We start from the raw sequence: 284,609 nt of genomic DNA, 5'->3' as shown, positions 1-284,609 counted from the left end.
CACTTCTTCTGCTACCTCGTCCTTCATCATTACTCTGACGCAATTATGTCGTTTGACATGAGGTGGTGTCAGACTCACCCCTGCCCCGCTTCGCCATTTCCCGTCTCGTTCCCGGGGCCTCCCAGCTCCCACCGGTCCAGCGTCCACTGTCGCGTTCTCCCTCCGGGCCTCCCCCTTGCCCCAGGGTTGCTGGCGTCTCTCTGGCTTCGTTCCCCACCCTCCAGCTCGGGGGCACCCGCATCTCTGCGTCCGGACGCCGTACCTTTTTCTCCTCGGCCTCCCTCACCCACTCCATCAGCTCCCGCCCTCCCATCCAGTTCCTCCATCCTCTCCTTCTGCCGTGCCTCCGCCACGTTCCCCTCCATCCGTCTCCATGCCTCCTCCACGCATCCCCCTGCTGCCAGCGGGTCGGTCTGGTTGCCCCAGTCCCCTCCGGCAGCGTAGGTGGTGTCGGTGGCCCTCTGCTTTCGCCGCGTCTTCTTCTTATCTCCTGCAGTCACCGTCTGGCCGACTCTGTCGTCCCAGGCTCCCTCAGCAGTGCAGGTGGCATTCATTTCTCTTGACGCACTCCCTGCTTCCTTTTCATCTGCTGCGAGCATAAGCTGGGCGGCTCGGTCATCCCGGTCTCCTTCAGCAACTCGGGTGGCCCTCGTGGTCCTTGACTCTTGCCGTTTCCCCTCTTCGTCTGTTGCGATTTCCGTCTCCATTCTCCAGCAGTCCCCGCTTCTTGGCAGCGTGGTCATCCCTGGCCACACGGTCAGGGCCCTCGCAGGCCTCGGGGCTGGTGGCTAGGTCTCACTTGAGATCCGGACGGGCTGGAAGGATCACCTCGATGCTCCTGGTGTCTCCCCTGGCAAGCCAGGGCAGTTTCCCCCTCATCGGGCAATTCGCCAGAATGGTGAGGCTCTGCTGTGTCTCCCGTTCTTATATAGAGCAGCAGCAGAGTGACGTCATCATTAACTCATTAACTCATCAGGTGCAAAGATTCAAGGGGGGATCGATTGTAAATATATACTAGATTAGTAATCAGGCTATTCATAATCAACGTTTTTGGGTTTAGATCGCGTTATTTATAAATGTGTCGTAACCCTCCACCACCCGACACGGCCAATCAGTAAAAAAGTGTCACGTTGACAAAAGACAAATAGTTCACTGCTTTAGCCCACCGGTGTGTTGAAGCGTGAAACCACAACATTTACAATTTGAGTACGACGTTTCGCTGGTAATTGCATCCAGCATCATCGGGCAATTCGCCAGAATGGTGAGGCTCTGCTGTGTCTCCCGTTCTTATATAGAGCAGCAGCAGAGTGACGTCATCATTAACTCATTAACTCATCAGGTGCAAAGATTCAAGGGGGGATCGATTGTAAATATATACTAGATTAGTAATCAGTCTATTCATAATCAACGTTTTTGGGTTTAGATCGTGACACTTTTATACTGATTGGCCGTGTCGGGTGGTGGAGGGTTACGACACATTTATAAATAACGCAATCTAAACCCAAAAACGTTGATTATGAATAATATTGGTCGCGAAAGCCTACGTGTTAATCAGGCTATTGTTACGATGCGAGTTGTAGATTAGTAATCATTTGGAATGTGTTTTATTGTGATTATGCTACATTAGTAATCAGTTAGTGTTTGTTTCCCTTATAAGGAATTGTAATGTATCTTATTTAATAATACGCTTCCAGGCCGCACTAAGCCTGTAGCTGTCTGAGCGATTAAAGTTATTTCTGTTTCTCTCAATTTCAATCTGCACTTACGAACCTGGTTCCATCAAATATATATTTTATAACATTGACTTTAAACGCGAACTCGCACTTGAAAATTGAACCGCGTCGCTATTTTGTTCAGTGGAGCGATTCTCCGCGACATGTAATGACTCAGGATCGCGCTTGGAGCAAGTGTTTGTCTATGTGAGTGTGTGTGTGTGTGCACGCGCACGTGTCCATGTGTATGAAAGTGAATGTGTGGGGAGCGGTAGTGTAGCAATTAGCCTTCGAAAGCGGCGATCCGAGTTCGATTCCCGTTCATGGCCAACACCAGTGATGATTATGTGAACCGGTCCTGGGCGTCCCCGAGATCGACCCAGCCTCAAATGAGTACCTGGTGCGATGTGTAAACATCACCACTGGAGAGACAAAGGCCGCGAGGCATGGTGCTGGCCAATCACCCCCTTGTGTGCTATGCCGGCCTTCATAGGTGCTGCTGACTAACAGTGCTTTCCCCAACAGTTTATTAAGGCTATACGGGGAGTCTTTGTCTGTGCAACGTGCGAATGCTGTGTACTCACCTCCGCCTCGCTCTGCTGGCGCAGCATGTCCAAATGCTGCAGCTGTGAGTGTGTGTTTTCGTGGTACTGCTCCAGCTCTGTGTGCAGCTCGGCCAGCACACGCTGATACCAAAGAATCCCCACCTGCAGGGATCCCAGCTGCTGGCTCCTCTCGAAGAGCTGCTTGGGCCATGGGCAGAGGGACAGAGAAAAGCATTTGACGACTGTGTGCAGTTATTGTAGAACATACAGATGCAACAACAGACACATAGAACCAGATTCTTTATTCATATTGGAGGAGTCTGGTGAGCTCTAAAAGATATTTTTCACAGATGTCCATACACCATGTTTGACCAAATCACCCGGGATGCACCCAATCTTGTCGGACCATCATGCACACAACCCATGATTACGCCTATAAAAGCCCACATATATGGAATAAGTAACCCAAAATCTGAATTAAAAGGTCAGATTAAAATCGCTTCCCAAACCAGGACAGGGAGGGTATGGACATGCACGTAGCAGAGGGGAGCAGATAGTCAGACCCTACACAGCCTGACGACTCAAGTGCTGTGTCACGGTCAGACCTTGGCCGGGTTCCCAGCGGCCGTGGGAAAGAGGCTGGGAGCATTACCTGACGTATGGTGTCCTCATTGCCAGCTTGGGACGCGGTCAGCTGATCCTGCAGCGCCGACAGTCTCTGTTGGGGGGTGGAGAGCTCCGGCTGGGCACTGGCACGCTGCGCCTCACTCGCTGCGAGCTCCTCCTCGCTCGCCTTGAGCTCCTCCCTCAGCCGGATGATTGTGTCCTCGACCTCCTGAGCCTTAATACAGACAATGTTCGTTTTACCATCGCAATCATCAGCATCATCATAATGAGCAGCCATGATCCGTCCACCGCTGAATGTGTTTTTGTGATACTGCTGAATGAAAGTTTCCCTGAGCCATACCGGTCATTTTAATTAATTGATCATACTTCATTACACTGGTCAGCACGAGGTGGAACACCCAAGACCGGTTCAGATATCACTGGCCACCAATGCTAGCCATGGTTGGTAATCAAACTCGGACAGCTTGGTTCAGAGTGCAGAAGGCTAAATTAATACGTTGTATATAATCATAAATATTTCAGTTTTTTCTGTATCTGTTTGTATATATCTTCCCCTGGTTTTAAATGCCGTATGTTCTCCCTGTTGTAATCTGTTACATCGTGTGGTCTGTTTTAGTCACTTAACTCCCTGTATTGCTTTTGTTGGGGCCGCTGGTCCCCGAAGTCCCTCCCTGCTCCTCCATGCCTATGGCAGGGGCTCCGCCGTTCGCCGACCCCTCGCTACTCTGTGAGCAGCTGCTGCCGTCGCTGGGCTCATCGCCCGACGGCTCCCCTCCCTGGTCCGTCCCTCCGCGAGCTCGTGTGAGAGGCATAGCTCGCCGCACGCTCTCGTTCACCTGTAAATGCTGCGTTGTCTCTCCATAAATCACGCGCTCTAAACGGGGGTCAGGGGTCGGAGGGTGAACGACGCTGCCCTCACACCGCGCGAGTCCCTGCGGCGATAGACGGAACTGGTACCTGTGGACGCACCGACCCCTTCCCCCACGCTACGAGCGCACACACCTGCACACACGCGACACCCACTCTCGCGCCGCTCTGCGCAGCGCTCCCACGAGGCGAGCAGCTGTATACGCAGCACCACACGCGTTCACACTGCTCAACGAGATCACATGAGGCCGCGATTCGCTATTAATGATTTATTGTTTGCTACCTGGAACTGGTTGTTGAGTCAGTATGAATCGACGAGGCTGGCCTATTCCACTACCCCTGTACCTATTCCCTATTTATCGGCTATGATCCTACTTCACCTCCTTACTCACTGTTAGGTGCCCACGGCGGTCCGTTGATCCCGTACTCGCAGCGTACCTCGATGCGTCTCACGGACGTTCGGGTCGCTGGACTGGAGAGCGTCTTGTCACCTGGCGCTGGAGTGAGAGAGCGATTTCCCCTTTGCGCCCCCTTTTTATCCTCCCTACATCAAAGGGATGCGGCTCCGAGTGTGATGGCGGCCCTCTCCCAGTTTTTCTTTAACAATGAACGCGCGCCCGCTAGCACGCGCACGGCGGTTCCGGGCGCCTTTGATATGCTAATCGGATGTGCTGCGTGTGCGGCGCCAATTCCAATTAATCCCCTTCTCATGCATGGCGCCGTGCTCCTGCGCACCATGCAGCGGCGTCCATCACCACGGCCCACTGCGGAAGTTAAGCGCGGAGCCTCCGCATGTCCTCACCACCTGCCCCATCAATTGCGCACCCTAAACTATGCCGCCTCGTCTCTCCTCTGCCTGTCTCGTCGACCCATGGGGGGTGTGTGTGGGGGGATGATGCGTTTCAACCGCGGTGGCCGAATGCCCTTCGCCGCGACCATACCATCTTAAGGCCGGTCGCAGCGCCGCGGTGCAAAGTAGCGTCGGGGGAGGTCGTCCAATTCCCTGGTCGCCGGAAACCGTGAAAGTCAATCCCGATAAGGGCTTCTCGGATAAAAACCGGTCGATCAGGTGACCTCCCCTTCCAGCTCTATGGGGGGGGGGGGGGGGGGAATGCGTGCGGGTGTGTTCGTGTGAGGTGAGGTGAGGGGGACGAGGGGTTGGCTCCGTCGCTTGGTGGTGGCGAGGTCGGGGATGGGGCGCCTGCCGAACGGCTTTGTGGCGGCGGCATCACACTTTGTGCGTGGCTTTGTTCATGCTGCACTGTGTACTATTATTTTGACCGAGCAATGGCCCTTCTGGTCTCAGTGAGTTTTTATTCCTTTCATGTTCCATGATCACGTTGTTGTTGATCAAAGCACACATTGAATAATTGGTGGGGTGACAAATTTATCCCGGGCCAAATTGTCATTGGCACATTTCATTATTGGTAAATGAGGCACAACAGCCGCACGCTGCCTCAACTCAAACTTTAATTATCTTTATTTTACCAGCTAAGGCCTACTGAACTATATAGCTCTTTTTGAGAAGTGACCTGCCCACAAATGAAAGTTCTACGAAGTGGCTTATCATGTGGAAATGTATTGCAGCCAAATAATCTAAACGCAAGTTTCTAAATGTGGATGGGAAAACCGGAGGACCCGGAAGAAAATCCACGCGACCACAGGGAGAACATGCAAACTCCAAATATACAGGTGTCGGGGTTGGGATGAAACTCACAACCTCCTGCATACAGGCGAGGTAGTTAACATCTCGCCACCGTGGCGCCCCTCTTCAGTGCCAATCGTGGCTTCACCACGCGTGCCTTTGCGAGTCGGTACCTTCTTGGAGTTGCGCTCGAACTGCTTGAAAGCATCGGCGAGGGTGAGCCGGACCTCCTCCAGCCCCGTCGCCAGCTCGCAGGCCTCTTTCCGATGCGTGTCCTGCTGCTGCGCTTTCTCCGACCCAAGTGTCTGGACGTGCCCCTCCAACTCCTTCAGCTGCGCACACGCACACATTCCACAATGCTGGATCCATGTCTGGAGAAGTATACTAAATGTGGTGTGCAGAATATGGAAATATTTTCTGGGTTGGAGAAGACCCAGCTGTAATTAAGCCCAGCTTGCAAACAAATAAATAATTGCAACTTAAGTCATTTACACTCTGGTGTGCATAGAGCTATCTGTCTGCAAGCCTATATTGTTTGTCTAACAAATGCAAGCCAATGACATTTTAGAAAAAGTCCTGTAAACTGCAGCTGACTGTATAATTCAATTGTATTTATTCTAAATGGAAGTATAAAATTTTAAGCAAATGCATTCGCAACTTTGAATCATGACAAATTATGAGATGGGTGAATTAGTTACAGGCCTAGTCAGGGCTTGCCTTGTCTCATCAAGTGTAATTACCTAATCACCATTCACCTATCTGCAGATAAAATTAAGAGGCATGCTGAGAGCACCGATCCTGTGGTCACAATTATACCTTTTGCCATATAGAAATGCATTATCATACTACATTATAAAAAAAAAACATTCTGGCTGTCTGCCTTCCTGGCTGCATCCATATTACTTAAATAACCACTTCAGGTTCCAGCCACCTGTGATTAAGCCAGGTTCACATGTGCAGTGAGTTAATGATCTCAGCCTGATCATCAATGACTTCACAGAAAAGCCCATGAAAACAATGTTGGCTTTGCACTAAATCGAGCTAAGTTCCAGCTCTGAAAACCAAAGATCTGACTGTTTTGTGATAAACATTACTCATTACTCTCCATAGCAGGGCAGATATCAAAGTATTTCCTCCTATTGTATGTGGACCAGAGGGCACTTAAAGATTTCTCAGAAGTAGTTATGTGATGTATGCTTCTGCGGACCATTCTCTAACATGCGATGGTGCACTGCTCAGAGGATGAGGACAGACCTCATGCACACACATGGAGGTGGGGGGGCTGCAGCTTAAGGTTCTGGTTACCTGGTGCTGCAGCCTGGCGATCTGGCCGTGCATGTGTAATAACGTTCAGGAAGCCTTGGACGCCGGGGTTGGAGGCACACTTATTTATTCCACATAAGGTACAATACAGACCGGGACATACAACACTGGAAGGGGTGTCGGTCCCTTCACCCGTCTAACTGGGGAGACACACTGTAGGCTAACCCTAGCCTACCTCTCGGTCCTCCACTATCGGGCTAGGGGAGGCTAGCTAGCCCAGCACTGGCCAACTGGGCTTATGGCGCCCGGAGTCCCCAGACCAGCTCTGACAAGAGCACCGGCTCTCGGGGCCACGCCACTGGCTCGGTCCTGGTAGGCCCTGACAAGGGCGGCGATCCAGGGGAGTCCAGGGCTCTATCTAGCAGATCTTCCTTCTTCACTGGTTAAGCTTCATACATTCTGCCACGAGCCCTCCGGCTCACCTCTTTATATACCAACTCCCCCGCTGAGGGGTGGGGCCCCGGGGGATCCCAGCTCCGAGTCAGCCCCCCAGGCTGCCCGTTGCGGATGTCGCTGTGAGCACCCCCCTGTGCACAGACATAGTCACGCCCACTGTGTTTGTTTACCGTCTGATACCATTGTATAACAGCCCCTCCGTAACACCCCTACATCACCCCCCCCCCCCCCTGTACAGCTCGCAGCCGTCCCGGCTGCAACAAGATAACAATAAAGATGTATCCCCCCCTTGAACCTGTGTGTGCCTCACAAATTTCGAACAACAATAACAACAACAAGAACAATAACAACAGTAAAGAGAAAATAACCCGACGCACCCCCCCCCCCCGAATAAATAGTGAATCCCGTAAAAAAACGACATATATACAATTTCCAGTAAAAAAACAACACATACAAATCTCAGAAACCAACATATATACATTTTTCAGGATCTCACAAAAGTCTGCGCATTTTTGCGCGCGTTCTTGCAGCAGGCCCGTCACACGGGTCAACCCCGGTTGGTGCAATGGTAGGTGTCAACAATCCGGTGTCGAGGGAGTCATTCTTTGCTGCTGAGTGACCCCCGACATCCCCCGGAGGGGTTGGCGGGCGTGAGCCCGTCACTCCTGGTGCACCTGGAGACGGAACAGTTAGCGGCACGTTAGGGGAGAGCAGCGAAGTCGGAGCCCGGGAGTCGGCGGATCCCTCACATGTTTGGCCACGCGTGTGTGAAGTGGGAACACGGACCGCAACGAACGGTTTCAATCTGGAGGGGTGTACGAACCACCAACGCTTCCCCCATTTGATACGCACACACTGTGGCCACAAAACCTGCACTACTTCCACAGGACCCCGCCACGGCCGCACCAGCTTAGAGGAGGTTGCCAGTGGTACTTGGGGACAGTGCAACCACGCCCTGTCACCTGGTTTCCACTGAAACACATGCGCCCGACCCAGCCGGAGTCTCTCATTAGCCTTCTGGCGGAGATCCGAATTCTGCATAGCTGCCTCCCGTGCCTCCGTCAATTTAACGATATTTAACATGTTCGGCCAATTTAGATTTACCCCGCGGCATGGAGACCTGCAGCTGGGTCGGAACAGGTGGGTTAAGGCTCGCGGCCGTACATTAGGAAGAAGGGCGAAAATCCCGTTGCCGCATGGGGAGCCATTCTGTATGCCGCCAACACCCCCTGAATCTGAAGGTCCCAATCGGTCTGTGAGTCAGAGACCTGTTGGGACAGCATGGACGTGATAGTCCGATGCAGACGCTCCACCATCCCGTCAGTTTGCGGATGATATTGGGAGGTACGAACTTTTTTCGTTCCCAGGAGCTCGCAGACTTCGTGGAGAAGTTTACCCGAAATTTTTTTACCTTGGTCGGTCAGCAGCCGCTCCGGAGCACCTTTGTCAAGGACGTATCCCTGGACAAAGGTCTCCGCGATGGCTGCTGCTGACTGGTTGGCGAGGGGCCAGGCCATAGGCCAGCGTGTAAAATATTCTACCCCGGTCAATAGGTATCTATTTCCCCTGGGCGTAGCGGGGAATGGGCCTAGAATATCAAGCGCAACAAGCTCGTTCACCCTGGAAACTTTGATAGATTGCAATGGCGGGTTAGACACCCGCGCTGGTGGTTTCCGTTGCGCGCACTGAGGACATGACCCTAACAGCTCCCCGACATCCCTTGTCATGCCCGGACAAGAAAAATCCAGCTGCAGCATGGCAAGGGTCTTTTGAGTTCCCAGGTGGAGGAGACGCTCATGCGCAGCCCACACCACTCTACCCCTCAAAACAGAAGGCACCACCAGCCGGTGTCGGCGGGATCTCCCGTCCCAATGCATCAACAGACCCTGAACCAACCCCCACGAGTCGACATTCCCCCCCTCCCAACCAGCACCCCCGATGCGACGGCGCAAAGCGAGGAGGGAGGTGTCCTCCATCTGGAGGCGCCCCCATTCAGCAACAGGCAACCCCAGCAAGGAATCCGTCACCTGTTGTTCAATCAGACCCGTCATTAAAGGCGCGCCAGCGGCAGCCGCCAAAACCGGATCAGATACCTCATTCGGAGGCTTGCAACGCCCCGAACCAAGGAGGTACGCGCATTCGGAGGAGGTTGGCAGCCATGACAGGGCGTCTGCATTCGTGTGGCGAACGCCCTTATGATACGTAGTTTCAAAATCGAAGTCCTGGAGAATCTCCAACCAGCGAGACAATTGCCCCGATGGCTGTTGAACTCGCAGGGTGTACTGTAGTGCCGCATGATCTGTTCGGATGGTATGACGACCGTACAGATATGGGCGATACTGTTGAATGAAGTTAACAATTGCCAATAGTTCCCGACGGGTGACACAGTATCTTTGTTCCGCCGGAGACAACACCCGACTGCCGTATGCTACCACCCGTTCCACGCCGTCAACCACCTGCGAAAGCACGCCCCCAATTCCCGTGTTGCTCGCGTCCGTATCGAGCAAAAAGGGTTTAGTAAAGTCAGGATAAATCAATGGCGGAGCTCTCACCAGAGCGTCCCGGAGGGATCGAAAAGCAGCCTCCTCTTCCTGGCCCCAGTGAAATCTGACCACCTTTGCTGTTAAAGCATGTAAGGACTTTGCAATCGTCGCAAAATCAGCGACAAATCGTCGGTAGTATGATGCGAATCCGACAAAACTCCTGACCTCTCCCACAGAGGTGGGAGTCGGCCAGGAGCTGACACATTGCGTTTTGGCGGGATCGCTAGCAATACCTGAGCGTCCCACGATATGCCCCAAATACCGCACTGATTCGCGTAACAAATGACATTTCTGGGGTTTGAATTTCAAATTAGCAGCCCGCATTTTGAGAAAAACCGCCCGCAACCTCTGGAGGTGTTCGTCGAATGTTTTACTGAAAACGATGACGTCGTCCAAATAAATCAAACACGAATCCCATTGTAACCCAGCCAAGACCAATTCCATCAATCGCTGGAAAGTCGCCGGCGCTGAGTGGAGCTCCATCGGCAACCGGTTGAATTGAAAAAGGCCGTGCGGTGTACAAAAAGCAGTTTTAGGTTTTGAATCGTCATCCAGAGGGAGTTGCCAGAATCCCGAAAGCAAATCCAATGTGGAGAAGAATCGCGCCCCCGCCAAGGCTTCAAGCAATTCATCCATCCGAGGAAGCGGGTATGCGTCGGCAACAAAAATTTTGTTCAGTCGACGAAAATTGACGCAAAAACGTAATGAGCCGTCATGTTTTTTAACTAAGACAATCGGCGCACCCCAAAGGCTGGTAGAAGGAGAAATGATATCGGCGGCTAACATGTCAACGGCCGATTTGACATGGTCTTTTTCGGCGGGACTTAACCGAAAAGGATTTTGGCGTATTGGCGCGCTGTCACCCGTGTCAATATGGTGTCGCAGCAAATTAGTACAGCCCAGATCATATTTGTTTTGACTAAAAATGTCGGAAAACTCGCGCAGAAGGATTCTAAGCTTTTCACGCTGTGAGTCGGACAGGTCCGACGATCCCGCACAAAGCGCATCGAGCCACCCTTCATTACTGTCCGTATGTGGTCACGGTGGAGGAGCAGTGGTTACGTGATTTATGACGGGTTCCTCACAGGACACCGGCGTTGCGTGCGCAAGCACGGTCCCTTGAGTAACCACCGCCGTACGCGACCCCACATTGAGGACCGCGATGAAAGGGTCCCCGTCCCCTCTTACGATGGTCTGGGCCGGTATTAAATCAGGTCCGCTAACCCCGACCCTAGATGGTCCTAGCAGAACCCCCTGGTCCCCAATCCCCTTAGCAAATGGTCGACGTAGCCTAAGAGGCACGAGCATCTGGGCTCCCGGCGGTACGCGTACTGTTCTTGCAACCAGCGCCGGTACCGTCGCAAACGCCGTCCGACCCGTCGAGGGGGATGGCAGGAACGAAACACGTCGGCCCGACGGGAGCTCAATGCAACCCTGATCGACCAGGATACGAATTGGCATTTTGGCCAAGAAATCCGTCCCCAGCAGGCACGGAACCGCCAGCGAGGAGGAGACCAATATTGGCCCAGACAATTTAATATCCCCAATACAAATTTGTGCGCGGATTTGTCCAATGATGCCCAGTGAGCCCCCATTAGCAGCATAGCACGGATCATCAATGGGAAGCAAAGGACGGCTTTGAACGGGAAGAATGTTATAAATCAATTCTGAAATAATAGTCGCCGATGCTCCCATATCGACCAGGATTCGCACTTCAACCCCGTCAATATGCCCCACAACGACCGACGACCCCGACGACGCGGCAACAACGCGATGGGCCAACTCGGACCACTGGCTGGGTAGAAATGCAGTCCCCCCAGTGGTACATTTTGGCGCGACTACAGGTAATTTACGACCCCCGTCCGTTGCGGTGCGTGAGTGTGCGACGGGTGTGTGCGTGGGCCAAACATGTGGGGTGCCGCGACTCGCCGGGTTTTGTTGGTGAAGCTTGGGAAGAGGCGCGACGTCCTGTCGAGGCATCGCCCCGCGCTGCCGAGGAGATCGGCATCCCGAGGCCACATGGCCCCGGAGGCCGCAATTGTAGCAGTGCGTAAGTGCTCCCGATGACTTGGGGTGGTCCTGGCGGCTCGGTCCGTCCCGAGCCGGTCGTACTCCCGATCTCCACTCCGTCGGGTGATTGATGGCGCAGATTTCTTCCGCTGGGAGGGTGGCTGCAGCCACGGTATGGGTGGCCGCCGCCTTGCTGGCCTTTCGACGCTGGGACAGCAGGTTTGCATGGATGTGTCGCGCGGCCCGCAGGGAACACATCTCCGTGTCGTCTTGCGCCAAGACGACAATGTCCAACTCGTCAGCCAACAGCAAGATTTTCTCCGTCACCATGGCGTCCACCCCTTCTTCATCCATCCGCCAGGAGAGCCGTACGGTACGCCAGGGGCAACTCCTTGGTACCTCGCTGGCGATCATAAAACAGCTGCCTGCAGTCCGAAGGTGGTCCATAGACTGCAGCCAGGAGTTGAAACGCCGTCTGCAGCGTGGCGCGCTTCGCTTTCGGCGCCGAGGTGAGAGTAGCGAGGGCATCACTGTCGAGCATCGCCGGCAGCGCGCGGAGAGCTTCGGCATCTGTCCACTGCGCCATTTCTTGGTGAGCGAGAAAACGCCTCTGGAAACTGCCCCAGTCACCGTCTTCGCCCACGAACTCCTTGAGAGGTGGTAAGCGCTGGTGTAACGCGGCGTCCGCAGTCACACGGTTTTGGCGGGAAGGGCGTGTGGCATCGGCGGTCGCTCTGCTGGTGACGCGCCGACCACTCCTGATGACGTGGCGGCTACTGTATGCCCGACGTCGGACGCGCGGCTCAGGCCGGCCCCGCCCTCAGCACTCACCGTAGTAATGGTGGGAATTTCGAAATCCGGCCCCGTGGAAATGGCGGGAACCGGCGCTGGACGTCGGCTGTCGTCGCTCCGTGTCGCTCCACCCGCTCCCAGCCGCGTAATTTCTTCTAGTGTGGCGGCTGCAGCGTAAAGTAGCTCCGCCAGTCGCGAATGAGCCTGCCATAGTCCGTCAGCCGACGGCTCCCATCCGTCCAGACGTTGCGGTGTGGATGGACCCGGCCCCGGCTGCTCGGCGTCGCCGTCAGCCATCTCGGGCTCAAAGTCGGCATCGGTTTCCTCTGCCCCCGGTTCTCTGGCACGAGCCGTCCGTCGCGTGTCCATGTTCGTAGAAGATCACTTCTGACGCCAGATGTAATAACGTTCAGGAAGCCTTGGACGCCGGGGTTGGAGGCACACTTATTTATTCCGCATAAGGTACAATACAGACCGGGACATACAACACTGGAAGGGGTGTCGGCCCCTTCACCCGTCTAACTGGGGAGACACACTGTAGGCTAACCCTAGCCTACCTCTCAGTCCTCCACTATCGGGCTAGGGGAGGCTAGCTAGCCCAGCACTGGCCAACTGGGCTTATGGCGCCCGGAGTCCCCAGACCAGCTCTGACAAGAGCACCGGCTCTGGCTCTCGGGGCCACGCCACTGGCTCGGTCCTGGTAGGCCCTGACAAGGGCGGCGATCCAGGGGAGTCCAGAGCTCTATCTAGCAGATCTTCCTTCTTCACTGGTTAAGCTTCATACATTCTGCCACGAGCCCTCCGGCTCACCTCCTTATATACCAACTCCCCCGCTGAGGGGTGGGGCCCCGGGGGATCCCAGCTCCGAGTCAGCCCCCCAGGCTGCCCGGTGCAGACGTCGCTGTGAGCACCCCCCTGTGCACAGACATAGCCACGCCCACTGTGTTTGTTTACCGTCTGATACCATTGTATAACAGCCCCTCCGTAACACCCCTACACATGCAATCCATCGCAGCATCCGTGTGCTGAAGTGTGTGCTGCAGCTGCACCACCTCCTGTACCCTCAAGGCCTCCTCTGCCCTGGAAACTCCCAGCTCGGCCTTGAGAAAGTCCATCTGTTGCTCCAGAGAATTACCTGTCGGAAGGGACACATAACCACGGCGATGAAGATGAAGACAGTACAGCCACCAGCGGCAGCAGACGGAGAAGAAGCAGCAGCACTAGGAGGAAGAGTACCAGCAGCGGGAGTAGTAGCAGACAGTCCCTCAGACCTATTCACCAGCTTGCATGCAAACACAGGGTCCAGAATAATAATACATGCACAGGAAGGACCTAGTGAGAGAGCAGTTAGTAAACCCAGTGCAGTCCTATGTTAGACAGCGGAAGTGGTCCACGTGGGAAATGAAGTAAAAACGAGGAATTACTCGTTTTAACTCGTAAAAATAAGTTATTGATGCACAGTGCTCAACAAAAATGAGTGTTCAATAGGTCCGTGGATTCAGAAAGATTGAGAGCAAAGGCCCCAACCCACCGGTCTCCTCGCAGCAAGCGTTGGCCTCCTGCAGTCGTTGCTGCAGCTCCAGCGCTTCATGCCGCAGGGTGTCCACCTCCGTCTGCTGCACCTCTTGGTTGGTAAAGAGGTCGTGCATGTTCACTCTCAGCTCGGCGGCCTCGGTGCCCAGCCGCTCGGCTTCAGTCCCGCGCTCTCGCGCCACTTCCCGCGCCGCCACCAGGTCTGCCTCTGAGTACCGCAGCAGCTCGTTACGCTCCTTCAGCTCCTGCGGGCGGAGATGGGCAGCATCTAAATTACGCGTAATTACAACATGTCATTTGAATACATTAATAAATTGTTTATCGTTCATCCAAAATATTGAGAAAATTAAGTCGGCTTGGGCAGGACACATTGCTGTTGCGAGAGTAGAGGCCTCACCTTCTGGAGGACCGTAATGTGCACGACGTGAGCGTCGTACTCTGAATCGGCGTGCATGTGCGATGCACGATATTCGGCCAGCTCCATGCACGCCAGATGCAGAGTCGTATCGTGCTCACGCCTCAACTGCTCCTGGCGCTCGCCCCACCGCACTGCCTTCAACTCCACGTGCAGGCTGTTGATGGCCTGCGAGTGCGCCCTTAGCTGCTCACGGGCAGATGGGCACAGCGGCACAGGCACGTGTATGCATAGGTGGGCAGCCCCTCATCACAGACACATGCAGCGTGCAAATGATGACAGGTACAGACATACAGACACACAGAGTATGTAGTTGTACAGAGAGATAAGAGACGAGAGACACGGGTAGGAAGCACAAGAAAATAAATAAAGAAATTACAGATGCAGAGACATACACACAAAGACACAAGCAAGTCATACAAATTTGGACACATGCATGGAAAGACAGTGCATGTGGAGCGAGATGTACATAGCCACAGGCAGAACATGCAGAGGGAGACGAGATAAGGATGCAGAGACACAGGCATCGAGTACAGAGACGCACGTGCACATACAGGCGGCACGCATGCAGATGGACGCACACATGCAGTGGATGCTTTTCAAGATGAAAAGAAGAAATTGAGATTATATTGTAAACAAATGAATAACTACAAAAATATGCAAGGTAAACACCCGTGGTCGTATTGAACATACTGCAATCACATTTAAAGAGAACATAAAATATTTAGAATGATAATAGAAAGTCCAAAAATAGAACCATGACACATTGTATACATCAATCAACGATTGGCAAGCATGCATACAACATGGAAACGTTCTTCATCATAAGATGATGAAGAAACTCGTTGCACCCAAATGTTCATCTTCAAATTGAGTCAATATTCCAAACAAATAACTCACAACGCCTCCCCACACTCTGTGTGGAGATGCTATGATACAAAAATTTAGTTTGATCTGCTTTTATCTTTTCATTTTCAACATTATTGAGAATCAAACCATGGACCACTCGCTACCATGAATTTAACAGAAAAGCCCATGAAAACAATGTCGGCTTTGCACTAAATCGAGCTAAGTTCCAGCTCTGAAAACCAAAGATCTGACTGTTTTCTGATAAACATTACTCGTTACTCTCCATAGCAGGGCAGATATCAAAGTATTTCCTCCTATTGTATGTGGACCAGAGGGCACTTAAAGATTTCTCAGAAGTAGTTCTGTGATGTATGCTTCTGCGGACCATTCTCTAACATGTCTTGGGGCCGCTGGCCCCCGCGGTCCCTCCTGGCTGCTCAAATATGTGGGGGCCGTTGGCCCCCGGGGTCTCTCCCTCACGCATCCCCTATTCCGTTCGCATTGCCACACCGCCCTAATACCCGCTAGGGTGTCGCCGGCATTCGAACGCGACGCCCCTACTCATCCAGCCTCACGCAGCGCTCCCCCGGGTTCGAAGTATTCGGCGTCCTGTGGCTTTTCCTCGATGCTCGTCTGGACACGTCACGCGGACGTCCGGAGGGCAGAGTTGGGAGCCGACTTGAACTTGGGCCTCTTGAAGTGAAGTGAGATCCCTCTACCTGGCTACGATCGCTTTTATCCTATCTCCCCGACCCAGGCCCTGCCTTCCAAGCCTTTCCTTGCTTCTTCGGCGCTTAAGCGCGGCGCATATTCTAATTAGTCCCATTCTCGTGCATACCTTAATTATGAGCTCTTTACTCCTCCGGGGCTTAAGCGCGGCGCATATTCGAATTAGTCCAATTCTCATGCATGGTGCCTTGGTTATGCGAATTATGCAGCGGCGTCCATCACAAAGCTTGTACCCCTCTGCCTGCCCCGTCGATACGTGCGTGTGTGGGGTGTGTGGGGTGCGTTTCACCCGCGGTGGCCAAGTGGCCCCTCGCTGCGACCTTGCAATCTTAATGCCGGTCGCAGCGCCGCGAAGTAGCATCGGGGGAGGTCGTCCAATTCCCTGGTCACCGGAAACCGTGAAAGTTATCCCGATAAGGGTTTCTCGGATTAAAACCGGTCGGCCAGGTGACTTCCCCTCGGAGCTCTATGGGGGGGGGGGTGGGAAATGCGTGCGGGTGTGTTCATGTGAGGTGAGGTGGGGGGACGCGGGGGTCGGCTCCTTCACTTGGTGGTGGCGAGGTCGGGGATAGGGCGCCCGCCGAGCGGCTTTGTGGCGGCGGGATCACACATGCGATGGTGCACTGCTCAGGGGATGAGGACAGACCTCATGCACACACATGGAGGTGGGGGGGCTGCAGCTTAAGGTTCTGGTTACCTGGTGCTGCAGCCTGGCGATCTGGCCGTGCATGCAATCCATCTCAGCATCCGTGTGCTGAAGTGTGTGCTGCAGCTGCACCACCTCCTGTACCCTCGCGGCCTCCTCTGCCCTGGAGACTCCCAGCTCGGCCTTGAGAAAGTCCATCTGTTGCTCCAGAGAATTACCTGTCGGAAGGGACACATAACCACGGCGATGAAGATGAAGACAGTACAGCCACCAGCGGCAGCAGACGGAGAAGAAGCAGCAGCACTAGGAGGAAGAGTACCAGCAGCGGGAGTAGTAGCAGACAGTCCCTCAGACCTATTCACCAGCTTGCATGCAAACACAGGGTCCAGAATAATAATACATGCACAGGAAGGACCTAGTGAGAGAGCAGTTAGTAAACCCAGTGCAGTCCTATGTTAGACAGCGGAAGTGGTCCACGTGGGAAATGAAGTAAAAACGAGGAATTACTCGTTTTAACTCGTAAAAATAAGTTATTGATGCACAGTGCTCAACAAAAATGAGTGTTCAATAGGTCCGTGGATTCAGAAAGATTGAGAGCAAAGGCCCCAACCCACCGGTCTCCTCGCAGCAAGCGTTGGCCTCCTGCAGTCGTTGCTGCAGCTCCAGCGCTTCATGCCGCAGGGTGTCCACCTCCGTCTGCTGCACCTCTTGGTTGGTAAAGAGGTCGTGCATGTTCACTCTCAGCTCGGCGGCCTCGGTGCCCAGCCGCTCGGCTTCAGTCCCGCGCTCTCGCGCCACTTCCCGCGCCGCCACCAGGTCTGCCTCTGAGTACCGCAGCAGCTCGTTACGCTCCTTCAGCTCCTGCGGGCGGAGATGGGCAGCATCTAAATTACGCGTAATTACAACATGTCATTTGAATACATTAATAAATTGTTTATCGTTCATCCAAAATATTGAGAAAATTAAGTCGGCTTGGGCAGGACACATTGCTGTTGCGAGAGTAGAGGCCTCACCTTCTGGAGGACCGTAATGTGCACGACGTGAGCGTCGTACTCTGAATCGGCGTGCATGTGCGATGCACGATATTCGGCCAGCTCCATGCACGCCAGATGCAGAGTCGTATCGTGCTCACGCCTCAACTGCTCCTGGCGCTCGCCCCACCGCACTGCCTTCAACTCCACGTGCAGGCTGTTGATGGCCTGCGAGTGCGCCCTTAGCTGCTCACGGGCAGATGGGCACAGCGGCACAGGCACGTGTATGCATAGGTGGGCAGCCCCTCATCACAGACACATGCAGCGTGCAAATGATGACAGGTACAGACATACAGACACACAGAGTATGTAGTTGTACAGAGAGATAAGAGACGAGAGACACGGGTAGGAAGCACAAGAAAATAAATAAAGAAATTACAGATGCAGAGACATACACACAAAGACACAAGCAAGTCATACAAATTTGGACACATGCATGGAAAGACAGTGCATGTGGAGCGAGATGTACATAGCCACAGGCAGAACATGCAGAGGGAGACGAGATAAGGATGCAGAGACACAGGCATCGAGTACAGAGACGCACGTGCACATACAGGCGGCACGCATGCAGATGGACGCACACATGCAGTGGATGCTTTTCAAGATGAAAAGAAGAAATTGAGATTATATTGTAAACAAATGAATAACTACAAAAATATGCAAGGTAAACACCCGTGGTCGTATTGAACATACTGCAATCACATTTAAAGAGAACATAAAATATTTAGAATGATAATAGAAAGTCCAAAAATAGAACCATGACACATTGTATACATCAATCAACGATTGGCAAGCATGCATACAACATGGAAACGTTCTTCATCATAAGATGATGAAGAAACTCGTTGCACCCAAATGTTCATCTTCAAATTGAGTCAATATTCCAAACAAATAACTCACAACGCCTCCCCACACTCTGTGTGGAGATGCTATGATACAAAAATTTAGTTTGATCTGCTTTTATCTTTTCATTTTCAACATTATTGAGAATCAAACCATGGACCACTCGCTACCATGAATTTAACAGAAAAGCCCATGAAAACAATGTCGGCTTTGCACTAAATCGAGCTAAGTTCCAGCTCTGAAAACCAAAGATCTGACTGTTTTCTGATAAACATTACTCGTTACTCTCCATAGCAGGGCAGATATCAAAGTATTTCCTCCTATTGTATGTGGACCAGAGGGCACTTAAAGATTTCTCAGAAGTAGTTCTGTGATGTATGCTTCTGCGGACCATTCTCTAACATGTCTTGGGGCCGCTGGCCCCCGCGGTCCCTCCTGGCTGCTCAAATATGTGGGGGCCGTTGGCCCCCGGGGTCTCTCCCTCACGCATCCCCTATTCCGTTCGCATTGCCACACCGCCCTAATACCCGCTAGGGTGTCGCCGGCATTCGAACGCGACGCCCCTACTCATCCAGCCTCACGCAGCGCTCCCCCGGGTTCGAAGTATTCGGCGTCCTGTGGCTTTTCCTCGATGCTCGTCTGGACACGTCACGCGGACGTCCGGAGGGCAGAGTTGGGAGCCGACTTGAACTTGGGCCTCTTGAAGTGAAGTGAGATCCCTCTACCTGGCTACGATCGCTTTTATCCTATCTCCCCGACCCAGGCCCTGCCTTCCAAGCCTTTCCTTGCTTCTTCGGCGCTTAAGCGCGGCGCATATTCTAATTAGTCCCATTCTCGTGCATACCTTAATTATGAGCTCTTTACTCCTCCGGGGCTTAAGCGCGGCGCATATTCGAATTAGTCCAATTCTCATGCATGGTGCCTTGGTTATGCGAATTATGCAGCGGCGTCCATCACAAAGCTTGTACCCCTCTGCCTGCCCCGTCGATACGTGCGTGTGTGGGGTGTGTGGGGTGCGTTTCACCCGCGGTGGCCAAGTGGCCCCTCGCTGCGACCTTGCAATCTTAATGCCGGTCGCAGCGCCGCGAAGTAGCATCGGGGGAGGTCGTCCAATTCCCTGGTCACCGGAAACCGTGAAAGTTATCCCGATAAGGGTTTCTCGGATTAAAACCGGTCGGCCAGGTGACTTCCCCTCGGAGCTCTATGGGGGGGGGGGTGGGAAATGCGTGCGGGTGTGTTCATGTGAGGTGAGGTGGGGGGACGCGGGGGTCGGCTCCTTCACTTGGTGGTGGCGAGGTCGGGGATAGGGCGCCCGCCGAGCGGCTTTGTGGCGGCGGGATCACACATGCGATGGTGCACTGCTCAGGGGATGAGGACAGACCTCATGCACACACATGGAGGTGGGGGGGCTGCAGCTTAAGGTTCTGGTTACCTGGTGCTGCAGCCTGGCGATCTGGCCGTGCATGCAATCCATCTCAGCATCCGTGTGCTGAAGTGTGTGCTGCAGCTGCACCACCTCCTGTACCCTCGCGGCCTCCTCTGCCCTGGAGACTCCCAGCTCGGCCTTGAGAAAGTCCATCTGTTGCTCCAGAGAATTACCTGTCGGAAGGGACACATAACCACGGCGATGAAGACGAATACAGTACAGCCACCAGCGGCAGCAGACGGAGAAGAAGCAGCAGCACTAGGAGGAAGAGTACCAGCAGCGGGAGTAATAGCAGACAGTCCCTCAGACCTATTCACCAGCTTGCATGCAAACACAGGGTCCAGAATAATAATACATGCACAGGAAGGACCTAGTGAGAGCGCAGTTAGTAAACCCATTGCAGTCCTATGTTAGACAGCGGAAGTGGTCCACGTGGGAAATGAAGTAAAAACGAGGAATTACTCGTTTTTACTCGTAAAAATAAGTTATTGATGCACAGTGCTCAACAAAAATGAGTGTTCAATGGGTCCGTGGATTCAGAAAGATTGGGAGCAAAGGCCCCAACCCACCGGTCTCCTCGCAGCAAGCGTTGGCCTCCTGCAGTCGTTGCTGCAGCTCCAGCGCTTCATGCCGCAGGGTGTCCACCTCTGTCTGCTGCACCTCTTGGTTGGTAAAGAGGTCGTGCATGTTCACTCTCAGCTCCGCGGCCTCGGTGCCCAGCCGCTCAGCTTCAGTCCCGCGCTCTCGCGCCACTTCACGCGCCGCCACCAGGTCTGCCTCTGAGTGCCGCAGCAGCTCGTCACGCTCCTTCAGCTCCTGCGGGCGGAGATGGGCAGCATCTAAATTACGCGTAATTACAACATGTAATTTGAATACATTAATAAATTGTTTATCGTTCATCCAAAATATTGAGAAAATTAAGTGGGCTTGGGCAGGACACATTGCTGTTGTGAGAGTGGAGGCCTCACCTTCTGGAGGACCGTAATGTGCACGACGTGAGCGTCGTACTCTGAATCGGCGTGCATGTGCGATGCACGATATTCGGCCAGCTCCATGCACGCCAGATGCAGAGTCGTATCGTGCTCACGCCTCAACTGCTCCTCGCGCTCGCCCCACCGCACTGCCTCCAACTCCACTTGCAGGCTGTTGATGGCCTGCGAGTGCGCCCTTAGCTGCTCACGGGCAGATGGGCACAGCGGCACAGGCACGTGTATGCATAGGTGGGCAGCCCCTCATCACAGACACATGCAGCGTGCAAATGAGGACAGGTACAGACATACAGACACACAGAGCATGTAGTTGTACAGAGAGATAAGAGACGAGAGACACGGGTAGGAAGCACAAGAAAATAAATAAAGAAATTACAGATGCAGAGACATACACACAAAGACACAAGCAAGTCATACAAATTTGGATACATGCATGGAAAGACAGTGCATGCGGAGAGAGATGTACATAGCCACAGGCAGAACATGCAGAGGGAGACGAGATAAGGATGCAGAGACACAGGCATCGAGTACAGAGACGCACGTGCACATACAGGCGGCACGCATGCAGATGGACGCACACATGCAGTGGATGCTTTTCAAGATGAAAAGAAGAAATTGAGATTATATTGTAAACAAATCAATAACTACAAAACTATGCAAGGTAAACACCCGTGGTCGTATTGAACATACTGCAATCACATTTAAAGAGAACATAAAATATTTAGAATGATAATAGAAAGTCCAAAAATAGAACCATGACACATTGTATACATCAATCAACGATTGGCAAGCATGCATACAACATGGAAACGTTCTTCATCATAAGGTGATGAAGAAACTCGTTGCACCCAAATGTTCATCTTCAAATTGAGTCAATATTCCAAACAAATAACTCACAACGCCTCGCCACACTCTGTGGGGAGATGCTATGATCTGCTTTTATCTTTTCATTTTCAACATTATTGAGAATCAAACCATGGACCACTCGCTACCATGAATTTAGCAAAATTAATTAAGGAACCAAAATATAATTCGATGGGTTTCTTTATTGTACTCATTTGCAACGAGGCCGAGACCACTATGCTTGAGAACCCGGTTTAATCACTGTGGTTGGGCGGCTGTAATCCACATTCGATCCTGGCATCTCAGCCATGCTGGCACAGCATGTCTGACTCCTGGGGCACCTAGCCACCTCCCAGAATCCACTGATTTAATGTGCCATTTCCTTGACGTTCAGATCACACTCTGAATAAAAACTCAACTCATTAATCAATAATGATGCATTCAATAGTGCAGAGCAACTAAAAGTTGACGTTTCAGGCAATGGTTCTTCTTCACAGCAGAGAAGTCAAAGCAATATCCATTGCAGCGTTATTGACGAATATGTTGAGGTTTTGTTTTCTCTGCTTGTGTGCCATGCAGCTTCACAACGAGAACACATTATTTGAGTCTTTCAGTAAGGCCATGTAGATAGAAAAATAAAAATAATAACAATATCACGACGTTTTGCTCGCAACACAAGCAATCGTCATCAGGTGAAGAATATAGCGGGAGAGCTGCTGAGGTAGGAAAATATATATGGTGGGAGCGCTGCTAAGGCAGGGAGTTATAAAAGTTTGAGATGGGTGTAGCTCAAGGGTCAGTGGGCGGGGCTCGATAAAATTTGCATGTAAATGTAAGATCGGAGAAATCTTGACAAACTAAGTTTCATTTTAGCCGCGCTCCGTGTAACAAGGGGACAGGGGGGTTGGCGGTGGCCACAGTACCTCCTCAGCATGGTTGTTGTTGAGTTGGCGCAGCATCTCGTGGAGACTCTTATCTCTCTGGCTCAGTGCGCCACGCAGGGTGGCGAAGTGCGCTCGTGCCCTGCCCAGATTGCCCCGCAGGGTCGACACCTCCTGGGACAGCTGGTGCATTTCCTTCTCCGGCATTTCCAACTGCGACGGGAGCAAGGGCACATGGCACGGGCACGTTAGCTCCTCCCAGCGTAAATCCTGCTTTCAATCGCATCGTGACGGACGCCATTCGCCATCGGATGGTGGAGACAATACCATGGCACATGGCAAGTGAGGTGCCTCATACACAGGTAGACACACATAGGACAGATGGTCTGACACCCACACACCAATGCAAAGGCAACACCACGATTCCCTGCACAGCCTAAACAGTGGTAGAATACGCAGCAGCGCTGGCCTAGGAAACGCACCCACACCATCTTTGGTTACATTCGCTCAGCCAATGAGAGTGATGAATGCTCCGAGATGACCAGCATTCATGGCCGTAAGTACTTTAAAAAAAATCTATCATTTATGGTGGGACCCCGGCGTCCCATAAGCCCCTGGCTCTCTCATAAACTGCGTTGCGATGTCATTTTATGTCTGTTGAAGGCGAACGAAACGGCAATCTATTCCTCTCGACGAGCTCTACACGATGCACTAATCAAAGTTTCAAAGTTTGGTTTCTTCTGCACATCACAACAGAATTATCCGCGCCAGGTAGGTTTCGCCATTTATGTGCGCAGTGGGACGGAGTCACCAAAAATTAATTAATTACGATTTTGACTTCCGTTTATTCGGGACCTCGGGGTCCTGCTATAAGGTTAATTTGTTATTCAGTTTTATCACAGTACGCTCTGAGCCACGCAGCGCTCGCCAGTTTTTAAAAGACAAACTCGTCCTCCGACGTGTTTGCTCCTCCTTGGTCTCTCTGCCTTAGCCCCAAAATGTCTGGAAAGAGGCCTGCAAGTGTTAGTGCTGTAAATGAGACCAACACGTCAAGAAAAAGTATCACTGAGAATGTCAACATGCCAGTGATAAGGCAGGTCGAGGTGGGTGAGCATCAGGCGGTTACACTGCTTAGTGAGTACATGATACATCCTGATGCTATTATAAAAAAAACTAATTCGTTTTGATAGAATGTTTATCATCTGTTTTATTACTCTTATTAAATAGCGCTGATACTCATACTCCAATGAAGCCCTCATTTATTGTTCATAAGAGATAACGCTGTCGAGAAGGCATCCCCATATTTCATGGTATAACCCTTTTCGCACCGATTTGATGAATGCTCACTTCTCCACATCGGCATCTTGAGCGCTAAGTGAAGACTGCCTGTATTAATTTCAGCCTAAGTCGACATAGGGGAGTCCCAACACCGGCTCAGATATCCCTCACCACTGGTGTTAGCAGGTATGTGTGGTTCATGCGGACTTGCTGCCTTGTAAAAGGTGTCAATCTGGTGTTGGGGCAAAGCTTTATCATTCCATACAGGTTTGCATTCCAGCCCAGCTTTGTGTCTGTCCCCGACCTCTCTTGCCAAGTACAACTCCTCTGACATCAAACACAAGAGGTGGCACTATCTTCTTGGTTCTTTCGGTAAAGTCACGTAGAAGGGAAGTAATAAAATAATAAAAATAAAACATAATAAAACAATTCTCACGACGTTTCGGCCACAACGCAAGCAGCCGTCCTCAGCCGTCCTCAGAGGACGGCTGCTTGCGTTGTGGCCGAAACGTCGTGAGAATTGTTTTATTATGTTTTATTTTTATTATTTTATTACTTCCCTTCTACGTGACTTTACCGAAAGAACCAAGAAGATGAATCCCTGCAGGTGGCACTACTGAATGTGTCAACCTACACCAGAGGTCGCAATCGGGTGCCCGATACCCGTACCGACACTGGTGCGGCCGGGTACGGGTAAGGAATCAAAACCTGTTTGCGACCTCTGACCTACACTGTTGACACATTCAGTATCTCGTGTTGCTTTCAACTGTGGTCTGTTGAAGAATCTCATGGATACTCTTGCCGATCCAGAGAAAGAAACACAGGCGCTCAGCACGCTCGCTTTGCCCGAATTACAGGAGGCCACCTTGCAGCTATAAGGAGCCCATGCAGCGATGACGTCGGCAATTATAGTGATGATGTCACTGGCTTTACCCAAACAGGGCGGAGCCAATGGCTAGGCCTTATTGCGTCAATAAACGTCACGTGACCCCCAGGCACACCTGCTGGGAAATGGCAGTTGGCCCGAGATGCTATCACCAAGGCAACGCAAACAAGGACCAACTGCCCAGAGAAAGCTCTCTCCGACTAAAATCCTTGATGAAACTATCAATCTGTGGTCTTAAACTATGAACCTCATTACCCACGCATCAAGCGTTCAATTTAAATTGACATTAAAATTATATTTCAAAAAAATCTATTTTTCCTCTATGTGATCACAGTATTTGTTATTTCGTACAACTCCAATTCCACCAAAACGCAAGAGGTGGCGCCACTCACCTCCACTGTTGACGAATTCGGAGTCTCCAGCGTCGCCTGCAACTGCTGCCGTCTCTTGAAGAACCTCATGGCTCCTGTTGGGGGCGCAAGAGACAAAAACAGCCGCTCAGCTCGCTCGCCCTGCCGGAGTGACGTCACGCCGGAGGTGACGTCATTGACCCCGCCTACCATGGGCGGAGCCAGATCACGTGCCCCGCAGGCGCCCGATGGGGGCAGAGGAAGCTGCCTCCGACTCAGCCAGGGCTCAAAGTCCTCGACGCGGCTTCTGCGGTTTGAAACTCGGAACCTCCTCACGCATCGAGAGTTCAATGTTTGAATGCAATTTAATCGAGGCCACTGTATGGTCTTGGTGTGGTCCTTTGAATGTCGGTGTTTTGCCATCTTGCCCAAGCTTGGATTTGATGTTGACAAATCTACAGGGAGGTATGTACTTATACAGTTTGATTTTGCACTACATGTTTATTGGTGACTTGACTACATTTTCTCAATCCTTACTCGAGTATCCTTCAGTGCATTTTGTTGTTGTTGATGCAACTGGCTGACCCGCCCCTTCTGGACGTGTGTGAAAGAGAACGTTAAAGCTCATGGTAAATACAGATTTTGATTTATCTACACGCACACACGGAGGGCATATCCGGGTACCTGGCCTCTATGCAGCAGACACGAGTAATTGATTATACAGTATTATCTTTCAGGATGTTATTAAGAACTTTATTAAATGTTTTGTCACAAATCAAACATCGAGCATAGCAACAAATATCATGCAACACGCCGGAGACCGACACCTCCCTTACCGACCTCACCTCGTCCTCCTCACCCATCGCCTCGTCCTCCTCACCCCTCGTCCTCACCCCTAACCTCGTCCTCACCTCACCCCTCCCCTCGTCCACCTCACCCGTCGTCCTCAACCCACACCTCGTTCTCGCCCCTCGTTCTCCACATCTCATCCTCCTCACACAGCTACCTGCACTCTATGGAGTAGACGTGAATAATTGACTATAATTCATGTTATGAATAACTTTATTAAATGTTTTGTCACGAATCAAACATCACCTCGTCCGCACCCCTCACCTCGTCCTCCTCACCCCCACTCGTTCTTCTTACTCCTCACCCCTCGTTCTCTTCACCCCTCGTTCTCCTCACCCCTCGTTCTCCTCACCCCTCAGCTCGTCTTCCTCACCCCTCACCTTGTCCTCCTCAACCTTCGCTGGTCCACCGCACCCCCACACCTCGTTCTTCTTAGTCCTCACCCCCCGTCCTTTTCACCCCCCGTTCTCCTCACTCCTCGTCCTTCTCACCCCTCGTCCTCCTCACCCCTCGTCCTCCTCACCCCTCGTCCTCCTCACCCCTCGTCCTCCTCACCCCTCGTCCTCCTTACCCCTCATCCTTCTCACCCCTCGTCCTTCTCACCCCTCGTCCTCCTCACCCCTCGTCCTCCTCACCCCTCGTCCTCCTCACCCCTCGTCCTCCTTACCCCTCGTCCTTCTCACCCCTCGTCCTCCTCACCCCTCGTTCTCCTCACCCATCGTTTTCCTCACCCCTCAGCTCGTCTTCCTCACCCCTCACCTCACCTTGTCCTCCTCACCCCTCGCTCGTCCACCACACCCTGCGCCTCGTCCTCCTCACCCCTCATCTCGTCCCCCTCCTCACCAATCACATCACTTTATCTGCCTCCTCACCCATCACCTCACCTCGTCTGCCTCATCACCCATCATCTCACCTAGTCTCCTCACCCATCACCTCACCTCGTCCCCCTCACCCACCACAGCACCTCGTCTTTCCTCACCCATCACCTCACCTCGTCTACCACCTCACTCATCACCTCACCTCGTCTTCCTCCACCCATCACCTCAGCTCGTCTCTTCTCACCCATTACATCACCTCGTCCCCCTCCTCACCCATCACCTCACCTCCCCTATCCTCACCCATTACCTCACCTCGTCAACCTCCACCCCCCCCCCCCCCATGGGTTTTATCCTGATCTTGACACGCTGTGGTTATGAGATATTAAATACCTCACCTGGGACGCAGGAGGTCGTGGGTTTGATCCCAACCCTGACTATGCCTGCTGCTGCTGTATCTTTGGAGTTTTCGTCTCTCTCACCCTATGACCCATACTCATAGAGACCTACACAGAACCTCATAGAGCCATGCTCCTAGAGACCCACACAGACCCACAGAGACCCACAGAGACCCATACTTATAGAGAAGAGATGTTGACTACCTCGCCTGGTTCCCAGGAGACCCGGGTTCGATCCCGACCCCAGACGATGGCTGCTGCCGTATATTTGGAGTCTGCGTCTCTCATCAGGGTTTAGGATCTGGGGAACCGAACCCTTCCGTAGCCCGGGGACTGTCTGTACACACACACACGATGAGTGGTACAGAAGGTAAACAAATACATCATCAGCACCAACCTGGATGTTGGACTTCTTTCGCACCGCACGTCGCCAACCGTGCTAATCTGGACGTATCTCTGGGTGTCTGGGTCTGGAGGTCTGTGGGTCTCTCTGGTTCTCTGCTTCTCGGTGTCTGTAGGTCTCTGTGGTTGTATGTATGTTGAAATGCTTTCGCACCGTACGTAGCCAACTGTGGTTAATCGAAAGTGAGGTTGGCGGGGCAGAACCAGGCAAGGATAACAAAGTAAACACAACACCAACAAGCAGTCCTAAAGAAACAAGTGTCAATCTATACGATGAAGATGATGATTTGAAATTGCAGGGCAGCTCCCAGCGGTGCTTCCTAATATTGTTGAAAAGGAAGACAGCATTCCAGACGGCCGCGGAAGCGGCGCATCTGAAAGTGCCGCGCGATGATGATGGCGGGGGTGGCCACCGTCTTTGTGTTGATGGCTATCAGCCAAAAGCTGCCGCTGCTGCGACGGGGGTGGTCGTTTATGCTCCCGTGTTCCTTCCTCCCCGTCTCCCCCCTCCTCTTCGCATCACCTACTCTTTCCGCGTCTCCCTCCTGCTTCCCATGTCTCCCTCCTCATGCTCCCCATGTCTCCCTCCTCTCCTCCCCGCATCTCCCTCCTCCCCGTGTCTCCCTCCCCGTGTCTCCCCCCTCCTCCCCGTGTCTCCTCTCTCCTATCCTCATCTCCCTCTATCCCTCGTGTCTCCCATCTCGCATCTGCCTCCTCCCCGTGTCTCCTTCCTCATCCTCCTCACGTACTCCTCTCCTTCTTGGCAAGCACTTTGTGCATGTGGTGCGTAATGATAAAACGTAGTAGGGCTTTCGTGACCAATATAGTTTTTTTTGGGTTAGATGTTGTCAATATAAATGTGTCGTTAAACCCGCCACCACTCGACCACACAGCCAATTAGTAACGGGGTTTATCACATAAACAGAGCGTGGTGCCAATTCGTTACTAGTAACAGCACTAAACCGGTTGTGTGTTGGAGAGCAAATCCACAGAATTTACAGTCTTGAGTATGGTGATGTTTCGCCAGCAATTACAACCGGCATCATCAGGTGACAGCCAGATCTGTTTACGTGACAAACCCTGTTACTGATTGGCTGTTTGGTCAGGTGGTGGCAGGTTTAACGACACGGCGTTTACGTCAACTAACCCAACAACAACACCTGTATTGTGTAATGACGATGACAGCCGTAGTTGTTGTGGTTGGTTGTGTTCAGTTTTATTTTTTTAATTTATTTGGTATAGCCCTGTGAGCCATTCGGCTCTTGCATCGGGTGCAACCGCAACAAACAAAAGACAAAAACATGAACAATAAAACATCTTAATGTGACTATGCGCAAACAGAAAATCCAGGAAAAAACAGCAAAATATTGTGGGGAACGGTGGCATAACCCCTTTGCTTTGCTACGAACCCAGCGGACCAGAGTTCAATTCCTGCTGACGGCCACCAACACCACCCAGTGATAGAGATGATTTGAACCGGTCCTGGGCCTCCCCTATGTCGATTCAGCCCCAAATGAGTAACCTGGTGCGGCGGTGTGTAGTAAACATTGCCACTGGGGGAGACAAAGGTGGTCGGGGGAGCATGGTGCTGGCCACCCACCCCCTCATGTGCTGCAGTACCCATAGCCTTCATAGGCGCTGCTGCTACTTGCTCACATCACTTGCCCCAACAGTCTGTTAAGGGGTTACCCAGGGAATCTTTGTGGTTGTGGTTATAGTTGTGGCTGATGTTGTTGTGGTATTTGTGGTTGTTGATGTGGTTGTGGTGCTAGGGGGTTCTGTGACCAAGATCGCTAACTACAGTACCATGCAGCACGAGGTGGCCCACCTGAGGTCACCTGACCACTCCGCCGAGGTACCCCCACCCCCCGCCTCCTCCCTCCCCCCTCCCGCCCACCACCACCCTCCCCCCAGTGGTGATGTATGTTGAACTTCTTTCGCACTGTACGTAGACAAGTCAATTGGGAATCAAGCCTCTCTCCTCCCCATGTCTACCTCCTCCTCTCCATGTCTTCCTCCTCATCCCCGTGTTTCCCTCCTCCCCGCATCTCCCTCCTCCCCGGTTTTCCCTCCTCCTCCCCGTGTCTCCCTCCTCCTCCCCGTGTCTCCCTCCTCATCCCCGTGTCTCCCTCCTCATCCCCGTGTCTCCCTCTATTCCTCGTGTCTCCCATCTCATGTCTGTTTCCTCCCTGTATCTCTTTCCCCCTCTCCCCCTCCTCCTCTCCTCCACGTCTTCTTCCCCGTAGATCTCCACCTCGTCGTTCCCCTCGTCAGGGGAGGCCGCTGTACGAACCCTCGGAGGCTGTTTGAGGAGGTGGACAAGGAGGAGGTGGGCAAGAAGGTTGAGGAGCCGCTCCTGCACTTTGTCAGGTTCGAGAACGCTCACATCGAGTGGAGCCTCCACTTCATCAGGGAGCGTCTCCTGCCACGGGCTCCCACGCACGGCCACCACCACCACGGTCATCGTCACCACGGCCACTGCCACCATGGCCACCGCCAACACGGCCACCACGGTCACCACCACCACCACGAAAGTGAGTGGGTGGGTGAGTGGGTCGGTGTGAAAGTGATTGGTGAGTGAGTGGGGGAGCATGACAGTGAGTGGTTAGTGAGTCGGTGGGTGTAACAGTGAGTGGTGGGTGGGCGTGAGAGTGAGTGGTGAGTGAGTGGGCGGGAGTGAGTGGTGAGTGAGTGGGTGGGTGTGAGAGTGAGTGGTGAGTGGGTGGGTGTGAGAGTGAGTGATGGGTGGGTGTGAGAGTGGAGGGTAGGTGTGAGAGATTGATGGGTAGGTGGGCATGAGTGGTGAGTGAGTGGGCGGGTGAGAGAGGGAGTGGTGGGTATGGGAGTGAGTGGTGGGTGGGTGTGAGTGGGTGTGAGAGTGAGTGGTGAGTGTGGGTGTGACAGTGAGTAGTGAGTGGGCGGGTATGATAGTGAGTGGTGAGTGGGTGTGAGAGTGAGTGGTGAGTGTGTGGGTGTGACAGTGAGTAGTGAGTGGGCAGGCGTAAAAGTGAGTGGTGAGTGAGTGGGTGTAATAGAGTGAGTGGTGGGTGGGTTGGCGGCGTGAGAGGTGGTGGGTGGTTTGGCGGGCGTGAGAGTGGGTGAATGGGTGTGAGAGTGAGTGGTGAGTGATTGGACGGGAGTGAGAGTGAGTGGTGGGTGTGGGGTGGGTGGGCGTGCGTAAGAGTGAGTGGGCCGGCATGAAAGTGAGTGGTGAGTGAGTGGATGTGAGAGTAAGTGGTGGCTTCCACGCAGCACTAAGGTGGTAGCTATCCGAACGGTTAAAGTTATTTTTATTTCTTTCAATTTCGATAGATTCTCTAATTAGTCTTGGCCAGTAGTAGCTAGTTTTACACAGAACTTCAACATTATCAAAATCAATTGAGTGTCCTTGTTGGCACGTGTGTTCTGCTACTGCTGACAGTTGTATTTGGCAGATGTTCTTTTAGTCTCGTGCTGATCATTCGTCCTGTTTGCCCAACATGACATTTACCACACGTGCAATTGATCCTGTATACACCTTTTGTTGATAGCTTCGGTAATACATCTTTTGTACCAGATATAAATTTCCGTATTTTATGTACAGTGAGGGAAAAAAAGTATTTGATCCCCTGCTAATTTGGTACGTTTGCCCACTGACAAAGAAATTATCAGTCTATAATTTTAATGGTAGGTTTATTTGAACAGTGAGAGACAGAATAACAACAAAAATCCAGAAAAACGCATGTTAAAAATGTTATAAATTGATTTGCATTTTAATGAGGGAAATATGTATTTGACCCCTTCTCAATCAGAAAGATTTCTGGCTCCCAGGTGTCTTTTATACAGGTAACGAGCTGAGATTAGGAGCACACTCTTAAAGGGAGTGCTCCTAATCTCAGTTTGTTACCTGTATAAAAGACACCTGTTCACAGAAGAAATCAATCAATCAGATTCCAAACTCTCCACCATGGCCAAGACCAGAGAGCTCTCCAAGGATGTCAGGGACAAGATTGTAGACCTACACAAGGCTGGAATGGGCTACAAGACCATCGCCAAGCAGCTTGGTGAGAAGGTGACAACAGTTGGTGCGATTATTTGCAAATGTGTAATGCGGGCGCGGGCGACCTCCCGGATGTGACGTCACGGAGAGGTGGAGTTAGGTGACGTGGGAGCAAGGTTAAGGTTCTTAAGGGATGAGACCGGAAGAGGAGGGGAGAGAGTGAGAGACTGGACGAGAGTAAGGCCACGTTGGGCGAAGCGAGGAAGAGTGGCACCAGCGGCCAGCGGTGGCCAGCTAAGGGAGCAGCCAGCGGAGCTGCGAGAGAAGACAGCAGTGTGGCTGCTGGAGAGAGGGTGGTTGAGGAGCTGCGGTGAACACAGCCGGCGAGGCTGTGTGTGAGAGGCTACGAGAGCGACGAGAAGAGAAACAGCAGCGAGTGCAGCCAGTGGGGGCTGCGTGAGGGTAACAGCGGCGAGGCTGCTGGAAGGTTACGAGAACAACGGGAGACCAACAGAGGAGCTGTTGGCGTGACGGGAGAAACAGCAGTATCAGTATCAGTGCGGAAGGCGTATAGAAGGACAGCCGTGTGGGTTGCGAGGAAGAACCGAATAAAGGACACCAAGCCAGACTTCGTGGTCGAGTCCTTTATTACATTGGTGTCGGAAGTGCAACGGCATGTCGAAACAAGTGAGAAAGAAAAATGTTCCAGCGCCAGCATCGGCTTCTTCGTCCGAAGACGACGACTTCCCTCCAAACATGGATCCTGCCGGGGTGGTGGAGGAGAGCCCTGCTGAAACGAGTGCGGGGACTGGGGTTGAAGATGTAGCCGCAGTCTCGGGGCCGCCGACAACATCAGACGCTGATCTGCGATGGCTGCAGGTGGCGGAGCAACTGGAGATGCTCAAGGACGTCCTGGGCCAATTGTGTCATCTCGTCACCCCAAGGACGGCGACGGAGAGGGCGGAGGGTGCTCCACAGGCCGCCACGGTATCTTCGCTCCCGGCGCCATTGGCCACGCGGCAGGAGGCCGCCATCTTGCGCGTTCCGCGGCGGGAAACCGCCATCTTGACCACGCCGCGGTTCGACGCCATTTTGAATTTGCCACCGGAGGAGCCATCGGCGGAGGGCGGAGTAAAGAGAAGTCGGAGTCACCATCTCACCACGGTCAAAGAATTCGCCATTGGGGGCGACTGGAGCGCTTTCGCCTGCAGATTTTTGGCGGCGGTCCGTTCTGCGAGATGGACCGATGCTGAGGCCTTAGAAGTGTTGCCGACTCTTCTGGACGACGAATCTGTTCGATTTTTTCGTTACATTAAGGCCGAAAAGAAGAAGACATTATATGGAGTTTTTCAAGAAATGGCCGACGCCTACAAGCCTCCTGACGACGCGCATCGGCGATTTGCTCAACGACAACGAGCGCCCGAGGAATCGCCCGTGGCATACAGGGGTGCGGTGCTTGATTTGGCTATGGCCGCGTATCCAGAAACAACACCTGACCTGCTCGAGCCTCTCATCTTGGGCAAGATGCTCGAGCTGTCTCGGGATCTTGGGATTCCCATGCCGGTGTGTGGGCATGAGAAGCTCACTTCCCGGGCGGCGGCAAAATGTCTGGATGCACAATTCAACCTCCGACGGTGGAAACAAGTCGCGGCGTGGACAGGGGGGCCCGTCGCAGAGGGTGGCGCTCTGGGTTGGGACCCTACGAAGTCGGTATACGTGCCGGATGGGGGGGGCCCTCAGGAGCTGACGGCCGCCTCTGGGCCATGGTCAGGCCGCGGTGGGCCGGCCTCTCGCGCTGCACCACCGGTACGGGGCCGGCGGGATGCAAGGCCTGCGCTTCGGCGCAACGACGCCGATTGTTTCCGCTGCGGACGGAGGGGCCACTACGCGAAGGACTGCTGGGCCCGCATCCCGGGTCCGCCGCAACAGGAGGCCTCATCAACGGCCAAGCCGACCAAGGAACCACCGAACCAGGCAAGTCGGCACGCACCAGACACCCGGCAAGGCTTTACACCTCACCCATCACCTTCGTTGTGCGATCCTAGTGTTGTTGTTAAAGAGAGACCTTCGACGGGGCCTTGTCGCTCTGTGACGCAGTGGCGCAAATTGGCACGGAGGGTTGTCGCGGCCGCTACGGGTTCGTCCACCGTGCCGGGGTCTATACAAGGGGTGGACGTGCGCATTTTGGTCGATTCCGGAGCGTCCGCGACTATAATATCGGATGTCATTTTTCATCTGTTGGGCATCTCACCCGGGGCCGTGCGTCCGGTTTACGGGTCGTGCGTCGCTGCGAACGGGGGTAGTATGGGCATCGTGGGCCAGGTGGACGCTAAAATATCTATCGGGGATGTGTCGGCCTCGGGCGTTGTGTTGATTTCAAGATCCTTGGCAGTTCCTTGTTTATTGGGCACTGATTTCCTGGCTAAGATGCCTATTTTGATCAAAATTAATGAGAATTGTATTGAACTGCCGGGTGGCCGTCAAATTTCGTTTCTGCCGTCGCCCTGGGGGCGACCTGCTTCGGCCGTACAAGTGCAGGCGCTATCCGTGGCATCTGTTGACATCCCACCTGGCTCACAGATGCTTATTCCCTTGCGGTATCGGAAGCCCCTGCCTAGTGAGCTAGGAGCGGTTGGGGTCTTGTTGTCACCTTCAGCCTCGATAACGGCCGGGTTGGCGCTGGTTGGGGCACAGACCATCGTCCGGCCAGATCAATTGCCGTTTTTGCAGGTGCTCAACGCGGGTACTGAAAATGTTCGCGTCCCGGCTGGCACGGTTGTGGCACATGCCACTACGGCATTTACGGCTCACGATTGTTCGCATAGCCAGGAAGTGGTTGCTGGTGTTTCCGAGCCTATGGCTTCGGATGATCACTGGATTGCTAGCTTATGTGACGGAAATTCTTCCCTGTCTGTGGATCAACGGGGTGCGCTTCACAAATTATTACTGACGTATTCGGATGTGTTCAGCTCCAATGATTTGGATTTGGGACGCACCTCGTTGCTTCACCATCATATTGATACAGGCGACGCTGCCCCTATTCGATTGAATTCGCACCGAATGAGTCTCGCCGAGCGAGAACACGTTCGGGGGGCAGTGGAAGACATGTTGGCTGCGGATATTATATCGCCATCAAACAGCCCATGGGGCGCGCCTGTGGTCTTGGTTAAGAAAAAGGATGGCAAATTACGATTCTGTGTTGACTTTCGGAAATTGAATAAGATATCGGTGGCAGATGCGTATCCCCTGCCGCGTATGGACGACTCCCTCGACGCATTGTCGGGGGCTAAGTTCTTCTCTACACTGGACCTCTCTTCGGGATTTTGGCAGCTTCCCCTTGACGAGCCCTCACGGGAGAAGACCGCATTCCGTACGCCGCAGGGGTTATTTCAATTTAACTGCCTTCCGATGGGGCTGAATGCGGCCCCTGCCACATTTCAAAGGCTCATGGAGCTCGTTTTGACGGGGTTGCAGTGGGAGACATGTCTCATATATTTGGACGATATTATTGTCTTCAGCCGAACATTTGATGAACATTTAAGGCGGTTGGAGACGGTGTTCGCGAGGATGCGCTCCGCGAACTTGAAATTCAAACCAAAGAAATGTCACCTACTGCAACGGTCCGTCCGTTATTTGGGGCACATCGTGAGCGCTGAGGGGGTGTCTACGGACCCGGAAAAAACGGCGTGCGTCCGAGATTGGCCAACTCCGGCCACCGTGGGGGATGTACGTCGCTTTCTGGGATTTGCCTCGTATTATCGAAGATTTGTACCGAATTTTGCGACCATCGCGAGGCCCTTGCACCTCCTTACGGGTAAGGGACGTAAGTTTGTGTGGGGACCGCCAGAAAAGGCGGCCTTTCAGAGTCTGCGTAATCTGTTGGCTACGGCCCCAACATTGGATTATCCCGATTTCGATCAACCGTTTATCCTTGATACGGACGCGAGTGACACAGGTATTGGCGCGGTGTTATCTCAGTCTAAAGGGGGCGCAGAGCGCGTCGTTGCGTATGGTAGCCGGGTCTTGTCGCCCGCGGAAACCCGCTACTGTGTCACTCGCAGGGAACTCCTAGCCGTTGTTTTTTTCCTACGTCAGTTTCGACCGTACCTGTACGGCCGTTCCTTTATCGTACGTACGGATCATGCGGCCTTGCAATATGCCCTTAAAATGGATCAACCTTCCGGCCAGCTGGCGCGTTGGTTGGACACGCTACAGGAATTTTCATTTCAAATTCACCATCGCAAAGGGGTGCGCCATGCGAACGCAGACGCACTTTCCAGATTGCCCCAGCGCTCCCCTTGCAAATGTACGTCGGGGACGCATAGATGTACGCCCAGCCTATCCCCCCCTCAGCCGCTGGTGTTGGCTGTTGAGGAGCCGGATGCTCCTGTGAAACCGGGGCCGACTGATGGGGTTTTGAATCTGCCACGGTCTGTTTGGATACGGGAGCAGATGATGGATGATTCGTTGGTGTCCTTGCGGAAGCGATCTAAAGTGGAGATTGGGGGTCCGGTTACGGAGGGTGCGCCGGAAACCGCGATCCGAGATGGTCTGCTCATGTGGAGGGAAGGTCTCCAGGAGCGCTGGCGTCTGGTGGTGCCTGCGTCCCTGCGATACGAGTTGATTAGAACTCTCCATTGTGACACGCTATTACATCTGGGTGTGCAGAAGACCTTGTTGACTTTGCAACGTCATTATTTTTGGCATGGCATGGCGACGGATGTCGTGGGGCACGTCCGCGCGTGCCCTGATTGTGCCCGACGTAAGCCACCTAAACATCCTTATGTGCCGCCTTTACAGTCAATTCAGGTGTCGCGGGTTAATGAATTGGTGGCACTGGACATTTTGGGACCTTTCCCACCATCGGCGAGGGGTAATAAATATTTGCTGGTCGGGGTTGAGTACCTCTCCCGTTGGCCGATGGCCTGGCCGTTGCCCGACCAATCGGCCTTGGCCATTACCAACGCCTTTTTGTTCGGATACGTTATGGACAAGGGTGCGCCGGAGAGACTCTTCACGGACCAGGGCCGAAATTTCTCTTCTAAATTATTGGCGGAAGTATGCGCGGGCCTAGGGACTAAGAAGGTCCGGACATCCCCATACCATCCGCAAACGGATGGTATGGTTGAGCGGCTAAACCGGACATTGTCTGCCATGCTGTGCCATACGGTGAGTGAACAACAATCGGATTGGGACCTGCACATCCCGGGGGTGCTTTCGGCGTACAGGATGACTCCTCATGCGGCTACGGGTTATTCGCCGTTTTACCTTATGTATGGTCGGGAAAACGTGCCGCCGATGGATGTGCAGCTGGGAACCGGTATGAAGGGACCTTGTAAACCACTCCCTGACTACATTCGGGACACTGTTCGCCGGGTCTCGGAGGCGCGGGAGAGTGCCCGCGTGGCTACGGCCAAAGCCCAGGCCCGGAACGAGAGGTATGCGCGGCGTTCCAAGGGGGAATGCCCCTGGAAGGTTGGGGACCTGGCCTGGCTCCATTGTCCGCAGGTGCGGCCGGGTACCTCTCCCAAATTTCACAAACCTTGGCAAGGGCCTGTCCGCCTCATTGAGGTTCCTAACCCTCAGTCGGCGCGTGTTCAGATTGGTTCTCGCCGCTGGTTTGTTCACACGTCGCGCTTGAAACCGTATGTTGCTCCCCTACATGATGCTTCATCTCCCAATGTTGCCTTGCCGGGGTCTGTTGCTGCCGACTCTCCCCCGCCTGCGTCCATTGATCTTGCTAGAGCGCCTGTCATACCTGTTCCAGGCAGGCCGGCCTTGACACCAGAGGGGACGAGGCGCCCTGCTCGGAGGGTGCCTGCCAGATCTGCGGGAACTTCGAGCCCTGCAGCCCTTCCGACCCCGCTGCAGACACATCCGCGGGACACGCCCGAGACTGATCCTTCAGGGACACGGGACGTTGGTGGACTTCCAACAGCGACAGGGGGATTTCACCCTGTCACTCCTCAAACTCCATCACGTTCCCGTTCCGCGGATGGGCCGCCGACCGTCCGGGACGGGCCGGCGACCCGCACACGTTCTAAATCCCCCTTGTGTTTCGTTGATTGTTACGTTGCGTTATTGCTCTTACTGTGTATTTATTGCCTGCTTCTGCTACGTTACTTGATTATTGAGTTGTGTTGATTGTTCTTACTGTTATATTGCATGCTTGGTGTCCTTTGGTGTGTTAGGGTCGGTTTCGCCCGCATTACTGTTGGTGTTGTTCAGCCGAGGTCGGCTGGGTTTTTCTCCACGGGGGAGGGTGGTGTAATGCGGGCGCGGGCGACCTCCCGGATGTGACGTCACGGAGAGGTGGAGTTAGGTGACGTGGGAGCAAGGTTAAGGTTCTTAAGGGATGAGACCGGAAGAGGAGGGGAGAGAGTGAGAGACTGGACGAGAGTAAGGCCACGTTGGGCGAAGCGAGGAAGAGTGGCACCAGCGGCCAGCGGTGGCCAGCTAAGGGAGCAGCCAGCGGAGCTGCGAGAGAAGACAGCAGTGTGGCTGCTGGAGAGAGGGTGGTTGAGGAGCTGCGGTGAACACAGCCGGCGAGGCTGTGTGTGAGAGGCTACGAGAGCGACGAGAAGAGAAACAGCAGCGAGTGCAGCCAGTGGGGGCTGCGTGAGGGTAACAGCGGCGAGGCTGCTGGAAGGTTACGAGAACAACGGGAGACCAACAGAGGAGCTGTTGGCGTGACGGGAGAAACAGCAGTATCAGTATCAGTGCGGAAGGCGTATAGAAGGACAGCCGTGTGGGTTGCGAGGAAGAACCGAATAAAGGACACCAAGCCAGACTTCGTGGTCGAGTCCTTTATTACAAATGGAAGAAACACGAAAGAACTGTCAATCTCCTTAGGCCTGGGGCTCCATACAAAATCTCACCTCGTGGAGTTGCAATGAGAACGGTGAGGAATCAGCCCAGAACTACACGGGAGGATCTTGTCAATGATCTCAGGGCAGCTGGGACCATAATCACCAAGAAAACAGTTGGTAACACACTACGCCATGAAGGACTGAAATCCTGCAGCGCCCGCAATGTCCCCCTGCTCAAGAAAGCACATATACATGCCCGTCTGAAGTTTGCCAATGAACATCTGAATGATTCAGAGGACAACTGGTGAAAGTGTTGTGGTCAGATGAGACCAAAATGGAGCTCTTTGGCATCAACTCAACTCGCCGTGTTTGGAGGAGGAGGAATGCTGCCTATGACCCCAAGAACACCATCCCCACCGTTAAAGATGGAGGTGGAAACATTATGCTTTGGGGGTGTTTTTCTGCTCAGGGGACAGGACAAATTCAACGCATCAAAGGGACAATGGACGGGGCCATGTACCGTCAAATCTTGGGTGACAACCTCCTTCCCTCAGCCAGGGCATTGAAAATGGGTCGTGGATGGGTATTCCAGCATGACAATGACCCAAAACACACGGCCAAGACAACAAAGGAGTAGCTCAAGAAGAAGCACATTAAGGTCCTGGACTGGCCTAGCCAGTCTCCAAACCTTAATCCCATAGAAAATCTGTGGAGGGAGCTGAAGGTTTGAGTTGCCAAACGTCAGCCTCGAAACCTTAAATGACTTGTAGAAGATCTGCAAAAAGGAGTGGGACAAAATCCCTCCTGAGATGTGTGCAAACCTGGTGACCAACTACAAGAAACGTCTGACCTCTATGATTGCCGATAAGGGGTTTGCCACCAAGTAATAAATCATGTTTTGCAGAGGGGTCAACTACTTATTTCCCTCATTAAAATGCAAATCATTTTATAACATTTTTGACATGCGTTTTTCTGGATTTTGTTGTTGTTTATCTGTCTCTCACTGTTCAAATAAACCTACCATTAAAATTATAGACTAATAATTTCTTTGTCAGTGGGCAAACGTACAAAATCAGCAGGGGATCAAATACTTTTTTCCCTCACTGTACCATGCCAAATATTACTCGATGTTTTGTTTTTCCAAACATCTGGCAAGTTTATCAGTTACTCACGCAATGTCCGGTATTTTGATCGTTTTAATTACTTGGGCAGTTTCAATGCTCGTGTTATTTGATTTGGTTTTGGCATTCAATGCGCTGTTAATTTGTGCATCATTGTAACCGTTCATTTGCAGCGCTTCTTTAACATGTTGAATTCACTTCTCAGACTGTCACCAACTGACACTTTCTTAGCTCAATGAATGAGCAGATTTCTGTGCGGGGTGATGATGTAACTCTGCATTCAGATAGGCGTCTGTATGCGTTTTCTTTCGGTAAACACTGTTATTATGCCATTTTGACCTCGTCCGAGCAGAATATCCAGAAATAGTAGAGTTCTGTCAGCTTCCACTTCCATGGTGAACTGGATGGATGGGTTTTGCGAGTTGAGATGATTTAGAAAAGCGTTCAGTGTATCTTTGCCGTTTGGCCAGACCATCAATGTGTCATCCACATATCTAAACGAAGCAGATGGTTTCAGTGTACCTGAAGCTATTGCTTGTATTTCGAAATCTTCCGTGTACAAATTCGCTATAACAGGAGACAAGGGAGAGCCCATTTCTGCTCGTTCCTTTTGTTTATAGAAGTTACCTTGCCACAAGAAGTAAGTGTTCTTTAGACAGTGCTCAGCTAGTCTTGGGATATCTTTGGCTGAACCTTGGTTCGTTACCAGAGTGTCGAGTAATTTAATTGACTCGTTGACCGGAACCCTCGGGAAAAGAGAAGTCGCATCAAAACTTATGAGAATATCATTAGGGTTTTATTATATTTACGAGATGTTCAGAGTTTTTGATGAACGAAGAGGTCCTACCGATGTATGGCTGTATTTGTTTCGTTGTGCTAATTTGTACGTGGCAGAGCCGATTGTACTATAGGTCTTAATGGGACATAAGGTTTGTGAATTTTTGGCAGCCCATAAAGTCTTGGTGGTTTTGATGCTCTTGGTTATGTTGCAAACAAAGGTTGATCCGGAGATAATGATAACCATTTGTTTTGGACGTTAATTAATACTTTAAATATAAATTTGGTAAACTACCCTGATTAAACTACACAAACCCCAATATCTAAATGCCCCCTATAAAAAGAAAAACCTTTCAGCTGCATTTACATAAAAAATGGTTAATATTAATCATTTGTATGACATGAATTAAGAGAGAAGTGGAATGCGTTTTGTCACAAGGGTGAGTGGTTCGAGGGACAAAAAAGTTTAACAAACGCTACAGAGATATATATTTACCAGCTCGAGAGGCAGAGGGATGCAAGGTTCGCCATGCAGGGAGCCATCATCACTGTAATCGATGACCGAGGAGTCTGCCAACTATTTGGATGACTCAGACTGTGCCAGGTAGCCACTGCTGCTGCCGCTACTGCTGATGTTGCTGCTCCCGGTGCCGGCGAAGTGGATGCTGGTGTTGCTCATGGTCAAGCTTCTGCCATATCTCCAGTACAGCCACTCGTCCGTCGTCTGGGTGAGGAAGGCCGTCGATTCATCCACAAGCCTGACGGGTGCATCCCGGTCCATTTCTACCTGGGCGGTTGTTCCTGCAACAGAACGACTCCACCCCCTCATCACTCGCGTGCTCTTGCGGTGCCCAAGAATGTGGCATTACAGAACTACTTTTCAAAACCGCTTCGATGAGAGCCTCGCTGTCCCACTAGGGGCATTGCTTCAACATGCCTTATCTTTAAGGGTGCCACGGTGGCGAGATGTTAACTATCCTGCCTGGTATACAGGTGCTCGTGGGTTTGATCTCGACCCTGACCCCTGTGGTATATATGCAGTTAGCATTCTCTCCCCGTGGTCACATACATTTTTGTCCGAGTCCTCCAGTTTTTCCCTCCACATTTAGAATCAACATCATGCGTTTAGCATCACCTGAGACCGGGCGAGTCTCTAACCGTGCGCCGTATCCCCCCACCCCTGTCCCTTACAACTGTGCCAAGTTCAATCCTTTTACCTGGTCTGCTGATCTTGCGGGACGTTTTTCTGGAGGACCTGGCGCGCCCTCGCCTGGGTCTTAGAGAACTTATCCTGGGCCTTCAAGAGGGCCTTGTCGGCCACTGATCTACGCGGCCCCTTCCGACAAAAGTCGCCCCAGCAGGACGGGCTGGCTTCCTCCTCCGGCAGGCCGTCGTCGGGCGAGAGGTCGCAACGTGTCACGGTGGGCATGTCGCCAATATCCAGTTCACAACACTGCATCACTGGCCAAAAAAGCCCAACAGTGCCTGTATTTTCTCCGCAAACTGAGAAGAGCAGGAGCCCCGCCCCCCATCATGCACACCTTCTACAGAGGCACCGTTGAGAGCATCTTGACGAGCTGCATCACCGTGTGGTACGGCACCTGCACCGTGTCCTGCCGCAAGACTCTGCAGCGCATAGTGAGAGCAGCTGAGAGGATCATTGGTGTCTCTCTCCCCCCTCTTCTGGACATTTATAACACCCGCATCACCAGCAAAGCAATCAAGATTGCAGGTGATCCCACCCACCCATCTCACAGCCTCTTCAACCTGCTGCCGTCAGGGAGGAGACTGCGGAGTCTTCCAGCCAGGACCAGCAGGCTCAAAGACAGTTTCTTTCACCAGGCTGTCAGGAGACTCAACTCCCTCCCTGCTCTACCATCACTCCCCCCCCTCTGCCCACCCACCCCCCTTTGCCCCCTGACCCCATCCCCCACACACACATTCACTCGTACATCCTGATCTCTGGACTGCACATTGCACTACTTCGCACTACCACACTGGTTTAAATATCTTATTTCTTTAAATACTTTATTTAAATAATATTTTACATTTAAAAAATTCTTGACTGTTGTTTATTTTAAGTTTATTACATTTTTGATTATTTATCTTGTGTTGAGCGCCGATTGTTTATTGTTTATTTATGTCTGTTAATTGTGATTAATTTTTTAATTGCTTGGTTGCACCGTGGGACCAAGAGAGAGGACTGTAATTTCATCTGTGTTGTATGTCATGCATGTAACACACTTGACAATAAAGTGACTTTAAGACTTTAAGAAGACTTTAAGTTCTATGCAAACGCAGACAGAACGCAGTTGGGGTCACAGTTGCTTGCAGGCCGTCGCACCAACAGTCACGAGCTTTAGTCACTTTGAAATCACACTCGAGTCAAGTGAAATCAGAATCTTCATTTATCCTGGAGGAATCCAATGATCTATGAAGCTCTTTTTTACAGATGTTCAATTGGGGCAGGTCTGAAAGTTACAACAACAATGCAAAAACACGATAGAAGTGTAGAGTGTAGGAAAGATAAACAAATATACGGATACAACAAATCTAGTTTCATCCTACCAAGTAACTCGGGTCACTGGGTTCATAAAGCAGCACGCTAACTACTACTCTGCTACTCTGCTGCTCCTCAATTGCATACACACATGTGTTGAAAGCCATGTTAAGGTGTTCGCTGTGAAGCCCGGAGCGTGGGTTTGGGATGTGCGAGCGAATCACTCGTTTGCCTCGGGCATTCTCGATGAACTGATGTTCATTGTAGTCTCCTTCACAGGTCTCCCAGCCCAGGGGCAGCGATGTTTCCCCGATGTACGAGAACCAGCAGCCACTGGGATTTGTGCAGCAGGTGTACGGCCACAGGTGAGAAATGCCCGCACACAGACAAGGAACCTTTCAATATCTCTCTCACCCCTGCGCCTTGGGAGCCCCCCCTCAAGGCTTGCTCGGCTCGCATGTGCCGTGGAAAAGGGGGGTACCAATGGACCGTGCGACTGAACGTTTGTTCCCTTCCACAGATTCATCAACATTGCGCCCTGCGCCAGTCTAGACTGGTTAGCTGACACGAGAGTCCATCGTCCCCCGTGAGACGGGGAGATGGAGCGTGCTGCTGGCTAGGCACCTCCACCGAGCCTCTCCCTAAGACTCCGAGATTCTCCCTGGGACTCTCCCTGAGACTCAACTCTCTGAGGCCCTCTCACTCGACTCAATCTCCCAGCTTCAGCGAAGAACCTCGCCGAGCTTTTGCACGACGGTCGAAGGATGGAAACATCTCCGAGGTGAGTGAGCGTGAGATGGCACTGGGGAGAGACAAAGACGGCTGTGATATGTGTGCAGTGGGTGAGTGAGAATGCCCTGCACAGTACACACGCCTACTCTGTTGTGGCCGTGTCTATGTCAGATTGGGCGTTGCCTTCAGAGGAACAAACATTTCTACAAACCGTGGGGAGACACTTGGACACAAGGGAGATACGGACAAATAGACACAATGTAGACACACGGGGACACAACATAGACAGAGAAGGCAGACATATGGAGACGCAGAAGCGAGACAGAAGTTGCTTTTCTATTAGTAGCAGACACTCCTCACCAACACACGGAGGCAGGCTAGGCTTCCAGTCCATTAATCCCACCTCTTATTCCACAGCGCTCTCTTCGTCCACATCTCCTCTTGGTCCACATCTTTCTCCTCTTCGTAAACAGCTCTCTCCTCTTTTGCTGCTTCATCCTCATCTGCAGCTCTCTTCTCCTCATCCATAGTTCCTGCCCATGTCCCCTCTTATCCTGACAGCCCTCTCTATCATTTGTTGCCAGGTTGCTTCTGAACAAGAAGCCAATAGCTCAGTGGGCTCACGGCCAAGACCAGTGACCACCGAGCCTCAAATTAGTACTTGGTGCGGTAGGTAAACATCGCACTCGGGACACAAAGGCGTGGTGATGGCCACCCAGCCCCTCGTGTGCCACAGTGCTGGCCTTCATTGGTGCTCGTAAACAGAACTTGCCCCAGAAGTCTGTAAAGGCTGTACATGGGATCTGAGTCTTTATTACAGGTCCATATGTGTTTGCATATGCAAGTCACTCCCTACCTATTCCTAGCCAGACTTCCAATCGGCTGATGGCAGCACCACCACTAGCCGAGGCTTGCATGATGTGCCCTGGTTGAGGGACAGTGCACCGTTTGGCTCCATGACCGTAGGGTCCGCGTTCATGAGTTTCTACAGTTGGGGCAATAGGCAATCAGGACGCGGCGAACAACCGGCCTCGGGCCACAGGCATTTGTCAAGGGGCCATTCTCCACAACGTCCCGGTGACAACACTTTGCCTCTTAAGGAGGAAATCAAGCTCGACACACTCGTCAACAACATTGTAGCCTTGAAATAAAAAAAATATTTCCGTGGAATCAGCGACGCTTCAGAGCACATATTCTTAGGTTTTTTCGGTAAAGTTACGTAGGTAAAACATCAAAATTAATAAAAATAAAATAAAAAATCACGACGTTTTACCTAAGTGACTTTACCGAAAAAACCTAAGAATATGATTCCTTGCAGTCACGAAAGCTTCAAATCTAGAATTAATGCCCTCTACGGGGAGGAAATCCACCTATCTGTTAGAGTTTTTAATAGACAATGAGACAAGAAGTCACAGCTTCTCGAGGCGCTGGCCTTCCTCAAGAGATGCCGAGATAACAAGGTAATACCCATCGCTTTGACACTCACATCCGCTGCTGTGTCCTCACCGAACTCTAAACAGATCTTATTTAAAGCTAGCCTATCACTAATCTCGGAGAGAATAAGGTTACTCCGATCTGAACTCGATGATTTAGACAAGACTCTCTTACAAACACATTTAATGTTAACACAAAAAATGTCACCTTCTGATTGGAACCACGTTGATAACATGACTTCTGCTTCTGCTGACTCAATGTCAGCCAAATGCAAAGCTAACTTGATTTCTAAATTCAACCTCTTATCTAAGAAGAAACCAGAACCACACATCGCAAAGCTGGATGTTAACAAGACCGTGATTAATCGGAGTAACATCCCAATTTCTGACAATCTAAAAACGGTACTGGCCAAAGGACTAAATATTGCCGTCACCCCTAAATATATACCAGTAGAGGATATGATTTCTCAGATTGATGTAGCCCTCAGAGGCATAGGACACATCCATGCGGATGTATCAAGAGCTGAAATAGCTACTATTCTTAAGAATGCTAAGAAACCCACTAGTAACATCAGCAAAAACGGACGCTCTGAACTCGCGGACCTAAAAAAGAGAGATGATATAGTCATCCTCTCGGCAGACAAGGGCAATGCCACGGTCATCATGGATAAAGATTCATACAACAACAAAATCCTGGACCTTCTTAATGATGGGAGTTACTCCAAAATTAAAACGATCCCACTAAAAGCCTAACGACGAAAACCAACAGTATCATCACGAGTTCGACTTCCCTAATCGAACCAAGCAAACGTCCCTCTCTAAAACCATCGGCGGCAAGACCTCCCAGACTCTATGGTCTTCCCAAAATCCATAAGGAAGGCATCCTGCTACGACCCATCGTGTCGACGATAAACTCTCCTACGTACAAACTAGCCCGTTTTCTATCAGATACTCTGCTCCCCTTCACAGGCAAGACCTCTTCGGCAGTACTCAACTCAACCCAATTAGTCTCTATGGTTAAGGACATGGTACTATCTCTTGATGACATCCTCGTCAGCTTCGATGTAGTATCTTTTTTTACCAAAGTCCCAGTACCGTACACCCTAACAATAATTGAGGACTTAGTCCAACATGGATTGAATTCTGATGCACCTGCGCTGGTTAGGCATTGCCTCACCAACACCTATTTTACCTGGAATGGCACCTTCTACAAACAGAATGAGGGTACCCCTATGGGCTCCCCCTTGTCACCAGTTATAGCCAACATGTTCATGGAAAAGTTTGAATCAGACGCCATCCAGACATCCACCTTGCGTCCTTCCCTGTGGAAGAGGTATGTGGATGACACTTTCGTCATCTGGCCACATGGCCTCCCAGCATTGAACCACTTCTTGGACCACATCAATTCTAGACACCCATCCATCAGATTCACCATGGAAGTGGAGAAAGACGGTAAACTACCATTCTTGGATATTCTGTTTGAGAGGAGGCCTGACGGATCCTTGGGACATTCTGTCTACAGGAAAGCCACCCACACAGATTCCTACTTGAAACCGGATTCCCACCACCACCCAGCTCAAAAGAATTCTCTCATCAAAACGCTATACCACAGAGCCCATGGCATTTCTGACCAACACTACCTGACCGGTGAATTAAGACATGTACATCGGGCCCTCAGGATGAACGGATACTCTGACCGTACTATCCACCAAGCTGTCTCTCCCACCACACAGAAACAGCCACATGAAACTCCGACCAAAACTATCACGTTACCATACATAGCTGGCGTGACCAAAAAGATCTCCAAAATTCTAAACAAACATAAGATCCAAGTCCGATTCAGTACAGTGCATAAAATCCGTGATCTGATTCCATCTGTGAAGGATGTCGTTCCTGACTTACAGTATCCTGGAGTCTACAAATTGAGTTGCATTTGTGGTGATTGCTACATTGGAGAAACGAAACGTCATGTTTCTGATCGTGTCCGCGAGCACAAGTCAGATCTGAAACACGGCAGAACTGATTCTTCGGCCGTTGCCGATCATTGCTACAACTCGGTGGGCTCTCATGAAATTGTCTTTTCCGAGACCAAGGTTCTCTGCAAACCTCCCGGCTACCATCAAAGGTTTGTACACGAAGCCATACAAATATACAAACACAGACATAATTTCAACCGTGATCATGGGTGCAAACTTAGTAATCATTGGAAAGATGTTATCAACCACGCAAAAAAGACTTAATTACACTTTTTTGGACCATCTTATCTGACAGGCACTATTTTACTTTACTTTACCGAGTGTTAACATCCCCAGTGTTTAACAGTACTCTCTTCATTGGTATAAACATGGGCATTTTTGTTATTTTTTTATCATGTGTATCAGGCCTCCCCTCCCCCTCTCTGTCCAATGCGTTGGCGTGTGCAGCAGAAACCGCGTCCAAGCCGTCGTCCATCCTTTTGGCCCCGCCCCCCTCCCGATGCGTTGTACGTTGGCACTCCGTGCCGTCTTTGAGCCCCGCCCCCCTCCCTCCCGATACGTTCCATTCATTGGCTACCACATTCTGATGAGCCCCCCCCTCTCCTCCCCCCCTCAACTTGCTTTTAAGGGATTACATCTTGAATCATTGCCTCACTTGATGCAGCTAATCCGGCTGTGACGGTCCCACCTGATGACGGAGACTTGTGTTGCCTCCGAAACGTCGTGATTTTTTATTTTATTTTTATTAATTTTGATGTTTTACCTACGTGACTTTACCGAAAAAACCTAAGAATATGATTCCTTGCAGTCACGAAAGCTTCAAATTCAGAGCACATGGCTATCAACAATGGGCATTGTTTCAGTTTTTTTCATTTCAGTTTTTCATTTATTTGGAATAACCCTGTGAGCCATTCGGCTCTTGATTCGGGTGCAACCGCAACAAACAATAAAATTACAAGATACATTTAAAATTTACTGTACGCAAATTGAAACATCCCCTACAAAAACAATAAAATCTTACAGAAAAAGCACCATTTGTTTTTGCTGCGTATAAAAATGTGCAAAAAAATCCCATTTTGATGTTAGATCACAATAACAATCATAATACAATATAGATTACAATTTTAAGTATAACTCTATACTACATCAAAAAAGTCTGGCTAAACTAAACCTTTCTAGAAATTACTAAAATAATGCTATAAAAACAATGTAACAGTGTCAATCTTAATTTTGGAGCTTTCGTGACTGCAGGAATTATTCTTTGGTTCTTTCGGTAAAGTCACGTATAAAGATAAAATAATAAATTAAATAATAGCATACGACGTTTCGATTGCAACACAAGCAATCATCATCAGGTATAAATGAAATAGCAACAAAAAATCTAACCAGAAAACTATAGACAGACATATAAGCAGACAGATATCACCAAGATACATAGAGAGAGTAACACAGGTACAGAGAGGGGGATCGTCTCTGTGAGGTGGCCTTAAATAGACAGAGGGGGGCGGAGGCAGAGAGAGGGAGGGGTTAGAGAAAAAAATTACATGTCAATGAGTACGAAGAACGCGTAGTAAAGTACGCAGGCTTGAACATTAGGAGAGAGGGAGAAGAACACACTAAATTAAATAACCTAGCAAAATATCGAAATGTTGTGTAATACAACACAGAGAGTCGGTCAACACACAATTAACGCATAGCCTGGTCTATTACGTATTTTAAAGATTGCTAAGTTAGAATTTAAGTGTGAAAATTGCAAAGAAAGACAAAACATAAAAACAAGAGGAACGGAGACACACAGACAGAGCAGAACATAAGAACGACAAAAAAAGAGTGTAGACAGAAAAAAGTACACTAAATATACAGGCAGAGAGAGAGAACAAAAAACCCAGAGAGAGAGAAAAAGGTAAACTTGGAACTTCCCCGTAGAAATGGTTCAATCTTAATTTTGGAGCTTTCGTGACTGCAGGAATTATTCTTTGGTTCTTTCGGTAAAGTCACGTATAAAGATAAAATAATAAATTAAATAATAGCATACGACGTTTCGATTGCAACACACGCAATCATCATCAGGTATAAATGAAATAGCAACAAAAAATCTAACCAGAAAACTATAGATAGACATCTAAGCAGACAGATATCACCAAGATACATAGAGAGAGTAACACAGGTACAGAGAGGGGGATCGTCTCTGTGGGGTGGCCTTAAATAGACAGAGGGGGGCGGAGGCAGAGAGAGGGAGGGGTTAGAGAAAAAAATTACATGTCAATGAGTACGAAGAACGCGTAGTAAAGTACGCAGGCTTGAACATTAGGAGAGAGGGAGAAGAACACGCTAAATTAAATAACCTAGCAAAATATCGAAATGTTGTGTAATACAACTCAGAGAGTCGGTCAACACACAATTAACGCATAGCCTGGTCGATTACGTATTTCAAAGATTGCTAAGTTAGAATTTAAGTGTGAAAATTGCAAAGAAAGACAAAACATAAAAACAAGAGGAACGGAGACACACAGACAGAGCAGAACATAAGAACGACAAAAAACGAGTGTAGATGTTTTCTCTAACCCCTCCCTCTCTCTGCCTCCGCCCCCCTCTGTCTATTTAAGGCCACCCCACAGAGACGATCCCCCTCTCTGTACCTGTGTTACTCTCTCTATGTATCTTGGTGATATCTGTCTGCTTATATGTCTGTCTATAGTTTTCCGGTTAGATTTTTTGTTGCTATTTCATTTATACCTGATGATGATTGCTTGTGTTGCAATCGAAACGTCGTATGCTATTATTTAATTTATTATTTTATCTTTATACGTGAGTTTACCGAAAGAACCAAAGAATAATGTAACAGTGATCATAATGAATGTGTTTTCAAGTTTACAATAGCGATTTTCTGAAATATATTTCTAAACCTAGCATCTTTCGCTAGCTGCATGAGTCAATCCATGACAGCAGGAATAACAATAGTAATAGCAGCACGCTATAATCAAAATTCTGCATGATAATATCTCGCATTGGTCATCTATAGCTATATATTTGATTTCAGGCCACTGTATAGCAGCGGCAGCTAGGGTTGTACGACTTCTCTAGAGCAGTTTTGAGTGATGGTCTTGCAGGTAATGATCCAAGCTGGAGTTTATTTGCAATAGCATTCCAGACCCTGGGGGCATCGATAGCAAAGGCCCTTCTTCCAGTATTTGTATGGCAATAAGGAATGCGAAGCTGGTAAATGAACGAAGATCTTGGCTCATATTGGTTTTCCGAAACAATGAGGAGATCCCGCAGGTAATCTGTGGATTCTTTTGTAAGTACATCATAAATAAATTATATTTGATGCATAAGCCGTCGATCATTAAGAGATGTTAAGTTTGACCCAATGTAGAGATCGCAGTGGTGGGTCCTATATGGGCAGTTCAATGCAAATCTTAAGGCTGAGTGATATATTGAGTCAAGCTTTTTCAGAACAGTACTGGGTGCTAATTTATATATGATGTTACAGTAATCAAGTAGAGGCATTATGTTAGCGTTTATCAATTCCAAACGGAACATAGGTGGAAAACAGTGTTTGTGTTGATACAGAAAACCAATTTTTTTTGTCTTTTTACTAATATAATCAATGTGTTATTGAAAATTCTATTTTGAATCAAGGATGACCCCAAGATACTTATTGATCTTGACTTGCTCTATTTCATCATTAGTTTTTGAATATAAATGGGGAAAAACAACATCCTGCTTTAGTCCTGGTGAGAAGCATAGCACCTTGGTTTTGGAGGTATTCAGGACTAATTTAAGAGCAACTAGCTGATGTTGTAGTTTGTTGAAATCACCCTGGAGCCTAGCAATCACGTCATCCGGAGAGTGTCCAGCAGTTATCAGTATAGTGCCTTCTGCAAATAGATTTACCCTCAAATTATTCAGATCAGTGCCTAATTCATGAGGGAGCCGAGGATTGAACCCTGTGGAACTCCTTTTGTTATCGTACCACTGTTTGACCTCCAACTATCTGTGAAGACAGTTTGGGTGCGAGAAGAGAGGTAATTTTTTAACCATTCTACTGTGTGTTTGGAGAAACGGAGGCAACTTAGTTACTTAGCAGGGTGTTGTGGTCTCCTGTATCAAAAGCTTTGGACAAGTAAAGAAATAGACTGGCGCAGTATTGCTTTTTATCAAGGCTACTGTAAATGTGATTTGGAGAATCCAATGCAGCAGTTGCGGTGCTGTAATTTTTTTCGGAACCCTGATTGTTTTCTACGTAATATATTGTTGTCGGACAGGAAACTGCTAATTTTATAGTTCAGTAATTTTTCAAAAATTTTAATCAACGGAGACAAAATTTAGATCAGTCGGTGGTTATTTGGATCATCTTTAGGGCCTCCTTTGTGAAGTGGACGAACATAGGAATGTTTCCATTCTATAGGTACTGATGCTTCTTTGATGGATAGGTTGTAAATATGGGATCGGTTTGTATATTAGGTGAGCAACAGTAAGCAGAGCAAAAATGGGAATACTATCCGCTCCGGTAGCGGAAGACCCTTTGAGGTTAGACAGTTGTTTTAGAACATTATTTTCTGCTACTCTACGCCCGACCTTATGGAAGAGGTTCGTATGTAGTAAGTTCGAGGAGACGAGGTCGGAGTTGAGGCACACTCTGTTTATTAACTCAGTGACAGGCACAATAGTTGAAGGGGTAACGGCCCCTTCACCCGTACTATGGGAAACCCACCATAGTACTATGCCCTCTGTCCTGTTCCCCAGTCCTCCTCTACTGGGCTACGGGAGGCTGACTGATCTGGCCCTGGCAAGCACAGATCTCGGCACCAGCTAAGCCGGCCTTGCCCTGACAAGGGCAGAGGTCCGGGAGCTCTTGGGCCGCGCCGCTGGCTTACCCAGCTCGGCCCTGACAAGGGCAGCGAGACAGGGGAGTCCCAGGGCCTAATCTCCGAGTCCTCGATCTTCACTGGTCAGCTTCGTGTCGTACTCCCCCGAGCTCTCTGGCTCCCCGCCTTTTATAGGGATCCCCTCAGAGGGCTTGGGGGCGTGGGGGATCACGGATGCGGACGTCGGTGCGACCACCCGTGTGTGTGAGTGCACACACCTCTGTGTTTCTCGTCCGCCGTTTCTCCCGTAATAACCCCTACATCACCCCCCCCTGTACAGCTCGCAGCCGTCCCGGCTGCAACAATTCCTCAACCCCCAAGAATAAGGATTAACCCCCGTCAACATGCGTGTGCCTCCTAACCGTAACAATAACAAGAACAAGTGTAACAACACAACAACAACAACAACAACAACCGACGGTCCCCTATACGTACCCACTTCCCCAAAATGCAACATATATACCGAACGTGGTTCCCCATCCCCATGCACACAACAGGAAAAAAAAAACAGGTGAGTGAGCCCACCAGCAGCGGAACGCGCGCGGAAAGCACTTTACAATAACCGGCGCGTCTTGGCGCGTGTCCGTGCAGCGGGCCCGTCACAAGGGCCCGACCCGGTAGGGTCGGCGGCAGGTGGTGAATGTACAGGTGCGCGGCGCACCGGCATCCTGGACGAGCCAGCGTCGACCTCCTTTGAGGAGGCTGGCGGCAGAGAGGGCATCAGTCCTCGGACCCCTGAAGACGGAACAGTTAGCAGCGGATCAGAGGCAGACGGCGACCCCGCCCTCCCGGAGTCAGTGGACCCCCCACATGTTCGGCCATAGTCAGGAGAGGAAGCATGTGGAGCAAAGAACGGCTTCAACCGTGAAGGGTGGACAAACCACCGACGTTTCCCCTATTTAATGCGAACACATTGCGGCCGCATAACCTGCACAATTTCCACGGGGCCCCTCCACGGCCTCAACAACTTCGACGAGGTGGCCAATGGCACCTGGGGGCAGTGCAGCCACGCTCTGTCACCCGGGTGCCATTCGTGCGTGTGTGACCGGCGCGATCGCAACTTTTCATTTTGCTTCTGGCGCGAGGCAGAGTTTTGCATGGCCGCCTCCCGTGCCTCAGCCAACCGGAGGACGTTAAACTTAACATGGTCCGCCAACTTAGATTTAGCGTGCGGCGCGGTACATGTCAGCTGAGTCGTGACAGGCAGGTCAACTTCGCGGCCATACATTAAAAAAAACGGCGAGAATCCGGTCGCCGCGTGAGGAGCCATTCTGTATGCTGCTAGGACTCCAGGGATCTGAAGGTCCCAGTCGGTTTGGGACTCAGATACCTGGTGGGATAGCATGGACGTAAGAGTCCTATGCAGGCGTTCTACCATCCCATCCGTTTGTGGGTGGTAAGGCGAAGTACGAATTTTCTTCGTACCCAGAAGCTCACACACCTCGTGTAAAAGGGCACTAGTGAAATTCTTTCCCTGATCGGTTAACAACCGTTCCGGAGCGCCCTTGTCAAGGACATAGCCGTGAACAAAAGCCTCCGCAACGGCCGCTGCTGACTGGTTGGCGAGGGGCCAAGCCATAGGCCATCGCGTGAAATACTCGACGCCAACCAGCAGGTACTTATTACCCCTCGGCGTGGAGGGAAACGGCCTCAAAATATCGAGGGCGACAAGCTCATTAACCCGGGTGACCGAAACAGACTGGAGCGGTGGGCAGGCTCCCCTCGCTGGCGGTTTGCGTTGAGCACACTGGGTACAAGATTGCAAGAGATCGTCCACATCCCTTGCCATGCCCGGCCAGAAGAAATTAAGCTGGAGCATGGCAAGGGTTTTGAGGGTGCCCAGGTGCAGGAGCCGCTCGTGAGCAGCCCATACAGCCCTACCCCTCAACGCGGAAGGCACCACCAGCCTGTGGCGGCGGATCGTCCCGTCCCAATGCATGAGGAGGCCCTGGCACAACCCCCATGAGTCAACGCCCGACTTTCCCTGAGCGGATCCTTCCGCGCGACGCCGTAGCGCCAGGAGGGAAGCATCCTCCATTTGGAGGCGCCCCCACTCCGCACATGACAAGCCCAACAGGGAATCCTTCCCTCCCGCCGCAATAGGGTCCACGTCCGAAGGGGCCTCAACGGCGGCCGCTAGGACCGGATTGTGGCCGTCGTTTGCTGATTTGCAACGCCCCGAGCCCAAGAAACAGGTGCAATCAGAAGCGACCGGCAGGCGTGACAGGGCATCGGCATTGGTGTGGCGAATCCCCTTACGGTAAGTTGTTTCGAAATCGAAATCCTGAATGATCTCCAGCCATCGGGACAACTGCCCCGATGGCTGGTGAATACGCAGGGCATACTGCAACGCCGCATGATCTGTACGGACGGTGAAATGCCGGCCGTACAGATATGGCCGGTACTGTTGGATAAAGAAAACAATAGCCAACAGTTCGCGGCGGGTGACGCAGTATCGCTGTTCGGCCGGAGACAATACTCTACTACCATAAGCCACAACGCGCTCCACGCCACCCACAATTTGTGACAGCACGCCTCCAATCCCGGTATTGCTCGCGTCCGTGTCGAGCACGAAGGGCATAGAAAAATTGGGGTAGCTTAACGGCGGGGCCCCCACCAGGGCGTCCCGAAGAGAGTTAAAAGCGGCCTCCTCCTCCGGCCCCCAATGAAATTTGACCCCTTTGGACGTTAAGGCATGTAATGGCTTAGCGATGGAAGCGAACTCTGCGACAAACCGGCGGTAATATGAAGCAAATCCGATGAAGCTTCTAACCTCCCCCACCGAGGTGGGAGTTGGCCAGGAGCTGACACAACGCGTTTTGGCGGGATCGGTTGAGATGCCTGACTGGCCGACGATGTGACCCAAATATTTAACAGATTCGCGCAGCAAATGGCACTTCTGTGGCTTGAATTTCAAATTAGCTGCGCGCATTTTGAGAAAGACGGCCCGAAGCCTATCAAGATGTTCCTCGAACGTCTTACTGAATACGATAACGTCGTCTAGGTAAATCAAACACACCTCCCATTGCAAGCCAGCGAGAACCAATTCCATCAGGCGCTGGAACGTCGCGGGAGCGGAGTGGAGCCCCATGAGTAACCGATTGAATTGGAAGAGGCCGTGCGGCGTTCTGAAAGCTGTTTTGGGCTTTGACTCGTCGTCCAAGGGAAGTTGCCAAAATCCTGAGAGTAAATCCAAAGTGGAGAAGAATCGCGATCCCGCGAGGGCATCCAGCGATTCGTCCATTCGAGGAAGCGGGTAAGCATCGGCCACCGAGATCTTATTTAACCGCCGGAAATCAACGCAGAACCTTAGGGACCCATCGTGCTTTTTAACCAACACTATGGGTGCACCCCAAGCGCTGGTCGAGGGAGAAATGATGTCAGAAGTCAACATGTCATCTACAGCCGATTTGACATGATCCTTTTCGGCGGGACTTAACCGAAAAGGATTTTGTCGGATAGGAGCGTTGTCACCGGTGTCAATATGGTGGCGCAGCAAATTGGTACATCCGATATCGTATTTATGTTTACTAAAGACGTCGGAAAATTCCCGCAAAAGTGTGCGCAATATAGCACGTTGTGAGTCGGACAGGTCAGGTGACTCAGCACACAGCGCCTCGAGCCAACCCTCGTCAATGTCTGAGGGCAGCCGTGACTGAGAATCGGTGGCCACCTGGCCAATGATCGGCATCTCCGCAGGTACCGGAACTGCATGTGCGAACACGGTTCCCTGCGAAACCACCGTCGTCCGTGTTCCGACATTTAGGACCGCGATAAACGGGTCCGCATCCCCTTTAACAATAGTCTGGGCCGTCACCAAATCTGGCCCATTCACCCCGGCCCTAGACGGGCCCAGCATAATGCCCTGGTCTGAGACCCCTTTAGCGAATGGTCGACGCAACCGCAGGGGCACCAGCATCTGTGCCCCCGGGGGTACGCGCACCGTTTGAGCCACGAGCGCCTGTACCGTTGCACAGGCAGTATGCAAGGCAGGGGTGGAAGGCAGGAACGTTATACGTCGGCCCGATGGAAGCTCGATGCATTGCTGGTCAATCAAAATTTTGATGGGCAATTTGGCCAAAAAGTCTGTCCCCAACAGGCACGGAATTGCCAGCGAGGAGGAGACGAATACCGGGCCAGATAGTTTAATGTCCCCGATAGAAATTTGCGCTCGAATTTGGCCGATAATACCTAACGAGCCCCCGTTCGCAGCGTAAAACGGTATGTCGACAGGGAGCAATGGGCGACTCTGAACGGGCAGGATATTATAAATCAAACCTGAAATGATAGTCGCCGAAGCTCCCGTATCGACCAGTACCCGTACCTCCACCCCGTCAATATGCCCCCTGACAACGGACGACCCCGCCGACGCAGCTACAACCCGGTGAGCCAACTCGGACCATTGGCCCGGTTGGAGCGCCCTCCCCGACAAGCCGCGACCCGACGCACCAGCACCCAAACCCCGAGACTCGTGTGTCGGACCATGTGAGAGGGAAGTGGGTGTGCGTGCAGGCCGAACGTGTGGGGTGCCATGACTTGCCCGAGGATGTTGCGAAGGCTTGTGAAGAGGACCGTCCGCAGCCCCAGGTCTCGCTCCACGCTGTCGAGGAGCCCGGCATCCCGACGCCACGTGGCCCCGGAGGCCACAATTGTAGCACGTGACGAGCGCTCCCGAAGACTTGGGCTGCTCTCGGTGGCTCGGTACGTCCCGAGCCGGTCGCTCGGCAGATCGCCATCCCGCAGAACGGTCCGCAGCGAAGGCTCCCTCAGAGTCGGAAGTGGTCGCCGCCACGGTGTGTCTTGCAGCTGCCTTGTTAGCCTTCCTCCGCTGGGAAATGAGATTGGCATGAATGTGCCTTGCAGCCCGCAATGACGACATGTCCTCATCATCCTGTGCTAGTATGACGAAGTCCAAGTCGTCGGCCAGCAGCAAAATTTTCTCGGCCACCATCGCATCGATCCCTTCTTCGTCCATACGCGGGAAGGCATCCTTCGCCAATGACAGCAGGGCCGTGCGATACGCAAGTGGTGATTCCTTGTCGCCCTTCTGTCGCTCGTAGAAGAGCTGGCGACAATCAGAAGGCGGCCCATACACCGTGGCCAGCAGCTGCAGCGCCAACTGAAGTGTGGAGCGTGCCGACCTGGGTGCAGCAGTGAGGGTGCCCAGGGCGTGGCCATCCAGCATCGCCGGGAGAGCACACAGCGCCTCGTTTTCTGTCCACACAGCCATTTCTTGGTGGGTGAGGAACCGGCGCTGGAACCCACCCCAATCGCCGCCGCTTGCTACGAACACCTGCAGGGCGGGCAGGCGTTGTTGAAATGTCGGCTCCGTCCCCGATCCTGTCGCAGCACTCATACTGTCCCCATGGACAGTATGAGCAATGGCGGCCCCTACTGGAGGTCGCACCGTCCGTGACGCGCTGGTTCCAGCTTGGTCGGTGCCGGGGTCCACTGGTGGTGACGTGGCAACCCCTGATAGGCAGCCACTGCGACCCGCCCCCGCCGATGACGTGGCGCCCGCTGGTTGGGCCCCGCCACCCACGTGACGAGCTGGGGCCCCTCCCTCGGCCCCTACTGTCCCCGTGGCGAGAATTTCAAGCCTCCCGCCCATCGCAAAGGCGGGAGTTTCTAGCGGGCGTTGTCCATCTTCCCGCCGCGTCGCTCCTCCCGGCCCCAGGCGAGTTATCCGCTCCAGCATGGCGGCCGCTGCATACAGGAGCTCCGCCAGTCGCAAGTGGGCCAACGCCAACTCGTCAGCCGACGTCCCGAGCCTCTCCGACGACCCCGCAGGTGTTGGAGCCGGCAGCGGTTGTGCAGGTACGCCGGCGGCGACGTCTTGCACCGCCTCTCCCTCGTCGTCATCCTCTCCTGGGTCTTGGGCACGAGTCGTCCGTCTCGTATCCATGCTTGGACCACTTCTGACGCCAGATGTAGTAAGTTCGAGGAGACGAGGTCGGAGTTGAGGCATACTCTGTTTATTAACTCAGTGACAGGCACAATAGTTGAAGGGGTAACGGCCCCTTCACCCGTACTATGGGAAACCCACCCTAGTACTATGCCCTCTGTCCTGTTCCCCAGTCCTCCTCTACTGGGCTACGGGAGGCTGACTGATCTGGCCCTGGCAAGCACAGATCTCGGCACCAGCTAAGCCGGCCTTGCCCTGACAAGGGCAGAGGTCCGGGAGCTCTTGGGCCGCGCTGCTGGCTTACCCAGCTCGGCCCTGACAAGGGCAGCGAGACAGGGGAGTCCCAGGGCCTAATCTCCGAGTCCTCGATCTTCACTGGTCAGCTTCGTGTCGTACTCCCCCGAGCTCTCTGGCTCCCCGCCTTTTATAGGGATCCCCTCAGAGGGCTTGGGGGCGTGGGGGATCACGGATGCGGACGTCGGTGCGACCACCCGTGTGTGTGAGTGCACACACCTCTGTGTTTCTCGTCCGCCGTTTCTCCCGTAATAACCCCTACACGTAGATGACACTTGGCCGGCCTGCACTAGACCAATTTCTCGACCACATCAATTCCATACACCCAGCCATCAGATTCACCATGGAAGTCGAAAAAGATGGCAAGCTACCCTTTTTGGATGTCCTGATTAAAAGGAGACCTGATGGTTCAGTGAGCCACTCTGTCTACAGGAAAGCCACCCATACGGATGCTTACTTGAAACCGGATTCCCACCACCATCCATCCCAGAAGAATTCCCTCATCAAGACTCTATACCATAGAGCCCAATGCATTTCCGACCAGGAACACATTGCCAGTGAACTCAAACACGTACGCCAAGCTCTTAAGGCTAATGGTTACTCCGACTACACAATCCGCAAAGCCATCACTCCAACCATCAAGAAGGATCCTGTTGAGGAGCCTCTCAAGACCATCACCTTACCCTACATTGCTGGGGTCACAAAAAAGATCTCCAACATCCTGATAAAACACAAGATCCAGGTCCGATTCAAAACAGTACATAAAATCCGTGATCTGGTCCCATCTGTAAAAGATGTGGTTCCAGACATACAGTACCCTGGCGTCTACAAACTAAGTTGCCTCTGTGGTAGCAGTTACATTGGAGAAACCAAACGACATGTCTCGGACCGCATCCGTGAACATAAAGCAGACTTGAAACACGGTAGGACAAACACCTCAGCCGTGGCAGATCACTGTTATAATTCAGTGGGCTCACATGACATTGACTTCTCCAAGACAGAGGTTCTCTGCAAGCCATCTGGCTACCATGAGAGATTCGTTCATGAGGCGATCCACATATACAAACACAGAGACAATTTCAACCGAGAAGATGGATTCCGGCTTAGCAATCATTGGAAGGACGTAATTAACCATTTCGGATCTCAACTGATTGTGTCCACGTTTACGGTGACTTTCAGACCGCGTTCCACTCACTGACATTGACTATATATCTTGTATTCTCCGCAGGGAATGGATTCTTTGCTCCGTTCACGCGACGGTCAATGGTATAGTGTATAGCATATTGTATAATAATAAATAGTATTAAAGTGTAATGTTTAATACAATGTATAAGGTAATATATAGTATCGAAATTGTATAGTGAATATACAGCAGTGTGGTATACAGTTTGGTGGGTAGAATAATACATAGTGTAATACTACACTTATGTATTATTCTAAGACATAGGGTAGTGTATAGTAATACAGTATACAATTTAGTACTATGTAGTTTATACTTTAGCGTTTTACGTTGTTTAGTTACTGCAGCTACATACTATTAACATTCCTTCCCTTTATTAATGCTACCCCTATCCCCCTCCCTTTGATGCTGCCAATCCTACATAATGCATGGGCATTATGCAGGATTAGCATTTCACAAATAGCACTAATCGCATTCCTGCATTTCCCATAAATATGATAAATTCCTCTTGATATGCAGATTATTTTGTCAATGCGCATTTCCCCCCCCCCCCCTTCCAACCCAGCTTAAATAGACGCTCCAAGCGTGGTCGTGTTTTCTTTTAGACGCTGTCGCCTCGACAGACCTGTCTTCACCTGAGGACGACTACTTGTGTTGTGGCCGAAACGTCGTGAGAATTATTTTATTATGTTTTATTTTTATTATTTTATTACTTCCCTTCTACGTGACTTTACCGAAAGAACCAAGAAGATGAACATTATTTTCGTGTATAGGCAATTTGTTTAACGTTTGGTCTGTGGTTTCCGAAATTACTTGAGCTCTGGTTACTCCCAATACATTGTCATTAAGGTCAACAGCTTCAGAAAAATGAAGGTTAAAATTGTCGACTATTTTTTGGGGATCTGAAAAACACTCCCCATTTCGGTTTAGAGTAACAGGCAGATTATCTGTTTCAGATGTTTTTTCAATACATTTGATTGTTTTCCAGAAAATCCTGGCATTGCCATGTGATTCCAGGAGCGCGGAGGAAAAGTAAAACATTTTGCATTTCGTATTTTTTGATGCATCTATTTCTTAAAATCTTGTGTTCTAGCCAGTCATTTACCAAGTTACTTTTTTGAGCAGATGCCCATGCCTTGTCCCTAGTTTTCATGAGCTTAGTAATTCGAGGATCATATTATGGTGGGCGATTGCCTTTAATTTTAAATCTAACCAACGGAGCATGTTTGTTAATAATTTTGAGAAATGTGGATCTGAAGTTCTCCCAAGCCGTTGTCAGTTCGGGGATTATCACAGACATGGTCAATATCCGAGTTAAATACATAATTTCTAAATGCCTGTATGCTGAAATGTTTCCGGGAGTGCTTCTCAACCAATTTAGGGGGGAAATTGGGTTTGGCCGATGATCTCACACCAATTATGAAGGAGTGATCGCTAAGGTTATTACCCAGAACACCAGTTAGTGTGAAATTGAGGGGCATTTGTCAATAGGACGTCAAGCAGTGATGAATGTCCCGGATTTTTTAGGTTGGGTCTTGTTGGGACATTTACTAATTGAAACAGGTTAAATTCATCCGTAAAATTTGAGGCCACAGCCAGTGGATTTAGCCAATCCCAATTTAGATCTCCCACTAAAACTATTTCACCTTTAGAAAGGTCCCCAAGAAGCTCTCTCAGTGCAGACTCAGCTTCTACATCCTTAACACTAGGCGGTCTATAGCAACGCACTACTAATATCTGTTCATTATTCGGGAGAGTGATTTTAATAGCCAGACCCTCAAAGCAACATTTTTTTAACACTGAATGAGCTGGTGAACATGCTATAGTATTACGGACATATATGGCAATTCCACCTCCTTTAGACCCTCGATCAAGCCGAAAATGGTTGTAGTTGTCAATCGTTATTTGCAAGTCATTCATGGCCGGAGTGAGAAACGTTTCTGTTAAGCAAAAACATGTCTGGGTCTAAATTTGCCACTTCTAGTTTTAGTTGATTTAATTTATTTACGAGGCTTCCCGTGGTGGCGTTTGCGACGTCTGTGTAGGCACACGCAGGCCAAGACTCAAATTTCCGTGAGGCTCAACTGAAACCCACGCAGAGCGGCACACTAACAGCCAGCTCTGAAACTCAACGGTCGTTCCTAGGAATTATTTCACACCCGGATCTGCAGTGGGGCCCCCTTGGCTACGTTTTCCTGTAAAAGACTCTAGCGTTCCATCAGCTTTCAATCGCAATGTAATCCATTTGTGTAAGGCAGTGGTTCTCAGAGTGTGCTCCTGGGTACCTCAAGGTGGTCCGCGGAGTTATGTTGCAGACGAAGGTTGATCCGGAAATAATGACAACCATTTGTTTTGGAAGAAAAAATAATCGTGGTAAACTACCCTGATTAAACTACACTAACCCTAAGATCTAAATGCCCCCTATGAAAATAAAAACCTTTCAGCTGCATTTACATAAAAAATGTATGCATTAAGCGAGAAGTGGAATGCGTTTTGTCACATGCTGATGAATATCAAAACCGGACCAGAGCTTGGTTTGTGTACAACCAATACTGCTGAAATTATGCACTCCCAGAAGGAAAGGCTGTGTGGCGGATGGGATGTGTACAAATACTTGTATTTTTTTACGTGGATAGACCGATATGTGAATGAGGGGAATCATCATTTGCGTGTTAATTTTGTTACTCGTATCATCCACGATGTAAGCCAATTGTTATTTTTAAACTTCGCAGAGCTTTCATGAGTAAGAAAGTTGTACCAGCAATAATTATTATCGGTTCGATTGCGATCGAGGGCTGCACGTTTCAATGGGCACACGGGTGTCGTGCTGCGATGGTGACGGTGCTCTTGGTTTTTTAAGACCGGGAGCAAGTGAGGGCTTCACTATTCTGGCAAATTGCCCGATGATGCTGGATGTAATTACCAGCGAAACGTCGTACTCAAAATGTTTAAATGTTGTGGATTCATTCTTTAACACACCGGTGGGCTGAAGGAGTGAACTATTTCTCTTTTGTCAACGTGACACATTTTTTACTGATTGGCCGTGTCTGGTGGTGGAGGGTTACGATACATAATGCGATCTAACCCAAAAACATTTATTATGAATAATATTGGTCGTGAAAGCCTACTACAAGTTAAGCACACATCTCATAGACTGCCTTTCTGGCCGTGATTTTTGTTTCAGCAGCATTGGTTCAACACGAGCAAACGTAGTGGTTTTCAGCACTGCAAAGCTCATGATTACTTTTTGTGAAGTATTCCACAGTTTTGCATAAAACTAGGACCCATAACTAACAGAGAGCATCCTTGCCTGCAAATATCTGGCAGTTCACCAGCGTCGTTTTGAGACACTGAATGCTGAAACCAACGCAAAGGTGGTAATGATTATTTTGTGTTATGTATTATTGTGTGAGTACTAAAGCTGGAACGATTCGATTACCAAGTCGATTATAACTGATTCCTTGTGTATGGTCAATTACTCAGACCTCTTTAAAAATGACAGCCATCCCCACATCCTACTTCCCGTGACGCGGCTGATGTTATCAAGTCCCTCCCATCAGGTGGGACAACCACAGCAAGATACAACTGCTGAAGTAGGCGAGAGATCTGCCGTGGCACGAGGTTATATAGGCCTCGGCAGTAGGGGGGGAGAGATAAGGGGGGGGGGGGAAAGGAGGCGGGGAAGAAAGTGGACCCGCAGCAGCTCCCGGGTCACTCTAGTAAAGTGGGCCACCACTCATTGATCCGTACATGTAACTCGGTGAGTCGATTCGATTCCGTTCCCTGTTGGGTCCTCCCCCCTTTTATGCTTTTGGGTTTCAACAGAATTCCCGATCCATTGTAAATCTTCCCTTCCCCCATTTCAGCACTCCGATCTACATCCGACAGGAGATGACAAACCGCAGGGAGGGGGAGTAAAACCTGATCGCCTGGTAATTGGAAAAGTTGCCCATTGTCTCGGGGATTTGCATGATTGTACAATGGATGGGGCAGAGGAACGTGCTACAGGGACACGCCCTGAGAAATGCAGGCATCAGCCTTTGGATGAAAAACTGTGATTTTGCAGTAATTCAGCGGGCAGTGCTCTCATTGGCAGCTCATTCTCAATTAATGTGAGTGATTCACCACGTGTTTGTGCCACATTTTGCATCTGAGTTGAGCCCATTTTTGTTTCCTTTCCTGTTTCTCTCCCTCCTGGTATAGCTGGTGGGAGTATCGAGGGGAATGGGCAGATTGTGTTTCACCTTGAGTTTGTCGTGGCATGGGGTGCTGGTATGATTCCGCTCTTGGCTTCCACACCCTGAGATTACAATAATTACCTGTCTTTCTGCGCTGTGGTTGCCTTGGATTGGTGTGCCACTCTCTCGCTGGATTGTTACCTCGCCATCTGTGTGTAATTACGTTGGTAGTTCGTGGGTGCTTGCTCCTCTCTGTATTGTGGGGCTTAGTGTATTATATGCCTCACATGTGGGGTGCTGTAGCTGCTCACGTGATTTTTACTTCCCTCTGGATGGCGGGGTGCATTATCTCTCTCCTTGTGTGTTTTGTCCGAGTTATTGATCCTAATTCTATATACCCATGCCGTGTGAGCTCTATTCTCTATGTGGTGTAAGGAGGCTGTCTGGGTCCAAAACCATTCCCATAATTTCTGTCATCTCTGGACTCAAGGATTAAAAATACATAATTTAGAACATTTTGTCACCTTCGTGGTATTGATAAACATCACCTGCGTAATACGCTCCTTGTCTACGCACTGGGTCATAAATTTGGCAGCATTAAACCCCTCGACAGTGTTGAATATTCTCCAGACTTCCTAATCACTGCCAGGCTCAGTTGTTTGAAATAATCCCTAACCTTGTATGGTAGTGATTTTACCCATGGTATAGAATGTTCATGTAAACTTCTTTTCAGCAGACTTGCTTTCTCGTCCAACTTCCTCAGACCTCTGATCATTGCCTCCGCTTCTACTGTTGCGATATGAGTGTGTATGTCTCTGTTCCTATTGTGTGGATCAAAATAGGGGATTCTGATGAGAGCTTTGTCCATCAATTTAAGAGTCTTACTACTGAATGAGTACAGTGTTACCTCGGTATACGTCGTTCATTCGTTTCAGAAGGTAGGACTTATACCGAAAATGACGTATACCGAACGAATTTTTCCCATAATAAATAAAGGGAAAGGAAATAATCCGTTCCAGATTATAAGAAATGATATTTTATATGGCATATTATACATTGATGGGGTTGTATAAAATAATTTAGACATTTCTTATTACTAAAATGCATACATAAATTAAAATAAATGCATAAATAAATTAAAATGAAAAAAAAACTACGTCACTTTACCTTGCTGAGAGGAATTGATAGCCTACGAGTTATAACATGGGTTGTGCACTGAAACGAGATCTACTATACAGGCAGACTGAGGAGCGGCGGTTTGTTTCAGTCGTGAACGAGGTATACGCGGGTACGTGGTGACTCATTTCGACCCATACAAGTTCTAGCAAGCGTGTCGCATCCCAAGCAAGACGTCGTATCCCAAGATATTTTTTTTTATCGTCAAAACACGACATATACCAAAACTCACTCACTCAACCACTAACTCAACCACGCACTCAACCACTCACTCAATAATCAACTCACTCAATTATCCACTCACTCAGTCACTCACTCAACCATTCACTCACTCACACAGCCACTCACTCAACCAATCACTCAATTATTAACTCAACCACTCAGCTACTCACTTGCTCACTTATCCATTCACTCAGTCAACCACTCACTCAACTACTCATTCAACCACTCATTCAACCACTCACTCAACCACTCACTCAACTCCTCACCCAACCCCTCACCCAAACACTCATTCAACGACTCACTCAACCACTCACTTAACCACTCACTAACTCAACCACTCACTTAATAATTTACTCAACCACTCAACCATCACTTTCACTCACTCAACCATTCACTCACTCAGCCACTCAAGTACACACTCAACCTCTCACTCAGCCTCTCACTCACTCAACCACTCACTCAACCACTCACTCAAACACTCACTCAACCACTCACTGACTCAACTACTCAACCACTCACTCTACCACTCACTCAAGCACTTACTCAACCACGCAACCACTCACTCAACCACTAACTTACTCAGCCACTCACTCAACCATTCATTCAACCTCTCATTCACTCAAACTCTCAACCACTCACTCGCTCAACCGCTCACTCGATGATTCAACCACTCACTCAATCACTCACTAAACCACTTACTCAACCACTCACTTAACCACTCATTCAACCACTCGCTCGATCACTCAACCACTCACTCGATCATTGAACCACTGACTCAATCACTCATTCAACCACTTATTCACTTAAACACTCACTTGCACACTAACTATCACTCACTCAACCACTCACTTAATCACTTACTAAACCAATCACTCATTCAACCATTCACCCTTTCAGCCACTCAGCCACTTACTCATTGACTAAGCCGCTCACTCACTCACTCAACCACTCGATCACTCAACCACTCAACCACTCACTCAACCACTCACTCAACCACTCACTTGTTCACTCAAGTACTCACTCACTCAACCACTAACTCAACCACGCACTCAACCACTCACTCAGCCACCCAACCACTAACTCACCCAATCAATCTCTAACCCACTCACTCAACCACTCACTTGCTCACTCACGTACTCACTCAACTACTCAACCACTCACTCAATAATCAACTCACTCAATTATCCACTCACTCAGCCACTCACTCAAACAATCACTAAATTATTAACTCAACCACTCAATCACTCAACCACCTACTCACTCTACCCACTCGCTGACCTTTCCACTAACCTACCCACTTCCCTTCACGATGAAATGTAAATAAGCCAAATACTGTAAATGCATATTTATTAATGTGGAGGGCAAAACCAAAGGATGCGATGAAAAATTAAAGCAACTCCTCATATGTCAGCATCAGGGTTTGGATCAAACCTACAACATCCTGTATACCGGGCGAAGTAGTGACATCTCATCACCCGGGTCACCCTAATCCATTCCTGTATCTCTTCTTCTGCATGTGTGCTACAGGCGGGTGTCTCAGATTGCCAGCACCATATGACGGGAGCTCCAGGGCATGCTGCGTGCTCGCCAGGAGGGGCTGGGAAAGATGGCGCAGTCGCTGGAGCAGCTGCTGGCGCGGCACTGCTGCTCTCATCCTAACGGAGTTCAGCAACACAGTGGGGCGGCACCAGCGGGACACCCTGGGCAACGCAGCCAAGGTGCGCACCAGCCACTCACTCAGTCACTCACTCACTCAGTCACTCACTCATCCACTCGCTCACTCACTCATACAGCCACTCACTCACTCAACCACTAACTTGAGTGAGTGAATGGTTTAAAGTGAGTGGGTGAAGGAGTGGGTGAGAGGTGGGTTGGTGAGTGGATGAGTAAATTGGTGGGTTAGAGATTGAGTGGGTGAGTAACTAGGTGATTGGGGGGGTGAGTGGCTTAATGGGTGAGTAAGTCGGTGGGTGAGTAGGTGAGTGCCTGGATAAGTAAGTGAGTGGATGGGAGCATGAGTGGATGGATGGTTGAGTGGGTGGGTGAATTAGTGAGTGACTCTGTGAGTGAGTGGGTGGGTAGGTCAGTGTGTGATTGTGTGGGGGAGTGGGTGAGTGAAGGGGTTGAGTGAATAGGTGAATGGGTGGGTGATTCGATTGTTGGGTGAGTGGGTGGGTGAGTGAATATCGAAGGTTGAGCAGGTGAGTTAGTGTCACCTTCCCATTACGTCAGGGCCACGCCCCTACACCTCTCCCCATTGGTTATGGGTCTGGACCGGTAGAGCCAATCATTATAAACGGGGTGTGACTATTCAATCACCCAGGTATACCCTCACATTACACCAGGATGAGTCTCATTTGCAAGATAGTGAGTGAAAAAACTAGAAGTTTGTTTTTTTATTTTACCAGGTAAAGCCCAGTGAGCTATGTGGTTCTTTTTCTGAAGCCATTATGTCACAAATGATAGCACAACGAAGTGGCTCATCATGTGGAAATTTATAGCAGCAAAATGTGCGTATGAGCAGTCCTCGGGCTACGACCTTAATTAGTTCCTGAGACCCGTTCGTAAGTCAAATGGTTCGTAAGTCGGAACACAAAATGCACTGTATTTAAATGCCTCCACGGTCAGTGTTGTGAAATGCTATGGTTAAAAAGGGAAGCTTTATTATGCTCATAATTAAGCATAAATGTCGTACTTTTGCACTTAACACTGTAAACAAATACTGTATATTCTTGGTTCTTTCGGTAAAGTCACGTAGAAAGGAAATACTAAAATAATAAAAATAAAACATCAAATAAATACTGTATAGTAAATAAAACCAAAAATAAAGTTACTTAAATAGAAACGTTTATTTTCACTTGTGGAGTCCTGATACTAGTTTGAAGTCTGAAGGGGGAAATGAGTCACCACAATTGCACACACACACAGGAGCAAGCAGACACACAAATACACAGAGACAAACACAAAGACACACACATGCCACAACGACAACGATCCCCCATGTAGCCAGATACCAATACCAGCTATTCACCACTAAGTGACAGTGACGCCACTATGGCGCCTGTGCCAGGCCAGGTGCACTTTGATGCTACGTGAAGTATCGAAGGCTCGCTGACAGGAGGTCTGGCGACAGGCCCAGGTACTATGGGTTCGCTGACAGAGATGACCGGTAGATGCACCAGCTGTACCCCCTACTATGCCAACTTACTGCATTTTAGCTGCATGGCACTCCGCTGGTTGTTTTGATTGTCACCTCCTTCACGAGCTACTCCACATAGGCCAATCTTGACACCGCTGGTACCAGTCGTCGCCAAGTCCACTCAGCCCGGCATCCTCCCATACCGCATCAGTCCATGTCTTCTCCAGCCCATATCGTGCTCGTTTAGCCCCCTCTATGCAGCCAAACAGAAGCTGCTTGGGCATGCGGTGGCTGGGCATGCGGGCTGCATGACCCAGCCAACGCAGCCTCGCGTGCCGGAGGAGCTCACTTATGGGAAAGTATCCAGATCTTTCAAGGATTTGTGAGCTCCTCACACAATCCAGCCTGGTTCAACCCAGGACGGATCGTAGGCATGCCAGCCTGAAAGTTTCTAACCGGCGCAGATGTTCCATTAGAGGAGTCCACGTTTCACAAGCGTAGAGAAGGGAGGACATGACTGTGGCAGAGAAGACCAGAGCTTCGTGCGGATCTACAGACCAGGGAGCTTCCACACAGCATTGCGCTCCCGATAAAAATATAATATTACCCAACTGATTCGGAGTGATACCTCTGCTTTCAAACTGGAGCTCCCCACACTCACGCTCTTACATATACACACTAGAGGCCGACCGAAACTGAATTTTTGGTTTCGGCCAAAACTGAAGCCAAAACCGAAAGTTTAACTACACTTTCGGCCGAAACCGAAAGGTATATAACCGAAGTTACCGAACACAAGATTTATGAAATATGTCATGATGCAATGCTACTTTAATTAAAAAGAAATCTAGAACTAATCATTCAGAGCCTGCAGTAACAGTCACTAAATATCAAATCTCTAGGTGTTACTTACTTAGTAATTACTGTATATCCAAACAAGCGCATGTTGTAGTTAAGAAACAACAGTTTTTACGCATTCAGCCAGACAGGCTGCCGTCTGTTGACCAGTTGTATATACATTAGCAGACCATGGTTGCGGCTGTAACCTCGCTCCCAAGCTGCTGCTGCTGTTGTACATGTGTGTTTGCACCCTATCGCATAGGATCGCCTAGCGCTAACTGACCGGCCGATAGGCAGAGTGATAGACGTAGCACTAGCATTATATTCTAAAAAATTAACCCGTAAACAAAGTTTTTCACTATAAATCCTTTATATGCGTGTTCAATGGGCCACAACCCAGCCCACATTGGTCTTTGAAACGGGCGGCTAGAGTCCTCTCGTCCTCTGGCTGCCACCTATGGGTCAGATTGCCTGCCACCATTAAGCAATTGGTAATTAAATAAAAAAAATTAGCCTAAAAAGTATAAAATTTTGGAAAAAAAAATTTTTTCACGAAAATAAATTGTCACGCACAACGAGTCTGTGTGCAAAATGTCAGCTCGATTGGATCACGGGAAGTGGGTTAAAAAACGACCGAAAGATTTGCACGGTCGTAAGCGCGCAAGCAAGCAAGCAAGTGAACTTAATATAAAGGATTTAAAAATAGATCTTCGGTTGACGAATGACGACTGAAAGTCAATATCAGACCGAAAGTTAAAAATTGACTTTCGGCCGAAAATGAAAGTAAACCGAGAGTTAATAATTGACTTTCGGCCAAAACCTAAAGTATGCCGAAAGAGGCCATTTGTCAACTTTCGTTGCCGAAACCGAATTTCGGTCGGCGCACACAGACACATGCAAACACTCACTCTCAGCGCGAAGCTAACTCATTACATCTCGTGAAGGATCGCTTCCCTGAGCAAAATTGTTCCGTGGTTCAATTTGCAATGGTGAGTTCGCATTTTCAGTCAATGTAATTTTTTTTTATGTTTCATGGAAGCTCGTTCGTAAATATGGGAGTTTGTAAACTGTGCGTTCGGAAGTCGAGGACTGCATGATAACATTATCCCAGGTTGCATTCCATCATTTGTAAAACATTCACGTGGGCTTTTTAAAATTTCACTCTCAGACAAAACCCACGGGAACTTGTTTCTTCATTCACTTCCTGTTGATTCGTGTTTTTCAGCAATAAGGTGATTTCTACTTAATCTATTTCGGTAAATACCCTGCGCACCCTCCGCACTCCTTTAAACTCTCCCAATTCCCCCCCCCCTCCCCGTTAAAAAGTCCTATAAAGTCACCCCTCATTCACAAAATGTGACGATGCAAATGTTCAGGATGACTCAAATGTGCAAGACTGAGTGGGCGAGTGTTGTGATGATGCGGCAGAGAAGCCCTGAGTGCTTTGAAGACCCGAGTCGCAATGCAAATGGCTACTCTGATTACCACCGTTGGCTATGTACGCCGCGAAAGACATTCCACATACATACATACCAATGAAATAGAGTCGATGTGAATTATGAAGACAATTTATTTACAGTTTAATATCAAATGCAGTGTCGTAATCCTCCACCACCCAACACAGCCAATTAGTCAGGGATTTGGCATGTAAACAAAACGCCAATTAGTTACTACTTCAGCCCACCGGTGTGTTGGAGAGTAAATCTACAACATTTACAATTTGAGTACGACGTTTTACTGGTAATTAAATCTAGCACCGGGCGATTTTCCAGAATAGTGAAGCAATCCACCTGCTTCCGGTCTTAAATATAGCAGGACGACGTCATCACTGAACCCAATCACATTTCTATTTACATGATCTAACCCAAAAACCTTTATTATGAATAATATTGGTCGCGAAAGCCTACGTGTGTATCGGAATAATTGCTTATGTGGCAGTTGCTATATTGGACAGATTGGACGTAACATTAGCGTAAGTCTAAAAGAACACAAAATAAATATTAAAAACTCTCAAACACAAGTGTTTGCAGTTGCAGAACATGCTTGTTAACAAGGACACTCAATTGATTTTGATAACGTTGAAGTGTTGTGTAAAACTAATTATTACTGGCCATAACGAGGTGTGATCAATCAACCACCCGGATATACCCTCACATTACATCACCACCCCCCCCCCCTCGCCCGGTGTAAAAAGTCAGCCGTCTCGGCTGGGAAAAAGGGTGACGGCCCGATTCCTGTGAATAACATTTTAGGGCGTCCATGACGCGTAACAAGGTAAGGAGAGTAGGGCACCAACAATGCGCAGTGGAATTAAAACATCACAGACACGAAAAACCGACATACATTAGGGCGCCCCTGTAGCGCAGTAACAAGGCGACAGACAGCAATGACAACGGCATTAGTGAAATGGGAGGGACTTTGACCGCATACGCGACGCCGGTCCCTCTCCCCCCCTTGAGCGTGGTTGCCTCGCCAACTGTTCAGCAGGAGGTGGGAGCAGCGGAGAAGAAGAATTTTCGGTGTCCCCTGTGGCCGGAACAGGCCCTTCTGGAGGTGGAACGTCCGGGACCTCGATGTTCTTCAGAGCCTGTGCGTCATCGGGGGGTAGAACACGGCCCCACAGGGGATCAATTGGCAAGGCAAGTGGCACATTCGGCACGTCAGACCCCGGCAGGTCAACAAGTGGGGATGAAGGGCCAGTGCGCGGATCAACATAGGGTTTGAGCCGTGACGAGTGAACATACCAACGATGTTGACCGTACTGGATGCGAACACTCTGGGGGTTCCGAATGTCCACCAACCTCACAGGCCCCCACCAAGGCCTGTGCAGTTTAGGGGATGTACCCACCGGCACCTGAGGGCAATGGAGCCATGCCACATCGCCCACCAACCAAGGCATGTCACCTCGCGATCGACGCGCGTACCTCTCGTTCTGTGCCTGCGTACGGGCCGTCGCACACCTGGCGGCCTCTCACGCCTCCGTAACCCGTTGAAGCGAGTCCCGCACGTGGTCAGGCAAGGAAGGGGACGGTTCTTTTTCCGCCGCACCAAGTTGCACATCAATCGGGGGTACATTTTCCCAGCCATACATAAGGAAAAATGGCGAATACCCTGTGGACGCATGCGGGACCATGCGGTACTCCGCCAGGACGCCAGGGATGTGCAAGTCCCAATCGGTCTGCTTTTCACTCACCGTGTGACAGAGCATGGCTGAAAGGGTGTGGTTAAATCGTTCCACCATACCATCCATCTGCGGATGGTAAGGGGAAATACGGATTTTCTTTGTACCCAAGGCAGAGCACACGTTTCTGAGCAATTTAGAGGAGAAGTTTCGTCCTTGATCCGTGAGCAGCCCCTCAGGCGCTCCCTTATCCATCACGTAACCATTCAAGAAAGCCTCGGTGATGGTTGAGGCCGTTTGGTCGGGTAGAGGCCAGGCCATAGGCCAACGAGAAAAATATTCGACCCTGACCAAAGGTATTTATTGCCCCTAGCCGATGGAGGGAACGGGGCGAGGATATCCAGAGCAACCAGCTCATTAATACGGGATACCTCGATCGATCGCAAGGGCAGGACATAATTTTGACATGGCGGTTTCCGCCTCGCACAATCATGGCATGACCGGATAAAGCTGGAGACATCCGCCGTCATGCCTGGCCAAAAGAAATCTTGCTGCATCGCAGCCAATGTCTTCTGCACGCCAAGATGCATCAGCTTGTCGGCATGCAGCGTGTGGATCAGATCATGGCGAAGGGATGACAGCACAACCAGGCGTGAACGGTCCGACAACCCATTTGTACACATTAGCAATCCTGCCTGGCCCTGAAACAACTGCCACTTCCATCCCGCCAAATAAGATCTCGGTTTCCCGACCAAATCCCACAGTGGAGCCAAAGAGGCATCAGCCTTTTGCTCGCGTAGCCACACCGAGTGCGGCAAATGCAGCGTACTTCGGCCCCAACGGGTATATTCCGGCCTTCATCCTTTGACATCGCCCCCATAACTGGACAGGGCGGGGTAAGCAGCGCTGCACAGCGGTGCATACCTGTCAGACAGGCACACGGAGGGGTCGAGGGCAACCTAGAGAGAGCATCCGCATTTCCATGGCGAGTACCCTTGCGGTACGTGATCTCGAAGGAAAACTCCTGCAGCAATTCCAACCATAGAGCCAGTTGACCGGACGGTTGTTACAATTTCAATGAATACTGCAAGGCAGCCTGGTCAGTGCGCACGAGGAATTTCCTTCCATACAGGTACGGCCGGTACTGGCGAACAAAATGGACGATTGCCAGCAATTCCCGTCGCGTCACACAATAGCGCGTCTCGGCAGGAGACAAAACCCTGCTGCCGTATGCCACCACTCACTCGACCCCGTCTTTCCATTGTGACAAAACGGCCCCTATGCCGATGTCGCTAGCATCCATGTCTAGGATGAACGGCTGGGAAAAATCTGGGTAGTCTAGTGTCGGAGTGGTGGCCAGGCGATCCCGGAGAGACTGAAAAGCGCGCTCCTCTTCCGGGCCCCATTTAAATCTCTGATTCTTTCCTGTGAGAACATGCAGAGGCTTAGCCAGTGTCGCGAAATTCTTAACAAATCGGCGATAGTAGGATGCGAACCCTATGAACCGCTGTACGTCGACCACTGAAGTGGGTGTGGGCCACTCCTGGACACAAGACGTTTTCTGAGGGTCCGTGGACACACGGCCAGAGCTGACGATGTGTCCAAGGTAACGGACAGAACGTTGCAAAAGATGGCACTTCTTTGGTTTAAATTTGAGGTCAGCCGATCGCATCCTCTGAAAGACAGACTCCAGCCGTTGAAGGTGTTCATCGAAGGTGCGACTGAATACAATGATATCGTCCAAATATATGAGGCACGTTTCCCACTGCAGCCCCATTAACACCAGTTCCATCAGACGTTGGAACGTCGCCGGTGCGGCATTCAAGTCCATGGGTAGGCGGTTAAACTCAGAGGCCCTGCGGCGTGTGGAACGCCATCTTCAGTCTGGACGCGTCATCGAGGGGAAGCTGCCAAAAGCCCGATGATAGGTCGAGGGTTGAGAAAAAATTTGCTCCCGACAAGGCGTCCAACGAATCATCCATCCGTGGCAGGGGGTATGCGTCCGCCACGGATATCTTGTTCAATCGGCGAAAGTCAACACAAAACCTCGTCCCACCATCCTTCTTTTTAACCAATACCACCGGCGCGCCCCAAAGACTGTTGGACAGCGAAATGATATCGACCGCCAACATGTCGTCCACCGCGCCAAGCACGTGTTCCCTTTCCGTAGGGCTCATGCGATGAGGGTGCATACAAATCGGTCCCGCCGCACCGGTGTCGATATGGTGCGACAAGAGCGAGGTATGGCCCAAATCAAAATCGTTTCTACTGAAAACATCTGCGTATTCCGACAATAGTGAATGCAAGGCGCTCTGCTGCGTGACTGACAAAGACGTATTTTCACGGCACAATTCGGCGATCCATCGATCGTCCGAACAATTGGGCTGTGCCACGCCAGCGGCCATTTTTCTGGGTTGGTCGCCCTCAAAGCTGGTGAAATCGGTAGTGGCGTGAGCCAATACCATACCAGCCGGAACGACCACCCGGTCTGGGCCGCCATTCAACACCTGTATGAACGGGGCTTGCCCAGGCCGAACGATAGTTTGAGCCGCCACAAGGGAAAACGATTTAGCCACGGAGTTTGATGGGGACAATAACACACCCGCCGCTCCGTCCACAGCCTCCAACCACTTCCGGTAACGTAGCGGGATAAGCATTTGTGTACCCGAGGGTATCTCCATCGTGACAGCAACAATCGCGTTAACAGTGTTTCCTGGGGCGGCCGGCCCAACAGGGACGGCAAGAAGGACATTCTACGGCCCCCTGGCATTTCCAAACAACCTTGATCAACCAGGATTTTAACAGGCATCCAACGAAGGAAATCGGTGCCCAATAAACATGGAACGGCCAGCGAACACGAGATCAGAACTGGTCCCGACGCGGTGATATTTCCTATAGCAATGCGTACATCTATTCGTCCCAAAATACCCATGCTACCCCCATTCGCAGCAATGCATGCATCATTAGCCGGTCGGATCCGCGACGTAGGGATGGACAGGAGATGAAAAATTACATCAGCAATGATGGTTGCAGACGCACCGGTATCAACCAAAATACGCACATCAATCCCTTCAATAGTACCTCGTACCGTCGAGGACCCCCGACGCGGCTGCCACCACCCTTCGAGCCAATCTTTTCCATTGTGTAACCGAGTGCGGCATCGACCCAGCTGGACCACAATTACCCTCAGGAGTGCAAACATGGGTGCGAGTGGATGCGTGAGGTGTCAGGACCTGCCGGGTGTCCGATGTGTGCCGACTTGCCCGAGGGTGCCATGGATCTGCGTCCGGTGGAGGAGATGGGAGCTGAGGAGGTTGAAGTTGGTACCGACAATCACGGGCGAAATGGCCCCGTCGGCCACACTTGAAACATGTGGCGGCCGCCCGGCGGTCGGTCGCCCCGGTCCCCGCTCGTGGACATCCGGCCCCGTCGCGCTGCTCATTCAGCCGGCGTTTCGGGACCCCGCGAGGAGCGGCGTCAATCACCTCGTCGTCGCTGGAGTAAAGATGGCGGCCGCGTGGCAGCGGCCCCGCCCAAGATGGAGGCCTCCCCCTCCGCGGCAGGTGCAATGGCGGACGGCGTTTCCCGCTGAAAATCTTGGTTGTCGGCCCTTGGATGAGTTCCACGCGGCCGACCGAGGGCCGCGGATGATGCGACCGCCATTACAAGATTTAGCAGGATCGCATGGAGCGACTCTATCTGCTCCGCCACCCGTCGCCACCCTTCCTCCACAGCTGGAGACGCCCCCTCGCCGGCCTGTAGTCGTTGCGCGGCGTCGGGGAGAGCGGCAGACGGCGGCAGCCGTTCCGTTGCTGCCAGCAGCTCGTCCTCATCCGCATCGTCATCTTCGTCCGATGGAGGATCCGGTGGGTTTCTTTTCTTGAGGTGCTTGGACATTTCTAATAGTGGTCCAAACGGTCTCAAGAAGTACTTCTGACACCAATGTAATAAAGGTCGTGGAAGAAACTTCTAGAATCAGGTTATTTATTTCTCTTTCGTTTACAGCTCTCTTCATATGAACTCTACTACTGTCTTACTCCTTCACGCTGTTGACCGACAGCGTGAGAGGGAGGGAGAGAGAGAGAGACTCTTGCTGCCACGTGGCAGGCCCTGGACCCCCGCTTCTGCGTGGCCTCACCCTCCGGTCATTCCAGATCTGACCACGTGTTGCCCGTCTCCACCCCTTTTAATACCTGGGTCACGTGGTACCTTTCAACCAGTCCTGGGTAACCTCCCTGGAATCTTCTAGATTCCATCCAACGATCCCAAGACCACGCCCCTAACTCGTCCCCCCATTGGCTGTGGCTAAAGCCAGCAGATCCAATCATCTCCTTCCAGGTGTCACCTTCCCATTACGTCAGGGCCACGCCCCTAGACCTCTCCCCATTGGTTATGGGCCTGGACCGGTAGAGCCAATCATCATAACGAGGTGTGATCAATCAACCACCCGGATATACCCTCACATTACACATCTTACAAACACGTTCCTTTAGAGTGGGCAGGTAGGAACTTGGTTGGACAGCGCTTTCGTGCACGACAGACAAATATGCACGACAGACAGACAAATAATCCCTGGTGGGCTGTGTGGAACCTGTTGTTCCATATAGAGGACACACATACTAATTAACTGATTACTAATCTATTATATTAATATAACCCCCTCCCATCCTCCGCCTCTGATCTCTGCACCTGATTGGGTTCAGTGATGATGTTGTCCTGCTCTATATTTAAGACCGGAAGCAGGTGAATTGCTTCACTCTTCTGGCAAATTTCCCGATGATGCTGGATGTAATTACCAGCGAAAATGTCGTACTCAAATTGTAAATGTTGTGGATTTACTCTCCCAATACACCAGTGGGCTGAAGTAGTAACTAATTGGCGTTTTGTATACGTGACAAATCCCTTACTAATTGGCTGTGTCGGGTGGAGGTTTACGACACATTTATACTTAAGCGATCTAACCCAAAAACCTTCATTATAAATGTATTTACAGTTGGCAATACATCCATCAACAGAAAGTCTATCCCCAAAATCCATACGAATTGGAGAGGTTTTTCTCTCATCAGCATCCACGCTGAGAAGAGTCCACAGACGAGGAGGATGAGAAGTGATCTCCCGGAATCCAGAGGTCCCCAGCGAAGGAACCGCATCCATAGTAAGTTCCGAGCCAGCACCATGCTCCATCTCCCATCTCACAGGGAGCGGGGGGGGGTGGGGACTCTCGTGCCAGCTTATCAGGCTTGACTTGCGCAGGGCGCAACGTTGATAAATCTGTAGAAGGGAAAAAACGTTTAGTCGCACGGTCCATTGGTACCCCCCCTTTTCTACTTGGTACACGTGAGCCGAGCCAGCATGGGGGGGGGGGGGGGCTCCCACGGCACGGGGTTGAGGCAGAGAAAGGTCCCGTGTCTGTGTGCACGTGTATCTTATCTGTGGCCGTACATCTGCTGCACGAACTCCGGTGGCTGCTGGTTCTTGTACATAGGGTAAACATCTCACCCCCGGGGCTGGGAGGCCTGTGAAGGAAACCACCATGAACATCAGCTTGTCGAGAATGCCCGAAACAAACGCACGATTCGCTCACAAATCCCAGACCGATGCTCCGGGCTTCACAGCGAACACCTTAACATGGCTTTCATTGCATGTGGTGTGTGAACGCGTATGTGGGTACGTGTACTTGTGTAAGTTATTGGAAAGCAACAGTGTAACAGTTAGCGTGCTGCTTTATGAACAGTGACCCGATTTCTAGTTAGCGCGCTGCTTTATGAACTCTGAGATCCGAGTTCGATGCCCCTCACGGCCAACACCAGTGACCATCGAGCCTAAAATTAGTACTTGGTGCAGTGTGTAAACATCGCCAATCGACGCAAAAACTTGCCCCGGAAGTTTGTAAAAGCTGTACATGGGATCTGAGTCTTTATTACAGGTCCCAATGTGTTTGAATATGTAAGTCACTCCTTACCGATCCCTGGCCAGTCTTCCAATCGGCTGATAGCACCATGACCACTATCCGACGCTTGCTCGATGTATCCCGGTCAAAGGACAGTGCACCGTGTGGCTCCATGACCGTAGGGTCTGCGTTCACGAGTTCCTGCAGTTGGGGCAATAGGCAATCAGGACGCGGCGAACAACCGGCCTCGGGCCACAGGCATTTGTCAAGGGGCCATTCTCCACAACGTCCCGGTGATACTTTGCCTCTTGAGAAGAAAAATAAACCCAACACACTCATCAACAACACTGTGGCTTTGAAATAAAAAAAATATATGGCAACAATGTTCATACCTGATGACAATGTTCATACCTTTTGTTTTGGACATTAAATAATACTTAAAACATTCTTTTTTGGTAAACTACCCTGATTAATATATTCTTGGTTATTTCGGTAAAGTCACGTAGAAGGAAACTAATAAAATAATATAAAACAATAAAAATTCTCACGACGTTTCGACTGCAACACAAGCAATCATCATCAGGTGTGAAATCCACACCAAGAAACTTTGAAAAAAGTGGCGGTTTTTCTTAACGCCAGCACCAAGGACAGCGATTTGGCAGTTTGCTAGATGGACGAGTCCATCTATGTTCAGAAAAGAGGAGGGGGGAGCAGAAAATGGAATGCGGTCTGAAAGTCACCGTAAGCGTGAACACAATCAATTAAGACCTGAAATGGTTTCTCAAATCCATCTTCTCGGTTGAAATTGTCTCTGTGTTTGTATATGTGAATATACTCATGAACGAACCTCTCAGGGTAGCCAGATGGCTTGCAAAGAACCTCTGTCTTGGAGAAATCAATGTCATGTGAGCCCACTGAATTATAACAGTGATCTGCCACGGCCGAGGTGTTGGTCCTTCCGTGTTTTAGGTCTGCTTTGTGCTCACGGATGCGGTCATAGACATGCCGTTTGGTTTCTCCAATGTAACTACTACCAGAGGTGTGGACTCGAGTCATGTGACTTGGACTCGAGTCAGACTCGAGTCATGAATTTGATGACTTCAGACTCGACTTGGACTTGCATAACAATGACTTTGTCCCACCTCTGAGGTGTGGACTCGAGTCATGTGACTTGGACTCGAGTCAGACTCGAGTCATGAATTTGATGACTTCAGACTCGACTTGGACTTGCATAACAATGACTTTGTCCCACCTCTGACTACTACCACAGAGGAAACTCAGTTTGAAAACGCCAGGGTACTGTATGTCCGGAATCACATCTTTTACAGGCGGAACCAGATCACGGATGTTATGTAATATGTTGAATCGGACCTGGATCTTGTGTTTATTAAAGATTTTGGAGATTTTTTTTATGATGCCCGCAATGTAGGGTAAGGTGATAGTTTTGAATGGCTCCTCAAGAGGGTCCTTCTTCATGGTTGGAGTGATGGCTTTGCGGATTGTGTAGTCGGAGTAACCATTAGCCTTAAGAGCTTGATGTACGTGCTTGAGTTCACTGGCAATGTGTTCCTGGTCAGAGATGCATTGGGCTCTATGGTGCAAAGTTTTGATTAGGGAATTCTTCTGGGATGGATGGTGGTGGGAATCTGGTTTCAGGTAAGCATCCATATGGGTAGCTTTCCTGTAGACAGAGTGGCTCATTGAACCATCAGGTCTCTTTTGTATTAGGACATCCAAAAAAAGGTAGCTTGCCATCTTTTTAGACTTCCATGGTAAATCTGATGGCTGGGTGTATGAAATTGATGTGGTCGAGGAATTGGTCTAGAGCAGGCCGGCCATGTGGCCAGATGACAAAAGTGTCATCCACGTACCTGTTCCATAAGGTTGGGTGCAAAGTGGCAGTCTGGATGGCGTCAGTCTCAAATTTCTCCATGAAAACGTTGGCTACAACCGGAGATAAGGGGGAGCCCATTGGGGTGCCCTCAGTTTGTTTGTACAAAGTTCCATTCCAAGTGAAGTATGTATTGGTTAAGCAGTGTCTCACCAAGGGGGGTACCTCAATGTTCAGTCCTTGATGAACCAAGTCTTCAATGATTGCGATGGTGTCAGGTACAGGAACTTTGGTGAATAAGGAAACTACATCAAAACTGACAAGCAGGTCGTCTGGGGACAGGAAAATACCCTTGATTGTCGATACCAGGTGAGTAGAGATTAGTACTGCAGAGGTGGTTTTTCCAGTGAAAGGACGCAGGATTTCAGACAACACTCACCCCAAGATCTAAATGCCCCCAATAAAACGAAAAACCTTTCAGCTTTATTTAAATAAAAAATGATTGTTCTGGTCATATTAACCATTTTGTATGACTGACATTAAGAGAGAAGTGGAATGCGTTTTGTCACAAGAGTGAGAGGTTGGCAGGACAAGAAAGTTTGAGAAACACTACAGCGAGAGGCGGAGGGGTGGAATGGTTGCCGTGGAGGGCGCCATCATCACTAGAATCGATGACCGTAGACTCTGCCAACCACTTGCACTCTGTGCCAGATAACCACTGCTGCCGCTGCCGCCGCTGCCACCACCACTGCTGCTGCCGCCGCTACTGTCGTTGCTGCTCCCGGTACCAGCGAAGTAGATAGTCATGCTGGTGTCACTCATGGTCACGCTGCTGCCATATCTCCAGTAGAGCCACTCGTCCATCGTGTGGGTGAGGAGGAAGGCCGTCGATTCATCCACAAGCGCGACAGGCACATCCCGGTCCATTGCTGCCTAGGCGGTTGTTCCTGCGACAGAATGACCCCACCCTCTCATCACTCGCGTGCTCTCGTTGGCAAGATGTTAACTATCCTGCCTGGTATACAGGTGTTCGTGGATTCTCGACTCTGACCCCTGTGGTATATATGCAGTTTGCATGTCTCTCCCCGTGGTCACATCGATTTTTGTCCGAGTCCTCTTGTTTTTCCCTCCACACCCATTTAAAATAAACATCAAGCATTTAGCATTACCTGAGACCGGGTGAGTCTCTGACCGCGCGCCGTACCCCCCCCCCCCCCACCCGTCCCTCGCAACTGGGCCAAATTCAATCCCCTCACCTGGTCTGCTGACCTTGTGGGACGAGTTCCTATTGCACCTCCATCTGTTGCCAAAAGGCCATTTGGACACCTTATTGTGATCTCCTGCTTCCGCGCTCCACTCCTTTTTTTCCTCCTCCTTCCGCTCCTTGGCGGCGGCGACCACAGCGGCGTCCCGCCACAGATCCTGGAATAATTGGCGCGTTCTCAACCGGGTCTTAGAAAGTTTATCCTGGGCCTTCAGGAGGGCCTTGTCGGCCGCCGATCAATGCGGCCCCTTCCGACAAAAGCCGCCCCAGCAGGACGGGCTGGCCTCCTCCTCCGGCAGGCCGTCGTCGGGCGAGAGGTCACAACGCGTCACGGTGGACATGTCACCAATATCCGGTTGTCTGCAAATGCAGACAGAACGCAGGTGGGGTCACAGTTGCTCGCAGGCCATCACGCCAATAATCACGAGCTTCTGTCACTTTGCAATCACACTCGAGTCAAGTGAAATCAGAATCTCTATTTATACTGGAGAAATCCGATGAGCTATGAAGCTATTTTTGCACAAATGTTCAATTGGGGGTGGGTCAGAACATTACAACAATACAAAAACAGGATAGGAGTGCAGAGTGTAGTAAAGGTAAACAAATAACTAAAAAATATATATGAATTAAACTAAACTAGTTTCATCCTACCAGGTAAACTCCATTTAACACGTAGGCTTTTGCGACCAATATCATCAATAAGAGTTTTTTCTGGGTAAGATTGTGTAAATATATAAATGTGTCGTTAAAACCCGCCACCACCCGACACACCCAACTAGTAAGGGTTGTTACGTAAACAGAACGTGCAAATTCATCACTACTAGAGAGCCAAGCCACAACATTTACAATCTGAGTACGAAGTTTCGCAAGTAATTACAACTAGCTTCATCAGGTGACAGCCAGATTTGTGGAGAAGTCCACCTGTTTCGTTCCTTATATAGAGGCCTGTAAACACTGCGTTGCCTCTCCGCCAATCACACGCTCTGAACGGGGGGTCAGGGGTCGGAGGGCGAATGACGTTGCTCGCACCCGCCTCCGCAAGCGGGCGAGAACGCTCGTTTAAAGGGACCGCGGAACAGGCATTTACGGTGGGTGTGAGCCCTCCCACCGCACAAATCTCCACGGCGACAGACGGAGCGGGTACTCGTGGACGCACCGACCACCCACGTTACGAGCGCTCACACATACACACAGCACCACGCACTTTCACCCACTCGTAAAACCACACGAGGCTGCGAATTACTGTTGGGCCCGTATTGATCGGCGAGGCAGGTCTACGCTATCGTCCCAGGGTCTACCCGATTTATCCGATTTGATAGGTCCTAAGCGGTTCTGGTTCCTCTAGCCTCTATCCCAGTACTCCCTTTCCGCTTACTCATGGTTAGATGCCCACGGCGTTCCGTTGATCTCGTCCTCACTGCGTACCTCGACGCGTCACACGGATGTTCGAGTGGCCGGGCTGGACACCGTCCCGTGGGCTGACTTTGGAGCAAGAGAGCCTCTCCCTGTTTGCGTTCCCCTTTTATCGGTACTCCACATCAAAGGCCCCCGACCCGAGAGCCCTCTCGGCCAATCAGGTCGTCGCACCCGTCAAGCCGCATTCCCGGTTTCCTTAACAATGGGCGCACGCCGGCCGTGGCGCCGGCGGCGGCCCCCGGGCGCTTTTGCTATGTCAATCAGCTGCGGCTTGTCGTAACAAGGCTTGCCGCGTGCTGCGGCGCGCCGGCAGTTCCCGAGCATACCGCCACGCCAATCAGCCGCCCCCCCCCCCCTCTGGCTTCCCCTTAGTTCGTGGTTGTGGACCCCTGCCTGCCTCGCCGATACGTGTGTATGGGGGGTGCGTTTCAACCGCGGTGGCTGGGCAGCCCCCCGCCATGACCATGCAATCTTAACGCAGGTCACAGCGCCACGGTGCGAATTAGCATCGGGGGAGGTCGTCCAATTCCCTGTCCGCAGGAAACCGTGAAGACTATCCCTACGAGGGCTTTTGGGTGAAAACCTGCCAGCCAGGGGACCTCCCCTCGGAGCTCTATGGGGGGGGAATTGTGTGAGGGTGTGTTTGTGGGGAGCGGTGAGGGGGAAGCGGGGTCGGCCCCGTTGCTTGGTGGTGGCGAGGTCGTAGATGGGGCGCCCGTTGAGCGGCTTCGCGGCGGCGGCATCACACGGGACGTCGGCAGGAGCTGTAGATGAAGAGAAGAGAGCAGCAGATGAGGACAGAGCAGCAGAAGAGGAGAGCGCTGTGGGTGAAGAGGTGGGATTAAATGACTGGAAGCCTCGCCTGTCTCCGTGTGTTGGTGAGGAGTGTCCGCTACAAATAGAATAGAAACTTGTCTCTCTTCTGCGTCTCCATGTGTCTGCCTTCTATGTTGTGTCTCCGTGTGTCTACGGTGTGTTTATGTGTTTGTGTCTCCCTTCTGTCCAAGTGTCTCCCTCACGGTTTGGATTAAGGTTTGGATAAATGTTTGTCCCTCTGAAGGCAACGCTCGATCTGACATAGACACGGCCACAACAGAGTAAGCGTGTGTACTGTGCAGGGCTGTCTCACCCACTGCACACATCTCACAGCCGTCTTTGTCTCTCCCCAGTGCCGTCTCACGCTCACTCGCCTCGGAGATGTTTCCATCCTTCGTCCGTAGTGCAGAAGCTCGGCGAGGTTCTTCACTCAAGCTGGGGGAGCGAGTGGAGAAGGCCTCAGTGAGGTGAGTCTCAGGGAGGGTCTCAGGGCGAGTCTCGGAGCCTCAGGGAGAGTATCGTAGTCGGCTTCAGCTTCTTCACGGCTCCACTTTAATCTTCCGAGTAGACGTCAGTTGGTCGTGACGTCACTCGACAGTGGGAGGGGCCTGTGTCTGTAGGGGGGAGGTGCCTGGGGGGGCTCATGGTGGATGGAGGATGGAGGGGAGGGGCGGATGAAGGGGAGGGGCGGCTTTATCCGCTCGTTGGTTGAGGCGTGCAGTGCAGAGGTTTGCGGTTCGCTCCCGTCAGGTCGCCCTGGTTAATGTATTAAAACTATACTAAACTATTTTTATTTTACCAGGTAAGGCCCACTGAGCTATATCGTTATTTTTAACAAGCGATCTGGCTATCACAAATGATAGCTCAACGAAGTGGAAATGTACAGCAAATACTCGAAACGCATGTTGATTCTAAATGTGGATCATCTCCTGAGATGCCCTGCAGCAAACACGATGCTTACTCCTCAAGATGCGGCACTGCCAATCGCAGAAGCGGTGGGCCTGTGCGGAATATCGGGTAAAGGCCCGTACAGGTTGGGCAGAAGACACGACGTAGAAGAAGAGCATGCAATGTGCAATGATCACATTGCACTTGAATGCAATGTGGCCCCATGTACAAAAGTGTGGCATGAGATCTCTTCGGCTATTTGATCATGCACGCATATTAATCCACTTCACTTTGATACCATAACAGAAGGCTAGGGCACATGCTTTACAATCTTCCGACTTGATAAAAATACAGCATTTTAATTTACGACACACTCACCGAACAGGTTGGAGAAGCACTTTGTGTGATACTTCTTTAGAGCTTAAGCTGGTGATGAAGCTCACTCGCCAATGGGTAAACATTTACTCCCCCCCTCCCCCTTGCCATATGATAAATTGTCACGATTTTTGTTGCGATTTGTCTCGAGAATGAACAAGCCTTCCTCTGCCACTGTGGTGTATTTAGAACCTCTTGTGGTTGCGAAGTTTAAATAAGCGAACCACCACACGTACAAAAAAACCATTCTCATGCTCATTATTTAACGCACGTATTGTGAGCATACCGATAATTTCGTGTCTCCTAGCCAATGTACGTACAGTGCTTGTAACATTTTACATGTAAGTGTATAATTTATTTCAATTAAACTAATTTCGCAGATGTATTGACAATGAAGACAAGACATTGATGAAAATGCAAATGTATTCTTGTGGAAGTCAGAGTTATGACAGTCGATACACAGCTGGTCATTTCCCGTCGGTGTCATTTTAATTTCGATGAAAAGTAACCTCCAATGGAACGAACTTTGAAAATATGAATTATGAACCGGGATTTTTACCTGATGAAGCTCATCCAACACCATGAGAATGGGGAATTTTCACAATTGTCTCAGTGTCACCAATGCGTAGCCAACCGTGCTAATTGGAGGTGTGGGGAATATTGACTGAGCTGAGACCATAACATCATCCAGGAGGTTGTGGGTTCGATTCAGACCCCGAAGGCTGTATATTTGGAGTTGGCGCATCTCTTTTTCCATGGTCGCGTGGATTTTTCTTCGTCCACATTTAGAAACGTGCGTCTCGGCTGAGATAAATTTCCGCGTGATAAGCCATGTCCTTGAGCTATTATTTGTGGCCTAGTCACTTCTGAAAAAAAGCTGTATAGCTCAGTGGGCCTTACCTGGTAAAATTAAAATAGTTTACAGATTCACTACACTTGAAAACCCAGTTCAATCACCGGCAGTTAAAATCTGGATTTGAATCCCTCTCTCCCCCCAGCCACCTGATCTTATTTACTCTTTTCATTGGGTGTGTGCGTGTGCAGAGTAAATGTGTTAAAGGTATACTTTACCATTTGGAATGTATGATTGTAAGTGCTTAAAAAGTTATGATTGCAGAACATAAATCTATTGTGGATCAATTTGTTCTCGGGAGAGAGACCAGCGACCATACAATGGTCAATAACCCAATTCCATTGTGCCAGAGAGTTTATCATCTTGGCATTAAGGCACTGATACGGCTCGCTATTGTCTAAATATAGCAAATAATGTCACAGCCTGTAACATCCTCTTCATGGAAGATGGCATTCTTTGATGATATTATGCATGTCTGGTGGAGGTGGGATGTTAATTTACATGCTACGTTTATACTTATGCGAGTAAAATGTACTCTTAAACAGGTAGAATGCAATATCGTATTCAAGTCATGAGTCATTTTGATAAATTTCCAATAACCTATGGGGAGATGCATAAACTAGAGCCTTGCACTATTTTACTGCAATGTTGCAATGAACTACCATTCAAAAATTTGGTCTTAAAAGAAAAACTGCAAAAATTATGTAAGAACAAAAAAACCTGAGAGGTTTATAAATGAAAATCTTTTTTAAGCCTTGCACTCAAAATAAACGAAAACCACACGTTGGCACACCCAATGAACGCACCTCGAGGGTTGTAGTGTCTTGTGTGAATTGCCAGAAAAAGTGGCCATTAGCCACGCATTCTTGCCAAAAAAACGGCTGTAAATGGTGCTACCTGCAAAGGTGGGAATAGCATCCAATTTAAGCCAATTGACAACCCACTGCTGGATGAAGACGTCCCCGTGGCTCCGATATGGAACAATATTTAAATAGCAGTAAAAGATTTGGTATCAAAGGGGAAAACCGTGCCAAAGGCAAGCAGCAGTGAGGAAGAAGTTGTAATGCATTATTTTTCAAGAAATTACACTATTGACAATATGTAGGCAGGCATTCTCAGACAGTAATGTATATGAAAGCCTCTGTGAGAAAGCAATACAGGAAGAGGACACTGAGATGAAGATCAAATGTACATGATACAGTGATGACACAGGCTGCCAGGCCAATCAGTGTTTGAGCCTGTAATACAACACGATGATTTTATAAAAAAAAAATCGAACAGCTGCCTACAAGAGCATCTTTCTACCAGCAATTAACTCTCATTTCGGTGTTTTAATTATCAAATTGCACCAGCGATTATGAGTATGGCCACCTTAACTGGGCCAAACTTGGGTAGTGTGGAAATTGACAACTGTCTAGGTTGTAGGAATGAAGAAACCTGGACAAAATTGTTATCTTCATACTGCCAAAAAGGTTCCCGAGGGCCCATGGTCTGGCGAGACCCAAGAGGTCGCGACCCCGAAGGCGGTGCTGTGCACGACGGGGTGCCGGCTGCAAGTGGGCTCAACGCGTGTAGTCGATGTCGGTGTTGAGGCAGTGTGCAATGGTGAACACGGATCGTCGCTTGGATGAAGTCGTCTGTCTCCAGGTCCACGGCCGCCATGGCCTCGTCCAGGATGAGGATGCGGCTCTTACGGAGCAGCGTACGCGCCAGGCACACAAGCTGCCTCTGCCCAACGCTGCGGGAGAAGTAGCAACAGCGTGTCCATCGATCACCCAACGGAGGTGCAACCCCTACCGCAGTATACGCTCGACAACACAAGGAGGGATGTACAGTTGGCGAATCGATGCCAGTGCACTGATACACTGGTATAGCAGGCGAAGCTACTTGATGCACAAATGCAAAAGAAACAACCCTGCAGCAGTGTGCGGCGACTGTGGTCATGCAGAACAGACAAAGGCACATTTGACAACTCGATGCTTCATTCCTAAATACGAAGGAGGTATCAAACCGCCTCAATGTAATATTACAATTGTTGCTCTACATCGACATCAGCCATATGAAGATTGATTCTATCATCCAACATATGATTCCTTCTCTTTTGCCGATTGCATTGGTTGAACAGCCTTTCCTTCGCCGTCTGTGATACTCTGTGGTTTAGGTTTCCACCGAAAGCCTGTCTGTTTTATCGGGTTGATTTTACGACATCTTCCTGTCATGCTTATTTACAAACAATATACTCTACGGATTGCCCGATACATGAAATGGTTACATGTACACACTGAATGAATGTTCTCTTTTGCGAGATTTCAAAAAAGCACAAATAAACTTGAGATTCTCCCCTCCCTTAGATATGGGGTGGTTAAGGCCTGCTTCCAGGGACTGCACGTGGGCCTTCAGGTGTGCCATCTCCAGGGTGCTCCACAGCTCCTCGTCACTGTGATGCCCAAACGGGTCCAGGTTCATGCGAACGGGGTCCTGGCTTGGGTCGGGTCAGAAAGAGAAGAAGATGCGGCTTGGTCAGAATAACAAAATAACAATTTGTGCATGTCATCTACCTCGCCTGGGATGCAGGAGATCATGGGTTCTAACCCGATCCTGATGCCTGCTGCTGGATATTTGGAGTTTTTATGTTCTGCAGACCCACTGGTCTTTCCCTCCACGTTTACAAACATGCTTTTAGAGTATTTGGCTGCTATGAATTTCCACATAATAGGCCACTTCATCGGGCTAAGATTTGTGGCCAGGTCTTTTGTGAAAAAGAGCTACATAGCTCAGTGGGCCTTACCTAGTGTAATAAAGGTTGCGGAGGCAACTTCTGGAATCAATGTTCTTTATTAACTTTCTTCCACAGTTCTCATCATACTGGTTCCTCTGCTTTCTGGCTCCTTCGCGCTGTTGGCAGACAGCATGAGGGAGGGATAGAGAGTAAGAGAGATGACTGTCGCTGCCACGTGGCAGGCTCTGGACCCCCGCGCTCCAGCGTAGCTCCCCCCTTTGTTCATTCCAGTTCTGACCACGTGTTGCCCGTCTCCACCCCTTTTAATCCCTGGGTCACGTGGTGCCTGTCAGCCAATCCTGGGTAACTTCCCTCGAATCTTCCAGATCCCAGGACCATTCCCCTAACTCGTCTCCCCATTGGCTGTGGCTGAGGCCAGCAGAGCCAATCCTCTTCTTCCAGGTGTAACCTTCACATTACGTCAGGGCCACGCCCCTACTCCTCTCCCCATTGGTTATGGGCTGGGACCGGTAGAATCAATCATTATCAATCAGGTGTGGCCACTTAATCACCCAGGTGTACCCTCACATTACACTAGTGTAATAAAGGTCGCGGAAGCGACTTCTGGAATCCGGTCTTTATTTGTCTTTCGTTCACAACACTCCTATCTTACTCCTTCACGCTGCTGACAGACAGCGTGAGAGGGAGAGAGAGAGAGACACGCGCGGCCACATGGCAGCCTGGACCCCGCTCCAGCGTGGCCTCACCCTCCGTTCATTCCAGATCTGACCACGTGTTGTCCGTCTCCACCCTTTTTAATACCTGGATCACGTGGTACCTTTCCACCAATCCTGGTTAACCTCTATGGAATCTTCTAGACTCCGTCGTACGTTCCCAGGACCGCGCCTCTGACTCGTCCCCCCATTGGCTGTGGCTAAAGCCAGCAGATCCAATCCTCTACTTACAGATGTCACCTTCCCATTACGTCAGGGCTACGCCCCTAGACTTCCCCCCATTGGCTATGGGCCAGGACCGGTAGAGCCAATCATCGTAACGAGGTGTGATCCATCAGCAACCCGGATATATCCTCACATTACACTAGTAAAAGAAAAATTGTTTAGTTTAGTAACCGGCAAAGGTGCAGCCCTGCGCTTCTGGTGGAAAGGCCTTGAGAAGAGGGAGCTCTAGAGAGCCCTTTCAGGGGGTATTTGGCCTACTCTTCCACACTGGTCTAAAGTCTTGCAAATAGTTGGATTCCCCCTCCCACTTTACCACACCACACGTGATCTGACGGTCCACCAACTCTTGTGTACCCATTTCTATCATTGGTGGACATGGAGATTTAAGAAAATTGCCCCTGTGTGTGTGCTGTGGGGAGTGGTAGTGTAATGGTCAGTATCGTGGTTTGTGCACTTATTGACGAACCTAGTGACCCAAGTTCGATTCCCGTTTACAACCAACAACATTAACAAAGGATATCTGAAGCAGTCCTGAAATAAGTACTTGGTGCAATGTGGCCAGGCATGGAGCTGGCCACCCACCACCTCGTGTGCCGTGCTGGCCTTCAAAGGTGCTCTGTCTCACAGCACTTGCCCCAACGGTCTGTTGAGGCTACACCGGGGGGATCTTTGTCTTATTTTGACTCTGTCAAGGGGCACAAGATTTTGTGCGTGTAATCTAAAAATGTTGTGCTGTGTCCGGACAACCCACGGCTGCCAAGTGTCTGCGCCCCCCTGTCGATCACCTGCGGGGTGATGGTGAGCTTGGAGCATAAGTCGTGCAGGCCAATGGGGGTGATGTCGATGCTGTCGATGCGGATGGAGCCACCAGCCACCTCCATTATGTGGAAGAGGCAGCTGGTGAGAGACAACTTCCCTGTGCCCGTGCGCCCCACGATGCCCACCTGAGATGCGCAGCACACACCGCCACATCGACGCATTAACCCAGGCCACCCTCGCAAGGCGACCCCAACACCCTGGGCTGCGGTGCTGTCAAAAAATCTACCTCCTCCCCCACGACGCTGCAACCCTATTGGAAGTCCCGCGAATCAAGGAAAACTGTTGCCTTCCCATTCACCACGACCTCAATAACGCCCCTTGTCATCGCTTGAAGTCGCATAAGCCCTTCTGGACCCATGCGCTTAACCTTCAACTATGCGAGATCAATCCCCATTAAGCTTGGAGAGCTGAATGGAGTTAAAAATAACTTACAAACCATGGCAGATGCGAATACCTGATGCACAAATGAAAAATAAACTCTCCAGTGTGCGGCTGTTGTTATTCAGAACAGACCGTACAACATAACGACGCAATGCCCGATCCACAAATATACAAAGGCGACTTCGCAGCGATAACACTCTACTGCTCCTGACGCGGTTGTCTGGCTTAACCACCTCAAGGTGAATTGTAGTTGTTGCTCTGCATCTACATCAGCCATTCTAAAGAAGAAGATCCTCGCAAGAGAGGCAACATTACTCTTTGCTTTTTTCAGGTAAAGAACTTCATTATTCGATTGAACGCACTTGTGATTTTTTTTTTTTTAATAATCGTTAAGTGTTTGGTGGTCAATTGAAGGATTAATGCTGGCGAATCGAGTTCCAAAATCGTGCAAGTCCACATCTACACATGCTGGTGTGGATAGAAGATCACCCCTCATTCAATATACCTGAGGGAATGAATCAAATTGATCAACTGTGCACAGCAAAAAAGTGACGGGAGTTCTGAGCTATATGAGCTCGTTATAAAGTGTCAGGTTCATCATCATACTAACCATAGCCTTGAACTGTGTATTTTTTGCAAGTATTTTTTAAAACTATCAAACAATATTCCATATTCTTGGTTTTTTCGGTAAAGTCACGTAGAAGGTAAATAATAAAATAATAAAAATATGAAACAATATAATTCTTACGACATTTCGACTGCAACACAAGTGTGGTGCTGCAGACGTTAAGAAAAAAACCGCCACTTTTTTCATTTTTTTTTTCTGTGGATTTCACACCTGATGATGATTGCTTGTGTTGCAGTCGAAACGTCGTGAGAATTTTCTTGTTTTATATTTGTATTATTTTATTATTTCCCTTCTACGTGACTTTACCTAAAGAACCAAGAATATGAATCCCTGCAGTCACGAAAGCTTTAAATATTTTTTTACAATATTCCTTGTTAAAAATGTATTTAAAAATAAAGACTAAAAATAATAAATTAAACTCCTTACATTTAGTTTTTTTAAACAACGGTTTTATTTTAAAGTGCACTGAAAAGTGAAAAATACATTTTTGTTCACCTGTCACCAGCTCATCACGATATTTTTGGACATTTGTAACTAAAAAATAAAACCGTGGGGCGTTCCTTTAATATCACTATTATCTTAATCGATGACGAAAAATAGCTAAAGAAAGTTAACAACAAATGCTACTCAATAGCATAACAAAATAGTGTAACATTTCTAATAATATATCTGGACTATCTATTTGCTATTACCAATCTCATGATGCTACTTAGTTGGTTGAGATGGCTTGATGTCTCAGTAGCACGTTTGGAATCATCAAAACTATTTCATGCTAAAATTCAAGTATTTAGGTTTTGATCAGTTGGAACAAAGTAGAATATGAAATGGCTTGAAGGGAGTGGTAGCTGATATAACTAGAAAAAGGTAAAGTGTAAGGTCCTAGACAATGAAGAATATGCGTCATATGGAATATCACGTATCACTAATAAAAAGGCTAGTATTAAATAAAAATACAAAGTTCACCATTGATCTGCAAATCTTGAGAATCAAATTTTACTTATCAAAAGTTATAACTTCACAACATAACTAATAAGTATTTAAACAAAACACACATGTCGATTTGATTATGATGAGAAAATAAAAAAATGCATAAAGAATAGCTAAAATAATTAGAAATACTTGAAAAATACCTTGAAAATAATTAGAACCAAATCTACTACGCTTTTATTATATTATCGGATAGGCAAAGACAGATTTTATTATCGATATATAGTAATTACATCTACATGTAATTTATCTACTTATCTTCCCTTCAACTAATATACTCTGACCAACAATACAAGTTGCCATAGCAAGTTGTAAAATACATAATGGGTTTAGCTATACATTGGATCACTTTTCAGTCAACTGTTATTAAAAAAGCAGTTCAACACGGATACCAGTAGAAAGAGGTAGTAATACAGATTTAAGATTTATATTTCGATTTAAAGCTTTCGTGACTGCAGGGATTCATCTTTTTGGTTCTTTCGGTAAAGTCACGTAGAAGGGAAATAATAAAAATAAAACAATAAAATACAATTCTCACGACGTTTCGGCCACAACGCAAGCAGCCGTCCTCAGGTGAAGAACAGGTCTGTCGGAAAGACAGCGTCTGAATGAACACCACCAAGCTTGGCAGCGTATATTTAAGCTGGGTTAGAGGAGGAAGGGCGCCTTGATAAAGGAATTTGCATATCAACAGATTAATTTAGCATATTTATGGCAATGCAGATATGGGATTAGTCACTACTTGTGGAATGCGTATGAGTTGGGGGGGGTCAAAGTCCTATTATGCCCGTGCATTATGTAGGATTAGCAGCAACAAAGGGAGGAAGTGGGGTTAGCAGTAATAAAGGGAAGGAATTTTAATAGTGAGGAGCTGCAGCAGCCAAACCACCACGTAAAAAACTAAAATATAAACTACATCAATATCATCAATATACTAAATATACTCTCCAATAAGCTGAGCTACTAACAGTAAGTCAAACATTACAATTCTATGTCGCAAAAAATATAATATGCCTCCAGCTAAACTTTTTCGTTACATCACACGGATCTACCCCGTACTATATACTGCCATAGACAAACCCAACATTAAATTATATACTGCATTATTATATCAATTATATACACCACCCTATACCTTAGACTATACATTGTAATATTACACTATGTATTATTCTACCCACGCGACTGTATACCACACTGCTGTATATTCACTATACAATTACGATACTGTATATTACCTTATACATTATATTAAACATTACACTTTTATACTATTTATTATTATACAATCTACACTATACCATTTATACTCAAAACACTTGTAAATGTTCTACACTACATCGTCAAATGACATCATTATCAACATTTTCCCTTCTACTAAAAATGATTACATATATTTTTGACGTACATTTTATCACATAAATACATTTCGATTTCCTGATTAAACACAAGATCCAGGTCCGATTCAACACAGTACATAAAATCCGTGATCTGGTCCCGTCTGTAAAAGATGTGGTTCCAGACATACAGTACCCTGGCGTCTACAAACTAAGTTGCCTCTGTGGTAGCAGTTACATTGGAGAAACCAAACGACATGTCTCGGACCGCATCCGTGAACATAAGGCAGACCTGAAACACGGTAGGACAAACACCTCAGCCGTGGCAGATCACTGTTACAATTCAGTGGGCTCACATGACATTGACTTCTCCAAGACAGAGGTTCTCTGCAAGCCATCTGGCTATCATGAGAGATTCGTTCATGAGGCGATCCACATATACAAACACAGAGACAATTTCAACCGAGAAGATGGATTCTGGCTTAGCAATCATTGGAAGGACGTAATAAACCATTTCGGATCTTAACTGATTGTGTTCACGTTAACGGTGACTTTCAGACCGCGTTCCACTCACTGGCATGGTGCAGTGTGCAGAGTAATGTATGGTGTCGTAATTGTACAGTAAACATATAGCAGTATGATACACATTAGGGTGGGTAGAATAATACATAGTGTTATATTAAAATGGATAAGGCAGCAACTGCAGCAGCAGCAGCAAGTGCAGCAGCAGCAGCAAGTGCAGCAGCAGCAGCAAGTGCAGCAGCAGCAGCAACTGCAGCAGCAACTGCAGCAGCAGCAGCAGAAACTGCAGCAGCAGCAACTGCTGCAGCAGCAGTAACTGCAGCTCCCTTTGATGCTGTTAATCCTGCATAATGCACATGCATATGCAGTACTAATTACATTCCTGCATTTCCCATAAATATGCTAAATTCCTGTTGATATGCAAATTCCTTTGTCAATGCGCCCAGCTTATATATATGCTCTAAGCCCGTGTGCTGTTTCATTCAGACTCTGTCGCCTCGACGGACCTGGTTTTCACCTGAGGACGGCTGCTTGCGTTGTGGCCGAAACGTCGTGAGAATTGTTTTATTATGTTTTATTTTTATTATTTTATTACTTCCCTTCTACGTGACTTTACCGAAAGAACCAAGAAGACACATAAATACACTTTTATCAAACTAACAAATTATAAAGCAACTCATGCATTCAAATATTAAAGGAGCGCCCCACGGTTTTATTTTTAAATCCTTTATATTAAGTTCACTTGCGCGCTTGCTTGCTTGCGCGCTTATGACCGTGCAAATCTTTCAGTCGTTTTTTAACCCACTTCCCGTGATCCAATCGAGCTGAGATTTTGCACACAGACTTGTTGTGCATGACAATGTATTTTCGTGAAAAAAATTTTTCCAAAATTTTACACTTTTTAGGAAAAAAATTATATTTAAGTACCAATTGCTTAATGGTGGCAGGCAATCATCTGACCCATAGGTGGCAGCCATCTCAAGCCAGAGGACGAGAGGACTCTAGCCGCCACGCATATAAAGGATTTATAGTGAAAAACTTTGTTTTTACGGGTTAATTTTTTTACTTATAAATGTCAAAAAATATTCTGATCAGCTGGTGACGGCTGAAAAAAAAACTTTTCACTTTTCAGTGTACTTTTAAATGAAACCGTTGTTTTAAAAAAACTTTTTTAAAGGGGGTTATTTGTAATAATCAATCGGGGTGAGCATGGGGCATGAAAGGGTACACTCTCAGATTAAGAACCAGACTGCAGTCTACATTAGTGGCTTTTATTATTACTTATTCACCTTATATATATTATTGTATCTTTCTATCTACATGACTTTACCGAAAGAACCAAAGAATATGAATTATGGCAGTCAAAAGCTTTAGTCAGGAAATGACAATATAACTCGAATAAGAAGCACGGATCCCTGGCGACACAGACGGAGAACAAAATTTTACAAAATCCTCGGAATACCTGTGGTAACAACTATGGTACATCACAAATCTTGGTTAAACATAAACCAAATAATAATTATGAAGTATTAGACCTAGAGATATTCAAAAGAGATACAAGTCGAAATAGGTCAATCACCACGACCAAGAAAATATGTATACCATAGGATCACAGCCTCACCAACCGCCTTTGTCTTCCAGGAGCAGACAAAACACATGGTAGCAATAAATTACGTATGAAGGGAGGGCGCCCTCCCCTTGAGATAGCAAACACCACGAAGGCAGAGGGGGGGGGAACGCAAACAAAAAACCATAAACAATGGTGATGGAAAACAGCCAGTCAAAAGGAGGAGAGGGGCAACCAGGCGGCTGTGGCCGCGGGAGGAGAACGAGACAAATGGATTCTTTTTTTTTTTCGCGAGAAACGCGCAGAGGGGGGAGAATTTCACATACAGTGAGGGAAAAAAAGTATTTGATCCCCTGCTGATTTTGTACGTTTGCCCACTGACAAAGAAATGATCAGTATATAATTTTAATGGTAGGTTTATTTGAACAGTGAGAGACAGAATAACAACAAAAATCCAGAAAAACACATGTCAAAAATGTTATAAATTGATTTGTATTTTAATGAGGGAAATAAGTATTTGACCCCTTTGCAAAACATGACTTAGTACTTGGTTGCAAAACCCTTGTTGGCAATTACAGAGGTCAGACGTTTCTTGTAGTTGGCCACCAGGTTTGCACACATCTCAGGAGGGATTTTGTCCAACTCCTCTTTGCAGATCTTCTCCAAGTCATTAAGGTTTCGAGGCTGACGTTTGGCAACTCGAACCTTCAGCTCCCTCCACAGATAAACCTACCATTAAAATTATAGACTGATCATTTCTTTGTCAGTGGGCAAACGTACAAAATCATCAGGGGATCAAATACTTTTTTCCCTCACTGTATAAGCAAGGACACAAAACACGCAACTCAGTCTTGCTGCGACAAGCTCCGGGGGTGGGCCCCGCAATCAACAATGGATGTCGAGTCTTGCAGAGGAGAAGGGCGATGTGTTGTTAGGTGTCGAGTTCGGCGCTGACCGACAGAGTATCGCTGAAAGTTTTATTCTACATTTATCCTGATGTTTTGAGTCGCTTGCAGAATCAAGGATTTCGATAAGTTGTATTGTACTAAACAATAAGAGTTAAGAGAAGTTCAGAGGTGTGTGAATACAATTTTGAAAGTGAGGAGCTGCGACGAGCAGCTCACAGCAGGAGCCCTCCTGGAGGAAGAGCGGGGCGAGGGGCCCCATGCGAGCATAGCGCAAGCCAGCTGCTACTCACAGGATCAGCTGCAGACCAGCGGACTTGCGAACTCTGAACCCCGAGCGCACACCAGAAAAGGTCAAGTCTACAAGGATCAACAGTGTCGAGTTCTGCAAGTGGCAGGCTCCGGGGATTTGCCCCTGTGACAGGCACATTAATAGGGAGCTGCATCGGGAGAAGCCACGGGTCGCGGAGTTTTTTTTTGTTCGTTTAAATTTTTTATTTTATTTCGTTATTGAGAGAGTCTGTCGCCAAAAGCTGGTACTCCCAGTATTACCATACATACCACGTGGGCAAGAGTGTCGGCACTGGCGACCAGCGGACGAGTTGCGAGCGCAATCGTGCACCGCCGAAGGAGAGCACAGAGGAGAGAGAGCGCGTAACCAGCGCAACCGATCAAGTGTCGACGCTGGTGACCTGCAGACGAGCTGGGAGCGCAAACGGGCACTTTTAAAGATGAGCATTGTGCCTGCAACAGAGAAGCCTGGAGCTGCCGCCAAGAGAGAGAGAGCCGTGTGTATGACACGCAAACACACATACGACTCACCGCCTGGCAGGGAACCCCTTAACTCAAAAAGTGGAGCACGGAAACAATACACCCACACACACACAACGCGCATATCGGGACTAATAAGATTGCTCCGAAAGTTATCCTTGTGTTTCAAAAAGGGTGGTCATCCAAAGTGGGTGTGTTAAATATTAGCTGATCGTGAAAAGCATTGCTGCCCATTGAGTTACGTGGATACGGTCGTTTAGAAGTATTTTAGTCATTATTTTTGTTATTTGCATAACTGTATCAATGAATTAATTGATTAAACTAAACATTTATAAACATAAATGTTACGAATCTACACGCTCACCAGGATACTATTGTGTTAAAATATTTATTTTGATCACAGAATCCTGCCCGCGAATTTATTGAAGCCTTAGCCAATTGATAAGCATGTTAGACAATCAGGCACACTGCCGCACACCATTATTCCAAGACATTTCGTTAATTGCATAATCTTACCAATTCACTAATTGAGGTCTTCTTTTGCATTAGGCACATTTTTATTTATTACTGTTCGTTTGGATTTTGTAACATACATTTTTAAGGACTTTTTCCTGTCGCCATGTATGGTCGCTTTACTCTGAGGAATTAGCCGATTGTTCTGTTACCCAGTTTAACAAACGTAACCATTGAGGATTAAATGTACGGATCAATGAGGACATCTACAGGAGTACTGTGTTGACATTCCTAGCATAAGAGTTCGCATATTAGAATGTTATGTTTTTTTATGTTAAAGTTGCTTAATACAGAAGAGTCTGAGTGGTGCCTTCCTACGTGCATGCATAAGAACTGTTTCCTGCGGTGAGATCTAATTTTGAGACCTGACATAAACACTACAACATAATCAGTAAAAGTTAAAGCGATAATCATTTTATTATCACGATTGGTAATACACCCTAGACAACGAAGCATATCCGAATTTGCACAACTAAACATTTTGCATAATTACATAAATGTGCATAAATTGTAACATTACAACATTTTTCAATTTAATTTAATTTTATTATTTTTCATGACCTAATATATACAGACTGAAGGTCATGTTTATACGCAAATGACTGATTATATTTGGTGACACCCTCTGCAAACACACGTTGTAACACTTATACATCAAACGCTTCAAACATTATCTTTAAATGACAATTGTTATTTTTTTTTAAGTTCTCAAGGCAATGAGTGGAAAAGCGCATCAATCGATGGGTGGCAAATTGAGTAAAAACTGTCTGCAATTAATTGATTCTTAGAATAAGTATCACATTTGGCGTATGCAACATGATGATGCAATGTAGAGGTACAACAACAAAAATGGTGAGGTTCTTTTAGAATGTCTGGATTTTGAAATTGTGGATTAAATTTAGAATCGACAGACATAAATTGGACGTGGTTGAGATCACCCAGCACTCAAGTCTGATGAAGGAGTTGCCTCGACTGCCTGTGTTAATCAGCCCTGACTTCAGGCTCGATTATTCCCATAACATTCACGGCTAAACACATCTAGTTGGAAAATAATCGTTAGGACCATTTCTTTAATGTGCGTTACATAAACAATCTCCACAAATGCTCAACTGAACTGCATCACCGTCGCGCCTTGAACAGGGTCGAGGAGCGGCGAGCAATCAACAGCACCCACATTGAGCTCCCACGAATCCGTCGTAGTCGATTGGTAAAAAAAAAAAGTACCTTTAATGCACCCTACCATTTGAAATTCTAGGAGTGCAGGATAGTTTCCGCAGCGGAGTTGTTTTAAATGCACTGATTATCATGAATTTAATTATCTTCGAATCCACATGCATGCAGTGCCAATACATTTGTAGTGACATCCCGGATGTCACTGTGTAATGCCGGCCCTAGAGGCACGGCGTGCGATGTCTAGACATCGGTGGCACCACGTATATGTGGGTGCAGTACCGGCCCTAGAGGGGCTCAGTGAGCACTGACTGACAGTGCTGGATGACACCACGCTCTGCGTGCAGTGCCGACCCCTACAGGATAGGGTGTGAGAGTGCCGGCCAAGGGAATGGGGTTACTCAGGGCCATGGCACTCTGGTTGACCCCGAAGGACACGTGACCGGTAACGTCTACACAGGGCTCCCAGGTGGGGGCTTGGGGTGGTCACGTCTCAGGGTCACGATCCTTTCTCAAGGGTTCTCGAAGGTGGTTGTGGCTAAGGGCAGAGCCAGCCACACCACAGAGGATATAAGCCGGGTCCCCAAGAGGGACTGGCTGCTGTGGTTATCCTGAAGAATCTACGTTCTAGTCCGAGAAGAGTCACCAACACGTGGACCTGGACCCAAGCTGGGGTCCTGCCCATTGTAGCTACTCCCAGTGTAATTAGTGTAGTTAGCCTGGTGTCAATAAATGCGTTGCCCCCAAAGAGTGTCTGCTACTCAGTTGAACTCACTACAAATTTATATTTCACTCCAAATGGAAATCATTTCAAGGAGTACGCAAGCAATCTGTTGATGGAATTTTTTGTATAAAGGCGAAAAAAGATGTTCATAACAATGCAAAAACAACTAAAAATCATACATGTGAATCATTCATCATAACTCAATACTGTAGTACATTATTCATTGTGTAGGGGATCTACGAGCCATCCTCACGCACTCGCACCACGCAGACATGAAATCTCGGCACTCGGCATAGCACACACCAATCACACATACGGGAATATACAAGACGGGGGTCAAGGGTTAAATGGCACTGACATCACACGGACTCGGCGTGGGAGACGGAGATGTGTTTTGGGAACGAGGGCGGCGATGGAGGGTTTAAAAGGGGCTGCGTGACGCATGTTCGGGGTTGGTTTTCGGAACAAGTGTGGCTGAGGTTTGAAGAATAAAGAAGTGCGTAACCAGTCTCTGACTCCTCTTCATCTGGTGGCCGCGGTGGGATGTCTCATCCAACGCAAGATCCCAAGGAGGGAGACTCAGTCAGGAGACGCTCTAGGTGCCCGGGACGAGAATTGCTCAGAAACGGAATCGACAAGTCGGGATTCGTCCCCGGGCTCATCGGCGGGATCCATGGCAGCTGCTCGTTCCGTGTGGGCACCTTCCTCCACCAACCCGGCGGTGCAGACCCAGCACCGCCACCGCCACAGATCATCCTCTAGGGACCGGAGGATGGATCAGCTGCTGGAGTCAGTAAACGCGCTGCTTCACCGGCTGAGTCCCGAGGTCGAACAAGCGGGGGGAACTTCAGCCGCATCGCCTCCCCAGCGAGGGGACGGGAGCCACGGTCAGCCTTCCAACCAGGCACTCCGCAGCAGCTATCAGGGCATGGAGCAGTACCAGCGATGCCGCCGGCAGTGTGTCCCGCGCGGGACCCAGAAGAAAACCCTGGCCTGCCCTCCCGATATCTGCTGATAGCAGCGGCAACCGGGGGACATGAACGACTGGAGGGCAGCGGAGAGCAGCTGACCGGGCAAGGGGCAAGGGCAAAGGTCGGGAGCGAGATTCAGCCCAAAACTCAGCCAAGGCAGCCCGCGGAGGGAGGACCAGGATGGAGCCACCAGGTGGGCGCGATACAGAAGTTCTCGTCTGGATCGGGAGAATTGTGCACTTTCGTCCACCAGTTTGAGACGGCCGCCCGGGCAATGAAGTGGACGGAGGAATAAACGCTGACAATGCTGCCCACTGTGTTGGACGACCCTGCACTGGCAGTGTTCGACCAATTCTGCCTACAAAAAGAGGATCCCTGCAGGATATCTACAAGGAGATCGTGGAGGTGTTCGACCCTCCGTCTGGGGCGCGCCAGAAGTTGAAAAACCGCCAGTGGGAAGTGTCCAAATCACTCCTGGTCTTCAGGATGGAATTGTTGACCCTGGCAGAAGCCACATTCCTGCAGCTCAACGAGCCGGGCCTGGACTCGCTGGTGGTGGAGCAGCTCGTGGCACAGAAGGTGGGAGTGATGCTGCTGGTGGTGGAGGAAGCCCGCGCCTCGCTATGGGTTGCACGACATCTCTGTGCTTACGAAGAGATGGCAGGACCCACACGAAGTGTGGCATACGTCGTATAAAATCGCGGTGACGTCGAGGGGCTGGCACGGCCTCCAACCAGACACGCTGCCGGCGGAAGACGAGGGAGAGATGGTGGCGGTCCTACGGCAGTATCCGAGGATCCCGCGGGAAGCAGAGTGCTGACCCCAGCGCTGGGCACCTCGCGAGGCAGGAGAGCATCGTCGGGTCACGGAAGAAGTCATCTACCATCACTACGGTCATGAGGGACACATCGCCCGCGGATGGTTGACACGGGTGCGTTGGCAAGCATCATATCCCTGTGCGTCTTTGACTTGTTACCGAAGGGACAGCGTCGTCTCGCGCCGGTTCAGGTAAGGTACGTAGCCGCAAGTGGAGGAAGTATGGGAATAATCGGCCAAGTGGTAGTGCCGGTCCGCATCGGGGAGCTGGAGGTACGAGCTCCGGTACTGGTCTCCAGTGTGCTCACGGTTCCCTGTTTGCTGGGCAAGGACTTGTTGAGTCATATGCCCCTTCGCATTCTGATGGACGAAGGCTGCGTTAAAACCCTGTAGGGGGAGGGGGGGGTCGCTTGTATTTATTGCGTTGAGACGGGGAATGGAAGCAGCTACCGCGAGTTCAGGCGCTGGTCGGGACTATGGTCTCAATCTTGCCTGGTGCACAGACCTTGGTACCGCTTCGATATCGCACCCTGCTCATCACTTCCCAGTCGGATGCGCCACTCATCGTCTCCGCGGTGTCGTCGGTGGTTGGTCGCCATTGCCTAGCAGCAGCTGACACACTCATGCGCAGGAATCAGCCACTGTTCCTGCAGGTCCTTAACACGGCTGACACACCCATTCCAGTTCAGGAAGGGATCTTGTTTGCAAATGTCAGTCCCATGCATCCGGACCCTGAGGCGCAGACCGTAAACAATGTACATTTGGATGGTCCGTCGGTCGGTGCAGAGGATATATCATGGATAGAAGCGCTCCTGGCACAGAACATCGATCTGTCTGCAAAGGAATCGGGGGAGCTCAGGACTTTGGTGACTTCGCAGATGTGTTCAGTAAGGGTCCCTAAAATGTTGGTTGCACGACGCTGATGAGGCACATTGATACGGGCGATGCGCCACCCATTCGGCAGAATGCCTATAGGATGGGTCCTAGCGAGAAGGAGCATGTGCAGCGGGCAGTGCAGGAGATGATGGAGTCTGACATATCGCCATCTATGGGTCAGTGGGGGGCACCGCTTGTATTGGTTCAGAAATCGGATGGATCATTGCGGTTTTGCGTAGACTTCAGGCGGCTCAACAAAGTTACCGTGGCGGACGCCTACCCGCTCCCGCGCATAGATGACTCATTGGATGCACTCGCATGAGCAACAAATTTCTCCAAACTAGACTTTTTGGCAGGATTCTGGCAGCTACCACTAGATGCCGAATCCAGACCAAAAACAGCTTTCAGAACGCCTCAAGGTCTCTTTCATTTCACTCACCCTTTTTGATGTATGGACGTGAGCCGAGCCCTCCGATTGAGGCACAGTTGCGCCCTATCCCGTCGCCGTCGAGAGATTGGCCAGCTACATTCCGCCACTCGCAAGTCTTGCGGGCTAAGCCGCCGGTTGTGGATCCCCTTGGGGTGGGTGACCTAGCTTGACTGCACTGCCCACAGGTACCGTTACGTACGTCAGCAAAACTGCACCGGCCCCGGCAGAGCCCGGTCACAGTGGTGCAGGTATTGTGACCTCAATGTGTTCGAATTCAGTTGGGCAAACGTAAGTGGTATGTTCACCCCTCTAGTTTAAAATGTTACGTCGCAGCCGAACTGCCCCTACGAGCATCATCACCTTTACCACCTTCATCGTCACTTCGGCCAGGTGGGAGGAGGTTGTCACACTCGCGGCCGGCTACACATTTGACTGACAATGCAGCTGTCAATCCTGCAGGATGACAGGTGACCGGGATGCCAGCACCTGATCCATCGGGGAACCTTGACCCACTCACGCCCACGCCACCTCGTCGCAGCTGTGGACACGGACATCCCTGGAACCCTGTTGTGTTCGGTCGAGGGGTCGGATTGTGGGGAAAGTCTGCGACAGAGTTGGTGCACTTGTTAAAAGGGGACAGGGTGGAATTGTGTTGTTGTGTTACTTTTTTGTTGTTAAAATTACATGCGCCCGGCCGTGGTTGGGTTTGACCGGCTGAGGCGCACAGTTATTGAGCCGAGAACGGCTCTGTCTCAAGAAGTGGGGGGGGGGGGTGGGTGTAGAGGATGTCTGAGCCATCCTCCCACACTCGCACCACACAATCTCTGCACTCAACATAGTGTAGGGGTGTCAGGGGAAGGATTCCCACCAATAGGAGGGTTAGTGGGAGGGGTGATCGAGGAGATATAAGGGGAGAACGGGCGGGAAGAGGGGGCCTTTGGCGGGAACTAGATTGGGACGGCTGGGGACAGGTGTGGATGGGAGAAAAGGATTAAAAAACGAACCCCCTGCAATCTTGTGTCGGCTCTCCTTTACATCTGGTGGCAGCGGTGGGATTTACAATGGCTATGAAGAAGAATCCCCGCGGAAAATAGCCAAGAGAAGAGGAAGCAGGGGCCGGGGATCCTTCCCATCCTGGGCAACAAGGGGGCCTGCTACCAGAAGCAGCAGCAGGGGGCCTGGATCGCCTGGAGGACCCCATGGAGGACCGCATGGCCCGCGTGGAGAGGGCACTCCAGGAGCTACTGCAGAGGCTCCCTATTGGGGGCCCGCCAGCACCGGGACCCCCACCCCCACGCGTACCACGGGAGGAGAGGCCACGGGACCCGGAGGCTGACCAGCCGGCCGGGCAGGAGCCACAACCAACCTCGTCATGCCAGCCGCCGCCGCTCCCACCAAAACCCCCAGGGCTAAACACCCAACACGGAGAGCAGGTGGCAGGACGGGTGCATCGGCTGGGGCATGTCGACAAGTTCATGGCCGAGGAAGAAGATTGGGAGGGGTTTGTCCGCCGATTCGAGGCTGCCTTCCACGCTCTCGAGTGGACAGACGAAGAGGCACTACGAGCTTTGCCATCCGTTCTGGGCAAGACCACGCTACAGGGGGCCTACGAGGCTTTGGGTGAGATCTACTGCCCGGCGGAAGGAGCCTTTAAACGGTTCCAGGACCGCCAGCGAGGGGCTAGAGAATCCCCTTTAGCCTACAGGGGTGCGCTGCTCGTGTTGGCGAGGAGGGCTTTCCCTCGCCTGGCTGAAGAAGCGCTCGAGGACCTCGTGGTCGAGCACCTCATCGCCTACGCTTGCCGCGCCGGCGTTGTAATGCCTGTGATGACGCCGGAGGAACGCACCTCGCTGTGGGCTGCCCGGACCATCCAAGCCCACGAGCAGGTCATGGACCGGGCGCCACCCGTGGGCCAGGTGGCTGGCGAGGCGGGGGGGAACAGCCGAGCCGTTGCCGCGGCGCTACTGGGTCCAGCGACACCAACCGCCGAACCTGCACCGTCGCCGCAGGCTGCCTGTGGGGCAGCTGGGAACGGACCCCCGACGTCTGAGCCGGAGCCATCGCTGCGGGAGGTGTACGCGGCGATCCGGGGACTGGCAGAGCAGAGGGACCAGGGGCGCGACCAGCCGCCGCGTCGCTGGCAGCCGCCTCTACAACATCGCGCCGAGCCACCCCGACAGAACGCCCCGTGGGTCTGCCACTGTTGTGGTCAAGAGGAGCATGTGGCGAGGGGGTGCCGCACGGAGCTGGAGGCCGCCAACGCCACCTGGAACCCGCCGGGGCCGAACGCCGACAGGATCCAGGCGAGTGACGCCGTCCCGCCCGGCCTCTCGGTCGGGCCGAGAAATTACAACCCCGACGCCGCGAACTCACCGGGAGTCTCCTCGGGGTGGGCGCCGTCGGTGTCGTTCCCCGGTCCCCCCTGTCCTGGTCGGGGGAAGGGGATCGCGCCGGGGATAGCGCCGGGGCCGGTGATCGCGTCGCGACCAGAAGTGGCGTCGCGACCAGAAGTGGCGTCGCGAACGGACGTGACATTGCATCCGGAAGTGACGTCGCGGCCGAAAGTGGTGTCGCGGATCGCGCCGGGAATTGCGCCGGGGCCGGGGACCGCGCCGGGAATCGCGCCGGGGCCGGGGACCGCGCCGGGGATCACGCCGAGGCCGGAAGGGACGTCGCGACCGGACGTGGCATCGCGACCGGACGTGGCGTCGCGGGCGGCGCCACTTCCGCCGAGACGGGGGGGGGGGGGGGGGGGGGGAGCCGGGCGGCGGGCCGACTCATCGTGTTACCGCTGCGGGCATCTTGGACACTTCGCGTGGGACTGTCGGAGTCGCCCTCGCCCGCCTCTTCAGCCGGAGTCCACGGCCAGGGACGCGACGTCAACACCGGAGAGTCAACCATGTCAGGCAAGTCGGTACGCATCAGACACCCGGCAAGGCCTGTCATCTCATGCATCACCATCGGTATGCATTCCAGGGGCCTGTTCTAACGGGGGGACTCTAAGGGATCCGCGTCGCTCGCTGACACAGTGGCGAAAATTGGCACGGAGGGTGGTCGCAGCCGCTACTGGGTCGTCGACTGTGCCGGGTTCGATACAGGGGATCGACGTGCGGATTTTGGTAGATTCGGGCGCGTCCGCAACTATCATCTCGGACGTGATATTCCATCTCCTGTCCATTCCGCCGTCGCGGGTACGACCGGTTTACGATTCATGTGTTGCGGCGAACGGAGGGAGTATGGGCATCGTTGGTCAGGTGGAGGCGCGTATTTCGGTTGGGGGTGTGTGGACTTCGGGGACGGTGTTAATCTCCAGGTCCCTCGCTGTGCCATGTTTGTTGGAGACCGATTTCCTGGCAAAGATGCCCATTCAGATAAGGGTAGATCAGAATTGTATTGAGTTACTGGCGGACCAGAAGATTTTCTTTTTGCCGTCGTCGTGCGGCCAGTCCGCCCCGGACTGCCAGGTGCAGGCGCTGTCCGATGTTTCGGTCGACATTCCACCTGGCTCGCAGATGCTCATTCCACTGCGTTATCGGAAGCCCGTGCCTGGGGTCGAGGGGGCGGCGGGGGTGTTGTTGTCGCCGTCCTACGCGGTTACGGCTGGCCTGGCGCTGGTCGCAGCACGGACGATTGTTCGGCCGGGTCAGCTTCCGTTTTTGCAAGTGTTGAATGGAGGCGCGGACAATGTCGTCGTGCCGGCCAGAACGGTTCTGGCTCATGCTACAACCGCATTCACGGCCCATTACGATCCGGCCCACCGGGGCCTCGTTGGGGGGGTTTCGGCCTCGACGTCGCAGGATGATCGATGGATCGCCGGGTTGTGCCAAGAAAATGCGTCCTTGACTACGGACCAGCGGTCCGCGCTTCGCGCGCTGTTGGAAAAATATTTTGATGTCTTTAGTAAAGACGATTTCGATCTGGGACGCATCTCGTTGCTCTCCCACCATATTGATACCGGGGATGCTGCTCCCATTCGGATGAATCCACATCGGTTGAGCCCGGCGGAGAGGGATCATGTACGCGGCGCAGTGGATGATATGCTAGCCGCTGACATTATCTCTCCGTCCAACAGCCCGTGGTTTTGTGTTGATTTTCGGAGGTTAAACAAAGTGTCGGTTGCGGACGCTTACCCCCTGCCGCGTATGGATGATTCCCTCGATGCCTTGTCCGGGGCGAAATTTTTTTCCACTCTTGACCTTTCTTCGGGGTTCTGGCAGCTCCCGCTGGACGAGTCCTCGAGGGAAAAGACGGCTTTCCGTACGCCGCAGGGCCTGTTTCAGTTTAATTGTCTTCCCATGGGGTGGAACGCCGCCCCTGCTATGTTCCAGAGGTTGATGGAACTCGTGTTGACCGGTCTGCAGTGGGACACGTGCTTTATATATTTGGATGATCTTCTTGGTTCTTTCGGTAAAGTCACGTAGAAGGGAAGTAATAAAATAATAAAAATAAAACATAATAAAACATGTTTTATTATGTTTTATTTTTATTATTTTATTACTAATAAAACATGTTTTATTATGTTTTATTTTTATTATTTTATTACTTCCCTTCTACGTGACTTTACCGAAAGAACCAAGAAGATGAATCCCTGCAGTCACGAAAGCTTTAAATCGAAATATTTGGATGATGTTATTGTGTTCAGCCGTACGTTTGAGGAGCATCTTCAGAGATTGGATGCTGTTTTTGCTAGGGTACGTTCCGCCAAATTGAAATTTAAGCCCAAGAAGTGTCACCTTTTGCAACGATCTGTACGCTATTTGGGCCACATTGTCAGCTCTGACGGTGTGGCCACGGACCCGGAGAAAACTGCGTGCGTCCGGGACTGGGCGATTCCGGCCACGGTGGGTGACGTCTGTCGTTTTGTCAGGTTCGCTTCCTATTATCGCAGGTTCGTTCCGAATTTCCCTACGATCGCTAGGCCGTTGCACCTCCTTACGGCAAAGAACCGGAGGTTCAGCTGGGGCCAGTGGAGGAGGCGGCATTTGATGGCCAACGCGATCACTTGGCATCAGCGCCGACGCTGGACTACCCTGATTTCACTCTGCCTTTTATTCTGGATACCGACGCTAGTGACACGGGGATTGGGGCCGTCCTATCGCAGTTTAAGGGTGGCGTCGAGTGCGTTGTGGCTTACGGGAGCCGCGTTTTATCTCGGGCGGAGACCCGCTACTGCGTTACCCGCCGGGAACTATTGGCTATAGTGCATTTTGTCCATCAATACCGCCCGTATTTGTATGGCCGTAAATTTATTGTGCGCACGGACCACGCGGCTCTGCAATATTCCCTGAAGTTGACCAACCATCTGGCCAATTGGCGCGATGGTTGGAAACTTTGCAGGAATTTTCGTTTGAGATTCAATATCGTAAGGGGTCGCGTCACGCAAATGCGGACGCGCTCTCCCGATTGCCGCAGGGATCCACCTGCGCCTGTGCCTCTGGCACGAATAGGTGCATGTGGGTTCCACAGCCCCCGCGTCCTGTCATGTCCGCTGTGGAGATGCCCGGGGCTTCCACATGTCCGGAACCGGCCGACGGGGTTTTTAATTTGTCGCGTTCCGTGTGGATTCGAGAGCAATTGCTCGATGATTCGCTGGGGGCCTTACGGAGTCGGGCTGTGAAGGAGAGGGGATATCCGTCGTCCGATGGGACGCCGGGAGCGGCTCTTCATGATGGCTTGTTGATGTGGAGGGAAGGCTTGCACGATCGCAAGCCTTCCCTCCACATGCCGTCGTCGTTGCGATATGAGTTGATTCGGATTCTGCACGCTGAGAAGTTGTTACATCTCGGGGTACAGAAAACCTTGTTGACGTTACAGCGGGATTATTTTTGGCACGGTATGACTGACATCGTCGGGCATATTCAGGTGTGCTCCGACTGTTCCCGGCGGAAGCCGCCTAAGCAACCGTATGTTCCCCAAGTGCAGTCAATACAAGTGTCGCGGGTTAACAAGTTGGTGGCGTTGGATATTCTGGGGCCCTTTCCCCCGTCCGCTCGGGGGAACAAATTTTTGTTGGTCAGGGTTGAATATCTTTCCCACTGGCCGATGGCCTGGCCTTTGCCCGACCAGTCGGCGGCGTCTATCACGGAGGCATTTCTGTTCGGATATGTGATGGACAAGGGGGCACTGGAAAAAGGTTGCTTACAGACCAAGGGCGAAATTTTTCTTCCAACCTATTGCGGGATGTGTGCGACGCACTGGGGACTAAGAAAGTTCGGATGTCTCCGTACCATCCACAAACTGATGGGATGGTTGAACAGTTGAACCGGACCCTGTCGGCCATGCTCTGTCATACAGTTAGCGAGAAGCAGGCCGATTGGGATTTGCATATCCCTGGGGTGCTCTCTGCTTACCGGATGGCGCCACATGCGTCAACGGGGTACTCACCCTTCTTTTTGATGTACGGCCGCGAGAATGTGCCGCTGGTGGAAGTGCAACTTGGCACGCGGGTGAGGGGTCCTGTTAAGCCCCTCCCAGAGTATATTCGTGACGCCGCTCGGCGCGTGGCGGAAGCGCGGGAGACGGCCCGATTGGCTACGGCCAGGACCCAGGCCCGGAACGAACGTTGCGCCCGGCGCTCTCATCGTGGGTCCCCCTGGCGAGTGGGGGACATGGCCTGGCTCCACTGCCCACAGGTACCGGTGGGGACCTCCCCTAAGTTGCACAAACCCTGGCAGGGGCCGGTTGTGCTTATTGAGGTCCCTAGCCCGCGGTCCGCGCGCGTTCGGGTCGGATCGCGGCGTTGGTACGTTCACACATCCCGATTGAAACCCTACTTGGCCCCGCAAATGGATGCGTCATCTCCTAACGTTGCCTTGCCGGTGTCTGTCGCGTCCGACGCGCCACTGACTTTGCCTGTTCAACCTGCAAGCGAGCCTGTCATGCCTCCTGTAGACGGGCCGGATGTGATCCTGCCGGACACAGGGATTCCTGCACCAGTTGGGCCTACCACGGCGACACTTGGCCCCACTGCCCCTCCAACCCCGCCGCGATTGCAGTTGCAGGGAGCCCCGACTACGGACCTCTCTGGGGAACGGGGTGCTGGGACGGATAGGCCTCCACCAGCGGCGGATGGTTCCGGTTCCGCCGCTCCTAAAACCCTGTCGGGACTGCGACCTTTGAGGGCGCCGCCTCTCGTGAAGGACGGGCCGGCGACCCGCACCGTTCCAAATCCCTTCCCTTTCGTTAATTGTATTGTTATACTCTCCGTTGTGTCTGGTGATTCCTGACGGTTGGCTTTTTCATCGGGGGGGGGGGGTCATGTAATGCGAGCGTAAATGGGGTTGTTGCTGGGCTCTGGTCCAATCACACGGCCCGGGGTATTGGGGGGCGGAGCCTGGTCTGCGGGGCGTGTGGGAGGGGCCACCGTTCACCTCGGCTCCAATGGGAAGCGAGGTGAATGGGGGCGGAGCCAGCGGGGTAGTATGGGAAGGCCGGATCTGAGGATCCGGAATGGGAGGAGTCAGGGTCACGTGGGGGGAATGGATATAAGTGGGAGCCCGGAAGAGATCGGGGCAGTCGAGGGGAGTTAAGAGTCTGAGCCACGTTGGGTGGTGAGAGAGAGATCCGCGCCATCGGCCACGTGGCCGAAGGACCTCAGCACACCGTCGGCCAGCGGTGTGCGGAGTGCGGGAGTAGAGAAGCTAACGGAGAAGCGTGCGTGGCACGCGAGAGGGAGCGTGCGCGGGGCGCGCGCGAGATGACGCTGGTCCGTGAAGGAGACCAGCGGGGTGCGGAGAAGAACCTGATTAAAAGACAAGCGGAGACCAGCAGTGCCTGACGGAGTCTTTTATTACACTTGTATTGGACTCACAAATGCAGGTGATTGCCTGTATTGGACTCGCGAATGTAGGTGATGCTTAAACTGGACTCGTGGACGCAAGCAATGCCTGTATTTGACTCGTGGATGCAGGTGATGCCTGTGCTAGACTTGTGGATTCAGGTGATGCCTGTGTAGTGACATAGTGCTGACTGTTATACAGCAGCTGCAACTGGGCACTTAGCGCACACGCCGCTGAGCATATACTCGGGTGTGCCGGCAGGGTGGAGGAACTGGGGCAAGGGTCACGGTAGACCTCGTGGGGAAGATCCTGGAACTATCTGGAGGGTTCGAGAAGGGAGGCGCGGCTAGGGTGGAGCCAAGCCATGCCGAGAGGAATAAAAGCAGCGAAGAGCAAGAGCTCCGGGTTACCGGTTCTGGGATTGGACTCGTCTCGTCATCCCTGTCATCGTCGCCGCCCTCGTCGCTGCCGCCTTTGCCCTATCATTGCGCAGCCGGACAGTAGTTGGTTGCCCTGGTCGACGCCGTCAGTGCAACGCGGACAGGGTTGTGTCTGGGACGGGTCGCACGGCAGCGTGGTCGTGTGAGAAAGGGGGGGGGGGCCCGAGTGGTGGCGTGAACCCGACAACAACACTAAAAGGGGAGGATGGTGCCTCCTCTGACTACCTCGTCTCCGACTTGAGTGTGTGTGCGACGCATGCCACCCGCATGCACAGGCGACACTACATCTGTACTAGAGTCGCGGATGCAGGCGCACATTGATTCCATTCTCTGGACGCAGGATGAGTTCCCCCACGGGGCGCAGCATTTCTCGCTCCTCCATGGCCTCAACTCGGAACGCACGCAGCACCGACGACAGCAGCACCTTCTCCTCCATTAGGGCGAAGCGCTGGCCTAAGACGAAGTCACACCATAGAGAGGTCACCACACATAAATAATGTGATATAGAGTCACTGTAAAGGGATTCAGAGGGGCAGGAAAGGACAGTATACATTTTCATCATCCAGTAAATGTGAATCATGTGCTATGAAGTTGGCTGTCAGTTATTCCACATTTTTAAAATTCAGTTAATCAAACTAGTGCAAATACAACGACACGTAACACAGTGTCATAAGCACCAGGAAAATATCATGAATATACACAGGCGAGACCATCACCCATTAATTATTATTTTTGTAACTGTAAAATGTTCGTCATATTCGCTCAATTGTCATAAGCACATTGCAAATGCATGCACACGCTCAGGCTCTTGTGTTCATTCTTTCATTCAAGCCGCATATCGATCCATGTTGTACATTTGGCCATAGTCGTGCACACATACGTTAAATAATGCCCTTTCAGCATTCTGGAAGGATATAATCAGGCTTTGCAAAAGAGCAGCCAATGAAATGCTATGTGTATAAATAATCAATTACACAGGCGCACGCAGGCACATGCATTCTGCTGTGCTATCTTGCACACTTTTGTTGATATTGTGCTCTGTGTAACACGGAGGAGGACACTCACCAATACAATTGCGCGGACCAGCAGAGAAGGGGACATAGGCGTAGGGGTGGCGCCCCACTGAGTTTTCAGGAAGGAAGCGCTCAGGCCGGAACTCCTCGGGCTCGGGGAAGCTGTCCGGATCTCGGTGCAGGCTGTACGTGATGATGACTGCATTTACTCCCTTGGGGATCGTGAAGCCACCTGCACACAGGACACAAATCAAAACTCACACTCGCATCCACAATAACACACCAAGAGTGATCGTTTCTGTGAATGACCGATGAATAATTAATATGCCACTGTGTACACACAGATACACGTAATCAACAATCACAATTCACCTGTATTTAGTCACAGGCATTGAGTGCATGAAAATATTATTTTTTGTTTAGGTTGTCCTTCCCCCGCACCTCTAATTAGCACGGTTGGCTACGTATGGTTTGCGAAAGCAGTTCAAAATACATTATGGGACCTCCGTTGCCAGTACCAAAATATGAGAATAGGGTTTTCCCTTTTTTCTGGCAACAGGTGTTAAGATAAGAATAGGTTTTTACACTTTTTTATAGCAACAAAACTGGAACCTTTTTACGAGGAATCATGTCTGCATTAACCACAATACTTGTGGTCAGAATGTAAGCAAAAACATACTCTGATAATATATGCATTGACTTTGAAACTGATTGGTTCACACCAAGTATTGTGGTTAATGCAAACATGATTCCTTGTAAAAAGGTTTCAGTTTGGTGTTTTAACATCTTAACACCTGTTTTGTTGCCAGAAAAAAGGGGAAAACCTATTCTCACAGTTCAAACTAGATACATACATACAATTTTCAGACTGGGATTCACATCGATCCTATAACTCGCAAGATGGCGACAGCTTGTATTTTAAATGTCAATGCTATTCTCATATTATACGTGAATACCTTTTACTGATTATAATTAGCAATCCTTGATGACAATGAGACAACTAAGCATTTGATAATTATGAAAAATACATTTAAAAAACTATAATTAAGCAGACGTAAATCGACACATCCATGGCACTGGCCCCTCGTCCCCAAAGCAAAGGTTTGAATCAAAGTATACACGACATTCACTTTCCTTCAAACTGCACCTGCTGGGTCTCTACAATCCTATTTCCTAGACTCCTCGTTGTTTTAAGGGTTGTCTCTGCTGCTTGCAAACTCCAATGTATGTATGTAAAAGTTATTTCACACTGTACGAAGCAAACCATGCTAATTGGAGGTGCCATTTACATGAATTTTTTTCCCATCCACACTTAGAGTATTTGGTGCTATTAATTTCCACATGATGAGCCACTTTGTTGAGCTATCAATCGTGGCCATGCAATGCTGCAATGCATTTTTCCTTCAATTAGTAGTTGGTTAATGTCTTCATCATGATGGCCTGTTGTAATGTTGAAGATCTTTCGCACCGTATGTAGCCAACCGTGCAAATCGGAACTATGTTGTCAGGGGATATATTTGAATTTTCGAATATACATGTGTAGTGATACACTCAGAGATACTAGGAATAGGAGGCACTCTATTATAGCCTTCACAGGGTACAAATGGTAACTACACTTCAGTCAGGACAGCTAACAGACTGCCTGATTGACAACACCGAGAAGGTGAAGATGGTGATGAAGGCTCCAGCAGCCCGACGGGATTCCACTCCAAACCACAGCCTCGAACCTTCGCTCGGGGTCCCGGTTTATCCTCCTGGCGTGACCTCGCTCCGCCCCCGGCCATGCCCCCCTTCTGGAACCTACTAATGAGTTGCCTCTCTGCTTATCAAGTGACCTGACAGACAGAGCTGCTGCAACCGCAGATCCCTTTCCCTGTGATATGCTCCATAGTGACCCATTCCATGTCACTACACATGTGTAGTGAGTCCAACTGAGTTGCAGACGTTATTCTTCAGAGGCAACACATTTATTGTAACATGTATATACAAAGGGGTAACTGCCCCTTTACCAGATACAGCCGAGGGTGGTGACCACCCAGCTAACTACACTATACGTAGGAGTTACAGCTACGAAGGTTCGGACCCTCACTCGGGTCCCCGGCCAAGTGTTGATGCCTCGTAGGACGTAGAGCTTCGAGCTTGTAGATCGAAGCGACCCCGGTCCTCCTGGGTCGGGGCCGGCTGCGCCCTCGGCCCCACCCGCCTTCGAGCGATCTAGCTCCTTCTGGATCCCCCTCGAGAGCTCTCCCTGGACACGTGATCACCCCCTAGCCCCCCCACCTGAGGCCTTCTCTGTGGACACTCCAGATCATGTGTCTACGGGGTCAACCAGAGTGCCATGGCCCGGGGCAACCCTGTCCCTGGGCTGACACTCTCCTGCTCCCCCTTGTGGTGTACGCGATGACGGTGCATCGCACGCTGTGCTATGCTAAAGCCGGCATCACGCAGCAACCCACCCGGTGCTGTCCGCGACGTAAGAACATCGCACGCCACGGCCCTCCCGGGCCGGCACCGTACAGTGACACTACACATGTATACATGATTTAAAATGTTGTTCCATGGATACATTGGTGTTGGTCTATACTAGGGGTCGCCAACCAAAATAACGAGGCATTTGTTTTTAATTTGGTAAAATAAATTCAATATTTCAAGAGCCGCAATGCACTTAAATACGAGACGGTTCCTAATAAATAACGTGAAGCAGTCCTTAACAAGTCGCATGTGGCTCCAGAGCCGCAGGTAGCTGACCCCTTGTCTGTACTAATAATCTTAACATGTTTTAATATTATTTAAATATTTTGGCTGCTGTAAATTTCTACATGATAAGCCACTTCATTGAGCCATTATTTGTGGCCAGGTTGCTTCTGAAAAAGAAGCAAATAGCTCAGTGGGCCTTACCTAGTAAAATACAAAGTTTCGTTTTATAATTATTTGCTTACCTTTCCTATACTTTGCATTCCTATCATGTTTTTGTATTGTTTGTTGTTGTAACTTTCTGACCTGCCCCTACTGGACATCTGTGAAAAAAAGCTTCATAGCTTATCGTATTCGTCCAGTGTAAATGAAGATTCTAATAACCATGGCGCTGGTGAGCGCCACAGTGGGTGCTCACCGGCACAACGTGTTTGAGTTTTACAGATTTGGAGATCTGGTGCCAGTCAAGAAATTGATTCAGCAATAAATTATATATATGTTAAGTACAAATCCCATTCTAACCTATAAACTGTGGTATTATTTACCAAGAGTCCATTTAGTTTTGCATCAACGCAAATCAATATATATATGTTCACTGTGGCGATGTATGAATGAATTTGCTCCTGCTGCTGCTTACGGATGGTGCAGTCTTGGGACAGGGTGCGCGCAAACATGGGAACAGAAGGAAAGATGCGCAGAGCCTCCTTGATGACGCACTCCAGATAGCGCAGCTTCTTCAGATCCTCCATGGTCATGTGCCGACTGGACTGCCCTGCAATACGGAGTAGAGCACAGCTCCTGAAACAAGGAATCAAGCATGAAGGAAGCCCGAATATTGTCCTCTCTACACAGCAAACACCTTGCCACTTTGTCTTCAATGTTGAGACAATGGGATCTGCAATTTAGGCATATCTTGAGTCACTGTCCCTGGCAAATGACTGGGACTGGTTTTCACTCTAGCATCAACACACACAACCCACACTTACACTCTGCCGCTTTGTGCAAACACCATGTTTGGTATAAGTTTATTGAGCACACATGGCAATCTTTAACGAAGCAAAAGCAAGAGCAGGACGAGAGGCTTCACTACGTTCTCCGGAGTCACCGTGTTTCTCGAGCGAGCGCTCAAGAGATGCTACCTCTAAGGGCGCCACGGTATGCGAGATGTTAACTACCTTGCCTGGTATACAGGAGGTCGTGGGTTCTAGTCTGACCCTGACACCTCTATATATTTGGAGTTTGCACTTTTTTCTCCATGGTCATGTGGAGTTTTCTCCGGGTCCTCCAGTTTTTCCCTCGACATTTATAAACATATGTATTTGGCTATTATAAATATCCACATGTTAAGCCACTTCGTTGAGCCATCATTTGTGGCCAGGTGGCTCAGTGGGCCTTACTTGATAAAATAAAAAATTGTTTAGTTTGAGCTTGTTTTTGTTTACCTGGAAACCAGTACACCTGCAACAAGCGGACATTACCGGGTGATCATTCCTGTGGCCTGATCCGATGACGGAGGTTGAGGTGCAGGAGATGGAGCGAGCAGTGGGTGTGTGCTGCACTTCACGCAGACGGTGCTCTGCGTATTCCTACCGAACACTTGGTCGAGCTCCCGGTGAAGCTGCCTCTGCACGTGCGGATGTGACCCGATCAGGTAGAGTGCCCAGTTCGTAGCAGCTGCAGTCGTGTCGTGCCCCTAGGCATTCAGATTCAGCAGCATTGAGAGTGCGTTCCGTTACAAAGACGATAGAAGCAATGTCTCGCCCAACACACTATTATCCTGGTCCTGAACCAAACGATTGCCAAGTGGTAGAAAAATGCATGGATGGAGTGATCGTTTCTTAGAGAGATTTGATAACATCTTTGTGAGTTCACAAACAAATTGAAAAATGTGATCTGAGGTTACAACATGGGCTTGTATTATCAGTGCTGTTGATTGTTACCATAAGAATCACTGGAAGATTTGATGAATGTGGACATTCTGGATTTGAAGTTTTCGTGACTGCAAGGATCCATACTCTTAGGTGAAAATAAAGAATAAAATTGACTAAATTAAATCACGACGTTTCGGAGGCAACACAAGCTTCCGTCATCAGGTGGGACAACAACAGCAAAAAACAATTACTGTAGTGGTCAGAGAGAGCTGTATGTGACAAGCGATTATATAGGGTAAGAGGGGGGGAGGAGCCAGGGAGGAGGGATGCAGGGGGGGGGGGCGTGTGGAGTCGGGGGTGGGGGTTAAGCTGTTGTCGTTTTTTCCTATAGCCCCAAAGCAATTAGGATATTACTATGTTAATAACATTCTTCTAGTGTATGGCAGGCAACGGCTGGTGAGACACAATGCCGGTGTGGGCCTGGGGCGAAGGTAGCGTGCTGTAGAAACTGGAAATGCGAGTATGGAAGCAAGCTATAAAAGCAATTAAGATTTTACCTGGTTAATAACATCCTTCCAATGATTGTTCAATTTGAATCTATCTTCTCGGTTGAAGTTATGTCTGTGTTTGTAAATCTGGATGGCTTCATGAACAAATCTTTGATAGTAGCCTGACGGTTTGCAGAGTACCTTGGTCTCGGAAAAAAAACTATCATGAGAGCCCACCGCGTTATAGCAGTGATCAGCAACTGCGGAAGATCCAGTTCTGCCATGTTTCAAATCCGCCTTGTGCTCGCGAATGTGGTCTGATACATGTCGTTTCATTTCCCCAATGTAACAATCACCACAAATGCAACTAAGTTTGTAGACTCCAGGGTATTGCATGTCAGGAATGACATCCTTTATGGATGGGATTAGATCACGGATCTTGTGTACTGTACTGAATCGGACCTGGATATTGTGTTTGTTTAAGATTTTGGAAATCTTTTTGGTAACGCCTGCTATGTATGGTAACGTGATGGTTTTGATCGGAGTCTAAGGGGCTTGTCTCTCTGGTTGGAGAAACAGCTTTGCGGATAATCTGGTCCGAATATCCATACATATATATTTTGTGCCCGGGGACGAACTATAAAATTGGCGCCCCCACCCCCCCCCCCCCCCCCCCCCCCCATTTAATCACATTTTCCTATTACATCGAATAAGGAATAACAATTTAAATTTTAATGAAACATTGTATTTAAAGAAGCAAATTTATACAAATTATATTACATGGCTCACTCAGTCACTGTCGTAGACTGGTTGTCAGTCTACAAAAGATACATTTTTCTTGATTTCACTGTCGCAAACTGGTCAATCACATAATCAACATCTGTTTTTTCCAATGTTTCTCTTTCAACGCTAAGAAGAGCAAGATCGCTGAGACGATTTTGTCCCATTGAAGCATGCAAATACGACTAAATAAGTTTCAATTTGCTGAACGACCGCTCACAGCTTGCAATTAAAACTGCTTTTGTTAATAACATTTGCAGTGAAATTCGCAAATTCGGAAATATGTCGTCTCCATAAAACACAATAAAACCAAGAAGATCCAAAGGAGTTTCTGGTAGAACTTCATTCCGGTTACTGAGCAGCATTTTGCAATCTCCAATTTCTGTGAAAAGTTCGTGGCCACTGATGTCGGTGTCATAGAAATTTCCAAAATCTGTGCAATTTCGACGAATTGCATCGACATCTGTGTTGGATAGAAGAGTTTTGACGTCCAGCAGAAATCAAAATTTTGTGTTCAGGTTTTTTAGTCGTAAAAACCGTGTTGACATCTCCTGTTGAAGTCGATAAAATACGCTCTTCATAACGCGCACAATTTCTTCTGCTGAAAGTCCTGCATCTCTTGCCAGTTCTCCTGGCATCTTCCGACATCGCCTAATTCTTCTGTCCACATCGATCCCCCAGGCTGTGCATCTTGTTTTGGCGTTTTCTACAGCAACTTGGCTCAAATCATCACGAAGCTTGACAAATTCATGCTCCAAAGATTCAAGATCAGTTGCTGCTTCCTTGAAATTCATAGTAGGATCCTGTAAGAGCTTCTGAACATGATAAATTTTTCCAAGAATGACATTCCAGAAATGTAATAAAACTATGAAGTTAAAATGTAATACGCATGCCTGTAACTGTTCTGCATCACTTCTGGTTTCAGGCGTCATAGTTACGTCCTCCGATAATTTGTCGAGCAGCCCTACTAGTTCATCCAGTCCTTCATAGATAGCTTTAACAGCTTCTGATCGTGCACTCCAGCGTGTTTCAGACTCCAGCTTTACTGTGATGGGCACAGCTTTTTGTAACTCTTCCCAACGAATTGTTGAACGAGAGAAAAACAAATATAAACTTTCAACTGTTCCAAAAAAATGTAACAAGTGGATCCTGTTTAGTTGAGTGTACTCCTGCTAAGTTTAAGCTGTGGTTGTCACAGTTGACAAACAATGCTCTGATTTTTGTCACATATTCGTTGTTGAAGGCCGGATATATGCCCAGTCATCACAGCAGCATTGTCATAACATTGTGCCTGACAGTCGGCTAGAGGTATGTTGTCAGATTTCAGTCTCTCGACGATGACTATTTTTAGGCTTGCTGCATCTTTTGCATGTATCTCAATATAACCTAAAAATGATTCTTTGATAGTTACTTTTTTAGTTTGAAAATCCACATCCACAAATCTTATGACCTGAGAAAGCTGTTCCCGATGTCCTAGATCAGGAGTTGAGTCAAGTAAGATACCGTAGTACTTGTTTTTCCTGATATCACTCAACAATTGGTTCTTTACAGTCGACGCAAGTATGTGGATAAATTCATTCTGGATTTTCGGTGACAAATAAGAAACTGATCCCGGATTTTCTCCTGCGTGCTGTACGTGTTTTGCTAACAATGGGTCATGCTGTGCAACGAGTTTGATCAGCGCGAGAAAATTTCCAACATTCAAATCTTCCTCATGACCATGTAGTGCCAAATTTTGTGAAACCAGAAACTTAATACAGGTGAGTATTCTTTGCAATATATCTCGCTAACGTTGTTTTTCCAAATGAATCTGAGCTTGAACCACTGCGTCAATTCCAGTACCATAAATTATCCTTCGTTCGTTCCATGTAGTAAAAGCTCTGGTGCGGTGGCTAGGATTGTTTTCATGAGAATTTAGTTTTTCTGGCTTTGTCCACTTGTTGAAACCGTTTGTTAACTCAAACGAAGCTCGTGAGTTTGAACTCGATTATGTAAATAATAGACAACAGAAACAGTAAACAGCTTTATTAATTGGTGAATATAATAGCCACGAACGAGTCACTTCCTCTCCGTTCGCTAGTCGGCGTTTAAACCATGATGTAATTTAATGTGCGTGGGCTGCTGCGGCAGCTGCAGCCGCCTGGAACGTGGTGTCACTAATCTATATATATAAAATCGCAAATCTGTCTGTGTGTCGCCGGACCATACGCAGTTTCATTGGACGGCGGTTGCCCCTGGCAACGGGTAGCGACGCATTCGCTGCGGGATGGACGCCATTTTTAATTCCCGTTAAAAATATGCGCACGCATTAACACGCGACTCTGAGGTAAATTCATCAAAGTTTCACGTCCTCTTCACTCCCCCCCCCCACCCCAATGTGTGCTATTACTATTATAGGGTCGGTAGATAATAAAATGATAGCGATTACACAGTATTATTGTAGCGCGGGGGGGGGGGGGTAACGGCCCCGGTACCCAGCCTCAGCCGGGTGGGCAATTTAGGCGAGGCCGGAGGCTCTGCACGGTACTAGGCCTCGACACCCCACCACACTATAGGCCGGACATATTACTGCACAGCGGCCAAGGAGATCGTGGCTGGGGGGGGCAGGGGTAGCAGCCCATCTGTGTATATATGTAAGGTTATTAAGAAATATATTTTTCACCCGGGCAACGCCGGGTACTTATGCTAGTAAGAACTAAAAATAGGCCGTTGTAGTTTCCGCCACCAAAAAACAGGCCAGTGACTAAGGCTGAAAGACTGCGCCTGTGTTGTTTGGGACGTTCTTCCATGTAAGTTCTTAATAGGCGCGCGTACCAAAATGTAATTACATGAAATGTAGGCTGTGTGTGGCAGGATATATCAACTTTTAGGTTGAGGTGTAGATTTGTGCAGTAGTTTCAGGCTGCCGCGCCCGCCGCAATAAGTTATAATGTAACGTTGTAAGCCTCATTTTGGCGCCCCTTTACCTTGGCGCCCGGGGACATATGTACCCCCCTGCCCCCCCCCCCTAGCTACGCCTCTGGCCTGGCGTACGTGTTCCAATTCACTGGCTAGGTGGTGTTGCTGGATGGTGGTGGGAGTCAGGTTTCAGATAGGAATCTGTGTGGGTGGCTTTCCTTTAAACAGTGTCCCCAAGAGCCATCAAGATTTTTCTCATGATCATCAGCATCTAAGGTCCATATGTATTTGTAGTGTGGCATCGCTGATATCATCCGCAACCGAGGCTGAATCGTGTCATCAGATGCGAGACCTGAAATCTAGAGGCCAGGAGTCTCTCCGTGTTCACCTCCTTGAGGCACCCACCTCAAACATGAAGGTGTCCACCTCCTCGCGGATGTCGCTGTGGGAGAGGGGCCGGTCCTCGCTGTCCTTGGCGGCCAGCAGCATGTCCAGGAAGGCGAGTCTCTTTCGCCGCTGGGCATTGGTCCCGGTGTCCCTCTCATGCTTATGGCTCTGAGAGTGCTCTATGATCACCTGCGCAGGTGATCGCACAAGGGTATCGAGGGGGCACACGAGCAGAGTCGGCAACAGTCTCTCGAGAGTAATTGTCACCGCCCTTGCCTCTGCAAAAAATCACCCATATGATCACAACGTTTAACATCACGTGCTTTCAGATGCGCTTCTGCGGCCATCTGGAACGCTATTCCTTCTGCCTGATGAAGACCGCTTGTGTTGCGATGGAAACGTTGTGGGTTTTTCGCTTTTATTATTTTCAATTTATTTTGATTGTATTTTTTATTATTTTAATTGTATTTTTTTATTATTTTATTTTTTCTTCTATTCACGTGACTTTACCGAAAGAACCAAGAATATGAATTCCTGCAGTCACGAAAGTTTTAAGTCAAAATTAGGAAGCCACTGGAGCTATGCACTTTTAAATCTCGATTGAAAACTCATTTCTTTGGAACTTTGTTTTGTGTTTAGTTTGTTGTCCTTCCCCGCACATTCGATTAATATATTTGGCTATGTACAGTGCGAAAGAAGTTCAACATTTTTACATACAAAATTATGTCCGTAGCAAGCAAATGTATAGAAGTGAAATGTGCAAAAGCTGCAAGGAGAGGAAGAGCCCAGTCTGGATCCTGTCCCAGGTGGAGTTGGGCTGGAGGTGAGGTGGATTCTCACAAATTGCAGAGTCCCTCGTGAAAAATACAGACTCGCACCTCCTCGGTGAACGTGTGGAGGACCTTGAGACATCGGTCATGGTCTTTTCCTTCCCCCAGGGTCGAGTAGAGAAAATCCGACCAGAACCAGGGCATTTTCTGTCTCCTGTGAATGAAGTCACTCAACCTGCAAACAGATACAACATTTATGGTATTTGTATTCCCATTGCCAAAATCAGTTTAAAATACGACAAATACACAAGAACTCCAGTCAAAGTGTATTGTTTATATTGTTTATGGATATGTTATTGTGTTTACTGTTATGTTTTCATGTACATTCGTATTGTGTAGTCAATTTAGTGGTATCGTTTTACAGTCTTCGAGGGACTGCAAGGCTGATTTAAGCAGCTGTTAAAACCAACAGCATCACAGAAACTGGCAGGCAGAGAAAACATCACGTGATATAGTTGATCATCAATTCTGCTCTCACTGCTGGAAACCGTGATGCCTGGGGAAAGGCCCTGGGCTGGTTTCTAACCCAGCAAGAAGAACGCCAATGTGTACACCTGGGAAACAAGGTTTCTCTTCTGTCTCCAGGGTAGTTCCTCAAGGTTCAGTCATGAGTCCTCTTGAATCTCCAATCTTCGCCCAATCTCCCTATTTTTGTCATTGCATCAAACGTGTTAAATCCTACAAATGATTGGGGTCCTGAGGCATCGCCTGAATCTGCAGTGCACGTATAAAAACTCACACGAAGAAATGAAGAAACTAAAGACTAAATCAAACTCAAGCCAAGATTATTTTCAAAAATAAAATTCTAATCTTGCTTTCCGTTGAACATGAAGAAAAAAGTAACGTGGGAAGAATGCGATATTTTCTTATAATTAAACTAGGCCCTGTATTGTGGCGCGGTGGTGCACCTTGAACAAAGGTGCACTTTAAAAATCAACTAAACACGGAAGACAAATCATGCACACACGTAGATTCTGTAAGGTTTCCCAACATGCGCTTGTCCTCAAAAGTGTTGGCGATAATGATGGTGGCGCTAGCACGAGGTGCACTAGCAACGGTTATCATGCCCGTAGCCGAAAATGAGACGGGGCACGGAGTGCGCGTGACGGACAGTGCAGTGATCAATGCGGACGCTTTCTCCAGGGCAAGGCCTTCACGCAGCAACCTATACTCTCAAGTTCCATCAGATCATGCTTCCCATCATGGAGAGATGCATGGAGAAGGCACGGAAGGACGCTCGGAGAGACAGCATGGCGAGATGCACGGATAGACGCACAGAAAGACAGCATGGAGAGACGCATGGAGAGACAGCACTCACTTGTACACGGCCTGCACGTACTGCGACTCGCTGTTGCTCTGTGCGTATACCTTCCTGCCCATGGCCGTCTCTGTACAGAGAACAACGCAGCGATAACAACACAAGTACAATCTAGATTGAAAGTTTTCGTGACTGCAGGAATCCATACTCTTTGGTTCTTTCATCAGGTGGGACAACCACTTGCTGTGGTTGTCCCACCTGATGACAGATGCTTGTGTTGCGCCCGAAACGTCGTGATTTAATTTATTTTATACCTACGTGACTTTAATTAAAGAACCAAAGAGTATGGAACACAAGTACAAACAATAGTGTCTATAGTTAGCTCAGGTTTTCGTCAGTTATGACCAACATGCTATTTCATTAACATGTTTTTGTAATAATAATAATACGGGTACAGACTCAGGTCTGGTACTAGTGTAGAGGAGTGAAATACGCCGTACACACAGTTAACTGAGGGCAACGGAGGGAAACAGGTGCACGTGTGCAACATGAGGTTTGCACGGACAAACCGCCAGTTGTTAAGGGGCGAAACAGGTGCAAATGGGGTCGACCGGTTGTGCACGTTGAGGCCGGAGGTGTTGCCAGGGAGACGGGAGATAAGGGAATGATTGATGGACCAACAGGCGCCGGCCTAGGGAGAGCTTAAAGAGATGCATGAGCAGTCTCGGATAATTATCAGAGGGATATAAGGGTGTGTGCGTGAGCGGAGGGGACGAAGAGTGAAGACATCTCGCCGCTCCGGCCGTCAACGGGACCTCAACCCTCACACCGTTGCCAGGCGGGTGCTGATCCCCCAGCCCGGGACAGATGGGTGAGCGGGTCTGAGGGAGCGTAGGTGAGGGCAGCGGTGGAGACGTAGAGCTGCTGTGTGCGGAGTCGCTGAGAGCAGAGTCGCTGAGAGCAGAGTCGCTGAGAGCAGAGTCGCTGAGAGCAGAGTCGCTGAGAGCAGAGTCGCTGAGAGCAGAGTCGCTGAGAGCAGAGTCGCTGAGAGCAGAGTCGCTGAGAGCAGAGTCGCTGAGAGCAGAGTCGCTGAGAGCAGAGTCGCTGAGAGCAGAGTCGCTGAGAGCAGGATAAGTGAGGTGAAAGGTAGATAAGAGTGGGGAGAAGTTAAAATAAGTGACCGTATAGATAGTTATCGGAGTGCCTACAACTGGTGCAAAAATAGGTGAATAAAGTATAAGTAGGTTACTTGTTACGTGTCGGTGTGAGTAATTTTTGAAGACACTACACTAGGCTTGCCACCTCTGAGGTACAAAAAACTGTACAAACGTTGTTGGTGTTGTTGTATATATTCGGTCTTGAAATATTTTTTTGAATGTGAAAATTTAAGATGTATAATTTCCCGAAATTAAGCTCTCCTTCGTTGTCTAGCGGTATTTCCAATCGTGATAATGAAATGGTGTAATTGTATGAAGTTATGAAAGTGTATGTAATTACGCTTTAACTTTGACTGATTATGTTTTAGTGTGTTTATGTCAGGTCTCAAAATTCAGATCTCTCCGCAGGATACAGTTCTTATGCATGAATGTAGGAAGGCACCACTCAGACAATTCTGTAATAAGGAAATTTAACATAAAAAAACATAACATTCTCATATGAGAACTCTTATGCGAGAAATGTCAACACAGTACTCCTGGAGATGTCCTCCTCATTGATCCATAAATTTAACCCTCAATAGTTGCGTTTGTTAAACTGGGTAACAGAACAATCGGCTAATTTCTCAGAGTAAATCGACCGTACACGGCGACAAGAAAAAGTCCTGAAAAATGAATGTGATAATATTCTTACGAATGGTAATAAAGAAAAATGTGCTTAAGGCAAAGGTAGACCTCAATGAATTAATTGGTAAGATTATGCAATTAACGAAATTCCTTGGAACAATGTTGTGCGGTAGTGTGCCTGCTTGTCTAACAAATGTTTATCAATTGGCTAAGGGCTTTAATAAATTTGCAGGCAAGATTATGTGATCAAAAGAAAGATGTTAACACAATAGTATCCCTGTGTGTGTGTAGATTCGTAACATAAATGTTTATAAATGTTTAGTTTTATCAATGAATTCATTGGTACAGATTATGCAATTAACAACAAGAATGACTAAAATACTTCTAAACGACCATATCTACGTAACTCAATGGGCAGCAATGCTTTCCACGATCAGCTAATAGTTGACGCACCGACTTTGGATGACCACCCTTTTTGAAACACAAGGAGAACTTTTGGAACGATCTTATTAGTCTCAATATGCGCGTTATGTGTGAGTGTGTGTGGGTGTATTGTTTCCCTGCTCCACTTTTTGAGATAAGGGGTTCCCTGCCAGGCGGTGGGTCGTGTGTCATACACACGGCTTTCTCTCTCTTGGCTGCAGCTGCAGGCCTCTCTGTTGCAGGCACGTTGCTCGTCTTTGAAGGTGCCCGATTGCGTTCGCAGCTCGTCCCTGACGCCAGCGCCGACAATGTTCCTCGGTTGCACCGGTCACGTGCTCGCTCTCCTTCTCCGTGCTCTCCTTCGGCGGTGCACGATTGCGCTCGCAGCTCGTCCGCTGCTCGCCAGTGCCGACACTCTTTATCGGTTGCGCCGGTTACGCGCTCTCTCTCTCTTTCTCCGTGCACTCCTTCGGCGGAGCACGATTGCGCTCGCAGCTCATCCGCTGCTCGCCGTTCCTCACTCTTGTCTTGGTTCCCAGCTAGTGTTCGTCGGTGTGTGTGTGACTCAAAGTACGTTTTGCGTAGTGTTTTGGGCAATGTTTACAGCGTGGTATTTGATATATTAAGGGGAGGCGCCCCCCTGCATCACGATTTACTGTTGGAAGACAAAGGTGGTTGGGGAGGCTCTGATTCTATGGAATAGATTATCTTGGTCGTGTGTGATTGACCTGTCTCGCATTGTATTTTTTCTGGATGACCCTCGGTCTAATACTTCATCATAATTATTTGGTTTATGTTTAACCAAGATTTGTGATCTACCATAGTTGTTACCACAGGTATTCCAAGGGTTTTATTAACCTTTGTTCCCCGTCTGTATGCAGGGATCCGTGCTTTTTATTCTCGAGTTATATTTTGATATCCTGAGGTTGGAGACTAAGTTTTGACTTGAGCTTTCGTGACTGCCGGAATTCATGTTCTTTGGTTCTTTCGGTAAAGTCACGTAGATAGAAAGATACAATAAAAAAATATATATATGTGGTGAATAAGAGTAAAATAAAGTAATAATGAAAGCCACTAATGTAGACTGCAGTCTGGTTCTAAATCTGAGAGTGTACTGGCAGTCTATAATGTCGATTTACTCTCATCACTAAGTTTCGAACTTAACCGTTGTAAAAAAAACGCCAGTTGTAATGTCGGATTGCCCCTGCTCTGCGTTTGTGGAGATCTGAATGGGGTGGTGCAACAACCGTGTCAGCAAGTTTCGATTTGAGACCAGGCTGTTCCTCCCGCACCAGCGAGTCTGGAGATTTGTTTGTGAAACTGTCCAAAACATCTGTGGAGGTCGTGTCATATGGTCCTTTGACAATCTGGAGATTTCCCAGATTTTCATTAACCTCCCTTTGCCCCGGGTTTATTATTTAATGGCTCTTTATGACCTCCTCCCTCCAGTTGCTTTAATGTGGCAAAGCAACTGGAGTGTGAGGGGTGGGGGTGTGCCTCACCCTTTCGTGCCCCATGCTCACCCCGATCATCCCTCCGACAGCCCTTGGGATAGCTTCCCCGGAAGGTGCAGGCCAGGCTTCGCCGCTGGCAGAGCAGAACTGCGCAACTCAAGCAGCCGAGTCGCCGCCATCGCGGAGGTATCGCCGCCCTGTCTGCGCCCGCCTTGCCGAGCGCCGCGGCTGTGCTGGTCGGCGAGCTCGACACAGGGGAGCCGGCGACGGAGGATGCGGCCCTGGAGCCACATGGCGCCGACCTCGCTGCGGCTGCCAGACGCGCGACTCCTCCATCCTGCCGCCCAATCGCGCGGCGGCCATTTTGGCGGGGGCGTGGGAAGCGGAGCCCGCCATTTCATCCTTCCCGCCAAATTCGCCGTGGGAGATTCCGGCGCTTCAACGCCGACTCCCATTCGTCAGAGAGTTTGCGGCGGCTGGCGGGGATTGGGAGGCATTCAAACGATGCTTCTCCGTGAACTGCACGCTGGCGGGCTGGACTGAGGCGGAGGCGTTAAAGGCGCTTCCCACCACCCTCGATGACGATGCTTTGGCAGCATTTTATGCCATCCCACCGGGGGAGGGGACCATGTTATCGCAGGCCTTAGGACAGATGGCTGCGGTATATGACCCACTTTTGAGCGTTCGACACAAGTTCACTGCGCGGAGGCAGGGGGAGGCCGAGACGCCCCTCGCCTTCCGCAGCGCCCTGCTGTCCCTGGCGCAAGCAGCGTACCCAAAGATGGAGCAGGCGGTAGTTGACTCTTTGGTCCTGGAGTGGTTGCTGGCGCTGGCGAAGGAGTTGAACATCGCCTTGCCAGCTACGGAGGAGGACGACCCATCGTCCCTCAAGATTTCCCGGTATATTCAAGCTCACCTGAATCTCATGGATCGTCGGCGGTCATTGGAATGATACAGGGGGTAGAGGTGCGGGTGCTCATCGACACTGGGGCATCTGCCACCATGATTTCCGAATAGATTTTTTATATTTTATCCAGAGGATGTCGTTCCTTATGCCCTGTCATTGTTCCGTACTTTGCCGTTAACAGGGGATCCATTGGCGACATTAAATTGACAGGCCCGGTCCTTGTTTCCACCTCCCTGGCCGTGCCCTGCCTGTTAGGGACCGATTTCTTGAGTAAAATGCCTATGAAGATCTTGATAGATCAAGGATGTTTGAAATTGCTTTCGGGCTGTCGCATCACGTTCTTATCTTTCCCCACTCGATTGCGCACAGCTAACGCGACTGTACAGGCGCTAGCTAGCTTCACAGTTAAGATTCCCCCCGAAGCGCAAATGCTCGTTCCCCTGCATCTGCGGAAACCGCTCGATTGGGAGGCAACCGCGGGAGGGGTCGTGTTGGGATCCTCTAATAGTGCGGTCCGGGGGATGATGCTCGTGGGGGCTCAGATGCTGGTCTCTAGGGAACAACAGCCATCCATTCAGATCCTCAATGTTGGGCCGGACGCGTCGGTCATACAGGCGGGCACGGTGCTCGCCCGTGTGTCGACTGCGAAGGAGGACAGTAACATTGTGGGGGGAGTGGGGGTCGCGTCAACTACGGTTCAAGGGCAGGTCGGAAAGGACAGCTGGCGAGATGCCCTCTGCTCTAAAAATTCGGACTTGTTCGATGGCCAGAGGTCCGCGCTGCGTGCGCTTTTACTTGAGTTTGCCGATGTTTTTAGAAAAGGTAAATTCGACATTGGCTGCACGACCCTCTTAAGCCACCATATTGACACAGGTGACGCCGCCCCCATTTGGCAAAATCCTTGAGACCTACTGAAAAGGAACACGTGCAGCAGGCGGTCGACGAGATGTTGGCCGCCGATGTTATTTCTCTATCTACCAGCACCTGGGGTGCTCCGAGGGTTCTCGTGAAGAAACATGATGGGAGTTTGCGCTTTTGCGTTGAATTCTGCAAATTTAACAAAGTATCCGTGGCGGACGCGTACCCCCTGCCCCGCATAGATGATTCATTGGACGCTCTGGCGGGGGCGTGTTTTTTCTCAACGCTCGACTTACTTTCGGGATTCAGGTAATTGCCCCTTGATGATTGCTCTAAGTCTAAGACTGTTTTCGAAAACCGCAGGGTTTATTTGAGTTTAACTGGCTCCCGATGGGCCTCCACTCGGCCCCGGCGATGTTCCAGAGGCTCATGGAGCTGCTCCTGGTAGGACTCCAATCGGACTCCTGCCTGATTATAACTGGACAACGTTATCATGTTTAGCCGAACATTCGAAGAGCACTTGGTATGGCTCCGCTCAGTTTTTCTTAAAATGGGGGCAGCTAACCTCAAATTTAAACCTCAAAAATGGCACCTGTTGCAGACATCCATTCGATATTTTGGGCATATCGTCAGCGAGTCGGGAATTTCCACAGATCCCGATAAAACTGTGTGCGTGTGCACGTGGCCAACCCCCAAGTCGGTGGGTGAGGTACGCAGTTTTATAGGATTTGCATCTTACTACCGCCGCTTTGTGCCCGGGTTCGCCACTATTGCCAAATCCCTCCATGCTGTTGCGCTCCGAGATGGTCTGGTGGATGCCTCTCCCCTCTGATACCCAGATTTTTCATTACCCTTCATCCTGGACATGGACGCCAGCAACACCGGCATTGGCACTGTATTGTCCCAGGTTGTGGACGGGGTGGAGAGGGTCGTGGCATATGGCAGCAAAGTGTTGTCTCTGGCCGAACAACGCTACTGCGTTACGCATCGGGAGTTACTTGCCATAGTTATTTTCATACAACAATACCGGCTGCATCTCTATGGTAGGCGTTTCGCTGCGCGTTCCGACCACGTCGCTCTTCAGTACGCTTTACGCGTTGAGCAACCATTCGGCCAGCTCTCCCACTGGCTGAAAATTCTACAAGATTCTCCTTCGGGTTTCTTACCGTAAGGGTGCGCGGCACCAAATGCGGACGCGCTTTCGTGGCTACTTCTGTGCGACGAGTGTGCGTGCCTCTCTGGCTCGGGCCACTGCAAATTGGCTACCGCAGCGGTACCCCCTTCGGTTGTCGCGTCGGCGGGGACTTCCACCCCGGATAGCCCCGATGATCTCGTGTGCTCGTGACTTCACCCTTGGGTTGAGTCACAATGAATGGGGACGCCTCCAGGCGGAGGACGCCTCCCTATTGAAGCAACGGTGCCATGTCAGTGACGCGGGAAACGTGTCGGCCCGACACGGGGTGGTCCCTGTCATTCTTAAAGACGGCCTTTTGATGTGTTGAGATGGTGGCTTATGTCGCTACAGTGTTGTGGTGCCTACGGGCCTCAGGGGTTATCTTGGCAGTACAAGTGCAACTGATGCACCTTGGGGTACATAAGACGTTAGCTACCCTCAAACTCAATTTGTTTTGGCCCGGAATGGCAGGGGATGTCAAAAATGTGCTTAAAGGCTGCGTGCAGTGTGCTCGCCGGAAACCGCCGTCTACTAAGTGCTGTCCGCTCTTGCAATCTGTTCAAGTATAACAAGCTTGTCGCACTCAACGTGCTCGGGCCCTTTCCCATCACAGCCCGAGGGAATAAATATTTGCTGGTGGGCGTGGAGTATTTCTCCCGCTGGCCTATGGGCACCAAAAAGGTTTGCACGTCGCCCTACCATCCCCAGACGGTCGGGATGGTGGAGCGACTCCACAGAACTCGGACCTCCATGCCAAGTGAGCAGGTCGGTGAGTCCCAGGGCAACAGGGACTTGCATATTCCAGGGGTGCTTGCAGTCTATAGAATGGCCCCTCACACTTCCAACGGCTACTCACCTTTTTAATGTATGGGTAGGGAACATAACCCCCTCATTGACATGCAGCTGAACACCATTTTGGAACCCATGCGAATTACCCTTCAAATGGGTCTCGGAGGCACGCGAGGCTTTTAAGGAAAATTCTGCCTTGTGGCAGTCGGCCAACGAATGGCTAAGGGGGCTTCGGGTGTCTGGTAAGAAATGGACTCCGGGGAACAAGGCTTGGCTGCACTTACACTCAAGTGCCCGTGGGTACATCCCCCAAGTTGTACAGACCCTGGCGTGGGCCAGTTGAGGTGATTCAGGCCAACCGGCCACAATGTGTTAAAATCCGATTCGGTCACCGGTATTGGTTCATGCATCCGTCCCACCTTAAGTCTTTTGTTGCTCCCTTTTCACATCCCTTCCATGAGGGCCAAGTGTTAGGGTGTGCTGGGCTAGCTGGAGTGCGCACCCACTGAGGTTGTTCCTCAGGGTGGTTTTGTCCCGCCCACAGGACCGGAGTGCGCGACACCCTCGACGTTGCCGGCTGCTTCTGCTCCGGACGCTCTGCAGGGTGCGGAGCGACCGTTAACCAGCCGTTCTCCACTGACGCTGTCATCTCCTATGGAAAGACCGTGGCCGTCGGCCCATATTCAAGTCCCCTCCGAGCCTCCCAGGAAGCTTAGGCCCCACCTCGCCTGGGGGCACGGCCATGCGAACTCGTTCTAAGACTAGCCGCCTTTACATGACTCTCACACCCCATGCTGCTTGCCTACACCGTCGTTCAACAGTCACACTCATTTGTCAAGGAGGTCATTGGCTGAACCTGGCCTTTTATTGTACTGTGCGTGCGTTATTATAACACGGGTAGGCTGTGCTGGGGGGTAAGCGGGTTAGTCAGTGGGGGGTAAGCGGGTTAGTCAGTGTCGTGTACATTTGTTGTTGGTTCCCCTCTTTCCATGCATTTTCCTTCCCTTCCCCCCCCCTCTCGGAATGTGTACATATTTTATATGCAGTATTTATTATCAGTCGTCGGTTATTTATTGATGTTGCTTTTTGGGGAGGCACACTTTTTTTCCCACAGTTGGGTTACAGCCGGGATGGCTGTGTTACACGGGAGTGAGGGGAGGGGGTGATGTAGGGACATATATGACAACTATGTTGTGACGTCATATGTATGGGTACTGTAGGCGGGGTGTCACTGAGGTCGCTTCAGACCGTGACACTTTGCGTGAACTCGACAGGACACGTGACCGGATGAAGGGGGGCCTGGGACCCCAGTGGGGAGCTTGGTGGTCTCATGGTAAGGGGCCCGGACCTTCCCGAAGGATCGGGAAGGGGGGCGTGGCCGAGGGCAGGGCCGGCCACGCCGCAACAGTTATAAGCGGGGTGTGAAGAGACAGCGTGGCTGTTCAATCCCGGGATGAAGATGCCATCTGCGGTCCTCGAGTCTCCGATCTTCGTCCGTGACCAGGTAGCCTCTTAACCTGTCCTGGTTACATTATGTAGTATTCCACCCGAGTGTTAGTTAAATTAGGAACGGTGGTCACCACCTTATGTATAGTGTTCAAGTTGGTTGTTACGTTGTTAATAAATAGAGTTGCCTACAGTTTCAGTGTGCACCTCAATCGAACCCATTACACGTAGTTGTATGTGCCATTTCGCTAAGCGTTGAGTGTAGCAATGGGGAAAGACAGATGAATGCAAAAAATCTAAAGCGTTAAGTTAGCTTGAGTTTGAAGGTCCCGTGCATGCATCATACAATTAACTCTCGAACCATGACGCGCAGTATATTTGTTGGACGCACCACAGATGATGTCCAGCGCACACAGGGTGATGGGGTTGAAGCAGTTGAAGGGCTCGGGGCCGGCGAGCAGTTGCAGCTTCTGCACCAGGATCTCCGCCTGCTCATTCATCACCTCCAGGAAGTCCACGAGGATTGAGAAGTGGAACGTGGGGGTGATCATCTTCCTGCGCGATCGCCACTTCTCCCCCGTGCTGGCAACAACGGAAACAGCAAAGCAACAACGTAACTATGGCTGCATGGTCACATATTCGCTTGTGAAGGTTGGTCTTCCGACTCTCCAATAAACTTGGAACGTTTTACCATCGTTGGCCCAATGGTACCATCCGCATGGAAAACTTTTCCGATTGTTGCGTGTTCACTGGGCCTGCTGTGTCCGAGACAGTCCTGAATTTGTTGTTAATCTTGCAAACAGGCAATCCGGACAATTGTCAGTGCGCTCACTCAATGCCTGATTCTATACACACGGCATCCATGTTATTTTATTGTTACTTGTGGGTGCATGTTTCCAACTGCTCCAAATTCAGCATCAGCATCTCTGTCCATGTCAGAATAATCAGCGTGGGTAACCTCTACCCCGGATGTCACCCAATGCATGTGCACGAGATGGAAATGCCACTGGTACAGGCAATGTGTAGCCCCTGCCTGAGACCACATTGGGTTCAGGTTCGTGCTGCTAAAGCCGTGAGGCTGTACCTCGTGAGAAGGCCAGTTCCCAGCCATGGATGCAGGAACTTATACATGAACGCTTTGTCTATCTGCTTTGAGCTGCTCAGGATCACCTGTGGGAATAAAACAACACAGTGACATTTATAATGCACTGCTATGCAATAAAACGATTCAAACCAGACAATTAAATTCCACATGTGTAGAGGAGTAAAATACGCGGTGCGCATAGTTCACCGAGGGCAACTGAGGACAAACAGGCGCGTGTGTGCAACATGAGGTTGCACGGACAAACCGCCACCTAATTAAGGGGAGAAGCGGGTGAAAACGGAGTCGACCTGGTGTGCACGTTGAGACCGGAGGTGTTTCCAGGGAAACGGGAGATGAGGGTTAATTGATGGGCCAACAGACGCCGGCCTGGCGGGAGCTAAACGTGACGCACGAGAGGTCTCGGAAAATGAGCAAAGAGATATAAGGGTGTCTGCGTGAGCGGAGAGGGAGTTGTTGCGGGTGTAATGGTTTCCGGAGACACTTGTAGAGGTAACTTCTTTATTACAATCCAACATCTTCTTGGTTCTCATCGACTGACAACATGGTAACGACTGGACCGGAAACGACTACGAGTAATGAGAGCACAGCACAAGAGAACACCACAGCAACTGTCACAAGTTCCGCTGCAACAGCAGGCCACAAACAGATGCAGGTATGTGTCTGTGGTTGGAGGAAAGTTACATCACACCATGGGTTGAGGATCCACCAGGGGAAGAAGGGGTGTTTGGGTAAAGAGAGACAGAGGCCTCGCATTGATTACTTTCTGCGAAAGCGATCAAATCAGTCGAATGAAGCACAGCAACTGGACGCAAACCATAGTTTGCAGTGCATCAGTACCACTGTCATGGAGGACGTAAACTCAAGCACCGAAGTAACAACTGAGGTGGAACCAACAACAGAAGTGGAACTCACCCAGCCTCCCAGACCTGCAGTCGAGAGGAGACTACCTGGGCACAGACCGTATGTGAAGTGGCCTGGCGCCAGTGACAAGAAGTTGTGGGAAACAGTGAATACTGACCTTACCTTGACCCTCGAGAAACTTCGAGGCACAGTGGAGAAGAAGTTGGAGAGGATGGGGGACATCATCTATGAGTACGGGGCAGAAAGCTTTGGAGTGCAAGAGGCAAAAGGCGGGAGAAAGGTTCCAACCCCACCAGTTTCCAGGAGGCAACAAGAAATCAAGCGCCTCGTTCAAGAAAGGAGACAGCTTAAGAAACAGTGGAAGAAAGCCTCGGAAGTGGAAAAGGAGGGCATAGAGGCACTTCAGGCTGACATCAAAACCCGGTTGGCATCCCTCCGTAGAGCAGAGAACCTACGGAAACGCAGAAGGAAGAAAGAACAAACTAGAACTCGATTCTATAAAGATCCCTTCAAGTTCCTTAAAAGTCTCTTCACTAAGGAAAAAAGTGGAGTTCTAAAAACAACAAAGAAAGACCTAGAAGAGCACCTGAGAACAACAAACTTTGACTCAAAGCGACATGAACATCTGGCCATCCCATCAGATATCCCACTCATTGAACCCCCGGAACATCATATTGAGACCAGCCCTCCGACATGGAAAGAGGTGGAAAACACAGTTCGAAGGGCAAGAACAGCATCAGCCCCGGTGCCAAATGGAGTCCCGTACAAAGTGTATAAGAACGCACCAGACGTCCTGAGGTTCCTCTGGAGGCTTATGGGAATAGCTTGGAAAAAAAAGATAATACCCAAAGTGTGGCGTAGGGCAGGCGGGGTCCTGATCCCTAAGGAGAAGGATGCAGTGAACATCAGCCAATTCCGCCCAATCTCCTTACTGAATGTCGAGGGTAAAATCTTCTTTAGGGTCATTGCCCAGAGGATGGCCGAGTACCTGCAAAGGAATGCGTACGTCGATACATCTGTACAGAAGGCAGGAATATCAGGGTTCTCTGGCTGCTTGGAACATTCCAGCATGATCTGGCACCAGATCCAAATGGCCAAGGTGGAGAAAAGGGACCTCCATGTAGTCTTCCTCGACCTCGCCAATGCATTTGGCTCTGTGCCCCATGAACTCCTGTGGTCTGCCTTCAGATTTTTCCACATACCGGACACCATCACAACCCTGGTGAAGTCGTACTTTCAGGATCTGCAGTTCTGCTTCACCACCTCAGAGTTCACCACCTCATGGCAATGCCTGAATGTAGGTATAATGGTGGGATGTACCATTTCTCCATTGGCATTCATAATGGCAATGGAGGTCATCATCAGATCCTCAAAATGGGTTGCTGGTGGACAGCGAGTCGACTCTGGTTGTCGCCTCCCTCCACTCAGAGCCTACATGGACGACATTACAACATTGACCACCACTGTCCCATGCACCAGGAGACTGCTCAGAAAACTCGAGGAGAACATCAGCTGGGCCCGTATGAAGATTAAACCATCCAAGTCACGCAGCATCTCGATTGTGAAGGGAGTACTCTGTGACCTGAAATTCTTCATCGGAGATGACCAAATCCCAACAGTGTCTGAGCAGCCGGTAAAAAGCCTTGGAAGGTGGTATGATGCAAGCCTGAAGGACAAAGACCAGGTGCAACAGCTGCGCAAAGACATCAGTAGTAGCCTCCAGTCCATCGACAACACCCAGCTACCTGGAAAGTTAAAGGCTTGGTGTCTGCAGTTTGGTCTCCTACCCCGGGTTTTGTGGCCCCTAGCAGTGTATGAGGTTCCAATCTCAACAGTGGAGAAGATGGAAAGAGGAGTCACAGGCTACTTAAAGAAGTGGCTCGGAGTTCCACGATGCCTTACCACCATAGGCCTCTATGGAGATGGTGTCCTCAAGCTGCCCCTCACCAGTCTAACCGAGGAATTCAAGTGTGCAAAAACCAGGCTCCAGATGACACTGAATGAATCTCGAAACCCAGTGGTGAGCAACAACGCGCCGACCTTGGCAACTGGGCGCAAATGGAGGCCAGGAAAAGCAGTCCAGGAGGCAACAGCAGCCCTCAGACATGCTGACATTGTGGGTCATGTTCAGCAAGGGAGAGGAGGCTTTGGACTAACTAGCCGTGCTGCTTGGAGTAAGGCCACTGCACCAGAGCGGCGGAAGATGGTAGTGCAGGAAGTACGCCATCAGGAGGAGGCTGCAAGGTGGGCCAAGGCAGTCTCTTTTGCCAAACAGGGACAGTGGACTCGATGGGACAGTGTGGAGAAGAGGAAGATCAGCTGGAAGGATCTGTGGGCCATGGAAGCGAGGCGGTTGAGCTTTTCCATCAGAGCAACATATGACGTCCTTCCAACACCAGTTAATCTTCACCAATGGTATGGTGAAGATCCGGACTGTGCCCTCTGTTCCATGCCAGCCAACCTCAGGCACATTCTCACAGGGTGTAAAACAAGCCTCACCCAAGGACGCTACACTTGGCGTCACAACCAAGTCCTTAAAAACCTTGCATCCGCCCTGGAGGACAAGCGAACTGCCATCAACTCCCTACCACCCCCAGCAGCATCACACCCCTTACGGACGACCTTTGTCCGCGAAGGGGCTAAACCACCAAAGAGCGGCTCTACACCAATAGAGCGAGACCAGCTGCGCTTGGCCCGCGACTGGAAAATGCTAGCTGACATTGGCCGGCAACTTGTGTTTCCTCCGGAGATCGCAACCACCACCCTAAGACCTGACATGGTGCTCTGGTCCCGTTCGCTCAAGAAGGTCTTCATCATTGAGCTCACAGTACCCTGGGAGGACTCAGTAGATGAGGCTTATGAGCGAAAACATCTGCGCTATGCCGATCTAGCTGCCGAAGCACGGCATCATGGCTGGAACACAGAAGTCCGACCAGTGGAGGTGGGCTGCAGAGGTTTTGTGGCAACATCTACAACCAGACTGCTTAGAGACCTGGGAATTAAGGGCCAGAGCCAGCGTTCGGCAATCAGAGCTGTATCGGAGGCGGCAGAAGGCAGCAGTCAGTGGCTCTGGATGAAGAGGAAAGACCCCAGCTGGGCCCCAAAGTGAGAGGGCCAGGAGGTATGCAGTCAACAATGCTTGACTCAGGGAGGAGGACGCCCCTGCCATGCATAGTCCCATGGGATGTTGGCTATCAACAACAAGGCAACTCCTATGACTAATTGGGAATGGGACGCAAGCGTAGGATTGATCACCCTGTCGCTGGCCGCCTTTGGGGAGGGTGTATAGTATGAAAGGCCGAAACACCCTAGGACCCAAAGGTTCACTACTGACGATGCGCTCCCCAAATTTCACCAGGCTCACTGTTCATGAACTCTTGGAAGTGCTTGCACAAAGGATAATAACATCTCATCCTGTGTTCTTTGGAATCTAAATTTGGTTCTTTCGGTAAAGTCACGTAGAAGGGAAATAATAAAAATAAAACATAATAAAATAAAATAATTCTCACGACGTTTCGGCTACAACGCAAGCAGTCGTCTTCAGGTGAAGAATGAGACACTACCAAACTAGGAGCTTATATATAAGCTGCGTTGGAGGTGGAAGAGCGCCTTAACAAAAAGAATGTGCATATGAAGAGGAATTTAGCATATTCATGGAAAATGCGTAGGCATTGGGCGGGGGGGTTTCAAAGTCATATTATGCCCATGCATTATGCAGGATCAGCAGCACCAAGGGGGGGTGCAGGGAGTAGCAGTAACAAAGGAAAGGAATGTTAATGATATGTAGCTGCAGTTACTCAACAACCACGTAGAAAACTAAAGTATAAACTACATAAAAAACTAAAGTATAAATTGCATAGCACCATCAGTATACTTACTATACTCTACAATAAGCTGAGTGGTGGGAATCCGGTTTTAGGTAAGCTACCCTTTTTGGATGTCCTAATCAAAAGGAGACCTGAAGGTTCAATGAGCCACTCTGTCTACAGGAAAGCCACCCATACGGATGCTTACCTAAAACCGGATTCCCACCACCATCCATCCCAGAAGAATTCCCTCATCAAGACTCTATATCATAGAGCCCAATGCATCTCCGACCATGAACACATTGCCAGCGAACTCAAACACGTACGCCAAGCTCTTAAGGCTAATGGTTACTCCGACTACACAATCCGCAAAGCCATCACTCCAACCATCAAGAAGGATCCTGTTGATGAGCTTTTCAAGACCATCACCTTACCCTACATTGCTGGGGTCACAAAAAAGATCTCCAAAATCCTGATTAAACACAAGATCCAGGTCCGATTCAACACAGTACATAAAATCCGTGATCTGGTACCGTCTGTAAAAGATGTGGTTCCAGACATACAGTACCCTGGCGTCTACAAACTAAGTTTCCTCTGTGGTAGCAGTTACATTGGGGAAACCAAACGACATGTCTCGGACCGCATCCGTGAACATAAAGCTGACCTGAAATACGGTAGGACAAACACCTCAGCCGTGGCAGATCACTGTTACAACTCAGTGGGCTCACATGATATTGACTTCTCCAAGACAGAGGTTCTCTGCAAGCCATCTGGCTATCATGAGAGATTCGTTCATGAGGCGATCCACATATACAAACACGGAGACAATTTTAACCGAGAAGATGGATTCTGGCTTAGCAATCATTGGAAGGACGTAATAAACCATTTTGATACACATTAGGATGGGTAGAATAATACATAGTGTTATATTAAAATGTATAAGGTATAGGTTGGTTTACAGCAATACAGTATATAATTTAATGTTGGGTTTATCTATGGCAGCATATAGTACGGTATATGCTCGTGTGATGTAAGAGAATAAAGTTTAGATGGAAGCATATTATATAATTTTTACGACGTAGAATTGTAATGTATTACTTGCTGTTAGTAACTCAGCTTATTGTAGAGTATAGTAAGTATACTGATGGTGCTATGCAGTTTATACTTTAGTTTTTTATGTAGTTTATACTTTAGTTTTCTACGTGGTTGTTGAGTAACTGCAGCTACATATCATTAACATTCCTTTCCTTTGTTACTGCTACTCCCTGAACCCCCCCTTGGTGCTGCTGATCCTGCATAATGCATGGGCATAATATGACTTTGAAACCCCCCCGCCCACCTCCTACGCATTTTCCATGAATATGCTAAATTCCTCTTCATATGCACATTCTTTTTGTTAAGGCGCTCTTCCACCTCCAATGCAGCTTATATATAAGCTCCTAGCTTGGTAGTGTCTCATTCTTCACCTGAAGACGGCTGCTTGCGTTGTAGCCGAAACGTCGTGAGAATTATTTTATTTTATTATGTTTTATTTTTATTATTTTATTACTTCCCTTCTACGTGACTTTACCGAAAGAACCAAGAAGATGAATCCCTGCAGTCACGAAAGCTTTAAATCGAAAAATACAATCCAACACTCCAACAGTCCTGATCCCCTGTTACAGCCTAGGTACACAGCCTAGGTACACAGCCTAGATACACTACTCTGGCTACGCTCTGGAACTCGCCCTCACAAGGACGTAGAGCCGGGAGTTCCAGAGTCCCACCACTGGCTCTCACAACATCCCAGGGTCCTGAGATGGCTGGTCTTGGGTCTTGGGTCTTGGGTCTTGAGCTACAACGGGCCCTGATTGTCCAGGGAGCTCCCCTTTTATGCCTAGTCCCCAACGAGGGGTGGGGCCATGTGCGCCCCCAGATATCCCACAGACCACACACAGCCCCCCCCCCCCCCCCCCCCCGTTGGTGGCGCCAAGGGGCTTAAGCGCCTGGGCCGCCCGGGAACCCAACGCCTGGCGCCAAGAGGCTTAAGCGTCTGGGCCGCCTGGGAACCCAGCGCCTGGCGCCAAGGGGCCCAAGCGCCTGGGCCGCCCAGGGTCCCAGAGCCCCCAGCAGCCCCTCCCTTCTTATGTCACTACACGGGGAACCAAGAGTGAAGACATCTCGCCGCTGCAACTCACACTGTTGCCGGCGAAGGGCAGTGGCGGAGATGGGGAGTTGCTGTTTGTGGAGACGCTGTGTGCGGAGACGGTGTGCGAAGACGCTGTGTGTGAAGCTGCTGTGTGCGGAGACGCTGTGTGCGGAGGCGCTGTGTTTCGGAGCTGCTGTGTGCGAAGACGGTGTGTGAGGAGACGCTGTGTGCAGAGATGCTGTGTGCGGAGTCGCTGATAGCAGAGCTCCTGAGTGCAGGATAAGGGAGGTGAAAGGTAGATAAGAGTGGGGAGATGTTCAACATAAGTGACCGTATAGATAGTTATAGGAGTGCCTACAACTGGTGCAAGTGAAGAGGAGTCGGAGACTGGTTTACGCACTTGTTTATTGTTCAATCCACAGCCACACTCGTTCCTAAAACCAACCCTGAACACACGTCTCGCAGCCCCTTTGAAGTCCTCCATCTCCGCCCTCGTTCCCAATACACATATCCGTCTAGCACGCCGAGTCCGTATGACGTGAGTGCCCTTTAACCCTTGACCCCCGTCTAGTGGATTCTCGTGCGTGTGATTGGTGCGTGCTATGCTGAGTGCGGAGATTTCATGTCTGCGTGGTGCGAGTGCGTGAGGATGGCTCGCAGATCCCTTGCACAAGAATAAGTGAATAAAGTTTAAGCAGGTGACTTGTTATGTGTCGGTCTGAACCATTTTTGAAGGCACTACACATGAATATGCAATACCACTTCTTCGTTGTCATTGTTTCACCACTGTGCATAGTGCGGGTGATTCCACAGTGCAAACTACTCGACTGCAGTGGTTCCCAATTGTTCTGGACCTACGGACAGTCAACTCTGCCAACCTCATTAACCCTCCTCAACACCGTCAACCTTGTCGACACAACACTATCGTGCACAGATTTTTTTTATTAAATAGACTTCTCCATTGCATGATATCAGTGACTGATGCCAGCAGCAATCGCCAGATTCAGTCCTGAGCCAGCTGCTGTGTTGAAGATCCATGAGCACATCGCGAATCGCCAAGGCAAAAGGTTAATCATCGGCATTGTCATCACTGTCAAGGGAGAAGTTTATTGCAACAAGATGACGACACCACTGCGTGTGGTGTTGGGAATTTTACCTCCACGGTGTCCGGGTGGTAGAGAAGGAGCACCGGGACGGGTCCCAACCACAAGCGCACGAGCGGCTCCTTGCTGAACTCGGGCAACATCTCAATGAGTTGCTGAAAGAATTCTGCACCGATAAGAGATCACAGACACACACACACGTGTACATACAAAGACACGTACTAAGATCCCCATGTGCCATTTAACAGATTATTTAGGCAAGTGCTATCAGCGAGCACCTATGAAGGCCGGCGCAGTGCAGGAGTGGGTGGCCAATACCATGTCCGACGGACACGCATTTACACTCACAGGTCAATGAGAGATGAGATATTCTTTTCCTGAAAACGACCGCTGGTGTTGCGATTGAAACGTCATAGTTTTTTGTTATTTTCTTGGAACCTATCTATGTGACTTTACCGAAAGACCCAAGAGTATGAATTCCTGCAGTCACGAAAGCTTTAAGTCAAGATTTCAGAGATGAGATCATTGTAAAATCCAAATTGCTCCCTCGGCTGATATTTATACAATAGAGCCTGTCTGCTCCTTCTCAACACTCGGATTTCTTAGCCATCTCACTCGACAAGGCAAACTTAGAGCACGTGTTTGATAGTGGATGCATGCCCACGCCCGTGCATATGGTGGTACTCATCTCTGTGGGTGACCCTGTGTTGGTGGTGATAATTCCACATTCATGTGGCAAAAGCCAGTCTCTCCAATAGACACTGTTGACTTCCCACAGTGGTGGATCATTTTATCAACCCTGGAAGTATGACTTACTCAGTAAAAACCTCAGACTTAGTCCACCATTTTGTCACGATTTAAATTAGTACAGTATGACATTGAACTGGTATGGTTATTATGAACTAGCTTTACTACCCGGCTTCGTTGGATTCACGATGCCCGGCCGCCTTTGTCTCCCCAGTGGCAATGTTCACACATCACACCAGTTACTCGTTTGAGGCTGAGTCGACCTTGGGGTGGCCCAGGAGCGGTTGAAATAATCGTCACCAGTGGTGGCCGTGAGCGGGAATCCAACTCGGGATACCGGGTTCGTAGCGCAGCGCGCTAACCACTACACTACAATGCGTTACGCTTCCACATGTCACGTGACAGATTTGCCGTCACACTACACTTGCCGTGCAAAAAATATATGCATTATTGAGCTCCCCCCCCCAATAAAAAAACGAAAGTGTATTTTTCAAATTTTTGCACGGTGTACAGTCTGTAAAGTACCCACATGGCAAATTTGCAGTTTGTTCCATGTCGGGAAGTATGCTAAACATTTTGAACAGACACACATATTCACAACTTTGCCTTTTATATATATGGAGATTACATAACTTGGATTGCCAGGTCCATAGCATAGTGCGCCACCACTCCCCCTGTGTTTGATTCCTCACCTTTATTATAGATTAAAGTTTTTATCTTGGTTAATTGTAACTCATGAATGCATTATTCCTAAAATTAGATCGTGTCGTTACACAGTAATGCCAATTTTCAGCTATACCCTCCACAACCTGACAGAGCTAATCAAATCAAGTTGTTACATCATGGGACAAATATGTCAATTGATAGTTTTTTTTAGCAAACCGGAGGAAGAGGAATGTTGAAAAGCCTAAGCAAAATAGTGACAATTGTGTACAACATTTCACTGGAGATTACATCCAGCATCATCAGATGTTACCAGCACATTTTGGAGGGTATAGCTGAAAATTAACATCATACCTACAAGGATATAGCTCAAAAGCAACTACTGTAATTATTAAATATTGGTCGTGAAAGCCTCAGTATAAAATTACGAAAGCATATTTACACATGTTAAGCTACGAAAAAACATCACACAGGAAGGTTCAGGGAGAAAGCTATCTTCAGTGTAAACCACTTCTTTGCCAGTTTTTTTCCACATGCACAAAGAAAATACGTGGAGTATGTCGCTATAGCTAAAGGTTAAAAACAACGATAAAGGTAAAAGTCCACGTTTCTTTGCTAGTGTTGACTTTAGTGAAAAAACACTATCATAAATGTTTACAGCTATTGAGATGGGTCAGAGCTCAGAGTGCTGAACAACAAAAGCATATCAACTTATATTTTGTTCTGCACTTCATTTTGATAAATCCCACCAGAATGGATAAAGTGCTGCACCTTTGTGTGAACCAGTGGATGCTAGGATTTTAGAAGTTAGTTCTGTAATATCCACTTTCATGTGCCATTCTCTAACACAATGCTATGCGAGGAATATGAATGGTTTCTTCACCTCATGACTTTACACCAATATAGGTGGAATACCACTGCAGAGGTGGAACGATGCGATGAGCTAATGTGCGGGAGTGAGATGGATTATTGCATCTGTAGTGACATCGAGGATGGCCCTGTATGGTACCAGCTCGGAAGGGCCGTGGGCATGCGATGCATTGTCATCGTGTACACCCCGTGGTGGGTGTAGTAACAGCCCTAGCGGGGCTTGGCGAGCGCTGGGATAGCGCAGGTACGATGCATAGCGTGCAGTGCGTTCTCCCACGAGTGTCAGCCTAAGGACAGGGTTGGCACTCTGGTTGACCCTGCAGACACGTGATCTAGTGTCCACAGAGAGGCCCCCAGGTGGGGGGACTAGGGGGTGATCACGTGTCCCGGGAGAGCTCTCGAGAGGGATCGAGGAGGAGCTAGAAGGCTGTAGAAGATGGGCGGGGCCAGGGGAAGAGCGGCCCCGACCCGTAGGGGGATATAAGGCGGGTTCCCTGAGAGGGACCTGGGTCGCTGCATTCTACAAGCTGAAGCTCCACGTCCACCAGCTGAAGCTCTACATCTCAAGCTGGAAGCTCTACGTCCTAGAGGGCAAACACGTGGTCGCGGACCCGAGTGAGGGCCCGATCCATCATAGCAGTGACTCCTCTGTATAGAGTGGTTAGCTGGGTGGTCACCATCCTAGGCTGTATCTGGTGAAGGGGCAGTTACCCCTTTGTGTTACGTGTTACAAATAAATGTGTTGTCTCTAAAAGGATCAACGTCTGCGACTCAGTTGGCCTCGCTACACATCAATAGACTGTGATGGGCGATGATAACTTGGGAAAGCCTTCATCCAGTAGTGTATAGATCATGGCTGTTGATGATGATGAAAGGGAAAAGAGTGGAAGATCTGAGGACGATGAGGATAATCATCTGGAGAGCAATCCAAACATTCAAAGCAGCGCAGAAGGTGCAACACTCCAGACTGGTCTTGGGGTTGATTTTTTGTTTCACCAGGAGGCCAAGGTTGCCAGGGAGTTGTCCGAACAGGAGGAAGTGGCGGGGGTGACAGAGGCGTAGCTAGGATATTTTGCGCCCGGGGACGAACTATAAAATTGCCCCCCCCCCCCCCCCCGTTTAATCACATTTTCCTATTACCCATCATGGCTTGGCTTCGCGAACGAAGATCTAGGAAGGACATCCACGTCTTCTGCAGGCACGCTGGTGGCTGAAGAGGCCTATGCGGGACAGGCAGGTCGATTTTTTTTTTTTTTACATCGAATAAGGAATAACAATTTAAATTTTAATTAAACATTGTATTTAAAGAAGCAAATTTATAGAAATTATATTACATGGCTCACTCAGTCACTGTCGTAGACTGGTTGTCAGTCTACAAAAGATACATTTTTCTTGATTTCACTGTCGCAAACTGGTCAATCACATAATCAACATCTGTTTTTTCCAATGTTTCTCTTTCAACGCTAAGAAGAGCAAGATCGCTGAGACGATTTTGTCCCATTGAAGCATGCAAATACGACTAAATAAGTTTCAATTTGCTGAACGACCGCTCACAGCTTGCAATTAAAACTGCTTTTGTTAATAACATTTGCAGTGAAATTCGCAAATTCGGAAATATGTCGTCTCCATAAAACACAATAAAACCAAGAAGATCCAAAGGAGTTTCTGGTAGAACTTCATTCCGGTTACTGAGCAGCATTTTGCAATCTCCAATTTCTGTGAAAAGTTCGTGGCCACTGATGTCGGTGTCATAGAAATTTCCAAAATCTGTGCAATTTCGACGAATTGCATCGACATCTGTGTTGGATAGAAGAGTTTTGACGTCCAGCAGAAATCAAAATTTTGTGTTCAGGTTTTTTAGTCGTAAAAACCGTGTTGACATCTCCTGTTGAAGTCGATAAAATACGCTCTTCATAACGCGCACAATTTCTTCTGCTGAAAGTCCTGCATCTCTTGCCAGTTCTCCTGGCATCTTCCGACATCGCCTAATTCTTCTGTCCACATCGATCCCCCAGGCTGTGCATCTTGTTTTGGCGTTTTCTACAGCAACTTGGCTCAAATCATCACGAAGCTTGACAAATTCATGCTCCAAAGATTCAAGATCAGTTGCTGCTTCCTTGAAATTCATAGTAGGATCATGTAAGAGCTTCTGAACATGATAAATTTTTCCAAGAATGACATTCCAGAAATGTAATAAAACTATGAAGTTAAAATGTAATACGCATGCCTGTAACTGTTCTGCATCACTTCTGGTTTCAGGCGTCATAGTTACGTCCTCCGATAATTTGTCGAGCAGCCCTACTAGTTCATCCAGTCCTTCATAGATAGCTTTAACAGCTTCTGATCGTGCACTCCAGCGTGTTTCAGACTCCAGCTTTACTGTGATGGGCACAGCTTTTTTTAACTCTTCCCAACGAATTGTTGAACGAGAGAAAAACAAATATAAACTTTCAACTGTTCCAAAAAAATGTAACAAGTGGATCCTGTTTAGCTGAGTGTACTCCTGCTAAGTTTAAGCTGTGGTTGTCACAGTTGACAAACAATGCTCTGATTTTTGTCACATATTCGTTGTTGAAGGCCGGATATATGCCCAGTCATCACAGCAGCATTGTCATAACATTGTGCCCGACAGTCGGCTAGAGGTATGTTGTCAGATTTCAGTCTCTCGATGATGACTCTTTCTAGGCTTGCTGCATCTTTTGCATGTATCTCGATATAACCTAAAAATTATTCTTTGATAGTTCCTTTTATAGTATGAAAATCCACATCCACAAATCTTATGACCTGAGAAAGCTGTTCCCGATGTCCTAGATCAGTTGAGTCAAGTAAGATACCGTAGTACTTGTTTTTCCTGATATCACTCAACAATTGTTTATTTACAGTCGACGCAAGTATGTGGATAAATTCATTCTGGATTTTCGGTGACAAATAAGAAACTGATCCCGGATTTTCTCCTGCGTGATGTGCGTGTTTTCCTAACAATGAGTCATACTGCGCAACGAGTTTGATCAGCGCGAGAAAGTTTCCAACATTTTTTTTCATCCGCATTCAAATTTTCCTCATGGCCATGTCGTGCCAAATTTTGTGAAACCAGAAACTTAATACAGGTGAGTATTCTTTGCAATATATCTCGCCGTTGTTTTTCCAAATGAATCTGAGCTTGAACCACTGCGTCAATTCCAGTACCATCAATTATCCTTCGTTCGGCTTCCTTCCATGTAGTAAAAGCTGTGCGGTGGCTAGGATTGTTTTCATGAGAATTTAGTTTTTCTGGCTTTCTCCACTTGTTGAAACCGTTTGTTAACTCAAACGAAGCTCGTGAGTTTGAACTCGATTATGTAAATAATAGACAACAGAAACAGTAAACAGCTTTATTGATTGGTGAATATAATAGCCACGAACGAGTCACTTCCTCTCCGTTCGCTAGTCGGCGTTTAAACCATGATGATGTAATTGAACGTGCGTGGGCTGCTGCGGCTGCTGCAGCCGCCTGGAGCGTGGTGTCACTAATACGAACTAAAAATACAGTAGGCCGTTGTAGTTTCCGCCACCAAAAAACAGGCCAGTGACTAAGGCTGAAAGACTGTGCCTGTCTGTTGTTTGGGACGTTCTTCCATGTAAGTTCTTAATAGGCGCGCGTACCAAAATGTAATTACATGAAATGTAGGCTGTGTGTGGCGGGATATATCAACTTTTAGGTTGAGGTGTAGATTTGTGCAGTAGTTTCAAGGCTGCCGCGCCCGCCGCAATAAGTTATAATGTAACGTTGTAAGCCTCATTTTGGCGCCCCTTTACCTTGTCGCCCGGGGACATATGTGCCCCCCTGCCCCCTAGCTACGCCTCTGGGGGGTGACATATTCGCAGCGTGGGCATCTGCACTTATTGTATCGTTCTTACCCGCCCCTACTGGATATCTGTGAAAGAGCTTTATAGTTCAACGGATTCTTCCAGTATAAATATATCTTCTGATCTCGTAACAGACCTCAGGTTAAGTCGGGATCCAGTTAAGAAGGCAGTTTGATCATTGCTGGGTGGAAGTCACAAGTCTGGTGCCAATATTTCGGACCTCACGACAGAGTTTTGCACCAAGAAATTTGCTCCAAAGTGCAACACAAACGTGCTCGTGTTTGGTTGAGATATGAACCACGTGGACAACATCAGAGGACAAGTTGTTATAGTCAACTAAATAGATACGCAGATAATTTCTCCCTCATATATCCGTCTCTCCACATATAAACCAAAAGTACAGTATTTCTTGCACAATTTAAAATGCATCAATGCTATTTATATTCCCCATATTGACCCCAAATCTTGTTTTGTGTTGTATAGTTCGGTCAACCTTCGGACTTTGGATTTCAACTCAACAGTCATTGCTCTAATCACTCGTGGACTGTAAACATGAACAATTCACCCGATAGCACTCTAACCTGCTCTCACTCGTTAGGGGTTGACTCGGCCCATTTCCCTTCCGGGTCGATAAAGTAGTTACCATTTTGTAGGGAAGTCAACAGTGGTTTTCCTGTGGAGAGACTCGCTCCCCTGTGGAGAGACTCGCTCCTGCCACAGGAATGTAAACTTTCCACTACTTTTAGCCATGTTTGTTTGTTGTAGTACAGAGTTAGACTGATGGCCTTTATCTAAGTTGTCTTGTGGTTGTTGTTTGACTTGCATCCCACTGGGATTTTTGCACACAGCGTTGGTGTACGGTGTTTTTTCTGCAATATTTTGCTGTCTTTTCTTGGATTTTCTGTTTGCACTTCGTCACATATTCACTTTAAGATGTTTTTGTTCATGTTTTTGTTTGTTGCGGTTGCACCCGATTCAAGAGCCGAATGGCTCACAGGGCTATACCTAATAAATGAACTTGAACTTTCGTGCTCATTCGCGCAGGATGACAACGCTGCGACTATGAAAACGATACGACAGTCACAACTCAAAGCAACCGTGCCACTTGGCAACACACAGGTGACGCAGTTAAGCCACAGTTCTCATTGTCGAGAGGTGGAATTTAGCCGACCCAAGTGCAGAAACCAATCGCTGCACTGCGATCGAGCGACCCACCTACTGCCTGGGGCCAATCTCCCCGACTCGCCCCGTCTCGCACTCACCTCTCCCGCCGCGCTTCAGCATGAGCGCGTTGCCGAAGAACGGGTACGTGGGGCTCGGCCCGGGGATGCGGCTCATGTGAAGCAGCTGCCTGAGGAAGCGATGCGCGGGGCGAGACGCGGCCACGCAGAGCGCGAAGAGCGCCGCGGCGAGCAGCACGAGCGCGGAAAGAGCATCCATCCTCTCTGCCTGTCCCGTCCGAGTAAGCCTCTCTCTCTCTCTCTGCACTCACTCCCACTGACAACCCGCCACTCGTCATTCATTCTCCACACCCCCCTCGCCCGCCCTCTTGGGAGCTCCCCGCCTCTCCCTATCCCGTGCACGAGAAGAACGCGCTTGCGGAATCGATTCCATCTCTTGGCCGTTCGTTTGCTGGGTCTTCGCGCAGCGGTGCCCCGCCGAGAGACGGAGTGTGAGCGAGCGCATCGACGGAAGCCACCCGCACACTCGTGCCGCGTCTCAAGTGGTGACACACACACACAAATAACACGGCACGGACGCGCCGGTCTGTCAGCTCGTATGTCTGCAACCGAGGCATCGATTCGCGGCGACTCTCGCGCTGCCCACCCCCCACAAGTCCACCCCACCCCCAAGCTCCGCGCAGTACGCGGGGGGGGGGGGGGTCCGAGCCGCGTGAGTTTTTTCTCCCCCCCCCCCCCCATTGGCTGAGATGGAGAGGGCGCGAGCAGCGGCGACGCCTTTGTTTACACGCGAGAGCCTGTTATTGCTGGGCTTGTAACGAGCCCAACAATAACACGAATAACACGAAGACCTGCCCATTGTCCCCCCCCCCGGCACCTACGATTAGCACGGTTGGCTACGTACGGCGCGAAAGAAGGTCAACATGCGTACATATCTGTGTTGGTCTTGGGGGTAGTTTGGCCATACCTCAGACTGGGCGTTTTTGCGCTTTCCACTGCATCATCGCTCCATCCCTTTACAAATTATAACACAATCCGTGAACTGTACTGGCAGTGCGCGCTCGTCGGAACAGGCTCCACCGATGCCATGATCATGATGCCATTGATTGTAACTATTGTGATGATGGCAATGATTGTGGTGACAGTAATGGTAATGCTTGTGATGGTAAAAAATATGGCAATGTCGGAAGCGGTCGTGTAGCGGTTAGCACGCTGCGGTACGAATCCCGGCGAGTTCGATTCCCGCTCATGGCCAAACACCAGTGATGATTATCGGGCCTCCCCTAGGTCGACTTATCCTTAAATTAATACCCGGTGCGGTGTGTAAACATCGCCACTGTAAAGACAAAGGCGGTCGGGCGTGGTCCTGGCGACCCACCGCCTCGTGTCGGCCTTCAGATGTGCACGCTAACAGCCCTTAGCCCAAAAGTCTGTTCCAAGCTAAACGGGGGCTTGGGCAGGGCATGGCCCTGGCTCGATGGCTGTGGTTGAGCCTAACGACGGAGCGGCAGCAAAAGGTGGTAAAACACCGCGAAGGTTGAGCGATGAAATCGACCCGCGTGCAGCAGCTGGACGGATTGTACCATCGTGAGCCGTGAGAGACGGCGACGTATTTGGGGAGGTATTCATGGATAGAGAATGGCCGCGGCGTTGCGCGTTATTACCCACGTGTGAATATATTCGTGTTCTTGATTATGAGGGCGCCCTACCCGTTGGGCAAGGGCGTTGTTGGGTCACTTCCACTTGGGGTGGAAAATGCTACCAGTGTCTACCATGAGCATTTTCCATACCTGTCAACCCATACGTTTTACCCCGTATTCTTGTACAGGAACGTTTTCAGGTCCATACAGCGTACAGCCGTTTCAAAACTGGCAATTTTTTTTCCGTTTGTTTATGTTTCTCCCTTGTGATGGGACTTTGTAGGATGCACGTTGAAATTTATAAGGGCACGGGGTGACCAATAAGGTCTGAATAGGTATGTAATAAGGTAGGCATTGATAGGAGGTTGAAAGATATGAGTATCCACCATGAGCAGAATCAAATACAGTACTTATACTGGAGAAATCCGATGAGCTATAAAGCTCTTTTTCACAGATGTCCAGTAGGAGCAGATATCAACATTACAGCAATAAACGATACAAAAATACGATAGTGCAAAGTACAGGAAAGGCAAACAAATCACCCAAAAACATACAAATGAAACTAAACCATTCCCATCTTACCAGACGAAGGTCACTGAGGTCTTGGCTTATTTTTCAGAATCGACCTGGCCATAAATTATAGCTCAACAAAGTGGCTTATATTGTGAAAATTTATAGCAGCAAAATAATCTAAGTAAATATTTCTAAATGTGTAGAGAAAAACCGGAGAACATCTATGCGACCACGGGGAGGACATGCAAACTTGAAATATTCATGCATCAGCGTCGGGATTGAACCCCTGACCTGCATATCAGGCGAGGAAAATAACATCACACCACCGTGGTGCCCCTTAAATAAAGTTCAGATTGCATCATCAATTTCAAACTTGGGAAAGGCAGCAAAACAAATGCAAAACAGTCCAAGACCACACCAAGACTACATAATCCATCAATAAAATTGTATATTAAAATTAAACTATCGATACATTTCAAAAAATCGAATTAACAAATCACATTGGCAAATGTGGCTGTATCCAGCACTAAACTTCTGTTTCAGAAGATTTTTGAAGGAAGATTTACGTTAAGGGAGGTAACAAGGTAGGGCTGTAAGCGTAGCGTACATACCACCATTTATAGACTGTTATTGTTGTCAGCCGTCCGGTGGTGGCTACTGCACGTATGTACAGGTACCGGTAATCCAGCGCTGTGCAGGCAGTGAGGGTTGGTGGGTCGCACATGCGGTGAAACTCCCTTTTGTGCTCCCTCAAGGGAAGGCGGTAAAGCAAATAATGTGGATTTCACCTGTTCCGTCTGGTTGGGGACTGTAGTGGATTTTCCACAGATTCTCCGGTTTCCTCCCATATGTAAACACTAATTGGCAGATAACACATGGAGGACCGCAGATATTGCCCAATTGTTGACATTCCACGAGATTTTCAACTCGCGTTTTACTCCAAAACGAGGTTAATTCTCAATTATACTGCAGTACAGCTTTATTATTATGACTTCTCGATTATTGTACATATTTGTGATCTGAAGATCCAATTCGACCAGAGGAATGGCTGTGGGCGTGCCGTCCTGGGTGGCCCCAGTAAGTCGTGGTTTTGCACCAAAAGAGGGCTCGAGGCTGAAAACGCGCGGTTGGTCTTTTGCTTTGTGAGGTGGACATACACATGAGACGGAGGCGGTGGCCATGATGAGGACGATGGTCAGGAGGCAGCTCGGCAACAGCAGCAGCGTATTTTGAACCGTGACTCGCGTGGCGCATAACGCGTCGCGCCCCGTCAGACCGGTTCTGTGTGCGCCTTTGGGCGCGGCTCGAACCCCGCGCGGCCCGCCCTGCGCCTCCGTCACCGCGTCTCCCGTGACCAGCGCCCCACAGAGCTCCTCGCCTCCCCCCTCTCCTCACAGGCGGAGCGCACTCCTCTCGTCTCACTGCGTCTGCTGCTGCTGCCGCCCCTGCTGCATGTCTTGAGAGAACGGAGAGAGACAGAGCGATAGGAGACGGAGACAGGGAGGGAAGCAAGGACGACTCTCCGTTTGCCTGGAAGAGCGCAGTGGGGCGCGGCTGTCGGAGGAGCGGCAGAAGAGGTTGAGGAGGCCTAGCGGTGCAAGCTCGCACTCGCAGCGCTCACGTGAGTGGGATTCACAGCATCACCACCATCAACAATCACCATCCATGTCATTACTATCACAATCATTTCCAAGACTCCATAGCCATCATTGCTATCAATGTGATCAACAGCAACACTCACACAAACTAGTATTGGTTATCAACACCATCGTTTGCACAGTCGTTACTTTCAAGAACATTCCCATCGACGTAATTTCCATAATCACCATCAATATCACCATTATTATTATCGCCATTATTACCGTCATCACCATTACCCCGTATCGCCTGTAACATTGCTGTTAGCAAGCGCGTATAAAAGCCGGCACGGCACACGGGGGAGTGGGCGGCCAGGACAACGCTCGACCGCCTTGGCGATGTTTACACTACGCACCAAGTATTTATTTTGAGGCCGAGTCGACCTAGGAGAAGTCCAGGACCGATAATCGTCACAGCTGTTGACCGTGAGCAGGAATCGAACTCGGGGCGCCGGGGTTAGAAACGCAGCCTACTACCCGCTACAATACCGCTCCCAACAATTATTACCATCGTCACAAGCATTACCATAAATATCGCCATTACGCTCACCACAATTATTACCATCGTCACAATAGTTACAATCAATGTCATCACGGCATCGGTGGAGCCTGTTGGGACCAGCTCGCACTGCCTGTACAGTTCACGGATTGTGTAACCGGTTATACGCGGAAAGGGATGGAGCGGTGGTGCAGTGGTTAGCGTAGTGCACTGAATCGGGCACGACCGTTCATTCAGCAGTGGATTGGCAAGGGTCTGTGTATCTTCTTGGTTCTTTCGGTAAAGTCACGTAGAGGGGAAGTAATACAATAATAAAAATAAAACAATAAAATAACTCTCACGACGTTTCGGCCACAACGCAAGCAGCCGTCAGGTGAAAACCAGGTCTGTCGAGGCGACAGCGTCTGAATTGAAACAGCACACGAGCTTGGAGCATATATATAAGCTGGGTTGGAAGGGGGGGCGCATATCAAGAGGAATTTAGCATATTTATGGTAAATGCAGGTATGTGATTAGTACTACTTATGTCCGTGCATTATGCAGGATTAGCAGCATCCAAGGGAGGGGGGACATAAGTAGTACTAATCACATACCTGCATTTCCCATAAATATTCTAAATTCCTCTTGATATGCAAATTATTTTGTCAAGGCGCCCTTCCCCCCCCCCTTCCAACCCAGCTTATATATATGCTCCAAGCACGTGTGCTGTTTCATTCAGACGCTGTCGCCTCGACAGACCTGGTTTCACCTGAGGACGGCTGCTTGTGTTGTGGCCGAAACGTCGTGAGAATAATTTTATTATGTTTTATTTTTATTATTTTATTACTTCCCTTCTACGTGACTTTACCGAAAGAACCAAGAAGATGAATCCCTGCAGTCACGAAAGCTTTAAATCGAAAGTGTCTGTGTACTTTAACAGGCAAACCTCACGGCGGTGTGTTGTCAGGCTGAGTAGAGGCGTTGCATGGCGTGTGATGCTCACGGCATCTCTGTCAAAAGTCTCTTCGCGTGCGATTGCACGATGGGTTGCTGTGAGACCGGCAACGCGACGGGCCTGGTCGCGACCACGTCGAAATCGTTTATGACCGGAGGCTCACTCAAGGTTAAGAGGTCATCGAGCCCAGTATCGTCGATTCCACCTTATCGCTTCCTCCTGCCGTCTCCCCCTAGATCAGTTTTCCAGCATCGACCCAAATGGCTGCTGATGGGATTACCTCCCACCCCGACCAGCTTCCTGCCTCAATCAGTCCACATCGCTCTCCTGCCCCGATATTACCCCGTCCTGCTACTCGAGTGTTAGCATTGTCGCCACGGTATTCAGTGGATAGATATCTAACAGTGGAGAGATGGTTGACGATCATAGACGTTCTCCTAACATGCTATCCGGCAGTCTACGCACGCATGTGTGTTCGTTGTCAGATGTTAACTACACTCCATGTTAAACTCCACAATGGAGGTTTCGTAACTTAGCAGTGTTTTCCTGAATGCCCCCACGATTCCACTCTTGTGGCGCATGTCTGTCGAAACGAGCCCACAGTGTTTCCAGCTTCCACACGAGTGGCTGGGCAACATCGCTCTGGAAGGCCCCTGATCTGACGGGCTGTGGAAATCTTTCCACAAAGAGAGATATGGACTTTTGTTTTCCCTTGGCCCTAAGCCCAGACAAAATGCACTATAGTGTTTTGTCCTTCCCCCTCACCCCCAGTTAGCAGGGTTGGCTTGCGTACGGTGCGAAAGAAGTTCAACATGCATACATAACCAACCTCTATGGAAGTGATTCGCGTAGGATCTAAAACCCCCGAGTGCGAAAACCGGGGTATCTGGTCACTGTCCATCAGATACTCCGGTTTTGTATCTGCCAATAATGTTGGTGGTTCGTTGTCTCTGGTGTAATTGAATGACTAACCATCGTTTGATACCCTGACATGGAACGGGATGGTTTAATACAGTGTTAAATCACACACACACACTGGAACAGCACTTTAACTCAAACAAGTATTTTATTTATTAAATGCAAAAATGGCATTTTTTAATAGACAACCGGTGATCGGTACAAAGGTACTGTATTTATCAAAAAGCAAATCAGACAATGCTCTATGCAAAATCAATCGTGATACAAAAAAAACAGTATTAAAAGTAATAAATGTATATACACGACTCAAAATGTATAGGGACTTGATACCACAGACCGAAGTAGTTGTGATACTTTTTGATGACTGGAATTTAAGCACAGTTCGGTACCCTTAAGTCGCAGTCAATGGACACGCATCTTCTGCCTGTAGGAGTCGTTGCACACGATGGTCTCCTCCGGTTCAGTGCGGATGTTAACAGCGTTCTGCCGCAGCGACACAGCCACGCGGTAGCAGTGGCAGCTGTCAGCTTGATGAATGAAGGCCCCGTCACAGTGACGACTAAGTCATGGACCGTTAATGAGAGCACGGCGGCGGTGCTATCAGCAATGAACTCTGACGGAGTGCAGACACAATTTTTCTCGTGAATGTAGACAGTGACCGCACTCTTTCTCCGTCAAGTGTCAGATATTTTTACCGTGATAATAGTCCACGGAACTTGTAGTTGTAGTTGATTACAGCTTGCGGCTTGATTAGCAGTGCAGTCGGTGTTTTCTCCTCTTTGTGGATATTCTCCTCGAGTTGTACTTTTTCACGAATCACTCTTAGGCACGTTCCCTCTTCAACAACGGAAAATTTCCAGGTCTCATTTAAACAGTTCCAGTACTCTATTACTTAAACTTTAACTCCTGAAACGTCTCAATAGATTATTGCTTTTAACTTATTACAGCTGTGTTACAGCTTCTCTTAAACTTCTCCATTGCCTTCTACTATTCGTTCAGTGCTGGCTCTTTGTCTTGGCAGCGTATAGCCGGGTCTCGTGATGGGCAGCGTTCCAAGGGCACGAGCTATTGCGCTCAGCCGACGTGAAGCACAGTGTCCTAACCACTACTGGTCTGCCCACAGTTCAGCGGTGGCTTGCGTGGATATATTAATATCATGAATTGACCAATGTATGCCAATTCTTTATTTAATTTATTATCCGATCTTTTCCATGACAAATAACTGCCTCTATTTTTGTGAAGCAATGGAGACTCCTATCTGTTGTGCCATGTTCCTTTCAATGCAAACACTTGCAGAACAAGCAATACGTTATGCAACCACCGCAACTTATCCATTTTATATTCAACTAATTTATCCAATGGTATTACCGACGACAGCGTGTGCCCAGTGAGATCGCAAACATGGGAGCGCGTCAGTGGTACCTAGGGAACACGTCATCACTCCTGCTGACGCAGCAAATCAGCTGCCAGGAAAACAATCTCGATGCAACATGGCTATCGTCGTGGCATTCAAGCCCCTGTGTAAGATGGCCGCTGTGACGGCACCGCTCTGTGCATTCAGCCACGCTGAGTTTGCCCGACTATTTTACAAGGGAGAAGCGTGGTGCGTGAGCACAGCAGCAACAACAAAAAGCAAACGACCAAAAATGTCAATATTGCAGAGATCGAGTATTTCACAACTAACGACCGAGTTGTTTGAAAGTCGTAAATTAAACACACGCGAATAAAAATAAACAACGCAAATTTAATCGAGCAGGAGGCACCAGGAAAAAGTAAAGTACATGTGCAAGTAAGCTCTGTGTTTTGGTATAATTGGCAACCAAGCTTTCATAGAGAGGCAGAAGTATGCCAGATATGTGGAGCGGTAACACGAAAACACTTAATACCAATTAAGTATTTAACAAATAGGATTATCCAGGGGACAGGTTTGAGTTAATTACAACACTCTTTGGTTTTTTCTGTAAAGTCACGTAGGTAAAAAAAATGAAAACTAAATTAAATCACGACGTTTCAGGCGCAACACAAGCGTCCTTCAGGTGGGGACAACGTAGCAAAAGCACAACCGTTTAAGTGTGTCTAACAGATGGCTGTGACGAGGAATTATATAGTCGCTGGGGATGGAGGGAGGGGGGCATGGTGAGTGTGTGGGCGGGCTGTGGACTGGGAGGCAACGATGTGAGGAACGGGGGTGGGTGTTGGGAGGCAACGCATGCAGCTCAAACTGAAGCCTTGTGATGCAGGGGGCGGAAGTAGATAAGAAAGCTAAGATTAAGCAGCCTTTTGTTATGCTGCCAGGGGGGCAAATTAGAAATGCGCAAGATGAACACTAACGTGTGGTAATGGTGATGGTAGTGTGTGAAGCTGGGGGTAATAGACTGGGAATAAGGATATGATTATGAAAATAAATCTAAACTGGCTGTCTAGCAGTAAACTGCATGGCAGCTAAAGTTTAACTTGGTTAATTGCATCCTTCCAATAATTGCTCAATTTGAATCCATCATCTCGGTTGAAGTTATGTCTGTTTGTATATCTGGAAAATTAGAAAGGCGCAAGCTAAACTTGCACGCTCGAAATAACGTGGCAATTGTGAGTATGAATCCTTGCAGTCACGAAAGCTTCAAATCTAGAATTAATTACAATGGTACGTTTTAGAGGGGGCATCAAGGGCAAAACGGAGAGCGGAGTGGTTTAATGAAATGAGACATTTTAACAAAGCTTCGGAAGCTAGGTGATAGATGGTGTTGCAATAATCAAATATTGTATGGGCAGGATGGTAGCATGAGCTATTTTTTTAGATGGAGTCGAGCTGATATACAGCGTTTGTTTCTGTATAGGAATCAATTTTTGGTATGCATCATATTGGCCATTTGATCATGGTGGATCTGGAAAGATAGTTTTGAGTCCAGGAGAAGGCCTAGATATTTCAACTTTCCTAGATATTTCAACTTGCTCAATAAGGCGCGTCTTGGCAAGACAGGTTTGCATACCTGTCAACCAGGTCGGTCGCTGGTACCGTTATCTCAACAGCGTCTTCATGTGCCGATGGAGAGCACTAGTGATCGTAGCCATTGCTCATAGAAAGTCCCGTGTGTTGTAGTGGATGTGTCTTGACATGAGTGGTATTACTCTTTGGTTCTTTCGGTAAAGTCACGTAGAAAGAAAATTAATTAAATAATATACGCCGTTTCGATTGCAACACAAGCAATCGTCATCAGGTAGAACTAATTCTAGATTTGAAGCTTTCGTGACTGCAAGGATTCATATTCTTAGGTTTTTTCGGTAAAGTCACGTAGGTAAAACATAAAAATTAATATAAGTAAAATAAAATAAAAATCACGACGTTTCGGAGGCAACACAAGCTTCCGTCTTCAGGTGGAACCAACCGTCACAGCCACGACAGCTGTATCAAGTAAATGAGAGATTACAAGAGCTACCACTCCGTATATATAATGGTTGGAGAGAGGGTAAGGGCCAAGTACGGCACACTTTTTATGAATATGGTAAGGTGAGGCTTAAGAGGCTGAGCCTTTGTTATGGAGAGGTACGGTTTGTGACTAAGCCTGGCCTACATAACAATAGTGTGAAAAAAGAAACAACTAAACATGGTAAAACAAGCCTGGCTGTCTATCAATAACCTGTAATAGTTGTCTGTCAAATAAGATGGTTCAAATAAGTGTAGTTAAATCTTTTTTGCATGGTTAATCACATCTTTCCAATGATTACTCAGTTTGTAACCATCATCACAGTTGAAATTATGTCTCTGTTTGTATATTTGTATGGCTTCGTGTACAAAACTTTGATGGTAGCCAGGAGGTTTGCAGAGCACCTTGGTCTCGGAAAAGACAATTTCATGAGGCCGAAGAATCAGTTCTGCCGTGTTTCAGATCTGACTTGTGCTCGCGGACACGATCAGAAACATGACGTTTCGTTTCTCCAATGTAGCAATCACCACAACTGCAACTCAATTTGTAGACTCCAGGATACTGTAAGTCAGGAACGACATCCTTCACAGATGGAATCAGATCACAGATTTTATGCACTGTACTGAATCGGACTTGGATCTTATGTTTGTTTAGAATTTTGGAGATCTTTTTGGTCACGCCTGCTATGTATGGTAACGTGATAGTTTGGTCGGAGTTTCATGTGGCTGTTTCTGTGTGGTGGGAGAAACAGCTTAGCGGATAGTGCGGTCAGAGTATCCGTTCATCCTGAGGGCACGATGTACATGTCTTAATTCACCGGCCAGGTGGTGTTGGTCAGAAATGCCATGGGCTCTGTGGTATAGCGTTTTGATGAGAGAATTCTTTTGAGATGGGTGGTGGTGGGAATCCGGTTTCATCTTTCTACCATTCTTGGATATTCTGTTTGAGAGGAGGCCTGACGGATCCTTGGGACATTCTGTCTACAGGAAAGCCACCCACACAGATTCCTACTTGAAACTGGATTCCCACCACCACCCATCTCAAAATAATTCTCTCATCAAAACGCTATCCGCCAAGCTGTTTCTCCCACCACACAGAAACAGCCACATGAAACTCCGACCAAAACTATCATGTTACCATACATAGCAGGCGTGACCAAAAAGATCTCCAAAATTCTAAACAAACATAAGATCCAAGTCCGATTCAGTACAGTGCATAAAATCCGTGATCTGATTTTATCTGTGAAGGATGTCGGTCCTGACTTACAGTATCCTGGAGTCTACAAATTGAGTTGCAGTTGTGGTGATTGCTACATTGGAGAAACGAAACGTCATGCTTCTGATCGTGTCCGCGAGCACAAGTCAGATCTGAAACACGGCAGAACTGATTCTTCGGCCGTTGCCGATCATTGCTACAACTCGGTGGGCTCTCATGAAACTGTCTTTTCCGAGACCAAGGTGCTCTGCAAACCTCCTGGCTACCATCAAAGGTTTGTACACGAAGCCATACAAATATACAAACACAGACATAATTTCAACCGTGATGATGGTTACAAACTGAGTAATCATTGGAAAGATGTGATTAACCATGCAAAAAAGATTTAACTACACTTATTTGGACCATCTTATTTGACAGACAACTATTACAGGTTATTGATAGACAGCCAGGCTTGTTTTACCATGTTTAGTTGTTTCTTTTTTCACACTATTGTTATGTAGGCCAGGCTTAGTCACAAACCGTACCTCTCCATAACAAAGGCTCAGCCTCTTAAGCCTCACCTTACCATATTAATAAAAAGTGTGCCGTACTTGGCCCTTACCCTCTCTCCAACCATTATATATACGGAGTGGTAGCTCTTGTAATCTCTCATTTACTTGATACAGCTGTCGTGGCTGTGACGGTTGGTTCCACCTGAAGACGGAAGCTTGTGTTGCCTCCGAAACGTCGTGATTTTTATTTTATTTTACTTTTATTAATTTTAATGTTTTACCTACGTGTCTTTACCGAAAAAACCTAAGAATAGGTAGAACTAAATTTGAGAGCGAGACACAAGCAGAGAGAGACACAACATAGACACACAGAGACCCAATGCCTCTGTGTCGTGGCCTTAGAGAGAGAGAGGGGGGGGGGCAGAGTGAGAGGTGGGTCTGCTGGAGCAGAGAAATTAGCATGTCAATGAGAGAGCTGTGTGGAAATCCACCCCGCGGTGGCAGGGGGAGCGAAAGCCCCAGCAAGACTGGTACATTTACACAGGGGACGTGACGCGACCTTGGCAGCCATGTTGCTCGGGGGTTGTTCTCCCGGCCGCTGGTTGGCTGCTGTAGCTGGAGTGATGACGTTGCCAGGCGACCCTTGAGGCACCGTCCATCTTTGGCATCGCACCAGATGGGACGCGCTCAGCTTTGCCTGGCCGGGTTTACGCAGTGTGTTGTTGTTCCTCCTCGTGTCCAAGGGTCCTAATGATGCTTGCCTCCATGGCCTCGTGCTGCATACGGCACTGAGAGCACTGTGTACACACATGCAGTGATCACGGAGCCGTGTCCTCTCACTGCTGCGTGTACACGCAGTGCTGGGAGAGCCGTGTGCTGTCACTGTTCTGTGTACACACACACAGTGCTGACGGAGCCGTGTGTATCCTAGCTAGATTTGACTTGTTTACACTTTTAATCGCCACTGACGATAACGTGACTTTCACATGTTTTTGTAATTTGGAATTCCTGGCAATGTGCTCTTCTGTTTAATTTTAAACCTCCGTCTGCCTCTGAGCCAATGCTTGAAAGAGCCAAGAAGAAATCAGACGTTTAACATTCTTGGTGTTGCACCCAAGGGTGCACAGAAAAGCATTTGGAACCTCTAATGTTAACCCATATCGTCTATTGCAGAGTTGAATTCTAATTATGACGATAGTGTGAGGAGCTATTACGTGGTTGCTTAAATGCTTTGTAATTCTGCTCTATACATTTTCGTGTTGCCTTGCACATTAAAGCCAGCTCATGAAATAATTAAATGGAACAACCTTGCAGAACTTGAGATCATCTTACATATCAGCATGAAGTGCTATTGTCGTGATTTTAAAACTATGCATCGTTAGCTTGGGTTTTTTGGGGTGCCCATTTAAACAATCTCCATTAATATTTGTGAAAAACACCCAAGTTTGTATGTATGTTGAACTTCTTTCGCACCGTACGTAGCTAACCGTGCTAATCGAAGTTTACAGTAATATCCCAGCCATGCACTGCCTAGTATATCGGTGTAATGTTACACAGTATATTTCATAACCGTGTCTGCATTGTAAATGTTTGTGTATACTCCCATAGGATGTCGTACCCCGGCTACCCTGGAGGGGGCTACCCCCCAGCCTATCCCCCAGGCGCAGGGCCTTATCCGGTGAGCGCTCGCAGAACAACACCCAACGCATTCCCTCTGAGCAGGCAGCACACAGCTCTATAGCGCAAGGGAATTGCCACTTTACACCAGTCCAAGGGATTGATTTGGTCATGCTTATCGTTTAAACAGATTAATGGCTCTTGCTTTTCTTTTTACACATGACACCAGAGGCCCGAGTAACGAATGACCAGTATCAGTAATGCAATGTGCGTAACTGCTGGTTTGTTCTGGCTCTTTGGAAAATTGCCTTTAATTGATGGTGGCTGTCCATTATTGCCCTTTGAGATGACGCATACGTCTGGGTTACAGTCCTTTTTCCATCGGGCTGAGTGAAATGTGCCTGGCTGTTTAGGGTCTTATATAAGTATATATGTTGAATGTCTTCCGCTGCATACGTAGCCAACTGTGCTAATCCGAGGTGGGGTAAGGACAACAAACTAAACACATGGCAACCAGCTTCATTTTCTGAGTAGTCCATTGTGTGGTGGCTATATAAGTCACCCCTATCTACAGCCGGGTGAATGACTGCTGGCAGAGGTGATGATGGCCATTTATTATTTAGGGAATAATATACATTGATGATTGTCACACGATCAACTGTGAGTGTAATCGTTAATGTGCCATCACTTGTGGTATTGCACTTGAGAGCAGTCCTTTAGGCCTTGCCTGATGAAGGTGGTGAGGAGGCCGTTTTTAGGGTGGTAGATAGCCGCAACAAGAGTGTAACCGTTTGTTCTGTAACTTAAACCATCCGCGTGATGTCCTCAACATGCATCTCCTTTAAGGCAACGTCAACTTTATGCCTTAGATTTTTGGCCAGGAAGTCACATGTAGGTCTTGAGTTGGGGCATTCAAAGACCTCATCGGATCGATGTCTGTTTCTTGAAAGGGCCTTTTTGGAATTTAGCTTTTCTGATCCGATGTGGATTCGAATTAATGACGGCCATTTCACCCAGATGACGGTATTGTGTTCAAGATTACACGAAAACACGTAACACGTCTCCCACCCCATAGCAGAATGAGCGAATGTCTACTTGAGAAAGCTCCACTACCACAGTAATACCCCATTTTACATCTCCCCCTTTTACATAATTTCACAAACATGTCATCACTTAATACTATGACCTGATTTGTCGCCTCAACCCACATTGATGTCGCTGACAGCATCCGTCTTTTCCTGTATCTATTGCCTTAGCCTTCATCTACATACCCTGTACTTTGCTTTGGTTGACGTCGTTGCGATATTCGTCGCACTTTTCAGGAACGCATCCCCGACATAAACTGGGGTATTACTATATTACATTTGCCAGGGAGTCATTCCCAAAGTGTTAATATAGGGCTCAACATCACATTCTTAGAGTTAAACGATGCGTATTCTGAACCCCCTGCAGTGATCTTTCGCAAGCGCATCATTTCAGAAAACCAGTTCAACAGGAAGCAAAATTCAAATGCAGTCATCAGGAGGAGAAAACGGGGATGTGCGCGACTTAGTCCATGGGCCAGAGCAGATATTGGTTACATCCAACATAGCAAAATGCGAGCAGCACCAATGTATTGATATCTGATTGAGAATCAGAATCTTTATTTAGACTGGAGGAATCTGATGAGCTATGGGTCGGTCAGCAAGTTACAACAGCAAACAATACAAAAAAAACGACGAGTGCAAAATAGAGAAAAATGTTAGCTAGTCTCTAGATATAAATGAGAAATAAATATATTACACTAGCGGGAAGTACCCGGCGTTGCCTGGACAAAAAAGACACACACACACACATCGACTTATACACAACAACAACCGCCATTCGCCACTAAGTGGTGATGATGTCACCACGATGCTTGTGCCAGGCTATGTGCACCTTGAAGCCACATGAAATCTCGAATGCCCGCTGGCAGGAGGTCACGGGGCAGACCCAGGTACCACGGGTTTACTGACTGAGACGACTGGCTCTGGCCCATGGACTAAGTCGCGCACCACCTGTGCCCCCTACTGATGCCAATTTGCTGTGCTTTAGCCACCCGGCGCTCCGCTCGTTGTTGTGAGCATCGCTCCTCCGCCCTCCGTTGTTGTTGGAGTGCGACTGCCTCCAACTGCTCAGTAGCATCCTTCATGAGCCTCCTCCACTGAGGCCGATCTTGACACCGCTGGTACCAGTCATCGGCAAGTCCACTCAGCTCCACGTCCTGTACCACATCGCTCCATTTCTTCTCTAGCCCATGTCGCGCCCGTTTAGCCCCCTCTATTCAGCCGAACAAAAGTTGTTTAGGCATGTGGTGGCTGGGCATGCAAGCTACATGGCCCAGCCAATGCAGCCTTGCCTGTCGGAGGAGCTCACCGATGGGACTTTTGCTCAGATCTTTCAAGGATTTGTCAGCTCCTCACACAATCCAGCCTGGTTAAACCCAGGATGGATCGTAGGCAGGCCAGCCTAAATGTTTCTAACCAGCGAAGATGTTCCATTAGGGGGGTCCACGTTTCGCAAGCGTAGAGAAGGGAGAGAATGACCGTGGCCGAGAAGACCTGAAGCTTCGTGCGGAGCGACAGTCCAGGTAGCTTCCACACAGCATTACGCAACCGATGAAAAGATATTGCCGCTCGACTGATTCGGAGTGAGACCTCTGCTGTTAAACTGGAGCCGGTCATGAGCACACTGCCCAGGTATGAGAAACTCTCCACTCTCTCCACAACTGCCCCATCACCGATTGGGAGTTGTGGGGGTGGAGTGTCCGATGGTACAAAATGCCCAGGCAGGTGCTTAGTTTTGGTAGGGCTGATAGTAAGGCCCCACCTCTTAGTGGCACGCTCCATTTTCATCAGCAGCGTCTCCAACTCCTCCTCTGAATGAGCAGCAATTACCAAATCATCGGAGTGGAAGAAAGGCAGGCGCATCTTACAGATGACTCGTCGATGGTCAGAGGGCAGATCAGCTCCACGGTAGGTCCTGGTGTCAAGGACATGGGCTCGCATCCGCTGGTTCGTCACTATGTAGTCCAGCAGATGTTCTTACTTGGACACGGCATGCATCCATGATGTTGTGTGGATGCGCCGATGCCGGAACAGCGTATTGATAATTACAAGCCCATGGGCTGCAGACAAATCTAGCAGCCTCCTGCCGTTATTGAGCTGATCTGGCTCATGCTTTCCAATCAATTCAGACCAGGTGCCAGCATCATGACCAACTCAGACATAGAAGTTGCTCAACAAGATGACTCTATTCCAAGGGCCACTTTAACTACCACCTGTGACAGGAGGTCATAGAAGGCATCGATGACCTCCTGGCACACATGGACTTAGACACACATATCGACTTACAAACACACAGCGAATATTTTTGGGTTGTGGAACGAATCATCTGAGTTTCCATTATTTCTCATGGGGAAATTCGCTTTGATATACGAGTACTTTGGATTACAAACACGTTTCCGGAACGAATTATGCTCGTAATACAAGGTTTTACTGTAAATGTAATCACAGAGAGGTTAGGAGTGGATGAGCTCGGCTAATCCGAGGAGGGGGAGGGGGGGCTGCCGCAATGGGCGAGAGGGTGACATTTACAGAGGGAAAAAGGTGATAGACAAAAGGATATCAAACTTAGCAAACTTAGAAATGTAATGCAAGTCAGAGAGTCGGCCAACACAACAGTTAACACTTTACCTGATTGATCAACGTCCTTCCGAAGATTGCTAAATTTTGCTTCCATCTTCTCGGTTGAAGTCATGTCTGAGTTGTGTGGAAATCCTCCCCGTAGAGGTGGTTAAATCTTTATTTTAAGCTTTCGTGACTGCAGGAATTCATACTATTCATTATTATTTGTCTACACACAACGCGCACACATTGACTAACACACACATCGACTGACACACACACATCGACTCGCACACACCGACTTGTACACACACACACGGACGTACACACACATCGTGGCAGACACACACATCGACTCACACGCACACAAGGACGTAGACACACACATTAATATTTTAATATTGAGCAACTTAATTGTGAAATATTAGTTGTCTACACACAAACATTATTATTTTAATATTTCCAAACTTTTTTTTTAATATTAGTTTTATATATACGTGAGCTTGGCGAAAGAAGCAAGAAAATAGCACTTAACATTTCCATGGTGAGGCTTAGTCCCATGCAGAGCCCCCGACCTCGCCTAGATTGCCCAGCCGGCCGAGGTGGCACCTTGGAAGGCTGGGGGCTGGGCCGCTACCCCCCCAACCCACGATTCCCCGCCCGCTCTGCAGTAATATCTACGTCCTAAACTAGTAGCATCTACCGACTCTATAGTAGTGTAGAGGAGTAGTGGGAGGAAGTGAGGCCATCGGCAGGAAAGAACGGGATTACGTCATAGGGTGACGTGACGTTACCAAGAGTAGAGGGGTACTTAAAGGGGACCCCAGGCCAAGGGGCAGGGTCGTTGTGGGGAGCCAAAGGAACGGAGTGCTCAAGGGGACGGAAGACACGCCGAACGGAAGACACGCCGCTCGGCACCGAGACCCGAGGCCGAGGATAGGCCGAGGAGTTAGGTGGGTACCGGGACGGTCCACGGGAAGGACCAAGTGTAGAAGTGTCTACCTCGGGTGTGTTCCGGTGATACTGTACGTGAGTGTAGTAGTTAATAAACTGGCAAGAGCCCTTACAGAGAATCTCGTCTCCGTATGAGTTTACACCACAACAGTAACTGCACGTATCGGGGTGGGGGGGGGGAAGAAGAGGACATCACACTGAAGAATTGACCTCGGCGTTTTGTGTATTTTGAGTGAATTTTTTTACGCGTTAAAGAAAATGCCCCCCTCACCCCCACCGAACGCGTGTGACTTGGTAGGGGCCGTCCCCCCCCAGCGGCCAGGCGTGTGAGTTGGTATGGTCGATTGCGCACTATTTAATAAATATATAAACGAAATCTGCACATAATTGCTAAATAAAATACTTTAAAGTTGACGGATGGGAAAAAGCAATAGTGCTTGCTTACCGCGGAGCTTACGGTGTGGTACCTGCTTATTTTTTATGTAAACCCCACTGTTTGAGAGCTAAAGCCCTCACAAGCGTACGCATACACACAGACGGACAAAAAATGACATTCATAGGTAAGATAAGTCCAATTTATCAAGCCTTGGCAAGGCAGCAAGAAGAACAAAACTGTCCCAGACCACTCCAAGATAACGCCACAAAGTAGTTCCTCGATAAAATGGCACATTAACAGTGAACTATCAATACACATGTAATTAATTATAATCAAAGGTACAAATAACATTTGCAAATGTGACTGTATCCAGTGCAAAGCTTCTGCTTCAGGATATTTTTTTAATGGCGGATATGAGGGAGTTATTTTATGGCCCACTCATTGATGTTTTTCATATAATTTACTCTTGTTGGCCACATCATGAAATTGGAAGCACTGAAGTGATACCACTTTAGGTGGTACCAACAAGTGGAATATCTGCTTGGGGCTCATAGATTTACTTCTTGGGAGTCTTCTTGAGAAGAGGCCACTGCTGAGACAGAGGCTGCACTGGTGCTTGTCTTTAAGATATTGATGCGAAACACAAGCAGCTGCTTGGCAGCACTAATGACGCTGTACGTGGAAGGAGGGAAGGTTGGGAAATAGGTGGAGTGAATGTGTGAAATGGGAGGATGTAATGGGATTGAGAATGAGGGACGAGAGAGTGGGGTAGATGTGGGGTCAAGTTTCATTGAGTGGAGATGATGCAGGGGGTGAGCTGAAGTGAATGGGAATGATGTAGCTCCCCATTGGTGATGGAACGGTTATGGAGAGAGTGGAGAGTTTCCCGTACCAGGGCAGTATGCTTATGACCAGCTCTGGTTTGACAGAAAATGTCTCACTCTGAATCAGTTGGGCGATATTGTTTTCATCGGCTGCACAATGCTGTGTGGTAGCTAACCTGGTTTGTTGCTCCGCACAAAGCTTCGGGTCTTCTCGGCTACAGTCATGCCCTCCCTTCTCTATGCCAGTAAAACGTGGGTCACTCTAATGGAACATTTGAGCCGGTTAGAAACATTCAGGCTAGCATGCCTACTATGCATCCTGTGTTTAACCAGGCTGGATTGTGTGAGGAGCTCACATCCTTGAAAAATCTGGACACATTCCCATCAGTGAGTTCCTCCGGTAGACAAAGCTGCGTTGGCTTGGTCATGTAGTCCTGCATGCCCAGCCACCGCATACCCAAGCAGCTTCTGTTTGGCTGCATAGAGGGGGCTAAACGAGCACGACATGGGCTGGAGAAGAGATTGACTGATGTGGTACAGGAGGTTGTGGAGCTGAGTGAACTTGCCAGCTAATGGTGCTAGCGGTGTCAAGATCGGCCTCCACGGAGGAGGCTCGTGAAGGATGCTACTGGGCAGTTTGAGGCAGTTACCCTCGAGCAACAACGGAGGGCAGAGGAGTGATGCTCAAAACAATGAGCAGCACGCCGGGCGGATAAAATGGAGCAAGTTGGCACAGTAGGGGGTACAGCTGGTGCATCTACCAGTCATCTCAGTCAGCTAACCCATGCCACCTGGGTGTGTCCCAAGACCTCTTGTCAGCGAGCCTTCGACACTTCACGTGGCCTCAAAGTGCACCTGGCCTGGCACAGGCGCCATGGTGACGTCACCGTCACTTAGTGGCGAATGGCGGGTATTGGTATTGGATTGGGTATGATGCAGGGGGTGAGCTGGTGTGAGTGGGGATAATGAAGGGGGTGAGCTGGAGTGAGTGGGGATAATGAAGGGGGTGAGCTGGTGTGAGTGGGGATAATGAAGCGGGTGAGCTGGTGTGAGTGGGGATGATGAAGGGGTGAGCTGGAGTGAGTGGGGATGATGAAGGGGTAAGCTGGAGTGAGTGGGGATGATGAAGGGGGTCAGCTGGTGTGAGTGGGGATGATGAAGGGGGTGAGCTGGAGTGAGTGGGGATGATGAAGGGCGTGAGCTGGTGTGATTGGGGATAATGAAGTGGGTGAGCTGGTGTGAGTGGGGATGATGAAGGGGGTGAGCTGGTGTGAGTGGGGATAATGAAGCGGTGAGCTGGTGTGAGTGGAGATAATGAAGGGGTTGAGCTGGAGTGGGTGGAAATAATGAAGGGGTGAGCTGGTGTGAGTGGGGATAATGAAGGGGGTGAGCTGATGTGAGTGGGGATGATGAAGGGCGTGAGCTGGTGTGAGTGGGGATGATGAAGGGCGTGAGCTGGTGTGAGTGGGGATGATGAAGGGGGTGAGCTGGTGTGAGTGGGGATAATGAAGCGGTGAGCTGGTGTGAGTGGGGATGATGAAGGGGTGAACTGGAGTGAGTGGGTATGATGAAGGGGGTGAGCTGGTGTGAGTGGGGATAATGAAGGGGGTGAGCTGGTGTGAGTGGGGATAATGAAGGGGCGAGCTGGTGTGAGTGGGGATAATGAAGGGGGTGAGCTGATGTGAGTGGGGATAATGAAGGGGGTGAGCTGGTGTGAGTGGAGATAATGAAGCTGTGAGTTGGTGTGAGTGGGGATAATGAAGGGGGTGAGCTGGAGTGGGTGGGGATAATGAAGGGGTGAGCTGGTGTGAGTGGGGTTAATGAAGGAGGTGAGCTGATGTGAGTGGGAATGATGAAGGGGGTAGCTGGTGTGAGTGGGGATGATGAAGGGGTGAGCTGGAGTGAGTGGGGATGATGTAGGGGGGTGAGCTGGTGTGAGTGGGGATAATGAAGGGGTGAGCTGATGTGTGTGGGGATGATGAACGGGGTGAGCTGGAGTGAGTGGGGATGATGCAGGGGGGTGAGCTGGAGTGAGTGGGGATAATGAAGGGGTGAGCTGGTGTGAGTGGGGATGATGAAGAGGGTGAGCGGGTGTGAGTGGGGATAATGAAGCGGGGAGCTGGTGTGAGTGGGTATGATAAAGGGGGTGAGCTGGTGTGAGTGGTGATAATGAAGGGGTGAGCTAGTGTGAGTGGGGATAATGAAGGGGGTGAGCTGGTGTGAGTGGGGATGATGCAGGGGGGTGAGCTGGAGTGAGTGGGGATGATGAAGGGGGTGAGCTGGTGTGAGTGGGGATAATGAAGGGATGAGCTGGTGTGAGTGGGGATAATGAAGGGGTGAGCTGGTGTGAGTGGGGATAATGAAGGGGTGAGCTGGTGTGAGTGGGGATAATGAAGGGTGTGAGCTGGTGTGAGTGGGGATAATGAAGGGGTGAGCTGGTGTGAGTGGGTATGATGAAGGGTGTGAGCTGGTGTGAGTGGGGATAATGAAGGGGGTGAGCTGGAGTGAGTGGGGATGATGAAGGGGTGAGCTGGAGTGAGTGGGGATAATGAAGGGGTGAGCTGGTGTGAGTGGGGATGATGCAGGGGGTGAGCTGGAGTGAGTGGGGATGATGAAGGGGTGAGCTGGTGTGAGTGGGGATAATGAAGGGGTGAGCTGGTGTGAGTGGGGATGATGCAGGGGGTGAGCTGGAGTGAGTGGGGATGATGACGGGGGTGAGCTGGAGTGAGTGGGGATGATGCAGGGGGGTGAGCTGGAGTGAATGGGGATAATGAAGAGGTGAGCTGTTGTGAGTGGGGATGATGAAGATGGTGAGCTGGTGTGAGTGGAGATAATGAAGCGGGGAGCTGGTGTGAGTGGGGATAATGAAGGGGGTGAGCTGGAGTGAGTGGCGGTGATGCAGGGGTGTGAGCTGGAGTGAGTGGGGGTGATGCAGGGGGTGAGCTGGAGTGAGTGGGGATAATGAAGGGGGTGAGCTGGTGTGAGTGGGGATGATGAAGATGGTGAGCTGGTGTGAGTGGGGATGATGCAGGGGGGTGAGCTGGAGTGAGTGGGGATAATGAAGAGGTGAGCTGGTGTGAGTGGGGATGATGAAGATGGTGAGCTGGAGTGAGTGGGGATAATGAAGGGGGTGAGCTGGAGTGAGTGGGGATAATGAAGCGGGGAGCTGGTGTGAGTGGGGATAATGAAGGGGGTGAGCTGGAGTGAGTGGCGGTGATGCAGGGGGGTGAGCTGGAGTGAGTGGGGGTGATGCAGGGGGTGAGCTGGAGTGAGTGGGGATAATGAAGGGGGTGAGCTGGTGTGAGTGGGGATGATGAAGATGGTGAGCTGGTGTGAGTGGGGATGATGCAGGGGGGTGAGCTGGAGTGAGTGGGGATAATGAAGAGGTGAGCTGGTGTGAGTGGGGATGATGAAGATGGTGAGCTGGTGTGAGTGGGGATATTGAAGCGGGGAGCTGGTGTGAGTGGGGATGATGCAGGGGGTGAGCTGGAGTGAGTGGGGATAATGAAGGGGGTGAGCTGGAGTGAGTGGGGATAATGAAGGGGGTGAGCTGAAGTGAGTGGGGATAATGAAGGGGATGAGCTGATCTGAGTGGGGATAATGAAGGGGATGAGCTGGTGTGAGTGGGGATAATGAAGGGGGTGAGCTGGAGTGAGTGGGGATAATGAAGGGGGTGAGCTGAAGTGAGTGGGGATAATGAAGGGGATGAGCTGATCTGAGTGGGGATAATGAAGGGGATGAGCTGGTGTGAGTGGGGATAATGAAGGGGGTGAGCTGAAGTGAGTGGCGATAATGAAGGGGGTGAGCTGGTGTGAGTGGGGATAATGAAGGGGATGAGCTGATGTGAGTGGGGGTGATGCAGGGGGCTGAGCTGGTGTGAGTGGGGATAATGAAGGGGATGAGCTGATGTGAGTGGGGATAATGAAGGGCATGAGCTGGAGTGAGTCGGGGTGATGCAGGGGGTGAGCTGGAGTGAGTGGGGGTGATGCAGGGGGTGAGCTGGAGTTAGTGGGGGTGATGCAGGGGGTGAGCTGGAGTGACTGGGGGTGATGCAGGGGGGTGAGCTGCAGTGCATGGAGGTGATGCAGGGGGGTGAGCTGCAGTGCGTGAAGGTGATGCAGGGGGGTGAGCTGGAGTGAGTGGGGGTGATGCAGGTGGGTGAGCTGGAGTGAGTGGGGGTGATGCAGGGGGGTGAGCTGGAGTGAGTGGGGGTGATGCAGGGGGTGAGCTGGAGTGAGTGGGGGTGAGCTGGAGTGAGTGGGGGTGATGCAGGTGGGTGAGCTGGAGTGAGTGGGCATGATGCAGGGGGTGAGCTGGAGTGAGTGGGGGTGATGCAGGGGGTGAGCTGGAGTGAGTGGGGGTGATGCAGGGGGGTGAGCTGGAGTGAGTGGGGGTGATGCAGGTGGGTGAGCTGGAGTGAGTGGGCATGATGCAGGGGGTGAGCTGGAGTGAGTGTGGATGAAGGGGGGTGAGCTGTAAAAATATTTTGTGCTCATTAACTTTAAACTAAACTCACGTTTTAATGTTAAATGCTGGTTCGTTATTACGTGAGCCTTTGGAATATTAACATTCATATTTTGGCATACACTTCTATTGTTTTCATGTTGCCTTCATTATTTATAAGTAGCTTAGGCCTCCCTGGAAACGGAGACGAAATGTTTTCTTCTGCAATGTAGATAATCGGTCATTGATATGTTTGTCCTGATGCTGTAATTACCCGTGCTTGTGGATAGGTGACTAACCTCTGTTGTGTTTGTTATACAGCCACAGGGTGGGCAGACTTGGGGGACCCCGGGGGCGCCTGTACAAGACCCCTATGGGGGAGCGGGTGGAGCCTACCCTCCCATGGCTGGCGGGCAGTACCCCACCCCTGGGCAGCCACCTTATGGAAGTGGGGGATACCCCCCAGCACCTGGGATGGATCAAGCTGCATGGGGGTACCCCCCACCAGGTGGCGCCGGGGGGTACCCCCCCCCAGGGGGCACGGGTGGATTCACCGCCTACCCTGGTGCTGGTGGTAAGCGCTCTGCATACTTCGCACTGGTGTGCAGTAGGGTACAGATTTCGGGGCTAGCACTGTAGCACAAAGCCGGGTGGCTCGCAGGGGGAAGGTTGCAGAGTTCAAATCCTGGGTTGTATCGGCCCATAATCACTCTTACATAAATAAAATTAGTACAATTTTTCTAAAAAGTCAACAGTCCTTTGGAGAGACTCGCTCTCACCATTGTAATATGTAATTTCTCACCACTGGCTCTGCAAGGCCATAAATGGATCATGGTCACCAGAGCCAGAACTTCTGAATGGCCACACATAGTGCGCTCGCGTGCTCCGTCATTGGTTTTCACTCTGTCCGCTCATTGTTCCTATTTACTTGTAGCAGCTTGAGCTCAGTCCCTGGGTGATTGTGAGCACAATCGTTGCTCCATACTCCTGGCCTTCAGAATTACTTTCTCCGCATATTCCACCTCTCAGTGTTTACCAGTCTTTTAAAATTAAGTCTTTCATGTAAATAGCTCTCAATCTCTCCAAATGGAAACCGTCCTGTGGTGCGGTGTGATGTGTAAGTCGCTTGATTTACCGTGACCCCGATGTCTTCTCGGGTTTGTCTCGCTCGGCTAATTCCACCACTTGACGTGTGACTCCTGTATCGGAGTGAGATTCACTCTGCTTATCGGATATGATATCTGCAGTTAAAAAATTAGGTAATGCAAAGAGGACAAATGGTTCTAATTTACTTATTCGGTAAAATTGTCGGTTTCATTTTAAGGGAAGATATTTGATATTTGCAATACAAATAACACCAGGGAGGCAACGCAGCTGTGGAGGTGAAGAGTGTGTCGTTGCTTCGTCTCTGCATCGCTCCACGTGTGTTTCTGTGCCCGTGCCCCCCGCCCCTCACCCCCCCCCCCCCCCCCAGGCCCTGGTGCTGGCTTCGGGGCCCCGCCGGCTGGGTACCCCGCTGGTTACCCCGGCGCACCCGGGCAACCTCCCATCCAAAACTATGGTGGCGGTGGTGGTGGCGCTCCACCAGGTCCTGCATCTCCCTCATTGCACATTCACACTTCACTATAATAATTACATTTGATATTGCATCGTTCATGCAATACTGCATCTCAAAACGCCGTACAAAACCACAATTTTTTTTAATATATATGTAGTGAGTTCAACTGAGTCGTAGATGTCCTCTTGGAAGCAACACATTTATTTAACACCAACACATGGGGTAACAGAATAACAATCTATGGTGGTGACAACCAGGCTAACTACACTAATTACAACGTAACTAGCTACAACGGACCGGACCACAGCTCGGGTTCAGGTCCACGTGTTGGAGACTCGGTAGAACGTAGGACGTAGGACGTAGACGAAGGTTTTTTCAGGATGAACAACAACGCCGGTCCCTCTTGGGGACCCGGCTTATATTCTCTGCTGTGTGGCCGGCTCCGCCCTTGGCCACGACCACCTTCCAGAATCCTCGAGCAGGATCTGGACCCCGACCACGTGACCACCCCTAGCCCCCACTTGGGGCCCCTTTGTAGGCTTAACTGGTCACGTGTCCTCTCAGGTCAACCAGAGTGCCATGGCCTCGAATAACCTCATTCCTACAGCCGGCACTTCCACACCCTATCATGTAGGGCTGGCACTGCACGCCGAGCATGGTGCCATCCAGCACTATCAATCGGCGCTGACCGAGCCCCTCTAGGGCCAGTACTACACCCACACCATAGTGGTATCCGCGATGTCAATACACCAACGCCGTGCCTCCCGAGGGCCGGCACTACACAGTGGCATCCCGCGATGTCACTACATATATATAGCCTCTCGGAAGACACATGGCACACCCAAAATAAGGTTGACTCAATTTAAGGCTGTAATAAACAAAAAGGTTTTTAAATGGGACTTAAATATTGGAAAGGACTTAAGTTGCTGACTATGGAGTGGGAATGCGTTCCATACCATGGGAGCTGCAGATGGGAAGGCAGAATGCCCATCCCACTGTCTTGCGTTAAATTTTCGGCTGAACGAGTGCAGTGCGATGCTCTCATTCACCACGGGAGAGCGGGAATGTGCATCTGTCTGTGTACTCTCTGGAACAGGGTCCTATCAGCCAGGAATGCCGGGCGCCCCTGGTGCCTACCCAGGGCCTGCTCCACCGGCACAACCCACGCCCAGCCCGGCCCCTGTGCCACAGCCAAACCCCTACCCTGCCCCGGCTCCGGCCCCTGCCCCGGCTCCTGCTCCTTACCAGGTCGGTCACTGGTACCGTTATCTCAACAGCATCTTCATGTGCCATATAAAGTCCCATGTGTTGTAGTGGATGTGTCTTGACATGAGTGGTATTGCCTTGTATCTATAAATACAAAGACAAATATCCCTTGTATAGCCTTTAACAGATTTGGTGCAGGTGCTGTTAGCGAGCACCAATGAAGGCCAGTAACATACCTGTCAACCCCTTATTAGTGCCTATCTCAGTGGAGACCAATTCATACCTTATTGATCATTCATCCTCCAAAGTCCCATCACAAGGGAGAAACACAAACAAAGACAAAATTACGTTACTAAAAAAACTGATGGATGTATACATTTTATAATTGGTGTCAATGATGGTACTTATTATGCTACTGTCTGTGATCTTGCATGCTGATGCTGCTGCTTGCTTGATAAGTGGATGCACACACTCATGTTGTAAATGTATAACAATAAACAGAAAATTATGAAGGGTTAAACACAATACACTATCAAGGGGAAAAAAACCTATTATATTCTGGTACTGGCAAAGGAGGCCTCGTGATGTAAATGCTTACCCCGAGCCCTCATTACTCTGATAGTGCATTGTCTTTGAGTTGTGCGCGTTTTGGCGTCATCTGGTCGAACACCGTATGAGACTAGGCTCTAAGGAAAGCTGTCTCTGGTGTGGACCAATCTATTTCAAGGACAATGCATACATTATCAGAGCATGTTTTTTGTTTGAATTCTGACTGCAGGTATTGTAGTTAGTGTAAACATGATTCCTTGTAAAAAGGTTTCAGTTTTGTTGCCAGAAAAAAGGGGAAAAAAATTATTATTAGATCCCAATCCTGTTTGTACAAATTTGAGGATCAAATTTTTTGGCTGCTACAGGGATCACTACTCTCCACAGTAAAATATAAAAGCTGTCCCACGACTTTTTTGGCCGTATGATTTTTTTGCCTGTGTTAAAACGGCTGTACGCTGTACGGACCTGAACTAAATTTCCCTGTACAAGAATAATGGGTAAACCGTATGGGTTGCCAGGTATGCAGTAATGCCCATAAGGGAGTGGTTGGCCAGCCCCACACCCAGGCCACCTTTGTCTCCCGAGTGCTGTTTTTTACACACTGCACCAGGTGCTCATTTTGTGGAAGTCGACCTAGGGGAGGCCGAGGACCGGTTCTGTTAATCGTCACTCGTGTTGGCCCTGAGCGGGAATCGAACTCGGGTGGCCGGGTTCGTAGTCCAATGCTCCAACCGCAACACTACCGCTCCCGACATGTGCATATGCAGAGTGCGGTACATTCGTCACAGATTCTGAATAATTCCATAGCAGGAGCAGCCCGGGTCACCTAATACACTGATAGGGAGTGAATGGAGAGTAACGTACATCTGCTCTGTTCCCATGCAGCCAACTCCACCAATTGGAGGCATGGCCGGCCTGAGCCTGGGCCCCCAGGGAACAGTGAAGCCGATCGGCAACTTTAACGTCCAGGACGACTGCGAGATGCTGCGGAAAGCCATGAAAGGGCTCGGTGAGCGATGCACAGCCTCATAAGGGCTCCACCTCAAGCCGCTACTTCCTTCTCATGGTGCTGTCATTTGGTAGCCAGTTTTTTCATGCAAATCACTTCTGCTCGCTGGCTACCTGGCTGGCTGATTTGGTGTACGGTGGTGACGTCACCGCACACATCTCTGTGATGCCATCACCCCGCATCCTCGCAGCGTTGAGCCGGGTTCATGCGTTGTGCTGACATCACGCCTCCTGTCCACCAGCTCTCTTCATAGCTCATTGGATTCTTCCAGTCTCAATAAAGATTCTGATGTATCCCGACCAAATGCGTGAGCAGTTCTAGTAACGTAAAATCTTATATGCTGGCAGAACCGTTATAAGCATCCAGGCCGGCTAATGACATTACAATAATACAACTGAGCCTCAGAGAGGGTGGCCTGGACTTGGAGCGTGCTCGCAATGTGAGTGTGATTCACATTTTTTAGGTGTGCCAGGGGAATAGGCTCGTACATGCATTGAGGTTGTAGGATGAATGAGATTGTAGGATGCATATGAGGTTGTAGGATGCATATGAAATTGTAGGGTGTATTTACATTGGTAAATGTAAACTGAAATGTAAACCAATTTACACCACTTTTCAAAGTCTGAGCTGAAAAGGTTTTTTTTTTTTATCTTCTGACGACTGCGGAATAATTTTCTCTTGATCTGATGCTACTTTGAAAATCCTTTTGATTACTTTTTTACATTGGATCATCTGATAAGTGGTCATCTCTGCATCTGTAGGAACCAATGAGCAGGTGCTTATGGACTTGGTGGTGAATCGTTCTAATGCACAGAGGCAAAAGATCAAGCTTACCTTCAAAACCATGTATGGAAAGGTGAGACTACGCAGATAGAAGCACGTTCCCTCATGTTTCTGTACTGCCACAAAATACCAAATGCTACATTGTAATCCTTCTCAGGCTAGTGGTAAACAAATGCATGTGAAAAACACAGTAACTAAACAGACTTCAGGATATGGGTAAAAAAATCTAACTATTGCTTCATACGACAATGCTATTTGAATAGTATTGTATGATTTGCATCATCGTTGAACTGCTCTAAACGCTGCTTTATACAGGTAGGAACAACAGTTCCACACTGCCCACCAGGGATTATTTGTCTGTCGTGTATAGCCACGCCCTCGATTTGTATTTCATAGAGCGCTTCGGGCGGGCTCAGCACCACGTAACGCACTGCCCCACGCAGCTTGCGCCGCGTGACATGGATCACACGAATGCGCTGTCCAACCAAGTTCCTACCTGCCCACTCCGAAGGAATGTGTTTACCGTACCATAATCGTGGATACGGAAGGGATGTGTGTGTGCCACGTGCGTGCTATGTGTTTGTGCTTAGGATCTCATCCGCGACCTGCGCAGTGAGCTGTCGGGAAACTTTGAGGAGATCATGCTGGCGCTTTTCATGCCCACGACCTACTACGATGCCTGGAGCCTGCAGAAAGCCATACAGGTGCGACCGTGGGGCTCTTCAGATGCCCGAGTTTCATACACTCCGCGCAAATGTACAAACCACATCTGCCCCATGGTCGGCATGAAGGTGGTGGCATCAAGTTAATGATGTGTAGTATTCTTGAATGAGACAGAGACTTCGTAGAGGCCACACGCTTTTATTCCAATAACACTAGTCCTCCGGACTCACTGGGGGAACAGTCCAACCACACAACCTAGGGAGGTACAGCCTCCGGCTCTATTCTCATTACTCTCCTTCCCTAGCCTACTGCTACTCTGTTACTCTCCTTCCCTAGCCTACAGCTACTCAGCCCACTCAGGCCCAGCGGGGCGGCATCCTCGAGGCTTGGGGGTCCAGGATCTCCGGCCGCACCTCCTTCAGCTTCTCGTGAGATCGACCCCCTCCGCTCTCCGGGAGCCGTCTTATATCCCCTCTCTCTGAGGGGCGGGGGTGTCTCGGGGCCCTGGCTCTCGCCAGCCCCCTCAGAGCGGTTCCAACCACCTCTCGTCCCTGCCGGTCCGGACCGGTCCAGACCGGTACGTACCTCTCCCCTCGCTTGTGTGACCTGTGTGACCTGTGTCAACCTTGGTGTCAACCTTGACCACCATATCACCCCCCCCATACAGCACGCAGCCATCCCGGCTGCATCACTATCCACATCCCAACCCTAACTCTTGAACCAGGAATTCTGAACACGACAAGAACAATGCGTGAGCCTCAACACAACAATAACAACAACAGAACAACAACAAACACAACTATCCCCAATAATTTACCCCAACCCCCCTGTACACAAGAACACCGCGGACACACCACACCAAAGAACAAGGTGACTCGAACACCCAGGCCCCGCGAGGAGGCAGTGTATCTGCGACAGGTCTCAGGAGAACCTGAGACCCTTCGAACGAGTCCGTGTGGCGGGTCCATCGCCAGAAGCCAGCGTTCCTTGCGGAGGGTCAGGAGGGGCCAGATGACGGGCGTCCGGCACGTCCCGAGGCCCCGGGGACAAAGCCCGCGAGCCGTCTTCCTGCTGGACAGGCAGCCGGCTCGCTTCCCGCTTCTCTGGTGAGACCACCCTAGGTGGACTCACACCTGCAGCATCCGAAAGAATGGCAGGGGGTTTCGGAACAACAAGGGGGTCACGAGGCCCCTCCCCCAACCTGCCGGACATGTCACGCGGCCGGCCCCTGCGAGATGAAGGTGTGTGAGTGCGTGGTGCGACATAGGGCTTCAGGCGCGAGGGGTGCACGTACCAAGAACGCCGTCCGCACGCGACCCTAACACACTGGTCCCGAACGACCCGAACAATGTCGACCGGCCGCTGCCAGGGCCGCAGCAATTTCGATGACGTTGACAGCGGCACCTGCGGGCAGTGCAGCCACGCCTTATCCCCTACCGCCCATTTATACACCGTAACCCGGCGATCATACAGACGTTCATTGGCCCGTTGCCTTGCCCTGGAATTTTCCTGCGCGGCCACCCTCGCCTCGACCAACTTCCGAATATTGAACTGAGCGTGTTCGGACAGTTTCGAGCGAGACGCCGCAGACTGGACCCGCAATTGCACCTCCATGGGGGGGTCGACATCCCTGCCGTACATTAAGTAGAAGGGCGAATAGCCCGTGGCCGCGTGAGGCGCCAACCTATATGCGGCCAGAACTCCGGGAATCTTCAGGTCCCAATCCAACTGTGTGTCGTCTACATAGAGGTAATGGTCCGGTGTAGACGTTCGACCATACCATCGGTCTGCGGGTGGTAGGGGGAAGTCCGGACCTTCTGCGTGCACAAAAGGTCACAAACCTCCCGCAGAAGATTGGACAAAAAGTTCTTTCCCTGGTCGGTTAGCAGCCGTTCCGGGGCGCCCTTATCCAGGACGTAGCCCTGGAGAAACGCCTCCACAATGGCTGCCGCCGACTGGTTGGGGAGGGGCCAGGCCATAGGCCAACGGGTGAAATATTCAACCCCAACCAGCAGGTACTTATTTCCCCGAGCGGTGACAGGGAAGGGACCCAGAATGTCAAGAGCCACCAACTCATTAACCCGGGACACCTGAATGGACTGAAGGGGTGGGCAAGCCGCCCTAGCCGGGTGTTTCCACCGCGCACACTGCGTGCAACTATTCAAAAGGTCGGCGACATCGCACGCCATTCCCGGCCAAAAAAAATCCAATTGCAGTGTAGCGAGCGTTTTGTGAATACCCAAATGCAGGATACGTTCGTGCGCCGCCCACACGGCCCTGCCCCGCAGAGCGGTGGGGACGACGATTTTGTAACGCCCCGAGCTGGCGTCCCATGACATATGGAGACCCTCCCGCAACCTGACAGTACCTATCCTTTCTTGACAATCTCCCCCTCCGCACGACGGCGTAACCTGAGGAGGGAATTGTCTTCCATCTGGAACCGTCCCCATTCGTCCAGAGGCAGATCGAGGAGCGAGTCGCGAGCGACCAACACCTGCGAGTCCCCCTCGGCGACAGGTTCCCTATCGACCACCCCTGCTGCCGCCGCCAAGGGAGAAGCCGGAGCGGTACTCGTGGCCGATTTGCATCTCCCCGAGCCCATAAAACACGCGCACCCATCACCCGGAGGAAGGAGTGACAAGCCATCCGCGTTTAAATGTTGTGTCCCCTTCCGGTACACCACCGTGAACGTGTAGTCCTGTAGGACCTCAAGCCAACGTGACAGCTAGCCGGACGGCTGGTCTATTTTCAACGCATACTGTAGCGCGGCATGATCGGAACGAACCGTAAAATGCCTACCGTACAGGTACGGTCGATATTGTTGAACAAACACGACAATAGCGAGCAGTTCACGGCGGGTGACGCAATAACGTTGTTCTGCCGGAGACAGGACTCTACTGCCGTAGGCAACGACCCGTTCGACCCCGTTGACAACCTGCGAAAGCACCGCACCGATGCCGGTATTGCTGGCATCGGTGTCCAGGATGAAGGGCAACGTGAAATCAGGATAGCATAAGGGAGGAGCTCGGACAAGGGCATCGCGAAGCGCCCTGAACGCCCTGTCTTCATCTTCGCCCCAATGGAATTTAGCCCCCTTAGCCGTCAGAGCATGAAGAGGTTTGGCGATCGTCGCAAACCCCTCAACAAACCGGCGGTAATAGGACGCAAAGCCTATAAAGCTGCGGACTTCCCCCACAGACGTGGGCGTGGGCCACGTTCTTACACAGTCAGTTTTAGCAGGATCGGTGGCTATACCCGTAGAACTGACAACGTGGCCGAGGTACCGCACCGATTCACGCAACAGGAAACATTTCTGAGGCTTAAATTTAAGGTTAGCCGATTGCACTCTGAGAAATACAGCCCGCAGTCTGTCCAGATGTTCCTCAAACGTACGGCTGAAAATAATCACGTCGTCCAGATATATAAGACAAGAGTCCCACTGCAGGCCAGCGAGGACCAGTTCCATCAATCTCTGGAACGTCGCTGGAGCTGAGTGCAATCCCATGGGCAACCGATTGAACTGATAAAGGCCCTGTGGCGTACGGAACGCGGTCTTAGGTTTGGAAGCATCATCCAAGGGCAGTTGCCAAAACCCCGACAAAAGGTCCAAGGTTGAAAAATACCGTGCCCCCGCCAAGGCATCGAGCGACTCGTCCATGCGAGGGAGCGGATACGCGTCTGCCAGCGAAACCTTGTTAAGCTTCCGAAAATCCACATAAAACCTCAAACTGCCATCATGTTTTTTAACAAGCACAATCGGCGCACCCCATGGGCTGTTGGAGGGAGCCACAATGTCTGCGGCAAGCATGTCATTCACTGCCAACCGGACATGTTCCTTCTCTGCCGGACTCAATCGGAACGGATTTTGCCGAATGGGAGCGGAATCCCCCGTATCAATGTGGTGTTTCAATAGATTAGTGCACCCAACATCGAATTTGTGTTTGCTAAAAACATCGGGAAATTCACGAAGCAACATGCGCAGCTTTAATCTTTGTGACTCTGATTTTCAGCCCCTGAACAGAGAGAATCCATCCATGCCTCATCGACACCCACCTGCGTCCCGAATGCCGGCGCCTCACCGACATGAGCCGCGACGGAGTCAGTGTGCAGCGGCAGCGACGCATGTGCAATGACAGCCCCTCGGTGCACGACCTTCGTCCGCAACCCCGCATTCAGCACCTGAATGAAGGGCTGTCCATCTCTAGGCACAAGCGTTTGTGCACCCACCAGGTCCAACCCTCGCTCGGTCGTATTGGAAGGAGACAACAAAACCCCCGACGTAGCGTCTGCCTCCAGTGGTTTGCGTAACTGAAGCGGTATTAGCATCTGCGCACCCGGCGGAATCCACACGGTTTCAGACGCCATAGCCGGAACAGTCGTGCAAGCTGTGCGCAGCCGGTTTGGTGAGGGCAGAAACGCCATCCGGCGGCCCGAAGGAAGCTCGATGCAGCCTTTGTCAATTAAAATTTTGATGGGCATCCTCCCCAAGAAGTCCGTACCCAACAAACAGGGAACGGCCAAGGCATCGGAAACCAAAACGGGACCAGATAATTTAATGTCGCCAATACAAATTTGTGCAGTTATTTGGCCAATAATCCCCAGGGAACCCCCATTCGCCGCAAAGCAAGGGACGGAGAACGGGGTTAGTGCCTGACATCTCTTTGGTAACACGGTTGTATATGAGGTCGGAAATTATAGTAGCCGAAGCCCCCGTATCGACCAACAATCGAAATTGAATTCCCTCAATATCCCCGAGAATAACCGACGAGCCCGTCGCTGCGGCCACGACCCTGTGGGCCAACTCGGACCACTGAACTGCGCGAAGTGGCCCCCGAACATCAGCCCCGTTCCGCTCCCCACCCCTCAACGCAACGCAATTTAGTGGCGCGCCGATTCGCGGTGTATGCGGTGTATGCGGTGTATGAGATGCGGGCAGGGACCGTGTGCGTGAGGTGTCGCGACATGCCTGGGGTTCTTGTGGAGCGGCCGGCGGACGGGCGGACGATGGTGGACGACCCGGAGCCCGGCGCCGGGGTGCTGGGCAACCCGATGCCAGGTGACCCAGCTGGCCACAGTTGTAGCACGTGACGCGAGCCCACGCCTGCGGGGATCCGTGTCTCCCCCGGGTTTCCCCTTGGCGAGGCCGGTCGGCCCCCCTCCAACTGGCGGCCCGCTGCGACGCGAAGGCCTGGGTATCCGGGACCTCGTCAACTCTTGCAGCGGCGCACGCAGCCACCTGCCCATCCCGCTGGAGGAGCAACTCTGTGTGCAAGTAATGTGCCGCCCCCAGCGAGGAAAGGTTAGCTTCGTCTTTGACGTGGACGGCAATCCTCAGTTCCCGAGCCAGCAGCAGCAACTTCTCAAGCACGATGGAGTCCAGGCCCACATCGTCCATTCGAGGATAGGCCGCTTGAGCCAACGCCATCAGTGCACTCTGATAGGCAAGGGGTGTCTCGTCCGCCTCCCTCCTCCGACTGGCGAAACGATGTCTTGTTTCGGATGGAGGTCCATACACTAAGGCCATCCGATCGAGGGCCTCCTGCAAAGTGGAGCGCTCCCTCCGTGGAATAAGGAGGAACGTGGCCAAGGCCACGTCGTCCAAGGTGGAAGGCAGGGCTCGGAGAGCGATGTCAGCAGACCACCCAGCCGTCTCGGCATTTGCCACGAAACGGCGTGAAAAAGCAGCCCAGTCCCCCCCCTTTGCCGCGAAAACCTGCAGCGAAGGCAAGCGCTGTTGCAGCGCCGGGATGTAGTCCCCCCTTGAAGACAGCAGCGTCCCAAGTGCAGTATTTGAAGCATCTTCCGGCGGCAGAATATCAGACCGAATCGGCGGGCACCTACCCGAAAACTCTGCTTCTCCCGATGTAAGGCCGCCGATGCCGGATGTGACGCAGGCCACCTGTGCCCCCTGACCTCCTGGGCGGTTGACGTCATTTCCCCCGGAAGCGGTGACCCCCCCCCCGGCGGAAGTGACGTCATCTCCGGCGGCCGCATTCCCGGCCGAAGTGACGTGTCCCCCTCCGGAGGTGACGTCAAAATTTTGCGCGGGAATGGCGCGTTTCTCGGCGGGAACCCGTCCCATCCTCCGGCCTGGTACTCCACCCGGTGCTCCTACTCCCCCCAGCGTGAGCTCGTCGAGGATGGAGGCAGCGGCATGGAGGAGATCGGCCAGCCGGGCATGGGCCGACTGGATCGCCCATCCCGACGTCGGCGGACTCCTGGAGGGCCCCGGAGAACCCGAGCCCGCCCCTGCAGACCCGTCCCCCGGAAATGGCGCTCCCGCCTCCGGCTCAGCGTCTCCCTCGACGTCCTTCTCCTGGCCCCTGGTGAGCGCTTTCTGTCTTGTTTCCATGTTGGCGAGGTTCTTTGGCCGCTTCTAACACCAGTTGTAGTATTCTTGAATGAGACAGAGACTTCGTAGAGGCCACACGCTTTTATTCCAATAACACTAGTCCTCCGGACTCACTGGGGGAACAGTCCAACCACACAACCTAGGGAGGTACAGCCTCCGGCTCTTTTCTCATTACTCTCCTTCCCTAGCCTACAGCTACTCTGTTACTCTCATTCCCTAGCCTACAGCTACTCAGCCCACTCAGTCCCAGTGGGGCGGCATCCTCGAGGCTTGGGGGTCCAGGATCTCCGGCCGCACCTCCTTCAGCTTCTCGTGAGATCGACCCCCTCCGCTCTCCGGGAGCCGTCTTATATCCCTTCTCTCTGAGGGGCGGGGGTGTCTCGGGGCCCTGGCTCTCGCCAGCCCCCTCCCCTCAGAGCGGTTCCAACCACCTCTCGTCCCTGCCGGTCCGGACCGGTCCAGACTGGTACGTACCTCTCCCCTAGCTTGTGTGACCTGTGTGACCTGTGTCAACCTTGGTGTCAACCTTGACCACCACAGATGTATGGATAAAGAAAAACTTAGTTTTGCGAGCACATCAGACCTGGTCTCTTGTTTTTGCATTAACTACCAGTCAAGTATCGAGTGGATTATAAGATCCTGCGACTGACCTACAAGGTTCTCAATGAGTTAGACCCACAATATTTACAGGAACTTATCCACGTTTACTTTCCAACGAGGTCCCTGAGACCTACGGATCGCCTTCTAAGGACTCCGAGGTCAAGGCTCATTTCCTGAGGTGATCGAGCTTTTTTCAGTGCAACTCCCAGACTGTGGAACACTTTTCCTTTGGTAATAAGGTGATCAGAGTCATTAGAGCTACTTTTAAACCGGTCTTGAAAACTCACCTCTTCAAACTGGCCTTTACCCCCGAGTGCTGGCCATTTTACCCTGGTTCTGTTTACTTACTTTCCATACACGGTGGTACATTGGTATCTACGGATGAAATGTGCCTTACAAATGTCAATTACTATTCATTAATTTATCAAGCAAAACTACAGGAATCTGTTAACGTTTATTACGTGTACATTAGTTTAAATTATTATACAAACATATGTCCAATATTTATATTATGTGTTATGTTAATGGGTAGACTCGTTCATTATGCCTCTTTACAAACAAGGACCCAAACACGATGTGACGGTTCAGATCCATTTGCATAACATCCGTTTGTTTTAAACTATTTGAGCAAATAGTGTGGGCCTGTCAGATGCCACCTATCATACAGTAACTTATTATCTGACAAGCAACACAGTTTACAGCCTGGTTTTCCTTGTGATAGTAACACTTTAGGTCCTATGCAAAATAGTGTCAATGGCATTGATAATTGTAATCCTTTTGTAGTGGGTAAGTAGGGAGAGAAACTTGCTGGAGGCAACACGTTTATTATAACTAAGGGTACATAACACAAAGGGGTAATGGCCCCTTACACCCTATACCCTACAGAGGTAGCCCCTCCGGACTAATGTGCCTTTACTCTGGTTATAGCTCTACCCCAGACTGGTAAGCTCTGAACCCGACCCTAGCCAGGGGTTTGGGTTCTGCCCTTTGGGCTCTTCGCTGCAGGTCTTTCAGAGTGTTTTTTCAGATCTCCATATCTTCAGGTCTTCAGGTGGATGATGACCCGTTCAGAGGTCCGGCTTTTATAGCCGTTCCCAGAGTCTCTCCGCCCCTCACCACACATTCCTTCTCAAACTCTCTAGGGGGGGGCCCTGGAATGTAACGGCATCCCCCCCAGCCCCCCTCTTAGGGTCTGGGGTCCCTGGTGGCCCAACGGCCCAACTCATCCCACCTATCATGTCTACCACTTTCTGTTGGTACATGTCCGCTACTGCAGGTAAGAATCAATGGTGATAACCATACCGCCTAATAATGGCACTATACTTGCAATGCAATAATTGTTGACTCGGAGAAGGCATGTGACATGGTGCCCCATCACTTGGCTTTAATTATTATCTTCTTGGTTATTTTGGTAAAGTCACGTAGAAGGGAAGTAATAAAATAATAAAAATAAAACATAATAAAATTATTCTCACGACGTTTCGGCCACAACGCAAGTAGCCGTCCTCAGGTGAAAACCAGGTCTGTCGAGGCGACAGAGTCTGAATGAAACAGCACACGAGCTTGGAGCATATATATAAGCTGGGCGCCTTGACAAAGGAATTTGCATATCAAGAGGAATTTAGCATATTTATGGGAAATGCAGGAATGTGATTAGTACTACATATGCATGTGCATTATGCAGGATTAACAGCATCAAAGGGAGCTGCAGGTACTGCTGCTGCTGCAGTTTCTGCTGCTACTGCAGTTTTTGCTGCTGCTGCAGTTGCTGCTGCAGTTGCAGTTGCTGCTGCTGATGCAGTTGCTGCTGCTGATGCAGTTGCTGCTGCTGCAGTTGCTGCTGCTGCAGTTGCTGCCTTATCCATTTTAATATAACACTATGTATTATTCTACCCACCCTAATGTGTATCACACTGCTATATATTTACTATATAATTACGACACCATACATTACTCTGCACACTGCACCATGCCAGTGAGTGGAACGTGGTCTGAAAATCACCGTAAAACGTGAACACAATCAGTTAAGATCCGAAATGGTTTATTACGTCCTTCCAATGATTGCTAAGCCAGAATCCATCTTCTCGGTTGAAATTGTCTCTGTGTTTGTATATGTGGATCGCCTCATGAACGAATCTCTCATGATAGCCAGATGGCTCATGATAGCCAGATGCTGTTAATCCTGCATAATGCACATGCATATGTAGTACTAATCACATTCCTGCATTTCCCATAAATATGCTAAATTCCTCTTGATATGCAAATTCCTTTGTCAAGGCACCCAGCTTATATATATGCTACAAGCTCGTGTGCTGTTTCATTCAGACTCTGTCGCCTCGACGGACCTGGTTTTCACCTGAGGACGGCTGCTTGCATTGTGGCCAAAACGTCGTGAGAATAATTTTATTATGTTTTATTATTATTTTATTACTTCCCTTCTACGTGACTTTACCGAAATAACCAAGAAGATGAATCCCTGCAGTCACGAAAGCTTTAAATCAAAATTTAATTATTATGTCGAATCTGGGTATTGGCACTCTGATAGGCAAGGGGTGTCTCGTCCGCCTCCCTCCTCCGACTGGCGAAACGATGTCTTGTTTCGGATGGAGGTCCATACACTAAGGCCATCCGATCGAGGGCCTCCTGCAAAGTGGAGCGCTCCCTCCGTGGAATAAGGAGGAACGTGGCCAAGGCCACGTCGTCCAAGGTGGAAGGCAGGGCTCGGAGAGCGATGTCAGCAGACCACCCAGCCGTCTCGGCATTTGCCACGAAACGGCGTGAAAAAGCAGCCCAGTCCCCCCCCTTTGCCGCAAAAACCTGCAGCGAAGGCAAGCGCTGTTGCAGCGCCGGGATGTAGTCCCCCCTTGAAGACAGCAGCGTCCCAAGTGCAAAGCTGTTGTGACCAGATTCTCGCCTTAACATCACACATTGAAGCTGTCTTTCAGCATAAACAGAAAACAGAGGCTGCTTTCATAGACTTGTACTCTGCATAGCTTACGGTCTGGCGCCAAGGACTCCTCCCCTTTTAAACTCGCCAACACCATCAAGTGTAAAATAACGGTTTGCCTCATTGCCAGTATGCTCAGCGACCAACAATTTCGCGTCCATCTCGAAAACCAGGTCAGCCGCCCACGAACTCTACAAATTGGCCTACCATAGGGTCGGTATTAGCACTAGCCCTATTTAATCTTTACACCAGTGACATGCCGGCCACATTAAGCAGCAAGTTCATTTACGCAGATAATCTAGCACTGGCCAGGCAAGCGACGACACTCGGCGCAGCTAAAGACACCTTGAACACCGACCTAAAGAAATTGGGAGATTATTTCTACTTCTGGTGACTTAAGCCAAATCCAACCAAGACGGTGCCCTTGGCGTTGCATCTCAAAAATGCGGAGGCAAAATGTACTCTGAAGATCGAGTTTTGTGGTAAAACCATCACCCACGACCCACTCCTAAAACACCATGGAGTGCTGCTCGATCGAAGTCTCAATTTTAGGAAACGCATGAAGCAGTTGAGTAACAAGATAAAAACCCACACGAACATTATCCATAAACTGGTGGGAACGAGTTGGGGCTGTGATGCGCGAACACTACGGACTGTCATGATTGCCCTTGTGTTTTCCACAAGAGAGTATTGCTCACCTGTGTGTGGACGCAGCGCTCGCACTCGAGTTATCAACAGGCAACTGAACATCACAATACGTGCCATCTCAGGTACGCTGAAGTTGACGTCGACCCAGTGGCTCCTAGTGCTCACCCACATCGCTCCGCCATAAATTCGTTGTGAAACTGGCCGTCGGGAGTACCAAAAATATCTCCTCAACCCGCACCTTCCGATACATTGGAACACAAACCCAGTGCCGCCTGTTCGCCTAAAATCACGCCACCCCTTCTGGATCACAGGAGCCTCACTCCACGTCACATACAAATGAAGGCGGGAGTTGGAAGTAAGCCTGGACTGTGGCCGATGTCAAAAATAAACATGTCATACAAGACCCTACCATCAAACTTCCTGGTTTCAACCTTCCACGCTGCCAATGGTCGACCATCAACCGAATCACGACCGGGCATGGCCTATGCGGCCACCTGATCTACAAATGACACATCAAAGATTTGGCAGCCTGTGACAGCGGCGACAAATCCCTAACCATTGAAGACATTGTAATCACCTGCTGTCTTCACTCCTTTTAAAGGATGAATGGACGAGATCAACTCTGCATTTGAACAGACAATTGAGTGGCTAACAAATCTAAAATTACATTTAATATGCTATTAAGCCATACAAAATAAATGCAAGACATGGAACACGCACAAATGACTTTGTGTAACCCTCACAGTGAGAGACCTGGAATGCACACAGATGGCTGTGTGCACTCCTTGTGATTTTGGCATGGTGAGTGATGCGTGTGTCCTGTGGTGCTGTGCAGGGTGCTGGGACCAATGAGAAGGTTCTGGTGGAGATCCTGTGCTCGCGCACCAATCAGGAGATCCGGGAGATTGTTTCGTGCTACAAGGACGAGTTTGGCCGTGACTTGGAGAAGGACATCAAATCGGACACGAGCGGACACTTCAAACGGCTGCTTATCTCCATGTGTCAGGTGTGGGAGTGACGAGGACTTACATTTCCTTCTCGGGGGGGTGGAGTCTGTAACTAGCAGATTTCATTTCATTCACACATCATAATGGTTTTACTGCAGCATTGGACGTATTGGTAACGTGGGTTATTTTCCTTCAGAGAAACTATGTTTATTCGTGGTGTTGGCGGGGTTGACCATTTCCCTGGGTCGAGAGAGGTTACACACACCACTGTAGTCGAGATGGTTATTAAAACATGTAACTGGGATTGAACTCTGCATTTTAGCAGAACGCTTCTACGATAATAAGTGACTGGCAACAACTCAGCACTTATATCGCTTGGGTAACTGTGGCCAAGCGCTCAATGCAATAATCGTGGCTAACATGCATAAGTTAAAGAGTTGTTCCCACTGAAGTGTAATGTGGAATAGGAGCCTTCTGCTCTACTAAATATCACACACCCATTCTGGGTGTTCTTTAAGTGGTATTTCCTGATCATGTGTTTTGGAATGTGTTTTGGAATAACCTGACAAATGCATGTGCGTGTGTGCGTCCTGTGTGTTTGCTGTGTATGTGCCCAGGGCAATCGTGATGAGAGCCCTTCGGTGGACCTGGCACTAGCGCTCTCTGATGCGCAGAAGCTTCAGAGCGCCGGTGAGGGGAAGCTCGGCACCGACGAGTCGGCGTTCAACATGATCCTGGCGGTGCGCAGCTTCCCGCAGCTGCAGGCCACATTCCAGGAGTACATCAAGGTCAGAGACTGCGCACGTTTCTCTTGCTCATTCAGTCGCTTGTTGTTATACGCGTCGTACCACGCTGCTAGGAGTCATGGCCATCTCTGGCACCCAACACGGTGGATGACTACTCGCATTCCACGTAAACAACTAAAGTATAAACTACATAGTATCATCATTATACTAAATATACTCTACAATAAGCTGAGTTACTAACAGTAAGTAATACATTACAATTCTATGTCGTAAAAAATATAATATGCTTCCATCTAATCACATACCTGCATTTCCCATAAATATGCTAAATTCCTCTTGATATGCAAATTATTTTGTCAAGGCGCCCTTCCCCCCCCCCTTCCAACCCAGCTTATATATATGCTCCAAGCACGTGTGCCGTTTCATTCAGACGCTGTCGCCTCGACAGACCTGGTTTCACCTGAGGACGGCTGCTTGCGTTGTGGCCGAAACGTCGTGAGAATTATTTTATTATGTTTTATTTTTATTTTTTTATTATTGTATTACTTCCCTTCTACGTGACTTTACCGAAAGAACCAAGAAGATGAATCCCTGCAGTCACGAAAGCTTTAAATCGAAAAATTGGCTAAGGCTTCAGTAAATTCGCGGGCAAGATTCTGTGATCAAAAGAAAGATTTCAACACAAGTCTCCCTGTGAGTGTGTAGATTGGTAATGTAGATGTTTATAAATGTTTTAGTTTCATCAATGAATTAATTGGTACAGTTAGGCAATTAACAAAAAGAATGACTAAAATACTTCTAACGACCATATCCACGTAACTCAATGGGCGAAACACAAGGATAACTTTGAGAGTATGTGCATTATATGTGTGTTGGTGTATTTTCTCCTTGCTCAGCTCTTTGCGTTAAGCAGACGCCGAGGTGGGGCGTTTCTTTTACCAAAAATGTGTTTGTTCCCTGCTGAGCGATGAGTTGTGTGTGTGTGTTAGCGTGTCATACACACGGCTCTCCCTCTTGCTCGGCGGCAGCTGCAGGCTCCTTTCACTGCTGGATGAGCTGAATCGGCACGACGCTTGTCTTTGAAGGTGCTCGATCGCGCTCGCAGCTCGTCCGCTGGCCGCTGACACCCCCGCCCATTGGTGCTAGTTGCACGCTCTCTCCTGCTTGTGCTCTCTGGTGATGCATGATGCACTCACAGCTCGTTCACTGGTGGCAGACACCTTTGCTCGGTGGCGCTGGTTGCGCGCTCTCTCCTGCCGCGTGCTCTCTGGCGATGCACGATGCGTCGCAGCTCGTCCGCTGCTGCTGGTCCTCTGGATGCTCGCTTGGTCGATGCTTAGCGCTTTTCGCCCTTTCTCCAGGTTGATTGCTTGTCGTTACTCGTCACTCTTTCTCTCTCACTCTCTCCTTAATCGTGCCGCTGCTGGGTGGGAGCTGGCACTCAATGTAGAATAAGACTTTTTAGCGATACTTCGTCTGTCAGCGCTGAACTCGTACTCTGTGACACATGGCTACTCGGCAAGCCGCGCCATTCTTGATTGCGGGGCTCACCCCCGGAGCTTGCCGCAGCAAAACTCAACTCTTTGCGTTGACTTCATAGACTCGTGGCTTCTGCTGATGCAGCTCCCTGTCAATGTGCATGTCACGGGGGCAGGTTCCCGGTGCCTGCCGCTCGCAGGACGCCGTTTTCGTTGACTTTGTAGACCCGTGGCTTCTGCCGATGCAGCTCCCTACCGATGTGCCTGTCACGGGGGCAGATTCCCGGAGCCTGCCGCTCGCAGCACCAAATAGTGTGTCATGTCTGCTTATATCTGAAATTCTCTCCCCTCGGCTCGCCCTCTCACAAAGGACTGAAATTCCTTTGATTTTTCTCTTAGCTTGTGGGGGAAGTTGTTCGTCCAGTGTACATGTGTGTATGTTCTGATTTATTAAGCAATCTGTTAACTCTCATCAAGGCCTGTTCCTGTCATGGTCGAGGTGTTACATTTTTGTCTCTCTCAAAGAGGGGCGCTGTGGCCTTTGAAGTCGTGTTCTCTCGTACCGGTTGGAAGTAAAAAATATTATTTTACCTCTTATAACTTGACACGTACCACTTTTTGCAGTTTTGACTCTGTAAGTGACTCAAGGTATGTTTGGAGCATTGTTTACAGTACTTCCATTGTGGTTTGGAATTCCTTCATGGTGTTTGATATCTTGAGGGGAGGTGCCCTCCTTATGTGTATGTAATTTATTGCTACCACGTGCTTCTGGAAAACAAAAGGCGGTTGGGAGGCTCTCTCTATGAAACACATTATCTTGGTCGCGTGTGATTGACCTGTTTCGGCTTTATTCTCGAGTTATATCTCCAACCTCAGGATATCAAAATATAACTAAGTTTTGACTTAAACTTCCGTGACTGCCAGAATTCCTTTGGTTTTTTCGGTAAAGTCGCGTAGATAGAAGAAGAAGAATAAAAATAAGGTGAATAACATTCATATTAAAATAATATGAGAATAATCCACTAATGTAGATTATAGCCTGGTTCTTAGGTTTTTTCGGTAAAGTCACGTAGGTAAAAAATTAAAATGAATAAAGGTAAAATAAAAATAAAATAAAAATCACGACGTTTCGGAGGCAGCACAAGCTTCCGTCTTCAGGTGGAACCGTCACAGCACGATAGCTGTATCAAGTAAATGAGAGATTCCAAGAGATACTACCCCATATATATACTGGTTGAGGGGGGTAAGGTGCGGCTTGAGACTACGGCTCGTCTACATAACAAAGGACTGAGCCTTTATTATGGTAAGGTGCGGCTTGACACTACGGCTAGTCTACATAACAAAGGACTGAGCCTGAGGGGGGGGGGGGGGTGCCAGAGTTGTTCAAAGTGCAACTGCTGCTAATGAGACCGAGCCTCTGCCATGTAGATGGTAAAAGCACAAAAGCAGTTCAGGAAGAAACAGCCTCCTGCTATGTTGTTTGGTGGGTAAAACTTATAGCAGGAAACCAATGTGTGAAAAAAGAAGCTAAATATGGTAAAACAAAACTGATTGTCTATCAGTAACCTGTACAGTAACTCAAGAATAGTTGTCTGTCAAATAAGATGGTCCAAATATGTGGTTAAATCTCTTTTGCATGGTTAATCACATCTTTCCAATGATTACTCAATTTGTACCCATCATCACGGTTGAAATTATGGCTGTGTTTGTATATTTGTATGGCTTCGTGTACAAACTTTTGATGGTAGCCAGGAGGTTTGCAGAGTACCTTGGTCTCAGAAAAGACAATTTCATGAGAGCCCACAGAGTTGTAGCAATGACCGGCAACGGCCAAAGAATCAATTCTGCCGTGTTTCAGATCTGACTTGTGCTCGCGGACACGATCAGAGACATGACGTTTCGTTTCTCCAATGTAGCAATCACCACAACTGCAACTCAGTTTGTAGACTCCAGGATACTGTAAGTCAGGAACGACATCCTTCACAGATGGAATCAGATCACGGATTTTATGCACTGTACTGAATCGGACTTGGATCTTATGTTTGTTTAGAATTTTGGAGATCTTTTTGGTCACGCCTGCTATGTATGGCAACGTGATAGTTTTGATCGGAGTTTCATGTGGCTGTTTCTGTATGGTGGGAGAAACAGCTTGGCGGATGGTGCGGTCAGAGTATCCGTTCGTCCTGAGGGCCCGATGTACATGTCTTAATTCACTGGCCAGGTGGTGTTGGTCAGAAATGCCATGAGCTCTGTGGTATAGCGTTTTGATGAGATAATTATTTTGAGATGGGTGGTGGTGGGAATCCGGTTTCAAGTAGGAATCTGTGTGGGTGGCTTTCCTGTAGACAGAATGTCCCAAGGATCCGTCAGGTCTCCTCTCAAACAGAATATCTAAGAATGGTAGTTTACCATCTTCCATGGTGAATCTGATGGATGGGTGTCTGGAATTGATGTGGTCCAAGAAGTGGTTCAATGCTGGGAGGCCATGTGGCCAAATGACGAAAGTGTCATCCACATACCTCTTCCACAGAGAAGGACGCAGGGTGGATGTCTGGATGGCGTCTGATTCAAACTTTTCCATGAACATGTTGGCTATCACTGGTGACAAGGGGGAGCCCATAGGGGTACCCTCATTATGTTTTTAGAAGGTGCCATTCCCGGTAAAATAAGTGTTGGTGAGGCAATGCCTAACCAGCGTAGGTACATCCGAATTCAATCCATGTTGGACCAAGTCCTCAATTATTGTTAGGGTGTCCGGTACTGGGACTTTGGTAAACATAGATACTACATCAAAACTGACGAGGATGTCATCAGGAGTACCATGTCCTTGACCATAGAGACTAATTGGGTTGAGTTGAGTACTGCCGAAGAGGTCTTGCCTGTGAAGGGAAGCAGAGTATCTGATAGAAACCGGGCCAGTTTGTACGTAGGAGAGTTGATCGTCGACACGATGGGTCGTAGCGGGGTGCCTTTTTTATGGATCTTGGGAAGACCATAGAGTCTGGGAGGTCTTGCCGCCGATGGTTTTAGAGAGGGACGTTTGGTTGGTTCGATTAGGGAAGTCGAACTCGTGATGATTTTGTTGTTTTTTGTCGTTAGGCTATTAGTAGGATCGTTTTTAATTTTGGAGTAACTCCTATCATTAAGTAGGTCCAGGATTTTGTTGTTGTACGAATCTTTATCCATGATGACCGTAGCATTGCCCTTGTCTGTCGAGAGGATGACTATATCATCTCTCTTTTTTAGGTCCACGAGTTCATTTACATTTTTTACCTACGTGACTTTACCGAAAAAACCTAAGAATATGAATACTTGCAGTCACGAAAGCTTCAAATCTAGAATTATAGCCTGGTTCTTAATCTGAGTGCAATCTATGTCGACTTATTCTTATAGCCAAGCTTCGAACTTTTACTGTTGAAAAGAAACCAAAAATATTGTGTTTGGTTCCCGCCGCCCGGAAAGAATTGTGGCGCCCGTTGCTTGTACGTGGTATATAGCAGCCTTTGAAGCCCGGTAGAGATTTCCCCAGAATCTCATTAGCAACCCCCCCCTCCCCTTTTTGCACCTGGGGTTTTATTACCTTGTATAGCTACTTCCTTGCCTGGTGTGCTGGTGAAAGGCAGCTGCCGTTTGAGGGGAGGGGGTTCGCATCACCCCCTTTGTGTACCCTAAGCGACACCGCGATTATGATAAAAAAAATATATTGGCAGAATTATTCTTAATATACATTTTTGGAAAAAGGCCTATATATACAACAGAGCGCTGGTCAGCATGAAGGCACCACGTCCAGTATGCGGTGCGGGCTCCCGGTGAGGGAGCGAGAGGAAGTGTCAGCCAGCCAGGGTTACGTGTGGGCATGATACACTGGTTAACCTGCCGACACTTGACTGGATGATATTGGAGGGGGACCATCGGTGGACGGGTGCCGCTGGGCAGTCACGTGATATAAAGGAGCTCTCGGGAGCCTTCGGGAAAGAGCTCGAGGAGCGGAGCCAGCCCCAGCCCAGGCCAATATAACGGGGCCCCGTGCGGGGCTCCGGATTCTTCGGGTTGTTGGTGATGAAGCCTCTAGCCACGTGGTCCGGGACCTAGCGTGTAGTCCGGGCTGGGATAGCGAACCATGTCTAGTTCTGCCATAGCGTGGCTAGATGAGCATTCAACACCCAAGTGTAGCTTGTGTTATGTTATGTTGATTATTGAATAGTGTTGCTCCCAAGACAACGTCTGCGACTCAGTTGGACTCACTACACATGTAAAAAAATATTTTTTTATTAATAATATTATACGGAGGCACAGATATGTGATCTGTTTGCTACTTTTTCATGTTGTATTCTCCCCACGGTAAGGATTATTTTGTGTTCTACGTGATCGACTTCTGTTCCCCACAGCCTCCATGTGCGACCAGCAGCTAAATTGGCAATGTCAGGTTGTGGTTTGCAAAGGGTTAAACTAGTGGCTAAAAACACAAACCTCGGTCGTATAAAACGTACTTATGAGTTGATTTGCTACCAGGGTTGCTGCGATTAGTGACCTAATCGATCAGCATAGACTGAATAGCAATACACTGTGCAATGGAAGTGATCACCAGCTATAGCATCTTGACATAATTGTGACGTGTGGTTGTGCGTGAACTGAAATGCACTCTGCCGTGAATGTCAGGGGATGTGTTGAGCCTGGCGGCTAAGGGAGTACTCTGTGGGGAAATTCATTTGTGACACTGTTTTCAGGCTGTGATGTTAAGCTGCACGTGTAATGGGTGGGGTGTTCCTTTCTTTACAGCTTTCTCAACGAGACATCATCAACACAATTGACAGAGAGTTCTCTGGGAACGTGAAGGACGGACTTAAGGCAATTGGTTAGTAGCACCCAGCAGCAGGCTTTCTTGTGCACGGATCCATTCACAACATGTACCCGAGCAACGACAGCTCTGCCTGAGCTTGAAGATATCGGTGCTTCTACCAAACCCCGATCAATATTGTGTTCCCCTCCAACTGGTTACTGCGTCTCACTACAAATATCACTTCGTACCTTCTCCACACACGCGACCTGTCCCCTCTGCTTTATAGCCTTCCACCCTTCATCCTCCCAACTAACTGATACCCTTTGCAGATTTACCTCGGCACATTTTGACAGAGTTTGAGACCTTAATATAAACCGTATTAATGTAGTACTGCTGCTGTCCGTGATAAAGCAGCGAGGGAGGAGGGTTTAACGCCTTTGCTGTACGTGGTGATGCTGACGAGCGTCGTGCGGTTTGTGCTGCAGTGCAATGCGCCAAGAACCGCCCCGTGTTCTTTGCTGAGAGGTTGTTCGAGGCCATGAAGGGCGCGGGGACCGACGACTCGACGCTCATCCGCATCGTGACATCACGCAGCGAGGTGCAGACGCACGAACGCACGCGTGGTGTCGTCTGACACGAGGGAATCGTGTGTCTCACTGCAGTGGCTGCATGCATTTCGCGATATCTTTATCAACGCAATTTAGTCTGGGCATCGAGCGATCCTCGCCGCATCACGTTGCTCATTCACTGCCGTTTCAGATCGACCTGGTGAACGTGAAGCATGCCTTCCTGGAGAAGTACAACAAGACCCTGTACAAGATGATGGAGGGTGACACCAGCGGAGACTACAAACGCATGCTGCAGGCGATCGTCGGGCAGAACTGAGCCGTGCCCTAGTGTCCCACGCTGTAGGGTGGTGGCGGCGTAGTAGTTTCAGCATGCAACAGTAGCCACCAAGCCCTCTCCTATGTGGATGTCTTTATCTAAGCCCCCTCTGCTTCTTTGCTTGCCCAGGTTAGATTTATATTGGCACGGTTGTGTTAAACTCTTGTTTTTGTATCTTACCCAATGCCAGTGTTGCCAACCACACATGCATCAAGTGCCCCTGATAACAGCTTTGGGTGTCCCCCACGCTCTCTTCGCATGTGAACTTCGGATTTCTGTTTCATGTAATGGGATGGGGTGTCTTTTAAATTCACAAGTTGTCCATTTTTTGGAAATAAAATGGTTCTACACACAATGCAATTTCAGCACAATCAATAGGGTAGTGACTGGATTGCAACAGTGGCTCCCTACTGATCAAAAGCAATTGGCCAAAATGAAGCGCTGTGCAACTGGGCGCAATGCTATTACGTACACTATTGCAGAGGATGGTGCAAGCTGAGCAAACGAGACACGAACAGTGGCACAAGTATATGTAAAGTACATAGACATGCGCACTTTCACAAAAAGACAAATATCCCTGAATAGCATTCACTGTTGGCAAGTGCTGTCAGGAAGCACCAATGAAGACAGGCATGATACTCCAGAGGGGTAGTGGCCCCAAAACATTGCCTGGTCACCTTGGTCTTCCCAGTGCTGATGGTTACCCACTCGTTTAAAGCTTAACCTCCTCGGGGAAAACCAGAACCGGTTAAGATATTCATCACCGATGTTGGTCATGGGTTCATAGCTCAATGCACCAATCACTGCACCACCGGTCCCCACATATAAAAAAAAGTCTTGATACTTAAAATGAAAGATCCCTCATTTTAGTCAGATGTTACTTTTGTTCGCACATTCATTTTGGCATCTTGCCTGACATTGTCTCCCAAGTACTGCTGCTTTTGTACATGGAGACACTCTGAGTAGGAGGCGCTATTTATTACATCCTTCACAGGATACAAAGGGTAGCTACACTTTCAGTCAGGAGAGCTATCAGACTGTCAAGACTGACGCCAAGAAGGTGAAGACGGTGATGAAGACTCCAGCAGCCCGTCGGGATTCCACTCCAACCAACAGCCTTTGCTCGGGGTCGCCTTTTATCCTCTTCGCGTGGCCTCGCTCCGCCCCAGGCCACACCCCCCTTCTAGAACCTACGAGTGTGTTCCCGGGCTTACCTCACGTGCCCCCTCTATCACCTTTGCCCTACATCCCTCTGCTTATCACGTGACCTGCTGACAGGGCTGCTGCAACCGCAGAACTCCTTCTCTGCCAGCAACCAGCGCTATGCTCCATAGTGACCCATTCCATGTCACTGCACATGTGGCATTATTGGTGTTCAACAGTTAATAATTACCTGTGCTTCAAATCTCAACTGCTCACTGGTGGAGGACTATACATTTGTAGTGAGTCCAACTGACTCCCAGACGTTCTTTAGAGGCAACACTTTTATTGTAACATCAACCCGTTAACACAAAAGGGTAGATACAGCCTCGGGTGGTGGACCACCCAGCTAACTACTCTATACGTAGGAGTTACAGCTACCGAAGGGCAGCCCTCACTTGGGTCTGCGACCACGTGTTGATGCCTCGTAGAGCTTCCAGCTTGTAGAATGAAGAACCCCAGTCCCTCCTAGGGACCCACCTTATAACCCTCTGGGTCGGGGCCGCTCCGCCCTTGGCCCCGCCCACCTTCGAGTGTTCTAGCTCCCTCTCGAGAGCTCTCCCCGGAGACGTGATCACCCCCTAACCCCCCCACCTGGGGCCCTCTCTGTGGACACTCCAGATCACGTGTCTACAGGGTCAACCAGAGAGCCATGGCCTGGGGCAACCTTGCCCCTGGGCTGACACTCCCACTCCCCCTTGTGGGAGCCCACACTCCACCCAACGCTCCCCAAGCCCCGCTAGGGCTGGTACTACACCCACCTACGGGGTGTATGCGATGACCGTGCAACGCACGCCACGGCCCTCTCGGGCCGGCATCATACAGTGACATCCCTGATGTCACTACACATTTATTAGGCACAATTGATCCAAGAAGTTAAGAAATATAAATACAAGATCCAGAGTCTACTGGTCATACATGGGAAGTGTAGGCCAGGTGAAACAGGTCAAGTCTTTAGAGAAGACCTCAACAGTGCGAGTGAGCTCATGTCTAACCATGAGTAACAGGGCGGTCCAGAGTCTTGGCGTAGCACATGCAAAGGTTCAGTCACTCCAGGTGCAGTCCAGTTCTTGGCACATGGAGCACATGTAAATTGGCGTATCCAAGAAATCATGATCGTGTGTAGGGGTGTATCAGCTGTTGAATATAGAGTGCTGCGAGGCACTTTAAAGCCTTGTATGTTAGCAGCAATACTTTAAATTGGACCTAAAATGTAATTTGAATAGCTTTTGTTTATAGGAGGAATGTTCAAGGGATAAGGCCCGCATGAGCATCCTGGAGGCCGTGTTCTGGACCAGCTATAGTCCCAAGACCAGAACCTCAAGTAACAGAGCATTGCAATAGTAGTTCCAGATTGGTAAGTGCCAATGCGATGCAAGTGGGCAAATGTTTCTAAGGTGAAAGGAAATACGGATCACCTTATAAACATGTGCATTGAAAGATATGTACGCCTTTGAATAAAGTGCAAGATAAATGCTAATGGTGAAGTCATTTCTGTTTTACTTGTAAAACGAGTCCTCCAGTGAATGTGCATGTATAAAGTTCACACTTTACAGGTGGCACATTACGCTTTTACTCATCACAATAAACTGCACATTTGAAGAGGCATTCCCTTCATCGGGGTTCCAATGATCTTTTCGCATCACAGTAATTTACAGTAACAGGACCACAAGTGCTATGTCTCTTGCCCATGACTCGGCATGGATGCAGATGTAAGATTACATTCTCAAATTTAGTTGCCCCACTTTCCATCAACATTGAAGAGACGGGTTTGATAGTTTTGTGTATAAATGCGCAAGCAGAGCATACGTCCTAGGTGTGTTCAATCCAAACGCAGGTATATATGGTGAAATGTTAACTACCTCACCTGTTATACAGGAGGTTGTGGGAAAGATCCTTACACCCCAACACCTGTATATTTGGAGTTTGCATGTTTTCCCCGTGGCTGCGTGAATTTTTCTCCAGATTCTACGAGTTTTCCCTCCACATTTAGAAACATGCATTTAGAGTATTTGGCTGCTATAAATTTCCACAAGCCACTTCGTTCAGCTATAATTTGTACCCAGATCGCTTCTGAAAAAGAGCTATATAGCTTAGTTGAGCCAAAGCTGATAAAATAAAAAATAGCCTGGACTTGCTGCAGCCAGGCGAACCGAGAGGCCCAATGCATGTTCATGGAGACTAATACGAATGACTTTCGCTCGAGCTGCACATGAGGTTGAGTTCACATCTGTACCAGTTTTGTAATTTACTAAATGAAAGGGTGGAAAGCTTAAGCTACTGACAATGCTGAACAGGTCTAAATCAATACCAGGAATATCCTGGAGAAAGCAACACGTCTCCACAATTTATCCACGTGAATATAAACAAACCACAGCAATAGGCTGACATCCTTGGTGTCTTCCTCACATCATCGGTGTGTGTCTCTCGTCCTTGGAGTCTCCCTCACATCCTTGGTGTCTTTCTCGCGTCCTCCCGTGTCTCGCGTCCTCCACGATGCCCACACGGAGCCAAAACAAAATGCGCAGGGACAGCTCGCGTGATTGGCCCTGCAGGGTCACACGACTGCATACGCACAATTCGGTACGGGGAGATGATGGGGGTGTCAACATTTCCACAACGTTTTATTTCGAAGTCCATTAAATTGTTAGACTGGGCTTTTTTTTACATTTTGTTCTGGCCTGTTGAGACATTTACAGATAACAGTAATATTTCCGAGGAAGACCAATCTTGTCTTTAATAAGCTTGTGGGATGTGATGGTCACATTCCATGCAGGCCATGCTGTTCCCAGTGAGAGCTGTACCACTGACACCTGCGAGAGATAGGTGGCTCTTTACTGATGAGACTGATGCATGCACTCAAGGTCCAGGTTGGGCAGCACAGTGGTGAGATGCTAACTACCGCGACAGGTATACAGGTGATGGGTTTGATCTCGACCCCGACACCTGTATATTTGGAGTTTGCATGTTATCCCCATGGTGGTGTGGATTTTTTTCTGGGTCCTCCGGTTTTCCCCTCCACATTTAGAAACATGCGTTTGGAGTATTTGGCTGCTAGAAATTTCCACATGATAAGCCACTTAGTTGAGCTACCATTTGTGGCCAGGTCACTTCTGAAAAAGAGCTGTATAGCTAAGTGGGCCTTACCTGGTAAAATAAAAAGTTTAATAATTTTGTAGTAATGTCAAAGCTGCCTCGTCGGGCCACTGCATATGTCCTCACAATAGACAACCCGTCCCGCCCACGCCTTCAGACAAAACACTCCCTGCCCAGGTGGTGTACCAGCATGTAGCCATATCCAAGCTGATTCAACCATAAGAGGTTTTTGGGGTTAGATCACGTAAATTTACACGATATAACCCAAAAAACCTCTTATGGATGATATTGGTCGCGAAAGCCTACAACTGATTCAACCAGTCTGTGAACACATGGCACTGTTAATCCCCCCGCCTCATCACTTTACTCAGCCCTATTCGTGTTACACTTAGGAGAGACTACTTCACCTAAAACAACATCTCAGCTCACCACCTCGAACATTAAACAGCTACTGCCGCACTAATACGAAGAGCCCCATTCTTTTGGACCATCACTGAATGGGAGCCGTGCCAACCTTGAGAAAGTGAGCAGAATGTGAAATTACACAAGGAAATGCATGCAGCATTGCGCAAATGAGGCCAACTCAAAGGGTGCAAGACAAGACCGACACCAGCAACAAAAAAAGACTGCTTACTCATCGGGATCATCATCCACCCGCGTGGCCACCGAAGGTGAAGTGGTGAGAACCGAAAACCTATCGGATTCTATTCTTCCCAAGCACCTAAACGACAACAGGAGCTCACACTCATCTTAGTTTTGGGAGCATTCTTGAATTTGATTTCGCCCATTTTACATTGAAACCGAGAAACATGTATTTTCGAGGCGCTTAATAATTCGAATTCATAATCAACGTTTTTGGGTTTAGATCGCGTTATTTATAAATGTGTCGTAACCCTCCACCACCCGACACGGCCAATCAGTAAAAAATGTGTCACGTTGACAAAGACAAATAGTTCACTGCTTCAGCCCACCGGTGTGTTGAAGCCACAACATTTACAATTTGAGTACGACGTGTCGCTGGTAATTGCATCCAGCATCATCGGGCAATTCGCCAGAATGGTGAGGGGCTCTGCTGTGTCTCCCGTTCTTATATAGAGCAGCAGCAGGGTGACGTCATCATTAACTTATTAACTCATCAGGTGCAAAGATTCAAGGGGGGAGTGATTGTAATTATATACTAGATTAGTAATCAGGCTATTGTTACGATGCGAGTTGTAGATTAGTAATCATTTGGAATGTGTTTTATTGTGATTATGCTACATTAGTAATCAGTTAGTGGTTGTTTCCCTTATAAGGAATTGTAATGTATCTTATTTAATAATACGCTTCCAGGCCGCACTAAGCCTGTAGCTGTCTGAGCGATTAAAGTTATTTCTGTTTCTCTCAATTTCAATCGATTCTCTAATTAGTCTTTGCCAGTAGTAACTAGTTTTACACAACACTTCCACGTTGTCAAAATCAATTGAGTGTCCCTGTTGGCATGCATGTTCTGCTACTGCCGACAGTTGTGTTTGTGATAGTTTAATATTTCTCTGGTGTTCTTTTAGTCTTACACTAACGTTACGCCCTGTATGTCCAATATAGCATCTGCCACATACACAATTAATCCGATATACACCTTCTGTTGATAATTTAGGTAATTCGTCTTTAGTGCACGTTACTAGTTGTAGAATTTTGTGTACTGTACCAAATCTTACTGTAATGTTTTGCTTTTGCAAAACACGGGCTAATTTATCAGTTACTCCTGAGATAAATGGTATTTTTATTGTTTTAATAATCTGATCGCTTTCAGCAGTGTTGCTTTGCGATCGTGATTTGGCTTTTAGTGCTCTGTTAATTTGAGCATTATTGTAGCCATTCTGTCTTAGTGCTTCTTTAACATGTTTAATCTCTCTCACTAGACTTTCACCATCTGACACTGTTTTAGCCCGATGTATGAGCGTCTTGATAAGAGAGGATTTCTGAGCTGGGTGATGATGCGAATCTGCATTCAGATAGGCATCAGTGTGCGTTTGCTTTCTGTAAACGCTGTGTGTTATTTTACCATTTAGGCCATGCCCAAGTAATAATTCGAACTACGAACAGGCCGCACAATATCCGATCACTCAGAATAACTTAAAGGTTAGAGGAACCACCGAGACAAGTGGGAAAACAGCCACAATTCCCCAAGCTCTGCGGACCACTATATATTAAGGCATCGGCCAATTAATTAGTGGTTATATGTGGGAGGAAACCAGAGCACTCGGAAAAAAACACCTATGCAAGGGGGAAACACTCAATCCCGAAAAGACAGAACAGGTGAAGTCCACATTTTTACTGCATTCTCCTGGCAAGCCAGTTTATTAGGAAGCCACTGGAGCTATGCACTTTAAATTCTAGATTGAAAACTAATTTCTTTAAAACTGCTTTGTGTTTAGTTTCTTGTCCTTCAGCCGCACCTCCAATTAGCACGGTTGGCTTCGTACAGTGCAAAAGAAGTTCAACAGTCATACCTCGGTATACGACCGCTTTGGAATACGTAAAATTTGGTATACGTCGTGTTTTGACGATAAAAAAATGTATTGGGATACGACGTCTTGCTTGGGATACGACGCGCTTGCTAGAACTTGTATGGGTCGGGATGAGTCACCGTGTACAGTACCCACATACACAATACTGTTATGGGTCTAACAAGCCGTAACAATATTGTGGTGGCATGACCAGACATTGTCACACTTCAGGAACATTCTTAGAAGGCAAAAACAAACTTGAATGGACAGGTTTTTAGTAAAACTCAAACCTGGTGAGCCTCAACCAGGTCCAAGTCTCGATTTAAAGCTTTCGTGACTGCAGGGATTCATATTCTCGGTTCTTTCGGTTAAGTCACGTAGAAGGGAAATAATAAAATAATAAAACATAATAAAATAAAATTCTCACGACGTTTCGGCCACAACGCAAACAGCCCAAACCACCGCGTATCAAGCTAGTGCATTGTGGAAAACAAAAATGGAGTTTCTAAAGAACTACTAGTGTAGTGTATACCCAGTTACTTAATGTTAATAGCTCGGCTTATTGGAGAGTATATTGGGTATATTGATTATATTGATGTAGTTTATATTTAGTTTTTCCACATCGGTTTATTGTATGGTAGTAGGGTATTTGTAGTTCTTTAGAAGCTCCTTTTTTGTTTTCCACATAATGCACTAGCTTGATACGCGGTGGTTTGGGCTGTTGCAGTTCTTTATTATTAAAAATTTCCCTTCCTTTATTACTGCTAATTCTCCATAATACACTAGCATATGACTTTGAGACCCCCCCACCGATCTACACATTCCACAAGAAGTAACTAACCCCATATCTACATTTGTCATCAATATTCTAAATTCCTCTGTTGATATGTAAACTCCTTTGTAAAGGCGCTCTCCTCCTCCCACCCAGCTTAAAATACGCTGCCAAGCTTAGCAGTGTTCATTAGGACGCTGTCTTTCCGACAGCTGTTTCTTCACCTGAGGATGGCTGCTTGCATTGTGGCCGAAACGTCATGAAAATTCTATTTCATTGTTTTATTTTGATTATTTCCCTTCTACGTGACTTTACCGAAAGAACCAAGAATACAGGTCCAAGTCAAGAAAAAAGACAGAAAAAAGAAAGAGAAAAAACCCCAGAATTTCAGCTTCCTGAAGTTTTAATGGAAGGGGACCCTCTCCTTCCATTAAACATCTCCTCCTCCCCCCCTTCCTCACCACCATCCTCGTAGGCTATCAACTCCTCTTAGCAAGGTAAAGTGATGTTACATTTTATTTTAATTTATTTATGCATTTATTTTAATTCATGTATGCATTTTAGTAATAAGTAGTGTCTAAATTATTTCATACAACCCCATTAATGTATATGCCATATAAAATATAATTTCTTATACTCTGGAACGGATTATTTCCTTTCCCTTTATTTCTTATTGGAAAAATTCGTTTGGTATACGAAATTTTCGGTATAAGTCCTACCTTCTGGAACGAATTAACGACGTATACCGAGGTACCACTGTACTTATAATTGCACGTTGGCACCTATGGGCAGGGACTTTCACAACATGTGTGATTCACTCGCCGCCGCCGCCACCGTTGCCTCCATATAATTGGATTACAGGCGTGCGTCACCAGCGCCCGGCAGCTGCTACTGCGCTGCCAGCAAGATGCAACAACAGAAGCATCTCTCAGCAGCAAGGGGCTCAGTAAACAAACACATCTCAGCATCAAGCACTTGTAAGGCATATATCCACTCAGCTTCCATATTGTGCAGATTATGCGTGTGGATGTTCACAGCACCTACATGTCTGTATTTCTAAAAGAGAAATCAGTGACGTGTAAACAGAAGAAATGGTTCATGCAACAGGCTGATGGGCACACCATTACTTAACCTTTGGATATGTAACCCTCTCGCAGAAGGAAGTCGTACAGCTTCCGAGTTTTGTTGACATCAATCTTTATGAGAGCCCGGGCTTGGGCAAGACGCAACCCACCCAGCTTGCGGCTTTCGGCTGCCAGAGCTCCACGATATTCCAAGTACGCCTCTGGGACGAGGCGCACAGCCTGGCACAGCTGTGGGGCATGCACACGGCACACGGTAACGCGGGAGCTGAGCGCGACGCTCGCACGTGCGGCAAAGAGGCTCCGCCGTGTGGTCCTGCTGCTGCTAGAGACGCTCACCGAAATTCCCCTCAAAACAAAATTCACCAACGCACAGTTAGATACATCACCAACAGTTCTCGAGGCACAGACAATTCCCCATCCTGCGGTCATTACATTAAGGTATTTGGCCTACTTTTCAAGGCTGGCCAGATGTCTTGCAAGAAGTGGGGGTACCCACACTTCACCCCACCACACACAACCTGCCGTTTGACTGGTGTACCCATTTATGCCGCTGGGTGGACAGAGGCGGGGAGGATTACAGAAACCTGGCCCCACTGTTTCAACTGCCGTGCCGGGAGATGGAAACGGTGACCTCTGGATCGCAAGTCTGGTGCGCTAACCATTACACCGCTGTGGAAGCACCCCCAGTCATCAGTAATTAAAACCCATGTTACCGGGTGGCAGTGTCCGGAGTTATGTTATAACTTGGCTACGACCCAGGATAAAACAGTAGAGCACATGAATGTAACGCAAAAGCAAAGAAACAAACGATGTAAAGCAGAATCCATGTAAACCGTGAAATTCAGAAGTGGTCGCAATCTCTGGTGTCGTGAGCTGACAGTCTCAGCGCCAGACACCAATGACTTCACAAGAACAGTGTCAAATTACATTTGGGTTTTCACTTCAATTTGAACAAATATTTCCAGCTCCTAAGCATTGACTGGAGCTGCCTCCTCCAGTAGCCCGTGCTGCCGATTCCCTACCCGTTTATCTCCAGAATCAAGACCTCCTCTGCCGAGGACCGCTGCACCCATCTCTCAAGTGACTATCCCCACCACTCAGGTGACTAACCTTACCTCTCAAGTTGCTAATACCATATCTCAAGTAACTGCCTAACCCCATCTCTAAAATGATTAACCCCATCTCTTAGTGACTGTCCCTATTTCTCAAGTGACATCTAACACACTTTACTTCACATTCATGATGCACATGTTCCATGCTCAGATGCTACACAAGCCCAAATTATATTGCAACAGTTCCAGTTAAACTTTACAAAGGCTATTTTAATATAATTCCATGAGGTTGGAGATGAAAGAGAAGTGTGGTGGCGCTAGAGGATTCGCTCAGTGAGAATGAAGTTGCTGAGCGGACTGGATGAGGAAGAGCAGATGCAGGCTCTAAGAGGTGAATAATTGAATGTATGCATGGAACGCCGCCAGGAAGTATGCGGTGATTCGGCTGCTGCTGCTACTGCTGCTGCCCCTGCTGCTACTCGTGAGCTGGGGAACACAGTGTGGGGGGGAACGATCGTGTTCTTTACAGGCTGTGGAGATCTCCACTGTGGTTCTATTCAGCAAAAAGAGACGGACGAAGAGGAGGGTGCAATGGCTCGGGCTTGTGCAGAGCGTGCAGGGAGCCAGGCAACCGAGAAAGCCCTGACATGGAGAGAGGTCGGAAACCAAGGGGGAGACACGAATGAGAGGCAGTGAGACCCCGCTGCTTGCCTGTCGGCTATGCAACAGCTGTGGGATCTGCTCCTGGTGGCCTCGATGGACACTTTGCCACGTGACTCGTGGCAGTGACAATCGATACATTCTCATGCAGACACCAGTGGTTACACGTCCTGCTAGTGAAGGGTGAAAATAAAACAAATCGATTATACCTCCTTCTCCTGCTCATTAAGCCTCTCAGTGCCAGGGAGTCCGGTGAGATCCAAAGGCGGTGCATTTCTTCGGCCTACACCACACACAGCAGCATGGTCTTGTTAGTACAGCGGCAGAGCCTCTTAACTCTGCATGTCAGAAAGAATTGTGCCTTGAGGAGACCTTCATCATGTAAGAGGACCAGGCAAGTCGCACCTTACTTCTAACAATCACACCAATTTTCAATCCATAGTAAAAATGGTCTTCATGCTCAATGCCTGATGCCACCACAGTCGCCATCACCTCCTTCCTTTTCCCAGATTCCACAACTGTTGCAATTCCACACAGGTCCTTCCGGCGAACTTCCCCCACCTCCTGGTCCCCGGTCTTCCCCTCGTCCTCTGCCCTCTGGATGCTGCCTCCAATGGCTGTCTCGCGTTTTTTTTAATCACTCGGCGATGTCTCGTCCCATCCCCTCCCCTCACTGTCGTGCGATTTAGACCCTCACAGATCACTGAGCTAGCGCCGCCACTAGGTTGTCATTACCTGGCACAACTACTACCAACGTGAGGTGCACCGCTGCGATGTGATTGGCTGAAAAAAGAGTTGTGACCTTGTTTCAGCCAATCGGAAAGATGGCACACATGTATAGAGCAGGGCATATGTATACAGTATCTTCTAACTTATAAAAGTAAAAAAAATTCTGTCCATCCGTCCGTCTGTCCGCGCACGTGCGAGGGATTTGGCTCTCGAACCGTGGGGTTATTTGTCAAAAAAAACTTGCCAGGTAGCACGCCCTAAGCCCAGAGGTGGGCAGGCGCTATGCCGTTTTCCCATCCGTAAACTGTAAAGTAGTAAAAATAGCGTTTTTGTGCGATTTCTCTTTATTTATGTATTTCCCCGCCCAAGCTGCACGGGGGTTACCCCTGGCAACGCACGTGCGTTATCGTTGGAGGGTGGGGGGATTTCTCATTCGCGTTCAAAATGGAACAAAAATACATGCAACGCTGAGGTAAATTCATCAGTGTCATGTCCTCTTCTCTCCCCCCCCCCACCCCAATGTGTGCACTTACTACTATAGGGTCGGTAGATACTAATACTCTAATGCTTAGATAGTAGTATTGTAGCTCGGGCTGGGGGATGGTGGGGGGTAGCGGCCAAACCCCCAGCCTGGCAATGTGTCACCTGCTCCGGCTGGGCAATCTAGGCGAGGCCGCTGGCTGTGCATGGGACTAGGCCTCACCACGGCAATGTAAAGTACAATTTTATTGAATCTTTCGCTAAGAACTCAGGTCCATTGTTACTATTATGAAACAAATAAGTTGACAAATATTACATTAATAATCTTTGTGTGGAGATAAGAACTCAGGTTCATTGTTTACTATTAGGAAACAAATAAGTTGGCAGATATTACAATAATAATGTTTGGGGGCACAAAACTAAATTTTCATTATTAGGTTGCTAAATATTTCCTTTTTTAGCTGTGTTTTTATGACACTGAGACAGGGTACTGCCAGTCTATGCTGTGACCTCCTGCTTGCTTATTTAATTAACGTCAGTGCACTGGCACTATTACCTACACTGCTAATTTTGTTTTTGGCTATTATGAGTGTATGCCAGTCTATAATCTGTTGCCTGCTTCTTTACCTCACTCAGTGTACTGCCAGCTTTTCGTGTTGACTGTATCCTTTTTCAGCTGCTGACCGTATTGCCAGCTTTTTATGTTGACTGTAGCAATGCTCATGTCATTGAGTCAGCGTACTGACAGTTTATAATCTAGACTGTAGACTGCTTCTCAACTTACCTGTGCATACTGCTGCTCTTTAATGTAGGCTTATTTCAACTTATTTCTTCAATGCATTTCTATTGTTTCGATTGCTCACGCCACACTTTTTCCTGCGATGCTGATTAATATGTTATACTGCTAAATACGTTGGACCTTCTTCGATACAGCCCATTGCATTTCGTCTATCGTTACATTCGTCGGAACATCACCCATTTATATGTTGCCATACCGCACCTTTACTTTCCACCAAAGCGAGGAACACGCAGGGAGGTTCAATGCCCCAAATATTGTTGACCTTGCTTTCTTATGGTGGGTGAGGGACATTGTGAGAGAGACATTGTTCTTCCATACCAAGAAAACACCGTCGCACGATTTCCTGACACTAACAGAGCATACGATGCCCTACAATAACCCATTTTCCTGTCACAAGGCCAAGATGGGTACCACGTCAACATTCTTCCAATTACAAAGCTGCAGGACAAAGACATCCTCACAAAACTGTCTCCTCTAAAAAAACTTATATTCCTTCGTGATCATGGACAGAGGAGGAAACCGCATATTATGGTGCGCCAACCTCTTTCACCTGTATGTTGTCGATGAGTATGTAAACATTGAGAGTGAGCGCCTTCTTTACATTCAACTGAATCAAAACCGCCTGTGTGTGAACAGTATGCTCATTTCTGGGACGCCATCAATGCCGAAGGAGATGCAAACGCTCACAATGTGGGCAGATTCGTTGTTTTGCCTTCATCCTTCACAGCTCCACCAAGATACATGCATGAGAAGATTCAGGATGCCATGACGTACATCAGCCAATATGCCATGCCCCATCTCTTCATCACCTTCACTTGCAATCCCAAATGAAAGGAGATCCAGGTTTACCTTTATCCAAACCAAAAGCCACCAGACAGACATGACATCTTAGCGAGGGTCTTACAACTCAAAGTTTATGACCTCATGATGCTTATTACGACCAACGAAGGCGGCGTCTTTGGATAGACAAGCAGTAACTTGCACAACCATTGGGTGGCAAAAACGTCGTCTTCCTCATGCTCACATTTTGCTATGGATGAGGGAAACAATTCATGCAAGTCACATTGACACATTAATCAGTGCTGAGCTACCTCACCCCCATCAAGACCCTGCCCTTTTTTATGTGGTCTGCAACCAAATGGTCAATTTCCCATGTGGCCAGTTCTATCCAGCTCTAGCTGTGGCATCATCGGGGATTGCTGTGTAAGTCGATGTGTGTGTGTGAGTCCATGTGTGTGCGTTAAGGTCCATGTGTGTGTGTAAGTCGATGTGTGTCTGTCTTTTTTGCCCGGGCGACACCAGATGTGTGTGTGTAAGTCCAAGTGTGCGTGTCAGTCCGTGTGTGTCAGTTGCTGTGTGTTAGTCGATGTGTGTGTGTTAGTTGATGTGTGTGTGTGTGTGTTAGTTGATGTGTGTGCATGGCTCCATTAAAGTGTGTAAGTCACTGTGTGTGTGTGTGTCTATGTGTCAGTCGATGTGTGTGTGTACGTCGATGTGTGTGTGTACGTCGATGTGTATGTGTGTGTGAGTCCATATGTGTGTGTAAGTCCATATGTGTGTGTAAGTCCATATGTGCGTGGCTCTATGTGTGTGTGTAAGTCCATGTGTGTGTGTCTTAGTCGATATGTGTGTGTGTGTAAGTGCATATGTGTGCTTAGGTCAATGTGTGTGAGAGTCTACGTATGTGTGTGTGTGAGTCGCTGTATGTGTGTACGTCAATTTGTGAGTGTAACTCCATGTGTGTGTATCTAAAGTGAATGTCTGTGTGTGTAAGTCCATATGTGTGTGTGCAAGTCTATGTGTTTGTGTGTGTGGTTCGATGTGTGTGTGTCTGCTTTTTCTCCCGGGCAATGCCGGTTACTTCCCGCTAGTATACATATAAAGGGAGATCTCGTTTGGTGCTCAAGATGAGAGCGAATATAATCAGTGCTAAAAGGGGTAATTAGACCATCGTGCATATGGGGATCTATTCCCAAAAGTGTAATTTCTTTCGTGTCAGCATTATATGAGAGCTTCATTGGGGTATCCATAAGTTCTAATAATGAGGGTAAACTTGATTTCATATATATTCTTAATAACATCAGTATTATGTACTGTCCTGACAAGTGCATTCTACTGTATTCCTATATGGCAGAGGTCGGAGATGAGGCTGTCGGAACTGCTGCGCTCCCAGTCTGGGTCACTAGGAGAAAAGCTGCAAGACCTCTGTGATCTTAGTGATGCCCTCAGTCTAAATAGATGTGATGAGGTTTCTTTCAGGTGTAGAAGAGACTCTATCCTGGTCTCGTGAGTTCCTCGTCTCATGAGTAGCTAAACAAATCGATTTTTTGTTTAAATGTAATCGTGACCACAAACAGTGATAATTATCAATAATCGAATCGCAGGGTGTGGGGGTCTGGTTGGCCGAGAGCATTCGTCACTCTCATTGGGGGCGGGTACGTTTTCTCAGCCAGGCGCTACTGCGTGTTCACTAGTAAGCACTTTGTAAAAAGAAAATTGTATTTCTGAATTTTGTTTCGTAAGATTTTCAACAGGACAAAGAGCACAATAACGAATCGGTGTTCTACAGGTTCGCGCCGAGTAAGGTCTGCCTGTATATTCATACACACAACTATGCTCTACATGTTGCAAGACTCATGTCGTGAAGCGCATACACAGTGGTTGCTGTGTACGTGTGCTTCACAGTGGTTGCGAATGCCAGCATGATAACTTTACCAAGAGAGGGGATGATTGGTCCACCTGGGTTACGGCCAGCATCCCTAAACACGAAAAAACGACGGAAAGCAAAACACAGCAAGAGCATTATAACAAAGAGTGAGTAAAGCCCCAGGAAACACGAGGTTGAATTGGAACATCAATTATGCAAGCAGTTTCACTTTGCAGCCAATACACATGTTTTGGTAAACACAGCTGTATATCAACTCCAATCTTACATCCATCTTCCTCTGCATAACAAAAAAAAGTATAATCATCACGAGCCATGATCAATCCGCCATTGGATGAAGGTCTCGCTCAGCCATCACCAACAACAAAAAACTCAAAGGTCCTTTGCATTTTCTTGGTTCTTTCGGTAAAGTCACGTAGAAGGGAAGTAATAAAATAATTATTTTATTACTTCCCTTCTACGTGACTTTACCGAAAGAACCAAGAAGATGAATCCCTGCAGTCACGAAAGCTTTAAATCGAAAAAAGTCCTTTGCATTGTGAACCTGTACCATGTTAATGCAAGCAAAGTACACATGGTGTGTAGCGTGTGTGTAATGAACAATGTAGGTATGTGCGCACGTGTCTCACAGAGCTGCTTGCCGCTGCAGCCACTGTTGGCAGGCGTTGGGGTCCTGCACGTATTGCATCACATCCTGTAGTACAGTGCGCCGCAGCTTCTCCTCCTCACGGCGCACGAGCAGCCGCTCATACACGCGCGCTCCTATGCATCGAACAATAGACATCAACCAGAGAGAGGGCGCAATGCGATTGGCATCGACAAAGAGACTTTCTTGTGCAGAACAAACTAGTGCCATAACATTGGTGATGATCTGTTACAATCTTTCAACGTGGGATACTGGTTGAAGAGCACCATTGCCTGTGATGTCTCAATGCTGGTGTGATAACTACAGTGACTCTTGACATTGTTTCAGACTGTATTTTGTAATGGGTGAAACAATATGGGGTGACGAGTTAAGGCCACCATAACTTCCTCCACTACCCTGTTAGCTGCCAAGTGTGATCAACTAATTTCCTACTTAACAAAGGTTGAGACACTCAGGATTGAGCATTGGCATCCAACTTTCCCTCTCCAGTGGCCTTGTCTACTCATCATTCCACCACCTCCTCTCAACACCGTATCCCCACCATAAGCAGTCTTAATCCATCAGGGATCTTCTGCCCACCAATCACTCATTGGCTGTTATATGCTGGTCCCTACATTATCAGATTCTTGAATGCCTCCATTGTAATAAAGAAACCAGCACTGGACCCAAACATTGCTACAGACTCCATCCCATCCAAACCCTTCCTTCGCTTGCAAAGGCCCTGAAAGGGGCATCTTCTCCCACCTTTCTGAAAAACCTCTCTCCATGGTCTCCATGACCCAGTCGAGTCTGATTGCACCAAGGCCTTTCACAACAAGCACGGTGCTCAGCAGCCGATGCGTTTCGCTGCTATTGCTTCACGGGCTGCGACGAAGACTGAACAAATGCATTTCATTACCAAGGTCAAGCTCCGCACTCGTCAGCCTGTTGAGATTAAAGAGTTTCACTCGGCCTACAATATCGTGTGCATGTGACACATTGAGGGAAGGACAGCTGGCACTGGAAAATGCGGTGCGTACCTCTGAAGGTGGTGACTCCACAGACACGGTAATCCTGTAGCCGTTGGACATCCTTGCGCAATTCACACTCTACTGCAAACGAGACAAGGAAAGCAGCATCACCCGACGCTCCACACATCAACACTCGACTCTGCAATCCACCTCTTACACTCGTAAGCATGCACCATGTAGCAAACTTAGTCTGTGATGTGCATGCATACCCTCATTTCACGAGTAGCTGTCCCTGCATAGTTTAACTTGCTTCAACTTAATCATGACAAATATTCACCTGTGGTTTCCTTCCTTTCCCTGCTGCCTCTAGCAACTGTGTGGGTGCGTCTCAATGAGAGCGACCATCAATCATTTCCAATGGTGTTTCTGGTTCCGGTGTAATACTAAAACTCACGTGCATAGCTCTCGATCAGCTTGTCCATCTCCAAGGGCTTCATCGTCTTAGCAAAGGGACGAATGGCCTCGCTTAAATCCCGCACCTCTTTGCTGTTTTGTCGCTCCAGGACTGCAGAGACGCAGCCCAAGCACAGAACCAAGCAGCCGTTTGTAAACAACGCTCGTTGCACATGTTCACTCTTAATCAAACTCATAATCAGTTATAAACCGCGCCATGTTTTAACATGCACAATAAGGAAGTAATTTCCTTGAACACATTATTGAAGTAGTTCAGCTATCGAATAAAGTAATTAGAAGAGTGGCAACGACAGTAAAACTGCCCACGTATTCCACGCGACGTGGAGCGGAACCTTCCACGCAAATGGCTTCTCTCTCTGTACGAAAAAGCGTGGAAGAATGTAGAGCATAGAGAAGGAATGTTCCACCTCCCCTGGATAGGAACTCCCAACCAAGATTCCCACAATCACCAACTCCCTCTATTAAAAAAAATAATTCCCTTTGGCAAAAAAGCATACCTTGGAATTTGCGAAGGTTAATGAGTCCATAGTCACGAACAATTCTGAAAAACAAATGATCCCTTTTACTTTTATACAAAGAAACAAATGTATGAATACAGCAGTCCGTGTAGAGCAGTTCATGTAGAGCAGTCCGTGTAGAGCAGTTCATGTAGAGCAGTTCGTATAGAGTATGCTACGTGCTTTTTACGCCTTTGCCGCTCCTTGAGGCGAGAGTGATAGATCTCCACCACGGCCATCTTCAGGGCTGTGAGAGAGAAGATCATGCAGTGTCCACTAAGGGGGGGCTCAGTACCCCCCACAGCTCCAACTCTTGTGATGACCAATCTCGATGTGTATTTTGCAAAATCACACTGCACGTACCTGATTATTCGTAATCAAGGATATATGCTTTACCATGGAGGCTCTAAATTACACCCATGAGCAATGCAGCCTGGGCCAAAATGGGTTGGAACCCTAGGCGATTGTTACAATAAGCACATTTCTCTGCATTAGATACAAATAATTGGCGCTGCAGAAACAACATTCCTGTTGGCAAGAGAAATACTCATTTAGTTTCTTGCAAATGCTTTGGTAAACAAATGGACCACCATTCATTGTGGTCCATTCTCTTGGAGCATGCCTACCTATTCTGGTCCTATGTTTTAATTGAAAACCTCAACTCGCCTCACGTCTGCTGCATTGCCTGGAGAGTAGAATCGTTCTGAATGCAGGAGTGGTCTGCACTCCCCAAAGCTTCCATGCATTCCCTGCAAGGGCTCTCTGCAGCGTCGGCGAGTGCAGTGCGTGCTACAAGTGTGACGACATGTTTGAATGTACGAAACAAACGAGCACATTGTGACATGTCAAAGAACCTGCATTGGTTCCGCACTACACATCAGAGCCACCTTACTCACCACGTGACACATCAGAGCCACCTTACTCACCACGCAAGACATCAGAGTCATCTTCCACAAAATCTATGTCCCTCAAGTCCCATTCAGCATAGTTATCAAACTCCTGAAATAAAACCAACCACACATCAAATCATGATAAACGTATATTACTTAACTTAAACAAGGTGTACTTCTATGATATTACAGATGCTATCCGCCCTGAGCCAACTGTGATGACCCATGGCCTGATCTTTATTTTTCAAATATTTCACGTGGGATAATCCCTTGAGATGCAACGTCTCTTACGCACAGGTATCCAGGGCATCAGATGACACACATATTGCAATCACGTCATGACACGTGTAGACAAACACATGAACACATTTGTTGTCCTTCCCCTGCACCTCCGATTATCACAGTTGGCTACGTATGGTGCGAAAAAGGTCCAACATACATACATTAGGCCTATTACTATACAGTACGCACTTACACAATGACTATCGCGCCCAACCACGCAGAAAATAAATAAACACGTGTGCAATTACACGGCGCACACTGCCGGGTCACATGGAATGTCCCCTAGGTGTAAAAGTCGCAGATGCTGCGCAAGTGAGCGTTGGCGGACCATCTCAACGGGATGCCAAGGCCGGCGGCGTGCCCCCCATGTGTCTGCGCCATGGGGTCACCATCTTGCCTGGCAGAAGTCAGATCGGGCCGGCATGTACCCGGCCATCTCCCTTGCCACTGCCGAGTCAAGTCCCGGCCTCGGAGGATCTTCGCAAGCTTCACGCACACACACGCACGCGCATCTCCTTCATTAAACCATGAAGACTTTCGTCAATCATTTGCTGTTGAAGATGTCACAAACTCCATTAGATAATACTTTCAACTTGTAACGCACACAGCATTCACTCACTCTCGCAAGGAGATAATGACTCAGAGGCACGAGGAGGAACAACAGACACTGCGGGAAGAACAACAGACACTGCGGGAAAGGCAGCAGGGACGCGGAGAGTCGGCGCTAACAATTGCTGCGGAGAGTCGGCGCTAACAATTGGCGAGGTTCTGCGGTCTTCTGTATTCAGGTGCTATGGGCCAATTAAGTGTTTCTACACGTGGTAAGAAACCAGGAAAAACCCACAAGTCTGAGGGAGATACACTATACCAGTGGTTCAGACCTTTTTTTGGCTACTGTACCCCCCTTCCTGACTCAACATGGTTCAAAAAAATTTATGCATGAATAATAAACATCAATGTTTTAACCATTTACACATTGTGAGGTATCCTAGCTAGCTCGTAACTGCAAGCGAATAAGAAAAAATTCCAAGGGCACTCTGCATGTATGACGTAAAATTGGTCCGCGCTCCGCGGTTACTCTTGGAAACCAAATTGTTTATGGTCAATGAGTTTAGAAAAGTCTTTAATGTAGATCTAGGTTACCATATGGTTAAACATTTTATTGTAGTTATTTTATATTGGCAGATTCATCCATGATTATTCACCAATGACTCATGTATGATATAATTTCACACATTTATAAATCACCTCACGTACCCCCAGGGGTCCGTGTACCCCCGGTTGAGAACCACTGCTCTATACCATACAAACGGTGGCAAGCCACGGTATGGCACCTTGACATTAGTGTGTTCTGCCAATCCTTGTCTTCACAGTGGTGGATTAAAGGCATGCGCTACCATTGTCTGGATAAATAAATCCTCATTTATAATTTTTCAAAAATTACTGAAAGACAAAATTTATCCTTGATTTAAATCAGTACCCCAAACCGTGACATTTCATAAAAATGAGCGGGGAAGGCAAATCGCTCCTTGCAAACGCCTGCCCTCCACTACCAATGAAAATCACAGATACATGGCGACATCAGGCGAACGTGTCATGGCGTCGGAAGCCTGAAGCAGGGTTCCCATTCAGCTTCACGCCGTATCCCGCAAGAGAACGACTGTGTCAATCACTATTATAGACTCTTTTGGAGCAGTTCCCTCTGTCAACAGGAATAAATACGCATCGAGACAGTGGTCAAGAGATGACCTCCAGGCTGACCCGAATGACCAACCCCACGCGTTAAGATTATTGCACAATAGCCGAGATGCCCCTCACACACAGATCAATGATGCATCTGTTCGGAGAGATTTTAAAGCCGTTTCGCTCTTCAAGGAGATGGCGGAAGCTGCATAGCACTGGGCCGAGCCCTTGTGGTGTTGCATACCCTGAAAAGCAATGGGGGCAGCAACGGCGGTGGCCTCCGCCCTGTCGCTAGGCCCCGTGCCGGCTGCGGGAGACGCAAAATGGGGGTTGTTGATATAGCGCTCCATGTAGTGCCACTCGCACTCCTCCTTGCTCTTCCTCCGCATCTGATTGGCCACATCTTGCCTAGGCCACAGCACAACACGGGAGTGTGAAAGCACACAGCTGCTAGGTGCAGTGTTGTAGGTTGAGTGCAGGTGCGGTGCTACAGATGTGGTGCTACAGGTGTAGTGCTCTAGGTGCAGTGCTGTGTGGTGCTATAAGTGGTGTGCAATAGGAGATGTGTGTGGTGATATGAGGTGTCGTGGTTATACCATTGAACAAATTAGATGAGTATAATAATGCAGTAGTTGCTCTGGTTGCATAAAGTTTATATATACAGGAAAAGCTGTTATCCAACATCCATGGGGAATGGAGGGTGCCAGTTAATCAAATTTGGCGAGCCATAAGTCTCACTCTCAAATATTATTTGAGAGTGAGACTTATGGCTCAAGTTCATAAAACTTTAGAAAAATAAATTAAACCTACATTTTATATTATTAAGAAATAATATACTCTTTTACAAAAGTACTCAGCAGTCAGTGATAGAGCATTCTAAGTTGATTGTAGGGAAGCAGTGCGGCAGTTTAGAGTACAGTATACGAAGTTAATGCATCACAATGGCAGATGTTTACAATTAACACTGCCGCTAGTGACACCACTCAACGACGTCCTGAAGCTTCGGTAAACAGATATATTAGAAGCACATGGCAAGATGCCAAATGGCTATCGGATTTTATCCGGATACGTAAAGGAAGATTTATATTGCCGTATATAACAACTTCCGGTTAATAGAGAATTCCGGATGGTAAAGTGCCAGATAACAGAGCTTTTCCTGTGTTTTCATTCGGTGAACTTGAGACCACAAACCGGAGTCAAACTGACCTAAGAGTCACAACACAAAACAGCATTGAGAGCCGACTTGGGCATAGAAAGGGAGAGAAGTGCTCTCCTTTGCCGACCACGAAATTAATGGCTCGCAGCTGTATCAAGCTAAACATACACTCTCTACCTCTAAAAAGGGAGGCACAATACTGTAAAAGCTTTCATTATAAGCCCTCGCTTAACGCATGTTCACAAAACGCATCAGTAAAACGTAGTTCTTCGATTAGGGAACACTTTTCGCACAACGCGGAATGTGCCCGTTATAATGCGGAACGTGCCCATTATAACGTGGAATGCCCTCGTTATAAAGCAGTTTCTGTGCGGTCGACGACAAACTACTTTCTTGTGCTGAGGGGGTGAGCGGTATGATACAGTACAAGGAATGATAAGGTAATGTGGCGGCGTACCCTCAGTTATTTTACTCTCGCCATCTTACTGTGTGTGCGTAGTATATCGTATCGCGCCAAACTTTATCGATACATGATTTATGGGGAAATTGTTTGTCGCTTAATGCGGTACTTTTCAGGAACGCCTCTATCGCGTTAAACGAGGACTTATAGCAATTGGAAAGAGGCAGCTCTTTTTCATGGGAAAGATCGGATAAGAAATAAAATAAATTGGCATACACTTGTAGTGTCGTCTGTGCATGCGGGTGGCGTGCGACGCACACACAGTCAGCCGGAGATGAGGTGTTTGCAGGAGGCACCGCTCTGCCCTCTTTATTCGTTGTTGTTGCCGAGCTCACGCCACCACTCGGGCCCTCTCTCTCACACATGACCCCGTTGCCGCACGCCCTGTCCCAGACATGACCCTGTCTGCGTTGCACCGATGGCGTCGACCGGAACAGCCAACGGCTGTCCAGCAACGCAATGATCGCGTGAAGGCGGCAGCGACGAGGACGACGACACCGACCACGAGACGAGATGAGTCCAACCCCAGAACCGGCAGCCCGGAGCTCTCGCTCTCCGCTGCTTTTATTCCCCTCGGCGCGGCTTGGCTCTGCCCTAGCCACGCCTCCCTTCTCGAACCCTCGAGAGGGTTCCAAGGGCTTCCACACGAGGTCTATCATGACCCTTACCCCAGTTCCTCCGCCCTGCCGGCACACCCGCGTATATGCTCAGTGGCGTGTGCGCTAAGTGCCCACCTGCAGTTGCTGCTGCTGTCTAACAGTCAGCGCTATGTCACTACATATTTGTCAATTCATGATTTCAGTATATCTACACATGCCACCACTGAAATGTGGGCAGATCAGTAGTGGCTAGGACACTGTGTGTGGTTCACATTGGCTGAGCGCAATAGCTTGGAAAGCCGCCCCATCACGAGACCCGGATGTACACCATCAAGATAAGCCACCACTGAACGAATAGTGGAAGGCAGTGGAGAAGCAGAAGAGGAGAAGCTGTAACACAGCTGTAATGAATTAATAGCAATACGCTATTGAGATGCTTCAGGAGTGGAGAAGCTGAAATAATAGAGCATTGGAGCTGTTTAAAGAAGATCCGAAGATTTGCCATTTTTGAAGAGTGAAAGTGTCAAGAGTGGTTCGTGAATAAGTATGACTTGAGGAGAATATCCACAAAGAGGTGAAAACAAGCTGTAATCAACATGAGTCTGTGGATTATCATCATGGTGAAGAAATCTGTCCATCTGTCACCTGACGGAGAGTGCAGTCACTGTCTAAATCAGGGGTGGGGAACCTTTTTTCTGCCAAGGGTCATTTGGATATTTATAACATTATTCACGGGCCATACAAAATTATCAACTTAAAAATTTGCCTGTTATATTTGGTCAAACATTTAATTACCTCACCCCTAATGTGATGGCTGGAACAGACCAAATGATTTTGTGGGCCTTATACGGCCCGCGGGCCGGACGTTCACCACCCCTGATTTAAATCTACAAGAAGATCATATATGCACTCCGTCAAGAGTTCAGCGCTGATTGCACTGCCGCTGTGCTCTCATTAATGGCCCAAAACTGCATCGTCACTGTGACGGGGCCTTTGTTCATCAAGCTGACAGCTCCACTGCTAGCATGTAGCATTGTCGCTGCGGCATCACGCTGTTAACATCCGGACTGCACCGGAGGAGGCATCGTGTGCAATAACTCTGACAAGCAGAAGGCGCATGTTCATTGACTGTGACAAAGGATAACAGACTGTGCTGAAAGTTCATTCATCAATACGTATCACAACTACTTCGGGTCTGTGGTATTAAGGCCTTATAATGTATTAGTAGTGCATAAATATGTACTACTTTTGATATTGGATTGTTTTATGTTCATTGCTTTTATATATACAGAGCATTGCCTACTTTATGCGCTATTTCATTCAAATTAAAAACCTTCGTAACAGTGTTATAAGTTTTACCAAACACCGGTTGCATATTAATGACAGATGTTCTGGCTTTAAATAAAGAAAATACTTTCTTGCATTAAAGTCTTGTTTCCGCGTGTGTGGTTTGCCACTGTGTTCAACCATTGCGTTGCATGCGATTATATCAAACAGCTCTGGTTTGAATGGGTTACTGTCATTATTCAATTACACCCTAGACAACGAAACACGCAAATAAAAAATTAGAACGACAGGTTTAGTGCCGTAGGTGTAGTGCTATCGGCGGATCTGTAGGTGCAGTATTATCGGTGCAGGAATCAAGGGAAGACAGTCAGTGCAGCGTGGTGCTTTTTTTTATTCACGCTCTTTGAGAACGCGTGATGGACACTGCGAAGGATAAGGAATCTCACCAATTTCCCAACCCACAGTCCAGAACAGCTTCCAGCAGCGTCATCTCTTCCTGTGCCGTCCAGCCGATGTCGAGCACCGGGAAATCTGTCGTCTGCAGAGGGGACACAAGAGGGGCGAGGTGGTGCTCAGGTGCGCCCACTGCTCTGAGTGAGACGACTGGACTGCAATAGCACACACCAGTGTTACCTTGCGGGCCTAATGCCTGTCGTGTTGGTGGAGACAATGCAGCAAACGTCCCAACTAATGACGAATGACAGTCAAAATCAAACAGATGCGGTTTTTGTTGATTGTTGAGCTGCTGTTCGCGCAGCTTAGTGGGCTATTAACATTTCCGGTCGCCGCTTTCATCTTAAAGTTTATGGGTGTCACGAGGCATTGCTTGATAAATATTAACTCTTAACCGTATGATATATGCACAGAATCACGGGGGTAATAATCAAAATGTTTCGATTAATTGTGCATTTCACGGCTCCATGTAAGTCGGCTAATAAACGTAAATTGACATTCCTTGCGCAGAACTGAATTACTGAATCTTGAATCGCCCCGTGAATTGTGAAAATGCATCTCAATGGACTGGGGATATGTCGCCGAGCCCTTCTCAAAGATCCCCACATAGCGTGTGCGTGAGAAGCGGTTGTGTAGCGGTTAGCGCGCTGCGCTATGAACCTGACCACCCGGGCTCAATTCCCGCTCAGGGCCACCAACACCAGTGACGATTATCTGAACTGGTCCTGGGTCTCCCCTAGGTCGACTCGGCTACAAAATGAGTACCTGGTGCAGTGTGTAAACATCGCCACTGGAGAGACAAAGGCGGCCGGGCTTGGTGCTGGCCACCCACCCCCATCGTGTGCCGTGCCGACCTTCATAAGCGCTCGCTAAAAGCACTTGCCCCAACACAGGCTACACGGGGGGGGGGGGTGCCTTTGATGTGCATGGGTGCTCTCTGCAAGGCTGCCGTGCGCTTGATGCACCAGCGCGCTCTGGGCAAAGGTGAAGACTGGGCAAAGGTGACGACTTGCAGCACTCACCACGATTTCATAGCTGTGCTCACTGCGATGGCTCCTTAACTCCAGGCCCTGTGCAAAACACTGCCGCACATGTCCCACACGCGCGTTGAGTACAAGCGGTGTAAACACACAATCCACGCACAGAGGCTACCTATTCAGTCACTCCAATGTCAAGTGCACTTTACCAAGTCTGTGAGCGGCAAACTTGGTTTGTCAATGTTTATATTCGTGCATTTTCAACCCGACGTCTGAGTACAAAAAATCTGCATGAAATCTGCTAGGCAGCGATTGGCGTGGCTCTCTGAAACTATTTTAGGATTTTCTTTTCATGTGATTAAAACCTTTATAAGTGTGCATTCTTTGGGTCTTTCGGTAAAGCCACGTAGAAAAAAAATCATATTTTCTTTTTCTTCTATCTATGTGGCTTTACCGAAAGACCCAAAGAATATGAATTCCTGCAGTCACGAAAGCTTTAAGTCTGATAAGCGTTTGTTCAACGGTTTTACTTAACTCGATTCCTGTTTGTCGTGGTCAAATCTTGTAATAAAATTTAGTCTACTTCCCGTTGTCCAATCAATTCCACATTTTGCACACGTACTCAGATCCGGTGACAATGCATGCCTGTATCAAAATCGGCATCAATTAATTCGCTACTTTCAAGCAATTAACATTTTGTATGGACGACTTATTATTTATATATTTGTGTAGGTCAAAAACGCCGCGGTCCCTAAACTGTGGAATCGGCTCGCACAAAACGCAGGCGCCGCGTGTTTCAGGCGCCATTGACTGACTTCTCGAACGCGAGTAAAACGAAGTTGTTAATAAAACCGTTGTTTAAAAAAAAACGTTTTAAAGGAGTTTATGATATGCTGTTTTTGTTGTTGCATGGGTTTAACAGCCAAACCAGTGGTCCCACACATCTTCACAAGTGCCCTCCCTCATAAGAGTGTGAACGGTGCAGGCTGAAGTGCTTTTGACGTTACCGTTATTGCGTTCGTGTTTGTAGGATTATAATTTATTTTATTCACAAATCTGTTTGGATTTACAGCGATGACGACGGCGGCGGCGAGGCACCCCCCACCCTCTGCTACTACTGCTAGCTGTGGGGAATGAGGGGGGTGTGCCGTGTTTGTACCTGCAGGCAAAGCAGCAGCGGAGGGGGTCCGCACTGACTGCACTTGATGTACGGCTCCACGAGATACGAGGAGCAGCCGGGGCACGGGGGCCGCGCGAACGGATCAACTGGAGGGTGGGGGGCACACAAGTGACACACACACACGGAGGGTGGGGGGCGCACACACACGGAGGGTGGGTGGGGGGGCAGTGATGCACACAGCAGCCTGCAACCCTCCAGCTCATCGCCCACCGTAGGGGGGGGGGGGGTCGCTACCCAGCAAGCGGGCGACGAGAGCCGTCGTGGTGATTGCCAATCGTAAACAACCGCTCCTGCTACACGAGGCTGGACGGGGGGCGCAGAGAGGCAGAGGCGGAGAGACACAAACGGAGCGTTACCCGCGCTCAGCCGATCCATGGCGACCCACAGAGCGACACTGCGCCCGGCAGCACAATAAAGATATACTGTACAGTACAGTACAGAAAGTGATACCAATAAAGTTACACAAAGCGGGAGTATCGATAGTTACACAGTGCGAGGGTACCGATAAAGTTACACCGAACGAGGTACCAATAAAGTTATACATCGCAAGGGTACCAATAAAGCTACACTGAGAGTACCAATAAAGTTATACAGAGCGAGGGTAGTCATAAAGTTACACGAAGCGATGTAGCAATAAAGTTACACAAGGAGATACGGCGACACTGCAAGGGTACCAATAAAGTTACACGGTGCGAGACTACCAATAAAGTTATACAGAGAGCACGTGTAGGAGGCAGAGTACAGTGCGTGGAGCTGTAGAGACACAGGGAGGATCCGTGCGGCTGTGGAGGAGAGAGGCGTCTGCGGAGAGGGGCGATTTAGTGGATGCGTGAGTGAGTGGGTGGGTGCAGGAGTGAGCGAGTGAGGGGGTGGGTGCGAGGGTGATAGTGAGTGAGGGGTGAGTGGGAGGGTGAGGACCATGTCTCTCTCGGAGAGTCTCTCGGCGCTGCTCAACCCGACTCCGCGCGCCGTGGACCCCGAAGACGCGGACACAGGTACACGGCGGGTCTCGCACAGAGTCATTGTAACACGGGGGCCATGATGTATGTGCCGTATTTTGAACTTCTTTCGCATCGTACGTAGCCAACCGTGTTCATCGAGAGGTGCGGGGGTAGGACAACAAACTAAACACAACGCAGTTCTAAAGAAATTCGTTTTCAATCGAGATGTGCTCAAGTGGCTTCCTAATAATAACACGGGGGTCACAATGGCAAAATGGGTCGCCAAGCCGCGTGGTGCGATCGCAAGTGCGCGCACTGTGTGAGTGTGTGGAGGGAGATTTCCCTACAGGGTGTCTCTCTATGTGCAGGCTGCTGCGGGGCTCGGCTTGCTGAGCGCTTTGCGCAGAACGAGGAGGATGAGGTTGGGCCCAGCGTACTGCGGCGCCGCGCCGCGCTCGCAGAGAGCGACGCGCGTTATCGCGGCCTCATCGCGACGCGCCAGGACCTCCACCTCCTCGGAGACCACCACGATGAGGATGATGATGATGATGGAAGCGATGATGGTGAGTGCTGCAACTGTTAACCGTTCCCTGGATTGTAACTCAGGCTTGGTGGCTCAGTGGTGCAGCGAGCGGCTCGCAATTGGAGGTTGCGAGTGTAAATCCTGATTGGGGATTAACTCGGCCCATCATTCCTCATCGGTCGATAAAATTACTACCATTATTTAAAGGAAGTCAACAGTAGTTTTCCTATGGATAAACTAAACCCCGTCAAAGGAATCTGCAATGTCCAATCAAGAGATGATTCCACCGGCATAGGTGGCGCGGACTGCGGGCAATGCCCAATGGTGTGGGAGCAAGCAATCTTGTAAGTGTTCGTCTGTGATGCGGTCACCGCACGTAACCGGAGGGAAGAGGATTCCTGTGTGTCCTATGGGCTTTCAGAAAGTGTCTTGCAATTTTAAACCAGAATATGGCATGATCTTATGTATGTACAGTGAGGTAAAAAAATATTTGATCCCCTGCTGATTTTGTATGTTTGCCCACTGACAAAGAAATGATCAGTCTATAATTTTAATATTTGATCCCCTGATGATTTTGTATGTTTGCCCACTGACAAAGAAATGATCAGTCTATCATTTTAATGGTAGGTTTATTTGAACAGTGAGAGACAGAATAACAACAAAAAAATCCAGAAAAACGCATGTCAAAAATGTTATAAATTGATTTGCATTTTAATGCAATAATAAGTATTTGACCCCTCTGCAAAACATGACTTAGTACTTGGTGGCAAAACCCTTGTTGGCAATCACAGAGGTCAGACGTTTCTTGTAGTTGGCCACCAGGTTTTCACACATCTCAGGAGGGATTTTGTCCCACTCCTCTTTGCAGATCTTCTCCAAGTCATTAAGGTTTCGAGGCTGCCCTTTACAGCGTAGTGTGTTACCAACTGTTTTCTTGGTGACTATGGTCCCAGCTGTCTTGAGATCATTGACAAGATCCTCCCGTGCAGTTCTGGGCTGATTCCTCACCATTCTCATGATCATTGCAACTCCACGAGGTGAGATCTTGCATGGAGCGCCAGGCCGAGGGAAATTGACAGTTCTTTTGTGTTTCTTCCATTTGCGAATAATCGCACCAACTGTTGTCACCTTCTCACCAAGCTGCTTGGCGATGGTCTTGTAGCCCATTCCAGCCTTGTGTAAGTCTACAATCTTGTTCCTGGCATCCTTGGAGAGCTCTTTGGTCTTGGCCATGGTGGAGAGTTTGGAATCTGATTGATTGCTTCTGTGAACAGGTGTCTTTTATACAGGAGCACTCCCTTTAAGAGTGTGCTCCTAATCTCAGCTCGTTACCTTCATAAAAGACACCTGGGAGCCAGAAATCTTTCTGATTGAGAGGGGGTCAAATACTTATTTCCCTCATTAAAATGCAAATCAATTTATAACATTTTTGACATGCGTTTTTCTGGATTTTGTTGTTATTCTGTCTCTCACTGTTCAAATAAACCTACCATTAAAATTATAGACTGATCATTTCTTTGTCAGTGGGCAAACGTACAAAATCAGCAGGGGATCAAATACTTTTTTCCCTCACTGTATGTTGAACTGCTTTCGCGCACTGTATGCAGCCAATCTTGCTAATCAGGTGCTGGGGGAAGGAAAACAAATGAAACACAAAAAGCAGTTAGAAAGAAACGAGTTTTCAATTTAGAACACGTCCCATGTGTTTCCAGAAGGGCACACACTCTAGCGGTGGATAGACCGTGAAACGCGTTCACCTCGGACCCATCTGTCGTTGCAGCGAGTTCGGTAGGAGCTGCAAGCGAAGTGCAAGTGGAGGCGGAGGAGCAGGAGGAAGGGCCTGCAGCGATCACGAGCGCGACGTGGGAACACGCGCGCCCTGGAGAGCAGCAACTTCAGGAAGACGATGACGAAAATGAAAGCCCTGGTGATGATGACGATGATGATGACGCTGATGGAAATGTCATGGATGAAGAGGAGGAGGTGACATCTGAAGAGTAAGGGTGCACATCGTAGAGTTCACAATCCTTGAGTCTCTTCCACTAGCACGGTCATAGTTAATTGGGTTTGTGTCAAATAAGAAGAATTTAAAGACATCTCTATTAGGAGAAATATAAGTGCATTTATAAGAAAGTGACGAAAGATGTGTTTTAAATGTAGACGAATCCAAACCCAAACTGATAAAACTGGTTAAGAGGTATAGCTATGGGACCCTTTTTGCCAGACTATCTTAACACCTGTGTTGTATCACCTGGTTAAGAGGTTTAATTGTTCTAAACCGAAGAAGGAAGTTGAGATGCATGTGGGTTGGTGCGAGCTGAGCCAGTAGCGCCGCTCTTGCAGACCAAAACACCCTGCCACCGGGGCCTTGACTCTCTAATGATTCGCAGCAGTAGCAGGAGAGTGATGGATGACTGGTGACAGCTTGAGCTCGCCAAACCAGGGAGAGCGGGATTCCTGTCTGATGTTTGAAGCCGTTGCTTCAAAATTAAATTTGTTGCCACGTCCACTTCACTGGCGATTGGGCCTGTACACAGTTATATTCACACACGAGAGCATTAGAGGGAAGTCTATTTATAGAAAGCAATTTAATTGGTGTTATTAGAAACTTTGATTCAGCATTTAATTTTAAATGACTGAAATGTGACGTGCATCAGCATTTTTTTGGCAAACTAATGTATGTATGTATGCGTGTTGAACGACATTGTAAAGATATTATTGATTTGACCATTGACCCCGATATGTCACGTATTTTTTTTTTCTTAACTTGACGTTCCACAGGGAAGGCCTGTTACAGGGTGGACTGCACAAACCTGAGAATGGAGGAGTGGTAACATTTCAGTCAGAAGAGATTGATGAAGAGGTGGGCAAGGGTCAGGCCATCAAACGACAAATTGGTACGCATGTGTAACTTCTCACCAGTGCTTGCATCGGTTCCACTGCGTCACGGTAGAACGGAAGATGCTGTCCGCCTTGTGGGCCGCGCCTGCGCTGAATTGCTCTGTGGAAGCCAGCCCACGTCGGCGTTTGTCTGATGCTGCCATTGGCCCGGTGCTCCGACTTGGCCACTTCAAAGGCCCACATGTGAAGGGTAATTAGGAAAAGGTCAGGACTTCCAAGTTTGGCTGCGAAGGGCATATTTGTTGTAAAGTGGCTGGTAACCATAATAAATTGTGCAAGGAGTATTTATGAAAATTAGTCATTGGACCGCATTGCATAATATTTCCTATGCTGCTTGTGACAGTGTGTTGGCTGTGCGTCCCTGGTATATCGATATGTTGTGCCCAGAGTGGGCTTGTCAGAGGCGCTAGTGCAGCTGCCCGTGTTTGGATGTGCAGGCCTTTGGGATCATTTGCTGGAAGCTCGGATCAAGATGCAACGGGCACTGGAGATCTGTAACCGCCTCCCACAGCCCGACACGCTGCCCGGCTTCAAGGCACGCTCTGGCGACGCCCTGTCGCGCACACTTGGCGAAAGTGAGTCGCTTCACCCTGAGCTGCCCTCGAGCAGCTAAACAAATGCACATACGAGACGCCGGTTACAAAATTCAGTGTCTCGTCGGCAATCGTGCTTCGCTTGAGCCAATACTGGTCAACCATGTTTATAGGCAAGGACCCTCTCTGTTAGAGATGGCTCCTAGTTCACAATACAAGAGTTTGCTTGGCATGATTACCCAACCTCAGGCTTATGCAGTGCCTTGCTTTGCTTCTGAATGCAAGAGATTGGCGATCATAAACAGACGAAGGAGCGTGGGCTGTCACCAGGACCGGAGTTTACATTCTCCAATATGGCCTTGACTGTTTTCCACACGTCCTCTGCTGTGAAGCTGCTTCAGATACTGTTGCATTGAGATGCTGCGCTAACTCAAATTGCATTGTAATTACAGACTATTACTAACGGGCATTGCTGATCCGTGTGACGTACTCTGTGCTTGTCTGCTGTTTAGGTCGCTCAGTGCTCCTGGAGCAAATGAGGCTACTGACCGACTTGCAGAACCACCTACTGCACTCAAATGCAGACACACAGCACATGGTGGACAGGAGCAGCCTGCACAAGTGTGTATCTTTGTCTCGGTGTCTGCTTCTGTGTGTTGCTGGTGTCTGGGCGGTACCGTTGAGTGCGTGTATGAGTGTGTTTGTGCAGTGGGGAGCGGTAGTATAGCAGTTAGCACGCTGTGCTACGAACCTGGCATCCCATGTTCTATTTCTGCTCACGGCCAATACCAGTGACGATTATCTGAACCGGTCCTGGGCCTCCCCTAGGTCGACTAGGCCTCAAATGGGTACCTGTGCGATGTATAAACATCGCCACTAAGGCGTGGTGTTGGCTAGCCACCCCCTCGTGTGCTGTTCCGACCGTCATAGGTGCTCTCTAACAGAACTTGCCCCAACAGTCTGTTAAGGCTGAATGGGGAATCTCTTTGTATGTGGCGTGAGGAGCGGTGGCACATTGGTTGGCATGCTGCGCTACGAACTCGGTGACCCGAGTTTGTTTCACACTCACGGCCAACACCAGTGATGATTATCTGAACCGGTGCTGGGTGTCCCCTCGATCGACTCTGCTTCAAATGAGTACATGATGCAGTGTGTAAACATCACCATGAGGGAGATGAAGGTGACCAGGCATGGTGCTGCGCGTCCACCCTCTCAAGTGCCGTGCCTTAATAGGTGCTCGCTAACAGCACTTGCCCCAAAAGTCTGTTAAGGCTTTACAGGGTATTTCTGTCTTCATCTTTTATTTGTGTGTGCACTGTGTCTCTGCTTCGGTGTGTTTGTAGCGTCTGGGTGGTGTCGGAGAGCATGTGTGTGTGATTGAGTGACTTGTTGATTTGGAATGGTTGGGCTCGGGTGCAGCATGGATGTTGTGCAAGTGCAGCTAGAGCTCAGTGCTGCCACCATCTGTCTTGCTTTGGCAGTTGGGAGGAGCAGCCAGGCAGTGCTGCTCTCCCTCAGGGGGGCCGAGTGCCCAGCAAGCGCTCGCTGCTCATGGACGAATACCCCGACTTCTCCGCCAAGAGATTCACTGCCTACAAGCATCATCGCAATGCCGTCATTCAAAAGTGGCACGACAAAACTAAACTCAGCGGAGGCAAGATGAAGGTAATTGTAGAATGAGTGGGGAATGCTCCCCGGGGAGATGCGGGGTTTGAAAAAATCAGGCTGGGCTGTCTATGATCCATCCAGGGTTCAAGTAAATTATTATTATTATAGGCTGGATTATGTGAGCTCACAGATTATTGAAAGATTTGGACACTGTCCCATCGGTGAGCTCCTTTTGGGAGGTGAGGCTGCATTAGCTGGGTCATGCAGCCCACATGCCCAGCCACTGCATGCCTAAGTAGCTTTTATTTGGCCGGATAAAGGAGGCAAAACGGTTGCGGCATTGGCTAGAGAATAGATGGACTGATGTGGAACAGGTGGATGTGGAGTCAATTGGACTTGTCGATGGCTGGTACCAGCGAAGGATGCTACTGGCAAGTTGGAGGCAGTCGTCCTCCAGCAACAACAGAGAGCAGTGGAACAACGTTCACAACAATGAACGGAGCTCTGGGCGGCTAAAAAGCAGCAAGTTGGCACAGTGGGAACCATACATGGTGCATCTCCCAGTCCTCTCAGTCAAACTGGCACATGGGTCTGTTTCGTGACCTCAAGGTCACGTCAAGTGTGGAAGGCTTGCTATAACCAGGTTAGGTGCACTTAACTTGGCACAAGTGCTGTGGTGATGTCACCACCACTCAGTGAAAAATGACGGCTGTTATTGTGTGTGTGTGTAATCTTTTTCTATGTGTGTGATCTGGTGGCAGGGCTTCGCCTCGTTTGATCGCTCCGTGCTGCTGCAAATTGAGCACGTGTTGCAGGAGCGTGAGCGCCTGCTCCTCCGCACGCAAACCAAGCGCTCTGCCTTTACTATCCTGGGGAAGACCCCAAACGAGGAGACCAGCGGCAGCGGCATGGGGACCGACGAGTCACATCCCGCGGTACAAACATAGTCTAGATGTGATGCGTACTCTGTGATGCACTCGTTGAGTGTGATGCGCACTCTGTGATGTACTCGCATGAAACCCTCACTCTGTTGCCCCGTGTAGACTCGGTGAATGTTAGTGCGGCTCTCATAGAAGTCTTGTCGTTAATTTTGGCTGACGAGCTGCTGTGACCTGCAGGTCGCACCACGGGCTGCGTCACAGCTCAAGGACATTGATCCGGAGGTGTTTGATGATGGGGATTTCTACCACCAGGTACAATGAGTGTGTGAATACACTCCGTGCGTGTGAGAATACGCTGCGCCCGAATACGCTGTGCACGAATACGCTGCATATGTGTGCGTGAATACAATGCGTGCATGTGAATACGGTGCTTATTAATGCACTGCGCATGGATTAATCAAGTATGGTCATACCATACACTCGTAGATGAAAATCCCCCGTATAGCCTGAGACTGTTGGGGTAAGTGCTGTTAGCAAGAACCAATAAAGGCTGGCACTGCACATGAGGGGGTGGGTGGAAAGCACCATGCCCGACCGCCTTTGTTTCTCTGAGTGGCGATGTTTACACAACACCAGGTACTCATTTGAGGCTGAGCGGACCTAGGGGAGGTCCAGGACCGGTTCAGATAATCGTCACCAGTGTTGGCCACGAGCAGGAATTGAACCCGGTTCGTAGCACAGCGCGCTAACCGCTACACTACTGCTCCCCGTATACATACACATAGACTTGTGCCGTTTGCCACTTACAGCTGCTGCGTGAGCTGATCGAGTGCAAGACGGCTGCCACGGACTCTAACGATCAGCTCGCTTGGGGAAGGTAATGCTCATTGGAACCACCCACTCGCACGCATATGTTGAGGTGTAAGTGCAGGGAACGTGAATGTGCGCACATCCTCACTATGAGTTGACCCTGTATGTATGTTGAACTTCTTTCACACCATATGTAGCCAACCGTGCTAATTGGAAGTGCGATGCTGAATAAAAGAGCAATTGCGTTGCCTCTCTACGCGCGCTCGCTCACTTCAGTTTTCAACAGTTTGTGGTGGTTTTCATTGCAGGCAGTGGCTGGAGATACAAAAGTTAAGAAGTAAAGTTAAGAAGAAGGTTGACACGAAAGCCAGCAAAGGACGCAAAATCAGGTTGAGAGAAATATCTCTTCGAACGGTCGTGTGGTAACGTTTCGTGTGGTGACGTTTCATGCAGCATGGCAAAGGTAGACACATTGAGGATCGTGATGCCTCGGCAAGAGCCCAAGCAAAGACGGTCTCTGGCTGTACTCCGTGCCTTTGGGATTCTTTACCCCCTAGTCATAATCGTAAAGTTTTTATGGTGATCATCGGCCTTTGGGATTCTTTACTCCCTAGTCATCATCGTAAAATTGTTTATGGTGATCATCGGCACAGGAGATAAAGGCGTCCCGGGCGTTCGTAGGTGCTCACTAACAGCACTTGCTGCAATAGTCTGTTTAGGCTATACGGGGGAGGGGGCTCTTTGCCTTGGTGTTTGTGCTGCTACTGCTGCAGAACTTGCCGAATATTTGCATTAGAACCCAGCAATCGAACACTGGGTAGCGTACCTTGAGCTCATATTCACGTTTGTGCGGCATCTGCCCTCATGCAGGTACAACGTGCACAGCAAGCTGCTGAGCTTCATGGCTCCCGTCGACAACAGCTGCATGAGCGATGAGGCCAGGTACAGCACAACTGTGGTGTTTCCATTGCGCATCGCACACAACCGTGGCGTTACCATTATGCATCACACGGAAAAAAACGTGTTTACAATTTGTGCGTCTGCTGTATGTACCGTGTGCTGCGTGTGCAGGACGGAATTGTTCCGTTCTCTCTTTGGGAAAAGCCAGAAGCTGGAGCCGTCACCTGCTGTGTGAAGCATCACTGCACATTTGCCCTCATCAAATATTCTGAGCAAATCGCACGTTCTGTCTTGGGACTCTTTTAAAATATTTGAACATATTTGTATTATTCTTTACTCATTAAATTCACACGAAGCGAATTAACCTGCGTAGGATTTTCACTTATTCCAAATATTACTCCGTACGTTGTCTACGACGCGTGCTGCATTGGAGCCACACGTCAGGCCGTGGGCTAGTTCCGATGATGCGGCTGGGCTCGCTGCCCGCCTGCAGGTGCGTGCTCTGGTGCCCTTTGGTGGGGTCTTGGAACACATTTAAACTTTTAAACATTTTCCTTTTTGGCAACCGTTCAAAGTGGTAATGTTCACACGGGAGAGTTCTCCGGCTAAAACCTCAAATCCACTAGCACTTTGATCAAGTATTTGTTTTTTATAATGTACTCGTGACGAGTCTTTTTCAAGGTCACCGGTTTGAACACTTGCCCACTAAATATGTGACGTGTCTCCTTAACTCGCACGAAATGGTTCAGATGGACTTGACTAACGTGATCGTAGATTTCATCCTGGTGCTGAGAGTTGCATGTGGGTATTACTTGACCATACTTTCAGCTGGTCAGTGTGGCTTGAATAAGGGGACCATAAAGTGCAGTACAGTACAATGGCACTACGTCTGGCCCAGAAGGGGCAGCCTGCAGCGCTTGTTACGTCGATTCAGCGTTGGGGTGAGTGAGCACATTGAGTTGGGGCAGTATTCTCACAAAGGAGCGAGTGCTTGGGTTCGTGGAAAACGCAATGCGTTCCGTGTTGATCGCACTGCGGCTGTGATGAAAAAAAATATCGGCGACGTTTTGGACAATACAATGGCCCTCTTATCGCACAAATAGGCTGGAGTGAGTTGGGGGTTGGAGACTGAACTTACCACCATAGGGCTTGATGAGAATTACATTTCACAAATCAGAATATTTATACTGGAGGAATCTGATGAGCAATTAAGATCTTTTTCACGTGTCCAGAAGATGTTTTCTTGTGGCTAGTTTTTAGATGTGCGCATGCATAGTTATCTCGGCAGTTACTCTAAAGCAGGGGTCCTCAAACTTTTTAAACAGGGGGCCAGTTCACTGTCCCTCAGACCGTTGGAGGGCCGGACTATAGTTAAAAAAACTATGAACAAATTCCTATGCACACTGCATATATCTTATTTTGAAGTGAAGAAACAAAACGGGAAAAATACAATATTTAAAATGAACAAGTAAAGTTAAATCAACAAACTTGCCAGTATTTCAATGGGAACTATGGGCCTGCTTTTGGCTAATGAGATGGTCAATGTCCGGTTCCATATTTGTCACTGCTAGTCATAACAAGTGATGCAAGTGTGCATCCGTTAGTCTAGATCTGGTTGGAGATTTCAAATGTTTCATTCTGGAAAAAGTCTGTTCACAGACATAAGTGCTGCCAAAGATGGTTGCCATTTTGAGTGCATGGTTCCTGAGATGAGGATATGTCTCAGAGGGGAGAGATGCATAGAAATTATGAAGGCTGCTTGACTTGAATGCGTCTTTCAGAGAGTCACAATTCTGCAGTTCAGCCAGTTCCATTTGGTAAATTGTATCCACATTTTCAATGTCAATAGAAAATGGGTTACGGAAAAGCTGTATGTCCTGTTCATGGAGATGACGCTCTTTAAATCTAAATTGGAACTCCTTTTGCAATTTTTCCAGTGAATCCACACATGTTTTGTTTGGGAATGCAACCAATGGTTTTTCCGCTAACAGATTTTCAGTTGTGGGGAGATGGCAGAAGTTTTCCTCCTTCACTTGTTTGATGAGGAGGCCTAGTTTTACTTCAAATGCTTTGACATGTGATTGCATATCACAGATGAGCTTCCCCTTTCCTTGAAGTTACACATTGAAACTGTTGAGTAGCTCTGTTACATCTGTCATAAAGGCAAGGTGCCATTTCCATTCTGCATCATTGAGCTCTGGTACTTATTTGTTTTTTGAAAGCAGAAAAGCTGTAATCTGTGAAAGTAAGTCATAGAAACGTTTCAAAACTCTCCCTCGACTCAGCCAACGGACTTCTGTGTGGTACAGAACATCTTCATAGTCAACATTTAGCTCAGACAGAAATTCCTGAAATTGTCTGTGGTTTAGTGCATGAGCTCTAATGAAGTTAACACAAGATACCACAATTTTCATAACAGAGTCCCACTTCAGTGATTTACTACACAGCGCTTGTTGGTGGATGAGGCAGTGTATGGCTATTGGATGAGAATGGTTATGTTTGTCCATCTCTTGGTTAATGCGAGCAATTACTCCTTTCTTAGACCCCACCATGCTAGGAGCACCATCAGTTGTCACACTGGCTTGTTTAGCCCAGTTCAGCTCCAAACCATTCACAGTTTGGCAAAACTTTTCATAGATATCCTCTCCTGTAGTTGTTCCTTTGATGCTTTGCAGTGCAGCAAGCTCTTCTGTGACTTTGAAAGTCATTCGTACCACGAATAAAAATTTGAAGTTGTGCAGAATCACGAACATCATTGCTTTCGTCGAGTGCCAAGGAAAAATAGGAAAGTTTTTTTGTGGAGTTTTGCAAATGCTGATGCAAATTGTCTCCCATTTCTTCAATCCTCCGTGTAATTGTAGGTCCTGAAAGACTCACTGTACTAAATAAATCGGCCTTCTCTGGACACATCTCTTTGGCAACAGAAAGAAGGCATTCTTTAACAAATTCTCCCTCCACGAATTGTCTGCCAGTGCACGCTATTAGCTTGGCAACTTGAAAACTTGCTCGCAGTGATGAAATATTTAGCTGCTTCTGCTTCACAAAAGTATTTTGCGGAGTTGTTAATGTATTTTTTAGTTTTAATATTTTATCTTTTCTCACTTCTCCGACTAAACAATCATATTCATCTTTATGTTGAGTTTCATAGTGTCGACGTAAATTGTATTCTTTGAACACAGACTATATTCTGGCATATCAGACACACAGCTCTTTCCTTGTACTGCATGAAAAAGTAATCATAAGTCCACTGTTATTTGAATATCCTACACTCCGAGTAAATTTTTCTCTTTCTTCACATCATTGTTTCCTAGGGAGTCAAAATTGCTATTAGTAAAATACCAATATATACAGCGCTACAAAAAACAATATACCAGCAATAACTTTGCCCACACAGAGACGTACAGACTGCACTGCCCATCAATGCAGTCTGATTGGGGGAACTCCGCTTTTACCCCAGGCTCACACTGGTGCGGGTGCCATTAAAAAGTGAATTACACCTGCAGTTTTGTTCACAAATCCCAGTGCGGTGGGCACAATGAGTTCCCACCACCGCAGCCCAATCAGTGCCCACCACCGCAGCCCAATGAGTGCTCACAAGCGCAGCCCAATTAGTGACCATGGGCCGGATAAATGTCCTCAGCGGGCCGCATGTGGCCCGCGGGCCGTAGTTTGAGGACCCCTGCTCTAAAGCAAGTGGTATTCATAGTTCATGGCGAGTGTTGCTACAACGGTCGGGAACCTATGGCTCGCGAGCCATATATGGCTCTTCGAGTGACGGCATATGGCTCCCAGACAATTTTTGAGTTGAAAAAAAAAATCTGTTTGGAACTGATTTTAAAATACTTGTGATATTGCTTAATAATACCGTGTCATTTTAAAGTAAACAGAAATTCGTTTTGAAGATAAATTTCACGGGTCACGCCTGCACGAAGCTCAACCTCACCAAGTCGTATGAACCAGACTACAAGGCCATCAGTAAAACCATGCAGCACCAGAAGTCGCATTAAAAGTAAGACATATTTAATTTATTATACGTAAAAAATTACTATATGGCTCTCAATGAAATATATTTAGAAATATTGGGCTTTTATGGCTCTCCCAGTCAAAAAGGTTCCCGACCCCTGCAGTCTATCTGAACAGCCACTTCGCACCCTGAACTCTGAATACCCCCTACTCGCCCTGAACCATGCATAAATTAATAAACCCCAAATTCCCTGAACCGTGAATAACCCCACTCCCCCTGAACTCTGAATTACTCCCGCTTGTATGAATTACCCTACTCACCCTGAACCATGAATAACCCCACTCGCCCTGAACCATGAATAACCCCACCTGCCCTGAACTCTGAATTACTCTACTTGCCCTGAACTCTGAATAATTCCACTTGCCCTGAACTCTGAATAACCCACTTGCCCTGAACTCTGAATTGCCCCACTTGCCCTGAGCCATGAATAACCCACTCGCCCTGAACTCTGAATTACCCCACTTGCCCTGAACTCTGAACTACCCCACCTGCCCTGAACTCTGAATTACCCCACTTGCCCTGAACTCTGAATTACCCCACTTGCCCTGAACTCTGAATTACCCCACTTGCCCTGAACTCTGAACTACCCCACTCGCCCTGAACTCTGAATTACCCCACTTGCCCTGAACTCTGAACTACCCCACTTGCCCTGAACTCTGAATTACCCCACTTGCCCTGAACTCTGAACTACCCCACCTGCCCTGAACTCTGAATTACCCCACTCGCCCTGAACTATGAATTACCCCACCTGCCCTGAACTCTGAACTACCCCACTTGCCCTGAACTCTGAATTACCCCACCTGCCCTGAACTCTGAACTACCCCACTTGCCCTGAACTCTGAATTACCCCACTTGCCCTGAACTCTGAACTACCCCACTCGCCCTGAACTCTGAATTACCCCACTTGCCCTGAACTCTGAACTACCCCACTCGCCCTGAACTCTGAATTACCCCACTTGCCCTGAACTCTGAACTACCCCACTCGCCCTGAACTCTGAATTACCCCACTTGCCCTGAACTCTGAACTACCCCACTCGCCCTGAACTCTGAACTACCCCACTTGCCCTGAACTCTGAACTACCCCACTCGCCCTGAACTCTGAATTACCCCACCTGCCCTGAACTCTGAACTACCCCATTTGCCCTGAACTCTGAATTACCCCACTCGCCCTGAACTCTGAATTATCCCACTTGCCCTGAACTCTGAATTACCCCACTTGCCCTGAACTCTGAACTACCCCATTTGCCCTGAACTCTGAATTACCCCACTCGCCCTGAACTCTGAACTACCCCACTTGCCCTGAACTCTGAACTACCCCACTTGCCCTGAACTCTGAATAATCTCACTCGCCCTGAGTACAGTGCGAGCTGCTGGAGACAGAGGGGAAGGGAGTCGTGGTTTAGAGGCGGAGTGCGTTGTCGGCACGGCTCTAATAGGTGCTCGCTAACAGCACAGGCCGCCCACAGTGGGGTCTTTGTCAGCGTAGCTTGAGCTGTGTCGTGTAAGATAGTTGGGACTCGCGAGGGAAGACGCTGCTGCTGCGGCCGAGAGTCTGTTGAGAGACGCGAAGAGGGAGCTGCGATGGTGCCGCTGTGTTAGCCAAGGGAGACGAGGGGACAGCGACGCGAGGAGGCGGGGAGAGCCCTAAGAGTCTCGGCAGGTGGAGAGGGCAAGGGGCGCGTAGAAAGGGACAGGCGGGGCGGGGAGCTGCGATGTTGCCGCTGTTGCTACTGCCCAGGGCCGCGCTGGGCCCGCGTGCGGCCCGCGCCGTCTCCACGTGGTCGCCCGTGGGCGCCGCGTTCAACGCGCGGCAGCAGCGGAGCGCGGAGAAGCCGGGAGCAGCGACCCAGGTACCCAAAGCCCTCACCCCGTGATCCCGTGGTGCTGGTGGTGACCAACCCCCCTAGCGGTGACCTCCCCCCCCACTAGTAGTGACCCCCCCCACTAGGGGTGACCCCCCCACTAGTAGTGACCCCCCCCCCATAGCGGTGCCCCCCCCACTAGTAGTGACCCCCCCCCTAGCGGTGACCCCCCCCCCCACTAGTAGTGACCCCCCCCCCACTAGCGGTGACCCCCCCACTAGTAGTGACCCCCCCCCCTTAGCGTTCAATGCATGTTAAAAGTTTTTTATAGCAGATAGGATTGTTTCCTAAAAAAACGTTCTATTAAATTGCTGTTCATATAGGTAGGCTAAGAATTTACCTTGTTATTTTACTTTACATTTTATTGTGCAATACAGTATTGTAATTAATAAATACATATAGTATATAGTTTATACAGTACGGTACTGTGAAATTTCTCTGTTTTGCTCAATTATCATCATTCTTTACGACTCCTGGGTGTAGGCTAGGTCGTCGTAACGCATCTCCATCGTAAGTAGAGGACTACAGTCACGTTATTATTCTAAGTCAGGGGTCGGCAACCAAAATAACAAGAAGCGCCATTTCTTTCCAATTCGGTACAAAATTCAGTATTTCAAGAGCCGCAATGCATACGTACTCATCGTCAAGAAGCAGCCCGTAAAGAGCCGCATGCGGCTCCGGAGCCGTAGGTTGCCGACCCCTGTTCTAAGTGATCAAAGTTGAGGCGGTTAATTACTAAAGCTCTGTGTCTGTGTGTTGTTAAAGCTAACCCAGCTCTCACCATGTTATGTTATAAATGTGAGTCTCGTATTTGTCTGCAATACATTTTAACATAAGCCACTTCGTTAAGCTATCATTTGTGGCCGGGTCACTTCTGGAAAAAGAGCTGTATAGCTCAGTGGGCCTTACTTGGTAAAATAAAATGTCATTTTTTTTTAGTGATGAAGCATAACGTGATACGTTGTGTGGCGTGTTCCTATGTGTGAGGGTCTCTTTGGGGTTCCCGAGCTGAGCTCTCCTTCCGGGTTCCGCATTGCCCAGCGGGAAGCACTGGCGGCCACCGAGCGACTGGTGGAGGATGCATGCCGTGCCCCGCCAGGTCCTCGCGTTGTGCAAATCTTTGACAAGCTCTCCGACAGCCTCTGCCAAGTCGCTGATCTGGTGAGAGGAATTCACAAGTCGATGTGCGCTCAAATGAGCATTGAGGCGGCGCTCATCTGTTTTACAGCCCTGAGCCAATGGTGGACATGTATCATGCATATGGTAGGTGTGAGTTAATCCCAACAAAGTGGTTACCCAATTTATTGACCCTGGAGAGGATGATGGGCCGAATCAACCCCTAACCAGGATTTTAACTTGCAACATTCTTGTTGCGAGTCGCTCGCTCTGCCGCTGAGCCACCTGGCTGGTTTTCACGTGATTGTGTTAATTACCCAACACAATGCATTCTGTTTCTTAAGTCTTTCCATTGCACAAGCACTGTTACTTTCCACTTTATCATCCTCAAAGTTACAATGGGCCACCTCTGTCCATGCAAACATTGACTAAACATTCACCTTGTGTAATCCTTTTTCAGGCCGATTTTGTTCGTGTCGCTCATCCCAGCGCTGAGTACCGAGACGCGGCGGACGAGGCCTGCATGATCATAGGCACTGTGGTGGAGAAGTGAGCGATGTTCTCTCCACGTTACGATGCTTGGGATTAAGACATGACATGTGTTGATTCACGTAAAAGTCAAGCCAATGTAATGTCCTCAAATGAGCATTGAGGCATTGGTGCTTTCATCTTCTGATTACAGCCCTATGCCAGTGGTGGAAATTCCTCTTCCTTATGCCAGGGGCAAGTCTTGGCATAGGAAAACTCCTGTGGACTTCCCCACAAAGTAGTAGTTATTTTATCGACCCCAAAGGGTTGATGGGGCGAGTCAAGTCTCAGCTATGATTTGAACTAGCAACCGTCTGATTGCGAGCTGTTCACTCTAGTGCTGAGCCATGTGGCTTCGTAGAGTGTTAATGCTCCCTTAACATTTGTGCATGCAGCCATTTCCATGCTTGCCTGGCATGAACATACATGCCGAGTGTCAAACATTGGTGAGAGCATCATGGGACCTCCTTTGCCAGTATCAAAATATAATATTTTTAAATATAAAAATATTCTTATATGTTGATACTGGCAAAAGGAAGTCACATGAAGAATATTATATTTTGATACTGGCAAAGGAGGTCCCATGAAGGTCCCATGATGTAGCTGTTCACCCCGAGCTCTCAATGTCCTGATAGTGCATTGTCTTTGTACTGTTCGCCTTTTGGCATCCTCTGGTCTAACACTGTTTCAAAGGCAATGCATATACTGTGGTTAATACAGACATGATTCCTTGCAAAAGTTTCAGTTTGGTGTTTTAACATCTTAATACCTGTTTTATTGCCAGAAAGGGGAAAACCTATTCTTATATTGGTGAGAGCATTGTGTATGAGGCTACACTCAATATGTTGTCATTGATAGTTACACTTGTGAACGTTTATTTAGTATGTAAACCTAAAATATAACAAGGTTAATATAAACTGACTTACGGTCACTCGTATATGAATATTGTAAAGTATTAATATTAACACCCTGTTGCTTTTCACGGTTGTTTAACACGATATTTGTAGGCTGAACACGAATGTGGATCTTTACAAGTCACTCCGAAACGTTCTGGATGATAAGAATATTACAAATTCCTTGGATCATGAAACAAGGCAAGGTTAAAATTAAGCTTGTCATCGGGGTTTACACATAAATGGTCATCCTTCACTTCTGTAGTGATACATAACAAAGCTTTCTTTGTTGCAATGCAGACATCGGTGCTCCTGTTTTCACATCTCTGCTTTCCTCTTCCTTCTGTACCTCTACCTCAATCTCTCTGGCATCTTTGTCTGCCCATGTCTTAGCTCTCACCTCTCCCAACACTACCGGTGTGATTTTAATGTCTTTCCCATCTCCTTTACCTTGTCTCATTCCATTTCTTGTCGTACACTCGTCATTTCTCTTACGTTAAAGTTCCATATGAAATAGTAAAAAACATTTCACAAAAAATATGTTGAATATAATGCTGAATTAACACGTTACTTATTTACCCAGGATAGCCGCACAGAGTCCAAAGACAGGGCCCTGGATTGGAATGTTTGGCCAGCACCAATGAGTTTGTGTGATTGTCAACTAAAATTATTTTTGAGTTTCAGGAATATCTCAACTGAAAAGCTTACTATTACAGTAATACCCTGATTTACATCTTCCGTTTCCCAAATACATCATCATTTTATTAATACCACTAGTTGATTTGCGTGGCCTCAATCCACACTTATGTCGCTGACAGCATCCGTCCTTTCTCGTATTTGTGGCCTCAGCCTTTCACCTCCATCTACCCTGTAAATAGTTTTGCATCATTTCGATATTCGTCTTCGCACCTTTAGGAATGCACCACCATCTTGAAGGGGAAGAATGTCCATCCAATCGGTCACCCCCCGGGCTCAGGTCCACAGGTTTGCTGAGTATTTCCATGAGGTCTCGGAGAAGGGCAAACCTCTATGTCCAAACAACACTTTGGTGCGGGGGTGGGGAGTGCTGACCCCCTATGTTCATGGTGGAGCCTTAAACGGTGGAGGAAGTAGCTACCCCCTTTTATGTAATTTGCATAGAGTGGCTAACATTCACAGATGGAATAAAATTTATGTCTGCCTTCCTTTTACAGAAGAGTGGCAGAGCTCTTCCTTTTTGACTTTGAAATCAGTGGAATCCACCTCGATAAAGAAAAGGTGAGTGGCTTCAGTCTAGTATTTTAGTGTTGGCGGATGGTTTTATATGCCATGATATCGGGGATGTCACTGTATGCTGCCGGCCCGGGAGGGTCGTGGCGTGCAATGTTCCTACGTTGCGGACAGCACTGGGTGGGTTGCTGTGTGATGCCGGCTTTACTATAGCACAGCGTGCGATGCACCGTCATCGCGTACACCTTATAGATGGGTGTAGTACTAGCCCTAGCGGAGCTTGGTGAGCGCTTGGATAGCGCGAGCACCACGCATAGCGTGTAGTGCGGCCTCCCACAAGGGGGAGCGGGAGAGTGTCAGCCCAGGGACAGGGTTGCCCCGGGCCATGGCGCTCTGGTTGACCCCGTAGACACGTGATCCGGAGTGTTCACAGAGAGGGCCCCAGGTGAGGGGGCTAGGGGGTGATCACGTGTCCAGGGAGAGCTCTTGAAAGGGATCAAGAGGGAGCTAGAACGCTCGAGAAGACGGGCGGGGCCTGGGCGGAGCCAGCCCCGACCCGGGAGGATATAAGGTGGGACCCTGAGAGGGACCGGGGTCGCTTCGTTCTACAAGCTGGAAGCTCGACGTCTACAAACTGGAAGCTCTACAAGGCATCAACACGTGGCCGGGACCCGAGTGAGGGTCCGACCCTGTGTAGCTGTAACTCCGCCGTATAATGTAGTTAGTTGGGTGGTCACCACCCTAGGCTGTATCTGGTAAAGGGGCAGTTACCCCTTTGTGTATTACGTGTTGGTATAATAAATGTGTTGCCTCTAAGAACGTCTACGACTCATTTGGACTCACTACATATACATGGAGTAGCATAGCCCAAAGGGTAGAGAATGTCGGCATCTCACATACAATGATTAGCGTAGCTAGAGGCGAGCCTTTAATGACTGATCTAACTGCAATACAGCTAGCCTGCGCTGACCAGAGTGGTGAAGTATAGTCACACACAACCCCTACATAAACCAACACGGTGTGGGGAGACCTTCATGCAGTAGTTTCTGTGATTGCTATTATTGGATGAGCGGCAATGTGCCCGTAGCGGCACCAACTCTCTTGCACTGCAAAAACGCAGCGAAATTCAAGCAGAAGCTCAAGGCTCTCACCTGTTCAGGCTGGCATATGAAGGACTTTGAACTCTGGCTTCACGCCTTTGCATTCTTGATCGAACATTGCATCCAATTCACAAAATACGTGCACGTTATAGATTGCATTTAATGTTATTCTAATCACAAAGGCTTTATAGGATGGATTTCTTTCACACATTGCTTAAAACGAATCTAAATGCGTTGTCTTGCATTCCTCTCTCCTGCAGCGCCAAGAGGTGGTTGGACTTCACGTCGACCTCCTGGATTTAAACAGCGAATTCCTGACGGGGACCCACACGCCGAACCGCGTGGACATGCGTGCGCTGCCGCCCCACCTGCATCGGTGCTTCTCGCTTCAGGGGAACTATGTTTACATCAACGGCTTGTACTCCGACTCTCCAGATCACCTGGTATGCCTTTAGTCGAACGTGACCTTTTGTCGATTGTGTAACCTTTTGGTAAATCTTAAATTATTAGCAGCACAGTAAATCTGAAATAATTTAGCAGCCTCTTCAAAATGCACCCACATGTAAATGAAACGTAAAAAAAATTACTCGCTTGACATTGCATACCCAAGCTATACCCAGGGTGTATCACTGACATTTGAGAACCACAAGCATATAGCAGAATACGTGGCAGTGGTATTGTTTGATTTTGTCCATAATTTAACGCAGATCATGGGGAACCTTTAGATTTTCAGGCCGACCAAACGTGAGAGAAACCTGGTATTATAAAAGGGTTTTTTGCCATTGGTAATGGTATTCAGTAATACTGAATACCGTTATGGGTTCATGGACCATGAAAAAACATTTTCTTTGGTCCCTTGCAGCCTAAATGTAGTGCATTTTACTCTGTGTTTGGACTTTTTTTCCCATCAATGTGTGTTTTTGTGATGACGGTCATTGTAATTTTTTCGTAATACTTTAAGAGGGAGTGACGTGTGTCACCACCACAGGTGCGAGAGGCCGCATACCGGATCTTCTTGTATCCCAACGAGGCGCAGCTGGCGAGGCTGGACGCGCTGCTCTCATGCCGACACCGCATGGCCCGGCTGGTGGGATACGAGAGCTACGCTCACCGGGCCCTGCGGGGCACCATGGCGCGCACGCCCGGTGACTTCCGCCACCCCCTCCACCACTCAGCGCTGACTCGTCCCTTTGTAAATACGCAGCGGGCCACGGCAGAAGCGGTTGCGATTGAACTCGTCGCCGTTTTGTGATTACCGTCTCTGCCTAAAAGCCAGTGCCAAAACCCACAATGCAAACAGTGCGTTTGGGTGTACTAGAGATTGTGTTAAATCAGCTATACGCTCTGCTGCACGTGGCTGCCTGTAATCCAGCACCGTGGAGGGAGCAGCAGCGAGGGCCAGGAGAAGGCAGTACAGCAAAGTGTGGACTAATATAATCTATTCTGTATAGGAGAGAGTATTGCCCCATACATGCATGGGTTTTTTTTCCAGGTGCTACATTTTTATCCCACATACATAAATTGGCTGAAAATATCTTAACATATAGAGTTCCTCAGCGATACTGAGATGCAATGTTAATGAAAGACGAAGCAAATATATAAAAAATAAGCATCATGATCACCACATCAAATAGCAAGTCCCAATTCATCATCATCAGGTATGATCTAGTCACTGCTGGATGAAGGTCTCCCCAATCTTATTTACAATGATCCAAATGTATCACAACTTTGGGCAGTTGTCCATCCATCTAATATAATCATCTCTGATTAGCACGGTTCTCTACGTATGGTGCGATACATAAGCACAAAATAAATCCTAGTGTCTGCACTAAGTTTACAAATCCCTTCAGTGTTGTCAAGACAAAAATAGCACTAAGCTCATTAATGGTGGCGTTCCTGGTGAGCCGAATCTCTGCTGCATATGTTCATGCGGCCATTTTGGCCACTCCGTCACTGATTGAGCCCATCCAGAGAAAATGCTGAGAGTACCTGATAAGAACCTCGGTTTCTCGCTTTTGTATTGTGCGCACTAGGTGAGCGGACATGACGACAACACTTTGTCTTTTCTCACCGAGAGGAAAATAAAAACCTAACAACAGCTACACTCGTCAATTGTAACACTTCTAATACATGCCCTGTATCTTTATGTTGTTATCCATTAAACTAATTTCACTCGTTTACTCTCGGCAAAACTGAACATCAAATCACATTGAAAGTCCACCCCTTTTCCACTGAAAACATTGCAGTTTTACTTCTGAGCAATTACGATTGAGTGGCCGTGTTTTGATTTTCCTCCAGCTTGTTTTGGTTGCTGTAATTGCATCGCTCGGTGTTGTCAGACATCAATTGCCTCAGGGTATCTCTCTTACAAATGGCCATTTCCTTGTGTCCTTCAGAAAATGTGACCGACTTTCTGGGGAAGCTGTCCACGCGACTTCAAGACAAGTGAGTTCCAACTTCATTGTTACAATTCGACGGCGATGGCGATGATGGAGGATTAATAACAAAGGCATTGGGATAGTGAGCGTATTGTCCCTTATAATCTGTGGGGCAGTGTTTACAGTGCACAGTTTTATCACAGAAAATGCTGTGTTGCAAATGGATTTGAATTTTTGTTCGACATTCCTGTTAAACGTATAAAGTGTCATCGTTACATGAACATCGCTCTACACGTCCTGACGTCGCTCCAACTTTCGCTCTCAGAACGCGGAACGATTACGAAATGATGAGGGGCACGCAAGCGAAACTACACCCGGGCAGCGGCGTAAGTTGTTCGGGGCACCCACGTCTCACCTTGCGTCGCGCCACAATGCACCACGATCGCGGCTCGAGCTGCCGGTGAAGCCTTGAGCTCAATCAAACGTTTGGTTCTGTTGCGATGCCCGCATAGGAGCCTGGCGGGGTTTGTGAGAAGGGTACACGATCCCCCATTTATCAAAGATATGAATAATCTCTTGCACATCCGTGTGCTCTCGTGCTCATTGGACGTGCTGCGAAGGGGCTGGAGCAGTGCTGTGAACCCGGCGATGGCCCAAGTTAAATCCCCCCCTCCCCTGCCTTCATCAACTCACACTGACCAGCGTGGTGAAGTACGGTAAAAAAAATCCTGTGACCGACATGGCACAGGGAGGCCTTCATCCAGCAGTGGACTGACACCACTTTATAATAAACAGTTTTGTTACATTTTGATTTAAAGCTTTCGTGACTGCAGGGATTTATATTCTTGGTTCTTTCGGTAAAGTCACGTAGAAGGGAAGTAATACAATAATATAAATATAAAACAATAAAATTGTATTTCCCTTCTACGTGACTTTACCGAAAGAACCAAGACTATAGTTTTGTTACATATTTCTGACACTTATTCTCAAGTAGAGAAACACTGAACAGTTGTGGGCCAAAATCTTTTTTTTTTGGGTTAGATCGCGTAAATAAAATGTGTTCTTAAACCCACCACCACCCGACACAGCCAATTAGTGAAGTTTGTGACATAAGCAAAACATGCCAATTAGTCACTAGTTCAGCACACCAGTGTGTTGGAGGGTAAACCGACAATATTTACAATTCAAGTACTGTGACGTTTTGCCGGTAATAAAAACAGCTAGAATTGCCTTCATTCTCTATTCCTCTACCCTGGTAGCTGGGTTGAATGCTGGATTCTAGGCCATTATGCTGCTGTAAGCCTTGGAGACATGTTGCTCAGGATTGTAAAGGGTTTTTCAGCATTAGTTTAGGTCAGGGATCTTGGCATTCAACCTTTGTTTACAGGGTAGTGGAGTAGAGGATAAAATCAAAGCCTTAAGACCAAGAGCCAAACATTTATTGACTGGCTAAGGATATCACTGGTATTGGAAAGTATAAGGAATGGCAGATGCCTGCGGAGAGAGGGACGGACATATAACCCATTGGGTGGGTGTCGGGGGGGGGGCACAACACGTTCAGAAAGGGAGGACGTGCTGGAGAGAGGGAGAGCTGATGGAGTTGTAGGGCAGGGTGGATGAGAGATATTGGACTGCGTAAGTGGAGAGTGGGGTCCTTGAAAGTAAGACACACCCGAGGTCAGGCGGCTTTTCTCAATTCGTATAAGATCTGCGCGTCCCAGTGATCTGATCACGTAAAACATCGTTGTATTTTTCAATATCGACAACATATACTTGAAGAGTCCTGCTGCTCGGTTACGGACTTGTGATTGTGGTACAAAAAGTTGCAACCTTGTGAACACACTCCTTTTCATTTTAAAATGTAGACAACATCAGAATGCACACTTGTCACTTGTAACTAGGTCTCTCTTGCAACAAGACTGAATGTGATTTAAATACCTCCCTGTGCCATTCACATGCACCGGTGTTTTCATCACCGATATTCTCTCTTGGATGCTGTCGTACACTTTCCGTCCACACGTCAAAAACTGAGTTGAGATGTGAAGTTGTGTGATGTAAATCGAGGTTGTTTGGAGATCCTTTTGACAAAATCTTTCCTTTCTTTTAGGAATTAATGCCGTGGGATCACCCATACTACAGCGGTGTCTTAAGAGCAGAGAGGTAGAGTTTCCACGCGAGCTAATTACACCTTTGAATTATATTTTGTTAATACTGGAACCAAAATGCAGTGACCGGAAATTGAAAAGCTTAGAGAAGTGTTGATGAAATTGTCCGCACAAACACGCGTTTACCCATCACCTACAGTAGGGTGGGGTAGGAGGCCTCTGTGGGCTACAAGGCCTTTTTGTCCTGGTGTTCACATGCACACTTACGAATGAGCTTCCATAAGATATATATTTTTTAACCGTCTGACTTACGAACATGAACTTGCGCTTGCGAACCGAACCGTGAAACTATTTACGGTATTACATGCAAATGTACAGTATTCTTCTTATGAGTTTAATGCTTCCCATATTTGTTGAACCATAACACATTTTATAACACTAATCATATGTGCATTTAAATACAGTGCATTATTGTGTTCCTTTTAGCACGTAGGTTCGCGACCAATATTCATAATATAGGTTTTTGGGTCAGATCGCGTTATTTATAAATGTGTCGTAACCCTCCACCACCCGTCACGGCCAAACAGTAAAAAATGTGTTACGTTTTTCAAAGGACAAAATAATTCACTTCTTTAGCCCACCGGTGTGTTGAAGAGAGAATGAACAGCATTAAAAAATTTGAGTACGACGTTTCGCTGGTAATTACAATCAGCTTCATTGGGTTCCTACTTACGAACCATTTGACTTACGAATTGTTCTCAGGAACAGAACCCGTTCGTAAGTCGGGGACTGGCCTATATAAATATATAAGATATGTAGTGACATCAGGGATGTCACTGTATGGTGTCAGCCCGGGAGGGTCGTGGCGTGCGATGTTCCTATGTCGCGGACAGCACTGGGTGGGTTGATGCCGGCTTTACTATAGCACGGCGTGCGATGCACCGTCATCACGTACACCCCGTAGATGTGTGTAGTACCAGCCCTATCAGGGCTTGGTGAGCGCTGGGATAGTGTGGGCACCACGTATAGCGTGTAATGCGGGCTCCCACAAGGGGGAGCGGGAGAGTGTCAGCCCAGAGACAGAGTTGTGCCGGGCCATGGCACTCTAGTTGACCCCGTAGACACGTGATCCGGAGAGAGGGCCCCAGGTGGGGGGGCTAGGGGGTGATTACATGTCCGGGGTGAGCTCTCGAGAGGGAGCGAGAACGCCAGCCCCGACCCGGGAGGATATCAGGTGGGTCCCTGAGAGGGACCGGGGTCGCTTCGTTCTCCAAGCTGGAAGCTCTACAAGGCATCAATACGTGGCCGAGACCCGATTGAGGGTCCGACCTTTCGTAGCTGTAACTCCTCCATATAGTGTAGTTAGCTGGGTGGTTACCACCCTAGGCTGTATCTGGTAGAGGGGCAGTTACCCCTTTGTGTATGACGTGTTGGTATAACAAATGTGTTGCCTCTAAAGAACAACGTCTGCGACTCAGTTGGACTCACTACAAATGGTGTTGGAAGTGGCCAACACGCTAGTCTATACAGCTAGCAGTAGACTATGTCTAAATGTCGCAGACCATGTACCAGGACGTCAGGACAGCAAGGATGAAGACCTCGTGCCGCCTAAAGCTTCAGAAGATGCGGGGGAGATGCTGCCAGCAGAGCACTGTCCGAGCGCTCGATGCTTCGCCGTCGGCAGAGGCGACCCTCCGAGAGGCGAACGGTCGCCTCGCGGAGCTCCACGCTGCGGCTTTGCTCCTCACGGAGATCAGTCCCACGGTCTTGCCGGTGAAGAAGGGAGTGGCGATGCCGCTCAGGGACGACGACTCCGTCGCCATTCTGCAGCAGGCGGGAAACTCGGTGGCGTAGCCCACACTTTTGGCCGCCATTTTGTCGCCGGCGCAGAGCGCACAGCCCGCCAAAATTGAAGACGCGCCGTCGGCTACCAGTGGCGACTGGGTGGCCTTCAGGTGACGGTTCCTCACGAACGCCGACTTGACGGGATGGACGGAGGCGGAGGCGCTGCGGGCGTTGCCTGCCGCCATCGACGACGATGCCCTTGCGGCGTTCCTCGCCATCCCGCCGCTGGAGAGGTCCACCCTCACGCAGGCTTTTGACCAGATGGCGTCCATCTACGAGCCTCCGGCGAACACGCACCACATTCTCCAGGCGGCGGAACGGGGAGACCGAGTCATAGTGCACTTTTGGCGCTGGCGAAAGCCGCCTTCCCCATAATGGACCATGATGGGATCGACGCGTTGGTCCTCGCGAGACTGCTTGCCTTGGTGAAATCCCTCCACACCATTCTTCCAGCCGAAGATGATGACGTCTCGTCTCTCAAGGTCGTTAAGTGCATTCAAGCCCAGCAACTTCTACAACGGGACAGGGTGCTGGTGACTTGTGCCATGTCCCACACGGAGCCGGGGCCACCTGATGGAGAGGAGCCCCTTTCGGCATGCACGTCGACTCGGGGTGGAGGCGACCGGCGTGATGATGGGGCGCGACGGACGGACAAGCAGCGGCGGCCAAGGTTGTCGTCTCGTTCCGGAGGCGGCCGTGTCACCTGCTACAATTGCGGCCTGCCGGAGCACGTGTCATTGGGCTGCCGCGTACAATGACGGCACCTCCCAGCATCGCCGCCATCCTACACTTCCCTACAGCCTAAGGGGAGCCGCGACGCACTCTACACTCGACCCCTGGCCTCACCTCACCCATCTAGGCGTTTTGGTTCGCGTCCTGGTCTCGCTTCGGTATGGGGGAGTCCTACGTGTGATCGTAAGGTTCGCCAGCTCCGACCGGATCAGTGGTCGGAGCTGGGCCATCGGGTGGTAGCTGCAGCCGCGGGTTCATCTGCCGTGCTTGGGTTTATCGAGGGTGTGGAAATAAGGATGCTAGTCGACACGGGTGCATCGGCAACTATCATCTCGGGTTCTAGACCCTGTTGATGCACCGTGTTTCGCCACTAAAGGCGGCTCATTGGGTATTATCGGTCAGATAACGACCGAGGTACGCATCGCTGATGTTAAATTGTTGGGACATATTCTTGTCTCCACATCCCTGGCTGTTCCATGTTTACTTGGAACTGATTTTCTTGGTAGGATGCCTCTGAAAATCCGCATTGACCGTGGCTGTTTGGAATTGCCTTCCGGCCGTTGTATGCCATTTTTGCCTTCCCCCACCCGTTTGTGTACGGCCAACGCTACGGTGCAGGCACTCGCGCGCCGAACGGTGAGAATCCCTCCCGGCGCACAGATGTTAGTCCCCCTCCGCTTGAGGAAGCCGGTCGATTTTGCGGCTACGGAGAACGGGATTGTTTTGGGACCTTCCAACAAGGTCAGTCGCGGATTGACTTTCGTGGCGGCTCCGCGAGTTTCGGGCACGGAGGACCCGTCGGCCCAGCCTACTGCTCTTCGTGTGTGAGCCGGGTTCGGCGGAACAATTGCACATTCCCCCCGGGACCTCCAGGGTGAGCGAGCCCACCTCCCCTGGGGGCCCGGCATCACGGACTCGCTCAAAGACTCATTTTTCGTGATCCCCTTGCACACACGCTCCCACGCTGTCAGTTGCTTGTCGCGCTCGTTGAGTCGTGACGGTCATTGGCTGATCCTGGCCATCATTGAGCTCACGAGAGTCATTATACGGTGAAGGTGGGAGGTGTGGTGGAGGAGGGGATCCCGTGGTTCACGCGTTTTTGTTGTTGTTGTCTTGTTATGGGTTCGCTGGGAAACACCCTTCTCCCTGTGGGTTTTGTACATTTGTGCATAGTGTAATGTATTGCTGTTATTGTTATATTTGAGGCACACTGTTTTTTTTTTTGCTTTTCAATAATTTGTTCGTTTGGAGGGGGAGTTGACAGCCGGGACGGCCGGATGCTACGAAGGGGGGGGGGGGGGGGGGTGATGTAGTGACATCGGGGATGTCACTGTATGGTGCCAGCCCGGGAGGGTCATGGCGTGTGATGTTCCTACATCGCGGACAGCACTGGGTGGGTTGCTGTGTGATGCCAGCTTTACTATAGCACGGCGTGCGATGCACCGTCATCGCGTACACCACGTAGATGGGTGTAGTACCAGCCCTAGCGGGGCTTGGTGAGCGCTGGGGTAGCGCGGGCACCACGCATAGCGTGTAGTGTGGGCTCCCACAAGGGGGAGCGGGAGAGTGTCAGCCCAGGGACAGGGTTGCCCCGGGCCATGGCACTTTATTGGCTAGGGGATCATGTGTCTGGGGAGAGCTCTCGAGAGAGGGATCAAGAGGGAGCTAGAACGGTCGAGAAGACGGGCGTGGCCTGGGCGGAGCCAGCCCCGACCTAGGAGGATATAAGGTGGGTCCCTGAGAGGGATCGGGGTCGCTTCGTTCTATAAGCTGGAAGCTCGATGTCTACAAGCTGGAAGCTCTACAAGGCATCAACACGTGGCCAGGACCCGAGTGAAGGTCCGACCCTTCTTAGCTGTAACTCCTCCGTATAGTGTAGTTAGCTGGGTCATCACCACCCTAGGCTGTATCTGGTAGAGGGGCAGTTACCCCTTTGTGTATTACGTGTTTGTATAATAAATATGTTGCTTCTAAAGAACGTCTGCGACTCAGTTGGACTCACTACAGATATAAGATGAGTTAACTGCTTTGAGATGTGATGTCTGAGTACGTTTCCTTATTTATTCAAATAAGTAACCCGGGTGATCGTCACTCAAGACAGAATGTCTCGGTTGCAAGGGTGTCCATCCTGGCGATTCACGCATACATTGCAAACACGTTACGACACGCGTGTGTACAAACACAACTTACACAGTACTATACATTTACACAGTGGGCACCATATCTAGTCACACATAATAATAATAAATATGTGCGGCGTGGTGAGTAGTTGTCCATTGAGCCGGTAACACTACGGTGACGACTCTACATGTACTCTCATTGGCGCTGTTCACATCTGGCGCAGGTACAACATCGAGCCGAGCCTCTACAGCCCGTTCTTCTCATTGGGTGCCTGCATGGAGGGTCTAAATCAGCTCTTCACGCAGCTCTTTGGTGTGTCTCTCTACGCGGAGCAGCCCAACAGTGGGGAGCTGTGGAGCGAGGATGTGCGCAAGCTGGTGAGTGGAGCCGTGCGTGCACAACAACAATAATAACAGTGCTGCAGAGAGACTGGCCCCGCCATGCATTTGTGGAGCTCCCGCCGCTAGCTGAGGGTTAAGCGTGGAAACGAGCGGGGACCCCTAGTGTTCACCAGAATGGGGAGATGCTGTGATGTAACAATGTGTGTGTGTTGTCTCAATCTGGCTCGTTGGTATGTGTTGAATGTGCATTGTGAATCCGGTGGAAAGGTTCCAAGGTGTAAATTGCATTTGTTTACCTGTGTTGAGTAGTTCCGACGGACGTACTCGGAGACGGAGGTGAGTTAGGGGCTTCCGCCAGGGTTTATTAACACGTATCACTATCCCTGGTTCCCTCTTCACCCCTTCTACTATCCCCGTTCCTCCAGTGACCCCGCTTACGTCACGGGGTCTCCCTTAAATACCTTCTGAGGCGTGACGTCACGTGCACTGCCCAGCGCGTGCGACCCCACGTCCCATGATGTCACCGCACCGGACAGCGCACACGACGCCACCACTCTCCTCTACTCCTCTACATCACCCCCCCCCCCCCCCGTGAAAAAAAACAGCCGACCCGGCTGCAATCACCCCGCAAGCGGGGCCCCACACCGGACCGAAGACCGAATAATCACGAGTTCGTGTGCCTGAAGGTAAAACCGGCTGCTAGAAAACTCAACCTTAGGGCAGCACGGCCCCTCAAGCAGAACAGCAACAACAACCATAACAACAAAAAAACTAAACAAATAGAGCCCGAAGGCCTCATCCGCCGGATAGCGCCGAACGGGCGCCAGGGGCTGGGCCCGCTGAACGGCCATCAGGGCCGTCACCGGAGCCGCATCCCCCTCGAGCGGGTATGCGCTGCTGGCCCGCTCCCCCGTGCGGTGTCCGCCACCCGTGCAGGTGGCCCGTCAGCGGGCAACAGGCCCACCGCCGTGGCCTCCGGTGACCGGGGGGTCTCTGTCGGCCTCACTCGAGAGGGGCCTGGGGGCACACACACAGGTCGGACGTCACCTCCGTCAACGAGACCCGGCCGGTCAGGCACGCCGGATACATCATCAGCCGGCCGTTCCGGAATTGGGGGTGGATCCCCCAGGGTAGATGGAACATAACGTTTGAGCCGGGACGGGTGCACTATCCACTGCCGGCGACCGAACCGAATCCGGACGCATTGCGGCCGGCGGACTTCCACAACCTCCACGGGGCCCTGCCAAGGGCGATGCAATTTGGCCGATGTGCCAACGGGGACCTGACCCGCTACCCACGGGAGGCCAGCTGCCTGGTGTTTGGGCAGCCACTCATTAGCCGCCTGCCGGCTTGCGGAATTCTCGGCAGCGGCCTGTCGCGCCTCGCGCAGCCGGTCAAGCGCGACCTTCAAAAAGGCGAAAATCCCGTGGAGACATGAGGGGCCAACCGATATGCCGCCAAGACCCCCGGGACGAACAGGTCCCAGTCTGACTGGGACGTGTTCACCTGGTGGCACAGCATGGACGTAAGGGTGCGGTTCAAGCGCTCTACCATCCCGTCTGACTGGGGGTGGTAGGGCGAGGTGCGGATTTTCTTGGTGCCAAGGAGGTCACACACCTCCTTGAGCAACCTAGACGAGAAATTCCGCCCCTGGTCAGTCAACAATTGTTCCGGCGCGCCCTTGTCAAACACGTACCCCTGGACGAAGGCCTCGGTGATAGAAGAGGCCGACTGATCGACCAAAGGCCATGCCATGGGCCAACGTGTGAGATACTCAACGCCCACCAAGAGGTATTTGTGGCCCCGTTGGGATGCAGGGAATGGCCCCAAAATGTCGAGCGCCACGAGCTCATTAACGCGAGAAACCCGGATGGACTGCAGCGGGGCCCGGTCCCGGACAACTGGGGCCTTCCTCCGCGCGCAGTCGTGGCAACCCTTCAAAATCAGTGCCACGTCACCCTCAACATCCGGCCAGTAATAGTCCCGCTTAAGGGTCAATAAGGTCTTGTGGTAGCCAAGGTGCATAAGCTTCTCGTGAATGGCTCGGGTTAATTTACCACGCAGGCTAGTGGGCACAACCACACAATAGCGTTCCAATTGGGCATCCCAACGCATGAGGAGTCCGTCATGCACGGCGATCGCCGGGGCAGCCGACGAAGCTGAGCTCCGGGCCTTATGTCCGACACGGCCCCGTAGCTTCAGCAGAGAGGAATCCTCCATCTGCAAGCTGGACCATACCTCCCGGGGAAGTCCAAGGCCGAAATCCGCGTGCGCCGCCGCACCTGGAGGGGTGGCCGCCTCGGCCGACGCGACCAACTGGGCTGCGGCGTCCCCTGGGGCCTTGCAACGGCTAGAGCCCAGGGCGCAAGCACACCCGCCGCCTGCCGGCAATCGGGATAAACCGTCCGCATTTCCATGCTGTGTCCCCTTCCTGTGGATTACATCAAAGGGGTAATCCTGGAGCACTTCGAGCCAGCGAGACAGCTGACCCGAGGGCTGATTAATCTTCAGCGAATATTTCAGGGCCGCGTGGTCGGTTCAGACCGTAAACAGCCTACCGTACAAATATGGTCTATACAACTGAACAAAATAAACTATGGCCAAAAGCTCCCTCCGGGTCACACAATATCGCTGTTCCGTCAGGGACAGAACGCGATTGCCATAGGCTACCACCCTCTCAACCCCGTCGACCACCTGGGCCAGGACAGCCCCAATTCCCGTGTCGCTGGCATCGGTATCGAGCAGGAAGGGTTTCGAAAAATCCGGGTACCCCAAGGGCGGCGCATCCGCCAAGGCCGTGCGAAGCGCCGCAAAAGCCGGCTCCTTCTCCGCGCCCCAGTGAAACCTTTGGCCTTTGGCGGAAAGGGCGTGCAATGGCTTCGCAATTGTCGCAAAATCGCGGACAAGCCGGCGATAGTACGATGCGAAGCCAACGAAGTTACGCACCTCCGCGACAGATGTGGGAGTCGGCCACGTCCGGACACAAGCCGTTTTATCCGGGTCCGTGGCGACACCTGAGGTGCTAACATTGTGTCCCAAATACTTCACCGATGGTTGTAGTAAGTGGCATTTCTGGGGTTTGAATTTCAAGCCAGCAGCACGCACTTTGACGAACACCGCCTCAAGGCTTTGCAAGTGCTCGCCAAACGTACAGCCAAAAAGAATAACGTCATCCAAGTAGATTAGACAAGACTCCCACTGCAGCCCCGACATGACCATCTCCATGAGACGCTGGAAGGTGGCCGGGGCCGAATGGAGACCCATAGGAAGCCAATTGAACTCGAACAACCCCTGGGGCGTGCGGAACGCTGTCTTTGGTCTAGAGGCCTCATCCAGTGGCAATTGCCAGAAGCCGGAGAGCAAATCTAAAGTCGATAAAGAACCGCGCGCCCGAGAGGGCGTCCAGGGAATCATCCATGCGAGGCAATGGATATGCATCAGCCACCGAGATCTTGTTCAATCTACGGAAATCGACGCAGAACCGGAGACTCCCGTCCCGTTTCTTGACTAGCACAATGAGGGCACCCCAAAGGGCTAGTAGATGGGGAGATGATGTCCGCCGCCAACATTTCGTCGACAGCCGAGCGGACATGATCTTTTTCCGCTGGGCTAAAGCGGTGGGAATTAAGTCGAATAGGGGCCGCGTCGCCCGTGTCTATGTGGTGGTCCAAAAGAGTAGTGCGACCCAGATCAAACTTACTTTGGCTGAACACATCGGTGAACCGCTCGATGAGGTCGCGGAGTTGCCGACGTTCCCCGGAGGACAACTAGGAATTCTCGTCGCACAACGTGGCGATCCATGATGCGTCGGGGTCCCCCGTGCGCATCACGCCCGCCACGACCCCTCCATCCGGGGCAGCGCTCTCGGGTGGAGGAGCCGGGTTCGCGTGTGCCAGGACGGCGCCGGCCGGGACTACGACCGGCAAGGGTCCCGAATTGAGGACCTGCAAAAAAAGGTCCTGGCCCCCCGACACGGCTGTCAAGGCGCCCACCAACCCCTTCGTCCTTGAAAAGTAGCTTGACGGGGACAGGAGGATACCCGTCTCCGTGGAGCCCATTTCGAGCGGTTTGCGCAACCTAAGGGGTATCAGAATTTGTGACGCCGGTGGTACGGTCACCGGCGCTTTATTCAAGGCCCGTACACCGGCGACCAAGGGAGACAGGACGGTAGGCGATTGTAGGAATTGCAGCCGCCTCCCTGACGGCATTTCTACACAGCCCTGGTCAACGAGAATTCGGATGGGCATCCTAGACAAAAAGTCGGTCCCCAAGAGGCATGGCACTGCCAAGGTCCTGGAGACCAAAATAGGCCCGGCCAACTCAATCTCGTCAACCCGAACCGACGCTACAACGTGGCCCAAGATGCCCAAACTGCCGCCGTTCGCGGCGACACAAGCCCCGCGAACCGGCCTTAACGCACCCACGCTGCGGGGTAGCAGCCCAAAAATGGCCTCAGAAATAATGGTGGCCGACGCCCCCGTATCCACCAGGAGGCGAACGTGCACCCCTTGCACATATCCTGCCACCGCTGAGGAGCCGGCAGCTGCCGCCACCATCTTATGCGCAAGCGCATCCCAGTGGCGGGTCTGTCTGGGCCATTGTGGGGGTGATGACGATGGTGCACCCGACCCTTCGAGGACAACCCCATGACGATGGGCCCTAGCCCCGCTAGATGCATGAGGTGAAGGGAGCGGCCGCGCAGATGATGCGTCGCGACTCGCCTGGGGCCCCGGACCCGATGCCAACGAGGGTCTGGGAGAAGGTGGAGTCCCTTTTCCAAAGGCCCCTGGGGCATTCCGGCAGCCCCGCTCAATGTGGCCCCGCTGACCACAGCGGAAGCAGGCCACCGTGTTCGCCTCCTGCGGACGGGAAGGTCCCGGCCGCCCCCGCTGCTCCGGACGGCAACCACCCGCCCCCCTTCCTCGACGATCGGGCATCGCCAGGGCCGCGAGGGTGTCCACCACCTGAGAGGTGGCCCCCCCGTCCGGTGCCGGGACCCCCGCACACGCCGCCATCTGAGGCCTTTGGCGGAGGGAGAGGTGCACCTGAATGTTTTCGGCGACCGCCAAGGATGTGATCTGCCGATCATTGTTGATCGACAGAGCAATTCCTAGCTCCCTTGCCAGGTCAAGCAGCTTCCCCAAGGCCATAGAATCAAGTGCCCTGCCGTACAGGTCAGGGTATGCAGCCTGCGCCAGGGCCAGGAGCGAGCAGCGGAAGGCCAGCGGCAATTCCCCCTCCTCCCGCCGCCGCAATGAGAACTTTAGCTGCGCGCAGGACGGCGGCTCAAAAACGTTGGCCATTTGGATATAGGCCACCGGGAGTGTAGCCCGATTGGCCGGATGGATGGACTTGAAGGCCTGCAGAGCCCTTTCGTCCAAGCAGGTCGGAAGCGCCGGCAAGGCCTCCTCCATGGACCAGCCGACCGACATGTATGCCACGTCGAACAGGTCCTGGAAGGCCGACCAGTCGCCCCCTTGCGCGACAAACGGCGCAACGTCGGGTAACCGGCACTGCCATTGGCCGCGCGGCGCCGCGAGGTGTGGAAGCCAAGTGGCACCTGCGGGCCACCCGGCGGACGCGACGTGGTGCGGCGGTGGCAGCGTTGTGGCTCCCGCGGGCCACGCCGAAGACGCGGAAAGGTGCGGTGGTGCTGCGGCCCCCATGGGCCACACCGTAGGCGCAGCGAAGTGTGGCTGAGTTGCGGCCCCCATGGGCCACGCCGTAGACGCAGCTAAGTGCGGCTGAGTTGCGGCCCCCATGGGCCACGCCGTAGATGCAGCGAGGTGTGAAGGCGCCTGCGCTTTCGCGACCCACCTGTCAGCGGCGGCGTACTAAGCCATGGCGTCGTCCCGCAACGTGGCGAGGGACCATGGCGTTGCAGCCTCAACGGGCCACACTGAAGACGCGGCGGTATAATTCGGGCCTGCAGCGGCCCCCGCGGCCCACCCTGCCGGCGCAGCGAGGTGCGGGACAGCGGCCGCAGCCGCGGCAACCTCTCGCGACGCGGCGAGGCACCACGGCATTGCAGCCTCCATGGGCCACGCCGAAGACGCGGCGGTATAATTCGGGCCTGCAGCGGCCCCCGCGGCCCACCCCGCCGGCGCAGCGAGGTGCGGGACAGCGGCCGTAGCCGCGGCAATCTCTCGCGATGCAGGCGAGGCTCCACGGCGTTGCGGCCTCCCCGGGCCACGCCGAAGACGCGGCGGTATAACACGGAGCCGCGGCGGCCCCCGCGGCCCACCCCGCCGGCGCAGCGAGGTACGGGACAGCGGCCGCAGCCGCGGCAACCTCTCGCGACACGGCGAGGCACCACGGCGTTGCGGCCTCCCCGGGCCACGCCGAAGACGCGGCGGTATAACACGGAGCCGCGGCGGCATCCATGACAAGGGACGCAGGCACGGCGAGGTGCAGAGCCGCGGCATCGCCGGTGGCCGGCCCCGTGACCGCGGCGACAGGTGGAGCCGCGGCAGCACCCGCGGCCCATTCCAGCGGCACGGCGATGTACGGGGCAGCGGCAGCCACCGCTGGCCACCCCGGCGGCCCGGCGAGGACGGCACGCGCGTACTTACCCGGGGCCCCCCCGGCGGGCGCAGCTTGATGTGGAGCCGCGTCGTCGCCGGCGGCTGGTCCCGCAGGAGCAGCGTGCCGAGAAACCCCGGCCGCGTCGGTGGAGAGACGCGGCGTCGCGGTTGCCATGGCAGCCATGGCGCCGACTTGCGGCGTCGCAGCAACAATGTCCGCCGGCCGCCGCGTCGCAGCCGTAGCAGCGGCCGCATACGGCTCCCGAGCCAACATGGCCGCCGCGGATTGCTTCGCAGCCAACATGGCGGCCATTTCCGGTGGAGCGGTCGCTGGGAAAACGGCGGCGGTTTCAACGATGGCGGTTGACGGTTGCTCCCGTCCCGAGTACGGGCCGGTTGGCTGCGTCCGCACCTCCACCTCGGCCAACGTGACGGTCAGCTGCCCCACCGCCTGCAGGACCTGCTGCAGCAGAGCTGCGGGGACGCTCTCCGTCTCTGGCGGCGGCGGTGAGCTGGCACTCCCCGCAGCCGACTCCTCCCGCTCCGGCCCGCTCGTCTCCATGGGGACCGTCACCGGGGTCCCGGGCTCCGGGGTCACTGCTGGAGCCTCCTCTCCGCCTTCGGCACCCTCCAAGTGATGTGCCGGTGGGTTCTTACGCCGTGCGCCCACTTTAGACATTGTGGCGACGGTGTAAACTACTGACACCAGTTGTTGAGTAGTTCCGACGGACGTACTCGGAGACGGAGGTGAGTTAGGGGCTTCCGCCAGGGTTTATTAACACGTATCACTATCCCTGGTTCCCTCTCCACCCCTTCTACTATCCCCGTTCCTCCAGTGACCCCGCTTACGTCACGGGGTCTCCCTTAAATACCCTCTGAGGTGTGAAGTCACGTGCACTGCCCAGCGCGTGCGACCCCACGTCCCGTGATGTCACCGCACCAGACAGCGCACACGACGCCACCACTCTCCTCTACTCCTCTACACCTGTGTAGCTACTAATGGCAGCATTTATAATAATAAACGATGCACTTCTCACATCTAAATCACTCAATTGGGGTTACGCACGGCAGCAATCATTGCCACCCCAATGTCAGATTGGTGCCCACTTGCAGGCAGGTGCTGAGTTACCTTGTACCACACAGAGACAGCTGCCACTGGGGGTGCCCTTCGAATGTGTTGAGATAAGATATGGTGCAAGGAGCTTTGAGTTGCCAAGGCATGGGTTGGGAACTAAAATGACAATAAGAGCCATTTTTTTAAATTATGTATGTGAATAGGAGACGGCGGTCCTTAATAGATATATAGTCCTTATAGAGCCGCATGCAGCTCCAGAGCTGCAGGTTGCCGACCCCTGTGCTAAGGCATTTAAGCAAGCTCCATAAACATGCACAGATTATTATTGTTCTTCTGCCAGTCTTGATGAATCTCAGACAATGAACATGGAACCTTAAAAATTCTAAATGTGCATATGTATGGCTCTGCTTGGTTGCATCAATCGATGGTGATGTGTGGTATAAAGCCACGGAATGAAAACATATCCATATCTGAAAGCGAATGACAGGGACTTGTCTGGGAGCAGGACTGCTGTGACGGATGAGTAGCATGTGTTTCTGTAATAACTCGTGTTCATCACTTGCTCATCTCGGTCCTGGCACAGGCAGTCGTGCATGAAACGGAGGGGCTACTGGGATACATTTACTGCGATTTCTTCAGCCGCCCAGGAAAGCCTCAGCAGGTACTAAAGAAGCAAACATTGCTACCCGGTGAGCAGAATGCCTACGCTCCACTAAAAGCATGGGTGCCGCGGTGCCGAGATATTAACTCCCTCGCCTGATATGCAGGAGGTTGTGGATTCAATCCCAAACCCGACACCTGTATATTTGGAGTTTGCATGTTCTCCCCTTGGTCACGTAGAATTTTCTCCGGTTCTCTGGTTTTTCCTCCACATTTAGAAACGTGCATTTCAAGAGTATTTTGGCTGGTGAGCCATTTTGTTGAGCTATCATTTGTGGCAAAGTCGATTCTGAAAAATAGCTGTATTGCTCAGTGGGCCTTACTTAGTGTAATGAGCGACTTCCGCGACACGTCGTGTAGAGGGTACTCTTCTTTATTCGGGCACAGCACAGGCCAACGGTATCGGCTTCCTCTTCAAGTACACACTTAGCTATTACGTTCTACAGACTACACACACGGTTGATCACACGGCGGGTTACGCCTGTCCGCTCCCGGTCTCGCTGCTGGCTGGCGGCATGCCGGGGAGGGCGGTGGAGCTCCGCAGGAGATCCGACACGTGGCCGAACGACGGAGAGAGATGACGGCGAGCAGCGACTCAGTCCGGACCCAAGACTCCCCACACCGACCCAGATTCCTCCTCCGCTTATATTGCCGCAGGCGTGGCTAGGCTCCGCCTCTGGCCACGCCCTCTCGTGGAACTTTCTAGCCGGTCCTTGGAGTTTCTCGGCCGGCCCAGATACCTCTCCCTTTGGGGATTGGATGTTTATAGTGGTGCCTGGTACCTGTGCTTCCCTTTCCCAACCAGTAGTTGTGGTAGTGGGTAGTTTGTGATAAACTACCTCAGGGCGTGACGACCCTGCCTTACGCAAGTCCCAGGCACAGCTGGCCCGGCCGTCAGTACCTGGTAAGGGCCCCTCCCAAAGTTACGCGGTTTTCTGATTGCCTTGTGAGTGTCTCAGGAGAGTCAATGGCTAAGGGAGTAAACCCCTACAGAAAATCAGGAGTGGGGCCCCTCAGGCGGTTTTGTGACGCACTGCGGCACATTCCCGGCAGCACGTGCAGCCAAACTGGTACCAAACGTCATGCTACGCACTCCTTTGGACATCACCAGCAAGGCCGAGGGGGGGATCCTGATACATGGGCAACCCAGGATTTCCAGAATAACCTGCCCGGGCTTTGCACCAACAAGAGGTGCAAAAATGGGGAGGGAACACTCCTCGGCCATCTAATTGTGGCCAAAAAACACGGATGGCAGCAGTCACGGGTTATAAGCTCATTTTAGATTGGCGTAAAAAATGGGCGCCACGGGTTGCCATCGCCCACCTCAAGCTGGGCAGCCCCCGGCCAATAAAGTGCTTTCCCGCCATGGCTCACCTGCTCCAATGGGTGCTTGGAGCTTATGATTCATCACCAGACAAGTGGGCTGCAACACCTGCACCAGGCAAAAGCAAAACAAAACGAAAGAAGGTTCCAGCCCTTCATTTTGCAAGCTGCAATTTACATACAATGTGTTCTGGACTCTCCGAAGATCTATTGCAGATTGAGGACATCTGCAAGACTGCAGTTATCGACAGGGAGCTGGCGAGACTCCCATGTGGATATTTCAGTACTGCAGGAGACCCGGCTTGCTGGCAGTGGCTCTCTACGAGAGAGTGACTACACTTTCTACTGGCAAGGAAAACAGCAGAACGAACTAAGGCAACACGGTGTTGGGTTCACCGTCAAAAACACACTCCTTGGCATGATAGAACCACCGACTGCAGGCTCCGAGCGGATTCTGCTCATGAGACTGCTCACTGCTTCTGGCCATGTAAACATCCTGAGTGTCTACGCCCCAACACTTTACTTACCTCCGGAGATTCTTGACCAGATCTATGAAGAGCTTCACAATATTGTTCGCAAAATCCCCAGCTCTGAGCACATATTTCTGTTGGGAGACTTCAATGCAAGGGTCGGGGCTGACCACGATGCATGGCCCGCATCCCTTGGCTATCATGGCATTGGAAAGATGAATGCCAGTGGCCAAAGCCTACTGGAGTTTTGTTCATACCACGATATCTGTATCACAAACTCATTCTTTCTCACAAACCATGCCAAAAAATATCATGGAGACATCTAAGGTCTCTTAATTGGCACCAACTGGACCTCGTCATCACCTGATGAGCCCTCCTCAACTCAGTACTCATCACACGCAGCTACCACAGTGCAGTTTGTGACACCGATCACTCGCTATTATCCAGCAAGGTCAGACTACGCCCAAAAAAGATACACCGCCTCAAACAAAAGCGCGACCTACGCATCAACTCTGCCAAGACCTCCCTCCCAGAGCTCACTTAGTCATTCCAACACAGCCTTGAGCAGTCCCTACACGACACACCAGATGAAGCGTGGAGACAAAGTGGGCGTACATCAGAGACGCATCTTCAATGCAGCCATCAATACCTTCGGTAAGCAGACAAGGCGGAATACAGACTGGTTTGAGGAACACCTGGCTATATTGGAACCCATCTCCAAGCCAAGCGAATGGTGCTCCTGAAGTACAAGCAAGTCCCAAGTACAGGATCATTAAGGGCTCTGAAAGCTGCCCGCAGTGCAGCTCAAATGACCGCCAGACGCTGCGCCAACAACTATTGGCTGAACCTCAGCAGTAGGATCCAACTCGTCTCTGAGACTGGTAATATCCATGCCATGTATGAAGGCATCAAGACAGCCTTTGGTCCAAACATCAGGAGGACTGCCCCCCTTAAATCCAGCACAGGGGCCATCATCACTGATAAACAAGAGCAAATGGCCAGGTGGGTAGAATACTACTCAGAGCTCTACACACGAGACAACGGTATGTCAGAAGCTGCCCTTGCTGCTGTAAAGCCCCTACCAATGTTACACGAACTGGACAATGTTCCAACCTTGAAGGAACTTGACAACGCCATCAACTCACTAGCCAGCGGCAAGTCCTCGGGACAGGACGGCATCACACCTGAGGTAATGAAATGTGCGAAACCCGCCGTCCTCACAAAACTCCATGAACTTATCTGCCAGTGCTGGGAAGAAGGAGCAATGCCTCAAGACATGAGAGACTCCAACATCATCACCCTATATAAAAACAAGGGTGACCGTGAGGACTGCAATAACTACCATGGCATCTCCCTGCTGAGCATCGTGGGGAAAACCTTTGCCCGTGTGGTCCTCAGCAGGTTACAGATACTAGCTGAGAGGATGTATCCTGAGGCTCAATGTGGCTTCAGAGCAGGAAGGTCCACAATTGACATGCTCTTCTCCTTGCGTCAGCTACAGGAGAAAGTTCGAGAACAGAGAATGCCCCTGTACTTGGCATTCATTGATCTTACAAAAGCCTTTGACCTCATCAGTAGGGGAGGTCTCTTCAAACTCCTCAAAGTGATTGGCTGCCCACCGAAGCTGCTGGCAGTCATCTCCTCTTTCCATGACAACATGAAAGAAACAATACAGCACAGCGGCACCACCGCAGAGGAATTTCCCATACTCAGCGGTGTAAAGCAGGGGTGCGTGCTTGCCCCAACACTGTTTGGCATCTTTTTCTCACTTATGCTCAAATATGCCTTTGGGACAGCAGAAGAGGGAGTCTTTCTCCATACAAGATCTGATGGCAAACTCTTCAATCTTGGCCGTCTCAGATCCAAAACCAAAGTCTGCAAAGTCCTCATCAGAGAACCCCTATTCGCTGATTATGCCGCGTTGACAGCTCTCACAAAACAAGGTCTGCAGACACTCATCGACCACCTTGCCAATGCCTGCAACAACTTTGGCCTGACAATCAGTCTGAAAAAGACCCCTTCCATAAACATTGGCAGCTACACCCTGGAAGTCGTTGAGGACTTCACCTACTTGGGTTCCGCCATCACCTGCAGTTTGTCCCTTGTCACAGAGATTGACAAGCGCATTGAGAAGGCGTCCACAGCTATGTTCAGGTTGACCAAAAGAGTGTGGAAGAACAAATCTCTAACGCTCAACACCAAAGTACAGGTGTATCGGGCCTGCGTCCTTAGCACCCTCCTCTATGGGTCTGAGTCCTGGACAACATACGCCCATCAAGAACATCGACTAAACACATTCCACCTCCGATTTCTCCGGCGCATCCTCGGTATCAGATGGCAAGATCGCATTCCAAACACCTCAGTCCTCAACTTGGCCAACATTCCCAGCATGTACTCTCTACTCAGTCATAGGCGCCTGAGATGGCTTGGACATGTGCGCCGCATGCAGGATGGCAGAATACCCAAGGATGTCTTGTACGGTGAGCTGGCATCAGGCACACGGGTCACTGGTCGCCCAGTCCTGCGCTTCAAAGATGTCTGTAAACGGGACATGAAGAGCTGTGACATCAACCCAAATGACTGGGAGAAAACTGCCGGCGACCGACTCGGCTGGCAGCAGGCTGTGAAAACAGGCCTCAAGGAGAGGCTAGGAGAAAATACACACTGCTTGGCAGACCAAGAGGGAGCGACGTAAAGAAAAAGCAATACATACCTCTGGAGCTGCCACTCAAGGATTGGCCTACTCAGTCATTCTAGGCGCTGCAAAACCTACAGCTGACCTAGTAAGGCGCAAAAGAATTGTCTCTCGAGACACAAAGGCCTATGGAAGATGTCAATATCTCATTACACTAGTAAAGTAAAAAAAATAGTTTCGTTTCATAACGCTTAATGGCCAAGTTATGGACATCAGAATGCACAAAATTCCATTTGTTCTATCCTTATGCAAAGCTTCATCCTCACTGCCGATGCTACTACCCATTGATTGTTCATGCGCTTCACTTCCCAAATCAAAATGCCCAGAGTAAGTGTGCACACCGCATTGTGATGGACAGTATGTGTACAGCAATTTGTCTGGCTACTTTGTGTTGGCGTCACGGTCTGAAGACACAGAAGACTGCAACAAGGCCCCTTTTTGTAAAACCACTCCAGATCAAGTAAAACTCTGCGCCCGTCTTCGGGGTGGTCTTGCACTTTAAGTATTGCATGAATATCAAAATCATCGTACGTAGTTTGCGAAGGACCGTTGCGCCAAACATGTGGCCTCTTGCAGCAGCATTCAATGAATTGCTTTTTCTGTCATATAGTACCGGTGTCTCCAGTAATTTGTTTGAACCATGTACAGTGAGGGAAAAAAGTATTTGATCCCCTGCTGATTTTGAATTTTTGCCCACTGACAAAGAAATGATCAGTCTATAATTTTAATGGTAGGTTTAGTTGAACAGTGAGAGACAGAATAACAACAACAAAATCCAGAAAAACGCATGTCAAAAATGTTATAAATTGATTTGCATTTTAATGAGGGAAATAAGTATTTGACCCCCTATCAATCAGAAAGATTTCTGGCTCCCAGGTGTCTTTTATACAGGTAACGAGCTGAGATTAGGAGCACACTCTTAAAGGGAGTGCTCCTAATCTCAGCTTGTTACCTATATAAAAGACACCTGTTCACAGAAGCAATCAATCTATCAGATTCCAAACTCTCCACCATAGCCAAGACCAAAGAGCTCTCCAAGGATGTCAGGGACAAGATTGTAGACCTACACAAGGCTGGAATAGGCTACAAGACCATCGCCAAGCAGCTTGGTGAGAAGGTGACAACAGTTGGTGTGATTATTCGCAAATGGAAGAAACACAAGAACTGTCAATCTCCCTGGGGCTCCGTGCAATATCTCACCTCGTGGAGTTGCAATGATCATGAGAACAGTGAGGAATCAGCCCAGAACTACACGGGAGGATCTTGTCAATGATCTCAAGGCAGCTGAGACCATAGTCACCAAGAAAACAGTTGGTAACACACTACGCCGTAAAGGACTGAAATCCTGCAACGCCCGCAAGGTCCCCCTGCTCAAGAAAGCACATATACATGCCCGTCTGAAGTTTGCCAATGAACATCTGAATGATTCAGAGTACAACTGGGTGAAAGTTTTGTGGTCAGATGAGACCAAAATGGAGCTCTTTGGCATCAACTCAACTCGCCGTGTTTGGAGGAGGAGAAATGCTGCCTATGACCCCAAGAACACCATCCCCACCGTCAAACATGGAGGTGGAAACATTATGCTTTGGGGGTGTTTTTCTGCTAAGGGGACAGGACAACTTCACCGCATCAAAGGGACGATGGACGGGGCCATGTACCGTCAAATCTTGGGTGAGAACCTCCTTCCCTCAGCCAGGGCATTGAAAATGGGTCGTGGATGGGTATTCCATCATGACAATGACCCAAAACACACAGCCAAGGCAACAAAGGAGTGGCTCAAGAAAAAGCACATTAAGGTCCTGGAGTGGCCTAGCCAGTCTCCAGACCTTAATCCCATAGAAAATGTGGAGGGAGCTGAAGGTTTGAGTTGCCAAACGTCAGCCTCGAAACCTTAATGACTTGGAGAAGATCTGCAAAGAGGAGTGGGACAAAATCCCTCCTGAGATGTGTGCAAACCTGGTGGCCAACTACAAGAAACGTCTGACCTCTGTGATTGCCAACAAGGGTTTTGCCACCAAGTACTAAGTCATGTTTTGCAGAGGGGTCAAATACTTATTTCCCTCATTAAAATGCAAATCAATTTATAACATTTTTGACATGCGTTTTTCTGGATTTTGTTGTTGTTATTCTGTCTCTCACTGTTCAAATAAACCTACCATTAAAATTATAGACTAATCATTTCTTTGTGAGTGGGCAAACATACAAAATCAGCAGGGGATCAAATACTTTTTTCCCTCACTGTATCACGGAGCGACCACGGGGGCAGCACCATTCTTGAGGTGCGCAATTTTCATGAGTTTGCACTGAATACCAAAGATGCTCAAGAATTGATTTGATTCTGCATGATGGTCATAAAGCAGTCAGGTTGACTGATAATCCGGCGCTCACAGATTCACTCCAGGCACTCACCAGCGGTCAGTCGCCTCCTTTTTACGCTTCTATTGGTACTTCCATGGTTACTGTTCCCGTGAATTTCACTCGATTCCTTCACCCGTGTTAATGACTTGATCTACCAGACTGTTTCGTTTCAACCACAACAAAACACTTGCCCAATCACTCACGCACTGACCCACTCACAACACTGCAGGTCAGAACGCTTCTCTTTCTACTTCCCATATACCACTCTCCTTTGGAATTCCCTCCCATCATCTTCTCTTTTTCAAATATCTTGTAATCTGTAGCTATTAAAAACCTCGATTGTGCTGTTTGTTACTGATCGCTTGACGGTTCGGGCCCTTGTGTTGCACTCGGCAACGTTGTTTAGAACTCTGTGTGTGTCATCACATGTCGTCCCGTGTGTCGTGCTAGGACTGCCACTTCACGATCCGCGGGGGGCGCCAGCTAGAGGAGGGCGGTTATCAACTACCCGTGGTGGTGCTGATGCTGAGCCTGCCGAGCCTCGCGCAGGGCAGCGGCGGCGCCCCGACGCTGCTCTCCCCGGGCTCCATGGAGAACCTCTTCCACGAGATGGGCCACGCCATGCACTCTATGCTGGGGCGCACTCGCTACCAGCACGTCACCGGTAGTGACGCTCGCTCCCCACCTCATCACTCCCCACCTCATCACTCCCCGTAAATGCGGTTCCTCTAAACGAGCCATGCGTTTCTCTTTCTTGATCTCGATCACAAAATATTATTCAGTGAGCAGAGTTGTCGTGTCCTGCTGTTTTGCCGATTGGTCCCAGTGACGCAGCCCCAGCAGAGTGAGCGAGTGGCTCGCTATACTACATTGAAATCAACAGTGCTTGCCTTGGCCTATGAAAGCACTCAAGTTCAGGTTAATTTGTTTAGCCAGGTGGGAACTCAAGAAAATAGGATAGTGTCATTTGGAAGAGTGACCTGGGTCTCCAAATGTATACTTTAATTATTATCCTGGGTCATGTTAATGCATTTTTTATGATGAAGTCTGTTTTCCTTAAACTTTTGAGACTTTGCTGTGCAGTTTTGTCACTGAACTGACGAGACAAATCTGTCGTGTCGTCAGCAATGAACAGAAGTAGAACTGAACGTTTGTTGCCCCGCGTGTATTTAACAGGCACAAGGTGTCCTACAGACTTTGCAGAAGTTCCGTCCATTCTCATGGAGTATTTTGCCAGTGACTACCGCGTGGTGTCTCAGTTCGCCAGGCATTACCAAACGGGCCAGGTTAGTACCTGAAACCATTGTGCAGAGACGGCTTGCATGGCTCAGCAATGCCTCTGTTGTGCAGAACCCTCTCTTTTCTCGCAACTTCAGCCACGGCCTTGTGTTTCTCGCGTTATCTGCCCTCAAAACGCAGCTCTCGGCTTTCAAATTGGACACAGCTTATGGGAAGATGAATCGGTGGTTAGTGGTTTCCGTGTAATTCATAATATGGTGTCACCGTCTTGACTTCCTGTGTTTGACCGAGACCTGGCATCGTTCTCTTGACTACTCATTGAATGAGCCAACCCCATTAGGTTTCTATTTTCATAAGAAGCCCCGGTAATCTGGCCGGTGAGGGGGAGATCTGGAAATTATTCACACCCATACGGCAATCCTTTGTCCTTTGCCTTTACCAATATTTCAGTAATTTGAGCACCTGGCATTGGACTGGAGACCTCGTGCCCAGCCCATACTGTTAATATCGATGTATCACCCTCCCAAGTGTGATGGCAGCTTCTGCACTGTCTGCATCATAAAAATTCGTAAAATCTTGGTGGCAGCAAAATTATATTTTACTAAATGCGAACAAAACTGAGGCTGTATTTAATTAGCTCCCCTCTGCATTTATCTAAAATCAGTTCATATTTATTAATAGATGGTCATGACAGGAGATCAGAAATTTTGGTGATTAATTTGACCAGCCCCTGTCCTTTGAGGCACATGTATCTAGGGTGGTTAGAACTTTGTTATTTCACCTTACAAATATTGCCAGGCTGCATCGATTCCTGTCACATAATGACTGAGAGAGACTGGCTCATGCTTTTGTGTTCTCCCAAACTTGATGATAGCAACGCATTAGTGTTCACGATTCCAAGTAAGGTGCTGGGTAGACTCCAGCTTATTCAGAATGCAGCTGCTAGGTATACACCGTGTCGCAAGCACATCACACCTGCCCTCTTGACTTTGCATTGTTTACCAGTTAAGTATCGAGTGGATTATAAGATTCTGCTCTCAATTGGTTAGCTGCACAATATGTGTAGGAACTGAGCCATTCTTAAGCTCCAACGATATCCCTGAGATCTTTGAATGGCATTCTTCTAAGTACTCCGAGGTCAAGGCTATGTTCCTGGGGTGATTGGGCTTTTGCCAGTGCAGTGCCCAGTATTATGGAACGCTTTGCCTTTGGTAATAAGACAATCATTCGTTAGAGCTATTTAAGTCTGTCTTTAAAACTCGCCTCTTTCAAATGGTTCTGGGCATTTAACCTAGTTTTGTTTATTTCCTGCTTTCCATACATGGGGCACATTGGGGTCTAGAGATGAAATGTGCCTTACAAATATAATTATTATATTGTCAGGTGTCCTGGGGAGAGCGTTGGACAGAAGCCGTGGTGTAAATGCTGTCGCGAGCGCGCAAGTGCGGTTTTTCTGCTGTTTAAGTCGCCCTGCGGAATCCTCAGTGGCTGCTGAGCTCGGTGGCCTCGAGCTATACAAGATAAACAAATGCGCAGTGAACTAGGGTATCACGTTTTCGTATCGGTGACCCAGCGGTCTTGAAGATTTCTGCAAATGCTTAATGGTGTAGAATCATATCACGGTTCTCTTCTGTGAAGCCACCACAGTTTTTTTTTACCCTAATTTGTTGCTTTTCCAGCCGCTGTCAAAGAGCATGGTCACGCGTCTGTGCGAGTCGAAGAAAGTGTGTGCGTCGTCGGATTTACAGCTTCAGGTGAGGCAAAGGGGGGGTGTGCGGTGGCTCACGGCCAGAACGTTTAATGACGGAGCTATTAGCGCTGTTTGACGTTTTAGACATTATTGCTGCGCAAAAAGTTTTTTTCCCCCTTTTCAATTAAACATTTTTCGACCAATTCATGGCTGAGTAAAAACCAATGACATACATTTTAATAAGTTTTGGAATGTATGTATGTATGTTGAACTTCTTTTGCACCTTCTGTAGCCAACAGTGCTAATCGGAGGTGTGAAATGTGTCAAATATACATGCATCTGGAAAGTTTAGAGGAAGATATCTGTATAAGTGATTGCAAGTCTGATGTCATGCGCATTACAAAGTTACCAATATTTATTTTATGATTTGGCATATGCAGTAACCAGGGACTATTATTGAACACAAATTAGCATTCATGTTTTTTTGCAACAACCTTTATAATTGTATTAATTTATATTGAACTAAGTAGAGTTCGTAAAACTGTGGTAAAAAATTTAGGACTAAATTTCGATTTAAAGCTTTCGTGACTGCAGGGATTCATCTTCTTGGTTCTTTCGGTAAAGTCACGTAGAATGGAAATAATAAAATAATAAAAATAAAACATAATAAAATAATTCTCACGACGTTTCGGCCACAACGCAAGCAGCCGTCCTCAGGTGGAGAACAGGTCTGTCAGACTCTGTCTCCTCGACAGACCTGTTCTCCACTTAAGGACGGCTGCTTGCGTGACTTTACCGAAAGAACCAAGAAGAGAAATTTAGGACTGTTTCGCGCCGATTTGGCATAAAGGACAAACTTTCCCGATGCTTGTGGCTGCTATGCAAGCCGCGTTGCCCTAGGGGGCGGGCCCACACGCTTGTGCCCAGGCACTTGCGAGGAAGAGGGCACGGTCCTGGTGAGCGTCCTAGTGATGGTGGCGTCTCCCTGGCTCGTGGCGTCGTTTTGTTGGATCGTTTATTGCAATAAAAGTGACCACTTTTATCCTATCTATGGGACCTTTTTGTCAGTTTCAAAAATTATTAAAAAATAAGAATAGGTTTGACCCTTTCTGGAAATAATAAAGGTGTTAAGATGTTCAAACACCAAATCTGCATTAACCAGACATACTTGTGGCAAAACATGCAAACATTTTAAGCAGCTTTTAGCCTGCTTAAAATCTGTCTCATGAGCGAGCATCATCCGTTAAAGGTAATTTCATTATTAAAATTCATTTTACAAGTAAAAATGTTATTATCTTATGTCAGTGAAGTTAAAGGTCTATGTAGTGTATTCTTGTTCGGATAACTATGAAGCGAAGGCTGTTCGGTTTGTGACTATAGCTGTGTTAGAGAACGCCAAATGGATGTAACGAGGTCGCGTCATTTACGAGGGTCGCGGGTTCAACTCTTGTGTCTCGCAGGTTTTTTACTCCATGCTGGACCAGCTCTACCATGGTGAACACCCTCTCAACAAGTCCACCACCGAGACCCTGAGGGAGACCCATAGCAAATACTATGGCCTGCCCTACGTCCCCAACACGGTGTGTGTGTGTGCGCACAGTGACCGGAGCAGGGAATCGCGAATCGGCAATGTCAGATTGATGCACCCTTGGCTATTCAGCTTTCGACCCAGCAGAGTTGCTAATTAGGTGCTGCCATGCTTTAGCCAATGTGCGCGCGTCTGTGCGTGAGTTGCACGGCCACCCTTGGTATCGGTACGGACTGAGGATATTTCCATGGATTACACTATATGGTGGATCAAGCGATTCTACACTGTCATGTCCGGTTTGTGATTGTTCACCGCGTGTCTTGTTTAAGCAGTTGACTGGAACTTCCCGGGTTCTGTATTGTGCCCCCACGTTGACTTGGACCAGAGGAGTTGCCTTGTTCCACCATTCTTTGTGTGTGGCAGAGTGTATGGGAATGGCCCTTGGAAGAAAAGTGCCGTGTCAGTGATAGCGTGAACCAACTTTTGATAACGCCACCCAAAAACCCTCAAGCTGATGTACTGCCTGAAAAAGCCATACTTCACCACGCAGTGAACTCAAGAAGGATCCCATTCCTTTGCCGTATGGTGCGTGGCGATTGGTCACGTGTGGTGATTGACCGTGTGCGTTGTTTTGGTACACGTGCAGCGATTGGTCGCGTGTGGCGATTGGGTACGGATGCGGCAATTGGGTACGCGTGCGGAGATTGGGTACTCGTGCGGCAGTTGGTCGCATGTGGTGATTGGGTACGAGTACGGTGATTGGCCGCGTGTGGCAATTGGCCGCATGTGGCGATTGGTTGGGTATGACAATGACCCATGTGTGGTAATCGGGTACGCATGTGGTGATTGGGTGGTGTTCCCGCAGGCTTGGCAGCTGAGGTTTAGCCACCTGGTGGGCTACGGAGCCAAGTACTACTCATACCTGCTGTCTCGCGCTGTGGCCAGCATGCTATGGAAGCAGTGCTTTAACCGAGATCCCTTCGACAGGTACAGTGCAGCTCTTAACAGATAGTTGGTGATGCAGAGCCCAGTACCACAGAGGTCCCAGGACCAGTTCACATATCATTTAACTCACACATTAATATATACTGTACATTTAACCTTTTCCTGAAATCGTTTGTCAGTTTTAATGTTGAGGACCTAAAATGTATTTTAAACCAACAGTTATTCACCACCCCGCGGCATGTCGCTGTATCATTGCATAGTGAGTGGCTGATGGGAAAAAGCTTTAACGCAGAATCTAGTACGGAAAAGTGTTTTGTGTTAACATGTTTCATTGACTGATGACAGGGGAATGTTGGCTTAACTTCCTGACGTGACCTGCAACTTCGTTATGCCTGTGTGTGTCCTCGTTCAGAGCTGTCGGGGACCGATATCGCAACGAGATGTTGGCGCATGGAGGAGGGAAAGAGCCGATACTGATGGTAGAAGGTACTGGCCTTCACTATTTGCCATCACACAGTGACGATCGTTAGCACTCGCCTACCTCGTCACTTGTAAGTTAAATACCCGCTACTCTAGCAAAGCCTATTGGATGTAACAGCAGTCGCGCATGCTCAGCCAGTCTATGCTCTAGATGCGATCACACCTATTCATAAAATCGGCTGGTAATATTCGTCACCAGGCAGTGATGTGGTCCGGCACGCTTGCCGCTCGTTGGCCAAATTTATTTTATCGCACCGCGTGATACTCAATTGGGATTATACACAGCGGCAATCATCGCCCACCGTACTGCGAAAACTTGGCAGGACCCTCCTCAAAATGAGTTGAGACTTGGTGAGGCTTTTCTGGGTAAACAAGCAACCACAGGTGGCTCGCATAATAATAACAATAATAATTAATATTTCACTGCTCATCGTCGTCTTGTCACGCTCCAGACGAGTTGCTTGGCTGTGCGATGGGCGGGTCTGCTCTTGTCTTCCTCGCTCGCAGTCGCGAGCCGTTTGTGGTCACAAGCTCGCCTCGAGCATACGCCCAATACTGAAACGCCTTCTCACCAAGTCCTCTTCCTCGACTCTCGCGAAACGAGTGTGATTCCTGTGCTTGCGTTGCAAAGCAGCGGAGTTTCGCCAACCCTGCAAATCTATTGAGGCGCTGCCGCTGCCCAAATAACACAATGCATCGGGCCCACCCAAGGCTAACTCAGTTTGCGCTTCGCCTCGCAAATGCTTTGTGATGCAAAATTAAATCCCGGCGAGCAGCTTCGTGGTAGCTGTGAGCGCCGTGTCCGTGCCCTCGAGTATAACGCGGGCGCTGTTGTTGCAGGGATGCTGCAGAAGAGGCCGACTGTCGACGACTTTGTCGACGCTTTGAGCGGTGACCTGGACCACGACTTTGAGGCATTTATCATGGACTCGGAATAAAATATTAGGTTCCTCCTGAATCATTTCATTGGTGTCTTTGTAAGACTTTAACAAAATTAGGGACCCCTGGGATTATTTATCTTTTGGTTAATTGAAAACCTGAATTAATTTAATCACAGGGTTGAATTTGTTTTAATGCTCTTTGGTTCTTTCGGTAAAGTCGCGTAGAAAGAAAGTAAATTAAATAATAGAATACGACGTTTCGATTGCAACACAAGCAGTCATCAGGTAGAACTAAATTTGAGAGAGACAAAACACAGACACTGAGACACACAGACAGATACACAAGCAGAGAGAGACAACACAGAGACAGAGAGAGACACACAACATAGACAAACAGAGACTCTCTGTGTCTATGTTGTGTGTTTCTCTCTGTGTCTCTGTGTCTGTGTTTTGTCTCTCTCAAATGTAGTTCTACCTGATGACTGATTCAGCGGTTGCACGCGATTCAGCGGTTGCACCCGATTCAAGAGCCGAATGGCTCACAGGGCTATACCTAATAAATGAACTTTGACTGCTTGTGTTGCAATCTAAAGGTCGTATTCTATTATTAAATTTATTTTCTTTCTACATGACTTTACCGAAAGAACCAAATAGTAATTCCTGCAGTCACGAAAGCTTCAAATCAAGTTTTTAAAAATGTTTTAGCAATTCCCAGATAAGCGCCTGGTTGCTGATTGGCCCACGCTAGCCACTGTGTAACGGGCTCATTGGCATACGTAGAGCGACTGCAGGTTGCCTACCCAGCCACGTGTTTGCGTTGCGTGAACATGCGCATTTCACGCCGCCACAGTATCCACACCTTGGAATTGTAAACATAACATTTACATTCAAATGTAACGTGGGGATGTAAAAACGTGTTTTGCATTTTAAATTATAAAGTTCCTGCGTATACGAATACTGTCTCTTCATCGTCATCGCCAAATAGTCTCTGCTCCTGCTGCTCATGAGAGTTCCCTTCATATCTTCCTGTCTCTACTGCTGTTATTCTCGGCTCCCCCTGCACCGAGTTTGTCTGCTGCTCTGAGCGATTTCCTCCTCTCCGTCGTCTGCCGTGCAGAGGTTCACGGTTGGATTCAGGCAGGCCGCCCTGGTAAACACTATGTCTATTCACCATAAAATACCACGCACTGTCTGCTTCACGGTGGATGTCAAAGATCCTGTGACGTTAAAAAAAAGGTAGGCCATTGTGTACCAGCGTCACAGTCCAACATTTTCCAAAGCGTTTGTAGTATTACCTAAAACGTATCGGAATAAATGCACGTGTTTCAATAGGTGTAAAAGAAGTTCAACAGACAATACAGCGCCCAACAATCAAACACAGCCAATGGCGGAGCCAAGATTTTAAGGTAAGGGGGGGCAACCCCTCCAGCAATGAAAAATGATAGGAGTTAGTAAGTAAGGACTTGTCCCTTGCTTTTTATTCGACGCGTGTGCGGTGATGTCACAGCCATCGATCGAGGGTCGAATTCGAACCGCGTTGTGTAATTGGCATCGCGCTTGCTGAAGATGAATGCCTTCAGGGAAGTCGTATACTGTATACGCAACTGCGCACAATTCTGTGATTCTCTTATAACTGCTCTGCCGTTACTTATTGCCAATTATGGACTCAGACTATTGTCCTATCATCTCATAGAGTCCCTGGCACGTAATAATATGCTACACAGTCTCAGTGGGGGTCGCAAAATGCCGATTTTTTACTAATAAACCCCAATGATCCGATCGAAATTAGGGATTTCGATTGGATCATTTGGGGGGCACGTGCCACTCCACCCCCCCACTGGCTCTGCCAGTGAACACAGCGCATCATGGCCCAAGGTGGACTTTGCGTGCGTCCCACCACCGTGGGTGTGGCTGCAGTCATTCCTGCAGTAAACCTATGACGGCGACCGTCGTGTAAACCGCCTAAGGTGACAGCTGCCTTTCACCGCCAACCCCATTGCCTATATTCTGCCCCCAGCCATTTTTTATATCATGGAGGTTGTTATCAGCTCTTGACGCAATAAGAGCGTTCACGATTTACCTAAGGAAGAGCAGAGTGGCTATTTGTGTGAGTTCTGTAAGTCGTTAACAATAGGCCTGGACGTCTTAAAGGTGACGTTAACAACATGATTTAAAGGTGTATCTCCCCATGTGATTCTTGCAATGCGGTACTGTGATATGGAAGGCAGCCACTTGTTCTTCTACTCCACTTGCACATCCAAACCCCGTGCCAGCACAAGGCCAGTACAGTACGGGTCTTTTTCCACTGGCTATTTGCAGAGCGGAGCTGGAACCAAGCAGCACTGCACTGGCCTCACGACATCTGGATCTGGCTCCGGGCCCAGCTGTGCTAGAGGCAGGGCCGATGATGGGTTCCAGTTGCGTTTGGCTACTCAAACGTGGCGACACGTAGCGTGTGACGTCGGCAAGGCTTGGCTTGCGCAGTGGAAAAGTGACCTCTGCTTTCTGAGCCACGCCGCGATAGCTCAGCATGGCCCCAGCCCAGCTTGAATGTGCAAGTAGAAAAGAAACCTCTACAGCTCAGTGGGCCATACCTGGTAAAATTAAAATAGTTCAAATAAATAGGTACCAGTGTTCGGCCAGTTCTGGTGTCAGGAATTCTAGGCTGGATACTGTTTCTTAAGGTATGCAGCTTTGGGCAGTACTGCTGTATGACTGATGACTGTCCAACCCTCCTCTGCTTAGGTATTAAGCTCTCACGTCATGGTTGCTAACCGGTTATTTCAGACGGTAACTTGGGTGGCTGATGCTGGTAGGGAATCAATGATGATGTTTTGTACTGATGTAGTGACATCGGGGTTGTCACTGTATGCTGCCAGCCCTGGAAGGGCCGTGGCGTGCGATGCATTGGCATCGCGTACACCCGGTGGTAGGTGTAGTACCAACATAGCGTGCAGTGCAGTCTCCCAAGAGGGGGAGCGGGAGAGTGTCAGCCCAAAGACAGGGTTGCCTCGGGCCATGATACTCTGGTTGACCCTGCAGACACGTGATCTAGAGTGTCCACAGAGAGGCCCCCAGATGAGGGGACTCGGGGGTGATCACGTGTCCGGGGAGAGCTCTCAAGAGGGAGCTAGAAGGCGGGCGGGGCCAGGGGTGGAGCGGCCCCGACCCGTGGGGGGATATAAGGTGGGTTCCCTGAGAGGGACCAGGGTCGCTGCATTCTTTAAGCTGAAACTCCACGTCCACCAGCTGAAGCTCTACATCTCAAGCTGGAAGCTGTACTTCTTACAAGGCGAACACGTGGTCGGGGACCCGAGTGAGGCCCGGCCCTTCGTAGCAGTAACTCCTCTGTATAGAGTGGTTAGCTGGGTGGCCACCACCCAAGGCTGTATCTGGTGAAAGGGCAAGTTACCCCTTTGTGTTACGTGTTACAAATAAATGTGTTGCCTCTAAAAAGGAACGTCTGCGACTCAGTTGGACTCACTACACATGTAATACGTTCAGATTCTTTCTCCCTATCCATGTTGGAACCACAACACGTTTGCACCCATTCTGCACAAATCCTTATCTCCATTGCAAAGTATTGGGGAGTTCATGTTTCTGGATGTTACACGATTTCTAGGAGTTCCAGAAGGAGTTCTAGAGTTCCAGAAGGTCACGTAGGTAAAAAATTGTAATTAATAAAAGTAAAATAAAAATAAATAAAAAATCACGACGTTTCGGAGGCAACACAAGCTTCCGTCTTCAGGTGGAACCGTCACAGGACGATAGCTGTATCAAGTGAGAGAAATTCCAAGAACACAGTATTTGTATATATACTGGTTGAGGGTGGGAGGAGCCAAGATAGGCCCTGAATATTATTTTTGTGAGGTTCGGTGCGGCTGAAACACGCTGTTAGGAATGGGCCTTTGTTGTGTAAACTAGGTGCGGATGATGTAAAGGTGCGTGTAAAAGGGACTGAGCCTTTTTGTTATGTAGAGATGATGCGGCTGAAATCGCTGCCAGGAAATGAGTCTTTGTTGTGTAGAATGGTTGACTGAGCCTATTATTATGTAGAGGTGGTGCGGCTTAACTCGCTGTCAGGAAATTAGTCTTTGTTGTGTAGAATGGTTGACTGAGCCTATTATTATGTAGAGGTGGTGCGGCTTAACTCGCTGCCGAGAAATGAGTCTTTGTTGTGTAGAATGGTTGACTGAGCCTATTATGTAGGGGTGGTGCGGCTGAAATCGCTGTCAGGAATGCTCCAAATATGTGTAGTTAAATATTTTTTTGCATGATTAATAACATCTTTCCAATGATTGCTAAGTTTGTACCCATCATCACGGTTGAAATTATGTCTGTGTTTGTATATTTGGATGGCCTCGTGTACAAACCTTTGATGGTAGCCAGGAGGCTTGCAGAGCACCTTAGGACTTGGTCCAACATGGATTGAATTTGGATGTACCTGCGCTGGTTAGGCATTGCCTCACCAACACTTATTTTACCTGGAATGGCACCTTCTACAAACAGAATGAGGGTACCCCTATGGGCTCCCCCTTGTCACCAGTGATAGCCAACATGTTTATGGAAAAGTTTGAATCAGACGCCATCCAGACATCCACCCTGCGTCATTCCCTGTGGAAGAGGTATGTGGATGACACCTTCGTCATTTGGCCACATGGCCTCCTAGCATTGAACCACTTCTTGGACCACATCAATTCCAGACACCCATCCATCCGATTCACCATGGAAGTGGAGAAAGATGGTAAACTACCATTCTTAGATATTCTGTTTGAGAGGAGACCTGACGGATCCTTGGGACATTCTGTCTACAGGAAAGCCACCCACACAGATTCCTACTTGAAACCCGATTACCACCACCACCCATCTCAAAAGATTTCTCTCATCAAAACGCTATACCACAGAGCTCATGGCATTTCTGACCAACACCACCTGGCCAGTGAATTAAGACATGTACATCGGGCCCTCAGGATGAACGGATACTCTGACCGCACCATCCGCCAAGCTGTTTCTCCCACCATACAGAAACAGCCACATGAAACTCCGATCAAAACTATCACGTTACCATACATAGCAGGCGTGACCAAAAAGATCTCCAAAATTCTAAACAAACATAAGATTCAAGTCCGATTCAGTACAGTACATAAAATCCGTGACCTAATTCCATCTGTGAAAGATGTCATTTCTGACTTACAATACCCTGGAGTCTACAAACTGAGTTGCAGTTGTGGTGATTGCTACATTGGAGAAACGAAACGTCATATCTCTGATCGTGTCAGATCTGAAACACGGCATAACTGATTCTTCCGCCGTTGCCGATCATTGCTACAACGCTGTGGACTCCCATGAAATTGTCTTTTCCGAGACAAAGGTGCTCTGCAAGCCTCCTGGCTACCATCAAAGGTTTGTACACGAGGCCATCCAAATATACAAACACAGACATAATTTCAACCGTGATGATGGGTACAAACTTAGTAATCATTGGAAAGATGTTATTAATCATGCAGAAAAGATTTAACTACACATATTTGGAGCATTCCTGACAGCGATTTCAGCCGCACCACCTCTACATAATAATAGGCTCAGTCAACCATTCTACACAACAAAGACTCATTTCCTGACAGCGAGTTAAGCTGCACCACCTCTACATAATAATAGGCTCAGTCAACCATTCTACACAACAAAGACTCATTTCCTGATAGCGAGTTAAGCCGCACCACCTCTACATAATAATAGGCTCAGTCAACCATTCTACACAACAAAGACTCATTTCCTGACAGCGATTTAAGCCGCACCACCTCTACATAATAATAGGCTCAGTCAACCATTCTACACAACAAAGACTCATTTCCTGGCAGCGATTTCAGCCGCATCATCTCTACATAACAAAAAGGCTCAGTCCCTTTTACACGCACCTTTACATCATCCGCACCTAGTTTACACAACAAAGGCCCATTCCTAACAGCGTGTTTCAGCCGCACCGAACCTCAAAAATAATTTTCAGGGCCTACCTTGGCTCCTCCCACCCTCAACCAGTATATATACAAATACTGTGTTCTTGGAATTTCTCTCACTTGATACAGCTATCGTGCTGTGACGGTTCCACCTGAAAACGGAAGCTTGTGTTGCCTCCGAAACGTCGTGATTTTTATTTCATTTTTATTTTACTTTTATTAATTTAAAATTTTTACCTACGTGACTTTACCGAAAAAACCTAAGAATATGAATCATTGCAGTCACGCAAGCTTCAAATCTAGAATTCCAGAAGGTCGTTTGTCTGCTTTGTACCATGCATCGTGATACTGTAACTGGGATGTAAATGGTGATCTTTTAAAATGGCCTTCATCCATCAGTCGATTGATCACAATCGTCTGCAGCGGCTTTTGGTTAACCAGCAACCAAAACGGTCACTGCTTCGCGTGCTTTCAGATGCGCTTCTGCGGCGATCTGGAACACTCTTCCGATAATAGGAAGCCACTGGAGCTATGCACTTTTAAATCTAGATTGAAAACGAGTTTCTTTCCAACTACTTTTTGTGTTTAGTTTATTTTCCTTCCCATACACCTCCAATTAGCACGGTTGGCTACGTACGGTGTGAAATAAGTTCAACATACACGCATAGTGAATGTAAAAAAACATGTTAAACACCAATACATGGTAACCGCTCCAGCAATTTATAAAAAAAAAAATCGAGATTTTCCAGTGTTTATTGTTTTCATTTTGAAATTGGCCTCTCGAGTCAAAGTTAACACAATGGCGAAGTGTGTTTAACCGACCTATAACCGCGGCACCATAAAATCGCGTTGGTAGAGAAGTTTCGTGCGGAAGTTCACACGGCAATCAGCGGTCAAGAACCGCGCCACCGTGATGGAGAGATGACAGAGATGACACAATGGGCGAGTTTACAGCGTGCTGAACCTTGGGTCGAGTTTTTATGTAATGCTGCTGTCAATATGGCCCAGTTGCATGTGTGTGTGCGCGTGTATGTGGGGAGCGATAGTGTAGCGGTTAGCGTGCTGCGCTATGAACCCGGCGATATGGGTTTGATTCCCGCTCACGGCCAACACCAGTGACGATTATCTGAACCGGTCCCGGGCCTCCCCTAGGTCGACTCAGCCTCAAATGAGTACCTGGTGCGGTGTGTAAACATTGCCACTAGGGAGACAAAGGCGGTCGGGCATGGTGCTGGCCACCCCCCTATACGGGGGATCTTTGTATGTTTATGCACATCTTATTGAGGGGTTCGTGGGGGAGAAGAGAGAAGAGTGCAATTCCCCTCCAGGTCCTCTGCCGTTATCTGTGGGCCACACGTTTTTCAAACTCTGAACAAAGACCTCGGGGACAGACCATGGAAAGCGAAACCTCTCAAGAGTAGTGGCAGAGAGGAGTTCCACATGTAAATTTGTTGAGCGGTCTGTAATTATTGTGCCATTGACAAAAGCTGCGACTTTTCACGTCCCAGATTTCCCTGGGCAGCAGCTACCTTAACAAAAATACGACCTTGGTGAAACCAGCACAGGTGGCAACCCTCGGACCACATGATAAAACGAAGGGCTCCTTCCCGCACCTCCCATTAGCACGGTTGGCTATGTACGGTGCGATAGAAGTTCTACATACATCTTGGCGGCTGTAGAGGCTGGGCCTGCCTCGCTTCCCCGTGGTCTGGCCTATATTGGGCTAGAGATGGCTGGTGATATTCACAATGCACTGCTTCCCAGCCCAGTCATTTCCCCACGTAACCCTTACCATTATCATTATTTAGAAAGTTATTGTCTCATTATCTTTGTTCCTACATTTGCAGCCTCTCCTGGCCTCCCTCCTCCACAACCATCGCCTTGACCACTACATCTACTGGGACCCATATTAACAGGAATCATTCGTTAGAGGTGAGTGTGCCTGCCGAGTGGTGAGTGCTGGTGTGTATGTAAAGGTGCGTGTGACTTTGGTGATGTGTCGGCACTTCGGCTGTATCCACGTTGCACAGCGAGAGTTGCCGAGGGCAAATGGTCAACAACAACGGGATGGCCTAGGTCAGGGGTCGGCAACCAAAATAACAAAAAGAGCCATTTCTTTCCAATTCGGTACAAAATTCAGTATTTCAAGAGCCGCAATGCATCTGAGTACATACGTACTCATCGTCAAGAAGCAGCCCGTAAAGAGCCGCATGCGGCTCCGGAGCCGTAGGTTGCCGACCCCTGGCCTAAGTAGTGTCCACAACGCGCAGTTAGTACTGCAGTTACCGATTCATCCAGGAGAGATACGTTGAGTCGTAGGATTTTTTGTAGGTGGACCCTGCCACATTGGGTTTTTGTTTTTGAAGGTGTTTTCGGCAACTTATTAATGATGAGTGTTTACGTATGTGAAAGGAATGAGGATCACCCATAGAACCCCCCCCCATCATCACGGGCGCAAGGAGGCAACACTCTATCCCCGTACAGATAACGATTAGTCAACTCGCTGTCCTGCCTTCTGGTGAGCCAGGGTTGGATTACAGGCGTGCACCACCCTGTTGCCCCCTGACCTGATTATGCAAATTCCACATTCCTATGGCAGGACACAGGACGCACGCACCTGCTGAGTTCTCACGCTTATTTATATTAATCCCAGTGGATGGTTGAGATATACCGTGAGCCGACCGTGACCAGGACGTGAACTTGTAACTTTGGACTATGAATTCCGGACTGGGAAAATCCATACTGGCAGTCGTTCGCCGTGGGGCAGGCGACACACGGGCAGAGGGCAGGCGACAGGGGGAGGAAGAGAGGGGAGGAGGTGGTCTCAGAGGCCGTGCGAATCCAGCAGAAGGCGCAGAATCCACGAACATGGCCGGCCGGCAAGTGGAGTTGGTTGCGAGTTCGATGTTCAGGTGATATTCACTTTCCATTTGTGAAAAAAAATTTTTATTAAAGGATTGACAGCCAAAGTGACGGTTGTGTAACAATTCACAACTGGCCAGCTTCACGTAACAACAGTTGGTTTTATAAGTCAACAGGGGCGGTTTCTTCATTAGGGCGATTGGGCGACGCACCACCAATATCATTCAACCACAGAGTCACGCTAGCCGTCACTGTGCCTCTGGATATAGTCCAATCAGCGTCATGTCACGTTCTGTGGAGTACCGCCTCTTTTTGGCCGATTTCACTCTGGCTGAGAATCGCCCCGAGTGGCCCCATAGACTTACATTCAAAGATGTTTTTTTTCGACCGGGGGGCGCTGCAATGCATTCTCTATGGCTTCTGGGAAGGCTCGCCCTAACGTGCTTACGTCATAATACGTAAGCACGTTTCATCCAACAATATAATTTGTCGCCACCTAGTGGAATCTTTAATAAAAGAAACTTGAGTGGATTGTATTAATAGTGAGTATAGAAACAAACAAGATGTATTGTAAGAGTCACTTTATTTTTCATTAATATTAAAGAAGTGAAGTTGCCTTTACATGCTTAAGCTGTTAATTTATCCATTGCATGGGTGGATCTTATCCTTATCAATCATCCAGACATTTGCCCCCCCCTGAGAGATTTTGCAGGAGCCGCCACTGTAAGTCAAGGTGGTGCAATTGCGAATGCTGTAGCAACTGAATATCGAACTTGCGACCAATTGTGCTGCAAACACTTCCCTCATCGTCAAGGTCTTGGCCACGCCCGGGAATCGAACTCGGGCTGGTCGAGGTCGTAGCGCAGCGTGCCGACCACCACTGCAGCAGGACTGCGATCGCTCAGTCTCCTGCCCCGAGGGCCGTCCATAGGGGAAGGGGCCCGGGGAACATCCCACTGTGGGCCCCCCAACGCCTTCAACTCAACCGGAAGTATTGTAGGCCCCTGGGCTCCGGGTACTGTGAGCCCCCAGTTATATTTTCAAAAGTAAAAAAAGTTAAAGAAAAATGTAATTGTATTTTACAAGGCTAACAACAAATAGAATTCAGCATTCACAAATGAAATAACTTTTTACTTCATCTCTGGAGGCCCCCTCCAGCTGGCGGAGGCCCCTGGGCTGCAGCCCCTAAAGCCTCGTGCCTGAATCCGGCCCTGCTCGGGATGATGGCGCTCTGCCTGTTCCTCACCGGGAGATGGAGCCGACCCGTCGAATAGCACGGGACAATCATTACCTCTTTATCTCAAGGCGACCTGGGGGGCGGGGGGTTACGCCAGGTCATTTTAAATACACAGAATAGTCAAACGTTTAACATGTAACACATGCGGACTAAATTCAGCAATCGTTGAATAAATATTGGACTAAAGCTGAGTAAAGGATGTGAATTTCCCATTTCGAATGTTAAACACTGCACGAGAGTGGTAGTGACTAGTGAGAGCGGCTCGCAAGCTGAAGGTTGCGAGTTAACATCCTGGCTGGGGTGGGGGGTCATTTGGCCCATCATCAATCAATATCCATAAAATATATACCACTTTGTGACGAAGTCAACCGTGGATCCTGTCTAGATAAACTCGCCCCCGCCTTATAAATGTGTAATTTCCACCACTGCCTTAGGCCTGTAAATAGAACACTCGCAACAATTTTGCAATGTTAATTTGAGCAGTGAACTCACGCTGTTGATATGGACACATCTGCTGCTGCTGCCGCCTTGTTGTGTCATCGGACATACGCCGAGATGCCAACAGTGCGCTGTGCCACCTCTACACAAGCAGCACTCGCTGTCCCCCACTCGCCA

At 49.3% G+C, this 284,609-nt stretch overlaps 6 protein-coding genes and 1 long non-coding RNA gene across 14 annotated transcripts; 4 read left to right on the top strand and 3 right to left on the bottom strand.

The window, feature by feature from the left end:
* Positions 1–242: 242 nt before the first annotated feature.
* Positions 243–25,354, bottom strand: LOC133354500 (centrosomal protein of 131 kDa-like). 5 transcript variants are annotated; one of them, XM_061571388.1, is made up of 16 exons: positions 25,202–25,354; positions 22,688–22,858; positions 20,901–21,104; positions 20,502–20,748; positions 19,939–20,105; positions 17,646–17,849; positions 17,247–17,493; positions 16,684–16,850; positions 14,391–14,594; positions 13,992–14,238; positions 13,513–13,595; positions 5,570–5,728; positions 3,510–4,248; positions 2,910–3,098; positions 2,297–2,455; positions 244–923 (listed from the first exon to the last, which is right to left on the bottom strand). In XM_061571388.1, exons 1-13 carry the CDS (start codon positions 25,268–25,270, stop codon positions 4,201–4,203), a joined length of 2,217 nt encoding a protein of 738 aa, XP_061427372.1. In that variant the 5' UTR covers positions 25,271–25,354; the 3' UTR covers positions 244–923; positions 2,297–2,455; positions 2,910–3,098; positions 3,510–4,200. The 5 variants fall into 5 exon arrangements, with proteins under 5 accessions (XP_061427369.1, XP_061427370.1, XP_061427372.1 ...); XM_061571385.1 differs by having other exon boundaries at positions 243–1,286; positions 3,510–5,728; XM_061571386.1 differs by having other exon boundaries at positions 243–850; positions 3,510–5,728.
* An 18-nt stretch (positions 25,355–25,372) lies between these two features.
* Positions 25,373–30,151, top strand: LOC133354501 (uncharacterized). Its single transcript, XR_009756594.1, has 3 exons — positions 25,373–25,624; positions 29,396–29,478; positions 29,870–30,151. It is a non-coding gene; the product is annotated as an uncharacterized LOC133354501 (long non-coding RNA).
* Positions 30,152–110,071: 79,920 nt separating this feature from the next.
* Positions 110,072–148,212, bottom strand: LOC133354321 (cytochrome P450 4V2). The gene is made up of 11 exons (XM_061571064.1): positions 147,962–148,212; positions 140,627–140,739; positions 132,655–132,740; positions 131,962–132,152; positions 122,799–122,868; positions 121,529–121,655; positions 120,669–120,839; positions 115,817–115,919; positions 114,864–114,998; positions 111,585–111,764; positions 110,072–110,972 (listed from the first exon to the last, which is right to left on the bottom strand). Exons 1-11 carry the CDS (start codon positions 148,137–148,139, stop codon positions 110,812–110,814), a joined length of 1,515 nt encoding a protein of 504 aa, XP_061427048.1. The 5' UTR covers positions 148,140–148,212; the 3' UTR covers positions 110,072–110,811.
* A 3,002-nt stretch (positions 148,213–151,214) lies between these two features.
* Positions 151,215–196,516, top strand: LOC133354405 (annexin A7-like). The gene is made up of 13 exons (XM_061571210.1): positions 151,215–151,654; positions 160,761–160,830; positions 171,332–171,584; positions 172,485–172,598; positions 173,665–173,816; positions 175,209–175,332; positions 176,094–176,188; positions 176,706–176,819; positions 188,161–188,331; positions 188,890–189,060; positions 195,276–195,351; positions 195,762–195,874; positions 196,036–196,516. The coding sequence occupies exons 2-13, from the start codon at positions 160,762–160,764 to the stop codon at positions 196,159–196,161; spliced, it is 1,578 nt and encodes a 525-aa protein (XP_061427194.1). The 5' UTR covers positions 151,215–151,654; position 160,761; the 3' UTR covers positions 196,162–196,516.
* A 2,404-nt stretch (positions 196,517–198,920) lies between these two features.
* TADA2A (transcriptional adaptor 2A) lies at positions 198,921–223,373 on the bottom strand. 4 transcript variants are annotated; one of them, XR_009756583.1, is made up of 16 exons: positions 223,079–223,373; positions 222,702–222,808; positions 221,588–221,647; positions 220,559–220,650; positions 216,855–217,018; positions 215,325–215,413; positions 214,682–214,754; positions 213,939–214,002; positions 213,756–213,799; positions 213,239–213,349; positions 212,854–212,925; positions 211,818–211,950; positions 211,239–211,282; positions 206,725–206,798; positions 201,092–205,031; positions 198,921–199,926 (listed from the first exon to the last, which is right to left on the bottom strand). XR_009756583.1 is itself a non-coding variant. In XM_061571212.1 (16 exons), the coding sequence occupies exons 1-16, from the start codon at positions 223,095–223,097 to the stop codon at positions 199,919–199,921; spliced, it is 1,335 nt and encodes a 444-aa protein (XP_061427196.1). In that variant the 5' UTR covers positions 223,098–223,373; the 3' UTR covers positions 198,921–199,918. The 4 variants fall into 4 exon arrangements, 2 of the variants coding, with proteins under 2 accessions (XP_061427196.1, XP_061427198.1); XM_061571212.1 differs by having other exon boundaries at positions 204,851–205,031; XM_061571214.1 differs by having other exon boundaries at positions 204,953–205,031.
* Positions 223,374–223,495: 122 nt separating this feature from the next.
* AATF (apoptosis antagonizing transcription factor) lies at positions 223,496–234,744 on the top strand. Its single transcript, XM_061571211.1, has 13 exons — positions 223,496–223,717; positions 224,032–224,226; positions 225,967–226,183; positions 226,968–227,083; positions 227,525–227,662; positions 228,133–228,241; positions 229,102–229,285; positions 229,990–230,163; positions 230,347–230,421; positions 230,919–230,986; positions 231,228–231,308; positions 231,790–231,861; positions 231,991–234,744. The coding sequence occupies exons 1-13, from the start codon at positions 223,642–223,644 to the stop codon at positions 232,052–232,054; spliced, it is 1,569 nt and encodes a 522-aa protein (XP_061427195.1). The 5' UTR covers positions 223,496–223,641; the 3' UTR covers positions 232,055–234,744.
* Positions 234,745–237,108: 2,364 nt separating this feature from the next.
* Positions 237,109–274,896, top strand: MIPEP (mitochondrial intermediate peptidase). Its single transcript, XM_061571069.1, has 19 exons — positions 237,109–237,693; positions 238,693–238,866; positions 239,282–239,370; positions 240,357–240,443; positions 241,436–241,499; positions 242,812–242,994; positions 243,540–243,696; positions 244,948–244,996; positions 245,255–245,315; positions 247,037–247,089; positions 251,956–252,109; positions 260,256–260,333; positions 267,629–267,842; positions 268,355–268,464; positions 270,097–270,171; positions 271,568–271,687; positions 272,501–272,622; positions 272,993–273,066; positions 273,901–274,896. The coding sequence occupies exons 1-19, from the start codon at positions 237,556–237,558 to the stop codon at positions 273,996–273,998; spliced, it is 2,100 nt and encodes a 699-aa protein (XP_061427053.1). The 5' UTR covers positions 237,109–237,555; the 3' UTR covers positions 273,999–274,896.
* Positions 274,897–284,609: the final 9,713 nt, after the last annotated feature.

This window comes from Lethenteron reissneri, chromosome 47 (assembly GCF_015708825.2).
Source record: "Lethenteron reissneri isolate LAM-NWPU_2019-01 chromosome 47, ASM1570882v1, whole genome shotgun sequence".
Taxonomy (NCBI): Eukaryota; Metazoa; Chordata; class Hyperoartia; order Petromyzontiformes; family Petromyzontidae; genus Lethenteron; species Lethenteron reissneri.
This window is presented reverse-complemented; position numbering and strand designations above follow the sequence as displayed.

What these genes read in the sequence shown, in the direction of transcription:
- LOC133354500 (XM_061571385.1), bottom strand. Translation starts at nt 25,270, where the DNA reads ATGAGGTTCTTCAAGAGACGGCAGCAGTTGCAGGCGACGCTGGAGACT. An exon ending in ACAACAACCATGCTGAGGAG is followed by an intron (nt 21,105 to 22,687) that starts GTACTGTGGCCA and finishes GCCCGTGAGCAG; the next exon opens with CTAAGGGCGCACTCGCAGGC. An exon ending in TCGCCAGGCTGCAGCACCAG is followed by an intron (nt 17,850 to 19,938) that starts GTAACCAGAACC and finishes GCCCGTGAGCAG; the next exon opens with CTAAGGGCGCACTCGCAGGC.
- AATF (XM_061571211.1), top strand. Translation starts at nt 223,642, where the DNA reads ATGTCTCTCTCGGAGAGTCTCTCGGCGCTGCTCAACCCGACTCCGCGC. An exon ending in TGATGATGGAAGCGATGATG is followed by an intron (nt 224,227 to 225,966) that starts GTGAGTGCTGCA and finishes CTGTCGTTGCAG; the next exon opens with CGAGTTCGGTAGGAGCTGCA. An exon ending in TCAGCGGAGGCAAGATGAAG is followed by an intron (nt 229,286 to 229,989) that starts GTAATTGTAGAA and finishes ATCTGGTGGCAG; the next exon opens with GGCTTCGCCTCGTTTGATCG.
- LOC133354321 (XM_061571064.1), bottom strand. Translation starts at nt 148,139, where the DNA reads ATGGATGCTCTTTCCGCGCTCGTGCTGCTCGCCGCGGCGCTCTTCGCG. An exon ending in ACCACCCGGACACCGTGGAG is followed by an intron (nt 132,741 to 140,626) that starts GTAAAATTCCCA and finishes TTATTCCCACAG; the next exon opens with GTGATCCTGAGCAGCTCAAA. An exon ending in GTCCCAAGACTGCACCATCC is followed by an intron (nt 111,765 to 114,863) that starts GTAAGCAGCAGC and finishes TCCTGTGTGCAG; the next exon opens with GTGGCTTCACGATCCCCAAG.
- TADA2A (XM_061571212.1), bottom strand. An exon ending in GACTGTGGGTTGGGAAATTG is followed by an intron (nt 217,019 to 220,558) that starts GTGAGATTCCTT and finishes GCTGTGGCCTAG; the next exon opens with GCAAGATGTGGCCAATCAGA. An exon ending in CCCGATCTGACTTCTGCCAG is followed by an intron (nt 214,755 to 215,324) that starts GCAAGATGGTGA and finishes GTTTTATTTCAG; the next exon opens with GAGTTTGATAACTATGCTGA.
- MIPEP (XM_061571069.1), top strand. Translation starts at nt 237,556, where the DNA reads ATGTTGCCGCTGTTGCTACTGCCCAGGGCCGCGCTGGGCCCGCGTGCG. An exon ending in TCTGCCAAGTCGCTGATCTG is followed by an intron (nt 238,867 to 239,281) that starts GTGAGAGGAATT and finishes ATCCTTTTTCAG; the next exon opens with GCCGATTTTGTTCGTGTCGC. An exon ending in GCGAGGATGTGCGCAAGCTG is followed by an intron (nt 252,110 to 260,255) that starts GTGAGTGGAGCC and finishes GTCCTGGCACAG; the next exon opens with GCAGTCGTGCATGAAACGGA.
- LOC133354405 (XM_061571210.1), top strand. Translation starts at nt 160,762, where the DNA reads ATGTCGTACCCCGGCTACCCTGGAGGGGGCTACCCCCCAGCCTATCCC. An exon ending in CAGGCGCAGGGCCTTATCCG is followed by an intron (nt 160,831 to 171,331) that starts GTGAGCGCTCGC and finishes TTTGTTATACAG; the next exon opens with CCACAGGGTGGGCAGACTTG. An exon ending in TGGTGGTGGCGCTCCACCAG is followed by an intron (nt 172,599 to 173,664) that starts GTCCTGCATCTC and finishes TCTCTGGAACAG; the next exon opens with GGTCCTATCAGCCAGGAATG.